The following is a 281,572-nucleotide window of genomic DNA, read 5'->3' on the forward strand; positions in this document are numbered from 1 at the left end:
CCAACTTTCTAGGGAGCCAACTTTCCGGAGCCAACTAGAATTTGTCAGGAGCCAACCTAAGTTGCTTCTAAAGCAGGGTAGGATCCGCATTCAAACAATAAGATGCTTAGTTTGCTGTCTACCTCCGCTCAGCAAGGGGCACAGGCACGATCCTGATGCTTACCTTGTGCAAATAGAAAAAAAAAAAAAAGTAACACCGAAGTGTTGAAATCGTGAAATCTTACCTTATTCAAATAGAACACTGTTATAATGTAACAGGCGGCTACCTGAAGCCCGTACATGCTTCATTTCAAGACACGGGTTATTTTTACGAGTGAAATGGCAAGAAAAAAATCCCCAGTCAGTCGGTGTCGCGCATGATATGTCCACTAGAGCAAAGTAGTGGCCAAAACAATGTGATACTAACTTTGTGCAGTGCTACTAGAACATTGTGGCGTGTTTTCCACTTGCGCAGACCTGTTCATGGTGACTTTATCCGGAGCATTGCAAGCACATAGGTGTGGTAGCCACCCGGTAATTACCGGGTTGGCTCAGGCGCGACTTGCTGGGGCCTGCAGGTCTGGCATAATTACCGAACATAATTAGCCGACCAGTCCGTGCTGCAGTGCGCTTCAGCTCAACTTCTGCACCACGGGGAGCCTCATTGGCGCCCCCACGACTTTGTGTAAGGCCCAGCAACACTTCTAATGGGTAATAAAAAAATAAAAAACTACCAACCAACCGTCCGCAGCTTCAGGGAACCGATTTGAAATGATTAAAGTCGAAAAAAGTAACACCGAAGTCGATATTTGTATTGGCGATATAACGCACAATATACTGTCTGAGGCGGGGGGCGAAGCAAGTACCACAAAGTGTTGGTTAAACCTAGAAGTAAGCAAACTAAGTACCCAAAGGGAAGGAAAAAAATCTCGCGGGCTTTTCCTCCCCACCGAAGTGGATATGCATGGGCCCGCGTAACGTACGCAAATCACAAGAAAAACAAAATGGCGGAGAAACACAGGGAGGGATCTAATTGGTTTAAAGTTGACCAGTCAGGTTTCTGGCAAAGGCGAAGATTATCGCGAAGCACAAACAACTGCAAAGAGCACGCAAATAAATCACGCATTGAAAGAGGAGCTGGAGAACATGACCAATCAGGTTTCTGGCAAAGGCGAAATCGCGAAACACTAAACTAAAAAAGAGGAAACGTATACGCACCACAACACGACACCACTACAAAGAGCACGCAGATAAACCACGCATTAAAGGAGGAGCTACAAAACATACGTACACGTCTGTTTTTTCAACCACTAGGAGAAAGCATATCAGCCCAAGGCTTATTCGCAAAATAGTATCGATTGAACAAAGAGCTATTAGGGTGCACGGACTTTATATCCCACATTAAAGGAGCTGACAAATTCGTGCCCTATATGATTTTCCGTTAATCGGTCAATCAGAGACATGTTCTGGCCATGAAGCACAACAACAAAATTACACACTCAGAGCTAAAACCTATTCGATTGGACCGTTACACAGCCAATCAGAGGATTGCTTTACACAACATATCAAAGGACGTGTCTAGTAGCGCGGACATACCTTATGTATACACAACAGGTACAAAAAAGGTAAAGGCCCTATGTGACTGGACCACTTATGCGGCCAATCAGAGGTTTGCAAAAAACTGGCAAACAGTTATATAAAGTTACAAGTATTAAGCTCTCTAGAAGAAGACATAATAAGCAGGCTCTGTATTATTGGTCGTTAAGCGACCAATAAAAAGACTTGCAAAAAAAATAACACAACTGACGTACAAAGTTAAGACACTAAGTAAAAAACATTTCTAAAGGATGTAAATTAATGTGAGCTATCACCATGTTATGTTACCAGGTGTTCGAGGTTCTACAATGTTTCTACATATTGTACAAGTTGTGGAAAATTCTTCAGCCAAGTTATTAATCGTGTTACAGCAATTGCAACGACAAAAATAATTTGCACAACCTTCGCAATACCCGTCACCCTTGTCCGGTGAAATGTGGACATCGCGACCACATTCGCAGGGCGCGGAATTAGGCGTTTGCACTCGCAGCCGTTTGCTGGAGTGCGCACTCGATGTTGAAGAATCGGAGGAGGAGTGCATTCGTTTTATGAACTCTTTCACTTCCTCCTCAGTGCTACTAGTACTTATTTTCGTAGAGTTAGATAAAATTCTTAACTCGTGTATGAAGGCGGGGTCTCCCAGCGGAAGTCCTTCCCAGGGTTCCTTCTGCTTGGGTGTCTCCATTCCGCTGGTTCCAGGTGTTCCGTCTTTGGCGGGGGCGTCCGAGACGCGGCCCTCAGGATGCTCGCTGACTTTGGCGGGGTGTCCGAGACGCGGCCCTCAGGATGCTCGCTGACTTTGGCGGGGGCGTCCGAGACGCGGCCCTCAGGCTGCTCGGTGTCTTTGGCGGGGGCGTCCGAGACGCGGCCCTCAGGATGCTCGTTGTCTTTGGCGGGGGCGTCCGAGACGCGGCCCTCAGGAAGCTCGATGTTCTTGGCTGGCGGATCTGATTGATCCGTTTCGTGGGCATTGGTGTTGTCTCCACCCGATGTTACTGCTTCAGGTTCTCGGGGTGATTCAACGATCATCAGCGGGATTGGGCTTTCCAAGATCCCGTCAAGGGGCATAGGTTCTGTCGGGAGGTTTTCTGCTTCTCGATGTGCGGGCTCATCTGTCCCGCCGGGGGTCTGGTCTGCGCTCGAAGGGTTGTCTTCTGCGACATTCAAAGCAGGGTTAAAAGCTGACACTTTGTCACCTGTTTTTTTGGGAGCAGTTGTCGCCTCGATGATGGGGGTAGATGTCGTCACTGCGTTGGGAGTAAGGTTTCCGCCAAGAGCGGGAAAGTTCTCGTCTCGGCTTCTGAAGATCTCACATGTATCTCTCATGTGGCCAAATTGCCTGCTAATAAAACACTGGGGAGGTTGCCCCTGGTATTCTACTTCAAACGAGAAGCCACCGATCCTGATCTTCGGGCCGATAGGTCGATTCCTCTGTTCGGTGGTCTTCACCTCAATGGACCGCTTGCCGTCGTGAACGCCCCAGCGGTCTTTCAGCTTCTCAATTTTTTTGATCTTACCGTGCTTTACAGCAATGTAGTTTCGCACGTCTTCTATAGAAAACCTGGGTGGAATTTCTTTTAAAATTACCTTTGTCCACTCCTGGTCATGCAGGCGGGCAAAGTCGACAGATCTCACTGTCGTCAGCTTGTCTACCAACTCTTGGGCCATCTCACGGGTTCGGCATGTGAAGTCCGTGAGACCCCCTCTGCGTTCTACGATCCCTTCCAGGTTGCGGATAGGGTAGTGGATCTTGTTGAGTAGCTCATAGATATAATGGCGCGTCTTCTTCTGGGGAAGCTTCGCCAGTACTTCGGTGTCGCGATTGAACGGAGTAGTCGCACGTGGGATGCCTCTGTTCACGACCTGGTTCCAAGCTCTTGGGGCTGTGGTTGCCGATGCTCACCGGCGCGTATCAATCGAAGGTCACTGGAGCGTGACAGTCGGATGTCACTGGAGCGTGACAGTCGGAGGTCACTGGTGCGTGACAATCGAAGATCACCGAATTGTGATCGAAGAATTGGCTGTTGCGGGAGTTTGTGCGTCGAGGCACGTAGTGCGAGGGTGGACCGTTTAGCTCTTCCCCTGCAAGGGCCCTAAGAAGGGCCGGGTTTGGCGAGCTAGAGGCGGTCGTGGGGGAGGGTTCTGTACGTCTTACGGACGCACAGAAGGGGTGGCAGGTGTCGAACAAACGGCCACTGCGGCCAGTTTGTCGGATAGGATGGTGGTAGCAGTGGCGGCTCGTGCCTAAAATTTGTGGGGGTGCTGCCCCCACAAATGTTAGCCTCTACTGAACATATATAAGTTGGCAATATATTGAAAAGCTACATTTCTAGTTTTCTAGCCACTTGTTTTGTGCAAGTAAAACAAATCTTAATTAGCAACTCCATTGTGACGTAATTTTTCAACATATTCTATGACACTTCACAGATTATTGTCACACAAAAAAACTAGCCATACAGCTTTTTATTGGTATCATAACTAACAAATTTAACAACCACATTACATTGGTTTCAGAACTTGTTTATTTTAACATCTTTCTTGAATTTTTGTGTGCAGACTATTGATTGTATTTTAGTTTCTTAGCTGCTATAATTGCTGCTTGCTGGCAAATAGCTTAACAATCCTTTTTTAAGTGCAAAACGCCTTCAAGCTTTAAAATTTACAACACTCTCACTTAAATTTAAACCATATTATTAAATCTTGTGGTTCCTTTTTCCAACCAAAATGGAACTAAAACTGAGTATTTCTTGTTGTTGCTTATTCCTGCATGACATTGGAGTAGAAGATGTTTTGTCCCATACTTTCATAAATCTTTTTAATTCAGTTATTTATTATAAAGGTTAATTGTGACTTTTCAAGGTGTTAGATGACCTTTTTTTCTTTTTCAAGGTGTTAGATACACATATTTAATTCAATGATAACTGTAAAAACTAAAACCCACTTGCAGTCATCTTAAAAAGTCACGACTAACAGTCAAACAATAAATTTAATGATAGCAAACTAATTATTTAACTGCACTCACTGTCTAACTTAAAAACACAGTATAGACGGGTTTAACAGATTTCGACTCGTTGCGTTTCTTTCCATAAACGAATAATCAAGTTTGAATAGAATAACGATGGAAAATTTAAGCGTAACGTAGGAAATTTTAAGCTTCTGCACAAGCAGATGTCTCTCGACGCGCATAAAAATTGAAAATGAATATCTTTGCGTTGGAAAGAAAGCTATTGTGCTTTTGTTGCAGTTTTCCTCGTCATACCTATGTGAGAGTGGATTTTCCGTATCAACGAACATAAAAACTAAAAAAACGAGAACGACTACTTATAGTCGAGGAAGAAATGCGGGTGGTTTATTAAGGGACTTTGTGCAAGAAGCCAAGCCCAAATTTCACACTGCTTTTGAATAAATACATTTATTTACACGCGCTATACTGTACAACTCAGTCTGTGTTGTTTCATACAGCTATTTGAAATACAGAAACCTCATAAAATTGGTCCAGTTTTGCCAGGGTGCCGCAAACTATTTATCTGTTTGATAGGGTGCCGCAAGGTCAAAAAGGTTGGGAACCACTGCCATAGATAGTACTTATGAAATGTTCTTGGAAACTTTTTTTCTGTTCCGTTTCTTCATCTCCACTACCATCACTATCACTTCTCTTTTGGGACGATTTTGCTGCACGTCTTTTTAGGCATCCATATGCACAACACTGGGTACCTCTTGTGTCACTCATCTTCTAAATTCTGTACTTTTTGTTTAACTTTTATTATGCAATATCATGGAAAATAAAATGCTGGAATATATACTAATGGTGTTAATTAAAAATCAATTTAGTACAACTAAATTTTAAAGCTTTACAATTACACCCTCTTGTCTGAAGGAAAGAGTCATTCTTGTTGGGTATTTGACTAAAATATGGAGAAACATTAGGAAACTATTCATATACGGCACAAAAAGCATTTATTACAACTCGCAAATAATTTATTCTAACGCTAAAGTCAAAATTATTTTAGTACTGCACCTGCACCCTACTACACCATAGTAATTTTACGGAATCCACGCACATCTGTTGGTTATTACTTATTGGAATACATGCCTCCTTTTAAACTACTGATCATATCAGTGTCGTGAAGCTTGAGGGTGTGGGAAGCAGGCCCCACAAGAGGGGGGTGCAGCTGGTGCGCCGCACCGGGGCCCATGAGAGTCTAGGGGGCCCATAATGATTCGATGCAACAAGTTTAATGATTGTTAGGTCGGTACATGCGCGAATTTTAGCGAGATCTCTTTGCGATATTTTTTGTGCCACAGTTGTGTCCATTGCTTTGTAAGGATTAGCAATGTCAATGATAACAATTATTGCAGTATAAGTCATTTAAGTCACTATTTTCAAAGACTTGACTTGAGTCTTAGCTATGAAAAGACGTGTCGGTACACAAACAATAAAAAAGAGAATCCCCACCAGATAACCTGTTTAGTTGGCTTCAACCACACAACAACAGAACTTTACGGTGCGATTCGTAGTTGTTTTTGCTGAACTTTATCATAACGGAGTCGCTGTTACATGCAAAAACTTTCTTTCTTTCGCTGGCATTGTGTTGTAGTTGCCGCTTGGTTTAAGCCAGGGGTCAGCAAACTTGTTATAAGTACGATTTGGCAAACCAAAGATAAAATACGGTCGCGGTTCGAATGGAATGGCCGGACCTGGACCCCGGGCAGTAGTTTGGTGACCCCTGGTTTAAGCAAACGCAGTAAATAACAAGACCAAGTACTTGGTTTTACGCATTTACTTTGCTGTACAAACGCTCTAGCGCAGGAGTGGGAAACCTTTTTGTTTATAAAGACCACCAAACGGTGTATCGACACTCGTTTAGGCCGCATAGCCTATTTCCCAGGCCAGGGGCAATAGTGTTGAAACTTCCTGACTTACAAAATGGTCGTTTTGCTATTCTCTCGTAGAGTTATAGAACTTACGGTTCAAGCTAAATAAAATCGTTTACTACATTTTTACCTTTACTAGAACATTCAAGATTTATTTAACCTAGAAACTCGCTTGTTTACAAATATCGATGATCTAAGAGCAGCTTATGACATCACAGACGAGTATAAAAATTCACTTATTCGCAAATAATTGTTCTTTTACAACTCAAGATAAGATTGTAGAACCTTGGGCTCGTGCTAGTGCTACGGAAATTGCTTTGTGTACCACTATGGGACCTTTGACTCTTGTTTGAAAACCGCTGCTCTAGAAGTAATAAATAGTAATGTGGAATAAAGGTCAAAAATACGTTCTGTATATTTTTTACCGCCTGGTGCAGTCTGTAATTTGAAACATCCTAATAAAAAAATTTGACGTACGATGCCGTACTTAGTGCCCTACAAGGCCGCAGGTTCCCCACTTCTGCTCTAGCGCATGTAGTAAAAATATGGAAATTTTAGGCTTTCAAAAATCCTACGGTTTGACGTTCTTGTCCAAGCTGTTTAATAAGTGTCAATTATCCATTGTTCAACTTGCTTCTGTTAGCTCTGAGTGACGAATGAACGTATCAAATGTTTGATCATCAGCGCATAGTGCAACTGAACAAACTATTCTATACATGACTATAGTGTTCAAAGGGGGGCCCAGAAATTGACTTGCACCAGCATATTTTTTCGCTCTCCAGGGCCCTGGTGGGAAGAGACTAAAACATTTCCAGTGGACTTTACCTAAGACATTTAATGTTGCTTATTGGAGAAACATAAACCCTATTGTGTCTGAAATGTTTAGAAACAACTTCATGAGAATTGTAAAATTTTATAATAACACCAATTTTATAATAGATAATAAACACCCAAATCAAATGCACTCAATCAAGAAAAAGAGTCAAATACTGTTAAACATATTTTGAGCAAAATAGTTGAAATATTGTATTATTATTTTGTGTTTTTAATTAAAACGTTCAAACCACTTGTTCCTCAGAATTTCCAGGAGTTTGATGACAGTCATAAACAGCAGTTTGGATAAGCAAGGTAATGTCACACAAAGTATCACATCACCTTGTGTGAAAAAATAGCCATCTTGTTGGATTCAAGTCTTAAATACTTAAAAAAAGCACGGAAATTACTTATATTGCACAAAAACATTGATTACCACTCAGTAAAGATTTATTTCAACACTAACTTAAAACAGTTTTAATTTCCAGTACACGTACATACACCTCACAGTCAATCTACGCATATTTGTTGGTTATTACACACTGGAAGACATGCGTTCTATTAAACCACTGATAATATCTGAAGAAATCGCTATAAAAATGCCTAAAACAAAATTTATCGACATTTTTCCACTCTCTCCCCATTGCCCGCAATGCATTTTTGGGGCTTCCTTTTCAGCCGCCATTACGCTTCAATTTGCTTCAAAAACCACTCAACCGTTCAACGGAGTAGCGCAATCCAGGGTTTATAGAGATCAGTGTTCGCAACACGGAGTTGCAGAATGTGCACCGGGTGGCGTGTTTGCGCCACGACCTCTATTGTCTTTTGCACAACACCGCATGCGGCCCGCCAAATGTTAGTAAATTTTAAAGAGAATGTTAGTAACGCTGATAGTATCATGAGCACAGACGCAGAGTTTTAAAAAAAGCGGGAGTGCGACTTGCCGATACCTATACCATGTGCTGTACCCATACCACTTACTTTGGAACTAAACACAGATACTTTTTACGTGCTTTCGCCTGTTGGTTCTGCCCACCACAGTGAAGCTAGTGTGCAATCGCTTTGCGCTAAAACTAAAAAAGATACGATACTGAAATTTTGACACAATATTCTACGCTTTTAAAGCTTTTCAGCGCACAAACTTTCGAAAAAAAATACTTTTCAGTTATTAATACGCGTATTTTGAAATTAATATTTAACGATATGAACGTCATAACGCCAAGGGTTCTCCATATAATGTCTTGCAAAGTTTTCTCCTGAACACGCTTCAAAATATGCCCCGTTATTTTGCAAATCGTCTTGACACAATTACTTTGTTCGATAAAGGTAAATAAATGTAAAAGCGATTCAAGTTTTCAAATACAGCCCACTTTGCACTATTGACGCCAAAACTTTGTTCACATTGGATCAAGTTTAGATCTTTGCAAACGGACATTAAACACGGCTTTAGAATCGTTAACACAAACCCGCACAACACCTAAATATGGATACTAAAAGCGACCCGCTTTGTTTAATGTTAGCGCAAGAATTTATTAACAAAAAGACGTAGTGTAGCCTATGTTGCAACAAATGCTTGTTTATTTTGAAACAATCGCAATTGTGGTATTTCATCCAACGTTTGTACAATAATTTCAGTGACAACAAACGTATTTGCGCATAGCTGAAAATATACTCCGTTAATATTTTGGGCAAAATCAGGGGTGCACAACCTGCGGCCGCGGAGACGAGTTTGTGCTGCTGTGACCATGTATGTTAAAATACACGTGCTGGCGGCGGTGACGTAACTAAAATTATTTTGCCAAATATTTTGATTTTGAAAAAAAGATTTCGTGAGACTGGAAAAAAAGATTACCAGCCTAGTAACCATATGCGCCAGGCTTTTTATCCGCTTATCGTGTGCAAACAATGCGTAGAACAGGCACCACAATCGTCACAATACAGATTATGACGTCATAAACAGTTAGCTCAGTTTAGCTAAACTTAAGCGTCAAGTAAGACATTTTTAATCTGAGCATTTTGGGCGGCTTTAAATGGTATATAAAGGATATAAACCTAATTCTTTACACCAGTTATTTTCACCCCCCCCAAAAAAACAAGCAAGCAATTGGCGGCCGTTGGTGAAATAAAATGCGGCTCCCTGAGATTAAGAACTTTTGAATGCGGCCCTTGCACTGAAAAGTTTGCCCACCCCTTGTCACAAATGTTCTAGACCGCCCCATGACAATATCCTGCGACCCAGTTACAACGCATCACGGACAATTTCTGTACGTCTAGAATCTATCGTTGCAGGCGCTATTGTGTTGTCATTGTCCTAGTGTGCGAGTTTTGTCGCGTCGTCATTGCCCTCTACACTGACAAATCAATAGGTATAACTGTGTTGAAGTTGCATTTCATTCATTGCTCACGAATCAGTGGGACACTTGTAGGGATGTTCAAAGTAGAATAACGAATCCTTTGGATTCGAATCCATTTTTGCCGTTTATATCGGGTAATTGGAACCGATATAAATGTGTGCTCTCGTCGTTGGCAAAAATGCAAACACATGTGTTGCGCTTTTACGTCGACGCCCGGTCATTGTACTAGTGGCAAGACCGCAAGCGCATCGCCGTCAAATCAGTGAGCGCTATACAATATTATAACGCCAAGTCACGAGTCGCTATAACAACGCCATAAGGTTGTGCGTTGGAGGCATAATTAACGATTAGCGCACTTGTTACGCATCTGATCACGTGATTATGCTTATGCCATTAAATGACATACCGGCGACTTTTTGCAACGTCTTACCAGCATCTAATTGTTTCCGACTTTTTTCCGACACAACAAAAATTTAACGGTCATGGCGTTAGGCAGCGATTGGAAGCATAGGATTGTATGTTAATATCGCAAAAACAGTGATGGAATCCCATAACATATGACGTTTGCATCGTTTTTTAACCTCATACAAACATAAGAATGCAGTTAGTACACGCTGCAAAGTTCACATTTTGTGTTGCAAAATCGCTGGTAGTTTAATTGGAATTTAAAATCACCCAATGTCGCAGCTTTACATCACCCAATGTTTTAACTTTGCTAGGGTACCTGTTTTTGCAGTCGTTTTAGGTTAACAAACGTTATATATTAGTACACTAGGGAGTCTGTGTCAGTCCTCTACCTTCAACAAATCAAATTACCACAGCTCGCTTACAACAATATTACTTCTACTGAAGGCAATAATAATCACTAAATAAAATTGTAAAAGTTAATTTTTCTGGCTAAGTGGATTTTGAATCATTTAGTTTCAATGCAGTTGTGCAAAGTTTTTTCCCAGTGTTTTTCTTTGTTTTGGTTGTTCTTTTTTACATTATAAATGAAAAATATGTTTTATAATGTATTAAACTGGTCTACTTTAGTTGTTGTCAAGATCAATGATTGCTCAGTCAAAATTAATATAAGAATTGGATTCGATATTCTAGATTCGCATCAATTATTCTAGAATACCCAACTATTCTACTTTGAACATCCCTAGACACTTGACGGTGTTTCTTGGCAACTAACTCGTTAATGCGAGGTTTTATACCAGACAATGCATCGTAAGTCGCCTTCAACTTCCAGCTTGTTTCTGTACTTGGACTTGATGGCAACGAGTGTAGATCCAAACATAACTAGAACACGAAGGGCCTGAGTTGAAATGCGAGGGTAAACAGGGAGGTATTTGGCCCAGAACGCCTGAAGGTCCAACTCTTTGAAGTTGTCCCTGGCTGTGGAATCGAATTTTAACTCGAGAAACTCTTCTTGTGCATCGGCAAAAATATCTGCCACTTCGCACGAAAATGGGCTTCTTACAAACTTCCAGGATTCTCGTTTCTCGTCTATATCCGGAAAATATTTAATAAATTCCGCTTTTAGGCCGTTTAGGTGAGTTTTTATTTGTATCTTCAAATCATACCCAAGGTTCCCATTTGTGAGAGCAGAATCAAGGGTACTAAAGCTAGCTGGATTTCCTTGTTCAATTCGATGCTTCCAATGGTCAAGTTTGGACGTAAAAGACCGTGTGATGTCATGAATCATAATGATATTTTTTTCCTTGAAGTTAAAGGTTGAGGGCATTTAACGAATGAAATATGTCCACGAGATAAGCCAGTGATTGTTGAAAGCCTCAATAGCTACGGTCAGGACCTCCGTGAATTCAGAAGGCTAAGGCTTCACGATGAAGTACGCAATGTGTGCCTACACTACAGATGGATGTTTTTCTTTTACTATCTAAATCAGGGGTGTCCAACACGTGGCACGCGGCGTATTGAAAAGTGGCACGCGAGGTCTGAAGCACCAGCAGAATCTCACATGCCAAAAACTAAGAATTGGTACAAAGGCGATTGTTGTTCGATTGTTTATTCACAACTTTGTAACAAAATCAATAGCAGCAATTACCACTGACATTCACATTAGACTTATGTTACAAAGTATCATGCACTGCGGTTGCCAGTTGGGTTGTTGCTATCGACTGTGTACTTGCATGTTGACCTGGTTTTACCGGAAATTTGCACCATTTGTAGTTTTTGTGTCGAAGAAATGACCAAAAGAAAAGTAAATGAACCCCTACGACTGTTTAACGATTCTTGGACGTATGACTATCTTTTTGTTCAACAGCAGGAGAAACCATTGTGTTTGATATGCAGAAAAAGTGTTTCTATTTCAATGCAATTTAGCATAAAGAGACATTACCAAACCTTGCATGAAGAAAAATATGTTAAATATGTTGGAAAGTCAAGGGAGGACTTGGTCAAAAAGTTGAAAAGCTCTTTGTCTGCACAGCAAAATACCTTCATAAAGGTTGTCGATCGTAGTAAAAAATCAGTAATTGCATCATATATCATTGCAGAAAAAATTGCTCGTTCTGCACGACCTTTTACAGATGGTGAATTTGTTAGAGATTGTATTCAGGAGGTTGCAAAAGTAATGCTTCCAGATAAGGAACGCTTGTTTGAAGACATAAGTCTCTCGAGAAACACTATTGCAAGAAGAATAGAAGATATCGGTGAAGATTTAACAGTACAACTGTCTTCAAAAACTGGTGAATTTCAATGTTTTTCCATAGCCTTTGATGAAAGCACTGACATGACTGACACTGCCCAAATATTAGTATTTATCCGCGGTGTAACAAAAAACCTGTCAATCCACGAAGATCTTCTTGGGCTTGTTTCTCTTCGTGGCACTACACGTGGTTTGGATGTAAAAGAAGGAGTGCTGCAACTGCTCCACAATAAAGTTCCCTGCTTACCGCTTTTAAAATTAGTCGGTTTCACAACAGATGGTGCACCTTCTATGACGGGCAAAGTAAATGGTGCAGCGGCACTTCTTAAGCAGCACTTGCGAGAATGAGCAGGACATTCTAACAGTACATTGTTTCATTCATCAAGAAGCTCTTTGTGCCAAGGTTTTAAAAATGGCGCATGTAATGGAAGTTATAGTAAAATGCGTAAACGAAATACGAGCAAACGGTTTAAAACACCGGCAATTTCAATCCTTTCTTGAAGAGGTAAACGCACAGTACAAAGATCTCATTTATCATTCGGAAGTACGATGGTTGAGTCGAGGAAAGGTGTTGGGACGCTTTGTTGCTCTTTTAGAAGAAATGCGAATCTTTTTGAGGGAAAGAAGACCAACATTATTAACCGAAAATGGTAAAAATGTTTTAATGCTTCTTTCAGATCATGCTTGGCTGTTAGACCTTACTTTCTTAGTTGATATAACTCAACACTTGAACAAATTGTGCATTAAGCTTCAAGGTCGGGAGTTGCTGCTTCCTGAAATGTTTACCGAAGTAAAGGCTTTCAAAAGTAAATTAAATCTCTTTCAATTACAACTGTCAAGTGGACAAATGATGCAATTTAAATGCATGTCTTCATTTGTTACAAAAACTAAAATTGATTTTGTTCCCGACTTTTTGAAATATTCTGAAATTTGCGCACATCTTTGCGAAAGTTTTGCAAAGCGCTTTCAAGATCTAAATGAGCGACAAGAAAGTCTTTCACTGTTTCAACGACCATTTAGTTTGAAAGTAGATAAAATTACCGACGCAAAACTTCAGCTGGAACTTTTAGATCTCAAGTCAAACGAACTTTGGAAAAAGGTTAACCAGGAACAATCATTGCTTCGTTTTTACTCTCGGTTGGAGGAAGAAACCTATCCAGTTCTTTTAAAAAATGCTCGTTTCTGGATTACTCAGTTTGGAAGCACATACAGATGCGAACGAGGATTTTCTGTAATGAAACTCAATAAATCAAAAATACGTAGCCAAAGCCAACCTTTCAAGACTGGCAGAAGACAAACGCTTGCAAAGAAGCAGTTTTTCATAATCATGAAATACTGAATGGGCATGATTTTGAAATGTAAATAAAGTTTAGTTCTTTACAAAGTGTATGCCTTAAACAAATAAAAAAGACAGTTTATCAGACGTTGGCACGGCGGTAAATTATAGGGCAAAAATTGGCACGCCACCGAGTTTGAGTTGGACACCCCTGCTCTAAATAAAGCCAGATCGCAGACCAAGCATGGCTGGAGCTCCATCTGTGCACGCTCGTTCCAGTGATTTCCACGATAGTTGGTTATCCTCAAAAAAGTTTGACACAATATTAAAAATATCTGCCGATGTTGCACGACTTTTTAAATGAGTGGTAGAATAGCATTTCCTCTTTTATCGTGTTACCTGACATGAAACGAACATACATCAGAAGCTGAGAACAGTTTCCAATATCTGTGGTTTCATCACATTGTATAGCAAAGAAAGGAGACTCTTTTATTTTTACAAGTAGTTGATCTTTGATATCCTGGGACATTTCATCGATTCTCCCTTTGACGGTGTCATTTGATAGTGAAATTTGAGAAAGTGCATCTGCTTTATCCTCGTCCAGTAAGAGTTCTGCCACGAGCATGCTAGGTTTTACATGAGACTCCCCAATGCTACGGCTCTTCTTATTCTTTGCCACCAGCATGGCAATATCGTAAGATGCCCTAACAACATTCAAAGATTTTTGCTGAAACGTCCCAATCATGTCCAACTTAACCTTCTTCAATGAGCGGCTTCTCATTTCAAAGAATGCGTTAGGTTTGTTGACTAAGGTAGGATGTGCTGTTGACAAGTGTCGTTTTAAGCGCGAGGGACGCATTGCATCATTGCTAAACGTCTTGTAACAAATTGAACACTGTGGGACTTCTGTGTCACCTTTTTGCGGTGGTACTAAATACCGCATGTGGCCGCATGGGACCGCATGTTATCACACGGCAGGAATCTTTGAAGGACTTAAATATGCTTTTACGAAAAAATAATTTTGCGGACTTTTGAAAGCGCTTATGGTTAGAGCTATTAGGGTTGGGTGAAGGTTTGAAATTAAAATCAATCTAGAATCTGGTCTATTTTACCCCTGAATTCTTACATTTCACATAACATAGTGCACTTTAAGAGGAATCACATGCGGTCACATGCGGCCACATGCGGTCACATGCGGTATTTAGTACTACCCACCTTTTTGCAGTGGCGGCTCGTGCCTAAAATTTCTGGGGGTGCTGCTCCAATTTTTAGCCTTTATTGGACAAATATAAGTTGCCAATATATAGAAAAGCCACAGTTCTAGTTTTCTAGTCATTGTTTGTGTAGAAAAACAAGTAATACAAATCTTAATTAGCAACTCCATTATGACGTAATGGTTGTTACGCAATAATGTACCCGGGTGTAAACAGCAGACGGTATCATTGGGGAATTTTGTTTACTTGCACAGCGACGGGCCAAACTCAACAACATGCAGTAATAATGTGGCACAAAAACACACGTGACACAGTCTCGAAACAAAGCGGTTGTAAATACGGTAAAACACAACAACAGTATAAAGAAAAAAATTATAAATAAATGAGTCGAAAAAGGTCGAAGTATTTCAATTGGACAACATTTAAGTAAAACTGGTCATAACAATGACTACTAACTAACACACTTGTTATTCAGTCATTAATATGGCCATGTATCATTTAAGTACCTTATAGCCACAGTCAGCATTTTCAACATATTCCATTACACGTCACAGATTATAATTGTCGCACACAAAAAAAACCATAAAGCTTTTTATTTGTATCATAATTGACAAATTCAACAACCACATTACATTTGTGTCAGAACTTGTTTATTCAACATCTTTTCTTAATTTTTGTGTACAATTATTAATTGTTTGTAAGTTTCTTAACTGCTAAACTTGCTGCTTTATTTCGTGGCAAATAGCTTATAATTCCTTTTTCTAAGTACAAAACTCTGCAAGCTTTGAAAATTACAACACTCTCACTTAAATTTAAAACATATTATTAAACCTTATGCTTCCTTTTTACAACCAAAATGAATCATAAAGCTATAGTTTAAGCAAAATAATTGATAGCATCTTCCTTGATTTCCAAATGACAACCAAGAAACTTTGTTTTTTCTATTTAATGCTAGCACTGCAAGTGCAAGTCTTTTAGGAAATAATGGTGTTCCTTAGAAAAGTTTGCATACTTTTCCAGAAACGTTTTGCCTTTAAGAGACTCATGGAAATTGATGGCTAACTGGCTTTTCCTTCAAAAGTTTCAGTAACTTTTCTAACAACAGGATATGTTTGGTGGTCACTACTATCTCCCCTGTAGAATGTTCATTCTTAAGAAGCATTTCCTGTGAAGCAATTTAGCAGCTACTGTTTAAAGAAACATAACATGTCCATTATATCAATACACAAGATTGCACTTGGTTGCAAATACTGTCCACATGGTGTGTTAAGAAACCAAAACTTGAAATTGTCATCACTAAGGTATTTCACAATTCCTGTTGCTTGTGTTGTTATCACTAAGGTATTTCAAAATTCCTGTTGCTTGTGCAATTGTTTGTTCTGCATTTAATATTGCCTGAATTCCAGTGAGGCATTTAACTTCACAGTGTGAGTAGTTCTTGTGGTTGCATATTCCTGCATGACATATTTGGAATAGAAGATGTTTTATCCCAGTTTGCTTAACTTTTTATTCAGGTTTTTATTATAAATGTTAATCGTGACTTTTCAAAGTGTTAGATTACCTTTCTCTTTTTCAAGGTGGTAGATACACTTTCCAATTCAATGATAACTGCAAAAACTGAAGCTCATTTAAGCAAGATTCACACCAGACGCGGTTGGCGGCAAGTGGCGCGTTTTTGCGTTCGACGGCAAGCGACGGGGTATTCACACCAGACGGCGTCATGCCGTGACGGCGTGATTTTTTCGCTTGAAACGGCTGACGGCAAAGTTAAATCAGATTTAACTTTTCCGTCAGCCGCACTACTTGCAGACTGAAGAGCTGCGTGCAGGACATTGTTGCAACGGGACCATTTCGTAGTTTTAAGTTAGTTTGCTTGAGGATAGAAGGTTTATGTAATACTTATTTATGGTAAGGGTACAATTTGTCTTTCCCTAATATTTTTTTTAAAGTGTCGCTGAAAAGAATGAGAGACACGATGAAGTGTGCAATAATGTTGGTTTGACTTAATTATGTTGGTGTTGTGTTGTAGACTTTTGTTAAAATAAACTTTTGCTAAAATACAATGGAATTCAATGAAATGCTGATACAGTTGGTGCAGGATTCTCCCTGTATATATGATTCTGGTAGCAGCCAGTACAAGGATCAGAAGCGGAAAGAAAATGTGTGGAAACATATTGCTCAACAAACTGGCCAGACAGGTAAGACTTGAAGCCTGGGAAATTATTTTTATCATGACATGATTATCATTGTTGTAGTTGAAACTTGCATGAAGCGCTGGAAGAGTTTGAGAGACCGCTTTGCTAAAGAAAAAAGGAAGATTGAAAATGCACAAAAAAGTGGTGCTGCTGCTGCAAATCTGCCAGGGTGGGAGCACTATGAGGCTCTTAAATTTTTGCAAGATCATTTGAGGCATAAAGTGTGAGTGATTTTTAAAATAAATAGAATTTTTTTAAATGTGCTCCGTTAACAAACATGGTTTCTTGTAGGACTGTTGGCAATTTTCCCCAAACCTCAAGTCCAATTATTGACTTTACACAAGATGAGGCTACAGCTGAAGATGGTATTTTTGTATTTGTTTGGTTTCATTTAATTCAACTTAACATATACTTTGGTTATATTTTGCAGAAGTGATAACACTTGAGGTGTTGGATGAGGGGTCCGGTTCAGCCACTCCATCAAGTGCATCTGTGCCGTTCACATCAAAACCATCCAAAAAAAGGAAACGTTCTGATCAAGCGGAAATGGATGTAGGTGTATGTAAAAAAATGTACATACTTTTCGTAACATGTTTTATGTTGTTTCAGGAAAACGTTTACAACATGCTTTGCCGCAATACAGCAACCATGGGAGAAATCAGAGGAGAAATCAAAGCAGCAAATACAGGGCAACAAAATGATGAGTTCACCAACTTTGGACAATTCGTGGCATCAAGCCTTAGAAAGTTGCCTGAAGAAAAAGCTTATGCTTCCATTGCATTCATTTCCGAACATCTGCGAACACAACGGTTAAGTTCGCAGTAACAAGCAATTTTTTTAGTGTCTTGCCCTTTTTGTATGCTTTTTTGCACTTTTCTACAGTCTAGTTGTTTTCAATTGCATATCCTCGTGGTGTTGTGTTACCTCTTCATACTTTCTCTTCTGTATCCAGTGTCAAAAATTTTTTGTGCAATGTATAGTGTCTTGTATTTTTATATGCAAGTTTTTACTTTTTTATATTCCAAGTGTTAATTGTGTGTACTCACGGTGTTCTGTTACCTCATTACATTTTTTGTTCTGTATTATTAGCCAATGTTTTTGCTGTTTCTGGATTTTCAAACACGAAAATGTGCAAAAGCTTTGTTTGTTTTATTGAAGATGTACAAAAAGAAATTTAACAAAACAGTGAATGAAAAGAACTAGGTTCATATGTAGCAAAGGTAAGGCAGAACAAAAAAAAAATATAACACAAACCTAATGCATCATTTACATTCTGTGGATAACAGCATTTTGCCATGGCAGTGCACCATTGTCAGAATTAAAATAGTCTTTGTATTGGTCACGGATAAAAGCAGCACCTCTGGTATATGTATTTGTTCCCATTCTACCAATAGATTGGAAATTTAAATAACTCTCAATTTCTGATCTCCACTCCCCCAAAACCACATTACCCATTCGATCTTCCCTATCAACAAATGAAGGTGTGCAATATGCATTACGAACATTTTGTCTGCTTTTGATCTGCAAAAAATTGTGCAAACAACATGCAGCTTTTGTAAATGCAACCACTCTTTCTGGCTTAGCGATAATGGGTCTTCGAAATATCCGCCACCGAGTAGCCAAAATGCCAAAAGTGTTTTCAATAACACGTCTAGCCCGAGAAAGTCTGTAATTAAAAATACTTTTGTCAGCAGGTAAATTTTTTCCAGGATACGGTCGCATTAGGTTTTGGCGCAGTGGAAAGGCAGCATCACCGACAATACAATATGGTACACATACACTGGTGTTGGGCAAACATGCCTGACTGGGAACGTTTAAATCCCCACTCATAAATCTTTTACCAAATTCTGAGTTGGCAAACACCCCACCATCACTATGTCTTCCTGAATCACCAATATCAATCATAGTAAAACAATATTGTGCATCACATACTGCAAGCAAAACAATGCTATGTGAGCCTTTATAGTTAAAGAACTCAGATCCGGCACCTGCAGGTGCTTGAATGACAACATGTTTGCCATCAATTGCACCTAAGCACATCGGAAAGTCCCACATCTCATTAAATTCTTGAGAAATTTTTTTCCACTCTTGCTCAGTTGATGGTGGTTTGAGAACCTCCGGCATCAACACATCCCAAAGTGCTTCACAGGTCTCCAAAATAATGTTGTTGACTGTTGAGTGCCCGGCCCGGAAACTTAAAGAAATGGTGGACTGAGAATCACCAGTAGCAAGATACCTATTTGTTAAAAAGTTAAGAATTTTAACCTTCCACAATATATGTTTACGCTTATTAAGTATGTGCCAAATACCTCAAGGTAATTGCAAGACGTTGTGCTGGTGAAATGGCTTTCCGGTAATGTGTGTCCTTCTTTGCTATTAAATGTTCCACTTTGTGTAGCAATTCATAAAAAGTTGCTACATCCATGCGAAAGTATTTGTGAAAACTCTCCTCATCTGCATGCATATCTTCAACCAAGTTAAATTCTCCCAATATTTCTCGGTCTTGAAATATAGGCCGAACCCATTCCCTGCACAAGGTACACTTATGTCATGCAAATAACATGTTTGTTTGGGGGCATTAAATGGCAAACTGTATTACCTTCTTCGGCGACGGATCCTCATCCACATTACAACCAGCAATATCATTTGCTGATTCAAAAGCAGTAGCAAAAGTAGGTCTAAATTGTTCATGTTGTTGAGATATTTGTCTTAATAAATAAAAAACATTCATGATTGTTTGATTTTTTACTGGGGTGGAGTTTAATATACTCCTTCTGTCAAGCACTGTCTGTCTGTCAAGCACACTGACCCACTTTGTTTGGCTATAAGCGTCCAACAGCGCAAATAACAATGGACACATAAGTTATGAGCCGTTACTTTTCGTGCCCTTTTGACTTTGGCAAAGCCTTTGTTCAGTACAAGATCGATTTCCTATCCCGCTGTGTTTGCAAGACAAAAAAAACTTCGTCGCCGCGTTGGCGCCAAACGCACAGCTGGTGTGAATGCCGTTTTTGCGTCAGACGTTGCGCGGAAAAAACGCGATCAACCGTTGCCGCCGCTAATCGCCAGCCGCCACCGTCAACCGCGTCTGGTGTGCAGAGCCCTTTAGTCGAAATGCAAGAATATTTTTTTCTAACGTTTTGGCTATTCCAACATTTTTCTCAAGATCACCACAACGTGTTACCATTTTAAAAAAACATATGGATGCCAAAATTCCACGTCCATCTGCTACAAGGTGGAACTTCAATATTCGGACCATAATCAGAGTTTATGAAAACTTGTCACCTTTAAAAAAATGCCTCACTGAAATTCAGGCAACATCAAATGCAGATCAAACAATTGCAGAAGCAACAGGAATTTTAAAATACTTGACTGACGATAATTTTAAGTTTTGGTTGGGGCTTTTTTATCAGATTATGCCCCATGTCGAAATTATTTACAATCAAATGCAATCTCGAGATATTGAAGCTGTTAAGGTCAGTGAATATATAACAAATTTGTGTGCTATTTCTAAAATAAGAAATTCAAAGTACTGTGAAAACCCTTTAAGGACACTCAAGGCAGAAGCTAAGGAAGTATGTGACTGTATATGTGTTGATATAACGAACAGATACTTTTATTCAGGTGTGAAAGCAAGCAAGGTTTAAAAAGTATGCTTTAAATGTAAGTGAGAATGTTGTATATTTTGGGATAAGGAGTTTTGTCCTGTAGATTTATTCATGCTTAAGAAACTAAAAAAAAAATAGTCGACAAAAATTAGAACAAAGTGAAGTTTCTTTAACTAACATTGGCCGATAGAAACAAAATGTAGTTGTTAATTTTTTATTCAATAAGCATTTTCGCTTGAACGCCTTATCGGTGTGGTTAACCAAGAAGTCTGCTGCAGTCTTGAACGCTCAAAAGGTGTGGTTAACGAAAAGCCTAGGCTGGTTATAAGACCTAAAGGCTTGAACGCTCAACAGGTGTGGTTGTACTACAAACCCCCAGTTTCATAGGGCTACTGGCGAGGCGTCTGGGTTAACAAAAATGCCAACGACCACAAATGAGAGCCTCATGGGTGTGGTTGGAATTCTCATTATATTTCATTAGCAATTGCAAAAAAAGTTCCCTGCCCTAAACTGTCATCAAATATATATGGAAGTTTTGTGCTAATAAGTGTTATTTCTTTCCCATGAACCTAAAAGAGAAAACACCATAACACAGAAAAAAGTTATGAGTTGTGATTTTATCAACAGCAAATTTGAAAATTAGCGATTGTTCAAATAGCTTAGTTTCAATCTGCCAAGGACTGGTAGAAGTGTGGCAAGCTGTAAATTCAGTTTACCAGTAGCCTATATGTGGTGATTTGCGATTTGCAGTGAGCCTAAAAAGATTTGAGCATTCTGCACTAATCCCCAAAATCAATTATTCTGATATGAACCACAAATTTTTATCAGGACGCCATGTCGTGGTATGACATAACCATAAAAGGAAAGTTTCCGAAGACCAGGAAGAATTGGAATTTGTGGACTTACGTCAAGCGATGATGACATTACTGACCCTCCCCGCCACTACTTGTACGGTAGAAAGATCATTCAGCACAATAAGGCGGGTCAAAACATGGCTCAGATCAACCATGTCTGACGACAGGCTATCCAGGCTGTGTATGATGAGTGTCCACAGAAACCGAATAAACTCGGACAAAAATTCGTTCATCCAAAAAGTCATGGAAAAATTCGGCAAAGACCCACGTCGACTTAACTTTTTATTCTAGAACTGATTAACTAAACTGGTGGCTGATTGTTCTTTTCTGTATGATTCAATGTTACGAACAGCTTCATTGAATTCACGAAATACGAGATGATTTTATCTGAAACTGTGAATTATCCTTCTTCAGATTTATGTGAGATAAAGCCAGTGCCCGCACTAGTAATGTGGTTCTGAAAGTACAGGAGCTCAAGTTGTCGAATTTTGCGATTACGGGTAGCTTGTAGGTATCTTCGTAAATTAATAGAGGAAGTGGGATACTCCCGAAGAAGGGTGATTATCACAATCGGAGAGCTTGACCAGCCAGTCATCACTCGTATCACCTTCACCCCTCCCCCCCTTCAGAAAATTGCCTATTTTTGCATGTTCTCGCTTTTTTATTTTTCAATCAACAATTTTCCAGGGGGGGTCAGCTGACCCAATTTGCCCCTATGTGCGGACGCCCTTGGCCACGATCCAAACCCTGCTCTGTGTACTATCTCTGGGATCAGTGGCGTAAATGCAAGTTTGGGGCATAAAGTGGTATAAATTTGTTTTGTGCTATACAGAAGTATACCGATGAATCTGAGGCTAAGATCTGCCTTCAACAATTTAAAGGATTTTATGTTCGTGCCATTGTAAGTCCGATCATGGAAAGAATCCACAAAATAATGTTACAATCTTCTGAGATAGTGTTTGTGGCTTCTACAACCAATCTGGATCAGACTAATGCCTCACCTGCAGTCCTGTTATGTGGTAGTCCAATTGGGGATGTATCAGGGATCAGCACCTCAGAAGCATATGTATGTAGGCGTTGCATTGGGTCAGGAGCAGGCACCATCTGTGGAATTCTTTAGTGATTTGGCCACCACACGTCTACACAAGATCGTGGTGGCTGTTCAAATGCCATGGAAATCAATCCATCCACTTCATTGTCTGATAGCATTGCTGGACCCTCACATAAACCAGTGACTGAATGTCCGGACTACACTGCAGAGAACTTTTCTTAAATTTAATAGTGTTAAATTTAATAAGCACTCTAGTGACTTCATTAAAAGAAAACTAATGAAGCATTAGAAAGGTTTAAGAACTCTATCTCTTTTGCTCATTTTGTTGCACAAATAAGATCAGCACTTCATTCATTTGGAAGAAACTCAATTGGCAGCCGCAATGCTGGGAGCAAAATACATTGTTTTTTTTGGTACTGACATTAAAATGATATATTTTCTTGGTATGGTTGGTACAAAAATTCATTTCCTTGTGTTTTACTTTTTTCCTGCAGCTTTTCCATGTATTTTTGTATAAACTGTTAAACGGTCTTGGATAAATTTTTTACAGCTGGTAGATATCATATTGCTTACTATTATTACCTGATTTGGTTTGTAGATTGGGACAATTGGTTTTTGATTAATTTATTGGATTTTAGGTTGGGCTATTTGCTATTCCAGAACCTGCATGGGTTCATAATCATATTTGTTGTTTAACAATTAGAATTTACTTTTCCATGCTCTAAAGTGATTACCTATAGCTTATGGTGCCTTAAGCCACCAGAGTTCAGGCCTGTATGTCTGGAATCAAGAGAAGAACAGTTGCGCTGCCAAAACAAATATAACCTTGAGAAGGGATAGACTACAGGAAAAGGCAGGGCAGATCGGTGACATCAAGCACTCCAAGTTAAAAGGCATTTGCTTGACAATTAGCTATAACTAAAGTTATTGTACTAGTAAACATATCGACTATCATGGAGAATGTTATACCAATAGATTATCATTGGATCTACCTTATAGAACTGTGTTGATTATTTTTAACTGTGGTTACTGCATGCATAATAAACAAACTTTTAGAGGACTGTTGAAATGAGTGATATGTTTTAATTTAGGTACAACTGTTTTGTTTCATATAAAGAGTTGCAAATAAATAAACTAATGTAAACCTTGAAGGAAAATAAATAGCCTGTGTAGCAAGGTCAAGACAAACTAATTTAACTTGCTGACAAATATGACTGGTCATATAGAGTGCTGTCAATAAGCTTGCTAACCCTAATTTCAAATATTTTGTAAGTAAAAAGGTGTTTCAATGTCACAAGAAAAACAATAAATTTGCTAGCACAAGTAAATCTTCTCATAATTTACTTTATACTGTAGTAGTTTTTTTTAATCCTGCATTTGCTCTCAAGCACACTACTTTAATTTGCTATTCAAGATCACTTCTGTTTTATTGTAAACTTGCGACAAAATCAGCATGCACAATAACAATTAACATATACATTGGTGGCACAGAACAACATTCAAAACTGAAAATACTGTTTGGAACAACTATGCAAATGGCGTGCCTATAGGAACTATAGTGTACACTATGTTAGAACTGCACTGTGTACAATTATAAACCATTCATCTCTGTAGGTTAGGAACAGTTTGTTGATCCCAAGGTATGGCATGCATAAGGTGTTTAATTGCATTGATCATAGGTGCTTGCACTAGAGAAAATGAGGCATAATACTCTGTTTTTATGCCATGCAAACTTGCCTGCATGCAGTGCTCATCATATACAAAGTAAAATTTTGACATTGATTGATTGAAGGGGATGCGTTGCTTATCCTAAACAAACACATACCATTAAGCTTAATAAAAAGTATGAGTGTATAATTTACCATTTATGAAGCATATATTGCACAAAAGTGATTTTACACTCAATAAAAATTATGTGTGTATAATTTACTGCTATACATAAGCTAATAAACATTACCTTCAATTCGAACATCCAAAATGCATCAGTCTTCACCATGTTCTGACTTGTAAAAACGTTTTTTTGAATCAAAACTGACATAAACGTTGCAAAGTCGGACCGGGTCCGATCGGAACTTTTTGTTGGTTTCACAGTCGTTGTCGTTGGAAGTGTTTGGAGAGTTTTGTGAACGTATAGGAAATGTAGAATAAAGTTACTGAACGCAATTATATATGTAGATGGCTAGTATGGCTGCCCGGTGGGACGACACTCATGTTTTTTGCCTGCTTGATTGCATCAAGGAGTGCAATGTATTAGAACAAATGGACAAAAAAGCTACCAGGCACAAAGTCATTTTTGCTGAAGTTCAAACAAAAATGAAAGAAAGGGGTTTCGATTATTCAATGTAAGCTATTTCTAATCAATTAGCTATTTTAGTGTTAGTGATAGTATTGTCAGGGAGTTTTACAAAAGATTAACAGCACACTACTGTACTGGACAGGGTTAGTACTTGGGTCAATAAATCTATTGAGCAGTAATAGTTTATCAGTACCAGTGAACACAAAAAGATGTTGAAAGAGTTTTGTAAATGCTTAGAATTGTAAGATGACTTTTTGTTTTTGCCACATGAAGTCAAGGGTAATTAAAGATGGTGTTTATTAAGAAGATTTAAAAACTATTGTGATCTTGCTTTTTATGTGTCATTTACTTTTGACATCCAGAATTCAAATCCAGAACAGATGGAAAAAATTAAAACTGTTGTACCAAAAGAAACAAAAAGATCTACACACTTCTGGCCACTCCTCCAAATCACTGAATTGGTATTTTTTAAAGTGCATGGAGGAGATTATGAAAACTAGACCAAGGACAATGGTATATCCATCTTATTTAACAATGTGTACAATATTTATTGAACTATATGAACTCTGCAGGCTACTTCAACACCTGGTGTAGATTCATTGGTTAAGTAAATTTTAAAATTTTTATTACCATTTACTGAAACTTGAATATTTTACAGCATCCACCCAAGCATAGGCGCCCACTTGCTAAAATCGGCGGGGAGGCAGAATTTTATAACCCGGTTGTAAGATTTCTTGCCTCTAGCGGCGCAAACTGTTATGTACGGGTGCCAGGGAGATCGTCCTATTGTCACAACAATGACTTTGTGACGTAAAATCCATTGTGGTGCGAGACCGCATGGTTATTAGTTTATTAGTGTCTATGATGTGCTGAACGCATGAAAGTGAGTTGTGATAGCTAAGTAACGTATTTCTGATTCTGTTTGAAACAGAAAGTATATTGTAAATGTGCAAAAGTTGTACCTAAGTGAACTGAACCTGTGAACTTTGCGCTGAGCATTGGATTATTGTGACCCGATTAATTTACTGTGGGCAAGATTCGGCCTGCATCGATCTGTGCGACGAAGTGACTCGGTTGCATTGCTGTACGCCGGTATGTTTTAATGTAGTGGCCTGTATCTTGGTGTGTTTTTATGTGTTTTACTGATTACGACTTACGATATTTACAGTGTGAAAACCGTAATCTGTGATTTCCAACTGGGAAGTCTTATGCCTGGACCGATCAAAGTTTGGTACGTTATTTTGTTTCTCTCCTGTAAATGCGTTTTGTCGTTGTTCCTCGTTCTGACTTTTACTAGTGTTGTTATGTTTGCAGAAAACCGCGTTTATTGCGCGCGTCATTCATCTTGGTCGAAATAAAATTCTGTTGCTCGCACTGGTAGCTTGTCCAGGCGCTGCACTGAAGGTGCGCCGCTACACCGGTAAAGACGAGTATTTTCAGCCCGGACGTCACCTAACGTCGCAACTTACACCCTTTGCAGTGTTTCTGTACTGGTATACATTAGCAGCTGATGCCGACCCAACTATACAGTAATAATTTTTTTCTTTCTCCGCAACAATTATTACAAAGCATGTTTTATTTTTCCGCAACAAGGCGCACATGCGTCTAAAAAGCCATTATAATAATCTTTTCTTATACGTTTCTAGGTCGTTAGTTGGTTTCAACTAGTGGTGTACCGAATCCGAATATTCGGCGGTTTTGCCGAATAAATTCGGCCGAATCAACCGAATCATTTATGACGTCACGCGAAGTCGTACGCTACGCGTTTGCCGTGAAAAAATGTTTATCTACCAGGCAGCCAGTGCAAAATAGTTGTGTTTCGTCCTCATTTCAGTTCTGTGGTTTAAAATTGCCTAAAGCATGATTGGCAACCTGCCAATGAATTACTAATTTTTTTGACTATACCGTGGGAAAAACGATAATGTTTTGAAAAAGATTAAAATTGACCCGATTTTCGTTATGTTTGGGCTTTTGAAAGATTGCTTGGACCTTAATAATCAGAAAGACACGTTTAACGCTTTAAATTTGTGTTCGTAAAAGATTCGGTTTCGGCCGAATCGCAACAAATTATTCGGCCCAAACCGAATCTTTGCAAAAATGATCGATTCGGCCGAATAAATTCGGCAAACCGAACATTCGGTACATCTCTAGTTTCAACCATGTTTTCTATTTACACAGCAACTTGCATGTAACGCATTTAAGTTTAGTTGATTTTAAATCAGGAATTTCCAAAGTAAAGCCCGCGAAGGTATTTGTCATAAATATATATCTTGGAAACCACGAGTTAACCGTTGAAAGTTGATTTGCCACGAAATTGTTCCCACAACAACATGTGGTCTTAAGTTTACCTAGTTTTACACTTCACAGGACGTATACAAATGATCCAAAAACAGTTTGTTACATCACAGACAAGACATAAAGTATCAATGCTTTCGTTACTGTGCGTATACAGGTGCCTTTCTTTGTTAATTGTGATGACATAAATGAGAAGTTAGCAATTTATGCCACATAACTTTATTGTTCGGCAGTAGCGCTATCTCTTAATAATATTGTAGCTCCTGCTGGTCCCACAAAAGCGCTTAGTAGACCACAATTGCGGGACGGCGCTGCGTTTGTGCTTGTAAGCGATGTGGCCGTCTAATGTCATTTTCATGTTATGCGGCTCACCCTAAAAAAATTGGCTAACCCTTTGTAAACGATGTCAATTTGTGTCGATGTTGCTGACCGAGTTTTAGCAAACACTTCTTGCATGTTTTTATCCAATGGCTCATTGCATATAACCAGGGTTGCCATCGACATGGAACTCAAAATAAGTACACACGAACAATTGGACTTTCATGTCAAACGAAACAACCGTTTTTGAACAAATCTTTGCATTTATACGAGCTTCGACAAATCACATGTCATATTTCCTTTTGCCAGGAACAATCTGCTCCAACTCCTTGTTCGTAGAAAACACGTAGTGCATCTCACGAGAGCCTAGGTTTAGGTTTACTTTTAGCAGGGATTTGACTTGTAATTGTTAAAAATAAGACAAAATAAGGACTCAAGTCAAAAACAAGGACAGTTCTTAGAAATAAGGACAAAAACTTTTCTAAGACATTGCCCTTCAAAATAAGGACAAATCTTAGAAATAAGGACGGTATGGCAACCCTGCATATAACACTTCAAGTATACGTTTGTGACGTAACAATATGCGTTCGCCTCCCCATAAGTGGGCGCCAGTGCACCCAATATTGTATTGACTTGTTTTATGAAGGTATTTAAATTGCCAGTTGGTTATTCTGTGAGGTTTTAACAAAGAATACAAATTTGATTTTTAGGTGGTGCAGACCCAGTTGTTATTGAAATTATCCCAGAAAAAAACATATCTGGTAATTGCATCATGTTTCTTGAAATTATGTGAATGGTTTAAAGTTACTTTTTTTCATGTGTGCAGATAGTGACAAAGAAGCCTCCACATTGACCAGCACTGAATCACTAAAACTTGATATGTCAGGTGACTTGTGTGTTTATTTGTAAAATGATAGTTCTACTAATTAAAGTTCAATCTGCTAAATTTAGAATCTTCAGGAAATGAAAACCAAGAAAGGGAAAGTGTAGTTGTAGGTTAGTTTAAGTTTCATTTTGTCCATGCGAAATAACAACTACTTTTATGACACTATATTTTTACATATACTTTGTAGGGACATCAAGTCGATCAAAGCGGCGCAAGCGGCACCAAGGTTTGTATGGTAAGAAGTGACCATATACTACTAATAGGTTTGTTTATACTGTTGTACATTGACTTTATGAGAACTAAATATGTAATACAAAATGAAGTGTTTCACATATTTTTTAGAACATGAAGAATCTTTTAATATTAAACAAATGTGCCTGCTTTTAAAAGTGGCAGAAAAAGACCGGGAACAGGCCAGGCAGGAAACTGGCAATTTTTTGACTGTCATCTCCACTGAAAGTGAAAAGTTTATTTCTGCTCTGATGTCCCTTAAAGAGTGATTTTAATAAACTAAAATTTTGAATTACCAGTCGTGTGATGCAACTTGTTTTATTTGTTAACAACTGTTTGCAACACAATGTATACAGATGCAAAGAACCCACTTGTTAAAAATGGCAGGTTATGCGCAGCGGGTATTTATCCGCCAGGAAGTCCCTTATTGTGTCACGTACTACACTTCGCACACCATCATGGTATGGTTGGCTAGCTGGATTAATATCTTCTTCCTCATCACTTGCATCAGCTTTGACTGCTGACGATTCTTCACAGATGTTGTGAAGTATGCAGCATGCAGCAATAACTGTAGGGGCACTTTTGATGTGAACACCAAGTTGCTTTCTCAGAATTCTCCACCGAGCTTTCAACCTGCCAAAACAATTTTCCACAATAATTCTTGCGCTACTCAATCTGCAATTAAAAGACACTTCTTCTGGAGATAAGTTGCTTCCTGTGTAAGGCTTCATCAACCACGGAAGCAGTGGATATGCCGGATCTCCCAAAATCATTGATGGTATTTTTACACCATTAATGAACATGTCACCCTACACAGTGAAAAAATGTCAAAATAATGCAATCATAAAAAAACAGTCCGATTTTAGAACAGTCAAACCTTTGGTAGCAAATGAGAGTTTTTAAAAATTGAGGATGCTTTTAATACAGATGCGTCATGGCATGATCCAGGCATATTTATGTTCACTTTGCGGAATCTGAAAACATGCATAACAATAAAACTAATATTTTGATTATTAGCAGTGTATGTCCTACCTGAACCTGTTGTCACAGACTGCTTGCAAGACAATAGATGGAAAACGCTTTCTATTGAGGTAGTCTGAAAAGCCTTTAGAGGGGGGAGTTATATGGATATGACATCCATCTATTGCCCCATAGACTTGTGGGAATTTTGTTATTTTTCTTGTTGTTCTTGCTAACTCCCGAGCCTCAACTGAGTCTGGTAGATTAATATGAAGGGGCATTTGTTTCACCAATGCTTTGCAAAACCTTTAAAATATAACTGTTTAAACTTACTAGACTTGTTTGGAATTTGTTAATAAAGCAACATTTACCTCAGGACATATCTATGAACTGACACCTTTGATACCCCAAACAAGTGTGCAGTAGTTCTAAATTCACATGATGATGCAAGCTGGTAGATTCCAATGGCAACGCGTTTAGATAAAGGTATTGGTTGCCTCACTGCTCTGTCATCTACAAAAATAACAAAGTTGCTAAAGTTACAAAAACCTCAAAAGAATTCAAATTAACAACACCTATTTGTACCTGGTTTTAGATCCTCCTGAACAAGTTTTACTACTTCCATAAATGTTTGTTTTGACATACGAAAGTCACTGTACCACTGTTCATCTGAACAGTTTTTCTCAAAATTCTGCCACCATTCGTGATTCCTGTTTTCATTTAAACATGAATTTAATTTAAAGCTAAAATGTTTTTTGATAATTACATTGATAGATTCGTATTTTTATGTTAAATACAAGGCATGACCTCTGACAAACTGCCTTCGCAATGTCCAAAATCTTCTTTGCCTTTTCCTGGATCTTAAAATTTCCAAAAAAATTCGAAATCGGCATTGTCGCCTCCGACGCAAAACTTGAACTTGCAGTCGATGCCAAATAAAAAGTTTCTTTATTACATTTTTAAAATGCCATTGAAGCATTAGTTTAACAAGCAAATTGTTAGCCATATCTTTCTTCTGACTCTAAAAACCAATGATATAGTTCATCCAAGGCAAAAAACAAAATAGGATCAAACTTTATGTAAGAATTGTCATCAGCAACAGCAGCAGGTGAATTTCAGGCAGCATTCGATTAGACCAGTGGTTCTTAACCGGTGGGAAATTTAATGTTTTTAGTGGGAAATTATGTGAGTCAGAAGTCACCAAACTCGGGCCCGTGGGTTAAAATCAACCCTTGAAAGTTAATTTAATATAATATTTTCCGCAACAACATGTAGGCTAAGATGAACTTCACCTAGTTTTACAAGGCGCATAAAAATAAAAAAATCGTTTGTTACGTCACAGACATTACTAAAAGCATCAATGACTTTGTTATTGTTCGCGAATAAATGCATTTGGTCTGTTGATTGTGATGCGATAAATGACTATTGCAAGCACATGAGATTTTTCAAAATCCCACACAATTTTACATACCCACGAAATCACTAAATAAGATTTCAGTATACCTTTAAGGTTCCGACCAAATCGCTTCACAAAATTATTTTGATTAAAGAATCATTTTTGTTGGGACACTAAACATGATTATAAAAATAACAGAGTGGGAAATTCGGACTTGGTGATTTACTTTAGTGGGAAACCACACCAAAAAGGTTAAGAACCTTTTTATGTTTGCAGGGATATGCAGTAGATCAGCGGTGCACAACCTGCGGCCGTAGATGGTATTTTTGGCGGCCGTGCTTCTCAACATTGCAATACATGTATATGCGGCCGTATCTTGATTTGGTATTGAAATAAATCTTTTGCGGTTTAAAATCAGAAGGACAAAAGATTTTTTTGTTACGAGACAGACAAACGCATGCGTTTAGCTGGGTTTGTTTACCCAGAGCGTAGGAATGTATATCTTAGTATAGTGACGTCATAAACAGTTACAAAGAAAGGTTTTGTTAGAATTAGATTGAGAAACTTGTGTGCAGTTGGATGGTTATAGTTACATGTAAAAAGTATACTGAAAGGTACAGTTTTAGTTCTAAATTGTTCTTTATGGCGTTGAAACGGAAAAGAGCATTGGCAGAAGAGAAAAGAGTGTTTAATCCCCAATGGGAGTGTGATTATTTTGTAATGGAGACTTCAACACACTGCATGGTTTGTTTAATATGCAGCCATATTGTAAAGACTGTGAAAAGCGATAATGCAAAGCAGCATTTTCGCCGCCATGTATCACACCCTTATGCAAATTTGAAAGGCGAGTGTAGAAAGAAATGCGTGAAAAATTTAAAAAAGCGTGTACGTCAACAGACATCTTGCATGTCAGCTTTCGTTAAATCTCAAAATGTTTGCTGTGAAGCTTCCTACAGGGTGGCGTATCATCTTGGTGTTGCTGGGAAGCCTTATACCGATGGGGAGCTCTTCAAGAAATGCCTACTCGATGTCGTTAAATGCATTCATCCTGGCAAGGAAACTGACTATTCGTCGGTTCCTCTTTCGCGTGTTACCATACAACGTCGACAACATGATATTTCCCTGCAGTTAAAAGACACACTGCAGACAAAAATTAACAGCCAAGAAAGTTTATTTGCGCTGGCTGTCGACGAATCAACGGACATCAACGACTCAGCACAACTGCTAATCTTTGTTCGCTGCCTTTCTTCAAGCTTCGAGTTGTGTGAGGATCTTCTCTCCATGGAAACGCTTGCCACTCGCACTCGTGGTGAAGACATATTTAATGCAGTGAAAAATGCTTGCTTTCGTTCTGAATTGGATTTGAGAAATCTTCGTGGTATTTGCACAGATGGTGCACCTGCCATGACGGGTAATCAGCAAGGCTTTGTGACAAGATTTGCAGAATATATATGTAAGGAGCATGGAAATAATGATCTTATTAATCTTCACTGTATAATTCACCAGGAAGCATTATGTGTCAAATCTGTCACATTAAACACCATTCTTAAGGATGTAAATGGTATTATTATATTTATTCGTGCAAATGCTCTTCATCATCGTCAATTTCGCGAACTATTAACCTCAAGTGAAACGTCTGCAGAGGATATTCTCTATCACTCTTCTGTTCGTTGGTTGTCCCAGGGAGAAACATCTCGCCGCGTTCTGCTTTTGCGCAAGGAAATAATAGAATTTTATTCCTTGAAAAAGAACCACTGTCCATTGCTTGATGCTAAGTTTCTCATTTCTCTTGCGTTTTTAGTTGATTTTTTAACGCATGTCAATTTTTTAAATCAAAGTCTGCAAGGAAAAGCAACAACAGTTTGTCTTGTGTATAAAAAAGTACAAGACTTTCGCGATAAATGCATCCTTTTCAAAATTCACCTTCAACAGAGATATTTCTTTCATTTTCCGCAAGTGCTGGCGTTGGTTGACAGCAAAGAAGCACAAAGTGACGAAATTCCCATCGATCATTTTTCTAATGTTCTCGACGGGCTGTTGCATGAATTTACCGTTCGTTTCAAAGATTTTAAAAAAATTTCACAAACAACGAGACTCGTTGCTTACCCACATTTGGTGGACACCGAGAGTGCGCCGTTACATCTTCAAATGGAACTAGTGGAGTTGAAGAACAATGTACAGCTCGTAAAAAAATTTAAGGACGAAGAAAACTTGCTTGAAACATGGAAAGGCGCATGTGAATACCCCAAGCTTCAAGATTTAGCAAGAAAAACTCTCGTTCTCTTTGGGAGCACTTACATGTGCGAAGCAGCATTCTCAAAAAGTAAAGTACCTAAAGAGCAAATACCGAACCAGGCTATTAGACAGCAATCTGGAGTCAGAATTGCGGATAATGATGTCAAGTGAAATTCCCGATTTTGCCAGATTGTGTCAAGACATACAGGAACAAGAGTCATTAAGCATTTTATCAAATTAAAAGTTTAATTTACATCACCTGGCAATTGTAAATATAAAGTTGCACACTACTGCTTACAAACGTTTGAATTCGTTCTGCCGTTTCAATAAAACTTAATAAAAAAAAATTGCAGTAGTCGTTATGCGTACAGTAACAGCAGTGCCATGTACAAAGAAAAAGTAGGATTACCAAGTGGTGGGCAACAATCTTGTGTCGGAACAAATGCTGATTATATCTACTATCTAGTAAGGTTCTCTGGGTTTGACATCTCTGAACATATAGGGAGTGTTTTATCACATTTTTACACGCGATTAAGTACATGGTGCCCTAGATATGGCCGGTGTTTCACATGTCGTCAAAATAACAAAGATCACTGGCGGCCATCACAGAAATATAATCCCGTGATGCGGCCGAGGTCGCAAAAAGGTTGTGCACCCCCGCAGTAGATAATGTTGCTTTGGAATCATAGAAACATCTTTGAAAACTTTTTTGAAGAGGTGCAAGCATAGATACTACATACCCAAGATATAAAGCAGATTTCTATGTTTCTCTGTGAACCAATTAGATATTGAGTTGTCACTATGCGCCGCTAGTGGTAGCGGTACACTTGTCGAAATTTTGCAGACAGCTTAGTGTAGGTTTAGTTGAATAAAGTTTGTTTCAGTCAAATTTTATGCTTATTGTGTCATGTAATGTAGTATAATACATTGACAACAACCATAGTGCGGTAATAACCAACTAAAGCTGTTTTAAATTGATTATGATTGTGAAGTGGGAGGATTAAAAAAACATACTCCTAAAGCACATTTCCATTTGTGATGTAGGATTAGAGATTTTTTCATGATGTTATCTGTAAATAGGTTTTCAACTTTTCAAATTGTTTTAACCTTTCTCCTGCCGACTATAGAATTTCTTTTGCAATTTAATTTATTTTTTTAACATGAGTTTGTCATAGCATAAAGATGTTATGTACGAAGTTTGCAGCTTGTATGATTTCTATGTTTGATTTTATGGTATGTTCCATTTAAGGAACAATGGTGGGTTTGATGTAACTAACATTGGTATTTTTTAAAGTTTATTAAACAAAATAAATAAACAAAAACACACTTATAACCTTTTCTAACAAACACAAACTAAATTATAACACAAACAGTATCATTTCTTAAAGTTTCGCTGCAAAAATAAATACAAACAGTTAAATAAATAAACAAAAACAGACTCACAACTTTATGAAACAAATATAAACTAAAACAACAACAAAATAGTAATAAACACTGGTAAAATAAACAAAAGTACAAATATAACCTTGTAAAGCAAACAAAAACATAAAGAAAAAAGGATTTTAAGTCACATGTTCTTATTGATGATGATAATTTGCAAAACAGGACTTTCCCCTTTCCGCATGGAGCCGTACATTACATTTCTTGCACATGTTTTTCGTGTTTTTCTTGCATACTTTGCATCTTCCTTGCATTGTGGATCCCAAAAAATGATCAATGCCATCAAATCTCACATCTTCTGGCATTATTCCAGCCAACTGTGGCCCTCGTACGCGCTCCTGACATGCTTTTAACAAACAAAGTGTGATTTGTCTCCGAAATTGCAAATGGGACATTTTTTCTTGACTGATTTTACAGTGTAGTCTCCATGCTGCTATCACAGATATATTGATTACATTTATAAACAGAGCCCAATACCACTTTTTACCCCGTATAGATGGACGGTAAGATTCTGCCCGTCTATCCATAAGATCGACACCTCCCATCCCTTTATTGTATGAGTGTATGAGATGTGGTTGTGGAACATGTTTTACTCGACGTCTTGCCTTGTGAAGTGGCTCATGATTTTCCCAGTTGCTTGCCATTGTTACAATTGCATTGTCATGCCACTTTGGAACATAAATTTTTCCATCAGAGCAATAATCGAAAGTTCCCCTTTCCTCTTTTTTGAGATTTTTATGGCTGATCATTGTTTTGTTTGCATTTGCGGTTCTATTTTCTCTTACTGTCCCACTTGCTCTGACACCTTTTTTTCTAAGTTCAGACAGTAGATTATAGCTGGTAAAGAAATTATCGAAGTATAGTTGGTGGCAGGAAATATCTAAATTTGACATTATAACATCTACCATGCTGTTGACTACTCTAGTACCAAGAGGCAGGTTTTCTGAGTTATCCTCTTTTCCTTGATAGATTTTCATGTGATATGGAAAACCGTCGCTGCCACAAATACACCAAATCTTGTAGCCAAAGCGAATTGGTTTTCCTCTGATAAACATTTTGGCACTGTGACGTCCATAGTATGGCACCATTGACTCATCAATGCTAAGTAAACTGTGAAAAACTCCAAATTGTGTGATATTTTTATTTATCATGTCATATAGGGGAGAAACTTTACTCATCTTATTCCCAGAAGTAAGATTGAAATTATCAGCAAAATGTAAGTATTTTTTTATTTCAAGATACCTATTTCTGCTCACAGCTTTAGCAACAAATTCTACATGCAAATCAGGTTGAGTTGACCAATAATGTTGCTCTTCAGGTACAGTATGATATCCAGACAACAAGATAATGCCTAAAAATTTTAGCATTTCACACTTTAACACTTTGAAATTTGCAGCATTTTTATCCTTGTTAGCATAAAGGTTAGTTTGATGGACTAAATGCTGCAACATTTCTGTCGTAAATATTGACTTCCAGATTTCATAAGGTGTCTTTTCTTCTAGTTCATCAAGTTTTTCATCAATAACAGAATTTCCAATCTTCATAGGTTTACTAAATGTAACACGCTTTTTCCAAACTACACTACTTTCTTGTTTTCGTTTCTTTTGAAGTGGCAGCATTTCATTTTCAGAATCACTTTCAACATCTTGTTCTACTTCAAGTTCACCAGCCGGTTCATACAGTTCTTCAAAGTCTTCAGGAACATCTTCAACATCACTATCTTGGTCTCCTGCATCTCCTGCAGCAGGAGGAAGTATGACAACAGCTGTGGCATCTGATGATTGTGCAATTACTTTACATGCCTCAGCCATTGTTGAAACTTTTGTTGTCTTTCTTCCATAAAATGTTTGAGGATCCATGTTCTAAAAAAATAAATTGAGTAAAACATATACAACACATATTCTTTGGCTGAAGCAAAACAGTTCTAGCAACAACTGGTATTGATAAAATAGCGCAACATATATTAATTATAAAAGTAATCATATTGCATTTTTTTGATGGTGAACCACCAATGTTTTATAAATGGAACATATTTTTAATATTCTTCATTTCAAATTTTTTTAGCAGTAAATCATATTCAAATATTGAGTACATACAAACCTTTGTGGATGCTGAAGAATATCCTGCTGTCAAATCCCCCAGTCAGATTGCTATTTGGTTATTTCAGGCCTCAAAATGTACATTAGAAAAAAACAGTGATTTTACCTAGTTTACAAATTCAAACTTTTAACACTATAAGGAAGATTAAAAGTTGTCTATCAGACTCTCGAATGAAACTGGACTAGTTCAGCACACGCAGGTGACAAAAATCAAATTTCGAATTAAATCAAGACTTTTACGCAACTTTCAAAAGTACGTTCCATTTAAGGAACCACGGCAGGAAAAAGGTTAATTTAGGTGAAAAATTACTACCAAATGTGCATAGATTGAATGTAAGGCACGGTGTAGTAGGTGCAGCCACTGTTAATAATGGAAAACAATGACTTTATGTAAAAAGTATACACCAGTTGTTAAAATGTTTTTGTGCAGCAAGAGTATTGCATTTCCATTCATTCTTTGATTTATTAAGAATGGCTGTTTCCTTCAGACAAGAGAATTTGAAATTGCTGTTGTTAGCTATCTACAAACTCAGAAACTAAAACTTTTTAACTTGATGGTTGGTTGTATTAAATGTATCTTTATTTTTGCTGTTATGGTGCGTAAGGTTACCAGAGACCGTGTGAAAATACTTTTTACCTTTAGATTTTATACCCAGCCTTTATTTTTGTCATATTTTTTAATATTAATTCATATACCAGGATAAATATGCTGAAAGTATACAGCCTAGGTTTATGAAAGCCATTTTTTCCTAAAAAAATTATATGCTTAACTCCAAGTCCAAATACCAAATTTTTGTGTAAATAAATCTGAAACAGTGTGGAGACTTTAAAAATGTTACATAATTCAGGTGTTGACAGAAAAATGTTTAGAATACAAAAATCAAGCAAAAGGGTGTTAGGCAACTATTGTTGCATACCTCAGTGCACCAATAGTCAAGTAAACATGTCAGTCTACAAGTTACCATCAGGAAAGAGAGTAAGGGGTAATGACACTGCAAAATGGAGAGATGAAATGCTTCATATTATTTACAAGTATAGGGACCCATCATTACACAGCTGTGCAAAAAAGGTCAAGGAGGGCAATGTTTTCATTTGTGCAGAACACTTTGAGTTGGATTGTATTGTCAGAAGTATGTTGTGTTTTAAAAGACCCTTTTTTGTTTGGTTCCATAATTTAAATTTTCTGTAAATTTTCTGGTATTTTTTCACATTGCAGCAACAAAAAAATCATGGTTGAAGAATGGGCCATTGCCTTCAAAAAAAACTTCCAAACAAGTCTTGTGAAACAACAAAAGCAAAGCCCAGGAAAGAAATTTCCATCAGTTCAGTAGAGCAAGCTCCATTTACTTTAAATGATGTCAAAAAGCAATTTAAACCAAGTTTTGGCTGGACTCTTAACTTAGAAAATGAGGAGTTAGTTCAGTTTTTAAAAAGTTCTGATGAGTTTTGGTCATGTACATTTTTGACCATTTATAAAGATCTACCCTATAAATTGGTTCTCAATGGTGTACCAGTCCCAAATCCAGCTTTGCCCCTAATATGTAAAACTCGTCTAAAAGAGTTTCTTGCAATGATTGAAAATCTTTCCCTGTGCAAAGGCGTACAAAATGTTTTAAGCAAGGAATTAACAACTTTAACATTGTTTCCTAAAAGTGAGACGGATGCAAAAAAACTGGTTGTGAGGTATATACCTGAATAATTAACTGTTAAATAGCAACTGTTTAACTAAGCTCCATTTTAGATACTTATCTCCAAACTGTAACATTTCTACAAAAGATTTTGGTGATTGCACTGCATGTTCCAGTTTTTCTTTAAAACAAACTGGTTGTGAGGTATATACCTGAATAATTAACTGTTAAATAGCAACTGTTTAACTAAGCTCCATTTTAGATACTTATCTCCAAACTGTAACATTTCTACAAAAGATTTTGGTGATTGCACTGCATGTTCCAGTTTTTCTTTAAAAACACAATATAACAGGCAAAGGGCCAAGGAAAAGTTAAGCTGTGTCGTAGACAGCATTCCAAGCAAAACTTTAAAAAATTTATTATCAAACAGCAAAAATAGGCTAGCATCAGCCTTTAAGCGACAGAGATCATTGTAAGTTTTAGCTAACTTTTGCATTGTTAGTTTAAACATATTTGACAAAAAATGTGTTATAAGGCTTGAAGAAATTGAAACAAAGTATGGCAAAGAGATACCAGTTAGTGAGCAATGTGATAGCTTAATGCAACAAATTGCTTCTGGTTGTAAAGAAGACCTTTTTTTTAAATGATTGGTGGCACAAACAGGCTGAACTTCGTAAAGTATCTAAAAACCAATGACGCTATCCTGCATCTATTATAAGGTGAATAAAAGTTATTTATGGCCAATCTAGTTATATTTCACTCAATTTTGAATATCAACAGATACTGCATGAAAATTTTTAACAAAAGCCCATCAACTTATCAGTTCTTAAGAAACTCAAAGGTGTTAGTTCTTCCCTCAAGACAAAGGCTGTGTAAAGAGCGAAATCAATTCTCACCTTCAGTAGGATTTCAGAAACACACCTTACAAGCTTTCAAGGAAAAAAGTTTGAGATGCAAACTGGATCATTAAAAGTTTGGCTTGCTGGTTATAGATGAAATGTCAATACAGGGTAAGGTTTAAAATGAGTTCCAACTGATGAGTATGAGCAGTTTAACTTGTCAACATTTTATTCCTGCTGAAAACTACTATATTGTGTTTCAGAAAATGTAGTGTTTAAAAAAGAAACAGGAGAGCTAGTGGGCTATGTGGATTTTGGGGATGAACTACTTACCTCGCTTTCTAGCTCTGAAAATCGCATTGCCAACCATGTCCTTGTCTTGTATTTAAGAAGTTTAAAATTACAAACCCCTTTTCAGTCAAAATACATGTATGAATGTAACCTTCAACCTTTAGGAGTTACAAACAAAGACCTAGATGGTGTTGTTGCCTATGTACTGACCCTGTGGGTAGACAATAAAAACACTGCCGTATATCTGACTCTAATAATTAAACTATCGCTGCCTAAACAAACAACAAGACGCAAAGCTAAATTAACGTTCCCACATTATATTTTAATAAGGCATACCACGAAAACGCCTCTTGCGGCTAAACACGCAACACAAAAGTCACCGCGCACGAATCAACTGTGAGACATCAATTCTAATGCGTACTCTAGTCACTAGTCACTCTTATGAAAACTCTCCAAGTTACTGATCTTAAGTCAAAATTGATGCAGATTATATAGTTTTCAGGTCACCTAGTGGTTATGCCAGCTAGTCGTAAAAACGTACGCCCGAAAAGATTAACTGTGTTCTAAACCGTAATTATTCTTTAAATCGCTTTACAGAAGTGTCATATATAACATGGCTGGAGGCCAAGTAATACGTGGGTTACTGTTAACACGTTAAAAGCGATGCAATAATAGCCTTAAGCCAGTATATGACCGGTCCAGTAATAAGAAAAACAGGTTTAACAGGTGGTCAAGCTTTTGTGTAGAAAAAGGCGAGTTATGAACGGGGTTGACCGTGATGATATGACACGACAATTACACGAATTAAAATGTTTTGAATTAAAAAGTCCAAAGTCCGATACATCACTCTCCGTCCCGTGAAATGTTTTCCGGAAGAGATTCTCCTGGATGATGTTTTCCGAATTAGTTTGTTGTCCGTTTATTGTTTCCGATTTGACGCTTCGTGCTCCAAAGTCAAATGTTGATTGTGCCGAAATTTTTTGTCCATTCGATATTCTTGCTTGATGGTTATCACGCTGTGTGGTGATAACTTGTTTGTTGTTATTGATGAACTGTAGTTGAGGAAGTCTTTTGTATTTTCGAACGTCATCGTACCAATGGAGACGCGTAGAATGTTGTTTGATGTGATGCGAACAGTTGATCCGTTGCGATTCGAACCGTTGAATTCGTACTTTGATTTTTTAACGTCTGTAATCTAAACTCAACATTTCGCGCGGCAAATTTTCACACCAATGATTATATAAGGGTTTTTTTTTCAAAAGGGATATAATTTTGATTAAGTATATATATACAATACGATTGAAAAAGGCGCAAATTCTAAGTACTATGTAGGTTTGTGATATACAAATAAAAATAGTTTTGACATTTGACAAGTGTTTCTGCTTCGAATTCTTATAAGAAATTAAACGAGCTGCCGTACTTTTCAGAGTTTTTGCTAAGCTTTTTTACGGTTTGACGCGTAGCTGTGCTGGCGACTTGATTTTACATGTGAAATTTGGCTTTGCAGCCTCCCACTTGTAAGGGTTTTGCAGTGCTTTTGCAATCTGCGGTTGTGAGTTGTTGAGTCGCATTTTGAGGTATTACTCTCGCCATTTCGACCGACAGGCCAATCTATGACAGATTATTATATTTTCGCGCTGCCGTCGAGGCAAGGTAAGGATTTTTAGGCAATCAATCTCGTTTGAGTTGCAATTGCTTTTAGGCGGTATTTGGCCTAGCGACTGAGCAGCAATGCTGCTTTGAGCTGTGCTCATTGAATTATAAAGTTCAATATGAACCAGTTTAATTGGCGTTCGATGAACGCGTGCTCGCGGCGGCGCTATAGTGTCAAGGCCATTTGCATTTGCTTTAACATCTTTCCGCTTTATTACTGTAGCATTCTCCTGCATTTTTCCTTGGCACGTTTAATTGATTAAACACAATTTCATATTTATCGTTTTGGTTTCACATATAGTCATGTCAAATCTAAAATTATTTTTATACAGGGTCAACCTACTAGGTACTTAGAACGAATGTTATGATCGTTTTCGTTTCAATATCAAGGTAGTTTAGAAGGCCAATCTACGAGGTTTGGTTACAGACGCTTCTGGTTATATTGGCATGAGCGTGGCCAATGAAAATTAAAGTACTTACTGTGCTTGACAATTCGTCGTCAGTATCGGTAGAAGTCGTCTGAACCTCATGTAGCATATTGATCTATCTGTAAAACTACACTCAAAAAAAACAAAACATTAAATCTGCTACAACATTTCGACGCTAACTATTTAGAGCAAACAAACTGCCATGTAAGAGTATTAGTAAGAAACCAAACAAGAACATGCTTATCTATGAATGATAACGGTCAGCAAACTTTCTATGCCCTAATGACCAACTTTCGCTTGTTTGTCTATAGCGAGAAGCAGTCAATCCCTATTGTGCAAGGACTTACAGACTATTGGGTCTGACAATTATGTAGAAGTAGTAAAAATGAAATAATTGCTGCCTTAGGCGCATGCGGCCCCAATTACCGCAATCACGTACGAGAGAGACGAGGATTTCTAATTAAGTAGACAAGTAGATTATTATTAGACCGTATCAAGCATAAGTGTGACATTTCTTAGTAAAAATTATAGTTAAGACATGGTACAGTTGCTGTCATTTAGGATTAGCAATCGCAAGGTAGAGATTAAAAATAAGGGGAGTAGGCAATGTCGTAGTAAGGTAATCAAATTCGTCCGTAAACAATAGTCAATCAATAATTATACTTCCCTGCTATCCGATTCTCAGATCGCCTGCGGATCTAAACAAACCGGCCTTTCGTCTGACGAGTTGCTGGAATCGGCACGCGTCGACTAGGGCACTTTTATTGTCGGCGACAATTGTGTCCTTTTCGGTCACTTTGAAAGACTGAAAGTTTGTTTGTTCGCTAATCAACGCGATTTGATCAGCGTTTTCGGTCAATGCACCAATGGACAAACCGTAATCAGGCGCCAAAAACGACTGGTTCAACCACTTTTCGGCAACCGGTTCTAGATCTTGGTTATCGCCCTGAGGAACCAAACTATCAACAGAGACACTAGGGCGCTTACTTTCCAACGTAACATCGGGAAGCGACTCATTTACCTTAGCAACAGGGTTAACGCCAAAAGCCTTTATAAGAGCCTGTTTTAGATCGTCATACGAAAGACAACCACCAACAGCACCTAAAATGACATGGCTGACCTTTTGTGCTTGTGCCTGGTTCAACACAGAGACAATTAAACAAAATTTCTCAGCGTCGGACGTTACCTGGTGTCTTTGGAAAATGTTTTCCACCGTTGTAAACCAAAATTTTACCGTATCCGTCCACATGGGAGGTAAATTAAGTTCATCAATCCCAACAGGCGCAGAATTAATTTGATAGCGAGGTGTAGAATACTGTGCGTCACACGGTGCCTGGCTACGTGGCAAAAACGGCGATGCTGCCTGGTTTCTATCTGAAAACTTGACGGAATAATCTGGGCGTATCTCAGTCTCAGAGTAATACAATACCGTTGGTGCAGTCCATGCAGACTGGACAGGCGTATTATAGCAATGCGTCGCGGCGCTTACAGAAACGGGAACGAAACTAGCAATTGTCTGCATCATTAATTTAGGCGTTCTTAATAGCGATTTTATCAGAAGGTTAAATGCGCGACAATCAATTTCATCACGTCAGAGGGCGTCACCAACGTTTGTACTGACCCTGTGGGTAGACAATAAAAACACTGCCGTATATCTGACTCTAATAATTAAACTATCGCTGCCTAAACAAACAACAAGACGCAAAGCTAAATTAACGTTCCCACATTATATTTTAATAAGGCATACCACGAAAACGCCTCTTGCGGCTAAACACGCAACACAAAAGTCACCGCGCACGAATCAACTGTGAGACATCAATTCTAATGCGTACTCTAGTCACTAGTCACTCTTATGAAAACTCTCCAAGTTACTGATCTTAAGTCAAAATTGATGCAGATTATATAGTTTTCAGGTCACCTAGTGGTTATGCCAGCTAGTCGTAAAAACGTACGCCCGAAAAGATTAACTGTGTTCTAAACCGTAATTATTCTTTAAATCGCTTTACAGAAGTGTCATATATAACATGGCTGGAGGCCAAGTAATACGTGGGTTACTGTTAACACGTTAAAAGCGATGCAATAATAGCCTTAAGCCAGTATATGACCGGTCCAGTAATAAGAAAAACAGGTTTAACAGGTGGTCAAGCTTTTGTGTAGAAAAAGGCGAGTTGTGAACGGGGTTGACCGTGATGATATGACACGACAATTACACGAATTAAAATGTTTTGAATTAAAAAGTCCAAAGTCCGATACACCTACTTTGCAACAAAGTCTCTTTGTACTCAATCTTTGTACTTTACAATACTTAAAGCGATTCTTCAACTTGAGATGTCAAACATAAAAGTCTTTGGTGTTGTAGGTATGTTTTGACCGTAATTGCAATAATAGTCAAGTGTTGTTTTTTTATTATGTATTTTACTTTCAGGTGATGGATTATCTGTTAACAAGACCACATTTTCTCTCTTGGGTCAGAATGAGGATAATTCATTACCTTACAGAATGAAAAATCCCTGTGACCTCAACCGGTTGCTAAAAACCAAAACAGTATTTTGCAATTCATTTCATAATTATTTCCTGTTTCAGGTTCATATACTTTGTTCAAGATCCCCCACATGTCCTAAAGACTGTACGAAACAACCTAATGTCAAAACATAAAAAAATGTGGAATGGGGAACCAATATCGTTTGAACCGATCCAAAGGATGATTTCGGAAGACATACAGTTAATGCCTAGGCGTTTTCCCAAACTGACATTTTCTCATGCATATCCTAGCTCACAAGAAAAAATGAAAGTGAATTTGGCTGCACAGGTTCAAAATAGGTGTTTTGGTGTATGCCTGCTACATATGTAGTTAATTTTGGTGTTTTGCAGGTTTTGTCCGAAACAGTTGGCCTTGAAATAAAAAAGAAGGGCTATAAACAATGTTCAGATTTTGTCCTAAAAATTGATTACTGGTTTGATCTTCTTAACACTGGTTTGTTTTATCACAAAAGAAAGCTTAAAGAACACTTAAAATCTTATACCAGTGTTGATGACAATAGAATAACATGGCTAACAACAACATTTCCAGGTACCAAACCACACAGAGTTTGTAGCTTGAGTAATAGTGGTATGCCATTCCACTTTGTTGCAGAATACATTACAAATTGGAGAAAACATGCTGAAAGCCGGCCTGACTTTGATGAATCTATGTTGTTGTCAAAAATCACGGAGGGGTTGATTATGACCTCAAAATCAATCGCAGGAATAATTGTCCAGGCTTTAGAAAATGGGGCTGGATATGTCATTACACGACGTTGCAACCAAGGTATTTTTTAACTGGTAAAGATTAATGTCCACTTACCACAGACTGCAAATGCCCTTTAGATTGCTTAGAGTCCTATTTTGGACATCAAAGAATGCTTGGAAGAAGAAACACAAATCCCTCACTTTTTGAAATTGGATACAATGCAAATGCCATAAAATGTAGACAAAGTTTAAAGTCAAGCAATGTGCAACATAATGAAGGTAATTGTATTTTACAAGGCAATTTCCCAGACACATTTTAAAATTTGTTTAAGGTGTACTTATCTTTCGTTTCAATTTTTGTCTTAATGCACATTTGGCTTTGGAAGTTACAGATAGTTGGGTAACACGTTTTACATGGCCATGACCAATTGTTACTACATAGGTTTTAATTAACTTGAGAGCAACATAACAAAGCACAAAATTAGCTGTCACAGTCAAACTGCTATAACAAGTCACTTTCTAACATAGCAATACCTGAGTGTTGTGAGACCAATTTAGATTGGAAGTAAAGTCGTTCTGCTTTAAGATAGATATCTGTTTCAAAACGGCATTACCGGTAAAGTTGTTAAAAATAAATTCAATTTCCTGGATTATTATTGGTGGCAAGGTAAGCCAGATGGGATATCCGCGTATTTTTGCGCTATCCAAAAACAATTCCTGTAAATTTAGACCTAGGTTGTAAAACTGATGCAAGTTTTTGTTGTGCTTTTGTAAAGTGTTGGTGGTTGAAAATGTCAGCCCGCAAACATCACAGAGGAGTAAGTTGTTAACCTGCCAAAAAAAGGTTTTATTGTAGTGAAGTAATTCATTTTTGGGTGATGTGACAGATAACTTGTGTGCTATAAAACACGTCCTTACATCGTCAAACTCTATTGCAACTTCATAAAGGTTGCTTTCAAACATATCCAAATTCATGGAAGCTGCAGATGAGGTGGTTGACATTTTATATAGCTGAATTGAAAAAGTAAATCAAGTTTCACAGTAGCCAGGAGTAACAGACAACGCTAAACTGTACCGCTACCACTAGCGGCGCTATGTGCCAACTCAATATCAATGCGCTTGCCATCTTGTGTATGTAGTATCTATGGTGCAAGTAAAAACAAATAATTTGTTGAAGGTGATCCATATCATCAGGGTTAATAACTGTTGAAGCGACAACACCAGTAATTTGCAAAAGTAAAGAAAAGCATACCTAAGGTTCATCATGCAAATCAATAAATTCTCCAATAAGACGTAAAATTCTTTGGGAAGAATGCAGCCACATTTGGGAAGCAGATTGGCGAAGAGTTGCGGTTAAATGGTTTTGGCGGATTGCACTAGGCTTGTTTGGAATGTCATAGGGAAAATTCTGAATTCTTTCATTTAGCATGGGTAGGGTAAAGGCATTTGTTGCTAAGTAATGCAGAAGAAGGTACTTAACAGTAAAAGCGAGACAACCCTCAAGAAGGGTATGCATAACATCCTGGGGAACACAAAGAAAGGGGTCAAAGTGTGGAAGTGCATAAAACTGAGAAAATCTGTTTATGCCATATTTGACTGATGCAGATTTGTTTTGATCAAATTCAGCACATTGTTTCAAGTGCTCATTTTTGGACCGTAGTACACAGTTTTTTTTTCCATAAACACATTTTGCAAATCCTGGTACTCAGCCATTTTTTTCTAGAAAAGCCAACACCCTTTTTGAAACCCAAAAGCTGATGTGCAGCCACCACGTATGCTAGTGATCCTTTTATGTTAACAGTGGAAGAGCCATTTTGAAAACTAAATCCATCACAAGACAACTCTTTCATTTCATCAAAAAACTGTTTCAGAACGGTGTCATATCCCACTTCAAGAATATCAACTACTTTTGCCATTCCAAGAAGGTATATGTTATTTAATCTTGATCGATATTGGGGTGGAATGTTGGCAAATAAAATGTAAAAAAAACTATATTGTTTTCAATAGTTTTGCTGCCAAGGGGATTACTTAGCTGAGCATCATCATAATAGAGGATAACTTGCAGAGCATGTGGTATGGCAGAAAATATTGAATGAGTTTGACACACTTTTGTGTGCTGCAACAACACTTGTACAGTCTTTTTTACTGAAACATAATAAAACTTCATCGGCTTGTTTTGTAAATGCCTGTTTTGATACAGGCCTGTAAATTTTAACCTGATACCAAGGTTTATCTCAGTGGGATAAACAATTGTAAATACTGATGACATGTACTTTTCTCACTGAAAAGATGTTTGTAGATCTTGAAACGCATTTAGGCAAGGGCAGCTTGCAGAAGTCTTCAGAAATTGTCTGCTGCATTTCTGCCGAAAGTGAGCTGGTGATGGTGATTTGCATCTCTTGTAAGAACCTCATTAGTTCATTTGCCAAGTTGTCTATGCACTTTATAAAAGAGCAAAATTATATTAACCTAATATTGTGATATTTTTAAATATCATGCGCTTACTTCTGTCAATTTATTCTTTTCTTTAAACCCCAACAAAAATATTGCCGCATTCAATTTCCAGTTTGTTTTTGTTTCATCATCCACAGATGGTCCTAAATCAATGTTGCTACTGCTGCAACAAATTTCTTTACTATTAGGATTCATTTTCACTCGAGACAGCTAACATAGAAAAATAATGGTTGCCCTCGCAATGTAGTTTGTAGCCAGTCAGCGTTTTAAACAACATCAGGCATCCACCAACTTGGCATAAAATTGAATGTCTACGAAACTGGGCAACCTTGTGCTGCGACAAATGATGGAAAAAAGTTATTAAATCCCTGAACTGACATCCTTCACATACCGGACAATCGAAAGGCATTTTTCAAAATTTTAGGATGGGAGAGTTGCACAAGCCCAAAACGCGGCAGACCACAATCGAAATGAGAACACGTACTTTTGCCGTCCAGTGAAGCAGTCATTGGAAACCTTGTTGTTCAGAATCAAAGTTACCTAATATACGTAGTTTTGGGGTAATTTAGTTTTTTAACCAACTTCAAACACATTGTTAATTTTAAGATCTAAATAGAAATTGGTTGTTCATGAAAAAAAAAAGTTACCCTGATGGTCCGGATCAACAGGCTGTGCACGTATTGCGCAACGTTGCGTCATCTGCCTCGTGTTGAGAGCGGATTTCACGGAACGTGGTGTTTGTGACCTGAAAGTTTGTGGTTTGGGTAGTATTTCGACTGCTGGAGTATTGCTAACTCTTACTTGTATGTTATACCAAAACAAAATAAGTAAATCAGAAAGGTTTGTTACAAATATCAGAAATGTCATTGGCTACCAACGAGTTGTTATCCAAAGCTGAGAAAGGTAATTTATATGTACTTTTTTTGTTTAAATTCAAGTTTGTTCGTCATTTTGTTTTTACTATTTATAGATAGTGGAATAACTCTACAGGACCTACCTTTAACTGACGAAGAGATTAAAGTAGAGTTTGCAAAGGCAAGCTTCAGTTCAAGGAGGCAAATAAAAGTGTTTTTTAACTCGTTGCAAGAACCGGTATGTGTGTAAATTGTACAATTATCACTAACTCTGTACTATTTTTTTATTTTATTTTCAATGTAGTGAAAGCAAATGTATTCTTTTTAGGATGAAGTGGAAAGTTCAGACCAGGCTTCAGATAGTTTTTTCAATGAAAGCTTTTACTCACACTCATCAGACTCGACTTTTCCACTTAGTGATGAAGATCATTATATTAACCAAACTAATGACAAAAAACAAGCATCTTTTAGTCCACGAGGCAGAAAAAGGAAAAGGCATTATGAAAAGTATTTTTCAAAAAAAAGTGTGAATAGCAACAACCCCAAGGACAGTGCAAGTGAACCTTATTCATATCCCAAGGAAATTCCTCATCCACTTCCATTAAAGGAAGAATTTCCATCATATTTGAAAAAAGTGTCTAAGGAGGACTTTGTCAAAAATTATTCAGCATATTGTGCTGTGATACGAAATATCTATGAAGTAATTAACTGCAGAATTGGAAGACCGACCCAGACCGAACGCACCTTGATTGCTATTGGCCTCTGCAAGGAATACCCCCTGTTGACTTGTGATAATGACCAAGCCCCACATGCAGCTTTGTCAACAGCAATAAGAAATAGGGCCAACAATGTTTCTCAATACATAAAAAAAAACTTTAAATTCACAAAGTTTGCCAGGAACTTCAACACCAGAGAAAGTTAATATCTGCAAGATCACACCATTCAGCAGTTTTTTAACAACTACCCGATATTTCAAAATTACAAAAAGGTATAAAGCAATGTTACTTTTATTGCATAGGCCAAGAAAGTTGAGTAAAAATATAAATTTGTAACACAAAAAGTTATTGTATGTGGTGTTATTGATATTTTAAATCCTAAAAAAAACAATGTTTTGACAGTGCACTGAAGTGTTTGTTAAAAAAAAACTACATGCTGACGATTGGAAAAAACGACTTGACCACCTTCTTAACAAGTTTAAGGCTCAATCAAAAGTTCACCCCCTAGGTGACTTTGAAGCCTTTTACTTGATGTTGACAGAAGTTTTCTCAAAAAAAAGAGGCCGAGACTATTATCGTACACAGTGAAGTGGGAGACATTAGTGGACGTGCCAAAAACCAACCATATTTGCTGGCCTCTGGAGATGTTACCAAGCCAAATGACATTTATGTTGTCATTGAGCAAAAGAAGGTGTTGTGCCTTGCCAGTGCATGTTTAAAGGCCATGTTTTATTTGTTTAGTCTTGAATACCCAAGCTCTTGCAAACCCATGTATAATGCATTAGCTGACCACATTATATTTGGAAAATCCATTCAACATGCAAAATTATCAAAACTTGTATCTGAATAAAGTTAAGTGCCAGTTAATGTTTTTGAGATTTGTGTTTCTTGGCGACCCACAAATGTTTGTTTTTTTATTTGACAACCCGCACATGTGTTTTTGTATTTTAACTAGGTAACCCACATATGTGTTTTTTGACTTGACAACCCACACATGTGTTTTTGTATTTTAATTTCTCGTACACAATAAAGTAGAAGTCATTAGTGGCTGTGCCAAAACCAACCGTATTTGCTGGCCTCTGAAAATGTTGCCAAGCTAAATGACATTTACCTTATCATTAGGCAAAAGAAGGTGTTGTGCCTCGCCAGTGCATCTGTAGCAGAGTGTTTTGCATGTTTAATAGCCATGTTTTATTTGTTTAATCTTGAATTCCCAAGCTCATGTATATACATTAGCTGACCACATAATATTTGCCCAAGGGTGTATGTAAATACCATTTGACCGCCTGCATGACCATAGACCTTCTATGGCTTGACCACTATCCCAAACCTGTATATACTGCAAGACCACTGTGGCAAACTGCCACACATGTGTTTTTGTATTTTGACTTGACAACCCACATATGTGTTTTTGTATTTTAACTTGGCAACCGACACATGTGTTTTGTATTTTGACTTGAAAACCCACATATGTGTTTTTGTATTTTGACTTGACAACCCACAAATGTGTTTGTGTATGAAGCCCAACTGCTTTCTTAATAATGCCAATTTGCAGTTGTTACTTACAAGACATGACCCTGCATTTTTGTGATATCTTTGATATTGGCTTGCACAGTGGCAACTGAACCAGTTCTTTATTAAAACCAATAATGTATTTGGGTGGTGTTACTTGTTTGCTGTTGAATAAGCCTGTGTGTTACCTTTGTAGAATTCCATTATAAAATGCCCTGCCAGCTGTGATCCCTATTTTTCCATTGTACTTGTCTGTGTGCCTGCATACCTCCAGGATAATAACTTAACATTAAGCATTACTTCCGACCAGACATTACAACTGTATTTGGCTTTTGGTACAAAGTATGAAGCAAAGCCATCTACAGTTGTATTGTCTGGTCGGAAGATCTAAAAACACTGTTATTGACGGTTCGCCTCTGGTCAATGTTCGCAATAGATAAGAGCTAATGGAATAATCCATTGAGTTTAACAGTAATTTAGTTTTGATCCATTGACCGAAAAAGCAACCAGCAGTGAGGCATCTGTACTGAAGAGCTTTGGTAAGGGAATAAATGTGCTTTAGGGCAGAAATTATTCCTTCGACACAAAGCCAGTCTTCATCACTCAAAAGAAGGGTCTCGTTGGTAATGCCAAATTTCCTAAAAACTCTTTACATCGTAGCACACTACTTAGCATTAATTTGCGATATTTCCTGCAGCATAATCCAAAATGACTTCGACCGTTGCACCGACGTTAATTTGACTTGCGGCGTCCTGAACGTCGCATTGAGTGGCTTCAGAGTTTTGCACAAACTCGTCGTCGGAACAATCACTTTCGTCGGACGTGTCATCGATGTAAACAGCCGGGGTTCTTCGCATGCTTCTGCATCGTCCCTCAAAAGACATAAACTTTTTAAAACATTTGATCCATTTCAGTCGTGATGGTGATTCGTCTGCTGATATCGTACGCAGAGCTTTAATTATCATTTCTTTTATGTCTTCCGCTGTAGATTCCACAAACATTTCTTTCACGGTCAACGTAAATACTTTTAAATTGCCATTCACGATAGTTTGTACTGTAGTGTTAAATAAGGTGTTTCGGTATAAGCTATAAACCCGAGTCACTACAAACTAGAAAGGTATACCACCATCCTTAATCTCCCAAGCCCCTGGGCTTGTCAGGACCGGAGTCCTGAAAACTCCACACAGTTGTCTTGCACTTCAGTTCGTTTGTTTATTGGAAAGAATGAGAAACAGAAGAGGAGAAATAAACGAGTGCGGTTTTATATATACTCCAGATGGATAAAGGCGTTAAATCATACACATGTGCTCTTGCGATTGGCTCTTGCACAAATTCCCGCACAAAGCAGTGTCCAATCACAGCACGAGACAAAACATACGGCAAAAGCTCGCAAACAGCAGATCACAAAGACGCATCTGCATCCTAATTAACTGCAACAGGAAATATTACAAAGTCCGAACACGACTTGTCAATACAGTTGAATTTGGTGCTACACATTTTAACTTCCTCGCAAGCTTTAAGCTAGCGAGTCAAAAACGAGCTATTTTGGTAAACAACTATTGCAAAGTTTGCACAAATTATGTCGCAATCGCTACAAAATACCCCACGCCATGTTTTTGCGCAATGGGCAATATGTGGTCATTGCGGTGTTGGGCATGAAAGTGGCACACAAGAAAATACATATCATACACAACAGAAAACAGTACGCAATTAAAATTTGTTGATTTCTGAAAGTTTCTGGATCAACTACACAACGATGCACAAGTAACATCACAAATACGATATTGACTGCATTAGGCATTAAAACGTTTCAACTTATACATTCAAGAACAAACAACATTCGCTTTTACACCACACTAATTCGAATTTGATTATCGCATTTCGAGCGTAACGTTTTGTTTCTGGAGAAGAATTGTCTCCAGTCTTCAGACATCTGAATTGCTGAAATTCGGTGTCTGTCAGTATGGTGAATGTGAATGTCCTTTGATTTTAGCCACAATAGCGGTTGAAAGTCACGTCGCTTCTGAAACAACAAAATAACAAGCAGTGATAACAATAATATTTATTTTACTTCAAAGTTTCTACTAGTGATGTACCGAATCGGCTAAATTTCGATTCGGCCGAAACCGAATATTCGGTGGTTTTGCCGAATAAATTCGGCCGAATCAACCGAATCATTTACGACGTCACGCGAAGTCGTACGCTACGCGTTTGACACGAAAAAATGTTTATCTACCAAGCAACTAGTGCAGGAAAGTTGTGTTTCGTTCTCATTTCAGTTCTGTGGGGTTTAAAATTGCCTCAAGCATGATTGGCAACCTGCCAATGAATTAATATTTTTTTTATTACAGTGGGAAAAACGATAATGTGTTGAAAAAGATCAACATTGACGCGATTTTTGTTATGTTTGTGCTTAATTATGTTTGTGCAAAATTGCGTGGTACCTTAATAATCAGAAAAGACACGTTTAACGCTTCAAATTTGTGTTCGTAAAAGATTCGGTTTCGGCCGAATCGCAACAAATTATTCGGCCGAAACCGAATCTTTGCAAAAATGACCGATTCGGCCGAATAAATTCGGTAAACCGAATATTCGGTACATCTCTAGTTTCTACGTTTTAATTTGTAAAAATTGAACATAGTAATTGCGGTAGAGCAGCGTATTTATCGCCTGAGAATCGAATTCATTATTATGTGTTACAATTGGGCAGGCAATAAACTTCGCAATTGAACCGGTAGTCTTGGCTGACAATTTTCGATAAAATTGTACAAAAACATGAATATGTTTGATAAAGTAGAACATGAAATCAAGTTGTGATTCAATGTAGGTTTGCCCCCAAGTTAGCCATGTTAAGACTAAACCCTAAAATTGAGATGGTACTCAGGAGTATATTGATGTAAATAATCATTCCTCGTGGGAAAGTAATAAAAAGTACGTACGTGCATCGAGCCATGCTCGGAAGCTACGACAAGCTTCGATTGTTCGTTCTTTTGTAATTAGTAAAAACGCCCAGTTGGCGTATCATGCAATGATAATAAAAACAGAAAGCGCCTAGTTGGCGTAGTAATGCAATAATAATAAAGTAATCACCGCCTATTTGGCGTAGTAATACAATAATCAGACAAGTAATAAAGACCGCCTAGTTGGCATATCGTGCATGAACAAGAACAATAAACGCCTAATTGGCGCAACATGCGATGTAATGGCACGGTGGCATAAACAATATACTCCTGTGACTAGGCTAGTGGACAGCACCTACACGATTTTGTATTTTATGGTTAAATTACGTCTTTCTTAAAATCGAGCGCGTGAGGTCCACAATGTCGAAGACCGGTACAAAATTCTTTGTGCGCATATGACGTAACATGAGGGGTCGGAAGCGAGGGATTCGACACAATCAAAGTCACCAGTTAATATAGTAGGGTGGGGGGAATTTACGTAGTGGTAGAGGGAGTCGAAAAAGGTGTTGCGGGCTTGATGAGTTTCAATGCCGGAGGGTGCATAAATATTTACGATATGGATGGTGTGGGTTCAGGTAGATATGTCGGTCGTAATAATACGACCGGTGGAGTCAGAAATAGAATTTAGAATGGAAATGCTAGAGGAGTTTAGAAGAACTGCGACACCGCTGCTGGCAAAGCCTTTGTGCGGTGACGAGTTTAAGAGGATGGGGCCGGAAGTCCATTCGGACTTCCACAGGGATTCGGTTTGGGGGGTAGAGTGGGTTTCTTGAAGGCAAAAAAGGTAAAAGTTTAAAGACGACGGAACAGGGCGTGCCGTTTGGAGGCCGGCGCCATTTTATCGTTTCAAAAGAAATAGGGGGCGAAGAAGGGTACTACAGTTTGTTAAAAAAGGTGGCATTAAAGTCCGTGGGAATTCGCGCTTTCCATGTGCACATGACGGCTATAACAATTGTCACATGTGCACTGGATCAAAAGTCTTTTACACTTTTTGTTTACGCATTGAGCGGGCTTCTATAATGTTGTTCAGTGGCGTACGTGCCACATTTGCACTTAATGTACATGGTGCCACACAAACACCGCATAATTTTACCTTCGTATGCGGCGAAGCAGCAATTTGTTCTATTCTTTGGCGGTGTCGATGCTTGACGTATCCTTCTTCGGACGACCTGGTATCCTTGCTCCTGTTGTAGGGTGATGTTCTCCTCCTTAGGGGACGTGTCTGGAAGGGAAACGATCCCTTTCTCCTTGCCTCTGTTACTCATAGGTGTTGAGGTTTTTGGCGCGCTTGGCGCTGGCCCAGGAGAACCGGCTTGCTCGACCAATTGTGGGAGCTTCGACCGCGGACTACTTGGTTTTGGTGTTGGACCACCGACTCGCTCGACCTCCGTTGGGAGCACCTGCCGCGAGATCACTGGGAGGGCTGATGTTTCCACCTTCTCCGCGTCCTGTTCTTGACCACCGACTCGCTCAACCATTGTTGGGAGCACCTGTCGCGAGGTCACTGGGAGGGCTGATGTTTCCACCTTCTCCGCGTCCTGTTGACCACTGACTCGCTCAACCTGACCAGGGAGCACCTGTCGCGAGGTCTGGGGAAAGGATGTTGTTCCGATCTCATCCGGTGCTTTAGCTGGAACATTAGGTTGTTGTTGGTTCTGCTGTGCCTGACGCTCCAGGAGCGACGGGCACTCTTCCTTCTTGTGGCCTATATTCTGGCAGTAGGCACAAGCCCGTGGTTGGCCAGTGTAAAACATTAGCACTGACCGGGCTCCTAGCATGATGTTTTCTGCGATTGGGTTTTTCTCGAAAACGGATCACTTCATAAAGAAAACCCGTTTTCCCAGAGACTTGCCCATCGGGTCCTTAGCTCGGTATGAACGCTCAATTGGAGCGTACATTCTGTCCAAATACTCGACAATTTCTTGCATTTTAATTCCTGGGGGACAGCGAGACATAACAACCTTCACGAGATTGTCGGCGTAGGCTGTGGCGTAATCCGCCCTTTGGCTGTTGGTCTGGGCCACCGCTAAATCTCTAAGAGCCTTCGCTTCCGAGCTATAATAAAATGTAACTCGGCCCTTCGGAAGTTGAATGATGCCGTCTAAGTCGGCTCGAAAATTGAACCTGATAGCCCGTAAAACATCATAAATCTCCTGTCTTTTCCACTTCGACATTTCGGTCAAAAGCGAAAGGCTCTTGACCTTGACTTGCAGTGGTGGCTGTGGTAGCCAAACTTTTCTTTGTGGCGGCAGCGTAAGACATTTCGTGCTGCTGTACAAAAGCCACAACAAGATCTAGCCTCAAACAAAGGAAAGGCTGCAACAACCGGTGTGAAGTTGCACGAACCCGTGTGAAGGCGGGAAACAGCAACAAGCGGCTTCTCTAAACAAAGAAAACCTTCGTCGAACCGCTTGCAAGCGGACAAGAACAATGGAATTTCTTGGAAAACTTGTAAACAAGTTACCTACATGAAACAAACAAGCGCTGCCTCAAATCCAAAAACAAGGCTGAAGGGTAGTCCTGAAAAGGACTGTTTATGTGTGTTAACTTCACCCAGAAAAAAGTGAAGAAAACGTACTAACTGAACAAAAAATGCTACAAGAACAAGCTCGTCTGGTTAATAAAGGAATCGAAATTTATCAATAACCTTTACTGTATCGTGATGATGCTTCCGTTTTAGTGCGTCTCGGTCGACCGTACTTTTTGATGAAATTTGCTGCGTACCGTACCGTACCGTACTGCCATCCTTATACAACACGATCGGACACTCGTTTTCCTTTTTATTTTTTTCTGTGTTAGTTTCATTGCGCGAGAACTGCCTTTTTCTTTTTTTGTTTCTGCCGTTACACGCTTCAATGAGTTTACACGTTGAAGTGATCGTAGACGCTAGCTACATACCGGACGAGTGTAAAAGTCTAACTTACGAATGGATGAAAACGAAAGTACTTGTTTCAATAAGGCAATTGAACATATTATAGTTGAAATTGAACTATCTATGATCGAAAACGAAGATTCAAGCGTAATTTACAGCTGTTATATTGGTGGTTGAGTTATACGAAGCCTGCAAAAACTGGTGACCCTTTCTTTATAAGCCTTCGAGGAGAAAACCCGAGCAAAAACAAAAACTGCTGGGGAATTTCCGAAATGTGTCAAACAGTGTTGATTTCCACTGAAAATAAAATAAAAAAACGTTCTCTCACAGCCTAAACCAGAATTAGACCCCTTGCTTATAGCCGAAGAAACTATTGATGAAAGTTTGCACATACTTGAACGCTACTTAGATGAGCATGACAACACAATGAATCATGTACAGGATGGACTTTCCCAAGTAATTAAAAAATATGTTCGCACTCCGGGCAATGCCTATGCCAAACGTGTCACTCAACTTTTTCAACAGAAAAAGTTTACCACCAAGAAAAACAAAGGAAAAGGACAAAGAAGCTCTCTGAGAACAGATCTGCACATATGTTCCTAATATAATAAAATTTGGCTATTTTCCACTTACACATGTGTGTATTTTTTTCAAAAAAAATCTTGTTGACTTTCAAATTTAACTCATACTTCATTCATGAATTAAAATTAAAAATGCACACAAAATTAAAACAGAGAAAATTTGTTGAAAAACCATTAGTAGGCACAGCATGCATTCCAAATCACAACATTAAATGATAATGGCAAACAAAAGCGGTATATATAGTCTCCATTACACACAACAAACTGACAAACAATAACAAAATAAGGGAAACAAATCTAAAAATAAAAAGACTAAAAATTAAACTTTTTCGCCACAAAAACTAACATTTCCATTGATGTTTCTTTTAATTGATCTGGTAAAATTAATATTGTACATCCTGTGTCTGAATTCCTTAATATTTGGGTTTCTGCTAAAACCACCAGACTCTCTAACATTTCCGAAAAATGCTTCTAAAACATCATGGGAGAGCCTTTTTAGGATTACATACTCTGCACCTTGGTCCAGTAACTCACGTGTAACTGCAACAAGAGACTGAGCTGTAAATATTAAACCTTCATGAGTGGCCTTTGATAATTTCATCTTTTGCTTCACAGAATCTTGGAAATACTCCCCATTTTGTTTTCGCTTAAATTCCACATTTTGTGACCATTGATTCAGAAAACCAACAAAAGATGTTTCCAGCCATATTAGTTGCTCATCTTTAGGGTGTTATTGGTGCTTTTTGGGGGTTACTCTGCCCAAAGAACTATTACAAATATCAAAGAAATCATTCATTAATTTCAGAAATTGTGCAACAATTGGGTGTCCTTTGGATTTTATGGCATCTGCCATGCCGTTCGACAGAATTTGAGCAGCATAGTTTACTATCATTTTGTCATAAGTGCTGAATGGAAATTTTGTGCAGGTTTGTTAAAGTTTGAGGGCCAGTAGCTTGATTCTCATGGTACAGGTTGCAAATAGTTGACCATGTCATGTCCTCTCCATTCCAAAGATACTTAGTTCCCCCCTGTTTGCTGCTTAGTAAGTTGTTTCTTGTTGTCTTTATTATATGGCTGGGGTCACTGACAAAATATAGGTTCCTAAAAAACATTGATCCTTATTTTAGGTGTATTATAGATTGCAACAAAAATGTACTTTTGGGGATTTAGTGGATGGGGACAACATGCTTGATTTTCACTGGCACCTGCAAGCTGTTGGAACATTTGCCTATTGCTTGAACATCCATCACCTGCAGTAAGAATGACAAAACAGTTAAATCCTTAAAAAAAGGAATCGATTATATTAAAAATCTACAATAAATATCATTCATGCTTAAAACATAATTTACAGACCCAATAAGAGTGTCCGCCCACCTATTACAACCATACACCAAAGGTTTGATAGGTAATATAGTTTGGTAATTGTTTTTAAAATAGTAAATGTCAATTCCCATCCAACAGCACCTACACTTCCGAAAATGTCCAATCATGTAAGAAATCGTTGCATTTGTGATACCTGCAAAATTGATCGGAACAATGTTATCCTCCCATCCTCTTTTTAGGAATTGGGGAACTAATGTTTATGATTAAACACATTGTTTTTATTTATGTAATATTTAGAAATATTAACTATATAGAATTAATAAGGATTTGGGGACATTCAGCTATTAGATCAAACATCATGACATTTTTTTAGCATTAAAAATTTAATCATTACCTTTTACATACATTCCTAGAACATGTGAAGCTAAGGGTTGGTTGTTGTAGCATCCAGAACCACTATTTGCAAAGTCAACATAACGAACAGGTAATTTGTTTTGCAGGGTTTTGTAGATAAACAGATCATCAATTTGGGCTTGTAGATGACATATTTTGCAAATATACATTTCTATCATACTAGTCTTTAGGTACTTTCTCAATTAATGTAAACTTGCTACTGCTGTCAGTGCCCTCAATTAAATAAACATAAGTCTTAATTTTCCTGTTTATCTACTAATGTTTCCTTTACTCTGGAACTTAATGATCTGGACATCGAAACTTGTTGTAATGGTTGACGCAATACACGTTCTTTCACCCTTTTTTTAATCAGCCCAGCTTCAGTTTTGCACTTTTCACACATGTCTTGGTCCATCTCCACACAAAAAATGCAATCAGTATTTCTTAGGAAAAAACAATCTTTTGTGAATAAACACACCTGTACTCAAGCAAATCAACTTGTAACTACTGAGACTCTAACCTGGTTGCATTACGTGTTATCATCGGTGGACTATTTTGAAATGGCTTGCATGGGCTCGTGAGTACTTGCTTGACTGCAGGATAGTTTAGTTTCATTTTCCTGGTCACTGCATTGTAACCCCTTACAGATATTTAAATTTTCCACAAACACCAAAAGCTGATGAACTGTGATTTCTTATAAGTTCAAGAGTAACCTTTCCTGGCCATCCAAAATGATGAACATCAATTTGCACATTTTCATTAACATAAACTGAATACTCTTCCTGGTCATATTGACTTGATTTAGAGATGTGTATTTCGGAATCTGACACATTTGTAACCTTGCAGGAGTTTGATGTGGCCACGTACTGCTTTGCTGCACTGACAAATGTTGCAAATTTTTTGTTTAAAAATTTTTCTGCAAAAACTCGGTGTTTTGGTGGTTTACGCTCAACTGCAGTACTGGAATGTAATTTTTTCGGCATCTGAAAGATGGGGATGGCCCCTGTCCTTAACACCTTTCGTTTCTTAGCTGTAAAAGATGTTAGGTCGGTCACCTGATTGTCCAAAATTATGTAATACAGCCCCATAAACTCCTTGTACCTAGTTTCAAAGGGCCCTGGCAGCGGCGATGTGACTTTTTCTACATTTTAGCCTTATAGAATTGCCATAATTTAGGGATTCCGAATCACAAATTTTTTTGTCCTACGATTTGTCGTTTTCGAGATATTCAATCAAACAATGAGCTCTCGAGCGACACCTTGGTTTAAAATGCAGCAGCGATTGTTAAGTCACCTCGTACCAACTTCTAACAATGGCGTTGGTCAGCTGTTGTTTTACCTTTGATGCGTACATTTTTTTACTGTTTACAACTGATAAAATTAACGCAGACACTTAATTGACAGTTAAGGAATATATAACAACTGTTTGCTTAAAAAAGTAGGTGTTTTGTTGTTAACACAAGGTATGTTTCACGTAACAGTATTATTGTAGGTGTTTGTGTACTAACTGTGTGGTAATGGAGGAGAGAAAATCATGTGTTTGTTGCCATGAAATTAGTAAGTGCAACAGCAGTTAGCCAAGTTCAACGAATATTCTATGTCGAATCTGCTTTGTATAAATGCACATCCTGGATTTTGATAAATCTCACATAAGTATTCTTGTTTGTCACTACTACCAAGATTTTTATCATTTAATTTTTCAATCACTTGAATGCACATCGGGTCAGATTTTCAACAGTTTATGATGGAACAATTATTAGGTTCTTTAGTTGCAATATCAGAATCATTGTCCAACTTTGAAAGCATTACTTTATGTTCATCCATGCGGTTAGCAACCTGAACAATAGGTCGTTTACCAGACCGAACCATTCTTTTTAACTTTTGCATAAAATTTTCAAACTTGAAACCACTGCACAAATCAAGATTTCCATAGTGTAATGCTTGAGCTGGCAAATGCAACAAACTATGGGCATTATATACCAGAAACTATTTTCCATACATTCCCAATCTGTGCTACAAACTGTGTCAACAAGAAATAAGACAAACTTGCATTTGACTTGGTCAATGATGGGGAAACCAATATGCCAATGCCAACATTAACGAAAGGAAATGTATGTACAAAGCATCAGGTATTTTTTTATGAAGAACAACTTTGCCTGTATACAGAAGGAATTGCCGCAACTTTCTGTGATTGCCCGCGGGTTTCTGGCAAATAGAGAAGGTATACAAAATCTTAATTGCAATCATTTATGTGAAACCAGTTCAACTTGTTGTGCACTGAGTCTAACATGTTTAGCACCACGAGTCCAAGCAAGAATTAGTTTTTTCATCAGCCCTAGACAAACCTGATGCATATAGTCAATTGGAAACTGTCTGATCTTGTCAATTTTCAATTCACAAAATAGAGAAATAGCATGATGATGTTCTTTGTTGACTTTACTTCTAAATGTCTCATCAGTTCTTAAATTGAAATTTCTGCTTTCGGGATATGTAGCTCTACCAAGCCAAGTTCCCCTTTGAGAGCAGTGGTCACATCCGTAGTACCCAGAAAACAACTTTGTAGCTTTAATCATTGCACGAGCCGGAGCATCACAAACAATGCTGTGTAAATTACAGGTTATGCTTTTACCATTAACTATGACTCCCATTTTCCTAGACATATTTAAGCTCTTTGATAAAATCAGACAAAAAATCCAAATTTGTTACCGAGCAACGCTTAATAGTATTATAAGCATCGGCGTTGAGTTTTAAAAGATAACAGTGCGACTTGTCGATAACTTGTGCAGTATCTGTACCCGTACCATACTTTGGGACTAAACAAAAATACTTTTTACGTGCTCTTAGCCTGTTGTTTGTGACACGTTACTTTACAAATTGTGACTTGACATAATTTCTTTGCTCGGTTTCGGACGGTTGCTGTAGGACCTTCGGAACGCATGTACGCACTCAATAGACGGTTTGTCGAATCAACATACTTAATGACCATTTAGTGTTTGAGTAATTTGCTATGGCAGGGAATCAAAAGTAAACTTCAAATTCACTGTGCACTGTTGCACTTTGGATCAAGTTTAGGTCGTTCCTGTACTTTGCAAACGGACATTAAACACGGCTTTGGAATCGTTAACGCAGACCCGCACAACCAAAAAGATGGATACTAAAAGCGGCCCCAATTGTTTAATGTTGGCACAAAGAATTTTTTTTTTTAAATCGTAGTGTAGCCTTTGTTGCAACAAAAGCCTGTTTATTTTGAAACAATTTGTTGCGTTTCCCATAAAATTGAGAACTTTTGTATGCGGCCCTTGTACTGAAAAGTTTGCCCACCCCTGGCTTAGATGTTCCATATGTTAAAGTAACAGGAAGGATAGGATCGAAAACACCCAATTTGTTTTTATTTCCACGTTTTATGTCACGTGACTTATTTGTCCTCTTTCAAGAACAGTTTACGTTGACTGGTAAGTGTTTTGTTAGCAGTGTTTTAAATCTTTTATTTAGCGTAGTTAAACAAAAGGAGGAAATGAATAGTTTTCATGGCTTTGTGAAATCATTTCAAAACGATACCGTGTCAAACACGTCCATAAGACAAAATGTTAAGTGCCAAGGGAGACAGTGAATGCCAGGTAATATTTGAGCTTGTTTCAGGAAATATTATAATTTATTTGCGGCTTGTTCTGTGACAAAAAAGTTAAGTAAAGCAATTTTCGTTGTGGAAAGATTTAGTCAGCCACCAAAAAGCTGTTGCATTGGTTTGTAGATGCCATTTGCTGTAGTAGAGTTTTTGAAGGAAAAAGCATGCGATATTGTACAATCGTCTTGGATTGTTGAAAAGAATACAAACGTAAGTAAAACAGTTTGTATTACAATGCCTTTTGCATCACTTTAGTTCTATTGAAGAGTGCTAATTGTAAAAAAACATGCAACTGTTAACACCCAGAGATTGAATATCCATCAACGTTAAGTAAGTTTTAGGCAACTACCAGCACAAAAGAAAGTGATTTAAACTTGTACTTTAAAAGCTTTTGAGCTCTTTTACAGGCCTAAATGAGCATAACAGAAGTTCAAAGTTAATTTGTACTTAAAAACGACCAAGTTCAGCTTTTTTTCAAGTGTTTGTTTGTTGTTTATTCTGAACTTGCAGTGAACGCCAGAGGAAAAATCAGCAATACTGAGAAGTTGCATGTCAGGGATATCACCATAATGCACTTAGTCCATGAAGCACAATGGTTAGCAGCCTTCTTACACTACCAACATGAGTGAGCCACTGAGTGAAAGCTTGATAGTCTGTCTGGAAATGATTGCAAACTGATAAAGTTCGGTGTTCTGTTTTACACAAAACATTTTAAACATGCCTTGAGCTTATATTTTATGTATCATACAGTTCATGGCTTTGTATTTAATTTTTGATACTGGCTCCACACAATGTTCCAACTGTTCATATTTAATATTTAGATCGGATTGATACAACAACAAGAAACAGAAGTATCTGTAAAATAATAAAAAATAACACAGTATTACCATAGTATAAATCTGTTACAAAATGCAGCTTTAAAAAACAAGTTATCATGCACTCTTGTCATATTATTTTGTTTTCATAATCAAAGCTGTTTGCTAATGGAAAGTTTGTAAGTTTTAAGAATATAACCCCTCATTTACTTACATGCCTGACAAACTATTTATTTATTAGTCATAAAAATATAAAAAATAACATAAGTTCTACAGTGGGAAAGTACATGGCTTTGTCCGTACTGAAAATATGTTAAATCCATCTTTCTGTTAAATATCATGTGAAACAAGCCATCCTAAAGGAAGTTTAAAAATGTACAAATTACCGTACATTACAAGATAACTTCATTTTCTCTCATTTGAGAGTACCACATGTGAATTTTGCCAAATTCATGTCACTTTATTGGGGTAATAAACCACTCTAAGTACATATCTCAACTGAAAAACTTTGTCATAATACCTGAAATGCTTTATTGTAGAAAACCAACCCAGTGACTGTCTTGAAACTTTGACTTACTCGTTTCACATTATAGCCATCTTCTATCGTAGTTTTTGTAGGTTTTACAAAAATACTACAACCATAAGACAAACGTTACATAATTTTTCAGCCAACAATTAAACCCTAACGCCTGACGACCGAATATCTCGTTTTGTACTAGCTTGCAGTCTGCTATCCTGTACATACAATTTCAGCGAAAAACATGCAAAACTTCTATGCACTAAAGCGGAACGGCGTACGAAACTAAATTAAGCTTAACAATGCAAATATTCACGTGACTTGCCGAAGTTTCATCTCATGTTTTTAATACTCTTTGGCCCGACAATACAATGCAGGGTAGATCTTCCATGATTGCTGTATCACTAAAAGACATTGTTCTAGTCAAGCTTCGCCATGCGCCTTGCTTTGGGCTTCACTTGGATAAAACGACTGATATCACAAGTCAAGCTCAATTAATTGTTTATGTTTGCTTTCCAGACACGAAACGCAAAGAAATTGTGGATCACTCTATGTTTTGTCTTCCTATTGGCATAGACACCACCGCACTGAGCATATTTGCGAAAAACTACTTTTCAGAACATGGATTGATGTGGTCGAAATGTAAGACTGTGTCCACTGACGGTGCCAGGCACCGCAAAGCATTAACCCTGTTTACATGGACGCTTGAAACGGATTCGAATCCGTTTCGTCAATCCGCTTCTCTCGTTTTTGCCGCTGAAACGGATTGAATCCGTTTCACGCTCAATCCGCCCCGACTAGGTGGTTTAATCCGTTTCGTGCTTAATCCGCCTTCTTGTTAAGGCGCGTTTGCTGTGTTGTCAGGTTAGTTGGAGGGTAAAAATATGTTATTTGCCAGTTTATTTGCTTTGCATCGGAAAGCATTTTGTAGAAATAGCAGTGGCGGCTCGTGCCTAAAATTACTGGGGGTGCTGCTTCGAGACCGTGTATTGCAATTCCACGGAAAACTGACACCGTAAAACACGTGACTTTGCCACGCAATTTACTATTTTCTGATAGGTGGCGCACGGGATCAATGGCGCGTAAATGGCGTATTATATTGGAACCCGTTTAATTGTGTTTTGTTACTTTCTTGTGACAAAAATATCTAATATAAGTGGCGTATTCCAAGAAAAAAATACCAAACTTTCCAGTTAAAGTCTAATGTGTGGCTTGTTACTTTTGTTTGAAAAAATATTTGTGTTAATGCATTTCAGCTAAAAATGGAAAATTTTGTGTTTCAAAATTGCACTATACAAAGTATAACGATGCGGGAGGGTGGGGTAAAGGTAAATGTGAAATAGCTAATAAAGAATGAAGAAAGTTCAATATGAATAATTTAAAATATTGTGTTTGTTGCAGAGAAAACGGACATTTAAAAAAAGAGAGAAACGGTAAGATTAAGGTTTTATCGTTAAGTAAAATAGTTTTTGTGTAAAGCATAGTTCCAATTGTTTAATAAACATCAATTAATTTTTAGATTCATACCATGTCACAGATATTGTGAGCTGCAAAGGTTAGTGAATTTTGTAAAATAAGTTTTTATTGGAAAGTGTATGTTTTATATTTCTAACCCTACTTTTATTTTAAAGGCTGAAGAGGATTTCCCCAGCAGCTAAGTAAACAAGATATTATCATTTTTCATGCAAACCGTGTAATGTATTATTTGTTTACAGATGGTTGCCCAGGGAAGTGTTTTTTCAAGAAGTAAGGCCTATTTTTTAATTTGTGTCTTTTGTATATACAGCTAATGTGACACTATTGTTTTATTGCAGAACTTAGAACAAATTAATGAAACTGTAAGTTTGTGTTGATGTCTAATTTAATGTTGTAATGTAATGGTACAACTAATGACACTATTGTGTTTTTGTAGAATGTAGAAAAAGAAAATGAAACTGTAAGTTTGTGTTGATGTCTAATTTAATTTAATAATGTAATGGTACAACTAATGACACTATTGTGTTTTTGTAGAATGTAGAAAATGAAACTGTAAGTTTGTGTTGATGTCTAATTTAATTTAATAATGTAATGGTACAACTAATGACACTATTGTGTTTTTGTAGAATGTAGAAAATGAAAATGTAAGTTTGTGTTGATGTCTAATTTAATAATGTAATGGTACAACTAATGACACTATTGTGTTTTTGTAGAATGTAGAACATAAAAATGTAAGTTTGTGTTGATGTCTAATTTAATTTAATAATGTAATGGTACAACTAATGACACTATTGTGTTTTTGTAGAATGTAGAAAATGAAAATGTAAGTTTGTGTTGATGTCTAATTTAATTTAATAATGTAATGGTACAACTAATGACACTATTGTGTTTTTGTAGAATGTAGAACATAAAAATGTAAGTTTGTGCTGATGTCTAATTTAATTTAATAATGTAATGGTACAACTAATGACACTATTGTGTTTTTGTAGAATGCTGAAAAGTAAAAAGATTTGTAAGTATGCATAGTACATGCATCCCATGACAAATGTAGTTTTGTTATCGACCTGTTTTTTGTGTTTCGCAGAAAAAGGAAATACAAGTTTTGGGAGTTGCTTATGGTGTTATTCTTTTAGGTTCATGGGAAAGAATTAACACTTATTAGCACAAAGCTACAGGGTAGTTGATGACAGTTTAGGGCAGGGATAATTAACTTTTTTTGCAATTGCTAATGAAATATTATGAGAATTCCAACCACACCCATGAGGCTCTCATTTGTGGTCGTTGGCATTTTTGTTAACCCAGACGCCTCGCCAGTAGCCCTATGAAACTGGGGGTTTGTAGTACAACCGCACATGTTGAGCGTTCAAGCCTTTAGGTCTTATAACCAGCTTAGGCTATTGGTTAACCACACCTTTTGAGCGTTCAAGACTGCAGCAGACTTCTTGGTTAACCACACCGATAAGGCGTTCAAGCAAAAAAGCTTATTGGTTAACCACACTCAGGCGTTCAAGCAAAAATGCTTATTGGTTAACCACACTCAGGCGTTCAAGCAAAAATGCTTATTGGTTAACCACACTCAGGCGTTCAAGCAAAAATGCTTATTGGTTAACAACACTCAGGGTATCAAGCAAAAACAAATATTAAAAAAATAATGAGCACATAACATTAGTTTTTGCTGTTCTTGGTTAAAACATCTGTACTTTATTCTAATCTTTATTCATAACTAGTTAGCGTAACTGCCCAAAGGATGTGTAATAACTTTTCTACAGCACAAAACACCCTGTTGCAAAATTCGCAACACCTTCACTAACATTTAAAACTTACTTTAAACTTAGTGCTTGCCTTTATAAGTGAAATGAATCATAGCGTTGTAGCAAGAAGCAATTATTTAAAAATAAAATCCATTCTCCTATTTTTAATTTTAGCAAAACGATCAATAACTTTCTCCTTTATTTCCAAATGATAACTAAGAAACTGTTTTTCTATTGTAAGCACTGCAAGTGCATTAAGTCTTTCTGAATTCATTGTGCTTCTTAAAAAAGTTTTTATCCTTTTCAGTGTAGAAAAGCATCGTTCTGCTTCTGAAGTAGTCATGGGAATTGTTAAAAGGATTTTAATTAGTTTTGTAATTTCACTCAAAACATCCTCCAGATTTTTTTCCAAGACAAATTTCAAAAGCTCAAGTAACTTGCAATATTCATGAATGTCAGATCTACTGTAGAACACTTTTAGTTCAGTTTCCAGCTTTTCTTTGTCCACAAAAGGATATGCATGAGTGGTCACTGCTATCTCATCTGTAGGAAGTTCAATCTTAAAACTAGTGAAACATTTCCTGTCAAACAATTTGGCAGCTACCAGGTGTTTAGTGGAAGAGTATCTGTCCATTATATCAACACATATACAGTCACACACCTCCTTGGCTTCTGCCTTGAGTGTTGTTGAAGAACTTTCACAGTAATTTGAATTTCTTATTTCAGAAATAGCATACTTAAAATTAGTTATGTATTCATTGACCTTGAACACTTCAATTTTCCGAGATTGCATTTGGTTGTAAATAATTTCGACATGAGGCATAATCTGATAAAAAAGCTCTAACCAAAACTTGAAATTATCATCAGTCAAGTATTTCAAAATTCCTGTCGCTTCTGCAATCGTTTGATCTGCCTTTGATGTTTCCTGAATTTCAGTAAGGCATTTTTTTAATGGTGGCAAATTTTCATAAACTCTTATTATGGTCCGAATATTGAAGTTCCACCTTGTAGGAGATGGACGAGGAATCCTGACATCCATATGTTTCTTGAGAATAGAAACACGTTGTGGTGATCTTAAGAAAAATGTTGGAATGGCCAAAACATTAGAAAAGAATATTCTTGCATTTCGACTAATACTTGCTGCATTTTTCATAATTAAATTGAGTTGATGTGCATAACAGTGGATGAAATGCGCATTACCATACACTGCTTTTATTTTTGCTTGAACTCCAGCTTTTTTGCCCCTCATCACATTTGCACCATCAAAAGTCTGTGCTATTAATTTTTGTTGGTTTCCTTGAAGTATTATGTTCAATTGTTCTAAAATACATTTTGATATGCCATCAGCTGTTTGATTTTCTGGAGTAAAAAAACCCCAAAAGCGCTCATATATTTTTCCATCCAATAAGTACCGAAGCACAATGACCGTTTGTGTAATTTCCGAAACATCTGTAGTGTCATCAGCCATGACGGCAACAAAAGAAGATCTTTTGATTTCTGCCCTTATCTCATCACGGTAAATTTGTAGAAGGCAGTCAAGTATTTCATTTTGAATTGTCTTTGAAACACCTTTGAAAACTGTACTTGTTTCTAAGTGTTTCTTTAAATCTGGATCTAACTTAGATGCAAAATTGACTAAACCCTTGAACACCCCTGGGTTAACTGCATCATCTTTTTCATCATGTCCACGTAAGGGGGTTTCAAAATTTCCACAGAATAAAATGCAGTCTAGTATTTTAGACAAAATTTCACGATTCTTTTGTACCTGTTTGTTGTGTTCATCAATTGAAAGTCTATAAGCCTTGCTAAGAGTTTTGCTAATATCAACAGTACCCAGTAGGGAAAGTGAAACTGCATTGTCCACATGCTTCTTTGATTTCTCATGTCTTTCTGCTTTTTCATTTATTCTGCCTATATTTCTAAAACCTTCCTTTGTCCAGCATGTTTCATTGTCTCCAAACAGCAAACATGGAAAACAGAACAGTGCATTTTTAACTTCACAGCCACAAAGCCATTTTTTTTTTTGGTACCATTCACAATTAAAACTGCGTATGTATTTCTTTTGATTGCTTATTCCTGATTGACATACTGGAATAGCAGGTGTTGGACGCCCTTTTTTCTTTATGCTAACTTTTTCAGCCGATGATAGTTGTGAAAACTTGAGCTGCTGAAGCTCACTTACAGTCACACAACCCGAATCTTGAAAAGCCATGGTTTGTTCAAATTCATAAATAACTATAAAACGTGATCAAATACAATAGCTGGAAGAATAATTTATAACTGTAGGCCTTGTCTAAGAATGCTAACCTGAGACTCGCTACACGGGTTTGACTTTGGAGCTCACTGACGCGAAGCAGACAGCACAACTAGCGCTACGTCACGCGAGGGGCTGCGCGAGCCACAGCCCCCTCTCGCCTATTTCGCCCGGCATGTAGCTTTTCCAAGTGCGCATGCGCACAACTGAAAACGTCATGAAACGTCACGAAACTGGAGCTGCAGCTCCGCCATAGATAACTTATTATTATTTTTATTTTAAAAAAAATTTTTGAATAATACAAAATTTTTTTTTTTAATAAAATGCCGATTAATGCCATAAAAATTATTATTATTATTATACACTGATCAAAAATAAAAACTATATTTAAAGATTGATTTCTATAACAACTTGGAATAGGAATGTCAAGGAAAAATTCTGGGGGTGCTGCAGCTCCGCAGCCCCCTCGCACGAGCCGCCCCTGAGAAATAGACTAGGGTGTAAACTGCCGATCAGGCGAAATGTGCAACGGGAAAGTATAGTCGGCTTGTTGTCAGGCCCATTGCTGGCAGGTTGACCAACTAGAAAAAATGTTAATTTGCCTATCTGTTCAGCTTCAGTTTATGTGCTTAATATATGGTGGTGACAATTGATGTTAGCAGATTTAGAAACCCCTCTGCAAATTCTGTGGTCAGTATTATATACATGACATACAAATGCCTAACAAATGGTAGAGTATGACATGTAAGTGTAGTCTTGTTCCAAAACATACATCTTTCAAGAAAAATAGTTACAAGGATTACTAAATGTTTTACCTCAATGCTGGTTTTGCTATATAGAAAACATGTTTCTGTTAAGTGTAAAATTATTTAAACCCAGTTTTGCAGAAATGCAACAACAGCATAAAAATAAGTGGACATTTTTTGATGATATTAAGAAACTATATTCAGATTGATTTCAATGCAAGTGACTGAAGCGAGTATGAACAGTAGATGCATGTCATAACTATTTCATCACACAACACCACAAACCATATGTAAATGTGATTTATAAATGTAAAGCCATTCTGTCATAACTGTAACAAAATCTATACAATGTGATAAAATTGTGTGGCTATTTTGTAATGTAAGGCAGCACCCAATAGCATGTACTGTTGGTTTTAACTTCATTCCACATTCACATGTTATGTTTTGTAGGACGAACTCCTACATAAAAACATGTGTTTTTTTTGTAATGATACTAAGGCACCACCCAATGCTACATACTGTTAAATGTATTAACAATCACATGTTAAGTTTTATTTTGTGGGACTAACACCTACATAATAACATATGGCTATTTTGTAATGGTACTAAGGCACTGTATTCACATGTTATTTTTTTGTAGGACAAACATCAACACAAGAACATGATGCATTTTCGGATTTATTTGGGAACGAAAATGAACAGGGCACAAGCAGAAAGGCAATGGTGGAGTCCATAAAAAGACAATTGTGGAAAGATACAGCAACTAAATGAAAAATATCATATCAGTATTCACACAACAGAACACCAAACACACAAAACAGTGATAAAATGATAACTGATGTGAAGCCTGTATTTCAATGAGTATTTTAAATTACACCATGGTGCTGTAAATGTATTTATGTTGTTGTGTCCTTCCGCTTTTTGACCAGTACTCATTGGTGTAGGTTCATATATATATGTCTTTGTCAAATGTGTAAAAAGTAAAATTTATGACAGACTTCATCAAACATAGAAGCAAGGATATTGAGATTTTTAAACAATTAAGCACTTCTTTAAGGTCTGTTGTACATTATGACATAGCATTACCATCATCCTCTTGATAGTGTCAAAAGATTCACAACCAAAAATACATGTTTTACTTGCTGAATGAATGAAACCAAAAATGTACCTGAATAAATAGTATTTTATACAGTGGTGTTGCAACTTTGCTTTACCTTTTTGTGACCTGGGTTAATACATGTTTTGTTTCAATACAATTATCAAGTAATATTTGTAGTGATTTAAAAAGCAGTTAGAAAAACCAACAAAGCTAACTTTACTGACACCTACAATGACTTCTGCAGGAAGTGTTCAGTTAGTAATCAGTCTCAAACATAATGTAATGGCTATTTTCCCAACCTTGTTTAATGCCATTATGCTTCATATCCAACAAACTTGCTGAAAACAGATTCACAGTGAACTACTCAGAACTATACTTTATAGCTAGAGGAAAGCCCAGCAACTTCTGAAACCAATACAATTTAGAAAAGAAACAGTTGTTGGCATTTTAGTTGACAAATACAATACATAAAGACAGCTTTTCGCACCAACAGCTTGATTTTTTTCTGAAAAAATGATCTAAATAACATTTCTTGTCTTATTGTAAACAAAGGTGCATAATTGCCATATGGCTGCGATTTACAATTAAACAACGACTTTTTAACCAACAAAGCAAAAAAAAATACTATTTTTGGGGTAAGTTCACCGTACAAGGCGAAGCGGATCGAGCCTTGCGCATGTAAATAGGACGCTGCAATGGATCAAATCTCAAGCCGGCTTGAGGCTTAATCCGATCCGTTTGCAGACGACGCATGTAAACAGGGTTATCGATAGCCAAAAAACACGTCAATGAAGAAATAAACTGCCAACTCGCTGACGTGATTTGTGACGTCATTAAAATTGTAACTGAAATACTGAAAAGCTCAAAGTCAAATCGTGCGTTTCATGAACTTGTCAAAGAAATGGGAAATGGTGAGCGTCTTGCTTATCACTCCGAAGTAAGGTGGCTCTCTCGCGAAAAAGTAATGGAGAAGGTTTGGAAATTGCAAGTTGAACTTGTTGTGTGGTTTAATGACCGAGATGATCATAAAGCTCATTTGATTCAAGACTTATTCTGGCTTGTCCGGCTAGCTTATCTTGTTGACATATTCGGTATACTTAATGAGTTCAACGCCAGTCTAACAGGAAAGGGAATTTATATATTTAAAGCAAAGTCAAAAATCACTTCATCCAAGCGAAAAATTCAAATTTTGAAAGAAGAAATCTGCAGTAATAGTCTTAAAAGTTTGAAGACGCTACAGACCTTCATGTCTACATGTAAAAGGGGGAAAAAACAAAACACAAGTTGGAGCAGCGTATCATGAAGGTGGCGAGCTCTCATGTGCCCACTCTTTGATAGTTGTTAAGTTTATTTTCCAAGCCATCAGACAGAAGCATTAAAAACGAAGCTGTGGGTTTTTAACCCCTTCGGTGAACAGAAGCATCCGGGACCTCAGCAAGCCAGCAAGCATTTTTTTAATCGCGGAAAACACGCTGCATTTTGAAATTTTTGCAAAATAAAAACGGCGGATGGTTCTCAACAAGGTTGAAAAGCACTGCTATAAACCACGAAAATTTACTGTCCAAAATGCAACGTTTATTTGGCACACGTGGTGTAGCTTTGAATTTATTTGAGTCATATTTAACCAACCGGTACCAATACACATGTATCAATGGAATTAGGTCTCTAAACCCGTCACCTGCGGAATTCCACAAGGCTCAACGCTTGGTCCCCTCGCGAGCAACCTGTAAACAACACTGTTCGCAGATGACTCTAATATCACCATGACTGACAGGAGTTAAGCAATCTGCAAATCAAAATAAACCAAGAATTAAAAAAAATAGTTCAATGGTTAAGAGTAAATAAACTGACCCTAAACCAGGGTCGGGCAACCTTTTTGGTACGAGGGCCAGTTAGGAAAATGTAATGCTGACAGGAGGGCTGCACATATAATTAACACTAATTCATATTTTCAGCTTTTACTAGACAATCACATGTACAAGCGGATATTAAACATCATTGCAGATACACATTAGGAGCCTATGGTCTGCATCGCACTTTAAACAGGAAACTTATTGGGAAAAATAGGCCCGCGGGCCGCACGTTGCCCACCCCTGCCCTAAACAATAGCAAAACATCGAACATTCTTGTGACAAAACAGCCACAAAATGATAACTTCTCGCTTCATCTTGGCAACAACACTATATCTAGTCAACCAAAAATAAAATATCTAGGTGTTATTATGGATGACAAATTAAATTGGTCCGGACACATACCTGAACTTGCTAAATATTCTGGTCTGTATAAAATGTATAAACTAAGAAAATATGTTGATTTAAAAACCCTTAACATTTTATATCATAGCCTTGTGTACTCAAAACTGCAATATGCCATCAGCTGCTGGGGGAGTGGGAATGCACCTGAACTTCACCAATCAAAAGTGCTGCAAAATAATATCCTGCGAATTATAACCTATAACAAAAGAAACTGCCACATGACACCTATCTACAGAAAACTAAAAACTTTTAAACTTACCGATATCAACAAACTTCAAACAGCACAAATTCCACCACGATAAACTCCCCTCAACATTCGATGAGTTTTTCACCAAAATTTCACAGGTTCATTCCCACACTCCACGAGACACATATTCAGTGTCGTTGTTACATGTTCCCGTCGTCTTCCTGATATGTTCCAACAGCCTGACCATAAGATAGGCTGTTGCGTAAACCGGGTGTTTCGAAATAGTTGTGCAATTCATAGCAGTGCTGCATATCTTTGCAAGCGTTTAACTTAAAACAAACTGATAACTGATGTGAGTAAAAGAAGGTACAGTTCTGGAATGATCGAACGAAAAACGAGTATCAGTTTAAAAGCAAATGTTTATTGTTGATCTTGCTCTTTTCCATCGTATCCTTTCCTTGAGATAAATGAGACTTGATGTGTGTTACGTAACCAGAATAAAAGACAAGAACTAAATTGATCTTTTGTGGATCATGTCGGCTCTATGCAGCAAGCGCTAAGAATCGTAATAATGAACTTACTCGCTACTGCAGACGACCGAGACGAGCCACGAGAAGCAGAAGAAACAATAAGCTTCCCAGTGAAGAATAACATAGCCCAAGAAGCTCAGCTGACGCGGGAGAACATTTCCAAACCAATAGTCACTCCAGGGCCGTGTTATTCATTGCGGGAACTGCGCACGCATCCAGTTCCGCAAGAATATTAGGTAAAGATTTTAAAAATCAAAAATAATCATTTATATGTTGGAATCTTGCCGCTATACCATTTTGTCGGATGGTGTTTTTAAACTTGTTGAAAGTATATTTGCCCACTTTGTTCCCACAATACTGTGTATGTGTGATTACAAGTACAATTAACAATGCCATACTGTTTTGTTTGAAACGGCCTGATCCGGAATGTACAAAATTAATTGTGCATTTAGCTGTCATATTTTCCTTCTATGTGTTTAAAGAAAATGTATTTTTTGTTTCTGTGCCGTATACTTCATAAATATGTCCATTGTCGCAAAAAAAAAGAAAAGCCAACCTTTTTGCCTGCGTTTACAAAGACTGTTTCTTGACCCTGGCGTGCTTCACCTCTTGCAAAACACGTGAGTGTAATCAGCGCTTTTTTCTGTTGGCAGTTCGGTAGCGCTTTACACTTCACTTTTGACGTGGTCTGTATAGTTGTGCAAGGTTGTAGGACGAAATCTAAATGTAGAATTTAGGATTCGATAGTGTAGCTTACGTTTTATGTGATTATCTAATCGTGATTGAACCCTGCATGTATGGTGTGTAACAAACAATAAAACAATTCAAAACAGTCTGAATTTCATAATACCTTATAGTCACGTGTGACTTGAGTCTCTTTTCCTTGATCCCGGACATATCAGCACGAAATTCTGTCCCGGGATAAAAAATTGATCGCTTTTTAAGTTGTACTCTTCAACCAGAGGTGCGACACCCACAGGGTTGCTTATAACACTTCCAACGGGAATGATATCAGTGTTAGAACCCACGTTATAGCTTTTCAGTTTGTCAAATTCGCGTTATAGCTCTCCAGTAAAAGCTGGCAATTTGTGTGTTTTATCGATACCCGCTGTGCTATTTTGAATGCAAAATGACGTACATGAAGCCAACACAGAGGCTCTATATAGCGTAACAATGGGTTGGACAATTTGTGTTTATTCGGACTTTGCTACTGATCAGCGAGGTGTTGTATAATAAATTTCGTTTCCTTCATTGCAACTCCCGTAGCCCTCGTCAGACGATGACCGAATCTTTGACTTGGTAATATTTCAAAAAAGGCGAGACTTATGAGGCGTCCATATGCAATAAATGTAGTGCAAAAATAACATGCGACAAGCGGGCTTACAAGGCACTTGAACAACAAGACCAACTAACACAAAGCGCTCAGCAACCTGATGATGAAGCATCTTTCAGCAACAAACATAAAATGGTTAAGCAAACATTGTCTTGTTTTGTTAAAAAGGTAACTTGTGCAGAAATTGTTACAAAGCACTGTAGACTAGGGTTGCCATATTTTATGATACACAATCCCTGACAAAATATATCTCAGTTGCGTTAACCCAGTGGTTCTCAATTTTTTTCGTTATTTTCTCTGAACGGTCTCTTTGGGCTTGCGGAAAATTGATTGCAGGATTTTGGCTAGTTATGTAAAATTCTTCATAACATTGATCCAAATCTGACATTACAGACAAGACAAAAACATTACCATTGTGCGCGAACAATTGCATTTTTTTTTGCCAATGGAGATGGTTGATTCTCAATTTCACTTTGATTTATTAAGTTTATTTAGTTGCCCAAACTGACGCTAAATTAGAACATAGAATTACTTCTAGCTTTTTGCGGTCCCCGTAAAAGTGCCTCACGGAGACCTTAAGGACCGCGTACCCCAGTTTGGGAACCGCTGTCGTAGATGAACGTTTTAGGTTTTAAATGTTCAGTCATAATTTATGCTCATTTGTGCATAGTTATTTGATACCGCAAGTATGTGTCATAGGAAAAAAAACGGTGCTTTGCACTTTGCTTAGCGGTGACGTAGAGCTTTCGATGCGCAGGTACCATCGCCTTCTTAAGAAAAAAAAAAACATACCCCAGTTTGAGAACCGTTGGGTTTTTGCGACCCAATTACTTCTATTGCGGAATAAATTTATAATATTCGGAAGTTACATCGACACGAGAAAACGTTAGATACGATACTCTGATCCTTGTTAATTAACTTTCTGCGTAGGCTTCTGTTTAGTTAAGTTTATTAGGCTAAGCTTACTACTCTCACTATCCTTGAAATAATAAGCACATATATCACGGGTCGCCAACCTTTGTCACTCTAAAAACTATTCAGATCAATTTTAAATTGTCACAGAAAAAAAAACACTGGGAGCCGCCCTTATAAAGACCTTTTAAATTTGAAATAAATTGCCACTGTAAAAACGTTTTCATATCTTACGACATTCGACTTTTGGTTGTTAGTTAATTCCTTGCATATTAGGTACACAGATAAAGCAAATGAAACCACCCACGTTCCCACGTAGCATCGAACGCTGTGTTTTCTTGAGACGCGGATTTTTATTTCTGTGTTTAACGAGTATTGTTTGTCAGACAACTAGTAACAAACAGGTATTGTTGCGCGCGCACACACTGCAAAACGAAACAGTAACCATGTGCGTTAACCTGCGCGCCGCCAGTTTACCTCTTTACGTTTCATGGTTCAGGCGCGATTGTAGCTAACTACTAGAAATTTTCTCCGTTGGTACATTAATTTCATAGTATATGTATATTTTTTTCTTAAATTCCGGACTTTTAGGTACATTTTAACATTTCTCCCTGACGCAGATTTAAACACTAAATTCCCGGACATGTCAGGGAAAATCCGGACGTATGGCAACCCTACAGTGTAGACGGTATCTCTACAAATACAATTACGAAGAGTAAATGCATTAGGAAATGCTTTGCAGATAAAGGCCATCGCTTACCGAAAAATCCATCGCAAGTCATGGATTTAAAGAAATAAAGAAGAAAGTTTGCTTGCTAATTTGCACCTAGCTTCCGTATCAAGATTCAGCTTATCGCTAGATGAGTATACATTACTAAATAATCGGCGGTATTTAAATATCAATTTACACATTACTTGCAGATCTTTCTGTAATTGCTGCTGCTGAAATAGTTAAGAGAAAATTAGAAGAATTTAATGTGTCTTCAATAAAACATGTGGTGGATTGCGTAACTAATGGTGCGGCTGTGTTGATCAAGTTTGGAAAAAATATTCCTTATGAACACCCATTGTATTATGTACATGGGCAGTATGCTATGTGTTGTATGGCAAGAATGCGAGAGTGAACTTTATTACATCAGAAGAATTGCAAAGTGTAGAGATCAAAGCCAAGAAGAGAAACTTGAAAATGAAGATTTCAGTACTGCTGTTGATATTTCTAATGAGTGTTACATGATGATGAAATTATTGTGTCTATGGTAATTTTACAAAGCAAGAAATATTTTGAGTCATTTTCACAAATCTCCTTTAAAGAATCTTATTTTGCAGTAGCCTTTTGTCAATGTTGGAGAGAATTTTGAAAAGAAAAATCTTTAATATCAAATGCTCTGATTGACTGCAATCAAGATTTGAGAACATTTGCTTGAAGTTAATAAAATTCGTCAGCTCTCGAAAGCCTATCATTGTGAGGATTCAGCAAAGAAGAAAGGACAATCTAGTAGGATTGATGCATTCTCTAAAGAGTGGAAAGATGTGCAAAAGGCAGGATAAAAGTAGCTTGTCACTTCTCCCCGAGAAGACTACCCTAATAACGTTGGCAAAGAAAATGCTTTCTCGACTATCTTGCACACTTGCCGATGAAGCAGAGTTAACTTCAAGTGCAGAAGAAGATTAGAAAATACATTCATCTTGGAGGAGCCTCGCCGAGAAACTCGAATCCGCAATTAAGTCAGCTCTGCTGTGAATCACCTTCAACATGAATTTGAAATGTTTGAGGTAACTGGGGTAAGGACAAAAAATATTTGTTTTCTAACTGCGGTTTTTTATACACTACCACCAACATCCAAGTCAGAAAGGTCGTTTTCGGTATGTGCTTCGTTAAAGTTCATTACATATTCTTCAGATTTCATGTAGTCTTTTGTTTGATTTACATTAATGTTGGATCAGCTGTAATTTAGAGACTTGTAGATGTTATTCCCACTTCTCAACAATGTAAAATGCCAAGACGGCCGAGTGGTTATAGCGCCATCGACTTGTGCCACAAGGTTGTGGGTTCTCATCCTATTTCGGTAGCTTTGTTTCTCTTAGCAAAATACTTAAGCGGCATTTCCCCACCAAACCTGATGATGGGCTGAATTCCCCAACCACCTAAATCGAAAACTGATTTCAATTTAAGATAATATTTCTAGATTAAGATTTTGCCAAAAAAAGTCAATTATCTTTGGAATTTGGAATATTTATTATTGTACACAATACTTTAAGTTCCTAAGCGCTACAAATAAGAACAATAAAACGATCAATTGAAAATTAAACAAACACAAGTAACACCCCAAAGCGAATATTGAAAGCCTCATAATGAAATAGCAATAATCGGGGTCAACGTTAAATAAAACAAACAACTATCACAAGCGGTTCTGGTGGTGTGTGAACCGCATTCGCACGGGGAGGTGTTTTAGATTGCATGTAACCGTTTGCTAGCTAGAGTTTGCACTCGATGTTGAAAAGGAGAGCAATTAGTTTGATGAATGCCACCACCTCCTCCTCAGCACTTAGTTGCGAGTTAGATAAACGAGTTACTTACTGAGCTCAGGGTTTCTGATGGTCGGCTCGCTGTTGGTAAATTTACTTTCCCGTCCTCCGCGGGCGTCTACAGGACTCTGTTCCCTGATTCGTTATCTTGGTGCGAACCTCAGGATTCTGGAGGCTTCGGAGGCAAGGTGCTAGTGGTCTGTGACGGAGGCGTAGCCCGTTGCATATCGGTCGATCTGGCGGGGTTGGCAGAGGCTCGAGTACGTAAATGTAATACATCATTGAAAAAAAAACATCCAGAAGTAAACCAGGAGCTATTTTATTATGACAGCTTTTTAAAAAAGGAAAAACTGGAAGCTACAGAAACCTTATTGGATTTATTTGCTACTTGCGTGGCAAAGAAATATATGACATGAAAAGTCACATGACTCGAATACATCCTGAAGTATGCTTCGGCTAAATGTAGAACAACGTTTCATACCAAAAATGTTAGAACTTGATGACATCGACATGCTACAAAGAGAGATGTAGAATATAGGCTATTACATATTGCAGATAAATCATGTTAGAACTTTGTAATATTTCCTGTCGCAGTAAATTAGGATGTGACTTTGCGATTTGGTGTTTACATGCTTTACCTCTGTACGTTTTGTCCTGTCCTGTGCTGTGATTTGAAGCTGCGTTTTGCAGGGCAAGAGCTCATGTGTACAATTTAACGCTTTTATCATGAGTATATAAAACCACACTAGATCAAACCCACTTTTTTTTATTGCACCGGAATGTGCCTTCCTGATGCCGAAGATAGTGCGTCGCTAATGGATGAGATTTTCTTTCGGTGGCGTGAGTGGCAAGGGAGTTAGCAACGTGTGTAATTATTTACTCGTTGAGCCGTTATTACAGGATTCGTGTTGTTTATGTGAGCAGATGTGGTATACGGTTTAGACCTGCCGAGTTATTCCGTGAGAAATTGGCGAGCACGACAACACGCCCTGTCGCCACAACCCCTGGTTTGGTTTGTTTTTGTGAGTGTTTTATATTTTAAACGACGTTTTTATTGTTGTGAGGAATTCTTGACGTTATGGCGGAGACTTGTGTTTGCATGAATTTCTCCAGGTGCTGGCGACCCACTGTCGTAAAGTTGAAGCTCCGGCAGAAGATAAAATCAATTCGCGGTGTCAGAGGAACAGTGGCCTATTTTAGACGGACGTCGCTTAACCAAAGTTAATTCTGGCCGTTGCAGACGGGCAATGCAGGTAAATCGCTTCTCCAAAAGAGAATGAAAGCGATCGGAGAATGAGGCACATCATGTCAAAGAAACTGTTCGAAGAGTCGGAGCCGGGTGCTTTTTTGCGGTGTTTTTGTAGAATGTGTCTTCAAAATGTTTGGATTTTGAAGCATTGTGTGGAAAAAGGGTTAGAGACGTTTGTCACACCCCGTCAACAAGCGATAACTGGCTGTTGGCCTTTGCGAATTTACGAAGAATCTTCATTGTCAATAAAGAAAAATTACAGCTTAATTCAATACCCAAACGGATGTCTTTCGACCGTCGACGGATTGACATCGCTTACCCCGACCAACCGGAGTACTGCCCCCGATGCCGGGAAATGGGCCATGGCATCGAATCTCATTTTCAACAACCCCAAGCATCGCCCCCACATCGAGCTCACCCAAAACCCAAACATCATCCAACCAACCTTTGGACCGGCCCCACCCAGACCATGGAAAAAACCCAGCCCTCATTGACGCACCACAAACAGAAAAAAAAGAGGCAGGAGGATATAACGCGAACCAGGATCTTAGTCTAATAGGAAACACCGTCGAAATAGATCAGGGTGGGCAACCTTTTTCACTGTGATTCTATTTGCACAAGGTAAGCATCAGGATCGCACCTGTGCCCCTTGCTGACTCGAGGCAAACAGCTAAGCAAGCCAATAGGTTTGAAAGCGGATCTTGCCCGAGGCTAGAAGACAACCTAGGTTGGCTCCCCACAAACAAAAGTTGGCTCCGATTCGGTTCCCACCTCCCCTTCCGCTTACCTGTACCCCACTCCTTCACCTACCTCCCCTTCCGCAGTTGCCCGTTGGGCCCTTGTCAGGGCCACCAACACTAGGGGCTTTGAGAGAATAGCTGCTCCCCCTTACCCACCTTCCCTGCGTGCGCACCACAAAGGGAAGCCCTTCCTCAAAAACCTACCTCACCGACTTGCGCACCCTAGTGGACGTAAGCCGATTTTCCCCCACCTCCTCCCTCGCTGGCCATCTGCAGGAGGGAGTTCCACCAACCCGACTGAACTAGACCCATTGCTCCCGGCCCTTCTCAGGGCCCCTGCTGGGACAAGGGCTAGCCAGTTATTGTACCGACCTAACGTTTCAATCGTTACGGTCCGGTGACTTTCGACCTTCTACGTCATAGGTCGAACAAGTTTCGACTGTGACGTCATGTCGGCTCCAACTACTTCCACGCCGTGGAATAAAGTTGTAAACCGCGGCCTTTCACGCCAGGCCCCGCCGCCCGTCTTTAACCGGGACACCGAGGTGCTGGCAAAGCTGCCGCATAAACGTTCGAGACATTACATCTACGAGATGCTCGCAAAAGTCCAGTTTCCTATTAAGGACCTGGAGGGCATTGTTGAACGCAGAGGCGGACTAACAGATTTTACCTGCCGCACACGAGAAATCGCGACCAAGCTGGTCGAGAAGCTTAAACCGCTGAGCGCGGTCGAATTCGTAAGGCTCCATGACCAGGAGTACACGAGAGTGGTCATGAAGGAGATTCCTCCGCGATTCTCCGTAGAAGAGATACGGCGTTATCTCTTGGCGAGACATGGCTCCATTAAGAAATCGGAGAAACTCAAGGACCGGTGGGGTCTTCAGGACGGACAGAGATCTTTCGATGTCAAAACCGTTGACCTGAAGGCAAGACCCATAGGTCCAAAGGTACGCATCGGAGGCTTGGTATTCCAGGTGGAATACACCAACCAACCACCGCAATGCTATGTGTGCCGCCAGTTCGGCCACATGCGTAATACGTGTGAAATGTTCAAGTCGCAAGACGAGAACTTTCCTGTGCTGTTGAGCACAGAGGAGCAGGCAACATGCTCAGAAGGCGGTACCAAGGGTACGCCCGTCTCGGCTCAGAAGGCTCCAGAGGACGACACCATCGGTGCGTCAGTCATAAGTTCGCCGGATATGGAAGTCGATATTCCGGCATCGACTGCACCAGCATCGTCGAAACCTGAGGGCGGCACCTCGGGTGCCCCCGACACTCATCCGCGGGATCCAGAGGGAGGCACCTCGGGTGCCCCCGACCAGGGAACACTTCAGTATCCGGAGGGCGGCACCTCGGGTGCCCCCGACAAAGGAACCCTTCAGTATCCGGAGGGCGGCACCTTGGGTGCCCCCGATAATGGGAACCTTCAGTATCCAGAGGGCCTCACCTCGGGTGAGCCCGCCACTTCACGCGGAGTTCCAGAGGGTCTCACCTCGGGTGAGCCCGCCACATCTGCCGACGTTCCAGAGGGCCTCACCTCGGGTGAGCCCGACACTTCTCGCAGGCTCGGAAACTATCCATCCTTGGAAGAACGCGCTCGAAAAGCAGGATGTTCCCCCGAGGAGCAACACCAAGTCAGAATAAAGCAGGCTATAAAGAATTCAGGAAAACATCGACTCTCTTCATCCTCTTCGTCGGAGAAGAGTGTTAAACGCCAATTTACACTCGAACCAGGTCAGTCAAGTTTCTTCTGTACCTGCGGTCAAGAAACGATATTCCATCCCGGAAAGGTTGAAGCCTTTTGTGTTGGATGCGCCGGATATATCCGGCGCTGTAGCGGATGCAACGCCATCAACTCTCTAAACGAGAGTTTTTGTGTATCGTGTAATAAGTGCGGTGCAGATGTCACACCCAATGACCCTATGTTCCCTAATATAACAATGTAGGGTCGTTAAACCTATTCTTCTTGTTTGTTAGCGGTAAATAGAGTGTGTTTTCTCCGCCATCTTTTTGAAAACCCCTGCATCATTTGATGCGTTTTTTTGAGTGTTTTTTCTAGATGTTTTATCATCACCGACCACGTTGGGTTTCGTTGCTATTAAAGCAGAGCCCCAACGCAACCAGGTATCGGTCTAACCTTCGTGTTAATGCCCCTAGAATGTCCGTTTGTAAAAACCCTAGTGGTAGTTTTATTGTCGTGCTTACATTTACAATAACCGCATTTTTGTTGTCTCGCCTCTGATTGGTCAACGCGGTGACCAATCACACACGTTTCAACAGCCCTATGCTGTACACCTTAGTAGTCGCCTCATTTGCATAAAGCCGAGTTTCCCCTTGTTTTTGTTTTATTGGGTTCATAGCCCCAACGAAAACCTTGCAGTGATTTGTTAATCTTTCCTGCCTTTGGTTCCCTAGAGCTAATTTCATTTATGCAAATTAGTTCAGTTTTTTTGATACTTGGTGCTCTTACGTGCTATGGTGCTATACGTGCTGGGTACCAAGCCTCTGATTGGTCGCCTATGGGCCAATGATAGAGAGCTTGGAACTTACTATGTACTTGCTTGTAATAAATCGCCATTTCTTCTTTTTCACTGTGGGGCCAAATACAATTGCGATAATTAGATCACGGGCCGCACCTTTACGTAAAACACGTGTTTTTACTTCGTTGCATACCAAAAATGCCTTACTACAAGAAGCATTCGCATTCGATTCTAACAACATATTGTCAGGTCGCAGAAAAACAGCACCTGGCGCACTAATATGCTCAAAAAATATAATAATTTGGACTCGTTTGCCATAACATTTGAAATCCAAGTGTCTCTGCGGGCCGCATGTGACCCGCGGGCCGCAGGTTGCCCACCCTTTGAAATAGATGAAGAGCCCGCCGGATACAATGAGCTTCCCGGAGACACTACTCAGAACAAAATAAGGCTAGTTTTCTTTTTAATAATAAGCGTAAAACACACCCTGCGAGCCCAGAACAAGATTTAACAACAACGAGATGCTGCCAAATGCGATTAACGGGTGTCGAAATGCAGTGTAGTCGCAAACATGACTTTGTGCGATGCACGTGTGGTCAATGGACCCTAAAACCAGCATTGAAAGAATACATTAAATGCCACAAAATGGATTGTTCGAACATCCGTTTTAGATGTTTTACGTGTACAAGAACACTAACCGTACCTCCAGGGGCATCTACTACACAAGATTTCAACGAAACGCTATAGATACTTATGTACCCTCATACCTTAACCCTTAGAAGTCTTAATTCAACCGAAAGAATCCTACGTGAACTATCCCCTTTGTTGTTAGTTAGTTTTGTTCTTTTTCCCTCTTTGTTAGTGAGTAGCCAGTTAAAATAGTTTCATTTCTGAAGGTACTTTCTTTAAATGTCAACGGACTAACAGAAACAACAAAACGTCGAGCTGTATTTCGCCACATTAAAAACAGCAATGCAAACATCTGTTTTTTTACAAGAGCGGAACGAATCGAACAGAAAATAAATATTCTTCGACAGTTTGTATCCCATACGTACATGCAGCTCACCCAATCATCTTCGGAGGGGACTTCAATAAGATTGAAGACCCCAACCTAGACTGATTTCCACCACGCCAAAACCATAGACCGAAAAAACCTCTCGAACAAATCAAGCGTACCTTCTGCCTAAACGATGCATACAGGACTCTAGAACCAAATGGAACCCAGTTTACCAGACACAGTCGAGACTCGACAGACTATATATAACATCCGAAATTATACCGGAAAAACAGATTTTTAAACCAAACCCTCTCTCCGACCATACCCACCACAAGAATACCTTTGAAACATGGACCAATTAGAACCCAGTGGAAAAAAACAATATCAAAACTTTCCAAGACCGCGACCTCATCTCTGACCTGGAAGCCAAATATACAAAATGGAAAGCGCTGGCATCAGGCCTGACACAAAATCCCCTCCAACTATGGCTCTTTATGAAAACCATAATTAAATTACTACTAATAAAACATTCGAAACGAATCGCCGAAGACAGAAGAAGGGAAATACACTCCAACAAAACCTAGATTTAATACGCCAGGAACTGGAAAATACCCCAACACAGGAAAAATTAAAAACCTACAGCGAAAGAAAGAAACAACTGAAAATCAAACTTATCCAATAACAACGGGAAAACATACTAAAATCTCTTGCAGACGACAGTAATTACAAACACATGGCAGACAACCCAGCCAACAAACAACGTAGTTTCGACATTCCCAACGTCGCTAGAAAGTCGAAAAATGGTTACATGCTTGTTTATTTCCAAAGTAATCGTCGCAAAAAAGTTTTAAAAACTGACGTTGACAATGTACGTTGTTATTACCAGAAAACTACGTAATAAATAAGGTAAGTAAGACGTTTACTATGAATGTTAGACATAAAACCCTATTCAGACCTTTTAACAGCTTATTACTAACGTTAAAATGACGTTAATTTTAAACGTTTTATAAAACTCAAATTCGACCATTTTAACACGTCAATATTAACGTAAAAATGACGTTAATTTGAAACGTTTTTCAAAACTCAAATTCGACCATTTTAACACTTCAATATTAACGTAAAAATGACGTTGATTTAAAACGTTTCATAAAACTTAAATTCGACCATTTTAACACGTCAGTATTAACGTAAAAATGACGTTAATTTAAAACTTTATATAAAACTCAAATTAGACCATTTTAATACGTCAAGATTAACGTAAAAATGACGTAATTACAAACGTTTTACAAAACTCAAATTATACCATTTTAACACGTTAATATTAACGTAAAATGACGTTAATTTAAAACTTTATATAAAACTCAAATTAGACCATTTTAATACGTCAAGATTAACGTAAAAATGACGTAATTACAAACGTTTTACAAAACTCAAATTATACCATTTTAACACGTTAATATTAACGTAAAATGACGTTAATTTAAAACTTTATTTGAAACTCAAATTAGACCATTTTTGCACGTCAATATTGACGTAAAAACAACGTTAATTTAAAACTATATTTAAAACTCAAATTAGTACCATTTTTGCACGTCAATATTGACGTGAATTTTGTACGTTTTATAAAACTCAAATTGTACGTCAATATTAGCATGAAAATGACGTTAATTTTAAACGTTTTATAAAACTCAAATTGTACGTCAATATTAGCATGAAAATGACGTTAATTTTAAACGTTTTATAAAACTCAAATTAGACCATTTCAAGACGTCAATATTAACGTAAAAATGACGTTGATTTAAAACGTTTCATAAAACTTAAATTCGACCATTTTAACAAGTCAATATTAAGGTAAAAATTGACGTTAATTTAAAACTTTATATAAAACTCAAATTAGACCATTTTAATACGTCAATATTAACGTAAAAATGACGTTAATTACAAATGTTTTACAAAACTCAAATTAGACCATTTTAACACGTTAATATTACAACGTTAATTTAAAACTATATTTAAAACTCAAATTAGTACCATCTTTGCACGTCAATATTAACGTAAAATTGACGTCAAATTTGAACGTTTTATAAAACTCAAATTACACCATGTTTGTACGTCAATATTAGCATGAAAATGACGTTAATTTTAAACGTTTTATAAAACTCAAATTAGACTATTTTTGCACGTCAATATCAACGTAAAAACGACGTTAGTTTTAAACGTTTTATAAAACTCAAATTAGACCATTTTAATACGTCAATATTAACGTAAAAATGACGTTAATTACAAATGTTTTACAAAACTCAAATTAGACCATTTTAACACGTTAATATTACAACGTTAATTTAAAACTATATTTAAAACTCAAATTAGTACCATCTTTGCACGTCAATATTAACGTAAAATTGACGTCAAATTTGAACGTTTTATAAAACTCAAATTACACCATGTTTGTACGTCAATATTAGCATGAAAATGACGTTAATTTTAAACGTTTTATAAAACTCAAATTAGACTATTTTTGCACGTCAATATCAACGTAAAAACGACGTTAGTTTTAAACGTTTTATAAAACTCAAATTAGACCATTTTAATACGTCAATATTAACGTAAAAATGACGTTAATTACAAATGTTTTACAAAACTCAAATTAGACCATTTTAACACGTTAATATTACAACGTTAATTTAAAACTGTATTTAAAACTCAAATTAGTACCATTTTTGCACGTCAATATTAACGTAAAATTGACGTCAAATTTGAACGTTTTATAAAACTCAAATTACACCATGTTTGTACGTCAATATTAGCATGAAAATGACGTTAATTTTAAACGTTTTTATAAAACTCAAATTAGACTATTTTTGCACGTCAATATCAACGTAAAAACGACGTTAGTTTTAAACGTTTTATAAAACTCAAATTAGACCATTTTAAGACGTCAATATTAACGTAAAAATGACGTTAGTTCAAACCGTCTTTTTTAAACACAAATTAGACCATTTTTGCACGTCTGTCATTTTCTTATTATTTGCCCAATCGGTACCAAATTTTGTATTTATAAACTAGATACAACGCGGAGACGACCTATCAAAACCGTTTTCGGCAAACGGCCATAGATTTTTATCTAAAAGCGTTTTCGCACTAAACTTAGTTTGACCGTTAACGTCTGTCATTTTCTTATTATTTGCCGAATCAGCACCAAATTGTGTATTTATAAACCGAATGCGCATTTTGCCCAATATATTCACATAAAACTCGACAATTGAAAAATATTTTATGACGTTACAATTGAGCATTACATTTTCTAAAGTTGATGGTAAGTGCTGCATGTTGTATTTTATCTGATAGTTGTTACCATAGGCGACGAGTTTTACAAAAATGCAAGGTGGCGGACGTAAAATACGACGTCACTTGATGTTACGTCACTAATGCGGGATACCACAAGACCAACTCAAAGTCGAACTAATTTCCAATAAAATGCATCGCTTATCAAAATCATAGAAAAGGGAATTTTTATTTGTTACAGTACAATTGCTTTGTACGCAATAATGTCTAAACATGGACTGGAAACAACTGCGTGTATTACGTCATAAACAAGGAACTAGCCAAAATGGGTTAAAGTTTTAAGCCATGTTTTGTTGCTTTTACGACGCACGCTTGTTTAAAAGCAAAATCGTTCCTGATTTCTTTTTAGATTTTTTTTTGAACCATACCACTACAAACAAACCAAAATATCCACAATGGCCGCCACCGCCTATTCGGCACCTATGGTTGTTACTTGTTAGTGCACCCTGATTCGTGGTCAGTCAGTTGGTATAAACACTTCGAGGAATAAGCAATTTTTTTAGTCACTACCATTTGGGTATATATAAAGAAATTATACATTACCATCATTTAAACTTTTTAGCAAGACTGTTCTCTCTTAAAAAGGTAGGTCTAGCGCCATCGCCGGCAACTTTAACAAAAAATATCACGAGGCTTCTCTTTTGGATCTAGAACAGGGGTCGCCAAACTTTTTTCACTGCGGGCCGGATAAGTTTACTTTAGATAATTGTTCGCGCGGGCCGCATAGTTTACATGCCCTAGCGCCATCTTTCCAAACTTAGCCCACAAGGTGATTTTTGTAGGGGCACCAAGATTTGGTCTTTCTACAATCCCATTTAAAATCTAGTGATCCGAATGTGAAACTGTATAGTTAGTTTCATCTTACGAGCAATGCTTGTGTATTACGTCACAGGTAACAAAAAAGGCAATTGTTTGCGCACAATTAACACTTGTAGTATTGTCTATGACGTAACAAACTGGCTTTGGATCAATCCTGGGAGTTGCAATCCTATGAAACTAGGTAATATCAATTCTAAATGTTGTGACAAGACAACTTTAGTAAGGAGTAGATCAACCGGATCGGATCTGGCCCGCGGGTCGTAGTTTGATGACCCCTGATCTAGAAGGCTACAGGTGGGTCGTGTTTTTTTATCTTGTTCAATCGCTGTATTTTTAATATTTTAGATGTAACCAAAATTAAAACATATATGGATGAGACGCAGGCCTGCTAAGATAAAACGGCGCAAAACTGTTGATTTGCAAATGTTGTCTTCTGAAAGTGACGAAAATACGGACTGTGAAGAGCTTTGTGGTAAAAATGTGGAAGATATTCCTAGTGAACTGTTTGCAAACCAGCAGCGAAATTTTGTATGTGATTTTCCAGTTAATTTTGAGGATGACTTAAAACAGTGGGTTATTGAGTATCAAGTTAAACATAATGCTGTAGACCAACTTTTGCATGGTCCACAAATAGAGGTTAAAGATGTTTCATCCTGTTCACGGACACTTCTTCAGACACAAACAAATATTTCCATTACTAACAAGTCTGGAATGCACTACTACAATTTTGGCTTGCAAAAACAGATTATTGCCCAACTAGATGTGTTCGACAAAAAATAATTGTTGCCTAAGCACTTGGAACTTGCTTTTAATATTGATGGTTTGCCTTTGTTCAAAAGTTCCAAATCTTGTTTATGGCCTGTAGTTGGTTGCATAGTAAACCTAAAATGTGTATTTTGTGTGTGTCTTACATATGGATTATCTAAACCAGTGGTTCTTAACCTTTTTTCTGTTGTTGCCCACAAAATGTTTTGATGGAAATCAATTACCCCTTTTTAGAAAAACATCACCTAATATTTTTGGGGTCTAAATTATCCTTACTACTACAAAAGAAACAAATGCTACCTCACGCTTATGATGCCTATCACTAACCGGACAATACCGTCAATTGTATGACAACGTTTGCCATCGAAGTTACTTCTTTTTTATTTTGAAAATGTGGCAGGACGCCGAGAAATCTATTGACTTTTTATGGAATGCTCTTGAATAAATTTGACCCTCATTACAAAATGTTTGTTGGTTACCATAATGATTATCAAGAATCTAAAGATAACTATAACAGAAAATCTATGTTACCCCTTTCAAAATGCCAAATTACCCCTTTGGGGGTAATTACCCACAGGTTAAGAACCACTGATCTAAACCATCAAACTTGGACTTTTTAGAAGATTTCACACAATAACTGAATAATATTTTGACACATGGAATTTTGTACAAGGGTATTACTTTTGTATGCAAGATCCACAGTGTGGTTTGTGATGCTCCTGTGCGCTCAATGGTTAAAGGAACAAAACTTTTTTCTGGGTATTATGGATGTGACAAATGTGCTCAACAGGGTACTTGGGTGAGTCGCATGACATACCTAGAAACATGTAATTATGTTGAACGAACTGATGAGTCTTTTCGTAGTCAAGTAAACAAACAGCATCACAACAGTTTTTCTCCATTTTGTGGCCTGCCTTTCAACATGGTAAAACAGTTTCCTATTGATTATATGCACCAAGTGTGCTTGGGTGTCATGAAAAAAATGTTAGTAACATGGGTTAGAGGTCCTAAAAATGTTAGACTAGGGGTACAACAAATAAATTTAATTTCTGAGAAACTGATCCATCTCAAATCTTTTGTACCTTCTGTATTTGCAAGAAAACCAAGAACATTAAAGGAAATAGAACACTGGAAAGCTCCGACAGTTTTTTTGTTATATACTGGAAAAAATTTGCTCCATAAAGGTTTGCCCACAAAATTGTACAATCATTTTTTGACTCTTAGCATTGCAATGGCAATTTTGATATCTCCGTCATTGGTATCGTTACAATCGTCAATTGCAAGTTCACTGATGAGAGATTTTGTCACTAACTGTGGAACCTTGTATGGCCAGGAGTTCATGGTGTACAACATCCATAGCTTGTTGCACTTGTCAGAGGATGCTATTCACTTTGGTAGTCTAGATCAGGGCTTCCCAAACTGGGGGTCGCGACCCCGGAAGGGGTCGCTTAACAAACTTGAGGGGTCGCAGAGACCTGTATTAATTTTGCAGAAAGTACTCCATACACTGGCGCAAAGTACGAGGGTGTGGGGTGCCGCACACCCCCGGCCTTGACCTTTGTATAACGTCACAATTTCATCTTTGTTCAAGTTCCATCGGTTTTAAAACGTTTCCAGCTAAGCGCAAAGGCGCTTATAGTGACGCCATTGATTTGACAGACATCGGTTGAAACGCAATAATTGCAATTGTTTTGAAATACACGGGCATTTTTAATGCAACATAAACATGACATATATAGTTATAGACCAGGGATGGCGAACCTTTTTAGTTGAGTGGGTCAAACATGAGATCAGAATTCGGAAAGAAAACAAAGTGGGTCACATATTTTATTGTATGTCAATGTCAATGCTGAGAAGCTTGTTGCTGCATCTTCTCTGCAAGTCTTGCAATCCTAGGTAGTTTTCAGTTTAATACACGCAGCAGTCATATCTGAGCTAAGACTATTCCTGGACCTTAATTTTATGAAATTCATGTGTGAAAACAAGGATTCGCATGAATATGTGGAACCGAACAGCGTCAACAAAGTTACAACAAATCGTTTCAAGTTGTCTGTTAAATAAACATGTCTGTTGCCTCTCAATTGACTCAACAATCTGTATTTTAAAACAATGATCAATCTGGCAAAATTTAACTGTTGTGTTGCTTTTTAATCTTAGGAAATCTGGTAACCCTGCCTATAGCAATCAGTACAAATTTTTGAAACTACAAGTGGGTCACTGGAACTCACGTGGTGGGTCACTTCGTGACCCGCGGGTCAGTGGTTCGCCATCTCTGTTATAGACTAACGTTTAAGTATTGTTTGGCGCAATAACTTTATCTAATAAAAATAGGTAATAAATTTACGATTTTCAAGCAGTGTTTAATATCCGTTTGCAAAGCACTGCAACGGCCTAAACTTGGTCCAAGGTGACTTCAGTTTAGGCGTCAACGATACATGATTTGCTTCTGCTTTTATTTTCCGCCCTAACAAATTACTTAAACCCTACTAAAAAATCGTTGTTAAAATTGCTGATTTGGCAAATCGTTCTTTACAAACGTGCGTATGTTCTCGATGCACAGCAAACGTCCAAATCATACGAAGAAATTGTGACAAGTGCCTATTTGCAAAACAAATGTGACAGAAACTGAAGGCTAAAAGGTATCGGTGTTTGGACGTGTAAAGTACGAGACTCCGAGTACCAGTAGGTTGTTTTATTTTTCGCTCGAATTAGGCGTTTCAATAAATGCAACAAACGTATTTTTTGCATTGTTTATCTTTATCATATTATCCGTGAAGGGTCGCGGAAAATTTAAATAGATTAAAAGGGGTCGCGATCAAAAAAGTTTGGGAAGCCCTGGTCTAGATGCTTTCAGTGGCTTTAAATTTGAGATTTTTTTGCAAGGGTTAAAAAAATGGTTAGATCAGGAAAGAATCCAATCGCACAAGTTGTCAAACGTGTACACGAAAAAAGTTCTGTCAGAAAACTTTTAAGTAAAGTGATATGTGACCTACCTACCAAAGAACCAAATAACTCTTTTGTCATTAACTTCAGAAAATCAGACGTCATGTGTGTGGACGTAGTAAGCAAGATTTGTGGAGACACTGTTAGTTCCGCTAAATATTTATGCCGATTATATCCTAATCCTCAAAGTTTATTTAAACATCCTTGTGACTCAAAAATGATTGGGATGTATGTTATTATTCCACTAGTTACACGAATGAAAGTTGTTTCATTTGATCAAAATTTTGTTCAAGCTTTTTTTGTTAAATGTGTTAAAAAGCAGCTTCTAATGGCTATTTTGCATGACATATAAAGTACATGATTGTAGTTTCTTGTGACATAAATGCATTTGCCACAATATAATAGCCTAATATGTTGCAGAAATGTATTTCATTGTCGAATTGTTGAAGAGAAGGGTGTAGAAGTTATTCACAACTCGTGGGTTATTTCTCCAGGAGTAAGTTTTCATTTAATATTTGGGGTGTTTTTATTGTTGTATTAACAGGACTACTGCAAAATTTATCTTGTAATGGAAAGCCAAGTTATAGTTGTTACATTACAACCAAACATGCTTAAATTTTAATACTGTTATCAGCTCTTAAAATCTGAGTAAGGTCCAATATAAGTATATGTTAAGGTTAGGTATAGTCAGTGTATATTATTACAAAATACTACAAGTGAAAGGAGAAAACCAGACCAAGTAAATTGTTTTGCAGACCAAACCCAATTTGTAGAACACATTTGGTAGTTCGTTTGATTTACAGTGATCATTTTTTTACTGTTATCTTAGAAACGTTTTTGGCCCTAGAATGGTGCAAGACAAAAAGCTAGAAAGGAGGAAATACCGGACGCAGAAACTTGGACCACACATAAGTTTAGAGAGCTATGTCATGCAGGTACATTTATACAGAAACTGATTTTGATAAACATTTAGTCTTACTTTATTGTATTCATTAGACACATGGACATATTTTGGTGGTTAAACAACATTTTATCATCCACTTTGTTATTTACTTAATAGAACCAGGACCAAATGACAAGGAAAATTTGCTTGAAAGTAAGCAATCCAGACCAAACGACGAATAGGAAAATTTGCTTGAAAGTAAGCTAGATTGCTTTGAGCAAATTAATATTGTAATCGTGCGATCAGTAAACCAAACTTTCTTGTTCAGAAAAGCTGAATGTAATTTTGGAACATGTCCAAGAAATACATGTGTTCCTCAAGCAAAGGTTTCAACTGAAAAGGAGTTAGAACTACACCCAGTGATCTCTGTGGACGAACTTTTGGAGTTGAAAGAACGTTTGCTCACAAGAGAGCATAGAAATGAAGTGGCATGTTGCTAAGCTTTTGATGGAGTTTTGTCAACCTGTGATTATTTTACTCGTTCTGTATACAATGTCAGTCTTATTGGGTTTTTGGTACAGTTAAAAAAAAGAGATTATTTGTTGTATTTTAAATGTTTTTTTTTTAGGGATTCCCCTCGCTTCACCTAGTATAAATAATGTCATAATTCAAATGCATATAAAATATTTGAGAAGATTGGGAGGGTCCAATCCAGCAGAGATGGCCAGGAGGGCCATGAAAGCGTGTGGAGATAACTGCGTTTGGTCAGAATTTAGTTTTAGAGGAAGAAAGGGAAAGCGGGCATTTTGCCACCTTGTTCTGTGTAAAGTTAAATAAGTAAGTCATTTAATATGAGTGAAACAATTATTTTCTAAACTGGTGTTTGTGCTGTTATGTTATTTTATTTGTTTATGTTTGATGCTATTATATTTTATAACTATAGTTTAATTTACTTATTGTCCAATAAGCATGTGTATATCTATTAGAAAAGTTAGAATTCCAGTGTTAGATTTTTGAGTGCAACTTACAACATTCAATATCTTATTGCAGAAGCCTGTTTACAAAACCACAAATAGGCCGATGTAAAGGGACTTGAAAATGACATCAGCGAGTACCTGAAACACTCACCCCGCAAGCGGGATGGATCTGCTTACAAGGTATAAAACTGTTTATGTGCTGACGGCTGATAGCAGTTGCGTGGTTTAATTCGCCCATGGCCCAGAAAAAGTTGAAATAGGCAGTGACATGGCAGCCATAAACTTACTGTGAATCACTTCAAATCCAATCTACAAGTCCTTCATATGACAGTGTGCTGGTCCTCAAATTGCTTTAAAAGGGTAAGGACTAGAAATTCTTCTCACTGAAAGAACTCTTTGCATTGGTTTATTCTTTGGCGGAACATGGTGCATATCGGGTACTTCAATCTTGATTCTTAGTCTATTTTAGTGTTTAACATATTCATTTCACTGCTTATGATGCATTTGTTTTTGTCTTGCTGTTTTAGAATTAACTGCCATTTTGATGTAAAACCCAATTTACCTGCGATTATTGTCAAAGAAAAAACGCAAATAAATCAGAAAAACGAAACACACACAAGAAGAGGGAAAAACCACACCTAAATATTAGTGATGGGACGGGTACCCGGTACTCGGTATCGATGGTATCGAACGATTTCAGTGGTATCGATACTCGTACTCGGTATCGAAATATTTTGTCTCAGTTTTCGATACCAACGTGCGAGTACCGAAGGCCGATTTACACTATAAGAACACTGAAAACTTTGTGCCAATATATGCTTCGGACAGTACAAATTTGGGAAAAAGTTCCGCCAGGTTACTTATTTTTTTTCGCTATCGTATGGAGATTACTTTTTTCTGCATGTGTGTGTGTGTGCACGCCTGTACGCCGACCATGGCAGATAAATTAGCAGGTGATATACAACTAAGTACAACACTGCACTTAAGTACTCGGTAATCGTACTCGGTAATTGTACTCGGTATATACATGTGGTACTCGTACTCGGTACTCGCTTCAAAACCTGGTATCTTCCCATCACTACTAAATATATACCCATAAGTATGTACGTATTAAAAAATTGATGGTTTTTACATAATTTTTATGGCAGCAGTGATGCCATAAAAAATATGTATTTGATAAAAAAGAAAAGTATGTATTGAAAGTTTACCTGTTCCTGCGTAAATTTGTCTTTCACACTTTTTGGGTTTAAATACAAATGGTATATCAATTGACCTAATTTCAGTGAAACTACCTATTGAACCTAAATAATAAATGTTTACAATTAACAGCATTCGTTGTAAGCAATATATTTCGATCACCTTTACAACGCAACACAGTTTACACAAAAGTAACCAAGCAACGAAAATTGCGCTCATTGGTGTAACATGTTTATAGAGCATTAAAATGTTCACAGAGCACAGAAGTCGTTTATGTTGTTAACAATTGTGATCACTTTGGCATGGATTCCATTCAATTTACTTTTGTTTCTTCCAGCCTTTTCCATTTTGTTACCAGTTGGTCTTATTTCAGCAATATACCTACGGTAAATACAAATACAACGTCCAGATTAAAGTATTATGGAAATAAAAATGTATATCACACCATTGCAAAAACTCCAATGTAACAGCGCACATGGAAGGATATTGAATGTTAAAAATGCAAAATGAAGCAAACAGGATGGCAAGTGCATCAGCAGCCATTCCAACATCTTTGATGATAATTTGCTTGTCTACTGCAATGTCATAGCCATTGCCAGTGTATATGGTTGAACCTAAAAAAATCAAATTTGAGACTACAGTTATGCAATTGAATAACAATCCATGAACTGTGGACAGTGAAACTACTTAAGTAGGTAGTCAAGAAACCAAACAAAGTTAGAGTAGTCTAAGTCATTGCAAGGACTTTTCAGCATGAAATCAATTTGCACTAGCTATGACTGACCGTAGAACAAATACAAATTTACATTTATTGATGATACATGGTGTAACAAGGAGACTGGAAACTCCCTCATAAAACAAAATTTTGATGTTAATGGTACTGAATAATGATATTTCTTGTCAACATTTTACTAATGATGTTTCATTTAAGATCAGGGCCTTATTTTAAACCTATTCAGTTTTAAGGGTTCTTCATTTTGATCCAAATGGTTTTCTAATTACCTTTGAAACAAGTGCGTTGATGTCCTCTTCAAAGTAATGGGTAAGTAATGTAAGCATTCAAATAACTTCAGGTTCTATTTGAATAAATTAACCTTAAAATAACACAAAATTTGCAATGTCTCGAACAACTCCAAAGAAGGCTGGGCAACAAACACAGTCTACTTGGATAAACAAAATTGATGCTGTATTACAACAAACGAAAGAAAATAACGAAAAGATGGATGTTATGATGCAAGAAATTCAAGTGATAAAAAAGTCAACAATTTCTGTCAGAAAAATATGATTGCATTCTACAAAAGGTAACAAAAAACGATAAAGAACTAAAGAAGGTAAAAAGAGAACATGCATCACAAAGAAATGACATTGAAGAAATGAAAAAACAACTAATTGACAGCAAAAATAAAATTAATGCATTGGAACAGTACGGAAGAAGGGAATGTTTGGAATTTAAAGGCATCAACTACAACATCACAGAAAATACCGACGATATTATCATAGCAGTGTCAAAACAAGTTGGTGTCACTGTAACTAAAGCTGACATATCGCACAGGGTTGGAGTACTTAAAAATGCAACTCGAAAAGATCCGCCTACTATCATTGCAAAATTTACAAACAGGAAAATTCGAGATCACATTTACAGCAACAGCAAAAATAAACCGGCAACTATTCAACTGGTGTCTCCAATACAAAAAAATCCTCAAATTTCAAATACATATGGACCAAAAATGGCACCACACTTAAAAAGATGATGAAAGCTAAGCCATAGCCATTTGGAGTACAAACGACTTGACTCTTCACAACATCCCGTTCAATGACACAGAAGCCTCCAGGACTGCCAATACCTAATGTATGTACATAAAACAATATATCATTTTATTTTATCATTAAATGGCGATACATGCTAACGCAACATTAAATATGGAAATGACTGACCACATGGCAAAATATTTTGATATGAATGAATACAATTCCCTATTATCTAATGTCACCGATGATGATATTGTGTTAATTCACTTTAACGTAAGAAGTTTGTCCAAAAATTATGATGTCTTAGTAGAATTTATTGACACTTTAGATTCAAAGTCTGATGTTATTGCCATATCTGAAACCAAACTTAATGACCGAACCGTTTCAAACATAAACATACCTGGTTACAGGTTTGTACAGCATGATTCTGAAACGCATGCGGGTGGGGTTGGCCTGTATATAAAAGATTCACTCATATTCTTACCTTATTACAATGCCAAAATGTGAAAACTTATGGATTAAACTGCAGCTACAGGACAAAAAATGTGCAATAATAGGGGTAGTTTATCGACATCCAAGCTACAACATCTTAGAGTTTCAAAAAAAAACTAGAAAAATCTCTGTTCACCTTAACCAAAAAGAAAACACTGTTCTACATACTTGGCGATTTCAATATTAACCTTAATGCTGACAATGCACAATGCAGTATTTACAAAGAAATGTTACAAAGCCTTAATATAAAATCACTAATTAATACACATTTACATATTGCTCCTTCACTTGCAAAATCTACAATTGACCACATATACACAAATAATGACACTAGGGTACACATACCTGGGCTAATACAATTTGACATATCCGATCACCTTCCAATATTTGTAATCATCAAACATGCCTCTCAAAAAACAGTCACCACACTCAGAAAATTTAGAACCTATCAAAAATTTAATTTTCAAACCTACTGTGATGATTTACTACAGATTCAAGAGAATATTACAACATTTTCACCTGTTGAAGAAAAATTAAAACAACTGAAACACATTTACAGGAAATTATAAACAAACATGCACTATACACAAAACTACCAAGAAAGAAGCACCACAAACACAAACCATGGATCACGAGAGCCATCTTAAATTCGATCAACACCAATAAAACAAGATGTACAAAAAAACCTCCACACAAGCACAACTGGCAATAATACAACTTATAAAATTTATGCAAAAATACTTAAAAATGTCATTAGAAAATCAAACCAAATCTTTTACACAAACATTTTCACAGCAAATAAAAATAATCCCAAGAAATATCAATTGACCTAATTTCAGTGAAACTACCTATTGAACCTAAATAATAAATGTTTACAATTAACAGCATTCGTTGTAAGCAATATATTTCGATCACCTTTACAACGCAACACAGTTTACACAAAAGTAACCAAGCAACGAAAATTGCGCTCATTGGTGTAACATGTTTATAGAGCATTAAAATGTTCACAGAGCACAGAAGTCGTTTATGTTGTTAACAATTGTGATCACTTTGGCATGGATTCCATTCAATTTACTTTTGTTTCTTCCAGCCTTTTCCATTTTGTTACCAGTTGGTCTTATTTCAGCAATATACCTACGGTAAATACAAATACAACGTCCAGATTAAAGTATTATGGAAATAAAAATGTATATCACACCATTGCAAAAACTCCAATGTAACAGCGCACATGGAAGGATATTGAATGTTAAAAATGCAAAATGAAGCAAACAGGATGGCAAGTGCATCAGCAGCCATTCCAACATCTTTGATGATAATTTGCTTGTCTACTGCAATGTCATAGCCATTGCCAGTGTATATGGTTGAACCTAAAAAAATCAAATTTGAGACTACAGTTATGCAATTGAATAACAATCCATGAACTGTGGACAGTGAAACTACTTAAGTAGGTAGTCAAGAAACCAAACAAAGTTAGAGTAGTCTAAGTCATTGCAAGGACTTTTCAGCATGAAATCAATTTGCACTAGCTATGACTGACCGTAGAACAAATACAAATTTACATTTATTGATGATACATGGTGTAACAAGGAGACTGGAAACTCCCTCATAAAACAAAATTTTGATGTTAATGGTACTGAATAATGATATTTCTTGTCAACATTTTACTAATGATGTTTCATTTAAGATCAGGGCCTTATTTTAAACCTATTCAGTTTTAAGGGTTCTTCATTTTGATCCAAATGGTTCTTCATTTTGATCCAAATGGTTTTCTAATTACCTTTGAAACAAGTGCGTTGATGTCCTCTTCAAAGTAATGGGTAAGTAATGTAAGCATTCAAATAACTTCAGGTTCTATTTGAATAAATTAACCTTAAAATAACACAAAATTTGCAATGTCTCGAACAACTCCAAAGAAGGCTGGGCAACAAACACAGTCTACTTGGATAAACAAAATTGATGCTGTATTACAACAAACGAAAGAAAATAACGAAAAGATGGATGTTATGATGCAAGAAATTCAAGTGATAAAAAAGTCAACAATTTCTGTCAGAAAAATATGATTGCATTCTACAAAAGGTAACAAAAAACGATAAAGAACTAAAGAAGGTAAAAAGAGAACATGCATCACAAAGAAATGACATTGAAGAAATGAAAAAACAACTAATTGACAGCAAAAATAAAATTAATGCATTGGAACAGTACGGAAGAAGGGAATGTTTGGAATTTAAAGGCATCAACTACAACATCACAGAAAATACCGACGATATTATCATAGCAGTGTCAAAACAAGTTGGTGTCACTGTAACTAAAGCTGACATATCGCACAGGGTTGGAGTACTTAAAAATGCAACTCGAAAAGATCCGCCTACTATCATTGCAAAATTTACAAACAGGAAAATTCGAGATCACATTTACAGCAACAGCAAAAATAAACCGGCAACTATTCAACTGGTGTCTCCAATACAAAAAAATCCTCAAATTTCAAATACATATGGACCAAAAATGGCACCACACTTAAAAAGATGATGAAAGCTAAGCCATAGCCATTTGGAGTACAAACGACTTGACTCTTCACAACATCCCGTTCAATGACACAGAAGCCTCCAGGACTGCCAATACCTAATGTATGTACATAAAACAATATATCATTTTATTTTATCATTAAATGGCGATACATGCTAACGCAACATTAAATATGGAAATGACTGACCACATGGCAAAATATTTTGATATGAATGAATACAATTCCCTATTATCTAATGTCACCGATGATGATATTGTGTTAATTCACTTTAACGTAAGAAGTTTGTCCAAAAATTATGATGTCTTAGTAGAATTTATTGACACTTTAGATTCAAAGTCTGATGTTATTGCCATATCTGAAACCAAACTTAATGACCGAACCGTTTCAAACATAAACATACCTGGTTACAGGTTTGTACAGCATGATTCTGAAACGCATGCGGGTGGGGTTGGCCTGTATATAAAAGATTCACTCATATTCTTACCTTATTACAATGCCAAAATGTGAAAACTTATGGATTAAACTGCAGCTACAGGACAAAAAATGTGCAATAATAGGGGTAGTTTATCGACATCCAAGCTACAACATCTTAGAGTTTCAAAAAAAAACTAGAAAAATCTCTGTTCACCTTAACCAAAAAGAAAACACTGTTCTACATACTTGGCGATTTCAATATTAACCTTAATGCTGACAATGCACAATGCAGTATTTACAAAGAAATGTTACAAAGCCTTAATATAAAATCACTAATTAATACACATTTACATATTGCTCCTTCACTTGCAAAATCTACAATTGACCACATATACACAAATAATGACACTAGGGTACACATACCTGGGCTAATACAATTTGACATATCCGATCACCTTCCAATATTTGTAATCATCAAACATGCCTCTCAAAAAACAGTCACCACACTCAGAAAATTTAGAACCTATCAAAAATTTAATTTTCAAACCTACTGTGATGATTTACTACAGATTCAAGAGAATATTACAACATTTTCACCTGTTGAAGAAAAATTAAAACAACTGAAACACATTTACAGGAAATTATAAACAAACATGCACTATACACAAAACTACCAAGAAAGAAGCACCACAAACACAAACCATGGATCACGAGAGCCATCTTAAATTCGATCAACACCAATAAAACAAGATGTACAAAAAAACCTCCACACAAGCACAACTGGCAATAATACAACTTATAAAATTTATGCAAAAATACTTAAAAATGTCATTAGAAAATCAAACCAAATCTTTTACACAAACATTTTCACAGCAAATAAAAATAATCCCAAGAAAATCTGGAAGGAAATACGAAACATCACATAACACAAAACAACTGAACAATACAAACAAAAAAGACAAACTATCTACAAAAATTCAAACTCATTAGCTAGTTCCAAAATGGCTTCCGATCCAAACATTCCACAGATTTGACCATAGCCGAAATACATTTAAAATGTGATAATGGGAACATCACCTGCGGGATTTTTTTGGATTTCGCGAAGGCATTGATACCGTTGACCATTCAATACTGTTGTTAAAATTAGCTTGTTATGGTTTCAGAGGACACATTCTAGATTTTTTCAAAAGTTACTTATCAAATCGCAAACAATTTACTCATATTCATCCTAACCATGATTCTTCCTGCAAAAACACAACTTGCGGCGTTCCACAAGGGTCAATTTTGGCACCTTTACTCTTATTATATATCAATGACTTACCAACAGCATCCAATTTTAATACGAGACTCTTCGCAGATGACACCTTTCTCTGGATGTCACATAAAGACTCTTCTGTGCTGCAAAAAATTGTTAATGTTGAATTTGGCAAAATTGATCAAAAATTGATGCGAGCTAACAAGCTGTCTCTTAACTACAAAAAAACGAAGTTTATGATATTTAAAAACAACAGACTGAACCTTCATTCCACCTTCCAAATAAGATGTGCACAACACTCTATACAAGAGGTACAAACAGTAAAATACCTAGGTGTGATATTTGATAATCAACTAAACTTCAAAGCTCACATTCAGTTACTTCGGAAAAAATAAGTTATAGTGCTGGCATACTCGCAAAGTTAAGACATATCATGCAATTTCCAACCCTTCGAGCCATATACTACTCACTGGTGCACCCATACCACCGGCAGGTGCCGAGGTGCACATTGCACAAGGCGTGCACATCTGATCTTCGTGCGCATTTTTATTTCAATTAAGCATTTTACAGGACATTCTAAAAAAATGGATAGTAAGAGTGAACGTAAATCTTTGTTTGATAGTGTTCAAAGTTTTCAGCTATCTTTACAAAATTGCCTCAGCTGCAAACTATGCATATCATTAAAATCTGACACCAATCAAGAACTAGTGTTTCACGGTTTAGATAAACATTTTAACAACGCTGTACACCTGGAATTTGAAGTAAAAGGTAAAGAAATTTGGTGTGATGCTGTATTTGTTGACACTTAAATAGTATATTCCACAAATCTGGAATATTTTGCCAGGTTTTTGTTTGCCATGCAAGTTACTTTGCGAGGGGCAAACAAAATCAGAGAAGAAGGGGGAGCATTTTCATTGCCCAGCATGTGAATCGATTTTGACTCGTGCATATTCGCTTAAACGGCACATAAACAAACATCACCAGAGTATGTCTACCACTAAAAAAGGTTTGAAAATGACATAAAAGGCTATTGTCGACAAAACAAGATTGCATAATTCAATTTCATAAATTAGATACAAGATTGGAATGGGGGTAACTGTAGCATACATTTCAATTAATATTTTGTAATGTTTATACTTTAGCTGGTAAATAACAATGAAGCAAAGCATTTATGGTAAAAATAATAATTTGGTTTAAAAAAAAATTGTTCCAAGATGTTCTTAAACCGATCATCATTTGCAAGTACTGTGGAGAGGTTTTTGATGACAGAGAAAATATGCGAAAGCATGAAAAGGATCACAGGATCAGTCTTAATCTTCATCCATGTGTTTGTGTTGACAAACATAATGGGATTTTTATGTGTGCATTTGGGAAATCTGGTTTGTCAGCACCAGTTCATGACAAAGTCACAAAGCAAAACAAATACAGCTCTGTGGAAACGATGAATGTAACAATGTAACGATGTCTGGATTGTTAGACAATCCTGGGATTGACTGCATTCATTTAAAGTCAATTAGCAATGCATTACCAAGAAAAGAAGTGAACTTGACCATCACTTTTCTTAAGGAACTTGAAGAGCTTCAACTAATTGCAGCTAGCAGTCGCCAACGCTATGAAAATATGTTTGATGACAGTGTTGCGTTATATGTTCCACTGATAGTGCATGTAGACTTTGAACCAGTGGCGGCTCGTGCCTAAAACTTGTGGGGGTGCTGCTCAAAATTTTAGCCTTTATTGAACATATATAAGTTGGCAATATATAGAAAACCTACATTTATAGTTTTCTAGCCATTTTTTTGTGTAGAAAAACAAGTAATACAAATCTTTATTAGAAACTCCATTGTGACGTAATTTTTGTTACGCAATAATGTACACGAGTGTAAATAGCAGACGATATCATTTGTGTATTTTGTTTACTTGCACAGCGACGGCTAAACTGTTTAGCCCAGGGGTGCACAACCTGCGGCCGTACGGCCGCATGCGGCCGAATAGACGATTTTATGCGGCCGTGAACATCTTTATTAAAATATATGCACTGGCGGCCGTGACGTAAATAAAACTCTTTTGCTAAATATTTTGACTTTCAAACTGCTTTAAATAGATTTTGTAAGACTGTAAAGAATATTACCAGCCTAGTAACCCTGTGTATCACACTTTATATACGCCTATTGTGGGCAAATAATGCAAATAAACAGTCACCTCTTGCGTCACAATATAGATTATGACGTCATAAATAGCTCAGACTGGTCGTCACGACTGTTTAGCTCAATCTGTGAATCAAGTTTCAAATTATCTGGGCTTTTTGGACGCCATTAGATGGATAATGTATGTAGGGCAAGCCCTATTTTCACATAATCAATTTAAAAACAAAAACAAACAGGTAATTGGCGGCCGTTGGTGAAATAAGGTTCTGCGATGCGGCCGTCTTAGCAAAAAGGTTGTGCACCCTTGGTTTAGCCTAAACACCATAACATGCAGTAATAATGTGGAACAAAAACACACGTGACACAGACTCGAAACTAAGCGGTTGTAAATACGGTAAAACACAACAAGAATATAGAAAAAAAAGTAATGATTCGAAAAAGGTTGAAGTATTTCAGTTCGACAACATTTAAAAAAATGGTCATGTTTCATTTAAGTAACCTTATGGTCACAGTCAGCGTTTTCAACATATTATATGACACTTCACAGATTATAATTGTCACACACAAAACTAGCCATACAGCTGTTTATTGGTATCATAACTGACAAATTTAACAACCACTTTACATTTGTGTCAGAACTTGTTTATTTTAACATCTTTTTTTTGAATTTTTGTGTACAGACTATTATTTGTCTTTCAGATTTTTCACTGCTATAATTGCTGCTTTATTTGCTGGCAAATAGCTTATAATTGCTTTTTTAAGTGCAAAACTCCTTCAAGCTTTAAAATTTACAACACTCTCACTTAAATTTAAACCATATTATTAAACCTTGTGCTTCCTTTTTACAACCAAAATGAATCATAAAGTTATAGTTTGGGCATGATAATTGATAGCTTCTTCCTTGATTCCAAATGACAACTGAGAAACTGTTTTTCTATTTAGTAGTACTAGCACTGCAAGTGCAAGTCTTTTGGAAATAATGGTGTTCCTAACAAAGGTTTGCATCCAAACTGTTTTGCCTTTGAAGGACTCATGGAAACAGCAAAAAGGATTTTTCATCCTAGTAATTTCACTTGTCAAAACATCATCTAGATTATTTTCAAAGTAATCATGAACATCAGATCTACAGAAACATTTTCATTTCAGTAACTAGTATTTCTTTGTCAACAATAGGATGTGCTTGGTGGTCACTACTATCTTGTCTGTAGAATGTTCAGCACCCTGGCTCCTATTTCGCCTAGCATGTAGCTTTTCAAAGTGCGCATGCGCAGAACCGCAGAACGTCATGAAACGTCAGAAAACTGGAGCTGCAGTTCCAGCATAGATATACATTAGTGTTTCCCAAAAAAAAATTTTTAATGAAAAAAAGGTGATTAGGGCGGAAATTATGCTTATTATATATTGCTAAGGAATAAAAATAAAAATAATGAAAATTATTTGTAATATTATCGTAGGTGTATTAAGTAAAAATATCTAGGGGGTGCTGCAGCTCCGCAGCACCCTAGCACGAGCCGCCCCTGCTTTGAACAGTTTGGTAGAAAGGCCTGAATGCACTATTACTCTGTTTTCACCAACAAAAATGAGTACTGGTGTCGGTTTGGCAGAGAGAGTAACTTTTGATGCAGAGGAAGGGGAATGGTCTTGCAAGTGCCCTTTATCAGGGGAAAACACATCATGTGGCCATGAAACAATGGTCAAATGGTATTTGTGCCAAACAGACAGAGATACCCTACTGAAAGCGAATAGGTATGAGGTGAAGACATTTGACTTAAAACATGAACTTGTTTTAGGAAACATTGAGTAAAAAATAGGGCTATAAGCCTGGAAAAAATAGCACATGTAGAATATACACTAAAACCAAGATGTGCAAACTTTATGTACTTTCTCATTTATTGATATATACTTAAAAAAAACTCAGATAAAGGTTCAAACTAAAGTAGTGGATTTGTGGTGTACAATAATGTGAAACAGTTAAGTGATTTGATGCCCAATAAAAGAATTATTTCTGTTTAATTGAACAAGTAATTAAACTATTTTCCAACACATTTTTATGAGTTGAATTGGCAATTGTTTTTTACAGATCACGAACAAATCTATCATCTCAGGATCAAAATTTAATGAAATATTATTTGACGCAAAAGCGGATTCCTGAAAACCTTCCAGATGAAGTGGTACATGATAATCCCCCCTCCCCAAAAAAAACCATTGGAAGCTGCATGTCCACTTTGCAACAGTTCTTTGGAACTGGCAAATTCTAGAAATACAACAGTGTATGGATTTGGGAAGATATGGCAAGGTGTGGTAATAACAGGGTGAAAAGTTGGTGTGTGTTATCATTTAGTGATTTGCACATCTGTTTTATACACATCTTTGCATTAAATAGGTTGTTGAATCCCTTTTGTTTTGTTTCACGCGACCTTTCAGTTTAAACTCGCATCCTCTCTTTACACCACACAGGTTTAGAGATATTTGCAATACGGTTTTCTGAATAAACGAAATCAATGTCAAAATACGTACAACAGCATCAATAACAAGTTTTCCAAATAAGCAACACTTACCAACTGGTTTTGCGTAGGTCCAAAAGGCAATATTTCAACATTTTAACAATTTGTTTCAATTCAGCGCACTACAGCACGTGTAAAAATAGAATGCCAAAAAATACACAGTTAACCCAACGCATCACAACCGATTATGACGTCACACACAACATTGTGGTGATACTACAATTCAGTGGCGGCTCGTGCCTAAAATTTGTGGGGGTGCTGCTCAAAATTTTAGCCTTTATTGAACATATATAAGTTGGCAATATATAGAAAACCTACATTTATAGTTTTCTAGCCATTGTTTTGTGTAGAAAAACAAGTAATACAAATCTTAATAAGAAACTCCATTGTGACGTAATTTTTGTTACGCAATAATGTACACGAGTGTAAATAGCAGACGATATCATTTGTGTATTTTGTTTACTTGCACAGCGACGGCTAAACTGTTTAGCCTAAACACCATAACATGCAGTAATAATGTGGAACAAAAACACACGTGACACAGACTCGAAACTAAGCGGTTGTAAATACGGTAAAACACGACAAGAATATAGAAAAAAAGTAATGATTCGAAGAAGGTCAAAGTATTTCAGTTCGACAACATTTAAAAAAATGGTCATGTTTCATTTAAGTAACCTTATGGTCACAGTCAGCGTTTTCAACATATTATATGACATTTCACAGATTATAATTGTCACACAAAAAACTAGCCATACAGCTGTTTATTGGTATCATAACTGACAAATTTAACAACCACTTTACATTTGTGTCAGAACTTGTTTATTTTAACATCTAAACCGTATTATTAAACCTTGTGCTTCCTTTTTACAACCAAAATGAATCATAAAGTTATAGTTTGGGCATGATAATTGATAGCTTCTTCCTTGATTCCAAATGACAACTGAGAAACTGTTTTTCTATTTAGTAGTACTAGCACTGCAAGTGCAAGTCTTTTGGAAATAATGGTGTTCCTAACAAAGGTTTGCATCCAAACTGTTTTGCCTTTGAAGGACTCATGGAAACAGCAAAAAGGATTTTTCATCCTAGTAATTTCACTTGTCAAAACATCATCTAGATTATTTTCAAAGTAATCATGAACATCAGATCTACAGAAACATTTTCATTCTTTGTCAACAATAGGATGTGCTTGGTGGTCACTACTATCTTGTCTGTAGAATGTTCATTCTTAAGAAACACTTCCTGTGAAGCAATTTAGCAGCTACTGTTTAGGCAAACAGTACATGTCCATTACATCAATACTCATCTTTTTCATAATGTCCACGTAAGGGAGTTTCAAAGTTTCCACAGAACAAAATGCAGTCTATTATTTTGGACAAAATTTCACGATTTTTTTCCACTTTTTTGTTGTGTTCAATAATTGAAAGTCTATATACGCCTCACTAAGTCTTTCCTTAATATTTACAGTTCCCAAAAGTGAAAGTGAAACATCATTGTCCACATGCTTCTTTGACTTCTCATGTTTTTCTGCTTTCTCACCTATTTTGGCTACATTTGTAAAACCATCTTTTGTCCAGCATTTTTCATCACCTCCAAACAGCAAACATGGAAAACAGAACAGTGCATTTTTAACTTCACAACCACCAAGCCATTTTTCTTTTGATACCATTCAGAATTAAAACTGCGTATATATTTCTTGTTGTGGCTCATTCCTGGCTGACAAAGTTGAATATCAGGCGTTGGACGCCCTTTTTTCTTTATACTTACCTTTTCAGCACTTGATAACTGCGAAATCTTAAGTTGCTGAAGCTCACTTACAGTCACCGAATTAGAATCTTGAAAAGCCATGATTAACCTTTCAATCAAAAACTGTAAAAATGATTAAAAAAGAATAACTGTCGTACTGTACTCATTGTCGAACCTGATGGTACACGTGATTTGCTTTGGCACACAATAAACGCGGAACAGACAACTACTTCCGGGTGCCCAGGTCACACGCTACGTGATTGGTGGAGCTGCGCGAGTCGCAGCACCCTGGCTCCTATTTCGCCCAGCATGTAGCTTTTCAAAGTGCGCATGCGCAGAACCGCAAAACGTCATGAAACGTCACGAAACGTCAGAAAACCGGAGCTGCAGTTCCAGCATAGATATACATTAGTGTTTCAAAAAAAAAAAATTTTAATGAAAAAAAAGGTGATTAGGGCGGAAATTATGCTTATTATATATTGCTAAGGAATAAAAATAATGAAAGTTATTTGTAATATTATGGTAGGTGTATTAAGTAAAAATATCTTGGGGGTGCTGCAGCTCCGCAGCACCCTAGCACGAGCCGCCCCTGCTACAATTGCATGGTAAACGTTGTTAACCATAGAGATATTACATAGGTGTTGAAATTCTGACCGAAAAATGCACAGCATGCAATTTTCCTGTGCGTTTTCAGGAGTATTCCAGTGGATTTCACAATTGTAACAATGTGACAGTTATTGCATTGAAGCTTTGTTCTTATCTTACAAAAGGAATTGAAGTATGACTGCATATAGTATAATGTTGTTAATTTCATAATTATGTAATTTTACACAGATCTTTTGATTAAATTATTTATTGTTTAGAATCATGTCAATGTTGAAACAGCTCTAAAAATGGTGTTTCCTGAATCCATTGATGGAAAAGAAGTAGTTGTGATTCCATTTGACAAGATTCGAAATGCTTTTTATCATTTTTGTGCACTGACAACCTATGATTATGGATTTGCATGTGTAAAGTGTGGCCCGAGTCCCAAAGTGGTGATATGCGATGGGAATTGGAAAAACATTTGCAGAAGATCTGGTTAATTGTGTTTGTTTATGTATACATGCTTTTACATTGGCTACTGAATTTTTAGGCATGTTCATGTGGAGTATATGTCCTCAAGGTTAACATTTTTACAATTCAGCTGAGAGCATTAAGAAGACCAAAGACTACAAGGAAAATGTAAACATTGCCACTTTGTGGAATAATTATGAAAAAGAAATCGTTTATTCGTTTACTAAACCAGTGTGTGCTAAACGTTTATTGAGATTTAGGGACTGTGAAGCCCCAAAAAGCGAAAGTATAATAACGTATAACGCAGGAACCGAAAAACATAAAAGATTAAATAACGTTATAAAATTTATGAAAGGGGTCCGTGACTACAAAAAGGTTGAGAACCACTGGTTTAGAGAGAAATCCTGAGCTCAAAAATAGGGAGGGGCCTCACAAATGGAATAGCCTTGGGCATAGGCGTAGAGTTTTACCAAGTACCAAGGGTGCGACCTTATCCTAACTGTGACGTCACAGTTCCGACGCGATACGGTGCAGTACATGCAGCTGCCTGTTAAAGCTGTACGTGTGCTAGGTAATTTTACCATATTGGTTTATCTACGCATGTTTGTAGGATCTGTCACGCACCGACTATCGTTTTCAAGTAGTATATGTAGGCCACACGCACCTAAAACGTACAAGCCTTATTCTGTAATGACATGTGGCATTGCCGACACAATCAAATAAGTTGTGTTATAAATATACTAACACCTCAATTTTTCACATAAAACACAAACGTTTTAAGCTTGGTATGTTAATGGCATTAACATTTGTGCACATGTCTTTAAAACCAAAGAGCGAAGAACATAACTAACGAAAATCTGCGTATTAAAATACAATAACACCAAAAAGCCGCAAAGAAACAAACCCGAAGAAGCAACCGCAAACAAATAACAACAACATGAAAGAAATCGTGGGACGAACTTGACAGCAAAACGTATTTTTGCGAACAGCGGTTTTTGCTACAAATTCGGTGATCAGTTTTTCTCTATCCAGAAGTCTACTTCTTCCTTGTGCACGTTTAGCACACACATGTGATTTAGCCTTTGTTGCGTCATCGTTGATCGGAGATAAGTTTTGACCCTCCGACGTGTGCTAAACGAACGTTCAGTTTCACAAGATGTGCACGGCAAAGACAAGTAGAGTCTAATTAAGATCGTGATGTTTGGCAGCATAATTTGAAGTGTGTCGTTCTCACGAAATATGCTGCAGATTTTTCTGGGGTTATTTCCATGATGTTTTTGCTTTGCAAGAACGCCTTTAAGTTTCCAGTTTCCCGAATATATTGTGAAGCATCAATGTCCTGGAATTTATTTAAAATTTGTTGTTCTGTCAAACCAGAGTTGCAGGTAACCATGCGTTCCAGATAAGCGGCATCGGAAAGTGCCCCTTTTGTGAATTTCTCCTTTAAACTAGTCACTGCAGCTAAATAAGTATGGATGTAAATTTGCGGAAAATAAATATCGACATCAGATTCAGACGAAATTCGGCTTCTTGGAATGGTTGGTAGTTGCAATTTAAGTGAAGCTACTTCTTGTTGAATGGAGTGAAAAAAACTTCTTAGAAAAAAGAAAGAAATAGCAGATTTTGTGGTCAAAGTATCAACGGTATTTTCAATTAATATTTACACCTTTCCACTGTCATACCGCGACTTTGAACTTGTACATGCACTGGGTTGATGACGCATAGCAATTCCTGAAAAAGGCGGAGCATAAAATAGGTGGTGAAATTTTCCAATGATCCCAAGTGTGACCGACATTTTCCGCGTGCCACACGATCATTTTCATCGGTAGATTTTTCTTCCAACCAATTTAATATGTCTTCATAACTGGCAATGAACGCATTTAAAGGTGGAAGCCTAAGCACCCATCTGGTCGGACAAAGTGGCCGAAGAGTTTGGTTTTCCGTGGAAATTTTTAAAAAATCTGAGAAGCGTTTTGGAGAACCCTTGATGAAGTTAACCACACAGAACAGAACTTCAAGTGCTGTAACTGCGAGTTGATTTTGGCTGAAGCACTCCTGAACAACTAAATTAATTTGGTGTCCAGCGCAATACATATATGTTGCCAAGGGATTTATTTCTGTGAATCTTTTCTGCACCCCGTTTATATGGCCTCTCGTATTAGCTGCGCTATCATAAGACTGTCCTCTGCACAGGGGCGGCTCGTGCGAGGGGGCTGCGGAGCTGCAGCACCCCCTAGATATTTTTACTTAATACTAACTTTTAAGAAAATATGGTATAAAACATATGCTACTCCAATGCCATGCAGGAATAAGCAACAACAAGAAATACTCAGTTTTAGTTCTTAATGCTATCAAAGAAAAAATAAATTTGTGACTGTGAAGTTAAATGCCTCACTGAAATTCAGGCAATATCAAATGCAGAACAAACAATTGCAGAAGCAACAGGATTTTTGAAATACCTGAGTAAAGATATACTGAAAGGTCCCATGATTAAAGCTGGCGACCGAGAGGGGCTAAGGAAACTTGCACATAAGATGAACCACGCACTCATAGCTTTCCGAGCATGGAATTGTGAACATCAACTAGATCAGTGGTCGTCAACCTATGGGTCGCGACCCCAAGTGGGGTCGCAATAAGTCGCCGAATTTAATTTATTGCATTTTAAAATTGATAACAGAAATTGAAACTAATATTATGTTCTTTTAGATCGCAACTTTTGCTCTGGTTTTGTAGTACAGCTTGTCACCTCCTGTTGCAATTAAATCGTGGTAGTGGAAAAACAGAAAATACCTTTATCGCGTAACAATGGGTTTCGACAACGTGTATTATGACTCAACACTATAAGTTTGTATTATTTAAGGTGACACCACAACGAGTGAATAGTTATTTATGCAAGGTACCCAACTATGTCGAATTTTTCTAATCCCGTTTTCAACCACGTGGCTGTATGAAGCAGGATTTAGTGCAATGAGTGTATTAAAAACGAAACATCATAATCGATTGGAAGTGGAGCATGGCATGCGGTTAAGCTTGTACAAAGTCAAGCCGTGGCTTCTAAAACTTGTGGACAGTATACAGGCGCAACCATCTCACTAACAGTGCAAACAAAATGTTAAACAATTTGACAAGTTTATGTTCCTAAAATTGGGTTTATGTCTTAAATGAAACGCCTTGAAAACTTTTTTCGTAATGCTTTTGTATAGCCATTTTTCCGTAATACTTTTGTATCGCCATATTTGTTTGTAATTATGTACAGTTTGTGTAATTGTTCTTTCGGTTCAGCATTACTTAAAACATTTTTCTCAGTGTTGAAAAAAATGGGGTCGCATGTAAATTCTGATTTCATTTTCCCTTAAATTGGGGTCGCCTATAAAAAAGGTTGAAGACCACTGAACTAGATTACAATCGAATTTTAGTGGATATATTCAACAAACATCCATTCCACTTACAGACGAAATTTGTTTCAATGGCAGACAACCTGTATAAGACTGCAGGTCATGTGTCATTTTCTGATCTGGCTTCCTTTGTAAATACCAAAGTGGACGAAAGCAACAACATGTTTGCCCAGTCGCTCGCATCAAGAAAACCTAAGGAAATGTATGACAGGTCGCACAGAAGAGCAGAGCATGGGGTTTTCGTGGTACAAGACTCCGCAGAAACATCAGAGAGTGAGTCTTTACCCACCACTTCCACAAGAGCTGACAAGATAGCTCCACAGTCTTGCGTCGTCTGCAAGATGTCACACCCTCTGTGGGTATGTCCTGTTTTTAAGAAGAAAAGTGATTATGATCGTTGGTTGGTGGTGAAGACAAATCGGCTTTGTTTTAATTGCTTCTCACCCCATCATATAGCCAACGTATGCCTTTGTGATCGTAGATGCAAACGCTGCAACTTACCTTATCACACCATGTTGCATCGTGAGACGCAAAGCCCGACACAATCAATTGTGCAACCAACTGCAGTAGCACCGAGCACATCTCACTCCCTTGTGGCCACAACAACCTCCGCACCTGCGGACTTTGTACGTTTGAAGGTCGTTCCTGTTTGTGTCTGGGGAAAAGACCCGGGTAATGCAGTAAGCACTTACGCTTTTCTGGATGAAGGTTCGGATGTTACCCTTTGCACCACTAACTTAAGAAATAGATTAGCTCTGCAGGGCCCGACATTTTGTAAAAAGATTACAGGAATCGGTGGAAGCAAGCTTCGCCAGGGTCATGAAGTAGATATTTCCGTGCAAGGGTTTAATGAGCACATTCCAATTCGTATTGCGAAGGTCCTTACGGTAGATACTCTTCCACAGTTGCTGGAAAGCATTCCTACTGCCAAGGATGTTAGACGATATTCTTATCTGAGGGGTCTGTGTTTTCCGGACTTGCCTGATAAAAAAGTGGAGATACTCATTGGGGCCGGTAGCCAGAAGGCCCACTTAGTGCGAGAGGTTCGACGTGGTGGAGAAGGGCGACCGACCGCTATATACACTGGCCTGGGATGGACTTTGGTGGGACTCGTTTATCGAAAAAGAATAAAGCAGATCACCAGGTGAATTTTGTGACATGTAATGTACAGCTTCATGAGTTATTTCAGCAGATGTACGACCATAACTTCAAGGATGACAGATGTTCGGTGGAAGCTTCGTATTCGGTTGAGGATAAGCGAGCGTTGCAAATCATGGAATCAACCATAACAAAGCGCAAGGGTCATTATCAACTTGCCCTTCTTTGGAGGTCTAACAACGTTTCCCTACCATACAATCGAAGAATGGCTGAAAAAAGACTTTATAGTCTCAAAAAGCGGTTTCTTGCAGACCCCGGTCTATTTTCCAAATATCGAGAGAAGATTAACGATTGTATTGACAGTGGCCAAGCGAGAAGAATTCCGGATGGAAGCAAACACAGTCCCAGTAAAACATGGTATATTCCTCACCACTGTTGCGTAACAGGTAAATTTCGTGTCGTCTTTGACTGTGCAGCAAAGTTTGCCGGAACTTCTCTTAACGACCATCTTCTACAACAGTGGTTCCCAAACTGGGGTCTGCGGTCCCTTTGGGGTCCGCGAGGTGATTCTTGGGGGACCGCCAAGTCTTTTTTCGAAATTGTGCCAGATAATTTTAATAAGCAGTCACATTTGTAGGTTAAAAATTATTACATGTACACTGTGAATTTCGTTTCTATATCATCACTGAACAATTCTCTTTTGTGCTATCACAATCAACACAAATGTCTTTGTTTGCAAACAATTCGGAACTGTTAATTCTGTAGGTAGGCATACACACTTTACTACTAGTGCCACGAGGTAAGCTGAAAAGCTGGTTTCTTTACTTGTTTATATTTGCAAAACTTCAACATTGCCGTGCAGTGGAAGGTGTAAGTTTAGTTATTTTTTTAGAAGGATATCTTTAGAAAGAATGTCTCCGCCAACAAAAAAGAAGCTGAGGTATAATGATTCTTATATTCAGTTTGGTTTCACTGTGATTAGTTCTGGAGAAGAAGAGAAACCGCAATGTGTCCTGTGCTCCAAAATGTTGGCAAGCTCTGCATTAAAACCCAGCAAGTTAAAAAGGCACTTAGAAACGCATCATCCAAGTTCAAAAAACAAAGATTTGGACTTTTTTAGACGCCATGCTGAAAATTTAGTGAAATGTAGGCTTGATCGCAGTGGAGAAATTTGGAGGGACAATGCGTCTGGGTTGAAAGCGTCCTATGAAGTGTCACGGAAGATAGCTGTTGCCCAAAAACCACACAATATCGGGGAGCTGTTGGTTTTGCCCTGCTGTGAAATAATTCTACAAAATATGTTGGGAAGTTCTCAACTGCGCGTGCTCAAGGATACCCTTGTCTAATAACACGGTGGGTAGGCGAATTGATGAACTGTCACAAAACATTTTGAAACAGGTGGTTTTTAAAATACAAACGTCGATGTTTAATTTCTTTGCGCTCCAGCTTGATGAAACTACCGACGTGGCTAGCTTGGCTCAGCTTTGTGTATATGTACGTTACATACATAACAGGCAATTAGAGGAAGAGTTTTTGTTTTGCGAAACTCTTAGCACAAATACAACTGCAAAGGATGTTTTCAACAAAGTGAAAAGTTTTTTTGAGAAACATAATCTCAAGTGGAAAAATCTCATAGGTGTTTGCACCGACGGGGCTCCGGCGATGCTTGGTTGTCGATCTGGTTTTCAGACTTTAGTTAAAGAAAAATCACCAGAGGTAACTGGAACACACTGTATTATTCATCGCCAAGCACTAATGGTAAAAACCATGCCTGAAAAGTTGAAACATGTTTTGGATGATGTGATCAAAGTAGTGAACTGCATCAAAGCAAAGGCACTTAACTCTCGTTTGTTTGCCGAGTTGTGCAAAGAAAATGAATCTGAATTCGAAACGCTCTTGTTGCATACACAGGTAAAATGGCTTTCCAAAGGCAAGGCGCTGAAAAGAGTTTTTGTTCCACAAAATTTTTTTTTTTTAGGGGGGGGGGACCGTGAGCGGTCAAAAAATTAAAAGGGGACCGTTTCGAAAAAAAAAAAAAAAAAAGTTTGGGAACCGCTGTTCTACAAGGACCTGATCTTACAAACAACCTAGTCGGTGTGTTGACACGGTTTCGCCAGGAAAAAATAGCCATAATGGCCGATATCAAGGGTATGTTCCATCAAGTCTTTGTAGACCCAAAGGATTGTGACGCTTTGAGATTTTTGTGGTGGCCAGACGATGATGTGACGAAGCCACCGGCTAATTATCAGATGCTGGTGCACCTTTTCGGGGCAACATCCTGCCCTAGTTGTGCTAGTTTTGCTCTGCGAAAAGTTGCGCATGAGAACCAACAGTCTTTTGTTTTTGATTGCCTTTTGTTCTTCGAATATTGTTAGCATTTTCTACAAAAATTGTTTATGTTCTTCTTCAATTCTATTAAACAGACAATTGTTCTGTTCAAATTATTTATTTTAACGCTTTGTTCTCCGTTTGTTTTACTACTGGATATTGTCAGCTGTATTGTAAAGATTGTTTATGTTCTTATTAAAATTTTCTTAAAACCGTTTTGAGGGCAAAATCGTTTCTTGAAACGGATTTTGAAACAAATTTTGTTTGTTGAAACAGTTTAGAAACAAATTTGTTTCTTGAAACGGTTTTGAAAACAAATTTGTTTCTTGAAACGGTTTTCGAAACGATTTTTTCGATCACAGCCATTTATTACTATGTCTGCCGTACCGTGTGGTAAGAATGTTATCACTGAACTGATCTGTTTTCCACATAAATGAAATAATTACACTTTACAGTCGCATCAACCAACTCGACAATATCGAAATTGGCAGATCATTATGTTACAATTTTTGTTTTGCCCACAAATGTTTTATTACTTAACTAATTTCTTGGTGAAACCTAAATCAACTTGCATTTCGTTTTCAAACCTAACATGAAAACGAAATTTCGTTTTCAAAACGTTGATGGAAACGAAATTTTATTTCGAAATCAAAATTTTCCTTTCTAATTTCCTTTTGCGACACACGGTCAAATTCCATTTTAAACAAGATCTTTTATCATGTTTTGGCGTAAAAAGTGCAAGATTCACTTTATCTCGATAATCAATCACGATTTTGCTTTACTTCAATGTGAAACCCTCGAAGGTTTGCTTATTTAGCGTGTGGTAAGAATGTTATTACTGAACTGATCTGATTTCTGCACAAATAAAATCATTACACTTTGCAGTCGCATAAAACAACTCGAAAATATCGAAATTGGCAGATAATTATGTTACAATTTCCGTTTTGCCCACAAATGTTTTATTACTTAACTAATTTCTTGGTGAAACCTAAATCAACTTGCATTTCGTTTTCAAACCTAACATGAAAACGAAATTTCGTTTTGAAAACGTTGATGGAAACGAAATTTTATTTCGAAACCAAAATTTCGTTTCTATAGTTCCCTTTCACGACACAGGATCAGATTCGTTTAGAATGCAAGATCTTACATTATCTTTTGGCGTAAATAGTGCAAGATTCACGTTATCGCGATAAACAATTACTATTTTGTCTTACTTCACTGTGAAACCCTCGATGTTTTGCTGGTTTTGTGTGTGGTGAGAATGTTATCACTAAAATTAACTGTTTTCTGCATAAATGACAACTTTACAGTGCAGTGTCGCATCAAACAACTCGAAAATATCGAAATTGGCAGATAATTTAGGTACAATTTCATTTATTCTCACAAATGTTTTATTACTTAACTAATTTCTTGGTGGAACCTAAACCAACTTGTATTTCGTTTTGAAACCTAACATGAAAACGAAATTTCGTTTTGAAAACGTTATTCGAAATGAAATTTTTTTTCGAAACCAAAATTTCGTTTCTGTAGTTCCCTTTCACGACACAGGAATCAGGATCAGATTCGTTTAGAATACAAGATCTTACATTATCTTTTGGCGTAAATAGTGCAAGATTCACGTTATCGCGATAAACAATTACTATTTTGTCTTACTTCACTGTGAAACCCTCGATGTTTTGCTGATTTTGTGTGTGGTGAGAATGTTATCACTAAAATTAACTGTTTTCTGCATAAATGACAACTTTACAGTGCAGTGTCGCATCAAACAACTCGAAAATATCGAAATTGGCATATAATTTAGTTACAATTTCATTTATTCCCACAAATGTTTTATTACTTAACTAATTTCTTGGTGGAACCTAAACCAACTTGTATTTCGTTTTGAAACCTAACATGAAAACGAAATTTCGTTTTGAAAACGTTATTCGAAATGAAATTTTTTTTCGAAACCAAAATTTCGTTTCTATAGTTCCCTTTCACGACACAGGATCAGATTCGTTTAGAATACAAGATCTTACATTATCTTTTGGCGTAAATAGTGCAAGATTCACGTTATCGCGATAAACAATTACTATTTTGTCTTACTTCACTGTGAAACCCTCGATGTTTTGCTGATTTTGTGTGTGGTGAGAATGTTATCACTAAAATTAACTGTTTTCTGCATAAATGACAACTTTACAGTGCAGCGTCGCATCAAACAACTCGAAAATATCGAAATTGGCAGATAATTTAGTTACAATTTCATTTATATATTTTACTAATTTCTTGGTGGAACTCAATACCATCGCTTTTAAATCTAACACAAAATAAAATTTTGTTTCGCAAACGTTATTCAGACGAACTTTGATTTGAAAAAATCAACTCCTTTTCTTAGCTCAAGTATACCATCAAGTGGCCAAATATTTGCCAAAAAATTTTGTTTCCTAGTATTATGTTTTTTTTCCCAAAAATTTCGTTTTGAATTTCGTTTCGAAACGAAAAAGTGTCGTACGAAACGAAATTTCGTTTTTCAAAACGAAAGTGAAAACGAAATGAAAAAACTCCATACAAAAACATAGACTGAATATGCCCCCAGACACGTGGCGACATAAAAAAGCAAAAACATGGCCGCCTGTTTACCTGCTGCTCAAAATCAACGTTTGCTGATTGAAGGATTTCTACGTTAAATCAGACACGTAGATTATTCTACAATCGTACCCTTTACATACTTCTTAGTAAAAGTTAGAGTTAATGACATGGTACAGTAGTTTTTCACCAATAGATTAGCAAGTGCAAGGCAAGTGGCGTGAAATATATGCTGTAAAATAACCCCATAAGTAAGTGATCAGGCGTTAAACTTAAATGTAAAAACATAACGTATCGTTAGGCGTGACTTAGTAACATAAAATGTACACAACAAAGTAAAACTTAAACTTACCGAATTAGCCTTTGAATTTTGTATCTTTCTTTGGCCTTCAAACCAGAATAGAATAAGATGCAGCCTTGTTGGCTAAAACTCCTGAAAAACTTACTTGACATGATTAATAGAGTTAGAACTATGCTTAGTTGATACGCTATTGTTTTACTAGCTTTCATATTTGACAGTTAATTTCTCAGAAAGGTTACTTTTGAAAATGACTATGCGCAGTTACTTTTTCAGAAGGTTTAAAAGTTGCGTGTTCGTTAAATCACGAGAGGGGTCACCAATTTTGCAGCGTTTGCTGAGCTGGGTCCGATTATTAACTGAGCATAGCACAGACTTAAGTATCTACTGCACGAGTTTTATTACAAGCAACATAACAAACAGACGAACACAGATAACTTACTTTTACAAGTTCAACGTAACATCAAGTTGACGAGCGATTCGTACATTAAGCGAATAAAGACAGAATATAATATTCGCACTTTGACCAGAATTTTAACGGTTGAAAGATAGAATCAGAATTGGAAGGAATCTCAATGTTTGTGGCGTGGTATTTATAAGTCCGGTATTTTACTTAATCAAGATTAGAATCGATACGACTTTAGATTGGACAACAGATGATGAAACCCGAGAGATAAGAAATTGGACACACGGGGATTAGAAATCAATGTACCAAAGTCATTACGCTTGATTAACTCAAGGTTAATAAGGTCGTCCAAAAAGGGAAAAATATAAATTACAAAAAGCAATCTCGAGAAAAGAACAGATGTTTGCTGATTAATCCGGAGAGACCACGTGATTTGAACACGTGATTTGATGCACCCTTACAACCAAAAATTTAAAAAGTAGATATTTCTGTTAAACTAACTTCTTTAATTTTCTTTTAATTTTACTAATCGGTTGAACTACGCATGCTCCTAAACAGTATGCTGCTTTGTAATGGAAGCATGAAGATTTGTTAAAAATGATATCACAATGCGCTACTGTGACGTCATATACCCGGTCCGAAATATCCCCGCGTCCGAAGTATCCCCGGTCTCCCCTATGTCCCAAAATGATTAATTAATGCGAGTGTTTTATTTTAATAACCACCAACATGTTCTGTAGCAAAGTTCACTGCAAACTTGTTTTTTACACTATTAGTCAGGATGGTTGTTTAGAGTAATATTTCAACTTTATATCATTTACAATTTAAAAGGAAATAATGCAATGCTGCAATTTTTTTGCAGATGCTACTTTGCATGATTATTTTGACAACGTGAAAAGGGGAGTTGTGACCACTGATTCTTCAGTAAATGAAAATGAAACCCAAAATAACACTGATGAGGTGCCATTGGTTGCAAGAAAAGAAGATGGTAGACCAGGAAAAGAAAATGAAACCCAAAGTAACATAGATGAAGTAGTACTTGAAAGTGAAAATCTAACTGTAAGCAACAAGAACCAAATGCCAGTTTTCGGAAAGCAAGATTGTAAAAGCAATAGAGAGTACACAGAGGATGAGAAGGTTCAGTTATTAAAACCATAAAATTTTTTCCGGAGGAGGAGGTGTGAAATTAATGAGAAGTACCCGCTCTCATTTAAAGATGTTATCGGAACTATTGCAACTGGAAATGGCCATAATTCATTGACAAATCAACTATACTATCTGGGAAAATGAAGTACGTAAACAAAGAATTAACTCTGGTTCTAGCTCTTGTAGTTCAACATCATCCCAAAACCAAGGCCCGACCCCTTGTTTTGGTTTGCCAAATCGTATTGATAACTTTGTAACATTCAAAAATTAATCTACTCCTCACGAAAGTTTTCCTGTCGCGATATGTAGAATAATATTGCCTAGTTTCATAGGATTACAACGCCCAGGACTGACCCAAGCAGTGGCGGCTCGTGCCTAAAATTTGTGGGGGTGCTGCTCCAAATTTTAGCCTTTACTGAACATATATAAGTCGACAATATATAGAAAAGCTACATTTCTAGTTTTCTAGCCATTGTTTTGTGAAGAAAAACAAGTAATACAAATTTTAATTAGCAACTCCATTGTGACGTAATTTTTGTTTCGCAATAATGTACACGAGTGTAAACAGCAGACGATATCATTTGTGTATTTGTTTGCTTGCACAGCGACGGGCCAAACGCAATAACATGCAGTAATAATGTGAAAAACAAAAACACACGTGACACAGACTCGAAACGAAGCGGTTGTAAATACAGTAAAACACAACAGGAATACAGAAAAAAAGTAATAGAAAAAATAGTTATAAATGAGTCGAAAAAGGTCAAAGTATTTCCGTTAGACAACATTACAAAAATTGTCATGTTTCATTTAAGTAAATTTAGTCACAGTCAGCGTTTTCAACATATTCTCTGACACTTTACAGAATATTGTCACACACAAAAACTAGCCATACAGCTTTTTATTGGTATCATAACTAACAAATTTAACAACCACATTACATTTCTTTCAACTTGTTCATTTAAACATCTTTTCTTTGAATTTTTGTCTACAGACTATTAATTGTCTTTTAGTTTCTTAACTGCTATAATTGCTGCTTGCTGGTAAATAGCTTATAATTCCTTTTTTTAAGTGTAAAACTCCTTCAAGCTTTAAAATTTACAACACTCCCACTTAAATTTAAACCATATTATTAAATCTTGTGCTTCCTTTTTACAACCAAAATGAATCATAAAGTTATAGTTTGGGCATGATAATTGATAGCTTCTTACTAGCACTGCAAGTGCAACATCAGATCTACAGAAACATTTTCATTTGAGTAACAAGCTTTTCTTTGTCAACAATAGGATGTGCTTGGTGTCACTACTATCTTTTCTGCAGAATGTTCATTCTTAATAACACCTCCTAAAGCAATTTAGCAGCTACGGTTTAGACAAACAGTACACGTCCATTATATCAATACACATGATTGTACTTGGTTGCAAATAATGTCCACATGGTGTGTTAAGAAATCAACACTTCAAATTGTCTTCACTCAGGTATTTCAAAATTCCTGTTGCTTCTGCAATTGTTTGTTCTGCATTTAATTTTGCCTGAATTTCAGTGAGGCATTTAACTTCACAGTTACAAATTTAATTTTTCCTCAGTAGCATTAAGAACTAGAACTGAGTATTTCTTGTTGTTGCTTATTCCCGCATGACATTGGAGTAGCAGATGTTTTGTCCTATACTTTCATAAAACTTTTTAATTCAGTTTTTTATTATAAAGGTTAATTGTGACTTTTCAAGGTGTTAGATGATCTTTTTTCTTTTTCAAGGTGTTAGATACACTTATTTAATTAAATGATAACTGTAAAAACTGAAACCCACTTACAGTCATCTCAAAAAGTCACAACTAACAGTCAAACAATAAATTTATTTATAGCAAAATAATTATTTAATGCACTCACTGTCGAACTTAAATATACAGTACACGGGTTTGGCTTCGGAGCTCACTGACGCGAAGCAGACAACACAACTAGCGCTACGTCACGGGAGGGGCTGCGCGAGCCACAGCCCCCTGTCGCCTATTTCGCCCGGCATGTAGCTTTTCCAAGTGCGCATGCGCACAACTGCAAACGTCACGAAACTGGAGCTGCAGCTCCACCATAGATAACATATTAATGGAATATTTTTTTTCAAAAAAGGGAAAAAAAATCCGATCAAGGTGGAAATTATACTGATTAACTTATATATTGCTAAAGAATAAAAAAGTATAATAAAATTTATCTGTTGTATTGGAATATTATATAGGAATATTAAGTAAAAATATCTAGGGGGTGCTGCAGCTCCGCAGCCCCCTCGCACGAGCCGCCCCGGGACCCAAGGCCAGTTTGTTACGTCACAGACAAGACTACAAGTGTCAATTGTGCGCAAACAAATGCCTTTTTTTGTTACGTGTGACATAATAATATACAAGCATTGCTCGTAAGAGACGACCTATACAATTTAACAGTTGCAACACCAGATTTTAAATGAGATTGCAGAAAGACCATATCTTGACGCACCTAGAAAAATCATCTCGCGGGCTAAATTTTGAAAGGCGGGGCTACGACAAGTAAACTATGCGGCACGCGCGAGTCATTTTTAAACTTAACCGGCCCGCAGTAAAAAAAGTTTGGTGACCCTTGCCCTAGAGCAGGGATGGCGTACCTTTTTAGTTGAATGGGTCAAACATGATATCGAAATTCGGAAAGAAAACGAAGTGGGTCACATATTTTATTACATGTCAATGTCAATGCTAAGATGCTTGTTGCTGCATCTTTTCTGCAAGTCTTGTAATCCTAGGTAGTTTTCAGTTTAACACACGCAGCAGTCATATCTGAGCTGAGACGATTCATGGCACTTGATTTTATGAAATTCATGTGTGAAAACAAAGATTCGCATAAATATGTGGAACCAAACAGCGTCATCAAAGTTACAACAAATCGTTTCAAATTGTACGTGTAAATAAACATATCTGTTGCCTCACAATTGACTCGACAATCTGTATTTTAAGACAATAGGCAATCTGGCAAAGTAACCCTACAACTAGTAATCAGTATAAATTTTTAAAACTACAAGTGGGTCACTGGAATTCACGTGGTGGGTCACTTTGTGACCCGCGGGTCAGTGGTTCGCCATCCCTGCCCTAGAGGAAAGGAGGTCTTTTCTTTGCTAAGTGCATATTTCAAGGAAGACACGAACGTTTTGTTTAAATGCTATAAGGTTCGTTATGCAAGATATACCTTTTTGTTTTGGTCTGCAAAAGTATGAATATATATACCTTTTAATTCTATTCAGTTTAAATTAATTTCAGTTTTTCAACTTGATTTCACAGGATGAATTTATGATGAAAGACATTCTCCGAGACATCCCTCCCACACCCTTCCTGATTGTTTTTGGTATGAAAATTGTGCAAGAAAAATCACTTTTTTGTTGTTTTTGCCTTTTTGTGTGCAGGTGATACTGTTTCATGCAGTGAAAAAAAATTGTTGTGGTTGAAAACACTGTCATGTTTTCAACTGACAGCTTTTTCTTGGCCATGTCTGGTGTATTTTGCCTGTACTACATCTACAATATGAGTTATCCCAAAAATTGGGGAAGCGACTTTGGAATTTATTCAAAGGTATTATAGAATTGCTATGTGATATGCATAATAACCATCAACATAAATTATGACTCTGTTTTGCAGGTACATTGCCATGATAAATGTGCCTGTTACAAAAAGCAACAAGAGACGAAGATTTGCTGGCATTAACCATAAAGTTGAAAACTTGGCAAACTCATAAAATCATAGAGTGTACCAATATTGAGTTGTGTCATTCAAGATAATGGCTTGTTTCTTACTGTAGGGTACAGTTGAACAGTTTTGTGTTTGGGATTTTCATTTTTGGTGTGTTCTTTGTCGTTGTTATTTGGGTGTCAGCAAAATTTTGCTGTGCTTTTAAATAGTAAAATTCAGGGTTGGGGAACGAGTCTTATCATTCGAGTCTCAAGTCAAGTCAAGTCACTGGGGGTTCGAGTCTCAAGTCAAGTCGAGTCAGTAGGGGTTCGAGTGTCAAGTCGAGTCAGTAGAGGTTCGAGTCTCAAGTCAAGTCAAGTCAGTAGAGGTTCGAGTCTTACTTCAAGTCAACCGGGTTCGATACAAGTTTCGATTGAGTTCGTAGTTCAAACTTTTTTTATTTTTGCTGTCAACTTAAATGATACACGTTCATAGAAACATACTCATTGTGATTGAACCATGTCGAAAAACGTTATTTCAACCCAACATTTCCATTTTTATTGCATGTGTTGAAATGTTGCCACTACATGCGTGTAATCATTAAACAGCACACTTACATCGTTATGTCAAATAATTTAAACGCTTGCGAGGTGCAATAGAAGCTTTACGTTATTAGGATCCCAAAACCAGAAAATATTATCGTTTGACAGCCTTATGTCATGTTACAGTGATACAAAATGCAACTTGTGCAAAAGCTAAAAAAACGCTTGAAATTATTATTATGTATTATCAACACATGTTGGGAAACAAATAACGACATCAATAAACGAAACGACCGTTACCCGTTACAGCATAAGTTATTAACTACAAATTTTGGTTGATAAGGTTTGTAGTGTGAGGATAACCATTTGGCAAACGAGAGAGGTATAAACACCAAAAGGAGGGTTAAAATAAAAGTTGCAAACAACACACACTGAACTCTACTGTAACAACATACATTAAATAAACTGCCAAAAACTGTAGCAGCCTAGGATAATGGAACTATTGTGTGGTTGATATTGTCATGTAGCATAGACTAAAGAACAAAAACGGTAATTGTTAATACACATCACACAAAAAAGTACTTGAATGCTACCTTCTTCAATAGTTACAGGTCATAGTTACACTTCAAAAAAACCAATGCTGAAAGCAAACTATCACTTAATCGAGATCTGTTAGGTCTCATCATAATACCCCCTTTGCTGAAAACTCGTTCCACCGGAGCACTTGAGGCTGGAACTGCTAGAACCTCTTTTGCCACTTTGTAAAGAGAACCAAATTTCTCTTTATTATCATTCCAAAACTTCAGACATTTAGGTTGTTCATCTTGTTCAACTGTTTCCAAATAGCGAGATAGTTGGCAAGTGGTTTTCTTAAATTGGCCACTGCTGGTCCGTTTCTTGTAATTGGCAAACAGCTTCATACAGCCTTTTTTTTGTTGGCAGTCTTCGTCTTCTTCACTTGTGTCACTGTGTCGGTCAAGCAGTGACTCAGCATCTTCCAAAATCATGTCCAAAAAATAAAGAATAAATAATGTTAGTGTAACACTACATGAAACGCTGTTCCCACTATAATGACATGTTGTTTCACGTTAGTTTCAAAACAAAGTCAAAAATGAACATATAAAGTACCTTTTATTTTGCACCGCAAAGTTTCTTTCTGAGATTCTGCCAAGTTCAAATCAACCATCCATTGAAAACCAAAACTTGGATCAAGCACAGCAGCCAGGATATATATTGGATCACCAAATGGAAAATGATTTCCAATCTCAATTAAAGTCGGAGAGTCATTACACAAGGTAAGATTAGTGAAAATTCCATGAAATCTTTTCCTGATAGAAGTTTGTAGTTCAGTGATCATCACTTTTAAATGTTTAGATTTGTTAGAATATTGATCTAAGTGTCTGTGAAGGGCCAGTATTGTTGGAACAACCAGACTTATGGTTGGGATTAATTCTCCTTGAGTGAGGTCTGTAGCTTCTGCAAACGGTTGCAAAATGTCAACCATTTCTTTAAGTTGTGTCCATTCTCTCATAGTAAAGATTGCTTCAACATGTTTACACTCTTCGCATATGTTGACCAGCTTTTGATGGTCTAAACCAATTATACTTTGAATCTGGTGAAAGGTTGAGTTCCAACGAGTTTGATTTGATTGTGGTATACTGCGATTTGGCCCAAAAACTTTTTCAAATTCTTCTATGAATGTGCAACTTGTGTGAGCCAATGTTGATATTCTTGATGCTTTGGACAACGCTGGTCTGATTCCTGCCAAATAAAGATGTTTTCAATAAAACTACCCAAATTGTAACAAGCTAAAATCAAACTACATTGCTTTAAATAGAAACAATATATTCTATTTTATCAGTACTGAGCAAAGAAAACTAAAAAAGACTATTTGCCTTTACTGTGCTTCAATCCATCACCAACACTAAGTTGCAGTGTGTGGGCAAAACATGCAAGTCTGGCCTTTCGTGTAACGTTTGCTGCTTCTGACTCAACCTCTTGTTGATGTTCACCTTATAAATCACACCACAGGCTGTCATCATCTAAAACTAAGCCTTCCTCAGGAAATGATGTGGTATGTGAAGCAGCATCTGCAGACTCTGGAGCTGGAAATGCATTGTAAACGCTTTCTTCATATTGGCTGCATTATCGGTTATAGCATAGTTGATCTTGTGCTTTATCTTGTATTCTGTAACTATGTGTTCAAAAGCAGAAGCAATATGTTCACCACTGTGACTGCCATGAAACCTTTGACATGCCAATGTAAAAGAACATAATCTGACATCGTTTTCAGAATCATCAATGGCATGTGCTGTTACACCTAAGAATGATCTTAAACGCCTATCAGACCAAATGTCAAGAGTAATGTTAACTGCTGCATAGTTGCTAAGACATGTCGTAATCTTTTTCTTCATTTCCTCGGCATTTGATAAAATATTTTTGCGAACAGTTTTACGAGATAAAGGCCTGTAACAGGGATTCGCTACTTTCAGAAACTTTATGAACCCTTTTGATTCAACAATGTGCAACGGCATACTTTCTCCAACTATAAGATCTTGCACTAAAGACTTGTGAATTTTGTTTGCCTGAGCACTGTTATTTGCATATTTGTCCTTGGATACAATGGGAAAAAAGTTCTCCATTTTTTGGTCATCTATGGAATCGGCTACATTTAACTTCATAGTGTTTTTGTCCCTTTGAAACCTGTAAAGAAATATGTCAAACATTGTATGTATAAAAACTCAAAAACAACAGAGATCAACTTACTCAGAGGAATGTTTCTTAAAATGCCTTGAAAAATTTGACGTTGTTCCTGATTTGTCCGCAATTTTAACTTGCACCACTTGCATTTTGCCCAGTGTTTTTCTTCTTTTTTTAAGTAATCAAAGAAACCAAACTTTATTATGGATGGAATGTTTGTCATTTTACTTGCTATCTTAACATAAATAAGGTGACCTAAAGTAAGCTAGAGTAACATTTAACGTGTTAAAATTTGTTTTTGTCCGTGTTTAGCAATTAAAACCACAACGAAGCAGAAATACCCTCATAAAATAACGCACCATGCGCTACATTTACACTACTGTAAATAACAAAACAACAACTGCAACAGGATTTTTAGTTACTGCCAAGTGCCAATCGCCATTCTCTCCGACAACACGCCCAAGCGCCAAACAAAGACAAAAACTTGATCGTTCTTTGTTTTACACGCATCGAAGACTTCGTAACGCATGAGTAAATACGCACAAAATGCGCAAAAATAACCACACATTCTTATCGCGCTGATATTGTTCGATCTAACCCATCGAATGAACTTTTTGCAGATTTAAGAAATTTATTAGGTCTGTATTTTGACGAGTCCAAGTCAAGTCGAGTCTCTTGATGTGACGAGTCCAAGTCGAGTCAAGTCAAGTCTTTAAAAAAGGCGACTCGAGTCTCCCCAACACTGGTAAAATTGAACATATTTACTGCTGCTTTGTATGTCCAGTGATTTTTACTGCTGCATTGTACGCCATTGACTGTCCTTACCAGTATGTCGTTCATTCTGTTTGCCACAGTATGTTGGTAAATAAACAACTATTTATTTCAGCTTGAATTTGTGATGTATTAAAGTTAGAGGAGCACACCAAGACGGCACGTCCAAGGGTGTGCTTGCGGTTCAGTTCTCGCAGTCCGACCCAGACATACAACAACGTACCCAAAATGCGAGAGGACTTGTCATCCTCATACGCACCATGCTAGTGACCCGGGCGGTCAAACGGATTTTATTTTATTTTTGCATCCTTTTATTTACACTGCCTAACTTTTTTTAATGGCTGACTACCTTTAAATAACAACCCTCAACTACCGAGGACTCGCGAGAGTCTTCGGCATTTAGAAGTCTATGTCGTCCTCCTGCAAGAAACTCAATCGAGAATCGAACAGGAGGAGGCATGGACTCGTAAATTGGGCCTTCCAGAGCCTTGTTCCATTCAAATCAAAATAACAAAAGTGTGGCGAGCAATGCAGTCGCAATTTTACTAATTCACCCGTCTCTCTTCTTTGTGTCGCTTCACGGGGATCGGGACGGGAGGATTGTGGTTGCCGATATTAAAATATTTACACAATGCGTACACGTCATAAACGTGTACGCCCCGGAAATAGATATTAAAGCGGCAATTAGAAAATCATTTTTGAAAACTTATATCTAAGGCGATTATTTTTTGACTTGTCAAAAAAAGTCAAAAAATTGTCAAAAACGTTTAGCTAAATTACAAAAACAGGAACAAAAAGACCTGGAACGAAAAGTGACGGAACTGTGGGAAGGCATGGCAGAGAATCCTTCCCTACTCCCCCAATGTCATCCCCCTAAAAAACAATTGGCCACCCTTCTTCGCAATAGGGCGAAGAAGAAAATTACTAGGGACCGACTTTTAAGTTTTGAGCAAGGAGATAGGGGAACTAAAGAATTTTTTCAACGCTTCGCCCAGAATCGTCAAAGGACTTTGATTGAAAGCCTTGTTGACGATTCTGGGCAAGCAAATTCCGACATTCCATTTATTTTGGAAAGAACCGCCAAATTTTATGAACACCTTTTTTCGGCAGGTAATGTTAATGAGCCCATCCAAGAACAATTCTTAAATAATATACATCCCAAATTGAGCGAGAGCGCATGTTTGGAGCTAACCGAAATAATTGGTAAAGGAGAAATTGAACGCGCTCTCGCTACGTTTAAAGCTGGGAAATCTCCCGGAACCGATGGTCTTTCCTTTGAATTTTATAAACTCAATTGGGGAACCATCAGGACAAAATTTACTGAAATTATTAATTGCATTCATAACTTGTTCGTACTGGCTATTGAACCCCTCGCCCAAACGTTCCAGGATGACCCCAGTGTTGAGGGAATCCGCCTATCTAGAAGGCACTTGATTAAGGTTATAACGTTAATACCCTTACCCAACTTCCCGAAATCGATTGGTCTGAATCAAAGTTGGATATTTTAGGTGTCTCGATTGGGCCTTTCAGAAACAATTCAAAACCTGTGGGAAGCGAATACCCATAAATTAAAACAAGAAATTTCGCTCTTAAAGCGTTATCCATCCACATGGAACGCCAAGTCACTTTATCAAAATCTAAATTATTACCCCACCTAGCCTATACCTCAAACCATTATCCCCTCCCTGGCGACATCGGGAAGAAGGTGAACGACATGGTGGAAAAGTACGTGTGCGGGAGTCGGAGAGTTGCCCTTCCGATTGAAACCTTAAGCAAACCCTTTGACAGAGGTGGGTACAATGTGGCAAACATCCCCCTATACTGTGACCTGCTTTATCTTTGTAACATAGAAAATTTTGTAAACACTGCAAAAATACCTTAACAACCACACCCGGTCTTGTCTTGACGGAATACAACATCGGACATCAGCTTTCCAGTTAATTTGGCTTTCGTTTAATAAACAACCCTCCCCATGCAGATGCTCCATCTCCCTACTGTACCCATTCTTTAAAATTAATTGACAGATACAAATTAAATTTAGAAACCCTCCTCAATGGCAAGATTCGTAACCTATATCGTTCCCTCAATTGCTTTCCTAGTGACACCTTCCACCCGTCCCAGGATGACCACTGGAGGAGCATTCACCACCCTATACTTCCTAACAATTTACGAACTTTAAATTACCGTATAAAATGGAACTGCCTTCCCCTCTCTACAAAGTTTTCCAATTTTCTTCTCGACAACGACACATTGTGCCCCTTCTGTCAAAAACGCGCAGAAACATCATGACATCTCTTCTTACAATGCAACTTAATTCAAACGGTCTGGCGCGAGGTGCACCTCATCACTTGTGCCACTGGGTGCACCTCGCTAAACCTTACAATCAACCTGGTTATTAACATGGAAATACCATCGCTCTTAGAGTTCTGGTTCGACCTTTTAATTTACACACTTTCTGTTACAAAACACAGCATTTGGTTACACCGTAACAAAATAAAATACGCCAAAATCGAACCCTGAAGCAACAAGATATTTTCTTCTGTGAAAAAATCATTATTTGCCGACTTTTTTTAAAAAACAAACGCCGTTATACCACCTTTTTACCAGTACTCCAGGGGCTGAGGGAAGCCCTAAAGTAGTCAGCCATTCACTTTTGTTGTTATTATTTATTTGTGTTTCTTTCCGTCTGTGTTTTTTCGATCATTATCATTTACCCACTTTTTCACGTTTGAGAAAAATAAGATTTTCGGCGGATTCTCCACTGAGCCTGCGTAGCTCAGTTGGTAGAGCGCGAGTCCCGGAAAGACTCCTGTCGTGGGTTCGAATCCCACCGCAGGCTAGATTTTTCTAGCCTACGCCTTGCCATATGGTGGTGAATGCTTGGTGACCGGCTGATTCGGTATGGCGCCTTCAATGGGCCTGGCGTACTGTGATTGAGAAAAACAAAGTATAAATATATACCAAATTGAACATAGACAAAAAAAGGAGAACGTCCGACATAAGTGCATCCTCCATGTTGCCTGATATGTTTATTTTTCTATCGTTTTTGACGGTCTTTTCCTTAAATTAATCAATCTCACACCCGTTTTTTTTTGTCCGTTATCAATAAATAAAAAAATGTATATAAATATATTTGATTGCATGCGTACGTCCGATATAAATACGCAACCATTACCATACAACATTCCCCGTGTTGTTTATACAGACTTACGTTGCCATGGTCACGTCACCTCCCCGCTCATCCGCCTGTCTAGATCCCATCCTATATAAATCAGTTTGTTTTACGATCATTTTGGCACTTTTTATTTAGTTTATTGCTAAACACCATATCATGACACTATTTATGTTCTATAATATTTTTTTTTGTTCCCACATAAGTAATATATATATACATAATACAATCAGGGTTAATATTCAAGAGAGACGGAGGTCCTCGTTAAATTTCCCGCAAAGAAAACCCCGGTTTTAAGTTACAAGTGGATAGAGAAGGTGAAATTCCCACTACAATCTATTGAAGGAATTGTGGAGAGGTCTCTAGAAGAGGAGCCCTGACCGTGAAGCCGGGGTGGAATAAAGTTGTGGGCGGAGGCTCGGCAAGGCCCACCACAGCCTTTTTAAGAGACATGGAGGTCCTCGGTAAATTTCTTGAAAAGAAAACCCGGGTTTTAATTTACAAGTGGATAGAGAAGGTGAAATTCCCACTACACTCTATTTAAGGAATTGTGGAGAGGTTCAACGGCCTCACCGGCATAACCTGCACTTCCAAAGAAAATGCAAAGGTGCTAGCGGAACGTCTAAGTTCTTTGAAAGAAGTGGAATACGCCAAACTTCATCATCCCAACGATGGCACGGAGAAGTACTAAAGTACTACAAATTGCGAGATCCGCAGTACAAAAAAATTAATGGAAAAAGAATCTTTGAAGTAAGGACCACCGATCTGGAAGAGAATCCGATCCCAAAAAAACGTCCGAGTTAGCGGACTACGCTTTGTGGTCCATTACGACAATCAGCCAATTCAATGTTTTCTTTGTCGAAACTTCGGCCACAGGGATCGCGACTGCCCACAAGAGAAAATTGAAGTGGAAGATTTCCCCACCTTGTCGATAACTCCAAAGGAAAACAAAGGGAAACACAGCCGTCACGCAACGGTCGTGAACGCCGAGGATAACGCGAAAGCAGTTAAAGCAGCGTATGAAGAGCTAATGTGGGGGGCTGCAATCGCATCCAAATATTTCACTGGATACCAGCGAAGGGGACCCTGCCCGCCCCTCACAGGATTCATCGGATATGCCACCTGATGTTGCCCAGGAGGAGGAGGTCCTTTGCGACTCCTCTTCAATACCGAGCGCTGACACCAGCAAAAACGACTCTATGGAGGAAACTTCGGAGGAGATAGAGGAAACAGCCGAGGAAAACACCTTCACAAAGGTTAGGCGAAAGAAACGAGGGAGGTCTACTCCCTCCCCCAACAAAACAATAACAAAAAAATTCCAAGTGCCCGTGTGGGCGCTTTGCGGGAGAGCCAGGTCCGGCCTTGGAGAAGGTCTGCGAGGGCTGTTCCGCAATCACTTTTGGTTGTGCTTGCGGTTCAGTTCTCGCAGTCCAACCCGGACATACAACAACGTGCCCAAAGTGCGATAGGACATACCATCCTCATACGCACCACGCTAGTGACCCGGGCGGTCAAACGTAATTTATTTTATCTTTGCATCTTTTATTTACACTGCCTAATTTTTTTCATGGCTGACTACCTTAAAATAACAACCCTCAACTGCCGAGGACTCGCGGATGACGCCAGGAGACTGGCCGTCTTCCAGAGTCTTCGGCAGTTGGAAGTCCATGTCGTCCTCCTGCAAGAAACTCACTCGAGAATCGAACAGGAGGCATGGACTCGTCGATTTAGGCTCTCCAGGGCCTTGTTCTATTCAAATCAAAATAACAAAAGTGTGGCGAGCAATGGAGTTGCAATTTTACTAATTCACCCGTCTATCTCCTTTGTGTCGCATCACGGGGTTTGGGACGGGAGGGTTGTGGTTGCCGATATTAAAATATTTCACGTCATAAACGTGTACGCCCCGGAAATAGATATTAAAGCGGCAATTAGAAAATCATTTATTGAAAACTTATATCCTTTCGTCACCTCCAACCACCCAACCATACTTGCTGGCGACTTTAATGGGGTTGAACAACCCGGGTTAGACCGTTTCCCTCCCTCTGAACGTAACAATGCGGCAATGGTTCCTTTGAGGCAACTATGCCATGGCTTTTAAGTTTCCGACGCTTTTCGTTCCTTGTACGGAAACAAGCAAATTTTTACGCGACGACAAGGAAATTCACAATCTCGTTTAGACCGTTTTTGTATGAAAAATACGATTCAACCAATTCGCGAAAAAAAACATTTTTTCTTTTTCTCTTTCGGACCACGACGCGGTGATCCTCACTGTCCAAATTGGGCCTTTGCCCCAGCGAGGATCACCGCCTTGGAAAAGCAATGTCGCCGCGTACGATGAGCTCTCGGACAAATGGCCCCGGTGGTTAACACAGGCGGAACATTTGTTCGAGAACGCTCCTTCCTGGTGGATGCTTATCAAACAAAAAATTAAATCGTTAAACATACAAAATTCGAAACGTTTAGCTAAATTACAAAAACGAAACAAAAAGACCTGGAACGAAAAGTGACGGAACTGTGGGAAGGCATGGCAGAGAATCCTTCCCTACTCCCCCAATACCATACCTTTAAAAAACAATTGGCCACCCTTCTTTGCAATAGGGCGAAGAAGAGAATTACTAGGGAACGACTCCTAAGTTTTGAGCAAGGAGATAAGGGAACTAAAGAATTTTTTCAACGCTTCGCTCTGAATCGCCAAAGGACTTTGATCGAAAGCCTTGTTGACGATTCTGGGCAAGCAAACTCCGACATCTCTTTTATTTTGGATAAAAAACGCTAAATTTTATGAACACCTTTTTTCGGCCAGTACTGTTAATGAGCCCATCCAGGAAGAGTTTTTAAATAATATACACCCTAAATCAGGGGTCTCCAACACGCGGGGCAATTTTCCGTGGCCCGTGGCGTTATTAGCAATTGATAAAGAATATTATTATTTAGTTAAATATGACCAACTTTTTTTGTTTCACTCAACCGTCGAGTGTTCAACAAAGAAAATGTAATGAAACTTTAACTCACACCCATATATCACTACGTTACAAAAATTGAACCTTTGTGATACATAATTATGACGAAATAGTGCGAACTTCTGGTCATCAAGTGTAAACTCAGAAAACCGTTTAGTTCTTGTTTACTGTGTAATTTTATTTTACGGATGAGGAAGGTTTACGCTTATGAAGACCAACCAACATTTTATTATATTGAGTAGGCCGAATGGACTATTTTAGGTGCTCAGGACGGTGATTTTCATAAGAAACAAATTGAACTCGCGGTCAAAGATAAATCCCATGCTAAAGCCAATTAAACGCTCTTGCAAAACTAAATCTTAACCTGCTAAAAGTATTTTTCAGTTTTACCACTGCAGCATTTAAGATTCATTTCACCTGGATATTATTTGCTTGGTAACGCATATCAACGATCTTAAAGCGATTTGTGACAACACAGACAAAACTGAGTTATGAATTATGCGCAAACAATTGCTTTCACTGATGATTGTGGTGAAATAAAAAGCCTTGAACACGCAAGAAAGATTTCAAAGACATAACCTCTTGACGGTCAACGAAAATAGCGCCTTCAATCATTCAAGAACGAAAGACTTTGGTTTGGAAAGAGAAGGCCTAAAGTGTTAATAGAATTGTGTAGCATGCAGTATCAAGATCAAAGCGTTTTAACATCTTAGGGCGCATGTGGCCCGCGGCTTCAAGGCAGTTCAAAAATTGGCTGTGGACAAACTTTCAGTTGGAGACCCCTGCCCTAAATTAAGCGGGATGTTTGGCGTTAACCGAAACAATTCATAAAGAAGAAATTGAACGGGCACTCGCTACGTTTAAAGCTGGGAAATCTCCCGGACCAGATGGTCTCTCCTTTGAATTTTTTAACTCAATTGGGGAACCATTGGGACAAAATTTACTGAAATTACACTGGCCAACACAAGTTTTGGTGTCTTTAATGTTAAAACTGATATTGACTAATTTTGGGGTGCTGATTTCAAAAATCATTACGGTTTTCTTCAATCAGATCAACTTTTTAAGTTATTTACAAAATCAAAATTTATGACCACATTGATTCAATGACTTGAAAATCATGCTTTTATGTGTTTGTTAAAATTTTGTTACATTATACACATTAATTTCCTACAGTCCAGTCAGTTTTATAGCATGAATATGCGTTCTATGCTTATGCTCTGTCTAAAAATGGTTGGTGCAGGCTAGCGGTAACTTTAAACTATAGGTGTTTTATGGAGTGATTTTCAGACTAGTAAAGCAAGGTGGTAAAACTAAAATTAATAGTGGCTAGGTCATCTATGAGGTGTTGCATTAATTACCAAGATGTTTTATGCTACATTACTGCTGAATACCCCTACAACAGGGGTCTCCAACCCGCGGGCCACGTCTGGCCCGCGAGGCAATTTTCCGTGGCCCGCGGCGCGTTATTAGCAAATGAAAAAATATTATTATTTCGTTAAATAGGACCAACTTTTTGTTTTACTCATCCGTCGAGTGTTTAAGTAAGGAAAAGTAATGAAACTTTAACTGGACACACCCATATATCACTATACGTTAAAAAAATGAACCTTTGTGATACATAAATATGATGAAATAATGCGAACTTAGTCTGCTGGTCATCAAGTGTAAATTTAGAAAACCGTTTAGTTCTTGTTTACTGTGTAATTTTATTTTATGGATGAGGAACGTTTATGCCTTTGAAGACCAATCAACATTTTATTAACATTTGAGTAGGCCGCCTAGACTGTTTTAGGTGCTTAGGACGATTTTTATAAGAAACAAATTGAACTCGCGGTCAAAGAAAAATCCAATGCTAAAGCCAATCAAACGCTTTAGCAAAACTAAATCTTAACCTGCTAAAAGTAATTTTCAGTTTTACCACTACAGCTTTTAGGATTCATTTCACCTAATTATTATTTGCTTGGTAACGCATATCAATGATCTAAGAGCGGTTTGTGACATCACAGACAAAACTATAAAATATGAATTATGCGCAAACAATTGCTTTCATTGTTAATTGTGGTGAAATAAAAAGCCTTGAACAAGCAAAAAAGATTTTAAAGACAAAACCTCATAAAGGTCAACGAAAAAAAGCGCCTTCAACCGTTAAAGAGCCCAAGACTTTGGTTTGGAAAGAGCCGGCCTAGAGTGTTAATAGAGTGGTGTTTAGCTTGCATAATTAAGGTCTTTGAAAGCGTTTTGACATATCAGGGCGTATGTGGCCCGCGGCTTTAAGGCAGCTCAAACATTGGCCCAGGACAAACTTTGAGTTGGAGACCCCTGCCCTACAACAACTAAAAAGAACAAAAAAAAAGATCTGTATCAAATGTGCATATCTTGCACACTTCGATGTGGCTTTAGGGGTTTAGGACAAGCAATGGGCTCCACTTACCTAATGTTGACTGGAATATTGCAGTAATGGACAAAAACAGTAGAGAGGGACTGAAATTATTAGAAAGAGTACATAACTAAGTTATAAAGCGGTCTGAAAAATTCGGTACGAAAATGAGTATAAAGCTACACTTCCCTTAAAACGTAGGGGATATAAATGATGAGAATTAAGCTGAAAGGTTCCAACAGGATATCAGTAAAACGAAACGTGTCAGGGAAGAGGGAATAATGTGGTCCTGGCTAACTGCTGTTGGTCAATTAAACGGGACGATATTGCTGCCAGTCAGTTCCGAAAGTTACCAAAGTACATGTGTAGGCCTATACCTAATAACTTTTTTTGTGCGTTGAATTTTGTTTGTTAGGAGTGTCCACCTGTTACATTTAAAATTAAATTCGAAATTTTGTTCTTGCAACAACGTTAATTCCAAATAAAATACTCAAAACCAGTTTCACTACAGTGTATACATATAGATTGTTTTTCAAACGTGGATGTACCATAACAGGAAAACTAGACGTGATACAGATAAACCGATTGCATTTTTGAAATCAGGGCACTAGAATTAGTCAAAATCAGTTAAAACATTACAGACCCCAGAAAAAAAAAATATAAATATTTTTGTTGCCCAGTGTTATTAATTGCATTCATAATGGTCAAATTCCCTCAAATTTTAACGATGGGCTCATTACACTCATCCACAAAAACGACAAGGGGTAAGTAATTTGAGGGTAAGTACAGACCTATCTCCTTGCTCAATTCTGACCTAAAAATATATTCTGAAATCCTTTCCCTTCGCCTCAAGGCCATATTACCGCATGTTGTTCAACCACATCAATTCGCAACACCTGGCAAAAAAATATCGGAAGCCACAACCCTCTTAAGGGACCTCCTGTATGAGGCCCAATACAGAGAGCTTCAATATTATTTGATTTCTTCAGATTTCAAAAAAGCCTTGGACTTCATTGCCCACGCTTGTCTCTGGAAGCTCCTTTTAAAAATGGGCTTCCCTCAACAATATATTGACAATATTAAAAATTAGTACAGGGAGGGCAGCTCGAAGATTTCGTCAACGGCTTTTCCACCAGAAGCGTTCCGATTCTAAACGGTGTTCGTCAGGGCGACCCCCTTAGCCTGTACTTGTTCGTACTGGCTATTGAACCCCTCGCCCAAGCGTTCCAGGATGATCCCAGTGTTGAGGGAATCCGCCTACCTGGAAGGCACTTGATTAAGTGCCCCAGCTATGCGGATGATGTCATATTGACCCTCACCCATTCCCTTTGACCTTTTTTATTTGGCGTCAAGCTTAAAAATTATTCCTGAAAAAACAGAAGGCATTCAGCCAAGCAACCTAAATACCACTACCCAACTCCCCAATATCAATTGGTCTGAATCTAAATGGGATATTTTAGGAATCTCGATCGGCGCTCAAAAAACAATTCAAAACCTGTGAGAAGCAAATACCCATCAATTAAAACAAGAAATCTCGCTCTTAAAGCGTACGCCAAGTCACTTTTATCAAAAGCAAAATGATTACCCCACCTTGCCTATACCGCAAACCTTTATCCCCTCCCTGGCGACATCGCGGAGAAGGTGAACGACATGGTGGAAAAGTACGTGTGCGGGAGTCGGAGAGTTGCCCTCCCGATTGAAACGATAAGCAAACCATAATGTGGCAAACATCCCCCTATACTGTGACCTGCTTTACCTTTGTAACATATATAAATATTGTAAACATCGAGAAAATAATTTAACAATCACACCCGGTCTTGCCTTGACGGAATACAACATCGGGCATCAGCTCTCCCGCCAATTTGGCTTTCGTTCGATAAACAGCACTCCCCATGCTGATGTACCATCACCCTTCTATACCCATTCTTCAAAAATTAATTGATAAATACAAATTAAATTTGGAAACCCTCCTCAATGACAAGATTCGTAACCTATAACGTTCCCTCAATTGCTCCCCTAGTGTCACCGCCCACCCGTCCCAGGGCATTCACCGCCTTATAATCCTTAATAATTTAAGAACTTTGAATTACCGCATAACATGGAATTGCCTTTCCCAGTTTTCCGATTTCCTTCTTGACAACGACACATTATGCCCCTTCTGTCAAAAATCCGCCGAAACAACCTGGCATATTTTCCTACGATGCAATTCAAACGTTTTTGCGCGAGGTGCACCAGCTCATCACTCGTGCCACTGGGTGCACCTCGCTAAAATTTACAATCAACCTGGTTATTAACATGGAAATACCATCGCTCCTGGAGTACTGGTCCGACTTTTTAATTTACATACTTTCTGATTCAAAACACAGCATTTGGTTACACCGTAACAAAATAAAATACGACAAAATCGAACCCTGAAGCAACAAGATATTTTCTTCTGATAAAAATCCATTATTCGCCGAATATTTTTTGAAAACAAACGCAGTGACACCAGCTTTTTACGAGTACTCCAGGGGCTGAGGGGGCCCTAAGGTAGTCAGTCATTCACTCGTAATGTTATTATTTAATTCGGTTTCTTTTCGTTTGTGTTGTTTTTTTTTTCAATTATTATTATACACTCATTTTCCAACGTTTGTAATTGATTTCTTTTTCATTATTACAACCGGATGCTGAAAGAAAAGATAAAATATAATAATAAAATAATGTATACACATGTATACCAAATTGATCAGAGAAAAAATGGAAAATTGTTTTCCCATCGTTTTTGACGATCTTTCCCTTCATCAATCTCACACTCGGTTTTTCCTTTGTCCGTCATCAAAAAAGAAAGAAATGTATAGATGTGTAAACAAATGCGCAAATATTATAATCATGCAACATTTCTCATGTTGCTTATTATGTCTATTTTTCTATCTTTTTTCTCAGTCCCTTATTTCTCCTTCACACCCGGTTTTCTTTTGTTCGTCCGATAATAAAAAAAGGAATGCCTACATACTTGTTACTATTATTTCTCGTGCAGTTTCCTTATCACAACTAATACCTTTTCTTGCATATGTATTCGCTTATTTGTTATTTATACCTGTATTTTTCCCCATATTCGTATGTTAGTTCTGCATTGTGCTGTTTTTTCGTACGTGTCATTTTGGACTTTACGTCAATAAACAAAAATTGTGAACCGGAATGGTGTTGCAAATTTATTGAAAGGTTGGTATATTTACATATATTTGTGCATGCAATGACCAATAGAAAATCTTTTTTATGAATATGATACTTTTGACATTTTAATTCCAAACATTTCGGTTAACATAAGTGTGATTTGTATAAGATGTGATGTTCTAATAGTTCCGTTGCTTTTTTGTATTAGGCTACACTGTTACCAAATGACTGAGAGAAGTGGTTCTTCTAAGTTATAACAACTTGGTATCACAATCAAGTAGAACACATACCAAACATGCATTCCAAGTGACCTCCTCTAGCATTTTTTGCCAAATTATTACAGTTCTGTTGGTAAGTGCTTAATGGTGGTAAAGAATTTACCTTTTCACAATATCAAATGCTTTTACACTAGAACTTTTGGCTTAATGATTACACATTTTCAGTGTTTAATTTGTTGCAGAGTCCGATACAAAACCTTATGATGCAACTGACCTTACTGTGTATAACCACTCAAACTAGACTGGGCTGTGGTATTTGGTGGTTGAATTCGACAGAAGGTAGTTCTTTGGTAATGAAGAGGCGTGTATGGTAGGTCAATGCTGTTTCATGAGTCACCATACGAGTATAGTGTATTCAAAACCCGAAGATGGTTACTGTCGAATGCAGATGGTGTACTTGGCCACTTATGATGAGGCCGGCAAGTGTTTTATTAACAACCGCATTAATTCCATGACCGAAAACGTGTATTATACTGAACGTTAAATGCAAAACGGTATTATCCCCCTATACCACCGATAATTGAGAATGCCGATACGAATTCCATCAGGCAACGGTGGGATTGATTGACGGTAGAGCTACTAACACGATAACGAGGATCTACCCACTGATCTAGAAAAAAAGCCTGGATAGCGCATCCAAGCGGAAAAGTGAAGCCTACATGGAGGGTACGGCATCCATATTGGAAGGATCACCTGCGTCAGGCGGTGGCAGCCATCAGAGCGTTATTGTGACTAAATTCAGCGTTAGTGCAAAGTTTTTACAGTGAGGTAAATATTTTTATGTTGTTTTCAGGTCGTATTGAGTCTATTGCTCTTAATATACGCATATTACGCGGTTCTGTGGAGAGAAATTGCTGATGTCGTCGGATTTATATTTTAGCTATTTCACCTACGTGTAGGCATTTAGCAGCAAAGATATATATTTATGCAATTGTTAATCTTTATTTTATCTAAAAAGAGACAATTTGACAAAGATGCAACATGCAATGAACCCCCACAAAAACTTTTATTGCAAGTTTTAAAACTTAACTTTGAAGATCAAAAAAACTATTTTGCTATACTTTTTCTGATTTCGTCTCCAGTTTTTTTTTGCAAAAGATGGTGAAGTCGAACTTTTGTGTGGAATTTGAATATCATTTTCATTAATTTAAATTTATGATTGTCCAACAGGGCATCCAAATGAATGGTCAACACTTTGGAATGAGGAACATCCATCAACACTGACAATGCTTTTGTTTAAGGCATTCCTTTGCCTTTTGGTAATTTGCCATCTGTAGTGACAAGCATGTACTGAAATCTCTTTTCTGGGTCCTGGCAGAGGGTAGTTACCATAGATGATGACCTAAAGAGACCCCATCATTTCAAGACATAAAGCTTGATTAATGCAATGGTGTGTTATCACGCAATTTTAGACCAACAATATATAAGCACTATCTAGGAATGATTCCCATGATGCCTTATTAGAAATGTGTAGGGGTGATTTAAAGCCATGGGCTTATAGATTCCGGAAATTCATTATTTTTCTTTTAACCTGAGGAACTTACCGTCCGGCAGTATTAACCTTCCTTTTATTGGTGCCATTTAACCTGTTTCAATTTCAGTTGTTGCTTAAATATATTCTCATTCTTTCATGTATCACTTTTAATGTTCCAATTCATTATTTCAGTTAATACAATTTAATTATCACCTGTTGTATTGGTTAAGTCTTGATTCATGGGGAAACAGCATCCTCTCTTAGAGTGATAATTTGGCTAGTATGGTTCATATATTTTTCTTAAAAATGGTCCGAGCAAACCAGAGAGTGTTTGCTTGGATTTCAGGATTGCCTGCCAATGTTATTTATCCGGCCTTTCGATGGCCGGACTAAGATGCAATGCTAGGAGCAAATGTATTAAACCTGTAATAAAAACGTGTGTAAAATAGTAATGAAAAAACTGAAGTTTATGTGAGTTTGATATTGAGATTAACTTACCACTTAGATCAATAAACCACATAACCAAGTGATTGTATACTTATTAATCCCGCCTGGAATCGAACCAGGGTCCTTTGCCATAAAGCAAATGTGATAAACCACTACACCACAGGATTTGACAAAATGTATACATCACTTGGATAAATCGTTAAAAAAAACTACTACACCGTGAAGAAGGTCTGCTTGTCTTGTACAATTATTTTATATGTTAAAGATCTGTAGTTATATAACAAACACTAATATTCCAAGTCAATACAACTAAAATCAGCCTCAGTTGCCATCACTATAACTCAAACAAAAAATATATCCTACTTGTGAAATGTACGGGAATATCTGGGCTTTGTACAGCCCTCTCCATCATCACTGCCTTTGCCGTCACTTCTACCTCTACCTTTTTAGCTATTCTTTTGTTGCAACGGAATGCACAACACTGTGTATTTGCTTTGCCCAGTGTACCAGGTGATCCTTCCAATATGGCGGCAAAACCTTCACACAGGCTTGAAAAATCCCCTTATCGTAATTGCGCTATCCAGGCTTTTTTCTAGATCAGTGGATCTACCCCCCAAAATTTCCGGTAGGTGGCGCAATAGAGCATTCCGCGCCACGTTTGTAACTAGTTTAATTAAGTGTGGTGTGTAGTGAAATTAAGCTATAGGTAAATTAAGATGAATTTAATTTAGTGTAGCTTAGTGAAATTAAGCTGAATTTAATTAAGTGTAGCTTGAAAACAATTAATTTTCGCAAGCAAACATGTCGGAGGACTCAAATGCACACGATATGACTCCATGCAATGCTAAAGAAGCCACGTAGGTTGTTTTGTAAATATATTGAGAACAAAACAGTTTTTTTTTGCATAGATGAAAATGCAAGAGCCTTGCATGAATTTGATTTGCAACATCAAACCAAATTCAAAAGGTTGGTAATTGCGTGAAAATTTTGATTTGGTTTGTCTTATATTTTTATTGGCTGCAGTGGTTGCAATGTAAAGAAAATGCAGAGAAATCATTTCTCCAATTCCAAACTGTGACGGATTTAAAGCTGCATTTGCATGAATCAGAGACATATGGTGGGTCTACATTTTAACCTTAGTTTAAAGAAATTTATTCATCTGCATATATATAACATTTCAATAACATATTTGTACATGTACATATGTTTAAACACATAAACTTACAGACATAAAAAAAGCAAAGTGTGTTGGATCAATGACACTCCACACATTATTGTTGAAAGTAATTGCTGGAAATCATTTCAGCAAAATTAGGAGATGGTTTTCCAGCGTGCTTACACGATAACAATGTTTGAAGTTACCATGTTTCCAACCTTTAAGGCTTAGTTTAAGGTATCAAAGTTAGAAGTTTAATAACTTTAAAAATGTAATTTATTTTAAAAAGAGATAAGGTTTATTAACAACCTGTCCTTTATACATGTTCTTTGTGTTGTGATAAACAAATATTTCAGATACTTGGTCACACAAGTTTCTGCTTTGTATGTAGAACAAGTCACAGTTTAGACGGTGGGTAATAGGCAAACACATCAAAGAAGCACTTTCAACTGGAAAGCAGCTGTCTCAACAAACAGGGTTGCCAGGTATTGCGGATTGGATTCGGACAGTATTTGTCTAAAAATCGGCCATTTTAGGCCAAAAAACTAAACTGTAAATTTCTGGCAAGGTTATATTTAATGAAGCAGTTACTGGGCGTCTTGCTAATACAATCAATTATCTTCGTACCAATTTAAGAAAGTGATGATAGATACACATGCTAAAACACAAATATTTTTTGCTAGTAAAAAAAAATTCTCGCCTCTAGTGGCGCTAGGCTACGCCAGGTGCCTGAATGTTGTCTAGCCACTGGCTTGCCTTCTATCAACGGCGTTATTCTGACGCAATAATGTTACTGTGACGTAATGGAATTTTTTTCAGTGCTTGGTGAAATCGCATTGTATTTTAGTGCATGCTCTTCGGGGGTATGAAATCTATTGAAGGTTACAATATAAACGAATGTATGTGTGAACATTGCAGGTAAGCATTTTGTGTTTTTTTGCTTTATTTGTCACAGTGACCTGTAATTACATTTTTATTTAAATGATTGACCTGAACTACTTGTATTGCATACTGTCTTGTTGTGAGTTATGACCCGTTTAATTTGTTGTTAAGTTGGATGCCTCCCATGGCTCTTTTATTAGCTTTGTATACTTAAATGAATAATTTTAAGAAATTAGTCGAAAGTTACTAAGGAGTAATGACTTTAAGTTTGTGCGACGAGTTTAATTTGTCTGCATCGCATGTCGATAATTTTTGCATTTGTATGTTGCACGTCGATTCCATTTTACTGATAGTAAAGTATAACGTTTCTAGTTCTCTGTCAACTCGTGATTGTCAGCTTGTCAACGTAATAGCTTGGATTGATTACAGATTGCCACGAACAAATTAGTTAGTGCAGGTGTTTTTCGAATATTGGTGTTGTTTTGATCTGGTCTGTTTTTTTACTTGTGTCGTTTTCTTTGCAGGGTACCGCAGATTTCAGCGCGCGTCTAACTTGGTGAAAATTGATTCCATTTCTTAACATGCTAGTTTTTTTAATCCATTCGACCGGATTTAACAGTTGACGAAAAAAGAAAAACAAACAAAGAAATTTTTGACAAAATGAACAAGAAACAAAACGGAACAAACAAGTTTATACTTTTTATTCTATACATTTAATGTACTCCAGCAATTCGTCGGCCTCTTCTTGACCGGAGTACACCTCTCTGGAGCAGAACCTTGCCAGCATTTCCGGAGTGCAAACAAAATTAATGCAGCATTTTTGGGCAAACTGAAAGTTGCTTCTGATGCGCAAAATAGACTCTAACAAGTCGGGTTTCATCCGGTTTCTGATCTTGGTCTTTGTGAACGTAACCGTTGAAAAAAGGCGCTCGACTGTGGCATTGGAAACAGGTACGGACAGGCAGTTTAGAGCGTATTCTGCCAGTTCTTGGAACTCTCTGTTTCCAGTAGCATCTTTGTACAACAGAACTTTGTGCCAAAACTGGACGACATCGGACGGAATTTCCCCGTCGAAACCACTTTGGCATTTCCAGTCAACAAACAAAATTTTCAGGTATTGCGTTTGAATTGCATCCTGGTGGCATTGCTGCTGTATAAATGGCAACTTTTCGAAGCCAACACGGCTGATTTGAGACAGCACCTTTTCCGGTGAAAGATAAGATAGGCCTTGAAAAACATTTGTAGAGCTTGTAATTCTTTTGTCAAGCTCGTTTAAAAGCCTAAGCAAGAAGTCCCGGCATCTTGATTTGACACTATCTACCTGGGCGCTCGAACTTCCTCCTGATTCGCCCCTTTTGAATTTTTCCAAGTAGGATATGAACTCGGACGTAAAATTGGCACCATATGTTACTTGACAGTTCGGCAAGTCATTGCCCATCCTGTCGTGTACACGGGCACGGATGCCGTGGTGCAGTTGATGCAAGATATCACTCAATTTTTCGGGATTGCAATAATCCGCTTGAAATGCAGCATTTACCCGTTCCATTTCTAATACGACCGGATACAAAAATAAAAAGTAAAGCCTGGTTTCATTTTTGTTCAAAATATCTTCAATCATTCTCGCCTCACACTTTCCTTCCTGACCACATTCTCCTCCGGCCATTTTAAAGTACAACTTCAACTCAAACCAATGATCAATGATATTTTTAATTACTGTTTTACGACACAACCACCTTTTTTTGGCATACTTCGCAAATGGCATAGTTGATGGGGCGTCTTCATTTCCTACCGTCATTACCTTAAAGAGCTCTTTGTATTTTTCTCGGCGAAGAGTGGATTTTGAAAACCATGCTGGAATTTTTGACATCAGGTAGCCCACATTAGCTGGTAAAACTTCGAAAGCAGCTTGGACACACAGCTGCAAAGAGTGACAGGTGCATTTGAGAAGGACTGCAGAAGGGGATTCTTGTTTCAGTCGACTCCATACGGAATTGTGTTCCCCGACGTTGGCACTAGCTCCATCACAGCTCAAACCAATGCAGTTGGAAAGTGTCATGTCCAAAGACTCTACTGCTTCCTTTACTGCATTATATATTGCTTCTCCTGTGCCTTGAACGATGCAAACAACGGAAACCAAAGCTGTGACCAGTTTTCTTTGTGATGGACTGCAGTACCTGATTAGAATCACGAGGAGCTTATTGACACTTACATCTGTTGATTCGTCAATTAAAAGTGAGTATTTGCAACCAGATATATCTTCTTTCAGTTCTGTTTTCAGTGCTGGGGCAATTACTTTAGTAATTAAAGCTGTGCATTTAGTGCGGTGGAGCTGGAGATCTTCTAAAGGGGAACCTTTTCCATGAGCGGAAATTACAGCTGAAATATGGTCGATTGTGCTGATCGCCCCGTGACACGCCATACATGCAGCAAGTTGTAATTCAGCCTCTTTCACACTGTTGTCAACACGAGCCCTCTTGAAAAAATTATGCAGAGGTTTAACTTGATTTATGGACGATATTTGTCCCTTGTGTTGAGCAGACTTTTCGTGATCGGCAAAGGTGCTTAGTTTCGGTTGAAGAGACTTATGGCACAACTTGCACCAAGCGTTCTCACTGCCATCACTGGACTTTTGTAGCCATTTGTAACGACCTTCCCAGGTTGTATTATATTTTCGCGCTGGAGCTTTGGATGCTGAATCTTTTTTTGGACGACCCATAACTATTTTCTTAAATAGCCTAGACTGCGTGTTTTTTGTAAATATTATTGGTAATTTTTCTACTTAAAAAAGTATTACATTGATAACAACTCAAGTCGTCTTAAACTAGCATTTACATTTTAAAAGAAATACATCGCACTTATGGGTTTGTGCAAACTGTTAAATGATAGGTGACAGACCAAATATTTATAATCATCATCAATGAAAGCCACCAACGATGTTTCCCACTAAGCTTTGCTACCTTTCTTTTGCATGGGACTACAATGACTATATCCGCCAACACCGAAAGTATTTTTCCAGAATATTTAGATAACTAGTTGTAACTTTATTTTCCTGAGGTGTAAGTTCTTTGTTTTTGCATTTATTTTCATTGTAAATAATTGTTTTAAGACAATGTTTGTTGTGACAGACAATGGGGGGGGGTAGTGATTCATCAGTTTATCTACAATCTTTGACAAAAAGTGTTATTTATTAAGCGGTGATGTCTCCTCGACCGAATAAACAGCGACGAAAAACTTTGTTTTGAGTATAAGTGAGAATCGGACAAATTAGGACACAAAACTAAGTGTCCTAATGATTTTTTACTTGTCGGACACAGCATGTGAAATTAGGACAATTTATCGTTTTTTGTCCGATTTTTAGGCCATCTGGCAACCCTGTCAACAAACAGCATTTTACTTAAACTTTTTAAAAATTCCATTGACATGGTTTGTATAGAACTAAAGTTTTCCTTTTGTGAACCTATAGTTGTTATAAAAGAAACATGTCCTTACATGAAATATTTTCCAGCTCCCCTAAAGTCATTTTATTATATTTGTAACAGTTAACGGAGACATTGCCTACAGAAAAAATATGCAAGCCAACCAACAAAGTAGATGAAACAAATTTGAAGGTTTTGTTTGTCCTATACTTTTTTATGTGGTTTAATAAACTACTATTCTAATACATTTCAGTGGTTTTCTACGTTTAAACAAGCCGAAAGGGCAGTTGAGGAGTTTGAAATTACTACCACTTACTGTAAAAATCAACTGTCGCATATTTATGTACATGTATATTTATTGCTGATCATGTTATGTTGACAAAGATATCTCAAAAGGTGGTATACGATGGGACAAAGATTTAATCCCGTATGTTATTGTAAAAAGTGTGTGGCTGGAGTGCCAACATGCAAAAGATCAAAATAAGAAAAAAAATGAAAAACGTGAACCATGCATTCCCAAGCAGGTATGCTTGTGTGTTACTCATTACATTGACTTGAAGACAAAAATAGTATTTTGTTGTTGTGTACAGTTGCTTGACCATCCAAATCCTGCCAAAAAAAGATGTGTATTTGTACTAAATCTGGCTCCAATCTGACTAAACAAACCTATTGCTGAATAAACCAAACCGCAATGACGCCAAACATTACCTTTAATATTTACAAGTCTATATTTCGGCGAAACAAAACAACAGCGCTACAATCGGTTGAACATACCACACGAGTACCAAACAGCACTTAGTTATTATCTTACTGTCTTCTGTGTTCTCCTTGTTTATATAGCGATAGGGTCACGAGATTAGTTGTATAACACGTAAACGCGAAATGCTTATTATGTTCTGTCGTAGTTGCAAACACTTACGTGTGAAAAGTTGTTCAAGACGTTGCAAACACTTATGTGCGAAAGGTCGTTTAAGACATTGCAACAAAACAAAACACATAACTAATATTGCATGTGACACAATGTTTGAATTTAAAGTCCAAAGTTTGATCCATGAAATCCAGAGTCCGATACATATTCAAGGTTCAAAAAAGTGCAACTGCAAAGCAAAAATACTAATACAAGAAATACTAAGGTTTCCCCAATTTCAAGTGAGTATTTTTTTCATGGTAATGCTTTACCATTCCAATAAAAAAATAATTTCATATTTACTGATGTTTGCTGTTGTTAATATTAGGTTATGGCAAGATCTCGAAACCCTAGGAATAAGTCAGCTGTGCTTATTCACAAGGCTTTGAAAGACGAAGCTTCAAGGGAGTCTATATCAACGGAATGTGCCTGCAGTGTTTCTTTCCCAAGCAGTGGTGATCATACTGGCCATGTAATTGGGTATGGTCAGGTTGACCATTACATACATTTTTGCATTTCAAACGAATTTTCGTTTCCGGTTTCGTTTCGAAATGGCCAAATTCGTTTCGAAATCACGAATTTTGTTTCGGAAACAGTTTTTTTGGTCAAATTTGTTTCGAAATTCGTTTTCGAAGCAAATTTTCGAAACAAATTTGCCAAAAAAATCTGCCAAACAAAAATTTGTTTCCGTAAACTCGAAACGAATTTTTGCTCAGAAAATTTTGCTTTCGCTCGATCTCGATAAAGAGCTCAAAAATGGGAAATTTCGTGAAAATAATTTTTGAAACAAATTTGTTTCCACTTCGTAGAAAATTTGTTACTTACCAAGTTTGTAGAGCTCTTCTGGCAAATTGCTCTACAAACTTGATATTATGCCTGGCAATAGCTTACATTTGTTACTTACATTTAAGTACTTTCTGCACGACGTTTACAATAGCAAATAGCCTTGTATTGTGTTTTATAAAGAAATGTTTTTGCTGCTGGTCACCTTTTACCAAAATAAACTCATCTCATCTCAACACAAGTGTCTTGGCAATTTAAAATCAGGTCTGTGTCATTTGCATTTTTTGTATTATTTATTAACGAATTTAAAAACAAAAGAACAATACCATGCAGTACTATACTGCTGTATAGTAACTAAAACAGACATCTTCTTGATTTCTTTTTCTTGATTTCTGAATCCGATTCATATGCTTTGGTTGGTGAATCTAAAAATAAAGGTATGCTACAGTTTGACAAGTGGTTTAAATACATTCAATCAAACCAGTTGTATATGGCCGGCCTACTGTATATTTTATGTTTCTATGTAAATGCATAGTTCCACAGACAAACAATAAAACATGCAAGCTTTAATGCAAAATCTCTTTTTGTATGTGTGTGTTTGATGTAATGAGTACCGAAGTCAGTTAAGATGGTAGCAGGCAGGAAAAAAGTGTTGATAGCAGCCAATAGTATAATGACCAATCCTTGAAATACCTTAACACCCCATAACATGTTGCATCAGCAAAGTTTCACCCAAACAAATGAAATTATGATAGTTTAATTACCCTTTACCATAAACGATGGCCTACTTCAACACACCTTGACCCAAAAAATGCATGTACAGTATTGTAAATATTTGGCTGGTATACAAACCATATTCTTAGCATTGATTTAATAAAATACAAGTGTAAACATTACATGTTTGGATTCGAACTGCTGGATAAAACAATCCATCAGCCCATCTGGCTTTTATTTCATCGCCCAGCACAATTTGATGCAAATTCTTCAGTCTCTTTTTGTGCTTTGAACGAATGTCCTTTATGTTGTTAATATCCATAATCTCCTGGTCATCAAGGAATTTGACACGAATTGAATCTGCAAATATTTTTAATTTGTGTTTAAATGTTTTATGATGTTGGCTTTTTTCTTAATTTGATGTTCTTACCTGTAGCCTTTGCATGTTCAGCATGAGTCGCCCCCCTGCTCATCATTTTTTCAGCATCAGAAGGTCCTCCAGCCTTCATAGTGTCAGCATCAGCAGGTCCTCCAACCTTCATAGTGTCAGCATCAGCAGGTCCTCCAGCCTTCATAGTGTCAGCATCAGCAGGTCCTCCAGCCTTCATAGTGTCAGCATCAGCAAGTCCTCCAGCCTTCATAGTGTCAGCATCAGCAGGTCCTCCAGCCTTCATAGTGTCAGCATCAGCAGGTCCTCCAGCCTTCATAGTATCAACATCAGCAGGTCCTCCAGCCTTCATAGTATCAGCATCAGCAGAACCCCCAGAGCTTACATCTGACCAAAATGACATCATAAAAATACCCCTTTACTTGTAGTTACTAATTACTAAAATTACAACTGTTAAAAGGGCATAATATCGCTTCACAAAAGAAGTTTTTTTGCCAAATAAAACAGTTATTAGTATGTTTTGTTATAAAACGTTTCTGTATGTTTATCAACAAACTTTTTACACACTTACTAATAATTGTAAAATTTAGTCAGCTTGGTATAAAACATATGCTTTAATAGAAAAGTTGAATCCTTACTACTTACTTTCTGACAACAATTTTAATGCTTGTCTCTCATCTTCCACTAGCTCTCCCGGGTCAGTGATGTTGTAAAACCTTTCTGCCACTTCAACTGAATGTCCTTCAGCTCTTGCCACAGCTGCTTGAACTGTTTTGGGGGCTTTACTGACCTTTTTTGTAATTAATTTCCTAGTGTCAGTAACTGTTACTTCTTTGTTAAAACAAAACAAACTTATTTGTTTGTAAAGCTTATTAAATTCTGAAGCTTGCATTTTAATTGCCTGATTTTGCGCTTTTAATGATGGAAATACTTTATCCTCTGCTGAAGGTGTTAGGCCTAGATATTTCCACAAATGAACAGAGGTGCACTTTAACTCTTGTAGTTCACTGTGAGATAGTACAATGCACCCCTGCCGTTTATTTTCCTTTTGATCTGAAACCATGATTGAAAAGTTTTTGTTCTCTGTTTCTCCAGCATCGCGAAGTTCTGAGTGAGTCATGCCTGTTAGCACACATGATCTGCATCCTTGCTTGCAAATTATTTTTAGAAATAAATCAGATACTATTAATGATGTATCTTCTTTTGTCAAACTACCAGGCTCCGATTTCCTTAGTAAATTTGCCTTTTGTGCAGTTTCTTGTTTCTCATATTCAACAACTGCACTACCTGGAAACTGGCAATCTTTTAAATTTTTGGTTGCATTTGTCTTCACTATGCATTCTCGTTTTTCTTTTTTGCTTCTTTGCCTTGTCATCCATTGACTCTCAAGAATAATCAACTTTCTGACATCCTTTTTATAAATCTTGCTGTAGTATATCTGGACATACTGCAAAAAAATTTGAAAAGTAGCAAGGTAAGTGTATCTTGTGCTGTCTCTTCCACTGCAGTTTGCCTTGATTGTTAAATTTTTGTAAATTTTATCTGGAAATCTTAAGTTCTCCAAATTGTTGTCCAACAAGGCTCTGATCTGTCTGCAATACGTAATGGCTGATTCTTTGCAGCATTCATTTCTTTTACCAAATCCCACATGGACAATTTCCTCTTTGTAGCATTCTAATATGTCGTTAAGTTCTAATATTTTCGGTATTGAACGTTGTTCTGCAACACTTAGTGGAAGTGTGACCCCAGGGTGGATTTTAGCCATATGACTTTTCAAGCCATATTATATTCCTCTACCACACAAGTAGCAAATGAATCCGTTAAAATTTTTGTAACTTCCAGTTTTACTTTTTTTCGAAAAGCTGTCATAAAAAAATAGTTCTTGATTTAATTCGGGATGTTTTTTTCGATGGTGTGTAACATTTACATACTGCTTGAAGCAAAATGGACAATGCCTTTTTCTCCTGAAATCAGTTTATTGCAGGTGATATCATAATGTACAAAGTTAATGGGAAAAAAATCCACATACCTTTTATAGCCTATTGGTGAGCAGGACCTGCATGATAAAAAATATTTGTTTCCAGTTAGATACAGAGACAAGTCAAGCAAATATTTAATTGCATAAATTAAAATAATGAATATGCTTGTTTTGCTAACAATCACTTATGCATGCATAAAGTCAACCTACAAAGCAGTGATTCTTAAACTTTGTCCCCCGGCACTCTTGTGCCCCGCAAGAGATTTCCAATTAAGAACAGATTGCAAGCAGGCATGACAACATTAAAAATCTATTTTTTGTTGCAGTTGCAAACTAGCGTTTTGGACAACTTTTATCATCTGATTATAGAAAATACTAATAACTTTTATCATGTTATCCTGCAACATGTGCTGTAGAATGATAAAGTAGTTTGTAAATCAGACACATGCTTAAAAAGTTCAGGAATCACTCTGGAAAGACCTATTTTACCCCACCAGTGATAAGTTGTACTATACCTAGTGTCACTTACAAAAAATAAGGAGGAAAAAGATTAATCTTTCATAAAAAGTATGCCTCTTAGTAAAGTTCTTTTTAACATTAGGGGTTTTTGTGTTGTATACACTTGTATTAATTTGGCCGGTCACTTACAATCCACTTGAAGAACTCGAGGATGCACTTGTTGAGAAGGAATGTTTTCTGCAACACATAACACCCATTAATTAAACAATCACATAAATTGATACATGATTCATTCAGCTAGGCCAGGGATGGCGAACCACTGACCCGCGGGTCACAATGTGACCCACCACGTTAATTTCAGTGACCCACTTGTAGTTTCAAAATTGTATACTGATTACTAGTGGTAGGGTTACCAGATTTCCAAGATTAAAAAGCAACACAGCAGTTAACTTCAAGCCCTTTGTCAGATTGCCTATTGTCTTAAAATTCAGATTGTTTAGTCAATTGTGAGGCAACAAATATGTTTATTTAAACCAGGGGCAGGCAACGTGCGGCCCTTTTGCACTTTTTGTGCGGCCGTTCATGTTCTTCCAGCAATTTTTAGTAAGTCTATTTGAGAGGTTATCATGTTGGAACTTTTGCTCTTTCAGTTTCCTGTTTGAAGTACGATGCTACACCGCTAAACTAACGCAGTTGAACTCGAAAGGGAATCATCTATTACAACACAATCGTTATTCATAAAGCTTTACTTGCAACAATTGTCCTGCCACAATACACTTGTCTGGTAGACAGCACTGACAAAACCTTGTTTACAGTGTTAGTCAGCGTTGCAGTCTAATAACTCATTAGCAATGGCTACTAAACAAAAAAAGAACTTTTGCAGAAGAATGCAGAAAATTTAATGATGAATGGATTGGTAAATATTTATTCACTTCAGTAAATAGCAAAGCAATATGCTTAATCTGCCAGAATTCAATAGCTCAACCCAAAGAGAACAACAGACATTTTGAAAAAAATCACAATGAAAAGTATGGAAATTATACCATGGAGGAGAAAAGGCAGCTTTCAGACAGGTTAATCAGGAACCTGCAAGCACAACAGCAAGTAATAACCAGAACATCTGAGACTGATTTTACTAATACTGCGCTGAGCTTTAAGATAGCAAAGATTCTCAGCAAACACCAAAAGCCATTTTCAGATGGTGAGATAGTAAAAGAATGCTTACTGGCGTTTGAAAGTGTGTCAGAAGTATCTCTATCACGTCGCACTGTAGTCAGACGAGTTGAGGACATGTCTTCAGATATCGAATATCAAATAAAGGTAAAAACGAAAGACTTGGAATACTATTCACTGGCATTGGATGAAAGCACAGATATCAGAGACACGGCTCAACTAGCCGTCTTTATTCGAATTGTAGACAAGGATTTTAATGTACTTGAAGAACTGGTTGATTTAAACGCGAAGAAATGCACGACTAGAGGAATTGATATATTTGAAGGCCTTCAATCATCCTTACACAAAAATTGGGATTAATGACTTCAATAAATGTATTTCTGTTGCCACAGATGGTGCACCATCAATGGTTGGCTGTCACAATGGTGTTATTGCTAAAGTTCGGGAGTTGAAACCAGATATTGTTGCAGTGCATTACATTATACACCAGGAAAACTTGTGTGCTAAAGTAATAGAAATGGATCATGTTACTTCAGTAGTAATAAAAACAGTAAACTACATTCGTTCCCGAGGATTGAATCACCGAGAAATAATCACCGAGAGTTTTTGGGTCACCTTGAGAGCGAGCATGGGGATGTTATTTACTTTACAGAAGTCCGTTGGCTCAGCAGAGCCTCAACGTTGCACCGCTTCTGGCAATTGAAAGATGAGATCAATACGTTTATGAAGTTGAAAGGAAAGGATGTGACACAGCTATCTGATTCTGCTTGGCTAATGGATTTGGCCTTCCTAAATGATATTTCAGAAGCATTGGCTAAGTTTATTGTCCAGCTGCAAGGAAAAAACAAGTTGGTGCATGAATTGTTCAAACACCTTCGAACATTCGAGCGAGATCTTCAACTCTATGAACAAAGCTTGCGTGAACACAAAATTGACCTTTTTCCCACTTTAAAAGGTGTCTTTGATGGCAGCAATGAGAACCTGGGTGGTTATGCTCGAAGAGTGGCAGTATTACGTGAGGAATTTTCATCTCGATTCACACAATTTCGAAGCTTAAGAAGTGCCATGACCGTCCTTTCACTCCCCTGTAGCTGTGAAATAAGTTCTGCACCTGTAGAAATCCAGCTTGAATTGAATTCACTGCAGGAGGATGACATTCTTGTACAAAATTTTAATAAGCTAAACCTCATTGACTTTTATAAGTCTCTACCAGTGGCGGAATACTACAACTTGAAGCAATTTGGCAAAAAGTTTGTATGCATGTTTAGAAGTACATATAGCTGTGAGCAATTGTTTTCGCAGATGAAAGACGTGAAAAACAAGCTGAGAAGTAATCTGACTGACCGTCACCTGCTTGATAGTTTGCGTCTATGCACATCTAGCATGGAACCAAACATTGATAATTTAGTTGAAAAAATCCAGCATCAACCTTCTCACTAACTTTTATTTGAACATCCACATGTGTATCTGCTATGATATTTTATATACGCTCGTACTTGTGATCTTCCAGTAAAAGCTAAAAATATGAATGTGTGTTTATTTGATGTGCGGCCCTCCTGTACGCATTGCATTGTCCAAAGTGGCCCTCGTGTTAAAAAGGTTGCCCACCCCTGATTTAAACGTACAACTTGAAACGATTTGTTGTAACTTTGTTGACGCTGTTCGGTTCAACATATTCATCTTTGTTTTCACACAAGAATTTCATAAAATCAAGAATCGTCTCAGCTCAGATATGACTGCAGCGTGTATTAAGCTGAAAACTACCTAAGATTACAAGACTTTCAGAAAAAATGCAGCAACAAGCATCTTAGCATTGACATGTAATAAAATATGTGACCCACTTTGTTTTCTTTCCGAATTTTGAGATCATGGTTGACCCATTCAACTAAAAAGGTTCGCCATCCCTGAGCTAGGCAAATAATTCTAATATTTACATTATTCGCACAAAATTCTATTCCTATATGACTACTTACTGTAGACGAAGTTTTCTTTGTTGTGCAACAGTTTCCAGCAAACTACTTTTCCTAAATGCACATTAAGTTTAGGTGGAGAAACAAATTTACTATGTCATCAACATACCCTTTACTATCAGATTCTTCTCTACTCTCTTCAGTGAAACTACAAGAACTTGAACCAGCACTAATAAACAAATATTTCAATATGTTTACACATCAACACTTTGTGCATTTGTACATTGCTTACATACCTCTCACTCTCAGAAATGCTACTGTCACTAGAGATTTTTAGCCTTTTCCTACCATGCAAAAAAACATAGTTTACAACAATGTCTTATGTCAACAGTACTGTATACCATAGTATGAACACAAAGCAGTAAAAGCACAAGTCACCTTCCTCTTATTGCTCTCAAATCGGAGTCCGATGTCAACGTGGAATCAGAACTAAATTAGATATGTGTTACAGAAAAGTGAACAAAAAATATAATAGAATGAAACATTTACCTGTCTTCTTCGACTCTAGCTCTTTTATATTTATCCATAATGTTATACACTAATGATTACGTACTCAACGTTTGTTCTCAGATAACAACCTCACCTCGTCAATGAAGCACCGTTTAACACATAGGCTTTCACTCGTACTGATAATTCAGGTAATCCAAAATCTTACAAAACCGCATTTAAATTCGACTATAACATATTCTAATATTAACCAATTGCATCCACAAATTTAAAAATATATCAAAAAAGTTTATGTCTTGCATAGGAATGATTAGAGATGGAGTCAGATATAAAAAATACATCAATCGTTGTTTTTTTCTTTTACGTACCGCACGTGTAGATGCAGAATCCAAAATGCCAAAGGGCTACCAGCTACCACTATCAGAGGTGACTAAAAAAACGCAAAACTGACTGATATCACGACTACCTTTCAGTCAAAATTTATTTCAGTTGACTTGTTTCTCAATCTCTCTATTTGTTTCCTGTGTCTGACCGCGTCAAACGACAGGCCGAACCAGAAACAAAAACCACATTACATTTATCACAAGCACATGGCAAAATTTTAAAAATACTTTGCAAAACATATCACCGTAAAAAAGAGACACACCATATTATACCGAGTTCAGAAATAACAAGCAAACATTGTCTCCCAAACACAAACGAATTAAGATAAAATTAAACGGTTTTCACGATCCCACTTGGTACTGCAGTCAGACACAGCTTGTAAAATTTCAGCATGCTCTGATCGGTAAAACATGAATAACAAGCGGACATCGTAAGTATTTGCGAGGTTTGACCGCTCGCGCAATAGAATTTTGTCGCTTATTTTATACCTTATTGTCTCCCCAACACAAACGAATTAAGATAAAATTAAACGGCTTTCACGAGCCCACTTGGTATTGTAGTCAGATACATCTTGCAAAATTTCAGCTTGTTCTGATCAGTAAAACAGAAATAACAAGCGGACATAGTAAGTATTTGCGAAGTTTGACCGCTCGCGCAATGGATTTTGGTCGCTTATTTTATACCTTATTGTCTCCCAAACACAAACGAATTAAGATAAAATTAAACGGTTTTCAGGACCCACTTGGTACTGCAGTCAGACACAGCTTGTAAAATTTCAGCATGCTCTGATCAGTAAAACAGAAATAACAAGCGGACATCGTAAGTATTTGCGAAGTTTGACCGCTCGCGCAATGGATTTTGGTCGCTTATTTTATACCTTATTGTCTCCCAAACACAAACGAATTAAGATAAAATTAAACGGTTTTCAGGACCCACTTGGTACTGCAGTCAGACACAGCTTGTAAAATTTCAGCATGCTCTGATCAGTAAAACAGAAATAACAAGCGGACATCGTAAGTATTTGCGAAGTTTGACCGCTCGCGCAATGGATTTTGGTCGCTTATTTTATACCTTATTGTCTCCCAAACACAAACGAATTAAGATAAAATTAAACGGCTTTCACGAGCCCACTTGGTACTGCAGTCAGATACATCTTGCAAAATTTCAGCTTGTTCTGATCGGTAAAACAGAAATAACAAGCGGACATCGTAAGTATTTTCGAGGTTTGACCGCTCGCGCAATAGAATTTTGTCGCTTATTTTATACCTTATTGTCTCCCAAACACAAACGAATTAAGATAAAATTAAACGGTTTTCAGGAGCCCACTTGGTACTGCAGTCAGACACAGCTTGTAAAATTTCAGCATGCTCTGATCAGTAAAACAGAAATAACAAGCGGCAATCGTAAGTATTTGCGAAGTTTGACCGCTCGCGCAATGGATTTTGGTCGCTTATTTTATACCTTATTGTCTCCCAAACACAAACGAATTAAGATAAAATTAAACGGTTTTCACGATCCCACTTGGTACTGCAGTCAGACACAGCTTGTAAAATTTCAGCATGCTCTGATCGGTAAAACATGAATAACAAGCGGACATCGTAAGTATTTGCGAGGTTTGACCGCTCGCGCAATAGAATTTTGTCGCTTATTTTATACCTTATTGTCTCCCCAACACAAACGAATTAAGATAAAATTAAACGGCTTTCACGAGCCCACTTGGTATTGTAGTCAGATACATCTTGCAAAATTTCAGCTTGTTCTGATCAGTAAAACAGAAATAACAAGCGGACATAGTAAGTATTTGCGAAGTTTGACCGCTCGCGCAATGGATTTTGGTCGCTTATTTTATACCTTATTGTCTCCCAAACACAAACGAATTAAGATAAAATTAAACGGTTTTCAGGACCCACTTGGTACTGCAGTCAGACACAGCTTGTAAAATTTCAGCATGCTCTGATCAGTAAAACAGAAATAACAAGCGGACATCGTAAGTATTTGCGAAGTTTGACCGCTCGCGCAATGGATTTTGGTCGCTTATTTTATACCTTATTGTCTCCCAAACACAAACGAATTAAGATAAAATTAAACGGTTTTCAGGACCCACTTGGTACTGCAGTCAGACACAGCTTGTAAAATTTCAGCATGCTCTGATCAGTAAAACAGAAATAACAAGCGGACATCGTAAGTATTTGCGAAGTTTGACCGCTCGCGCAATGGATTTTGGTCGCTTATTTTATACCTTATTGTCTCCCAAACACAAACGAATTAAGATAAAATTAAACGGCTTTCACGAGCCCACTTGGTACTGCAGTCAGATACATCTTGCAAAATTTCAGCTTGTTCTGATCGGTAAAACAGAAATAACAAGCGGACATCGTAAGTATTTTCGAGGTTTGACCGCTCGCGCAATAGAATTTTGTCGCTTATTTTATACCTTATTGTCTCCCAAACACAAACGAATTAAGATAAAATTAAACGGTTTTCAGGAGCCCACTTGGTACTGCAGTCAGACACAGCTTGTAAAATTTCAGCATGCTCTGATCAGTAAAACAGAAATAACAAGCGGCAATCGTAAGTATTTGCGAAGTTTGACCGCTCGCGCAATGGATTTTGGTCGCTTATTTTATACCTTATTGTCTCCCAAACACAAACGAATTAAGATAAAATTAAACGGTTTTCACGATCCCACTTGGTACTGCAGTCAGACACAGCTTGTAAAATTTCAGCATGCTCTGATCGGTAAAACATGAATAACAAGCGGACATCGTAAGTATTTGCGAGGTTTGACCGCTCGCGCAATAGAATTTTGTCGCTTATTTTATACCTTATTGTCTCCCCAACACAAACGAATTAAGATAAAATTAAACGGTTTTCAGGACCCACTTGGTACTGCAGTCAGACACAGCTTGTAAAATTTCAGCATGCTCTGATCAGTAAAACAGAAATAACAAGCGGACATCGTAAGTATTTGCGAAGTTTGACCGCTCGCGCAATGGATTTTGGTCGCTTATTTTATACCTTATTGTCTCCCAAACACAAACGAATTAAGATAAAATTAAACGGTTTTCAGGACCCACTTGGTACTGCAGTCAGACACAGCTTGTAAAATTTCAGCATGCTCTGATCAGTAAAACAGAAATAACAAGCGGACATCGTAAGTATTTGCGAAGTTTGACCGCTCGCGCAATGGATTTTGGTCGCTTATTTTATACCTTATTGTCTCCCAAACACAAACGAATTAAGATAAAATTAAACGGCTTTCACGAGCCCACTTGGTACTGCAGTCAGATACATCTTGCAAAATTTCAGCTTGTTCTGATCGGTAAAACAGAAATAACAAGCGGACATCGTAAGTATTTTCGAGGTTTGACCGCTCGCGCAATAGAATTTTGTCGCTTATTTTATACCTTATTGTCTCCCAAACACAAACGAATTAAGATAAAATTAAACGGTTTTCAGGAGCCCACTTGGTACTGCAGTCAGACACAGCTTGTAAAATTTCAGCATGCTCTGATCAGTAAAACAGAAATAACAAGCGGCAATCGTAAGTATTTGCGAAGTTTGACCGCTCGCGCAATGGATTTTGGTCGCTTATTTTATACCTTATTGTCTCCCAAACACAAACGAATTAAGATAAAATTAAACGGTTTTCACGATCCCACTTGGTACTGCAGTCAGACACAGCTTGTAAAATTTCAGCATGCTCTGATCGGTAAAACATGAATAACAAGCGGACATCGTAAGTATTTGCGAGGTTTGACCGCTCGCGCAATAGAATTTTGTCGCTTATTTTATACCTTATTGTCTCCCCAACACAAACGAATTAAGATAAAATTAAACGGCTTTCACGAGCCCACTTGGTATTGTAGTCAGATACATCTTGCAAAATTTCAGCTTGTTCTGATCAGTAAAACAGAAATAACAAGCGGACATAGTAAGTATTTGCGAAGTTTGACCGCTCGCGCAATGGATTTTGGTCGCTTATTTTATACCTTATTGTCTCCCAAACACAAACGAATTAAGATAAAATTAAACGGTTTTCAGGACCCACTTGGTACTGCAGTCAGACACAGCTTGTAAAATTTCAGCATGCTCTGATCAGTAAAACAGAAATAACAAGCGGACATCGTAAGTATTTGCGAAGTTTGACCGCTCGCGCAATGGATTTTGGTCGCTTATTTTATACCTTATTGTCTCCCAAACACAAACGAATTAAGATAAAATTAAACGGTTTTCAGGACCCACTTGGTACTGCAGTCAGACACAGCTTGTAAAATTTCAGCATGCTCTGATCAGTAAAACAGAAATAACAAGCGGACATCGTAAGTATTTGCGAAGTTTGACCGCTCGCGCAATGGATTTTGGTCGCTTATTTTATACCTTATTGTCTCCCAAACACAAACGAATTAAGATAAAATTAAACGGCTTTCACGAGCCCACTTGGTACTGCAGTCAGATACATCTTGCAAAATTTCAGCTTGTTCTGATCGGTAAAACAGAAATAACAAGCGGACATCGTAAGTATTTTCGAGGTTTGACCGCTCGCGCAATAGAATTTTGTCGCTTATTTTATACCTTATTGTCTCCCAAACACAAACGAATTAAGATAAAATTAAACGGTTTTCAGGAGCCCACTTGGTACTGCAGTCAGACACAGCTTGTAAAATTTCAGCATGCTCTGATCAGTAAAACAGAAATAACAAGCGGCAATCGTAAGTATTTGCGAAGTTTGACCGCTCGCGCAATGGATTTTGGTCGCTTATTTTATACCTTATTGTCTCCCAAACACAAACGAATTAAGATAAAATTAAACGGTTTTCACGATCCCACTTGGTACTGCAGTCAGACACAGCTTGTAAAATTTCAGCATGCTCTGATCGGTAAAACATGAATAACAAGCGGACATCGTAAGTATTTGCGAGGTTTGACCGCTCGCGCAATAGAATTTTGTCGCTTATTTTATACCTTATTGTCTCCCCAACACAAACGAATTAAGATAAAATTAAACGGCTTTCACGAGCCCACTTGGTATTGTAGTCAGATACATCTTGCAAAATTTCAGCTTGTTCTGATCAGTAAAACAGAAATAACAAGCGGACATAGTAAGTATTTGCGAAGTTTGACCGCTCGCGCAATGGATTTTGGTCGCTTATTTTATACCTTATTGTCTCCCAAACACAAACGAATTAAGATAAAATTAAACGGTTTTGATGAGCCCACTTGGTACTGCAGTCAGATACATCTTGCAAAACTTCAGCTTGTTCTGGTCAGTAAACGGACATCGTAAGTATTTACGAGGTATGACCGCTCGTGCAATGTAATTTGATCACTTATATTATACAATACATTATTGTCTCTCAAACACAAACGAAATAAGATGTAGACAAACGGTTTTCACGGACCAAATTGGAACTACAGTCTTATACGTTTTTTTTTAGTTTTCCACTTTGAATGATGATTTTGCTTTAAAATATTAAAACTAAGTTTGAACTGATTGCAGTAGTATTACAATTTAATGTTCCATCCTATTGTCGTTGTTAATTTGATATCTAACACAAAGTGTTTTGGTCGCAGCATTGCGTGATATGAATAAAATTCAAAATGGTCATTGTTTTGTAATTGATGCAACAAGGTATGGACGTCACAAAGCCTTTTATGTCACACAGGTGTTAGAAATTTGGCGGATTTTATATTCTTTTGTACCGATAAGGCCAGGGTCAGTGATCAAATACCAAAACTGCTATTGGATCAAGTCATGTTCATATCTCAACGATCGGCATTCAACTTTTGCAGCACTTCTTTTGTGTTGAATTCTGTCCTTCCTCAGACTATGCCACTAGTGCAAATTGTCTAAACATTCAAATTGGCCTATTTTAAACGCACCGTTAACACAACATGAAAGTAACAGTTTGAATCCGTTGAAAATTAACTTTGCACCTTGTGGATTACTGCAGCGTACACTAATGGAAAAAGTTTTGTTGCTTGAAACGAAATTGTCACTGGAAACGAATTTGTTACAAGAAGTTATAATATGCCTTCACTCAGGCGTTGAAAACTTGAAATATTGTTGCACCTTGTGGATTATTACCAGGGTTGCCAGGTGGCCTAAAATTCGGACAAAAAACGATAAATTGGCCTAATTTCACATGCTGTGTCCGACGCCTAAAAATCATTAGGACATTTATTTTTTTGTCCTAATATGTCCGAATTTTGCTATATGTCCGAAAATCCTATTTTTTGAAGGTTGCAAACCTTTTTAACGACAAAACGTGGCTCAAAACCAGGGAGTCGAACCGCTTGTCATATGGGTTCAGGTTCGGTTCGGGTTCACTTGGCTTTGTTTTAAAGGGTTCGGTTCAGATTTTCAAAAATGTATATTTTCGGGTTCGGGTTTTGTTCCGGTTTGGGCAAATTATCCGGTCCGAACCGGTTTGCGGTTTTTAAACCGGTTCAAATTTTTATTTGTTTTAATTTAATTCTACCCATCATCTACCTGGCCTTATCAAACTCCAAAAGAATTTTGCCCGTGCACTGTTAGTTTTGACACGCCCTATAAGCGTTATCTCGTGTATCTTCAGTGCGCTGTTCTGAAAAAAATCACAAAATAGAAAACAGACTTCATGTTTTACTGGTTCGGTTCCGGTTCGGGTCCAACGCCAAACAAAATATCGGGTTCAACTCCGGTTCGGGTTTTTAGAAAATAGTGATTAGCGGTTCGGGTTTAATGAAATTAACCGCTCCAACCGGTTCGCGGGTTCGGGTTCAGTTCCGGTTCGACTCCCTGATCAAAACTGCAACTTGTTTTGGTTAGTGCCTTGTTTATGACGTTAAACACATAATTGCCTACCAGTGAATGTCTGGCCATTGTTGTGTACAATGCAAATGTGTTGTAATAAACGGTTATCTCTGGTGATATGAAGCAGCAACTTGACGAAACATTTTTTAACGTTGCTAAAACCACCGATAAACGCTACAGCAACGTGTTTGCAATTGCCGACTAAATATTATTTTAAACATGTCGTTTTTTTGTCAAAAATGGGAAGTTTGTCATGTTTTACGTCAACCCCTTTGCATTTTTCTAAAACTCGCGCTTATGAGTGTAGGAAACGTAAGCGCACAAAAATGGCTGTTGGCACTTCGATATTGATACCTTGTTTGCAATTATACGCTCTAGTTTTTTTTTGTCCTAAAATGTCCGATTTTCAGACAAATATTGTCCGAATCCAATCGTCACTACCTGGCAACCCTGATTATTACTGCAGCGTACAAAAACTCGAAACGAATTTGTTACAAATAGTTATGCCTTCACTCGGGCGTTGAAAACTTGAAATATTGTTGCACCTTGTGGATTATTACTGCAGCGTTAAAAACTCGAAACAAATTTGTTACTGGAAACAAATTTGTTTCAAGTAACGAATTTGTTACAAGTAGTTATGCCTTCACTCGGGCGTTGAAAACTTGAAATATTGTTGCACCTTGTGGATTATTACTGCAGCATACAAAAACTCGAAACAAATTTGTTACCGGAAACAAATTTGTTACTTGAAACGAATTTGTTACTTGAAACGAATTTGTTACAAGAAGTTATGCCTTCACTCGGGCGTTGAAAACTTGAAATATTGTTGCACCTTGTGGATTATTACTGCAGCGTAAAAAAACTCGAAACAAATTTGTTACAGGTAGTTATGCCTTCACTCGGGCGTTGAAAACTTGAAATATTGTTGCACCTTGTGGATTATTACTGCAGCGTAAAAAAACTCGAAACAAATTTGTTACAGGTAGTTATGCCTTCACTCGGGCGTTGAAAACTTGAAATATTGTTGCACCTTGTGGATTATTACTGCAGCGTACAAAAACTCGAAACAAATTTGTTACTGGAAACGAATTTGTTACAAATAGTTATGCCTTCACTCTGGCGTTGAAAACTTGAAATATTGTTGCACCTTGTGGATTATTACTGCAGCGTAAAAAAAACTCGAAACAAATTTGTTACTTGAAACGAATTTGTTACTGGAAACAAATTTGTTTCAAGTAACAAATTTCTTACAGGTAGTTATGCCCTCACTCGGGCGTTGAAAACTTGAAATATTGTTGCACCTTGTGGATTATTACTGCAGCGTACAAAAACTCGAAACAAATTTGTTACTTGAAACGAATTTGTTACTGGAAACGAATTTGTTACAAGTAGTTATGCCTTCACTCGGGCGTTGAAAACTTGAAATATTGTTGCACCTTGTGGATTATTACTGTAGCGTAAAAAAACTCGAAACAAATTTGTTACTTGAAACGAATTTGTTACTGGAAACGAATTTGTTACAAGAAGTTATGCCTTCACCCAAACGTTGAAAACTTGAAATATTGTTGCACCTTGTGGATTATTACTGCAGCATACAAAAACTGGAAACAAATTTGTTACTTGAAACGAATTTGTTACCGGAAACAAATTTGTTCCTGGAAACGAATTTGTTACTTGAAACGAATTTGTTATGAGAAGTTGTGCCTTCACTCGGGCGTTGAAAACTTGAAATATTGTTGCACCTTGTGGAATATTACTGCAGCGTTCAAAAACTTGAAACAAACTTGTTACTTGAAACACATTTGTTACTGGAAACAAATTTGTTACTGGAAATTGATTGGTGAAACTACGCTTAACATAGTGGGAATTTCGCTATGCATTTATTCACATAAACTTGATGCAGTGTGAATTTGTACTTAGAAACCCCAAGTGTATAATTTACGACATTTAAAATTCCGAAACAAATTTCGAAACATTTTTTATTTGCAATCCTCTACTGACATCTAGTAGTCAAAAGATATGTCCAAAATTTGTTTCGAAATTCGTAACGAGGTTATGGTCAAGAATATAAAAATTCGTTTCCGACCATATATAAGGAGAAGTATGTGATAAACACCATTATTGATTCCAACATATAAATGATTTATTTTTGATTTTTTAAATCTTTTGCTTTGATTCTTTCTACCAAATATCTCCATAAGTGATCAATGTTTCACCTAATATAATAATTTGACATACATATATGTGTTTGTTTGTATGGTAGGCGGCAGGATTTCTTCAAAAGGTTGATAAGCGGATCATTGCATAAATGAAGGCATTTGCAATATTGGGGAGATGATGAGAGGCTTAAAATTATTTGTGATGCATGAACTGTTTAAAAATGATAATGTACCATCAAACACATACAGAAGAGTTTTTCCGACAAAAAGGATGTCGAGAGCCACTTCTACAGGGCATTTTCCAAACGTAAACTGGCTAAAATGGAACAAACAAATATCCAATGTTTGGTTGACGAGTGGGTCAAGTCTGGTGATCCAGAGGACAACATTTTTTTAGACCATATATTCCTAATGTGGTAAACACCACTAATTTAAACCTTACAGATGAAAAAACACCTCCTGTAATTGCATCAGAGCAAACTATGTTGATTGTCCATGGCAGGACATTTGCCTACTAGATGCTACATATAAGACTTCAAAACATGCCCTGCCCTGCCCTTGTTTTTTGTGTGTGTTGAAACAAACATGAACTACCAGGTTGTGGCTAGTTTTATCACACAAAATTTTGAACTTAGTTATGTTTATCTTTAATGAAAAGACTAATATATAAACTATATACTTTGGCAGATTGCCATGTTTTAATATGCGACTTTCATCGTGACCAAGCATGGGAGCGTTGGGTTAAAAAGTCTGAAAACGGTGTTCGGGATAGCAAAGATGAAGTATTAGCATTTATGAGAGCTATTGCCAGAGATGAAAGTGAGGAAACTTACCAAACAGCATTACACGATTTTCAGTCATGTGTTCAATGGAATGATAATGATAAACTTCAAAAGTATTTTATTAAAACTTGGCTATCACAAAAAGAGGCAAGGAAGGTTGTTAAATGAAAGATACAAGCTAGGTATTTATGACAGGTATGTTTTTAGCGTTGGTTGTGGCTGTATCGAGCAGATCAATTAAAAGTACTTGTTCGCCCCAACAATGGTGTGGAAAGACAAAATCGAGTTTTAAAAGAATGCCTTACACGTTTCAGAACAGATAAATCTTTATCTGGACTGATTACAATTTTACACAAAGATTTTCTCCCAGAAGGAAAAACCAAGTAAGCTGCAACAACAATATAATCTGTTGGATCCCTGTTTGTACAACATTTGTCTCAACACGTACTCAACTTGTTAAGGAATATTCACATGTGTCTCATACACTTTTATTTAATTATAGTTGACTGTCGGTGTATGAAAAAAAGTATGTAATCTAGGTATGAGCAAGAAAACTTGAGATTTATAAGCAACTACAGAAGTTACAACAGTTCTGTTCCTGACTTTTTACAAAACAGACCAAGAAAATTGGTAAAACATTGTATTCAAAGAATTGGGGAGTCTGCAAATTTGCAATCAAACACAATCGAAAGAAATGGAAATGTATTCTCAGTTAAAAGTGAATCTACTGACCAAATGTACACTGTGCAATTGGTATCAAAGGAAGAATTTCCCAAATGTACATGTGCAGATTATACCCGACACTTCTTGCCATGCAAGCACATGTTTGCTGTGTTTAACAAGTATGATGATGGTGATTGGTCAAGTTTACCTGAATGGTACCACAATTCTGTTCACATGGTGTTGGATCCAAATGTTGTGAACGCTATAAGTGCATCAAAACCGAATAAAGAAGCTGTTAGTAATATCATTTCAACTTATTCATTGTGTTCAAACACAACTGTGAATTCACCCACTGTTGCGAATGAAGACACTCCAAGACTGCAAACCATCCGGAAATTCAACGATTTGTTGGTTGACATAAAAAATATGTCTTATGATGTAACATCCCAAAAAGCTTTGGAGCAAGTGTTGCGATTTAAGGTACTGTTGCGAATAAGTTATATCGCTGTGTAACTAGTTTAGCAACTTAGAAGTTAAGGAAAGAAAATACGCGATCTGACTACACGAGAGTATAACAAAACAATACTTAAGAGCGTTAGTAAAATTTATTAACAGACGTTATGGAAAGTATAAGTAACTTAAACAAAACACCACACACAAATTACTTACTTTGCAGCAAGGCAATTTTGAACAAACGAACGTACACAAAGTGGTTACTATTTTAACAGTGAGTCGGTTAGTTAGTGAATTCCTAGATTAGCAAACGCGAATATATAGTGAAATGACAACGCATTATTGTAGCTCGGAGCGAAGGTGGTGTCGCTCCGAACAAGGGAAATAATTATTGTGCAACGAAGGCGGCGACAAGAAACAGTTTACGATTGTGTAAGTGCTAGGGCAGTGGTTCCCAACCAGGGCCCATGGCCCCCCAGGGGGGCCACGAGCTGTGTTCAGGGGGGCCACAGGTGTAGATTTACCAGAAACACCCACTAAAAAGTCCCTAATTTAATCCTATTTTTTTTGCATACTATTTGTCTATATTGAGGCTTTTTACGAATGCGGACCCTTATTTACTCTATTCGACTTGTTTAAAGCCGATATTAGTATCCAATTTCCACACGAGTTTGCCATTTACATTTTAAGGGGGCCACAGGACTTACAAGGTTACATGAAGGGGGCCACCAGGCAAAAATTACACTTTTAGGGGGCCAAGGTCCATGGAAGGTTGGGAACCACTGTGCTAGGGTGTGTTGTTTTAGAAAACGGGACATCTAAGACCGCTAGACTTTAAAGGAAATACAAAATTGCCTTGACGTGTCAGACATGCCGCTAAAATAAAAAAAAATAAAAAATACACATTGCTACACAAGCTATTCAAGACATCGAATGCATCGAAGATAACTTAGCAAAAATCTGTTGTTATGATGATGGACTTAGAATTTCAAGAATTCTAAAACACAAATCTGTTAAAACAAAAAGAAAGGTGCTTCGGTCTGAAAGTGGTGATGAGCTTCCTCGTAAACGACCAAAGGTGAACCCATTTACATCAAGAGTGGGAGCTTCTGCAAATACTCTCCAGTCATTGTACCAAGTGACTACTATGCCTCCCCCTTCACACAAGGTAACTTCAAAAGCTCCCATCGTCAAGCCAATTTTAAACAGTTTTACACCAGAAAGCCTTCAGAGGTTACAAACTTAATGAACAAGTTTTGGTAAGTGGAACACATTCCCTTTCAATTGTGGAGTTAAAGTCACTGGAACCAACTTTACCAAAACATGAAGAGCAACTATTAAAAAGAGTTGATGAACGCTTTGTAGCTGGATGGCTTTATGGCGAAGTAATTAACCATTTTTGTGGCAGATAGTTTCTGCCAACAACCATACTTTATATGTCTGTTCTATGGTGGCACAACTCCTTGAAAAAAGGGTCCCATTGAAAATCTTTGGCGTGGCATGTCCCTTACAGACAAAAAGCTTATTTTCATTCCATGGAACCCATCGCAGCGCCACTGGATTCTTTTGACAATTGATATTGAAAACAAAAAACTTATTTACTTGGATCCCATTGAAATGCCTTGTATTAGGATAAGTACAAAGATTCAAGCTGCGAAGGAGTTGGCTAACTACCTGCTGGCTGAAAAATTCCATTTCCAACTAGAATCAGTGGAAGTTCCAATGCGAACCCCACAAAACGATTCTTCTAGTTGTTGTGTTTTCATTTGCATGCACGCAAAATGGCTTGCAGCAGGCACAAACCTTATGTAGCCCGCTTTCACATTTGTATATCGAAAAAATATGTTCCACTGTATTTCTGGTAACTGCCTTCAAGGATGTCTGAAGAGAGACCAGTGTAAAATATTTTCAACTGGCACCATGTTATGCAATACCAGCATTATGGGGAAGGGGGAAAGTGTGTGAGATGCAAACAAGGTTTTCACATCAGCTGTCTTTACACAATTTCACAATGTTCCATTGTGGACAGTAGGTTTATATGCGCTTAAATGCTGCAATATCTAGTTGTGCATGTGATAGACAAAATATCATTTTTTTGTAATACATCGTTTGAAAAGTTTATCAGTATCAGTGCGAATGCTTTAAAAGTGTTATTACCTAATAAGCATTTTTCCTGAAACACATTATTGCGGTCAACCCCTAAGCTTTTTAGCTTGAACGCCTGAGTGTGGTTAACCCTTGAGCATTTATCTTGAACGCCTGAGTGTGATTGACTCACTGCAATAGTATTTTACTATTACGGCAAGAAGTTTTGAACACTTCAACAGGTGTGGTTAGCCTTAAGTCTGCAGATTTAAACCCTGCGGTCTTGAACGCTTAAAGGTGTGGTTAACCAAAAAGCTTATGGCAGTTAAAAAACCCAAGGCTTGAACGCTCAACAGGTGTGGTTGCACTACAAACCCCCAGTTTCATAGGGCTACTGGCTATGGGGCGCCGTTGTCGAATAAATTAAGTTGCTGCAATATAGCTAAGTTGCAGCAAGATAGCTAACCTGCAATGAAACATAGCTAACTTGCAATGCAAGTTACCCGGTGCATTGTGGGACATCTCCATACATTTAGATATGAATTTCCCACATTTAGATGTGAAGATAGCAGCGGCAACTTAGCGTCGCAAGTTACCCGGTGCATTGTGGTTGTACATTGATTTCCGGCACCACATGTTGCGGCAACTTAATTTATTCGACAACGGCGCCGCATAACTGGCGAGGCTACTGGGTTATCAAAAATGCCAACGACCACAAATGAGAGCCCCATGGGTGTGGTTGGAATTCTCATGATAGTTTACACGAGTTCTCATATTAGTAAATAAAATCCTAAATATTGTTATCTTTTTATCATAAACATAACTGCCAAAGAACTTGTGTATATGGAACACATTATGCATACACTTTAACAATCACTGTTGTGATCACCAGTGCACTGTTATCTTTACTTTAAAAATTTCAAAAAAGACACCATAAACAACTTGTTCATGTTTATTTCTCTTCTTTCTGCAACTGTTTCAAAAAACTTTACACTTAAAGTCTTTTACCAACTTACATTTTCCGCCGGGGTGTCCTGTTTTGGTGCCTACAAAAATGGTGATGTGATTAGCTCTATCATAGACATAATCAATTGGCACAAACACCTCACTGAAACCCACTGTTATTAATAATTCCACATACTTACATTTTCTGCCGGGGTGTCCTGTTTTGGTGCCAACAAAAATGGTGATGTCATTAGCTCTATCATAGACGTAATTGGCACAAACACCTTACTGAAATGTGTTATTAATAATTCCACATACTTACATTTTCTGCCGGGGTGTCCTGTTTTGGTGCCTACAAAAATGGTGATGTCATTAGCTCTATCATAGACATAATCTATTGGCACAAACACCTTACTGAAATCCACTGTTATGTGTGATTAACAATGTCACATACTTACTTTTTTTTAATGGGACTCTTCTTAAGTCTAAAAACACAATGTTGTCATCTATTTTATAAACAGGCATATTTTTAAAAAAATGGTCCTACTTCTATGATGAAATTTGTTTCTGGAAAGCCATATGTAAATAATAATGCAATAGATGGATTAATTACACCAAATTTCAGTTACACCACTTTGCATTTTGGGATATTTTATTTTGTCTGTGAAATATAAGACGTATAATAGTAATGTATGGTAATGATTATAAACAGGTCACTTACTGTTGTAGGGCCCTAAACTGCCGGTAGGGCATAAATCTGTACAGCATTTCTATTTATGTTAAATCATCTGGCACACATATTTCCTAATTAACAATCAACTGTATTACCTTCGTTGGCGATTTTCCCTTTGTGTCTGTATATTAAACACAATGAATTAAGTTCTCTTGCTAAATTTTTAACGACTACTTTACAATTTAAAACAACTCACTTTGCTGTCAGCTCGCTGATGCAGCAGCTCCACATGCTATTGCTCTACATGACAATTAATAAATTTAATTTCCGTTTTTTGAAACAAACACAACATAATTAAACTACACACCACGACCAAATAATATAAGTACACTCTCACTAATACGCCTTTTTGGCGCGAATGCTCTATTGCGCCACCTACAGGAAATTAGGTCCTTTTGAGGGGTAGATCCCACTGATCTAGAAAAAAGCCTGGATAGCGCATTCAAGCGGAAAAGTGAAGCCTACATGGAGGGTACGGCGGCCATATTGGAAGGATCACCTGCGTTAGGCGGTGGCAGCCATCAGAACGTTATTTGGACTAAATTCAGTGTTAGTGCGAAGTTATTATATTGTGTTTCATATTTTTATGTTGATTTCAGGTTGTATTAAATATATTGATCTTCATATACGCATATTACGCGGTTCTGTGGAGAGAAATTGCTGATGTCGTCGGATTTACATTTTTGCCATTTCACCCACGTAGGTATTCAGCAGCGAAGATATATATATTTATGCAATTGTTGATGCTAATTTCATCTAAAAAAAGACAATTTGACAATAATGCAACATGCATTAAACCCCAAAAATAACTTTTATTGCATATTTCAAATCAGAACTACTTTATAAAAAAGGAATAAAAAAACTACTTTGCTCTACTTTATGGTCTCCAGTGATTTTTCTGACATTTGCAGTTAAGTCTAACTTTTGTGTAGCATTTGGATGTCATTTTGATTAGCTCAAATTTATAATTGTCCATAACAGGACAATCAAATGAATGGTCAGTCCCTGGAACACTTTAGAATGAGGAACATCCATCAACACTGACAATGCTATTGCTTCTAATATTCCTTTACTATTTGGTAATTTGTTATCTGTTGTGACATGCATTTAAATCTTTTTAAAAAGTAGGTGAACTGAGTGCTGTGCAAATGAAACGTGTTTGTTTTTTGACCATGTTTCCTGTTTTATAGACAGATAAAGTTTGTGTTGCTGGAACATCTGCATAATCATGATCATTTTGGATTCCGATTTTCTTAATTATACTTTCTAATTACTGCAAAATATGAAATTCTCTTATTTTTGGACCTGCGTATATTATTCATCACTTTTAAAATATTGGTAGAATCTTGGTTTTGGCAATTGCTATTTTTTGTGATACTGCTTCTCCATAGAAGGCGCTTGCATGTCGCTTTAAGTAGCTGAGTTGTTGTTGAAGCCCCCAACAGAATAAAATACCTTTAATACAAGTCAACGAAGCCAGGTTGGGCAATTTTAGACCAACAATATATAAGCACTCGTTAAGGAATGATTCCCATGATGCCTTATTAGAAATATGTAGGGGTGATCAAAAGCCATGGGCAAATAGATTCTGGAAAGTCAATACATCAAACAAATGATTGAACAATCTAATAAACTGTATGGTAGCTTATCTACCAGTAAATTCTTTTAACCTGAGCTGTGTAGCCTAATATTTATTCTAATCAACAACATTGGAAACTAAGACTGTGCAGCAGTATTAATCTTCATTTTGTGTTGGTGCCATTTATTATGCTGTTTCAATTTCAGTTGTTGCTTAAATATATTCTCATTCTTTCATGTATTACTTTTAATGTTCTAATTCATTATTTCAATTAACACAATTTAATTATCACCTGCTGTATTGGTTCAGTCTTGATTCATGGGGAAACAGTATCTTCTGTTAGAGTGATAATTTGGCTAGTATGGTTCATATATTTTTCTTAAAAATGGTCCGAGCAAACCAGAGAGTGTTTGCTGTGATTTCAGGTTTGCCTGCCAATGTTATTTATCCGGCCTTTCGACGGTCCGACTAAGATGCAATGCTAGGAGCAAAAGTATTAAACCTGTAATAAAAATGTGTGTAAAATAGTAATGAAAAAACTGAAGTTCATGTGAGTTTGATATTGAGATTAACTTACCACTTAGATCAACAAACCACATAACCAAGTGATTGTATACTTTATTAATCCCGCCTGGAATCGAACCAGGGTCCTTTGCCATAAAGCAAATGTGATAAACCACTACACCACAGGATTTGACAAAATGTATACATCACTTGGATAAATCGGTACTACTACATCGTGAAGAAGGTCTGCTTGTCTTGTACAATTATAATGGTTAAAGATCTGTAGTTATATAACAAACACCAATATTCCAAGTCAATACAACTAAAATTTGCCAACTTGCCATCACTATAACTCAAACAAAATGTCAAAAATATATCCTACTTGTGAAATGTACGGGAATATCTGGGCTTTGTACCGCTCTCTCTCCATCATCACTGCCTTTGCCGTCACTTATACTTCTACATTATTAGCGTTTTTTGTTGCAACGGAATGCATAACACTGTGTTTCTGCTTTGCCCAGTGTACCAGGTGATCCTTCCAATATGGCGGCAAAACCTCCACACAGGCTTCAAAAATCTCCTTATCGTAACGCCTGGTTGCGCTATCCAGGCTTTTTTCTAGATCAGTGGTAGATCCTCGTTATCATGTTAGTAGCATGGTCCAGGAACAGCTGTCCACAATCGAAGCTCTTTTTTGAAGAACGACAGCATTTAAACCAGGGGTGGGGAACCTGCGGCCTCAAGCCCACATGCGGCCTTTTAGTGCACTAAGTGCGGCCTTCGATGCAAAAATACATTTTAGGATCATGATATTGCATGCTGCACCTGTTTAAGAAAATAAACGAAAATGCATTTTGGGAAGATTTTTTCTTATCTCCTATTGCTATTTGATAAGTTCTAGGGCAGCGGTGTTCATACTAGTGCAGTGGTTCTCAAACTTTTATGACCGCGACCCAAATCTGAGTTTTATGAACATCTCACGACCCAAGTCTCAAACATCAAAAATGTATTAAGACGGACTGCAATTTCGAGGCCACGTCGTCGCCGCATATATGGGCTCCTATAGGACCATGTCAAATGGCTGCAGACTTAACGAGATCGATTCGTTCGACAACACTGCATAACACAACACACATTGTGGCTTTGCAGCACTATGATCATTGATAGAAGTGAATCCCAATTCTAAAAATGTTTCCTTGTGCGAATACTTACTCATCCTTAAACGCTAACTGGTACATGTCCACATTCAGTTTCGCATGATTAACGTGTCCGACTATTTCCCGTGCTACGACGTGTCACGTTACAATCGCCATGTGCGTAACAGTAAAGTTGGAAGCCTATTGTCGTCTGTATGTGGTAATAGTTGGTTCCGTTTACTGTACAACGTGGTCGAGTGAGGTGACTTTACTACTACATTAAGTAAATTCGTTTGTGTTTACTTAATGCAGCAATTGTTCGTTTGGACAGCATTGAATCGCCATAGCGCGACCCATTTTTTGACCCTGCGCGACCCATACTTTGAGAACCACTGTTCTACGTGGTGTGGTGTACACGGACCGAAGTGCCGGAGTTCATTTTCCTAATACACAGAAAGAAAAACTGTTACCAGCTTCCACAGAATTTGACACTTGACATGGGGCTACTCTAAAATACGCAATCTACGCAATCTACGCAATCTACGCAATCTACGCAATCTACGCAATCTACGCAAACTATACGCAATCTACTAAAAAAAATTAACTAAGATGTTGACGGTTAGGGCTATTAGGGTCAGGGTGAGGGTTTGTGATACAAATAACTTTATAATTTAATTTCAGATGCCTTTCAGGTCTAATTTTCTCACAAGTGTTAACATGCGGTACCATACAGTGTTTAGTACCACTCTCAACACATATTAAGCCCAAACTGGACATCTAAAACTAAATTATAGTGTTATTTTTATTATAAACCCTCACCCACACCCTAAAAGCCCTAACCGTCAACATTTTTAAAAGTTGCATACGTTTTATAAGTAGATTGCGTACAGATTGCGTATTTTAGAGGAGCCCCTTGACATGATCCACTTTTCAGCAATTGGAGGATCGAGAATTTGCAAATGTTTGCATTGAAAGTGGGGCAAAGTTCGGGAAGAAACTCCTCGTTTGAATAGTGATAAGGTATTGTTTATACAAGAGGAACAACGCAAAGGATAGCGATTTGGTTTTTATTTTAATCACTTGAAGAGATACTTTTGTTTTGGAATAAAATTTAAGTTATTTTCTGTATTTTGTAAAAGCATAGAGCCAATAAATGATAAGCTGTAGACAGTGCACACTGTTTCGACCTATAAGGCCTCATCAGTGCAGCTGGTGACGGGAGATCGGCCGCATTGGCTAGTGTAGCCATCAAACGGCACTCCAGTTTGTGGTGAGCAACAGGGTACAACCCCATACATCACCCAGTCTGTGCGATGCCACAACTGGGCATACAGCACAAATGAAACTGGCTCACAGTGGCCAAGCAACTGCTTGGGAACCACAGTGAAGTCGGCTCAGTGTCACAGTATCAATGTAAAACTAGCCAATGCGGCCGATCTCTCGTCACCAGCTGCACTAATGAGACCTTATAGGTCGAAACAGTGTGCACTGTCTGCAGCTTTTCTGTATTTTGCTTCTTAAAAAATATTTTGTAGTCACGCAACACCAAAAAAAACCTCTTGTACTTTGTATGTGATACAAATGAACTAATCTGGTCTATTTTATGCTAAAGGTAATATGAATACCAGTAACAAACATGTCAAATACTTTCTGTTGTGAAATTTATAAGAGGTAACTCTGCCGTCATTTGATAAAACCTAGTAAGCGCCATTAAACAAAAAAATCGTTTTTATTGATTTTTGTGGTTTTTGCTTAGTTCTGCGTCATGTGCGAAGTAATTTATGTTGGAAAATTGCTGCACTGCTTAGATACCACCATGGTAAAACCTTGTATATGACAACTTTTCGCAAACACGTTTTCTAAAACATGGTATATTCTCATGTCCAATAATATCTCGCCTCTCGGTCACGTGACCTACTTCGTCAACGTGCGCAGTGTAGTCGGACAGCAGGTATGTTACTGGTTATTGCTTTAAGTAGGGGATCTCTTTTGATCTGTTTTATATTGAAGTATTAATATGTTTACAGGAAAATAAAATTTTAAAAAGGCTATATTAAAAATTGTTTTAAACAGTAGTTTAAGAAGGATTACAAACCCAGAGATATAGCATTCTGACCGGTTCAGCAGCAAGAAACATAAACAATGACAGCTTTAAGGGGAAAAATGTTGGTGGAACTATCCAAAAAAAGAACAGCTATAGCCAGAGAATGTTTACTGCCACCTCGAAAAACTAAGCTTTTTTCAGATCCAAGTGGTTAGTATTTTTGCATTGCCAGTGGTCTACATGTTAGGTAATGTAGGCTATCAATTAGTAATATTTGTTGAAAGAGGTTGAATGCAGTTTTGATTATGGTGGTAATGCAGCGTGGAAGTTGATTTGCTATCAACTGAAGAATAGTTTAAGGACACTTGACAAAGCTTAGCCCTCTTTTAGTTTATTAAACTTTCAATTTATAGCTATATCTGCACAGTGATCCAGTACAGTACTTTTTTAGATCATGTATCATCACTTTCTGAAAGTGACACTGCTACTTCTGGTGATTTATTTCACTTGCCTGATGAAATTTCTGATGACAGCTCATCAGTTGCTGACACTGTTGCACTTGATCAGGACTTAGATGCTTTAGAACAGTGGTTCTTAACCGGTGGGTAATTACCCACTAGTGGGGAATTTGAGGATTTCAAGTGGGTAATTTGAAGTTGGGTTTGTTGTTCCATGTGTACTCCACTGGTTCTTAACCGCTGGGAAATTTCCCACCAGTGGGAAATTACTGAATATCCATGCAGTGGGAAATTCTTTCTGGTCTGGAAGTGGGAAATTGTTTTAAGTTTTACTCGAATATCCAAGGAAGTAAATCTGATTAGTTAGTCACAAAAGTAATTTTTTTTAACAAACACCGAGTCCTAGTGCACTGTTTTACAATTTGTAACGATTTGCCTCGATTTCTACTGATGGCGCAATCCTCGTTGCATTGTTACGTCACAGACACCTGTCACCGCTCAACGATTGGCCACGAGGTGCGAGGAGTTTAGTTTCTGATTTCTGAAAGCTGATTTTAGTTAATTATGGTTAAATTGAAGTTAGATTTAGGTGAGGATTAGGTTACTTGTACTCGATATAAGCTAGCAACGTTATGGTAAATAACTTTTAGCAGTTATCTGGTAGATTCTACATTTCTAGAAAGATTCTCTAGTCTAGATTTAGTTGATCATTATGACTAAAGTTAAACGAAAATATGACGATGATTATCTGAATTTTGGATTCACATTTGTGGATAAAGGTAATGAGCAGTTACCACAATGTGTTATATGTCTTAAAACTTTTTCAAACGCTTCCATGAAGCCCTATCAACTGAAACAACACCAATTAAAAGTCCACCCACAGTTAGTCGAAAAGAACCGGAGCTACTTTGAACTAAAAGCAAATCAAGTAAAGAAAATGCGATTGGGTACTACCGGTCAGTTTCAAACCACTTCAAAGGCAATTCTGACAGCATCTTATGCAGTTTCCTTGCAAGTGGCAAAAGCCAAAAAGCCACATAACATCGGCGAGACACTGATAAAGCCGTGTCTCGTAGCGTGTGCTAATATTTTGCTTGGCTCAAATGCTGTTTCCAAGGTTAAGCAGGTGTCCTTGTCCAATGACACTGTTAAGTCACGCATTGATGATATGGCATGCAGTATCAAATCTAAACTCATCGCTAATATCAAAGCTTCACCTGTATTTGCAATTCAGCTCGATGAGTCGGTTGACGTTGCAAATCTCTCTCAACTGATGGTGTTTGTCCGGTATGTTCACAATCAAGCCATTGAGGAGGACTTTCTTTTTTGTCGGCCATTGGAAACAACCACAAAGGCCAGCGATGTGCTCAAACTGGTGGAAGAATTTTTTGAGACTGAAAAATTGGATTGGGATAAACTCGGTGGTGTATGCACAGATGGGGCACCTGCTATGTTGGGTGCGCGGTCTGGTTTTGTTGAACTGGTGAAAAGGAAGAATCCATTTATTATTGCGACGCACTGCACCATACATCGAGAGGCATTGGCCTCAAGGACAATGCCTGAGGCACTCAAGAAAACATTGGATTCTTCAATCAAGATCATAAACTACATAAAAGCGAGTGCATTGAATACCCGGCTCTTCCGAAAACTATGTAAGGACATGGAATCAGAACATCAAAATTTGCTGTATCATACTTCTGTTCGCTGGCTTTCCAAGGGAAACATGTTAAATCGCCTTGTGCTTTTACTGCAAGAGGTTATTGAATTTCTTGAAATTCAAAAGAAAATAGAATTGAAGTCGATTATTACTGACAATATATTTCAGAAGAGATTGGCATATCTTGCAGACATATTCGGTCATTTGAATGAACTAAATCGCAAGTTACAAGGAGTGGGTTCGAACATAATTGTACAACGGGACAAGATAGCTGCATTTATTGCAAAGCTGGAATTGTGGAAAGGGAAAATACAGAGTGGTCGTAGTGTTGCGGCATTTCCAACTTTACATAAAATGATTGGAATGAATGGTATTTGTTCCGTTATTCAAGGTGACGTTGTTGAACATTTTGACAAGCTTATTTCTGAATTTCATCGTTATTTTCCATCCATTGAAGCTGACACTCCAGTAATGGCATTAACAAAGAATCCATTTCGATTCCCTGTTGCAGGTGTTCAAGAGGATGAAGAAAACACACAAGAACAGTTTTTGGAATTGATTCATGATTCAGCTGCCAAAGCTTCATTTGAAGATAATACCTTGGATAAATTTTGGGCAATTATGATGAATACATACCCAAAAGTTGCTGCAAAACCATTATCATTGCTGACTGCTTTCTCATCAACATACGTTAATCAAGCGTGACGGTAACAATAGCTGGACTACCATGTTAGTATACTATGGTTCAACCTTGTGAATCAGGTAGCATGATTTATATCTTAGCCTTATGCTTATAAAAATACATACATTACATTTGATGTTATTGTGATTGGGCCTTTTGTTTGCAACTGCAGTTGATTATTAAGTAAGCCATGTAAAATTATGTCAAATTGTAAAAACATGAGATGTTTGCCTAATAGTGTGGCATGTTAATGTTTATACTAATAGTTACAATATATTTGTTAAGGTGATGCTACCTTGGAAACACCGGATAATTCAGATTTCAACAAACAAAGACGCAATCAAAAAGAAAAATGTCAACACTATTTAAACAAATATAAACTGTTGCCACCTTGCAAGAAAACTTGTTTTAAAAAATGTTCAACTCATTTTAGTACCAGTCAAAGGAAAGCAATTCATCATGAATTTTGGTCTAGAGATTTCTGTGGGAGACATGAATTCATGAGAAGTTTTATATCAGTTAAACCTGTTAAAAGAACAAGAGTGAAAGGATCGCGAAAAAATAATTCAATGATGTATGTATTACCAAATTCTTCTGAAAAAACAATCTCTGTTTGTAAAACTTTTTTTCTGGCCACACTGGGCATGAAAGGTGATGGTTTTGTCACAGAATTTGTTAAATGGCAGAAATTGCATCAACTGTCATCACCTCAAGAAAACAGGGGCTCAAGAAACAAATCTAATGAAAGTACAACAGAAGATATTATGGCTCACATCCAATCATTCAATCCTCAAGTTTCACATTACAATAGACAACATTCTCCCAATCGACAATACTTGGATCCGGAATTATCAATTCGATACATGTGGAAGAATTTTAATCTTAATCCAGGCCACACACCAGTATCTTACTCAGTGTATCAAAAAATATTTCAATCAATTAATATTGGTTTCTCTCGGCCATCACAAGACGAATGTGATACTTGTAATTTTTACAAAACACATTCTCACAAGCAAGATGAATCTGAATATCAATGCAGTACTTGCACAGCAGCTAAAAACACCTGGTTCATGCTAAACAAGCCAGGCACTATTACCAATTAGACAAAGAGAGCATTCCTACTACTGGTCACATTTCACTTGCTGCAGACATGCAAAAAGTAATTATGCTTCCAAAGATGAGTTTAAAGTCACAATTTTTTTGTGAGCAGATTAACAGTTTTTAATGAAACCTTTTGTGACCTTAAGGGTGAAAATGATATTTGTGTGCTCTGGCATAAGGCAATCACGGGCCGATGTGCAGCAGATGTTGCCGCTTCTTATTACAAGGTTATATGTGTTCTTTCCAGTTATGATAGCTTTACATTTTGGTCTGCAGCGAATGCAAAGCTGACTCCGGTTAATAACTGAGCATAGCACAGACTTAAGTATCTACTTCAAGAGTTTTATTACAAGCAACATAACAAACAGACGAACACAGATAACTTACTTATCCGATTTCAGCGGACATCAAGTTCACGATCGACGCATACGTTGGCGAATAAAGACAGAATATAGTATTCGCACTTTTACCAGAATTTTAACGGTTGAAAGATAGAATCAGAATTGGAATCCGAATTAGAATTGGAATGAATTTTAATGTTTGTGGTCCGATATTTATACTCAAAAAATTCGATAGCGATCTTGATTGAACAACAGATAACAAAACTCAAGGGGAAAGAAATCCGTCACAAGGGAAATTGAATCAATACACTTGATGAACCACAGTCATTACGCTTGATTACTCAAGGTTAATGGGGTCGACGAAAAGGGAAAAATATAAATTACAAAAAGCAATCTCGAGAAAAGAACAGATGTTTGCTGATTATTCAGGAGAGACCACGTGATTTGATGCAGGTCCGACAATTGTTGTGCACAGAACAAAAATTGGACTTTGCTAAGTGCCTTGTCGATGTGTGTTAATAAAAGCGGTGGGCCAAACCAAATTGAAATGAAATACCTTGAAAAGGGGCACACCTTCATGAGACCTGATTCAGTTCATGGGCTAATTGGTTCAAAAATGAAAACAGCTCCTGAACTTCATGACTGGAATGATTTTGAAGCTCTTGTGCAAACAGCATCGAGAAAAATTCGTCCTTTAACTCTCACCCATACACAGATGTGTAAATTTTCTGACTGCACATGAAAAAGTTATCAAACTTCAGCGTGGTTCAACAAAACTCTCTTTCAAATATGATCATGCAGCTGATACTTATGAAGAAACAGAGTTCCTCCTAACTAAATTTCGTAAAGCAGATGTTGACAAGATATTTCCACTGTGCCTTACATCACCTCGTGGACTTAACAAGTATAAAAAAGATAAGATAACACGAAACCTGGTTCCACATATGTCACCAAGGAAAGCTCAGTTTTGGGCTGGAATCCCTGAGGGTGATGCACCAGATTTGTGTGTGTCCAGAGACCCAGATGAAGTGACAGAAAAGTGTTAACCTAACTTGTATTTATCTTTGGCACAAAACGAGTTAATAAGTTTGTTGTGTTGTGTTATTGATGAGAATTATCATGAATAAACTGTATGTCCAAATATATGGTGGCATTTGATTTAATACTGACTGGTGCAGCTTTATGAATGGAAAATGCGGAATTTAACGAATTACATACCAATAATAGTAAGAAAACGATTTGTAGTGCATACACCAGGATTAGTAAACAGTGGGTGACATTTTTTAGCCGGTACACGAAAGATACCAGGTTTTACCGATTACTTCATTATTTCAAGTACAATTCGTATTTGGTAAAACATGGTATACCAATCAATCGATAAAAAAATAGCAAGAAACAAAACAATAAAGGTTTGTGATCGATATTTCAAAAATATTATATCTGGCCACTCTTTCAAATTACACTTAAGGAAAAAAGTCAGCTACGTTTTATACTTTTTCACCGAACGCAAAAAGGGCGTTTTTCTCCAAAGTTAAAAAATGGCGCATACCAGGCTTTACCAAATGACGGCAGAACTACGGTGGCCCATAGTGGCCACGTCTAAAACACATTAAAAAAGTGAAACACATTAAAAAAACGGAACACATTAAAAAAGCGAACCACATTATAAAAGCGAAACACATTAAAAAACCGAAACACATTAAAAAAGCAAAACACATTAAAAAAGCAAAACACATTAAAAAAGCAAAACACATTAAAAAACCGAAACACATTTAAAAAGAGAAACACAATAAAAATACGAAACACATTAAAAAACCAAAATACATTCAAAAGGCAAAACCTGTAATGCAGCACAGTTAAGGTATTCTAATATGACGTAATATTAGAACGTAATTGTGACATATAAAGGCTTTTATGACCATGCTTAGGCTCAACAATTGGATTCAGTGTACTGATAAAAAAGCCGCCATGGTGCTGGATGAGCAGTTTGTTCAGTTGCTGGTAATGGTACAATGCTGGAAATAACAGTTGAGTTTAGCTGTCGATTTGTTTCTAGTTAAAGGATTTAGGGAATAAGAAAAGCCCGCTTAGGGGCAGGTTACGGGTAACCCTACTACCGCGAGGCAGTGAAATTTACAGCAAACAACCAAACTAAAGTTAATCAAAACATCTCACCATGTGTGTAAGAATACTGACTACTGGACTATTTTATCTGCTTGAAAATATTTTACTTGTAGACTATATCTGCAGTAGACTATTTTTTATTGCATTATATTTGCCTGGGAAACACTGAAGTTATGTAGCTCATGTGTCGTGCAGGAGTAACTTTTATTCGTTTACTTCTAGTAAAATCGTAAAAAATGGTTTGTCCGCGTTGCGGAATGACTTTGCAAGCTAGCTTTCGTTTTTGCCCGCAGTGCTCGTTCTGCATAACACAGTCTCGCGTTGCCACCCCCGAATCATCGTTTGGTTCCAGTCAGTCATCATCGAAAACAAGTACTTCATCAATAACTGGAATACCTAGCTTCAACTATTATGCAACAAAGCTTGCCATGTCCTACCGACCAAAGTCTAAACCACGCAGAAATGGTAAAGACGATGAAGTTGCCATTCAAATTGCCCTAATTCGCCGCAACGATTATGGAAAATGGATCTCATTGAGAGGAACGATGCTTCCTTTGACCATAAGAAAAGGTGCTACAAGCGAGGAGATACACGAGGCCGCTGTAAAAAAAGAGAAGTATTTTCGATGTTGACTTTGATGAAACGAGTGCTTATCATTTGGTGTTTAGAGATGGCCAGAAAATAGTAAACGTTCCTGGGCAAAATTAACCGTTTACATTAATGCGTTTTAAAGAAGAATTAGGAAAACCTTACGCACGATTATGCTTTTACCTCAGTGAAGAAATACCCGACGTCAAAAAAGGGTTTGTAAGTGGATCATGTGACTTGATTGCAAAAGATACAGAAAAAGCGTGCGTTAGTGGTAAAAGTTGCCAAGAAACCGAAAACGATACTGACGGTTTATCGTTTTTCGACACCACGGAAGCCAAAATGCGTTGTCCGGTATGCAATCGACAGTATCCTCTATCCGAAATCAAGATTCATGCTGATGAATGTTTAAGCAGAAAGCAAACCGCGTTCGCATGTGGTACTACAGAGGACAACATCTGTATGAAGTTAGAAGAGGAAGAGAATGATAGTGATTACGCAGTCTCGGATGATGGCTGCAGTACAACGAACACTCCGGCTGCGATAAAGGTAGCAATCGTTAAAGCTTTGGAAATTGCCAAATATAGTAAATCAGAAGTACAAACAATAAAACGAAGAAATTTTGCTTTTCGCGATTTCCACAATTTTTTTATGAAGCCATGGAATTGGAAAAAACGCAACAGGTCTTATAACATTGAATTCATTGGTGAAGCGGGGGTTGACACGGGAGGAGTATCCAGAGATTTCTATACAAGTACGTTGCACCGTGATTTAAGCTGCTAATCTGTCCCTGATGTTTTTTACAGCGCTTGTGTGTGCCTAACACATAACGAGCAAATGTATTGTTATAGAATCGATGATGGAGGTCAAACAACAGTTTTTTGCTGAAAACGTGGGTGGGAGTGGATATGAGCCTGTATGTGGGACTGTTAGCGTTACTGATGGTACAGCGCGAACTATTGGACATCTCATAGCAGCCAGCTTGTGTCATGGTGGACCTGGGCCGGGATTATTTGTCCCTTGGTTATACTGCTATTTATCTGGCGGAATTGATAAAGTCCGAATTTACCACTCCAGCTCGATAGAAAGTGCGAGTATGGATCTGTTTACAATGAGGTAAGTTGTTTATTTTTAATTGTTTTATATACATACTTGAAGTATATGGATACAAATAAAACATACTCTGCCATATCGCACTCACAGTATAATTTCCTTACTGCTGTATATATTTACTAAGTAAGTAAATTTCGCTTATTGCTTTACAGCTCAGAGCAGCGAAAGCAGACAAAGAAGTTGTAGAGATTTTTGATACACATCAGGCTTGTGTGATGCTGGAAAATATAGGATATAGAGATGATCCCACAAAAGCTACGTTGAAAAACAGAGACAATGTTTTACAGTGAGTTCCTAGGTTTAAACGTTTTTTTTTACTAACTTGATTGTTTTTCAGATCTATTTTTATTAAATCAAAAATTGAGCCATGTCTTCCTGTTCTGGTTGGCATTGCGGAGGGTTTGGAGTGCTGCAACATCCGAGATGTTATAAAAAATCATGCCGAATTGTTGCAGCCTGTCTTCTGTCCCGGTAGTTTGTTCACGTGGGATCACAATAGTTTCCTCCAAATAGTGAAACCTTCATTTGCAGAGGATGGCAGTAACAAAAAAATGAAAGAAATGACCACGTACAAAGCATTTCTCGATTTTACTGATTGCTGCTGGAATGATGGCAAGCGCAAGCGTGAGTTGCTTTACTTTTCATTGTCTTGCTTAAATCAAGAAACATCTGTCGTATTTTTCCACTTGAATTCCACAAGCTCATGAAATTTTTAACAGGAACTGCCACTGTACCACCTCTTGGGTTGCCAAATGATTTAAGTATTTCGTTTCTTCATGGATGTCGCCGGGCGGAACGAAATGCAGGTGTCTTCCTACTGTGAGCACTTGTGCTATCAGTGTTGTCCTGCCAGTTCATATAGAAACGCAAGAGGAAATGTTGAATGCCTTTCAGTGTGCTATCACGTGTGAAATTGGGTTTGGACAAGTTTAAATGTGCTTTTGATATGCTTTTCGTTTGTTTTGTTTAACTTAACAGTAGTCGAAAACATGTTTTTGTAATTGGTTGCAAATTAGACTAGGGCAATGGGCGTGCTCATTAGTTTGCCGAGCCAAAACCAAGTGATGGTGCACCTGCTTTCCGTAAAATAAAAATTTTCTTTAACTGAGTATGTTATGCTCCCTACTCCAGTCAGAAAAATTACCCCCGATCATAGATAAGTTTTCACGTTATCATGCATAAAAACATGATGTGGTCATTGTATACTGACCATGTAAATTATCTCCGTTAGTTCCCTTAAAAGTAACACCGGCACTTGAGAATTATCAACCATGATTATTCCATACTAAACAAAGAAATTCTAATGATGTATTTAGGATTAGAGATGTACCGAATATTCGGTTTGCCGAATTTATTCGGCCGAATCGGTCATTTTTGCAAAGATTCGTATTCGGCCGAATAATTTGTTGCGATTCGGCCGAAACCGAATCTTTTACGAACACATATTTAAAGCGTTAAACGTGTCTTTTCTGATTATTAAGGTACCACGCAATCCTTCAAAAGCACAAACATAACGAAAATCGGGTCAATTTTAATCTTTTTCAAAAAATTATCGTTTTTCCCACTGTAGTAAAAAAAATGGTAATTCATTGGCAGGTTGCAATCATGCTTGAGGCATTTTGAAATCCCACAGAACTGAAATGAGGACGAAACACAACTATTCTGCACTAGTTGCATGGTAGATAAACATTTTTTTCATGTCAAACGCATACTGTACGAAGTCGCCTGACGTCATAAATGATTCGGTTGATTCGGCCGAATTTATTCGGCAAAACCGCCGAATATTCGGTTTCGGCCGAATCGAAATTTAGCCGATTCGGTACAACACTATGTAGGATATCCACGATTATCGCCTCAAAAACTTGACCTGCTATAACATGTAGACCAAACAGCAAGTTTCAATTGAGTGTATTTAACGAAAATGCATAGGCGATGTATTTATTCGCTCCTGACATTAGCGGCGTAGGCTCGCTGCTGAAGCTGCTATCACTGGAGTCAGCTGGTAGGTTTCTCTTATTTCTGCCACCATCTCAATCTGGGACTTGCGAGAAAACGGTCTTTACTTTATTAATAATATCTTCAGTGCTGGCGTTTTTGTGGCAGGCGTAGCCTAAACATGCTGCAAAAAGAAAGCTATGTTGTTTTTGTTTTTATAATGCAAGTGGACAAAATAAACAAGTTGCTACGGTCGAAACAAATTTTGTATTTTAGTGTTATAAACCATATTGTGCTTGTACTTACTTATCATTATTGCTTATGCTTTAGAATCTCTGTATGCCCGTTTGGTAGCTTTCTTTTCCCGGACCCAATCCTGACCATGAGTACTTCATGGTCAGCTCTTCTTTCATAATAGTTCGCACATAAGCCCTTACTGTGGCCCGTATAGGGTCTTTCTTTCTACATTTCGGGCGACTGCTTTAAAATCATAAAAAAGATACATTTTTGAAATCCTTCTTCAATAAATAAAAAATAACAAACAACCACCTTTATTTGACACAACAACTGATGCAAGTCTTCTGTGGTTGATGGCTCACATTGAAAAGCCTGCAAGGTGACTGTACATCAGACACAAGGGTGGCACGGCGTACAAGTATAAATCAATTATAAAAAATATCGGCCGGGCATAAATCGGAGAAAATTTCTGACTGGGTGGCTAAAGCATATCGGTTCGCTACCGGTATTGATGGGATCATGATTCAAAAAAAAAGTAAACTAGTATTGAACGTGTGTTTTCATCAGTTCAGTGCCACTCATATTCGTTTGCCTTCGCGTACTCTTACGAGTGAGGTGGATGCGAGCGGCAAACACCTAACCTTCAGGCTACCTAATCGGATTACTCGACTACTTTTAAGGACTGTTTTTATTCTTGGTTCAGTAAATCATGGTGTTGCGCTTCCAATCCTATGCAAACTTAACGTATTTTTCGGTTTAAATATATCTCTTAAAGATAGATCCATTTATATATGTTGTAATGTAGTTGATTAAAAAATTCATCCTTAATGCTCAAACAAGCACAAATATGATGGGTCATGTACAGTTTATGAAAGTTTGCAGAATTTATGATTTTGCAACATACGCGTTAACAACACCTTTTTTGAACACGTATGCAATGTATTGTACAAGCATGGCTGAATGGTTACAACAACTATTTAATGTACTGTTCGGATAAAACAAACAACCTGCTAAAAATTGGACGATTTACTGTGAATCAATAGCGTACTGTATCAATCGCTTGTAGACTTCCAATGCTTCATGTCATTGGGTTGGTGTTGGCAATCCCAAAGTTTGCTGTATGACACTGAAATATTCCTGATGTAAATTGTTTTCTGTGTCTGGATTGGTACTGTTTGCTTCTGCCAGGCTAAGCTGTAGATGGTCGATTTGTTCCGTGGCGGTGGGTCGGAGTTGATTTTCTCCACAGTGTAATTCCGGCAAGTAATACAGCTCATTAGGCCTTCCTGACACAGTTTCTCTTCTTGATTTTTGAATGTAATGGGTATTCCACTTATTCTTTGCTAAGTTCATCTCCTTGTTCAGTACATTTGAAAACCAAAACCACAACGCTTCCGTTTGTGTTTGGTTTCCTGGGGTAAAAATGTCTTTTTCGATTAGATCCTTAAACAAATTAATCCACCACGTTGTGCAACTTCTTCGCAAAAAAGACCACCAGGATTCGATACGTTGATTGTGCGGAGATGTTCCGTAAATGTGCGCGGATGAAGAGTTATTGAGGTAGCACTGCGCAGCTGCAACATGTACGTTTTCGGTCCCACAATCTGACCGCACTTTTCGCGGGAAGCCCTCTACAGACATTACGGTTTTTAAAAAAAGGTGTGCTACCACGAAGGTATTATTATTTGATCTTAAAACTGCTAGCCGCATTATTTTATGACTCCAACCGTCAATGCAACCATGTATTGCAATACCGTATGGTTTTAGCTTGTCGTAACCATCTATATGCCAACAGTGGTTTGGTCCTTCGTTGTAATAGGTCCTTCGTCGCAAACACCTTCGTTGTTGAGTAGCACAACCATCTGGATCTAATTCGTTCATTAGTTTTGCTATGCGATTTCGCGACATCGTGTACCCCTCCAATCTAAGACTCTGCCACATACTTCTGCAGCCCAACATACACGAGGAACTGTTCAGTTTTTGACGTATTTCATGAATAATTGCAGTCTCATCTACAGGTGCAGACCGACGTCGCAATCCACAACTCTGTATTCGTCGTCTTAAAGTTCTTTTGCTCGAGTAAATTCCATGATATTTAGACATGAACTCCCTAATAGTGCAATATTTGAACCCCCTAAGAAAATAACTTTTGATGACAAGTTCTTCAGGAATAAAGGTGGCTGTACACAGACTGCGTATTCCGTCAACGTGCGTAAACGCATGCGAAAAACGGTCCGTAATCTGACGTGCGTAAACGGACCGAATTTACGTCCCGAATGTGGCTGCGTTTGGTGGTATACACAGGACCCGAACGATGCGACGTTTCGCTTGAATGCGTCCTATTCCAAATCAGTTGTTTGGCGGTTCGAAGAAGGAACACCGCTAATTTCTTGCATTTGGGTTATCACGGTGCTGGTGGGATTTTAATATTGCTGAACTCGATAACACCGATCAAAAATTTCAATTTAAAATGTTTGCAATTGACATTATCGAACCTACCCAGCAGACACATGTACGTCATATAGACGTCGAATTGTGGTCACGACCAGTGGTCGCAAATTGGTACATTTTTGGTGAAAAATGCAAATTCAAAAGACGTCGATAACGGTCCCAAATTAAAACGTATTTAACTGGACGTCGGATTGACGTCGAAACTTTTTCGTTTTTTCTACTAGTGGTCGAAACCTGGTACGTTTTTGGTCGAAAGTGCAAATGCAAAAGACGTCGATAACGGTATCAAATTAAGACGTGTTTAGGTGGACGTCAATCTGACGTCGAAACTTATTCGTTTTTTCTACTAGTGGTCGAAACCTGGTACGTTTTTGGTCGAAAGTGCAAATGCAGAAGACGTCGATAACGGTATCAAATTAAGACGTGTTTAGCTGGACGTCAATTTGACGTCGAAATTCATTCGTTGATCTCCTTTCGGATGCCTATTCTGCGTCGATATTTAGTCGAAAACCCATGTCCAAAAGACGCCTGTTCTCGCCTATCGACGTCCATTTTTCGTCTGTACAAGACGTCAAATAGCCGTCATAAGTAGTCCACCATCTTCAACTTAAAAATATTTAATGAAAGGAAACGAAGATGTATGAAAAGAATGCGAAAAAGTAAAATGAACAACACCACTGGTCCAGTTCAACTGGTACCCAACATGAAAAGTTCAAGTGGGCAAACTTGAATTGGAGGACAAGCGACCTCCTTTTTAGCAGGCGCATGTTTCAAGTAACCCCAACGTCCTTTGTATATGCGGTCTCCAGCACATTTGTATGAAGTTCCAGCACTGCCTCTGCAAAAAATGGTTTTGTAAGAAAAACAAGCAAATCTATATTATACAACATGTGACACATGCAACAACACACTAGAGAATAGGTCAATTTTAAAATGGGAAACGCAGAAGGTAAAAATTGGGAAAGAGGACCCATAATAAAAGGCATGCAACATGTTGCTTTAATGGCAAAGCAAAGTAGTTGCCCGAAATGTACACATGTAGAAAATAAATATTGTGACAAAAGAAGCAACTTACCAAGTACAACTTAATGGGGATAATAATGCGGATTTTGAAAAAGTCACTTTTCCATGCCCTCCTTGAAGGTTCATGCTTGCCATAAACGAATTTGTAAACATTCTACAGAAAAGGATACAGAGTTAATTTTGTTATTGCATTAATTCAAAAGCATCTGCATCCAAAACCATTTTTACCTTTTCAGAATTTGATTGACACTGTCTTTAGCCTTGTTCCTACCAACAAGTTTCAGTTGTAGTCTCTGTAGAACATTAGCATAAATGGATTGTTTTCAACTGAGCAAAATGCCTGTGTTACTAAAAGCATTTGGAACAAAAAATGAATTTTAAAGTGGATTGGAAACCACATATTGAAGGGATGGTACTAAACACTGTATGGTACCACATGTTAAGTTTTCAAAAAGCTCCTCTCATCAGCATTTTTGAGTTAATTATGAATGTACAAAAATTTTCTGTCAAAATGTTTATTTTTTGCAAAAATGAGCCAAGCTTGGCTATTTTTTTTGCATATTCAGAAAACAATTTATGCTGCAACTAGTAAAGTTTGTTCCAAAACCTATTTGTTGGCATATGATGTTTCACACACTTTCCTGACATACTGTGCAGCGTTTGGTACCACCAGACTAAAGTGTCGACATTTAAAGTTGACCAAATGTTGACTACCAATAAACTAATTTGGGTAACAAAGAGAAAAATGCATCTTCAGATATTATATTTGTGTTTTATGACAAACTTTTTAAGTATTATATAATTAAAATATAGTGTACTACACAAAAGCACCTTTTATGAACATTACAAATCAATTTGTAATTGGCTAGCAAACAAAAGTACTTACCAGCAGGTTTTGCTGTTCTTTATTTTCGATCTGTAACTCTATTGTTCTCAACATGAAATGGATCTGTTTGGGGGAGGTGATTTCGTCCAATTCCATCAATCTTTTGTGTAATGTTTTGGAGCATAAACAATACCTTTCTTTGAAAACCTAAATAACGTTGTACTTTGTTGTACTATACTGTATATGCTTACTTACAGTGCAGTATATTCAAACAAACACAATCAAGACAAACCATTTTCTGCCCACAAAACAAGTTTTACCAATTTCAAAAAACATTAAAACTCAAACTTACGAAGTTGTGACATTGCAGTTTTTGCCGAAAGCCCTCCATTTAAGTTGGTAGAAGTTGTGCTGATATCTGCACCATAAAAAAAGTTTAACTTAAAAGGAAACATTTTTGCACCATGATATGTATACATTCTTAACGACAATGCAAAAAGTAAATTGATTGCCATAAACTTGGTGGGTACCAGGACAGGTGACTCACAGAGTTCATCAACAAAACTTATATTTAATTCTTTCATTCGATACATGTTCTGGAAATGCAATACATTTAATGTTGGTCAACTATTGGGGCAGCACATACATGTACAAAAACACTAATGTGCACATGTTCATGGTCACTAATTAAATAAGAACATCAACCATGGAAATAATGAAGCAAAACACAAAACCTTCGTAAACCTTTTTGGCATTGAGGTAATTCATTTCTTCCTCTGGAACTTCAGGAACTGGTATTACCTCCAATTCGCAGTCACCAGATTCTGAGGGTTCTTTAAACAATAATTTACTATGCAGGAGTTAAATATACAGTTTTTTAACCAGCTGTAGCAAATTTGTATCAATTTAAAAAAAAATCCCATTTTGATTATTTAACATATCATAAAGTAGTAAAGTTGGCTGTATACTAAAGAGACACAGTGCAGATTTTATGACGTTACTTAAAACAAAACAATTGTCTTAAAACCCAAAATAATTTGTGGCTTGTACCTATTCCACATTAATTTAACAGAGTGGAAAAATGGTCCTAGCCAACTCAAATCACCATTCTTCGCCATTTATGTACTTCTTTTATCCTGACTCAATGGAATATCACTTATAATACAGACCGTGGCGTATATCACTATCACTGGATGATGGTGAAAACGTGACATTAACTGCTTTATTCAATTTCCTGTATCGCCTCCAATACGCCATAATCTCTTTAGACGCAATAACGGTACTTCGTTGATAAAAACCAAACCTATAAACATAAGCTACAACTGACTTCGCCTTATGCCAGTTACCACGTTCGGTTCTGCGATGCTTCTTTCTTTCTCACTGGGCTCGAAGTTTGCGCGGGAAAGAAAATACGTCACAGATTTTGAGCGAGAATAAAAAAGTCGCGCCCAATTTAAATTCGAAGTCCTGACAATAAGTTTGATGGACATCCCGCCATAAACATTGCAGGGATAACAACTGGGATGGGGTCAAACATCAAATGATTTTTCCACTTGACTGCATCGATACCCAAGGGAGTAGCTGGAACAAAAGGCTTCATGGAATATTTTGGCGACGTGAAGAAAAACTGTTTCTTAACGCAGAAAATCCATTTAACTTGCACTGAGTCTAAAGTACCGTATTTTTGAACTCGCAAAGAAAGGATTGGTGAAAACATCGTTGTCGCGACACAACTTTATCCAAGTTTTCAATGTCCCAGACTCAAATCACACAAAATTTATCGACGGAAAATATAACACAGGCTATAAAAATGACTTCGAAAATCAGTTACAATTTCTACGTCTAAGGACGTCGATAACTAGTTCATATGTGACCGACGTAAAATCTATTAAATATTGACCTTTATTGGACGTACTGCAAATGACCAAAAAAAGACGTCGAAAATCAGTTAAAATTTCTACGTCTAAGGACGTCGATAACTAGTTCATATGTGACCGACGTAAAATCTACTAAATTTTGACCTTTATTGGACGTACTGCAAATGACCAAAATATGACGTCGAAAATCAGTTAAAATTTCTACGTCTTAGGACGTCGATAACTAGTTCATATGTGACCGACGTAAAATCTACTAAATTTTGACCTTTATTGGACGTACTGCAAATGACCAAAATATGACGTCGAAAATCAGTTAAAATTTCTACGTCTTAGGACGTCGATAACTAGTTCATATTTGACCGACGTAAAATCTACTAAATTTTGACCTTCATTGGACGTACTGCAAATGACCAAAATATGACGTCGAAAATCAGTTAAAATTTCTACGTCTTAGGACGTCGATAACTAGTTCATATGTGACCGACGTAAAATCTATTAAATATTGACCTTTATTGGACGTACTGCAAATGACCAAAATATGACGTCGAAAATCAGTTAAAATTTCTACGTCTTAGGACGTCGATAACTAGTTCATATGTGACCGACGAAAAATCTATTAAATATTGACCTTTATTGGACGTACTGCAAATGACCAAAATATGACGTCGAAAATCAGTTAAAATATCTACGTCTAAGGACGTCTATAACCATTTCATATGTGACCGACGTAAAATCTACTAAATATTGACCTTTATTGGACGTACTGCACATGACCAAAATATGACGTCGAAAATCATTTAAAATTTCTACGTCTAAGGACGTCGATAACTAGTTCATAAGTGACCGACGTGAAATCTACTAAATATTGACCTTTATTGGACGTACTGCAAATGACCAAAATATGACGTCGAAAATCATTTAAAATTTCTACGTCTAAGGACGTCGATAACTAGTTCATAAGTGACCGACGCGAAATCTACTAAATTTTGACCTTTATTGGACGTACTGCAAATGACCAAAATATGACGTCGAAAATCAGTTAAAATTTCTACGTCTAAGGACGTCGATAACTAGTTCATAAGTGACCGACGCGAAATCTACTAAATTTTGACCTTTATTGGACGTACTGCAAATGACCAAAATATGACGTCGAAAATCAGTTAAAATTTCTACGTCTAAGGACGTCGATAACCATTTTATATGTGACCGACGTGAAATCTACTAAATATTGACCTCTATACGACGTCCAAAAATGTCCAAAGAAATGGCATGTGACTTGGCCCGTGTTTCGACCAAATATGTAAGTCGAAAAGACGTCTAAACTTCGACCCTCTGGTTTGGTCCGATATTTACCAAAACTGGACGTCTAATAGACGTAGTAATCACGGACAGATAACGACCGAACGTCGAAATTCGTCGATTCGACGTCGTGACATCATTTCGACATCTATTCAACGTCGATAGGACGTCGTGTGTCTGCTGGGTACCCTTCGCATTTGCTGGCGACAAACCTTGCTCAAATAAGATAGCAGTACAATATCATCGCTAGTGGAAAACAAATGTCACAAAATATTTGTATTTTTTTTCTTCTAAAAGACACTTTTGAAGCAGACAAAATAAAAAAGTACAAACACACAGTGCACATTATCATTATGTTTAAATGGTAAAACCAGGGATGAACAAACACTGAAAGGATTTTTTTGTATTTATACAGAATGCTTCATACAGAATTTCATTTGCTTTTAAAAACCCTCCTGTCCCCTCTCAGATTGCCTCAAGCATTTTCTTATTTTGGAAAGATAAAGGCAATCCTAGCATCAGTAGGTGGCTTCTTGTAATTTGGCAATGTGCTGGTTGTTGCCTGCAGGTATCCTTCTAATAAGAAAAACTTAAATGCAAAAGTATGTACAAATTGGTTTAGAAGTACTTTTGTTTATTCCACAAGTGCAATTTCATTTGACTTCTGGTTTGTTTCCAACTCTTATATTAAACACAAACCTTGGTTACAAATTACAATAAAGATGTGAAAAATAATACTATTTTTGATCAGAATTCTTTCCTTGCAGTACTCTGATTGAATATTGTTTGAGTCCATGCCTTACAAACATAGTAGGTTTATTGCAAATATGGAGCAAAAATCATTAAATTTACATACCTGTGGTGGTGTGTATAAATCTTAAACCATTGGATTTTCTGTCTTCTTTTTGTTTAGGTGTCACCTTTCTTTCACATTTTTCTGGAGAAAAAAGTAACAGACAGGAGTCATGTATACTTCCAAAATTGTAGATTTGATAAGCAGAATAAACCCTTCCCAATGTATAATAAAAAGTTGTCAAAACAATTTGTGGTAAAACCCACAAAATTTCTATCACCATTAAAAATGTATCCACATAAAAATGTAATAAAAATTAGTTAAATTACCTGTTAAACCAAACTCTGCTGAAGTTAATGACAGGCATTTATAAGGTAGATTTCTCTCCAAAGCAGGTTTCTCTCACACTAGTTTTTCTTGTTAAACTTGATTTCTTTAGTTGATATTGTTGGTCAATCAAAGGATTCTACAAATGAACACATCATGATAACTAAAAGTGCATAATTTACAGATTGTTACCGAAACATCAACCAGTACTTAATTGTAAACAACAACTATTAGGGATGGGCCAAAACTGCAAATGTTCTGTTTGGTCGAGCACGCTCGGTGCATTATGACGTCACAAAAAATCCCCTTTCTACGTTTTAGCTCTACAAGGTCACCTACGTCACGGGTGGTGTTTTATTAAGCTGTACATGCCCATAAAGTGCGCGTTTCCCCCATCTAATGCATTTAAAAATCATTCGTTTGTGATCATAGACACCCTTTAGAACAGTGCTCTTCAACCTTTTTGGGCTTGGTGAACCCTTAAAGTTGTTGTGATGAACTCATGCACCCTGTTTACTTAAAAAGGTTAACTGAGATAAAAGTGATATGAAAAATGATTATGCGTATCATCATGTCAATCAAACCGAGCAGAGCTCGCAAAAATTGCTTGAATTGCTACCAATACTCCAAGCATATGTTCGCGAATTTTCTGTAAAACACAGGAGAAAAAGCTTAAACTCGATGTCCTGTATAACCCGACTGTAACACAGACACTATCAAACTTGGACACGGGGATAAAACATTAAAAAAGTTTACCTTGGCTTGTAGCCGCTGCTGCCTCGATGACGACTTGTTAAGGGCGGCTACAATGTAAACTATGATGTTCATTGGAAATTGTTTGGAGAGTCTGATCTTTGCATCTCAATAACAGCTGACTGATTAACAGCCACACATATCTCTCTTCTTTCTTTGTATTCTTGAATAACGTTAAAGGCGAACGTTCAAATCAGCACATCCACATGGGATAACAATAGAAGCCCCAAAATAGCCGCTTTCCCGGTGGAAATAGCAGGAACAAATAGAACGGCGAAAACATCAAAGTCTACGCTTATATAACAATGTGAAACATTGGCCGGTGTACGAATTCTTTTTCTCATATTACTCATATTATTTATTTTAAGGTAGCCATGTAATTTATAGTGCCATAGCGCCTTTTGGTGAACACCATATGCTTTTTCACAGGGTGGAAACGACGCGTTCTAGTACGAAACACAACTGCGGAAACATTGCAAATACCGACGGAAATATGTGTCATAAGGGAATAAACACTATGTTTACTGTTAGATCTTTCTGGAACCCGAAAAATGGCTGAAAATAACTTATGACTACCATAGAAACGGAAATATAAACATTAGTCTCTGCAGAAATGAGGGTAACCACTTCCTTTTCGTGGTGTGAAACGTTATTGCGAAATAACATGTTACCGTTATCATAAACATTGCACAATAATGTTGCAACCGTTACAGGCTCACATCATTTGAAACCTACATATTTTTTCTAATATCCTGACAGTCAAATATTAATGGCTCATTAAAAGTTTGTGATGCACCCTTGTATACCCCTTCGTACTAGTGCACCCCGTGCATATTTTGGTGCACCCTAGGGTTCACCGTGCACACCGGTTGAAGAGCACTGCTTTAGAACACTAGTTGCGTATGTTAGCAGGGCATGAATATGCAAATTTAACGCTCGGGTCAGTTTGTGCAACTGCTCGGCCAAGCACCGAGCATTAAAAACAGCGATGCTCGGTACCGAGTACTCGGCTCGGTTCATCCCTAACAACTATGGACTTGTAATTTCATAAGCAACATCCTAAATATTAATACAACATAGTTCCGAATTTCTAAACCCTGATGGCATATTTGCAGTTTTTTTCTAAAATTTGGCGATAAATGACATTAACTGCCATAACTGAGTTATGAACTGACTCTTTCCTGACCCCTTTGTTTCCCGAAAAGCTATTGTCACTTACATTATTAGCTTTTTGTATCCTGCTGTTGTTCTGCATTCCAGTCGAGTTCAAAGCCTGTCTTTTTGCCGATTTAAAAATAAAACCTAGCATATTACTTCACTTCTATTTATTATTAGAAACAAGAGGGCTGTTGTGATTTGATCCAAATAATTGATGCTAATCAACCAATCTAGAAAAATCTCTCAGTTTTGCACTATCACTACACCGAAAATCGCATGCGTACGTCCGAAAAAATAGAACATGTTATATTTGTTCGGATGGCCTTGCGTTAACTTCCGTTTTCGGACAAAACGCATGGTTCGCATTCTGTGTATAAACGTCGACGGAAGGCGACGGACCGAAATTTACACGCATGACGGACGAAAACGGACCGAAACGGATCCTGTGTACGCCACCTTAACAGTTGAACCGCAATGTGGGCAAAACTTATACGCCAACCTAATTTGGCAGGCGCAAGTAGTGCAAACAAAGTCATCAGTGTCAGATAATGGATCCATTATTAGCTTCTTTTCAATCGGACCGTGTCAGAAATTTCTCAGACCTATTAGTATCATCCACAACGTACAAGTTGATAATTTACAGCACTTCTACTTGCTTCTGTCGCAAATAACTGTATGCCTAAAATAAGTTAACCTGTAGACCAGGGGTGGGCAACCTGCGGCCCTTCATTAAAGCTTGTGCGGCCCGCACAGACGCTTGGATTTCAAAAGTACTGGCAAACGAGTCCAATTATTACAAATTTTTGAGCTGATTAATGCGCCTGATGCTAGTTTTCTGCGATCTGGCAAAATGTGGCTGGAATCAAATACGAATTATACTTGTAGTTAAGCATATTTGGTAAGAAACAAAGCAAAATCACTGTGTGTGATGCACATGTGCGACCCTCGATCCAATTTTGACATTTATAATTGGCCCTACAGTAACAAAGGTTGCCCACCCCTGCTGTAGACTAACCACGCTATCGACAAACATATTTTGTAATTAACACATTTTTGGGGCTTTGTGGGTTTATACGCCCACGTAAATATTATAACAAACCCTAAACTCAACTGTTATTTCCAGCATTGTACCAGCAACTATACAAACTGATAATCCTGCCCCATGGCTCCTTTTTATCTGTACACTGAATCCAATTGTTAAGCCTAAGCATGGTCATAACAGCCTTTATATGTCACAATTACGTTCTAATATTACGTCATAATAGAATAACTTAACTGTACTGTATACAGGAAAAGTTTTAAAAGTGTTTCGCATTTTTAATATGTTTCGCTTTTTTAATGTGTTTCGCTCTTTTAATGTGTTTCGCTTTTTTAATGTGTTTTGCTTTTTTAATGTGTTTCGCTTTTTTAATGTGTTTTACTTTTTTAATGTTTCGCTTTTTTAATATGTTTCACTTTTGTAATGTGTTTTAATTGTTTAATGTGTTGTGTTTCAATTTTTTGTTCATTTTTTAATGTGTTTCAAACGTGGCCGCTATGGGCCACCGTAGGTAACACCAGCATAGATTGTGGGTCATAATGTAAAATCTTCCAAAAAATCAATGAGTGCACAGGCGCCGAGTAGGCGGTGGCGGGGTGGCGCCGCCACCTTGGGTTTGTAAAACACGGTGGCGGCCACCGTGGATATTTTCATTTGTTTGTAGCGGTATAGTACGAAGCATCGTAATCTGAAGTAATTTGGGAATAATATTGCTTTTAAACAAGCATGCTGGCATAAAAGCAACAAAACGTGCCAAAACTGCAACCTGTTTTGATTAGTGCCTTCAAACGTCAAACACACAACTGTTTGCAGTGAATGTATGGCCATTAATGTGTACAATGCGATTGTACTGTAATAAATGATTCTTTTAGGTCAGTGGTCGTCAACCTATGGGTCGCGACCCCAAGTGGGGTCGCCTAAACTTTTTCTGGGGTCGCCTAAACTTTTTCTGGGGTCGCGAAATGTCGCCGAATTTAATTTATTGCATTTTAAAATTGATTACAGAAAATGAAACTAATATTATGTTCTTTTAGATCGCAACTTTTGCTCTTGTTTTGTAGCACAGCTTGCTACCTCCTGTTGCAATTAAATCGTGGTAGTGGAAAAACACAAAATGCCTTTATCGCGCAACAATGGGTTTCGACAACGTGTATTATGACTCAACACTATACGTTTGTATTATTTAAGGTGACACCAGAACGAGTGAATAGTTATTTATGCAACGTACCCAACTATGCCAAATTTTTCTAATCCCGTTTTTAACCACGTGGCTGTGTGAAGCAGGATTTAGTGCAATGAGTGTATTAAAAACGAAACATCGTAATCGATTGGAAGTGGAGCATGACATGCGGTTAAGCTTGTGCAAAGTCAAGCCGTGGCTTCAAAAACTTGTGGACAGTATACAGGCGCAACCATCTCACTAACAGTGCAAATTAAATGTTGAACAATCTGACAAGTTTGTGTTCCGAAAATTGGGGTTATGTCTTAAATGAAACGCCTTAAAAACTTTTTTCGTAATACTTTTGTATCGCCATATTTGTTTGTAATTATGTACAGTTTGTGTAATTGTTCTTTCGGTTCAGCATTACTAAAAACATTTTTTTTTTAAATGGGGTCGCATGTAAATTCTGATTTCATTTTCCTTTAAATTGGGGTCGCCTATAAAAAAGGTTGAAGACCACTGTTTTAGGTCACGGGTCTCTAACTGGTTTGGGGGCCAAAAACAAACTTTTAAGTAAGTCGGGGGCCGCACTATCGACACATTTGTTACGGTGTAACATGACAAGAAAAGACATTGCGTGATTAAAAAGTGAAATGTGGATTAATGCCAAATATACCAATAATAACGTTAAAGCAATGTGTTTCACATGAACATTAGTTTAAAAAATTTTATTTTAAAGAATTTTGACAAACGTTGCATTCCATTGAAAGTTTATTGTGCTTAGGGTTGGAGCTCGTTTGGTTGCACGCATTAGTGACGTCACAAAAAGTGACGTCATAATTGATGTCCGCCACCTTGCAGTTTTGTAAAACTCGGCGCCTATGGAAGTAATTCTACATTCTTATTTGGCGTCAGTTTGTGCAACCGAATAAGTTTAAATCAAAGTGAAAGTGAGAATCGACCGTCTCCATTCCCATAGGCTTTATTACACAACAATTGACAAAAATGGAATTGTTCGCGCACAATGGGGCAGTTAATTAAAATAATAAATGGCCACACGATGTCGCCACGCAACAGTTATAGTTAGCGGCGGATTTGTATTGCGGGGCTAAATCGAACGTTTGAAAGAAAAATTTAAGAAATTAATCATATTGCTGATACAATGTCACAATACTATTGTGTGCCAATTTGCCTGGAAATTAAAGGTGGCCATAAATTTCCACTTAACAGTCAACTGCATGAGAAAAGGAAGGTGACTATCAAGCGTTATGACATTTTCAACATGTAAAAATACCATAAGGATTCTGGTTGGAATTTTACCAAAAGGGCTAGTGACTTTTCTAAGTAATTTTCATGGAGGATGTACAAGTGATATGCTAGTAATAGAAGATTCTGTACTATACTAAAATGTCTCAGAGTTTTCTTAACCCGTAGACAGCATTATGGCAGATAGAGGAATCAGAGTGCAATATATGTTTACATCCTTTGATATATTTGTTAACATCCCTAACAATGCTAAAAGGAAAAAGCCAGCTTGAAAATATTTCAGTAGTAACTAAAGGATAGGCATACTGCATCAGAAAGGATCAATGTTAAGAGAGTCATAGGACTCTTAATATAAAATAATATATAGCTAAAATATACAATATATTAAAGCAATCCATGCCTCATTATGCTGCATCTGTCAAATAAACTTATTTTTGTTTGTTTTATGGGGACAAATGTTAGGCAATGTATTGTTAGAGATAAGTGTTACATTTTTTTGTGTATGTCAGTTAGGGTAAGGCAGTTCTGTCCGGGACAATGTGTGTTGTTTTCCAAAAAGTATGTATTCTTATGTTATCAACTAAACATTTAGTATGTAATTACTTAAACCAATGACCGATTCACAATTTTTCTGCACAAATACATCTTTAAATGTATACACCAGGCCTGCACAACTCAAAACAACGCAAGGGCCACAACGGAACATATAAATGTTTCGCGGGCCGCATGCTAACGTATTTTAAATGTTTGTAAAGTAAAATCGGCGAGCACTTGGCCGGAAACCGTACGTCTCTGTATAAGTCTATAATAACTCTATTGGAGTGTACCACAATACTGTTTTAAAAACTTATCGGTCATGCTGGATATAACTGTTATAACCAAGGCAAAATTTGACATTTGTTCTGTCTATCTCTTATAGTTATAACTTTCTTTCGTAACTGACAAACAATATCACATGAACGAATAAATTTTCTTAAGCATCAACAACAACCCAAAGAACACAATTTGTAACTAAAATTCAATGAGAGATGTTGCATCTTTTGTTGGCAACAAGCGCGTCGTAATCAGGCACGAGGCTGGAACTTGAAATTTTTAGAATATCCTCCAAATGTCCATTAGCAAGTGAAGATCGCTGTTTGTTTTTATTAAAGTTTAATACAGAGAAAGTTTGTTCACATATGTAAGTGCTGCCGAATAAACTGAACATTTGTTTTGCGACAGTTACCAAATTTTTAAACTTTTCCTGGTGCAAACACTTGTAAAAGTCTTGCACATTGCTTTCTTCGTGTTTTTTTTTAAGTAAAGATGAAGCCTGCAAATCAATAACCTCCATTTGCAAATGTGAAGGTGCCTCTTCCGGATCTATGGAAAACGACGATTTTAAGCTGCCGTTTTTCTTCAAAGGAAAGAGAAAGCCGGTCGTTGAATTCTTTAATAAGGAGTTCGATTTGTTGGGCGTATTTAGTTCCTGTGGCCAAATGCCTCTCTTGCGAAATATGCTGCGAACAGGTCGGAAAATGTACCAATATTCCTTTCAAAAGTTGACTTTTGAAAAGTCTCAACTTAGCTTTGAATCCATTTATTGCGACAAGAAATTCGAAAATAAGTGCTCCTTTTCCTTGAAGCCTAATGTTGAGCTCATTCAAATGTGAAGCAATGTCGCAAAGAAAACACAAATCTTCGTTCCAAGAAGAATCATTGAGCTCGGAAAATCGCTTTTGCGGATCTGTTTTAAGAAAACTTGTTATTTCCTCTTTCAAACCTACGAACCTTTTCAACACTTTTGCTCGGCTTAGCCACCTCACATCTGTATGGTACACCACGTCACCATATTCTGCACCAGCTTCTTCAAGAAACGATTCAAATAGTCGATGCTTCAGTTTCCTGGTTCGGATGTAATTTACAATGGAAACAACAACAGACATCACATGGTCAAATTGCAATACTTTGCTGCATAGCACCTGTTGGTGTATGATGCAGTGGTGACAAATTATTTTTCTACCGATAAATGATTGACAAGCCATTGCTCCATTTTTACACCCACACATAGCAGGAGCACCGTCAGTGCACATTCCAACCAAATTTTTAAAATCACTGGATAATTTGGTAGTAATGCAATCAACGATTTCGTTGCAGATTTCTTTTCCAGTCGTCCGACCTTTCATAGAGTGCATACCAGCAAGCTCCTCAGATATGTTGAAATTGTCATCAATAACTCTTATAAACACCAAAAGCTGTGCTGTATCAGTACAATCTGTGCTTTCATCCACAGCCAACGAATAGAATGCGAATCCTTTAATTTTTTCATGCAGCTGGTCGGTCCAGTTTTGTGCAATATCTTCAACTCTTCTTTGTACAGTTGATCGAGATAGGCTAATTTTTCGAAATTTATCAAGATTTTTTGGGCAAATCGATGAAACAGCACTCAACATGCATTTTTTAACAAACTCGCCCTCTGTGAATCTTTTTCGTGCTGCAGCAATTTCCCTGGCTATCTCAAAACTCACTTTGGTAACAGATACACTTTCATTGCCCGGAAGCTTGAACAAGTTTTGTTCTGAGCAAAGTTTCTTACGTAAACTCTCTGCTTTAAGACTCTTTTCACTGGCATCTAATTTTGTGAGGTCCGGGTGATTACCTTCGAAATGGCGTCTGAGGTTATACTCTTTCGGAACGGAAATTACATTTCGACAGACAAGACACATTATTTTTGTCTTCACCACCGCAAATAAGTATTTGCTTGTCCATTCCGGATTAAACACTCTGCCCTCACTTTCAATCTTTCTTTTCTTGTTTTCAGCCATTTTGGACAATCCCAAAATAGCCTACTTGCCCGCGCACACAAGATTAGACCAGGCTCTTCTATAGATACTGTTGTGGTTCCGCTTCATGTACTGTCCTTCAGGCAGTAATCGCGTACGCGCATTCCACAGTCACGTGATTCGTTAATTGTACCGCATTCATTACTATTTTGCTTGTGGTGATTACTATTCGTGTGTGCTATGTAAATTGCCAATTATCCAAGCTATAAATGCTTGTTTCATTTATTCGTTAATCATTCTATTTTACTCTTCGAGCGAACAATACAAAGAAATACAACAGAGTTAATTGGCGACGAGGACGGGATCTACCAACTGAACAAGTTGTACGCAGTTTGGTATCGAAGATAGTTCTTTCGAAGATGGAGAAAATTGCAAAGCTGATGCAAGAACAACTACAAGAGCAGCAAAGACGCCACGATGAACAAATGAAGCTAATTCTCGCCTTAGTTGAGAAAGCCGGTTCCAGTCAAAACGCTGCACCTTCCGTTGCTACGCCAAGCTTTGCCTCATTCGACTCAACATCGGAGCTGTGGGACGACTACTGGTCGAGGTTTACAACGTTTATACAAGCACATGCTGTACCAGAAACGAGGATGGCTCAAGTTTTTCTCACCAATCAAACCCCTGTGACGTACAAGCTTCTATCCAATCTGGCTGGTCAAAGCTCTCCAGTCAAGACTGTGAACGATCTTTCAATCAAAGAAATTGAAGGTTTCATGAAGGAACAGTTCGATCCGAAAAGGTTTGTTATACGGGAACGCTTTAAGTTTTGGAGCAACATGCAACGCAAGCCCGGGGAAACAGTGCAAGAGTTAGCTGCACGCATTCGTCACAACGCAGGCACGTGCGATTTTCCTTCAATTAAAGACCCGCTGGACGAAGCGTTGCGTACAAGGTTCATTTGCTCTATAGGTAACGAAGCAGTGCTAAAGGCAATCTTCAAAATCAACGCCGATGAGTTGACATTTACACGTGCTATTGAAGTTGCAATGCAAACCGAAGACGCTGCAAAGGTTGCAAAGGAAACCGTGTATGGAACTCGCGGATCGGTACACAAGGTACGGGATGCAAAGAAAGGTTTCAATACGTCCACACCTACAATTGACAAGTTTAGAAAGAATACAACTTGTTACCGATGTGGAAAACCTGATCACCTGGCACCCGATTGCCGTTATAAAAGAGCCACTTGCAAATTCTGTAAACGTATAGGCCATTTGGAAATTGTTTGCAGAAAGAAACAAGCGTCTGTTTTGCCAGTTCAACATGTAAATTCGCTACTTTCGATGAAGCCAGAAGCAGATATTAGTCCAAAACTCGAGGTAACCGTCAACATAAACGGTAAAGCTTGTCTGTTAGAGATTGACACAGCAACAAGCGGAAATTTTATTTCTGTAAATTTCTGGAAGAAAATTGGGAAACCGAGTTTGAAGGAAACCAATCAGCGTTTCAACTCTGCAACGGAACATCTGGTGCCGATACTGGGCGCATTCGAAGCTGAAGTCAAACATAGGACAACAACATGTAGTCTTACGATGTTTGTTTCCGAAATGCCGCATTTAAATTTACTTGGTCGATGTGGAATCGAGGCGTTGCGCATATCATTGGACAAGTTACTTTATCGTACCGACGATAAGGTAAACGTATTATCTGACGCCAGCAACCAAGCAGACGCATCATTACAACGTGCTTGCAAAAAGCTTTGCGAGGAATATCCAGACCTTTTCAAGGAAGATTTGGGGTGTTTGAAGGATTTTGCACTGGAAGTAAAATTCACCAAAGACGTAAAGCCTGTTTTCTGCAAGCCAAGGCCTGTTCCATTTGCTCTACAGGATGACGTCAATCAAGCATACGATGCTGGCATCGCAAAAGGTATTTGGACTCCGGCAAAATTTAACGAGTGGGGGACTCCAGTAGTTCCTATACGAAAGACACCACTTCCCGCACAAAGTAAAGCCAAGATACGAGTTTGCGGAGACTATTCTGTAACAGTTAACCCGCAGTTATCTACACACCGCCATCCACTTCCTCTTCCAGAAGACTTGATGCGCAAGTTGCGTGGTGGTTACGGTTTTACAAAGATTGATTTAGCTGATGCCTACAACCAAATCCGGTTGGGACCAGAGAGCCGAAAGCGACTAGCTCTTAGTACACACCGTGGGGTGCTACTGCAAAATGTTTTACCATTCGGTATAACATCTGCTCCTGGTTATTTTCAATCAATCATGGAAGAGATTACAAGCGATCTACAAGGTGTTACAGTTTATCTCGATGATCTTTTAGTTAGCGGATCAACGGCTGAAGAGCATGTTTACAATCTTCGCCAACTTCTTCAACGGCTTAACGACAAAGGTCTACGCTGTCGTTTGGAAAAATGTAAATTTGCGTTACCTCAAGTGGAATACTTGGGTCATATTTTGTCAAAAGATGGCATTTCCAAAGGTTCTAAGGTGGATGCCGTTATTAATATGTCATCACCAAAAGATGTCTCAAACTTACGTTCTTTCCTTGGTTCCGTTCAATTCTACAGCAAGTTTCTGCCATCACAATTTTCCAGCGTTGCAGAACCACTGTACAGACTTACCCGGTCAAACATTGCATGGGAATGGGGTCCTAACGAGCAAGCTGCATTTTGCAAAATGAAAGAATTGCTGTCAGCTGATACAGTTCTGACACATTTTGACCCTACTTTACCTATTGGCATTTCCTGCGATGCATCAAATGTTGGAATTGGAGCAGTTTTGTTTCACCGCTATCAAGATGGAAGCGAGAGACCAATTGCCAACGTATCCAAATCACTAACTAAAAGCCAGCGCAACTACAGCCAAATTCAGAAAGAGGCTCTCGCTATAATCTTTGCGCTGAAGAAATTCTACCAATATATATATGGTAGGAAATTTATTCTACTGACAGACCACAAGCCACTGCTGGCATTATTCTGTCCTAATAAAGCTACGCCTGCTCTAGCTGCAAATCGCTTAGCAAGGTGGGCACTTTTTCTTGGCCAATTTCAATACGCCATTGAATATCGAAAGACATCGCAACATCAAAATGCCGATGCACTCAGTCGGTTACCAGTTGGTGAGGATGCTGACTTCGACAGGGAGGAAAGTGCACATGACACCGACACTGTTTGTGCAATTACCAGTCTTAGTTTACAAGTGCAACCCACCGATTCGGCGTTACTACGAAAGGAAAGTGGAAAAGATCCAACCTTATCCAAAGTCATGCGTTTTACGAGAGAAGGTTGGCCATCTACTATTGCATACAACGATCCAGTTGCAAAGTTTCGCAAGGTTATGGATTCGTTGAGCACCAGTTATGGGTGTCTACTGTATGGTTCACGGTTGGTTATACCGGAATCACTTTGTTCTGCTGTTCTTCAGATCCTTCATCAAGGACATTTTGGGATTCAACGAATGAAGCAACTGGCAAGAACTGCAGTCTATTGGCCAAATATCGATGACGACATTACTGTTCTTTGCCACAAGTGCCAGACTTGTGCTGAACATCAAAACGCTCCGCCAAAGGCACCTGTACATCCATGGATGATGCCGGAAAAGCCATGGAGTCGCTTACACATCGATCACGCAGTTAACTTTCTGGGAAGTAACTGGCTTGTGATGATAGATGCTCACTCAAAATACCCGTGTATACACCAAACGCAATCTATGTCATCGAGAACAACTATGGAGTTGTTGGAACAAGATTTTGCCCATTTCGGTTACCCTCATACTATTGTTTCCGACAATGCGCAAGCTTTTATGTCTGCCGAATTTCAAGACTTCTGTAAACAAAGGGGCATCGTTCATCTGACCGGAGCTCCGTACTTTCCTGCTACAAATGGCGCTGCAGAACGATTAGTGCAAACTTTCAAAAAGGCACTTAAGAAGTCTTCTAAACCTCCTAAAGAGGCGTTGCAAGAGTTTCTACTGCAATACAGGCGTATTCCAAACGCCAGTGGATTTTCACCAAGTGAACTACTTAACGGCAGACAAATTCGGGCGAAAATAGATACTCCTTCGCCAGCACACCTGATGCAACGTAAGCAAGTGCAAGCAACACGAAAACCCGTGAACATCACTTCTTTCAACATTGGAGACCCATGTTACGCTTTGTATCTTGGTCCAAGACGTACCGAGGATGCTCGCTGGGTTCCTGCCACGATTATTAAACTGTGTGGAAGTCGTACATTTCATGTTAAAGTTCTTCCACGTGGTCCAAATTGGAGACGTCATATCGACCAACTACGCGCTCGATACGCGTCCGACGAGGATTTGGAACCGGGAGCGGAAGAAAGTATTCCGCAGGCTCCTACTGCTGGTGCAGATTCAGACATGCCACTGAATCGTAGCTCTCCTTCATTCGGTCCCGACAATCCACGACGAACTAAGAGGTCGCGTAAACCTCCCGAGCGATTTCACTTCTAATCTGAGGGGGGATTCTGATCTTCGAAGGGGAGGTGTTGTGGTTCCGCTTCATGTACTGTCCTTCAGGCAGTAATCGCGTACGCGCATTCCACAGTCACGTGATTCGTTAATTGTACCGCATTCATTACTATTTTGCTTGTGGTGATTACTATTCGTGTGTGCTATGTAAATTGCCAATTATCCAAGCTATAAATGCTTGTTTCATTTATTCGTTAATCATTCTATTTTACTCTTCGAGCGAACAATACAAAGAAATACAACAGATACTAAACGCTATAACCAAGCTTTGTGTGTGAAACAAATATGGGATTGTTTCGTAATTAATAAAACAATGAATATAAGTAAGATTACTCATTTAGAAGTCAAATAAGGGAAAATGTTATTATTATACAACATCGAATGCATGGCGGCATAACGTTTTTTAGGTTCAATGTAAGGTATTTTAAAATCTTCTTGCGGGCCGCACTAAAAGCCTTCGCGGGCCGCATGCGGATTTTAAAATACCTTACATTAAAGTAGCAGTACTGCTTATTAGCAATGCCCATTTGTCCCTGAATCTGAAAGTAGTATTTATGATTTTTTTAATTGAAGGCTGTCACTCACAAATTCAGATATGGGAAGTTAGCACCTTCGGTAATAATTGCAATCTTTCCCTAGATGGACATTTAATCTTAACCAAACCAGTTTTCTCTTGCTTTGCATCTGGTGTTGCAGCAAAGTATGGCTGTTGGTTGTCAATGAACAGACCTGCCGCACTCATGTGGATATTTTTTGTTTTGCTGAACAAAGTAAGTGCCCTTTTTTCATACATTTTGCCATGACATATTGCTCCTGTGGACAGTGCAAACTTAGAGTCACATAGTTTTGCATATTTCTTCTTTCAGTTGCCAAAATAATATCCCTAAATTTTGGTGCTGTTATGCGAAACTTTCATTGGTTAACATTCCTTGCACTTACTTTGTTCAGTTGTGTTTCATTCATTTTTTTTTAATTTGTAGAAAACAAGGTTTACAAGTCACCACTATACAGTACATGTAATAAATAAAGTGAGTGATTACTTTTCAATTGTGTTGCAGGGTGGTGAAACGTTTAAAACTGATCTGTATAACTTTTCTTAACAGATAGCTCTTCTGTGATGTGAAATTTGGAAACCATAAGAGCTGTGGCTGCTAGATGTTTGCACGAAGCAACAGGTCCTCTTCCTGCTGCACACTCACATTCTGAATTTACAATTTCTCCACTGTTTTCAAGTTTTATTTTGACATTATATGAAACATTTTTTTCAGTGAAGCATGTACAATGCCACTTAAATAAAACTCAGATAAACATTTCAGACTAGGCGTCCTTTCACAATAGCCTTCACATCACTGTTGTAAATTTTGTCACATGTGGACTTGAAATGAAAATAAACTTTCACTTGTTCCTCAGTTGTGTGTGGTATTTGATCCTAGCTGATTATTTGAGTAAACTCTACTTTGTGCCACTGTAACTCAGAGCTGCTACCTACATTCTCCATCAAGCTCACAGCACAAGTGAAGTTGTCATTCCTATCATGAGCCTGAAGTCTGTGTACAAGTAGTTATGCAGAGAAAAAACAAGAAGCTATTGCAAAAAAACACAGAAATACAACGCATCTTAAAATTAAATCCTCCTTCTTGCCAGTTGTTTTGGGACATCTTTCATTTAACTCAGATTTCCATTTAGAATAATCCATTTTTAGTTGATTTAAGTTGGCAAATAACAATGTTTAGTGGTAAAAATATGACGGAGTAGAGTTGTGTTGACGGAGTAATGCGAAATTTAGGCCTTTCAATTTGCGCGCGTTTGTGCCGTTATGACAACTATAACTGTTGCGTGGCGACACCATGCGGAATTTTCGACCCCTTAACTGCCCCATTGTAATATTTTTGTCTTGTCTGTGTCAGAGCAATTTTGCATAACTAACTAAAATCCAGCAATCAACTTTCATTTTTCTGAAATACACATTCAGGCTTAAGGACCGCAAACGATCGAAATAATTGCAAAGGGACCATTTAGAGCAGTGGTTCTCAGTGGTCAACTTTTTTATAATCGGCCCCTTTTGCCAATGATCCAAAGACAGCTTGTGACATCACAGACAAGACAAAAACATTACAATTGTGCGCTAACAATTGCATTTTTCTTTGTTGTTGTGCAATAAAGGCTATTTGTTAAGCAATAGAGACAGTCGATTCTCAATTCTACTTTGATTTATGTATTTTAACTTATGCAGTGGCACAAACTGACGCCAGATAAGAATATGGACCCCTAAAGGACCGCGGACCCCAGTTTAAGAACCGCTGCTATAGAGAAAATAACGAAAAAGTTTGAGAACCACTGGGTTAACGCAACTGAGATAAATTTTGTCAGGGATTGTGTATTATAAAGTATGGCAACCCTACCTTAGGCTAACCAGCATTTAGTTGATATTGCGAGTTTAGTAGGCACGACAGGTGCTAACAGAGAGTTCTACACAGTCTACTGCCAGATGGCGCATTTGCCGCCGCATAGTGGTGCAATATATTTCATATTATTGGAGGTGGCCGTAGGAATGGGATTTCCTGATCAAGTTTTTCAAACGATTACGGCATGTCGATTTTATTGTGTACCGTAACATAAACTTTTTCGTAGAGTCAACAGATATGGATTATAACGCCGGACGACTGAAAACTCGAATATTATTTATCGGTATTACTTTATTCCTAATCGTCTTTGCAGCTGGATATGTTTGCAAGTAAAGCTCTTGCAGTAGTTGCAGATCAAATTTTTTGGTCAGATTTGCTGCAGTCCCAAGAGAAGTTTTTAAGTGGAAACATAAATATCCAGGGGTTATTCCATTTCCATTGGAAGATAAATATATTTTAGTTTCAAAGAAACCGAGAATTGAGTTTTCCAGTCCAAGCAATTACTCATCTATTAGAATTGTCCAAAACAATTATGAAGTCTTATTAAGAAAACCTACGACACAAGAGAGAAAAGAAACTTCCCAAAAACTTTTGTATCGAACATCCCATTTTGCAGTGTGGTGCCCGTCAAAGTGAGGCACTGAAAGAGGTGAAAGCGGCCAAACGATGTCAATTTTTGATCAAACAAGATGTTAGGGCAGGGGCGGGCAACTTCTCCAGTCGGCGGGCCTGATATGGGAAAATGAAGTACTTGGCGGGCCGGATTCGTGAATCGATACATTAATCGCGTATTTATCCAGTGATTTAAAACGGATTTTTGACCACCTAAACTAAATACAATCAAGAACGTCGCAATTACAATACAGTCCAAACAATCTAACTGATATAACATAAAATTATTCATCACAGCAAATTTAATGCATACACCACAGACTCAGATACTGCTGAAACACTAACCACACTACACGTGGGGAAACAAAGGAAACCGTGAAAGCAGGCCACACGCAAGGTTGGCAGTTATGTCGTAACAATGGATGTATGGTGCAATGGTAACAACGGCGGGAAAGTTTTTTTATTATTGGGGAGCGTTACTGTTTGTTACAACTATAATTTGACGTAGTAAGCAAGTAGTGGGGGATTCGGCAGACTGTGGCCGCGGGCCACGTTATATCATGTAAGACCAGAAACTGTCTGCGGGCCGCTCACAATCCCGTCGCGGGCCGGATCCGGCCCGCGGGCCGTATGTTGCCCGCCCCTGTGTTAGGGGAAGCTGAAAAAGACCGATGTGTTGCGAATAATATTACCGTTGTTCATTTGTTTTCTGTACCGGCACTATGTTTGTTTGTTGCTACGTCGCTATGTTATTCATCTTCTTTGTTTTTGTTTCACCTTTGGCTCGTTTTACTGTCCTTTATTTTATTGTTTTTCGTAATCGTTTCAAAAGCAATCAACCGCACTGCCTTTGCATTCCAGCGCGTTGTCCTAATTATAAACACCCTCGGGACGTAAGGGCTGTGAAAATGGAATCCGACAGACTTGGTTGGTCGGCCTTGGAATGACGTGCTTCTTTGCTTGTGAGAACTTTTAGTGCCGATTTGTCTGTTTTTTATCGTATTTTTAGTGCAACGTCAGTCCGATTTCATTGTCTAAATCCGTGCGTATTTTATTCCACTCTATAACCAGAACAAAGGCCACATTGCTTTGGTTTTGCCGGCTAGCCGTTAGCGCACCAGTAAACATGATTTTGCAAATTTTATTTTGTTGTTTCAGAGTGTATTGAGGATACAGCCTTTAGTGGTAGCCGCTGAAATACATTCCCACATTGCCATGGTAGACAACTATGTTGGTAAAATCTGTAGTGACGCTTAGACTGTTTCTGACTAATGCAAATAACCCATGTATTTGCTATGACTTACTAATTGCTATGATAAAACAACATTTGCCAGTACCAGCTTTGATGATAAAAACAACCTGCTTTACATTTCTTTTGCTTCTGTCGACTTATGTGATGGACTTAACATTCCCCACCAAAGCACAGACCGCACGCAGTGATAACAGATAACGATTACAAATGGTTAATATCAGATGCTGATAATGTACATCCAGCCATTCTGACTATTTGCCCTACTTGTTTTTGGGCGACTACTAAAACTACTTGTATTTTAATATAAAACATCGGTTGGGTACTAACAAACGGTCACCAGATACAATTTCCAAGTTTTTAATTAAATAGCAAGCAATAAACTAGACAACACGGCAAAAGTATTTTGGGTAGCATAGAGTGCAAAATATACTGCTCTCCAGCCTTAGCCACCATCGAACTCAATGAGATCCAATAATTATGGCTGCTATTATACTGCATAACTTACTGGTGCCATGGTCATAAAACTATATTGGCAAAAATCCAAAGAAAATGTGATAATTTTTTATGTCTTACTTTTTGAGTTAACCATACAGGACTATCTCAGGTAATGTTAAAACATCGTATACTATCCGTTGATCAACTTTTAAAACTGGAATGTGTTACTTTTGTTCAAAATTGGGAAGCTGGTAAACTTCCAGAAAAAAAAATTCTTTCCACTAGTAATTTAACCGGTATAGCAACCAGACAAAAACAGTTTGGTTGTCTTAAACCTTTTTGTGGCAGTGGTGTTACCCAGCAATCTATCAAGTTCTCAGGTCCACTGCATTGGACAAACCTTAATATCAAGAAAGTACCACGGTCTAAAAGTGCTTTCACAAGTTACATAAAGTCACTCTTAATAGAAAATCAAAATACTAGTCCTGACCTTTGTGCAACACCCCCATTAGGCCACTATTTATTCTCTATGTAGTTTGCCATAAACCTTCACCCAGCAATTTAGTGTCTCCAGTTCAATACTTTAACTTTTACTATTTTACTTAAACTGTATGATGTATTAGGCCCTGTAACTAAGAATACGCTTTAGACCAGGGGTGGACCAGGCCCCACGAGAGGGGGGTGCAGCCGGTGCGCCGCACTGGGGCCCATGAAAGTCTGGGGGGCCCATAATCATTAAGTTGAAAGTTACAGGGTGAAATGTGAAAGACGTTTACTTTGCTGTCTGCCTTTGTATTAACATTTTTAATTGGTCTGTACGTATAGCAGCAATGGGGTCTCATGTCCGACTTAAGTCACATTTTTCGAAAGCTTGACTTGACTTGAGTCTTCTCAGCTGTGAAAAGACTTGACTTGACTCGGTATGTCAACAAAAACAGGAATTTTTTTACCAGATAACCTGTTCAGTTGGCTTTAACCAAACAATAGCAGAACTTACTGTGCGATTTGTATGGATTTTTGTTGGTATACCCAGTATATATATTTTATTTTTTTGAGGTCATTTCATCCGGCCCTCGACCATATTTTTGGGTTTGCGAAATCGTATTGATAACTTCGTAACATTCAAAAATTAAACTACTCCCTACGAAAGTTTTTCTGTCTCGATATGTGAAATTGATATTACCTAGTCCTAGTTTCACAGGATTACAACGCCTATTATTGATTCAAAGCTATAGTTTGTTACGTCACAGACAAGACTACAACTGTTGATTGTGCGCAGACAATTGCCTTTCTATGTCACTTGTGACGTAATGTACAAGCATTGCTCGTAAGATGAGACTAACTATACCAGGGGTCGGCAACCCCTGGCACGCGTGCCAAGGTTGCCACGCAGGTGTTTTTTTATGGCACGCCAACCGATTTGCGTGTTTATATTGAAGTAACAATTTAACCTGTTACTCTGCTTGTTTATAGTTTTTATCATGCCGTGGTCTTAAAATTCAGCCTTTGGCACGCGTCGCGTTTACTTTGCTGTACGAACGTTGTAGTGCATGCAGTAAAAATATAGGAATTTTAGGTTTTTAAAACTTTAGAGGTTTGGCATTATTGTCCAAGCTGTTTAATGAGTGCGGCTAGCTTGCTTTAGTTTGTTCTTTTGGCGAATAGACGTATTAAACGCTTGATATTCAGCACATAAATAGTGTTCAAAGAGGGGCCCAGAAATTGACTTGCACCAGCATATTTTTTCTCTCTCCAGGGCCCTGGGGTGGACAATTAATTTTTGAGAGGGGCCACACAAGAAAACTGACTTGTGTTTGAGGGCCGGACCAATAAAAGTCGTAACTTAATTCTGCTCAGTACCAATTTTCTTTATTGTTAAAAATATCGAATTATATATTTCTAATTAGTTACTACTCGTATTGAAATGAATAAGAATATTCAGTAAGTATTTGTAAAAATAAATGAAATTATGGTGTAGGAAAATACTCCTAAAGAAGTAACAAACAATACAAAGTGTTTCATTTTGTTTTTAACATGATGATCTTCCAGTATTGAAAAGGTGTTTTATGTTAAACATGAACAACTGTCAACTTCATACAAAACGCAATACGTGCCACAGTACGTCTGTTAAAGGACCGAATTACCGAATTAGCTGGTCTCCCAAACAGTCCCATATGGGAAGAGGCACAAGCTAGAAATATCTAGCCAGCGGTGGGATTCGAATCCACGACAGCAGACCAGCGATCACGGCATACATGTCAATAAATGTTTTACAGTTCATTTTTACTTGTTCAGTGTGAAAAATCCAGTCTGCTCTGGGCTTGACCTAGTGCATTGAAATCAGGCTTAATGTCTGAGGTGGATATGCGAAGGACAGCTGAAAGGTGGTCATCAGTCATAGAGGATCTGTATCTGCATTTGTTGAACTTCGTCACTGAGAATGTTTGTTCACAGATGTAGGTAGATCCAAATAGAACTAGAATCTTCTGAGCGTGCCTCCTTATGTGTGGAAAGTTCTCCTCTTTGTGAGAAGAAACCATTCGGGGGGGTCCGGACCCCCCCCCCCCTTTTCAAAAAGTTGTGCGTAAATTAAATAGGCTAAAATCGTTCCGTTTACCACTGAGTGATAACAGGGAGTCGTTATCTCAATCTCTTGTATTCGCTTGTTATCTAATCGCCAATTGTGACGTAACAAGGGTTTAATAAGGAGGTTTATGCGCTAACAATCGGAAAGTTACGTTCCGGCTAGGACGCTGGTAACAGTTTCTTGCTAAGTGGTAACTGCACTAAGTGCAACATATCAAACTGTTTTTGCATTTGAACAATGTAAAAGTGTTAAAAACGTGTAATGTTGTGTTGCTTTGATCCGTCAAACACGTAATAGTTTGTCAAAAACATTAGATCGATGTAAATCGAGTTATGTTATTAGGGTAATTTCTTACTTACCAGGCACAATTTATGCCTTCTGCAGTTACCACCTTTAGTGCATTCGTGACATTGCGCAACTTAACAGTAGGATTACCGCTTCAGCAAGAGATTTAGATCTTTAGAAATTGGACCCTGTTTTTTAAGCAACGATTTTGATTACCTGACAGTCACGCTTATTTTGCAGCTGCAGTTTGGCTGAGTAAGCTAGATAGCAGCGGCGAACAGAAAACTACCAAGCGTTCGCTAAAATTACCTGTTCTTTCTGTCAATTAGATGGGTAGAGAAACCGCCAATTTCGGAAAAAGTGCTTTGCCGCATAACGCGTCGTTTTGAACTACGTATGACGTCATTAGGGATTTCCCCCAAAAAAATTGTTGGACCCCCCGTTTAAAAATTTCTGGATACGCCCCTGTGGACAAAAAGGCCTCTACACCGCAGTTTGACATTTAGTTCATTCATCAGCGCCGTCATATCTACAGCAAAACCAAGGTCTGCAATCCAGTCTGCATCTGAAAGCTGTTGAATGTCATTTCCTTTCTTCATACAGAACCCGTGTATCTCTTCTCTCAAGTCCCACAAACTTTTCAGTACTCTGCCCAAGCTGAGCCACCTGGCAGCTGTGTGGTAGCTTATGTCACGATGTTCAGTCTCGCTTTCCTCCAAAAGTGAAAACAACTGCCTGTGATTCAATGCTCTTGCCCGGATGAAGTTAACTGTTTTAGGTACAATATCGACAACATGGTTCATTTTAATCACTGACTTGCACAACACTTCCTGATGTATAATGCAATGCAAAAATGTCAATTTTTGCTCAGGGTTTATTTATGTCATTTTATCCTGCATTCTCCTTAAAAGTCCAACATTTTTTCTTGTCAGATTTGGACAACCATCTGTTGTAACCCCTGCCAGCTTGTCCCATTATAGCCCCAACTTTTCCAAACGTGCATTTACCTCCGTGAATAAATCCTTTCCGGTTGTTGTCCCTTTCATTGACTGCATGGCTGCCAGCTCCTCCGTGACTTTAAAGTCCGAAGATATCCTACGTATGAAAATGAGTAGCTGGGCAGTGTCACTTACATCGCAGCTCTCATCCAAAGCAAGAGAAAAATAGTCGAAGCTGACAGCTCTGTTCTTCAGCTGAAGTTTCAGATTCCCCGAGATGTCCTCAACCCTTGTAGTTACAGTCAGTCGTGAGAGAGGCACGTTCTCAAAATCTCTCTTTTTCTCCGGGCATATTGGGACAACAGAGTCCAACACTCTCTAATAAACTCTCCGTCAGAAAACGGTTTACTTTTTCTAGCGATTTTTTGGGATATGACATAACTTGTCTTGACAGCTGCATTTTTGGATGTGCAAAGTTTGTAAAAAAGTCCTTGTTGGTTTTGCAGCTTAGCGAGCAAAGCATCCGTTAGCGCACTCTTGATCATCTCCCTAGCGCACTCTTGATCGGACAAGTTTTTGAATTTGTCCCCATGTTTCGATTCAAATTGTAATCTTTGAGCACGGCGACCTGTACACCACAAACTAAACACACAGCTTTACCTTTGACTTCTGTAAACAAATATTTAACAGTCCATGCCTTGTTGAAAGTGCGGCATTCTGAATCGACTTTTCTCTTTTTGCAGTAAGCTGACATGGTGAGGGCTAGCTTACCAGCATCAATTCTACATAAAACACATGTTGTACAACCATGTGTTACACAAAATGGCTCAATATGGCTTTCTTGTGTAACAATGGGTTGGACAATTGTTATGTAGACTTTGATTAGCATCACACGTAGCTGTACGCCTACGCATGTGCGTTAATACGTAAATATACATATAAATTTATCTATATATATTTCTACAAAAACAATTGTCGTATTTTATGCACAGCATAAACAGGCCTTTTTGATTTATGTTTCAATTTACTTGACCTCACGCGGGCCGGATAGGGACAGGCAACGGGTCGGATGTGGCCCGCGGGCCGTACAATGCTCAAGTCTGCTGTAGACATAACATACTTAATCACATTTCTACTTTTGCACAGGTTATTTTGTTTGAATTTTTAACGCTTTCCTGATACTATTATAACTATTAAACCTTAAGTTGAAATTATCCGGTCCGAACCGGTTTCTAATTTTTTTTTATCGTTTTAATTTAGTTCTACCCATCATCTACCTGGCCTTATTAAACTTCAAAAGAATTTTGCCCGTGCACTGTTAGTTTTGACATGCCCTATAAGTGTTATGTCGTGTATTCTTCAGTGCGCTGGTTTGAAAAAACTCACAAAATATTAAACAGACTGCATTTTTTACTGGTTCGGTTCCGGTTCGGGTCCAACGCCAAACAAAATATGGGGTTCAACTCCGGTTCGGGTTTTTAGAAAATAGTAATTAGCGGTTCGGGTTTAATGAAATTAACCGCTCCAACCGGTTCGCGGGTTCGGGGTCGGTTCCGGTTCGACTCCCTGATCAAAAATATCCAACCACTTTAATGACTATTTTTCCACAATTGCCAAATACCTTGCAGACTCACTAGCTAGTCCAGAAAAAATCGTTTATAACTTTCCTAGATCGCCCATAAACTAATTCAATATTTTTGTTTCCGACCTGTCCTGGTGAAATAGATAACATAATCAAGGGTATGAAACGAAAATTGAGCTGTGGTTTTGATGAAATACCAATAAAGGTAATAAAAGCGTTGCCTGCAAACTGTATTATTAGTCTTGCTGCACATATCTTTAAATACAGGAGTCTTTCCCAGTGGCGGCTCGTGCCTAAAATTTCTTGGGGTGCTGCTCCAATTTTAGCCTTTATTGGACAAATATAAGTTGGCAATATATAGAAAAGCCAGATTTCTAGTTTTCTAGTCATTGTTTTGTGTAGAAAAACAAGTAATACAAATCTTAATTAGCAATTCCATTGTGACGTAGTGGTTGTTACGCAATAATGTACACGGGTGTAAACAGCAGACGGTATCATTGGGGAATTTTGTTTACTTGCAGTAATAATGTGGCACAAAAACACACGTGACACAGACTCGAAACAAAGCGTTTGTAAATACGGCTAAACACAACAACAGTATATCGAGAAAAAAAATATTAATAAATGAGTCGAAAAAGGTCGAAGTATTTCAATTGGACAACATTTAAGTAAAACTGGTTATAACAATGACTACTAACTAACACACTTGCGATTCAGTCATTAATATGGCCATGTTTCATTTAAGTAACTTATAGTCACAGTCAGCGTTTTCAACATATCCTATGACACTTCACAGATTATTGCCACACAAAAAAACTAGCCATAAAGCTTTTTATTGGAATCATAACTGACAAATTTAACAACCACATTACATTTGTGTCAGAACTTGTATATTTAAACATCTTTTCTTAATTTTTGTGTACAACTATTAATTGTTTGTAAGTTTCTTGCTAAACTTGCTGCTTTATGTGGTGGCAAATAGCTTATAATTCCTTTTTTGAAGTACAAAACTCTGCAAGCTTTGAAAATTACAACACTCTCACTTAAATTTAAAACATATTATTAAACCTTGTGCTTCTATTTTACAACCAAAATGAATCATAAAGCTATAGTTTAAGCAAAATAATTGATAGTACATCAATCACGTGTGCAGTCTCTCGGAATTAATCTACCACAACATGTTTATTTCTCGAGATTGCTTTTTTGTTATTTTGTTGTTATGAGTTTCTTTAACCGTTGTTTACTCAAGCGCTGGACCTATAAATACCACGCCACGAACTCTGAAATTCATTCTAGTTCTAACCGTTAAAATTCTGGTCAAACTGCGAATATTATATTCTGCCATTATTCGCTCAAAGTATGAATCGCTCGTGAACTTGATGTCCCGTTGAATTGTAAAAGTAAGTTATCTGTGTTCGTCTGTTTGTTATGTTGCTTGTAATAAAACTCGTGAAGTAGATACCTAAGTCTGGGCTATAGCAGTTATTAAACCAGGAGTCAGCTTTGCATACGCTGCAATAGCTTCTTCCTTGATTTCCAAATGACAACCAAGAAACTGTTTTTTTTCTTCTATTTAGTGCTATTACTGCAAGTGCAAGTCTTTTTGGAAATAATGGTGTTCCTTAGAAAAGTTTTCATCCTTTTCAGTGTTGACATCCTTTTCAAGAACCGTTTTGCCTTTAAGAGACTCATGGAAATGGCTGACTAACTGGCTTTTCATTTAAAAGCTTCAGTAACTTTTCTAACAACAGGTTATGTTTGGTGGTCACTACTATCTCCCCCGTAGAATGTTCATTCTTAAGAAACATTTCCTGTGAAGCACTTTAGCAGCTACCGTTTAAAGAAGCATACCATGTCCATTATATCAATACACAAGATTGCACTTGGTTGCAAATACTGACCACATGGTGTGTTAAGAAACCAAAACTTGAAATTGTCATCACTAAGGTATTTCAAAATTCCTGTTGCTTGTGTTGTCATCACTAAGGTATCTTAAAAGTCCTGTTGCTTATGCAATTGTTTGTTCTGCATTTAATATTGCCTGAATTTCAGTGAGGCATTTAACTTCACAGTGTGCGTAGTTCTTGTGGTTGCTTATTCCTGCATGACATATTTGGAATAGAAGATGTTTTATCCCAGTTTTCTTAACTTTTTATTCAGGTTTTTATTTTAAAGGTTATTCGTGACTTTTCAAAGTGTTAGATGACCTTTTTCAAGGTGGTAGATACACTTTCTAATTCAATGATAACTGCAAAAACTGAAGCCCACTTACAGTCATCTTAAAAATTCACGACTAACCTTCAAACAAACAAATTAAAATGGCAAAAAAATTGTTTAACTGTACTCACTGTCGAACTTAGAATATAGCAAACGGGTTTATATAGACCCGGAACAGACAACACAACTACAGCGGCCGGTTCACACGCTGCGTGATTGGTGGAGCTGCGCGAGCCGTAGCACCCAGTCGCCTATAAGAGCAATAATGAACGTAGATAACACCGAAAACGAAAGAAATAACATTACTGAAAAACTAGAACAGTGGTTCCCAACCTTTAGTTGCCCGTGGCCCCCTTAAATTGATCCAAAGGGTCGGTGGCCCCCCACTCACCCATGACAACGCAAGTTTTTAATGAATGAAGTCATTGCTATATTTGCTTAACACAAAAGAAACGAATGAAAACGGAGTGGCAAACAAGTAAAAAAACAAAACGAATCCAAACTAAATGGTTTTAATTTAACAAAATTAGTGAGAAACTTGCTCTTGGATGTGACGGAGGAGGCCTTTTATATTTGGCTCCGTCTTTGACACAGCAAGGCGAATGTCACTGCGTACATCAAGGCGATTTCGAGATTTTGTTTTGATGGTCACCAGATCAGAAAAACCAGACTCACAAAGGTAGGTAGTAGGGAATTGAACAAGCATCACGCTTGCAATTTTGCTGATTAGTGGATATGTACCACGAAGAGACAGCCAGAAGCTGGAGATACAATCTCTGTTCTTAAATGCTATTTTTATTGCATTTGAAACTTTCAACTCCGCCAGCTCCTCTGCTTCTTCAGCCATAGGATCCACTTCAGTGTTGAACGGATCTCTGCACCATGCAACATGCAACGGTGCGTCTTTAAAATAAGATCGGAACTCGGAAGAAACGGCTTCCAGATGTTCAAGTATGCTGGTGCTGATGCAAACTGGTAACTCAATCATATTCACCTTCAGGTACTCATCCAATAATGGAAACGAGGCTGTGCACCTTGCCTTGATTCGTGCCTGCCAAACCGTCATTCGGGCAGATAGTCCTGCAAGCTTATCTTGAACGTCGCAAACTGTCACATCACGACCCTGTAAAGACAGATTTATTTCGTTGAGATGGCTAAATACGTCGGCTAGATAAGCCAACTTTATGACGAATTCTTTATCGGAAAAATGGGCATGAAGATTATTTTCATTTTCTCTGAGAAAAATTTCCGCTTCGTGTTTGAGCTCATACAGCCGAGAAATGCATTTTCCACTTGACAACCATCGAACTTTGGTATGAAACAAAAGTCCCAGATGCTGTGCTCCCATTTCTTTTGCTAATAGTTGGAAAATCCGGTGATGTTTTGCTCTTGCACGAATGAAGTTTATGACTTTCACCGCAATGTCCATGACTTCCATCAAGGGTATTGGCAGGGTCTTTGACGCAAGAGCGTATCTGTGTAGGGAACAGTGGGATGAAGTCACATGGGGCCATTCCTTTTTCACAAGTGTAGCAAAACCTCCTTTGACACCAACCATTGCTGGGGCACCGTCAGTAACGATGTGTTTAAAATTCTTCCAGCTAAGTCCGTTACTTTCAAAAAAAGAGTCCACAATAACTTTCACATCAACGGCAGTTGTCGTGTTTGTCAAGTTATTGCAGAACAAAAACTCTTCTTTCATATTTCCCTCTTTTTCGTAACGGGCGAAAGCAATCAAGTGACTTTGAAGAGCTATGTCGGTAGACTCGTCCAGCTGTATGCTAGCCTGGACCATACTCTGTTTGATTTCGGAACAAACCTGGTGGCATACATCAACAGCCATGCAGTCAATTCGTCGTCTAATTGTATTATTTGATAGCGATACTTGTTGGATTTTTTTTTCGCTCCTGGTCCGATCAAAATTTCAACCATCTTTACCGCGCAGGGCTTGATAAGATCCTCAGCAATAGAGTGTGGCTTCTTGCACTTGGCGATTCTATATGCCACTTCATAACTGCATAGAAGAGCAGGATTTTCTTCTGGAACGAATCCAAAGTGAACTATGGACGCTTCCTGGTCGTACCGCGCTCTTTTTACAGACAGTGCTCCAATGTCGTCAGTCGACTTTCCCTGATGTTTCTTGTCGCGGTGGATTTTAAGCTTGGAGGGACGTAGTGACGCATTTGAAATCACGATCGAGCAGTGCAGACATTGCGCGCAATCAACACCATTCCGTTTAACTTTTGTAAAGCCCAGTGAAACGTAGTCGTCATTCCATTGTCGAATTTTTGACATTTTAAAATTTAGATTAAAAAATATCTATCAGGTTAAGTATTGATTTCTCAAACAGAATAAAGGCACAAATTTAAATGATTAACATGCAGCAGTTGTGCTAAGGCAGGGGTCGCCAACCTTTACCACGCTTAGAGACATTGTGACTAATTTCAAGTGGTAAAAAAGCGCTGGGAGTCACAAAGCCGTTGTAAAACTTGAAATGAAATACCACTGCAAAAACATTTTTCTCTCACGACTTTCGACTTTTCGTTGTTAGCTAGTTTCTTGCATATTAGACACACTTAGTAAATCAGTCTTGTCTGCAGTAAAGCAAATGAATCCCCCCAAGTAGCATTAATGATGTTTTGTTTTTGTTTTACACGTTTTGTTAAACAACTATTAACAAACGGGTATTGTTGCGCGCACACACACACTGCAAACCGAAACAGTAACTTTGTGCGTTAACCTGCGCGCCGCCAGTTTGCCTCTTTTAGACTTTCATGGTATACAGACGTGGTTAACTGTAGCTGATAAAAGCGGGTACACTCATGTTATTGCAATGCATTTTTCATTTTCAACTTTGTGTTCGGCATAATCGTCACAAAAAAATGTAATCAAAACATTTGGTAATTTTAAAGACTAACACGCATCAGAAGGATCAAAGAGCCGCCGCGGCTGTCGATCCCTGTGTGAGCAAAGTTGCTGAATAGTCAATTCGAACACGGACACCACCAACTTGAAACGACTTGGATTAAATTTAATAAACTGCAAGTCGATCTTAGTTCCCGAATCGTTTAAGTATGATCCAGCATATACAACGGTAGTTATATTTCCCGCTGGCAATTCGAATTATACCAAGTATCAGCACCCACGCTGGCTTTAATGTCGAAGTAGAGATTAAATACGAAGTGGTTGCTTGAACAAACGGACTGTACTAGTGATGAAAACGATTACAAAAATGAATTGCAAAACTCATTACGAGTACAATAGAAAAGAAAAAGGGGCTACGTCACAATGGACAATGCCTTAGTTAACGTTACAATGCTCCCAATGGTTGTTTTAATTGCTTGACACTGGTAAAGTTCGCACCGGTTGGTTGATAGGTTCTTCCGATTCAGCGAGACCTTCGTGGCCCCCCCTGGGGGGCCATGGGCCCCGGTTGGGAACCGCTGAACTAGAACAATGATTTGCATGAATCGTTGTCAATGGTGATTGCGAGGCTCGAGGGCAAATTGAAAAGAACACGCATATTTGTCTAATTGCTAGATTGGGGCAACACATGAGATTAATCATTTCAAAACAACACGAGGCGTTTTTGAGTAAGCACGTGGGTAAAGGACGCATGTCAACACAAATTTTACGTTTCGTATCTGGCAGCAAGAAAGGTTCTCACTTTCTTTTTAAAGGCGTGCAAACCCACATGTTTAACACACTAGGCAGAGTGTCCCACATTTTGGGTCCTGCATGGAATATGGTGTTTTGTGCTCTTGTGGTGGAGACACGGTGGCGGAAATACTGGTGTATTGATGCCAATCTGGTGTTGTGTTTATGAATGTCTTGTATGGGTGTTAGAAATTGGTGGAAAGTTTCAGGTAATGCCCTATTTTTGTAAGGAAACACAAGTTTGACTAGCTCTGTAAAATGAATGTCCGTTATTTTCATAATGTTTGTTTGTTTGTACAGGGGTGTGGGTGAAGTTCGATATAGGCTGTGAGTAATAATTTTAAGAACTCTGTTCTGGAGTAATGTTAGTGGTTGCAAATTGGTTTTATTAGCAAAACCCCAAGCTAATATCCCATGCAGAAGGTATGGGTGCACCAGTGAGTAGTATATGGCTCGAAGGGTTGGAAATTGCATGATATGTCTTAATTTTGCGAGTATGCCAGCACTATAACTTATTTTTTTCCGAAGTAACTGAATGTGAGCTTAAGTTTAGTTGATTATCAAATATCACACCTAGGTATTTTACTGTTTGTACCTCTTGTATAGAGTGTTGTGCACATCTTATTTGGAATGTGGAATGAAGGTTCAGTCTGTTGTTTTTAAATATCATAAACTTCGTTTTTTTTGTAGTTAAGAGACAGCTTGTTAGCTCGCATCCAATGATCAATTTTGCCAAATTCAACATTAAAGAGCCCCGGCATCGGAAAATTATTTTTTAATATGTTGTTTGTCGTATTTTTATAAACACGATTCCAGGTTTAAAACCACAAAAATCGAAGTTATTCGTCAAATATTTACGTTTTAAATCTAAAAACACTGACACCTTGCGGATATTTTGTCACTTAGCTCAAACGTCGTGTGACGTCACCTCGTACCAACTTGGTTTGGAGCTTGTTTGTTGTCGGTGGTTGTATAATATTTTGCGGCGCCAATTACGTTAGTCAGTTTAGGTATTTTGGTGTTTAATTGCTTTCATTTTTATACTCAAAAGTGTGCAAAAATGCCTGCAGTGTGTTCTGTGTATGGTTGCTATTCGAGAAGAAATCAAAAGGCCAGCAATATGGCACTTTTTCGCTTTCCAAGTATAAAGCGATTGCGGTCAGCTTGGATTAAATTTGTTAACGTGAAGAGAAAGTGAAAGGGACCAACAAAATGCAGTGTTCTTTGTAGCCTACATTTCACAGATGAATGTTTCACAAGAAAATTGCAGTATGACAGGGGTATGGCAAAGTTGTGGTGTTAAAGCCAAATGCCATTCCATGTATTCATGAGAACATTCTTCTTCAGCAAGAAATGGCAATCAGAGCAGCTGCAAGAAAAGTAGTCACACAGCGTATGGTATGCTTTAGTTAATTTTTTTGTGACATAATCTCATTTAACATTATAGTCTTCAATATTACCATTATGTTATACTAATTTAGTTTATTGTCATTCCATTTACTTGGTAATAACAAAAAAGTGTGGTTATGAGAAAAAAAAGTGATATATCAATACATTTTCATGTCGGGAACCACCCAATCTGAGCTATGAACCAAAATACATTGTGTGCAAAAGAAAACTTCTTCACCTCTTAAAAATTTGCCCGAAATGTCAAGGTGCCACAGTACCCACCAGAAAAAAAAATTATTTCACTTGTGACTGTGGCTCAAGATTGTACTGCTCTCTGTTGCAAATAAGTGGAAAAGTCACGAATTCGTAAATGGTGTACCAGACGTAAATTAACTGCAGATTTCCCTGGACACTCAGCTAAATTTGGTACATACACAATGATGGATCTTTGCAACAATAAAGTTGTTGCTATTAACCTTGTTCAGGTACTCAGTTGGTAATTTCATAATATTTTCTAGGGCAGTGAAGTGGCAAACAGCAATGCTATGGGAAAAGAAGGATTCTTGGGATGCATTGAAAGCATCACAAGCAAAGGATTGTTTATTAAAGCCTTTGTGACTGACAGGCATCCACAAATCATTAAATAGATTAGTGAAGAATCGTCAAAAACAAAACATTATGTTTGGCATGTAGCTACAAGTATGATGAAAATAGAAGATGTGCATACACCAGTATATTTGTGTTTATGGTTTTGAATATAGAAATCCAAAAGAAACTGACAGCACTTTCTAACAAAGCCTATTGCAAAGAGTTGGGACCTTGGGTGAAAAGCATATGCAACCACATGTATTGTTGTGCAGCAACGTCACAAGGGAATTCACAACTTATAGTTGACAAGTGGCTGTCAGTCAACGTAACTCTGAAGTCTTCCCCAGCACCATTCAACAAATTTTCTGTAGGCAGTATATCTGTGAAGCCTGAATACATAGAGGTTGCTGGTGGCATATTGCATGTTAGTAGTCAGTAAAGTAAAACTTACTCGTGACGGGTGTTACCCTCATCATGATTTCCGAATTGACGTTTAAATCGATAATATGCTGCTTCTAATGCATACACGTTGAGACATATATTCAAATCCAGGATGTGCATTTATACAAAGCAGATTCGACTCAGAATATTCGTTGAACTTGGCTAACTGCTGTTGCACTTACTAATTTCATGGCAACAAACGCATGATGTTCTCTCCTCCATTACCACACAGTTAGTACATAAACACCTACAATAATACTGTTACGTGAAAAATACCTTTTGCTAACAACAAAACACCTACCTTTTTAAGCAAACAGTTGTTATGTATTCCTTAACTGTCAACTAAGTGTCTACGTTAATTTTATCAGTTGCAAACAGTAAAAAAAATGTACGCATCAAAGGTAAAACAAGCAACAAAAACAACAGCTGACCAACGCCATTGTTAGAAGTTGGTACGAGGTGACGTAACAATCGCTGCTGCATTTTAAACCAAGGTGTCGCTCGAGAGCTCATTGTTTGATTGAATATCTCGAAAACGACAAATCATAGGACAAAAAAAAATAGTGATTCGGATTCCCTGAATTATGGCAATTCTAAATGGCTAAAATGTAGAAAAAGTCACATCGCCGCTGCCGGGGCCCTTTAACATTTTTTTGCAGCAGGTCAAATCTATTAAATTTTTAGGAATAATTGTTGATGAAATGTGTGGCGAATTTTAATCACGTTTTATTTATGACGCGTCTTTTGAATACTTTACCTTCACACACTTATTTTCACTTATTCTTTCACGTTACTTTGTTATGTTGTAATGTGCGCGTACACACATTGTTATTTTCGTTGTTTTCTTGCGCAACATTTCTTTATCTTATTTACGCACTTGTAATAGTTAAGGCAGTGTTTCTCAACCTGGGGGTCGCCAAGCACTTTTGAGGGGGTCGCGAAGACGCAACTCAACTCGGAATGATTTTATCAGTAGCATAAAAACTTTCCCTGTGACTTCTGTTTAGCATAGTAACTCACACGATTGTTTGACCTAGAACGGGCGCAACAGGAAACTTGGCCGAATGGCCTGGCGCGGTTTCGTCCCCGGGAGTATCCTGGGTTCGAATCCCGTGAACGACAAAGGGCAATTTTCAGTTCTCGGACTGCCGCCTGGTTGTCACGGGCGCAACAATATTTGCGATTGTAGCCTATACTTCTATAATTGCAGTTTTTGGCTTTTCTTAACATAAAAAACACGAAATAGTGAAATGGTTAGTGAAAATGAGCCACAAACACAATTTTAAGGGTTTTCTTGAGTACAGCAAAACGCCGAACTATCGGAGCCACGTTAGATTGCAAATGTGTGATGAACACAATCAACACATTCTGGTAGTTAAACTTCTTGTGTGCGTGTATAAAGGGGTCGCGTTGTGTTAGAAAATCTCTGAAGGGGGTCGCATAGCAAAAAAGGTTGAGAACCACTGAGTTAAGGTTTAAAAGGTTTGTTGCTTTATTTTCGCAGTTGTATTTCTTATGATTTTCACTCTTTGTTTATTTGTTGTTAATATTTACCACACACTTTTGTTAACATTTACCACGCACATTTTGATTTAGCTTTGTATTTGCATTTCACTTTTTGTATTATTGACATGTTTTCATGTACCGCTTCGTTCGCTTCCTTAATCAATTGCTGTCTCGCACCAACGATTAGACATCTCGACGTGTCGCGCTTGTGCATTGTAATTGGGTGCTCCGATCACGTGACTTTGTGACTGCCATGTTTTGTTTTCGTTTTGGGGCAGTTCTCGCTTGGGCCTCGTGTTGTGAGTGCGGTGGACAAACGTGGTAGCGTTGTGGTTTTAGTGTATCGTATTGGAACATTGAAAGGCGCTCTGTCGTAACCTAATGTTTCGCCTTTGTATGTTTTATTAAACTTGTTTTAGTTGAGGCCCTCTCAACTTTGGCTTTAGCGGTAAGCCGTTAGTGCAGGGTGACCAGTGGCGTAGGAGCATATGCTGCCGCCCCTGGCTTTCGTTGAAAATGCCGCCCTAAGTAGACTGCAGCAAACTTTGAAATAGTTTCATGTTCAAGCAATCTTTTTAATAAAAATAATTACAAATAATGTGCCGCGTCTCAGAAGTTCTATATTGCTCGAGAAAGAAGCCTCACTGTCTCAGCGTTAAGGCCAAAAGTAAAAGACAAAAAATGGAGAACAAATGTATTAGGCAAATAAAAGATCAATAGCCGCCTTAAAATTGAACTTTTCGAGCTTTCGCCGAAGCAAAATCAGCGATAATATCTTCGAAATTTTGACTAGGTTATGGTTGATAAAACAGATCAGTGTGTAATTTAGTCTATACTAGCATATACTGATAATTTTCTTACCATCAACATACTTGTGAGCACTTTTCAAACTTTCGTTCAAGCACTCGAAATCGATCAAGCGATATCCTTTTGACATTACAACTGGCATCATAACAGTTTCATCTTGCAACGAGTTATACCGTACCAGTAGATTTCTTCTGTAGTTTGGCTTGTGATTTTGTGGGGGGGGGGGGGGGGGCCTGCCCCTGTAGGTGCCTCGCTTTAAAGTGAGTTTTGACAAAGAAATAATATGAATTATGAAAAAAGGCATATAGATTCAGAATCCTGATAAAATTTCCTTTTTTATAAGAACAAAAAACGTTTTTTGAAAAATATTGACTTTAATCTACAAGTCTTAAGTCATTTTGCCGCCCCCTTGCAGCCTGCCGCCCCTGGCGCAGAGCCAGAACCGCCAAGTGGCTGCTACGCCACTGGGTGACCTGGTTTTTACCAAGCTAGGGGCGGTGATCCCGCTATAATTGTGGTTAGGGTTGGGTAAGCTCGTTTTATTTAGTAAAAGATAACTATCTCGCCTAACTAATTTCGGTTACATTTGGCGAGCACGCCAGGACCCGGCTACGCTTGTAGGTGGTCACTCTGTGGTGAGAACTCAATTTAGTATGGTTTTAGTGTTTTACAGTTTTTTTTTAACATGGCTTTTAACGTTTTTATAACTCCTCCGCGGTATACGCCTGGAATGGACGTAGATGGGTTGATTGCGCAGTTTGAATCGTACTGCAACAGCGTAAAGGCATCGGAGGAAGTAAAGCGCCACATCCATTGACGACGACTTGCGTTGGTCAGTGCAGGGAAAGCTGCGTGTTTGATCTGTCTTACGAACAGATCATTGAACGTGTCCGAAAATTAAACAAAAGCGACGTGATTTTGCATTAGATGCGCGCTAATTTGTTTCGCCGGCGGCAGTTGCCCCAGGAATCGTTGAATGCTTTAAAGGCAATGGCAGACAAAGTATCTCCCAAAGACGAGTCAGTCAGAAACGAAGTGTTGTCTTTACTATTGCTTGGTTTAGAATACGATCTGTTTGTCCAGAAAGCGCTCACACAAGACTGCAGCAACACTGTCAAGACACGATGGGCCGAAAAGCGCCAAGAAGTCAAACCAACGAATATATCATTGATGTGTTGAAAGCAGCAAGTGAACTGCAGACATTTCACTGCATTTCGAAATTGCTACAAATATTTGCGACTTTTCCAGTCACAACCGCATCAAGTGAGCGTTCATTCAGTGCATTAAAATACATTACCTGCGTTCTACTATGGGTGAACCTCGATTCAATGGCATTCACTCTTTATTTATTTAGCGCGACATTAAATTAAATTTCGAAAAAATAAACGTATAGATTTGTAGACAGTGTATATTCCCTGTGTCGTATTGGCAATTCAGCAAAACATAACATTTGCAGCTGTACAGTGTTGTTTCACCTTTTTTGTTACGTTTTAGTCTGTTTGCTTGATCCCTGTTTAGTATGAAGTACTTGTAAATGCAGGTTTTTAATGACCAATCAACTGATTGCTGTGAATCTAATTATTTATCCTCTTTGCATATATTTCTGATATCATGTAACTATGAGACCAAACAAGAAAAATTTATGATGTAGAAATTGGGTTTATGAGATGCTTAATCCTTTTCCATCAACAAAGTGTTGTCCCCACTGTGCATTTGGTGTTTCATTATTTTCATTAGTACAGGGCTTTGAAGTGTTTGAGATCACAAACGGCTTGAAGTATATGCAAACGGTTTTGTGTCGACTCTAAACAACATTCAGTAAACGCCTACAAAATATCGTTTAAATCCCAACTTTTAAAATGATAGCGAACGTAGGGCATGACCGCTTTAAAATTGATTTTTGCGCGGTCGACCTATGTAGCATATACATGCTCCAGATGACAAACGGTTGAAGGTAAACGAAAACGGTTTTCTTAAGTCAACCTGAAAAAACATCAAGTAAAAGCATACGAAATATCGTTTAAATCTGATCACAACATCGAGAATGAGAGGCGTACACTGTAAGTGAACTCATGGCATGACAACTTTGGTGTAAGCACGTCTTCGGTTTACAATTGCTTAAAAAAATTAAAAAATTTTCAGATTTTACACGACAATAGACAACAAACTGTCAGTGTTTGTAAAGATGCCTGATGAAATTGAAGCTCGGGGAATAGCAGAAAGAATACAAAACAACCATCAATTTCCACAGGTATGCAGGGCCAATTTAAATGTTAAAGAAATCAGTCAAAGCAATATTTGTACATTGCAGGTATATGGCTGTATTGATGGAAGCCACATTCCTATCACAGCACCAACTGATGGCAAAAAGGATTAAAAGGTTAGGGGATTCAATGATCTTGCAAGCGGTTGTTGATGATGTATCGGACTTTGGGCTTTAATTTCAAAACAGTTTACGTGCATAACAATTATCGTGACGTATTGCCTCGGTCAAACCTTTTCTAATCACCGCACTGGTCATAAACTGACTCAAGGATATCGTTGTATCGCTCTCTTACGTGTTAACGAGAACCACGTCTTAAATATAAAATATAAATCGGTTTCCAGCCATGTTACATTTGCCGTTCTATAATCAAATTAAGGAATAATTACGGTTTAGAACTTAATTAATCTTCTCGGGCGTACGTGTTTTACAACTGTACCTGTTTTACAACTCATAACGACATGTGACCTGAGCGCTATAAAAGTTAGCGTCTTTTCGGCTTAAAATCAGTTTTGCATTCGAGTTGATATCTGACAATTGATTGGTGACGTGGTGACAATTGTGTTGCGTATTCAGCCGCAAGTGGCGCTGTTGTGAGATGCTTTGTCAAATACAGATTTAGGAATGTTACTTTAGTTTGGCGTCTTGTAGGTTTAGTTAAACAGCTTTAGTTTTTCTGTAGGAGTCAGATCTACGGTAGTGTTTCAATTGTCTACCCATTAAGGGTCAGTACAATGATAAGTATATGTAAGTAAACAGCAGTACTGGTGGAACGTCGGTATCAGGTGCTTTTTGTTTTAGGTTTCGTGACATAAACATTGTACTGCCTAGCAGAGTTCACGACGCTACTATATGTAAGAATTCCGGTTTGTTTAAATTCCCTGATCGGCCACCTAGAGCAGGGATGGCGAACCTTTTTAGTTGAATGGGTCAAACATGATATCGAAATTCGGAAAGAAAACGAAGTGGGTCACATATTTTATTACATGTCAATGTCAAGATGCTTGTTGCTGCATCTTTTCTGCAAGTCTTGTAATCCTAGGTAGTTTTCAGTTTAACACACGCAGCAGTCATATCTGAGCTGAGACGATTCCTGGCACTTGATTTTATGAAATTCATGTGAGAAAACAAAGATTCGCATAAATATGTGGAACCAAACAGCGTCATCAAAGTTACAACAAATCGTTTCAAATTGTACGTGTAAATAAACATATCTGTTGCCTCACAATTGACTCGACAATCTGTATTTTAAGACAATAGGCAATCTGGCAAAGTAACCCTACAACTAGTAATCAGTATAATTTTTTAAAACTACAAGTGGGTCACTGGAATTCACGTGGTGGGTCACTTTGTGACCCGCGGGTCAGTGGTTCGCCATCCCTGACCTAGAGCAAGGCTTCTCAAACTTTCTTGCCATGCGACCCCTTGATAGGCATTCCTGGAACAGAGCCTCTTTAAACGCATTCATGCTTGGTTTGCCATCGAATTTTTCGGCGACTTTCTCGGCTACTGTCGCCCATCTGCTCTTTTGGTAGGGTGTAGTATTTTTTTCTAGCTGGCTACTTTTTCTAGAAGTGCTGGTGGAATCTCTTGTGTGACTTTGAACATGTACCGCGTATACGCGGCCATTTCCTTCACGGCCGCTATGTAGCTTGTGCTCGTTCCTAATCCTTGCAGCAATTATACAACTCCTTTTTTCTTTTCTTTTTTCTGCTGAGGTCGCGATATATATCCCATGACGGTGGGGCATCCTGCTCGAGCCCATTTCCTCGTCTCCGACATATATCACCCCTGATATTCCATTTATCGTTAAACACTTCTGCTACTTCTTGGCACTGAATTAGTTTCTTCGTACTGTTTTCAGCGACAGTAACCGTTGGGTCGGGTTTATAATAATTATCGACTATATTTCTAACCTCTGCAGGACAAGGTAAAGTTTCGTTATACATTGTAATTGAATGAGCACAACATAAAATGCAACGATACAGTCAAATTTCGACACTATGCCACCCTTTGGGACCGAGAGAAAGTGGCATATATAGTAGCGAGGGTGGCATAATAGCGAGGGTTGTTTCTAAACATAGCCTTGTGACATGACAATGCACTGTAATGCCACGTTGTGTTGTAAAATTATAATTTATTACAAAAATACGGATAGATCGTGCCTAGAACAAACAAGACCTGTTAGTTTTGCCGTGATACAAGCAGAGAACGGCATTTACATAACCCGCTGCAAAGCCGTGAAACCTCTTAACATCATGAGCTCAAACCGATAGTTGTCAGTAGGCCCAATTTTCAATCCATAACCAGACCGTTAATACAGTAATACTGTACTTTCATGTGTCATAGTATCAAGGGTAAGGGGTGGCATTGTAAATATTTTTTCTATTGAATTTAGTTGGTGACGATCAAAAATGGTATAGTAGAGAGGGTGGCATAATATAGGGTTGCCATATTTTATGATACACAATCCCTGACAAAATTTACCTCAGTTGCATTAACCCAGTGGTTTTCAAACGTTTTCATTAGTTTTTTTCTAAACGGTCCAATTGCCATTATTTCGAGGGCTCGTGGTCCTTAAGCTCGAATGGTCCTTAAGCTCGAAAGTTGATTGCAGGATTTAAACTAGTTATGCAAAATTGCGCATAACAATGATTCAAATCTGACATCACAGACAATACAAAAACATTACAATTGTGCGCGAACAATTGCATTTTTGTTAGTTGTCATGCAATAAAGCCTATTGTTTAGCAATGGACAGGTCGATTCTGACTTTCACTTAAACTTATTCAGTTGCACAAACTGACGCCAAATACGAATATAGAATTACCCTTTTCGCGGTCACCGCAAAATTGCCTCACGGACCCCAGTTTGAGAACCGCAGCGTTAACCTTTTTTGCGATCCAAACACTTCTATTATAAAATAAATTTCGAAAATTCGAAAGTCACACGCACGGCGACATAAGAAAACGTTATACGATACTCTGATCCTTGTCAATTAACTTTCTGCGAAGGATTCTGTTTAGTTTTTAGGGTAAGCTCACTGCTCTTACTATCAATGAAACAATAAGCATATATATCAGTGGTCGTCAACCTTTACCACTCTAAAAGCCATTCGCACCAATTTCACTCAGGAAAAAAAACACTGTAAGCCACAAACATCTTTTCAAATTTGAAATAAAATGCCACTGTATAAAAACGTTGTTATTGTCTCCCGACATTCGACTTTTTGTTGTTATATAGTTCCTTGCATATGAGGTACACAGTTAAAGCAAATGAAACTTCTCACAATTCCACGTTGCATCGAATGCTGTGGTTTCTTGAGACGCGGGTTTTTATTTGCGTATTTAACGCGTATTGTTAGACAACTAGTAACAAACAGGTATTGTTACGCGCACACACACACACTGCAAAACGAAAAAGTAACCGTGTGCGTTAACCTGCGCGCCGCCAGTTTACCTCTTTACGTTTCATGGCATAGACGCGGTTGTAGTTTACTAGAAACTTTCTCTGTTGGTACATTGATTTTATAGTATATATAATTTTTGTTCTTAAATTCCTGACTTTTAAGTACATTTTAACATTTCTCCCTGACGCAGATTTAAACACTAAATTCCCTGACATGTCAGGGAAAATCCGGACGTATGGCAACCCTAGCATAATAGCAAGGTGGCATAGTATATATACACAATAAATAGCACAGGCACAGCAAAACATTACAATTCAAGTGCTGTGTCAGTGTCGACGTGGGTTTGCCAATATGAAGTCTGCACTCATTGTATATGGAATACACACATAATTGTCCGTTTTGGTTGCATAACTGGCATGCGAGTGATTATAAGCGGTGCGTGTTAAATTCTTCTTTATGCTCTCCCCGTACACAAGCATCTGTGTAAGCATTATCTTTCCTGATGGTGGAGTGTCAGTCGTGACGTGAAACCACGATGTCTCGGAACTGTTTTTTACAGTTGTGTTTAGAGTTGATCCGGATACGCTGCATGTTTGATAAGTATCTCTTTGCACGAAGTGTATGGGTATAGTGGTTATATCCTCTCCTAGTTGGTATCGTGTCATGCTTCGATTGCATGTGAGAGGGAAGTCTGATTGGTCGCTTTGATATCCCCAGTTTGTTGGTGAGCCGACATCGAATTTATCGTCATAACCCATCGTGTCCTAGTCCCAGGCTACATCTATATATACTAAAGGTTGTGTTCGGCCACTGTCCTCTTGTGTGTTTAAACAGGCTGCTGGCCATAAATCCACTTTCCAGTTTGCTGCTTTGTACATTGCATACTATGAGTTTGCACCAATGATTTGACTTAGTGCACTGATGCTGTGATCGAGTCCTCTGGGTCCGTACACCTGCCATCTTCGCCTTTCCGAAGTTCCTGTGTTATTTCCCAGGCACATTTGTCTGTTAATTACATCTGAATGTACTATACAACTTCTTCCCATTGGTGGCAAGGTAACCTCTTCCGTAGTCGTCTGACTAGTCCAGTTATACCAAGGTGCGATCGACGTTTGGGGGTTTCCTTTATAGAACCATAGGATCCCTTTCGTGAATTGGGTCGCCAAAAATCTATCAAGTTCTACGGGATCTGAAGTTTGACTTCTGCCAGAATTTGGAGGGGGTTATACAGGCCCCGAACGGGAAAGTCTCGTTCCACTGTCCAACATCTATCACCGCCAAGATCCTTGCTCAGAATCTTTCCGACTCAAAAAAGGCTGTGTACGCGTCAGCGTTCTCCGAGGACGCAACAAAGGTCACGATGTCGTACGTACCACCCGCAATAAAAATGCAGCCAATAGCAGAGCTGCCAGAACAAAACGCGGCAGTCATCCGCAAGTGGAAAGCTTAACGACCCCTTCGGGAAATCGTTGGGGAAAATAATCTTCATAATGAAGAAATCGGTACTCGAAGAAAACCATCTGCCACGTTCCCTCCATCTTGGCAAATTTGGAGTCACGGTCCACTACACCGGACAACCAGGAGAATGTGTCTTCTGTAAGAAGACTGGCCACAATAAGGAGGAATGTACATCGTTCCTCGAATTTCTTGAAAGAAAAAATGCCAGGCAACAACGACAAGAACATGAAGTCGCCGACCACCGGGAAAGCATGCCATCTCGTCCCGGGGAGCTGAGCGAGGACCAACCCCCAACACACCCCCAAAAAAAGACACACCCCCAAGAAGGACCACTCCCCAAGAAGGAGCACTCCCCCAAGAAGGACCACTCCCCCCAAGAAGAGATAGCCACACCCACCACACAAGACCAAAGCCAGCAGCATCCGGCTCACGAACAAGAACGACAGAGCCCACTTCCCTCAACAACACCTCCAGCACCACCAACAACATCGACCCCAAAGGGCACCCCGCGCGACCCCCTCGAAAGACTTGAGCTCAAGGAACACACCAACAAAAAACGTAAGAGATCTAGCAATAAGTCACCGCAAAAAAACACCATGCTGTTCAATTCGTTATACGGACGATGTGTCCATGGCCTGCTTATGTGGGACAGGGCACATCAAGTGCAGATGTGGGAAGTGGGCTCAAAGGGAAGATTACGATAAGATCAGTAAATGTGAGAACGAACAGTGCCAGCGGCTGCTGTTGGCATGTGGGTGCGGCAAACGTCACCAACTCAAACGCAATGAACAATCAGACTGCGCATGCAATTTACGGGACTTTAACCACAACATCAATTAGTTATTTTTTTTTGTATATTTTTATTCTTGTTTATATTTTTTTCCTATTACAATGGCTACTTCGTATCTACAGGTCTGTTCTTTAAACGTAAACGCCATAGGGTTAGCTTCCAAAAGGCAGGCCTTGTTCCGTTATCTAGCCTCTTTACACTGTGACCTTTATCTCTTACACGCAATACCGAATCCCTGTGGAAGTCCGTATGGACTTCCGGCCCCATCCTCTTAAACTCGGCACCTTACAAGGGCTCTGCCCGCGGAGGTGTCGCAGTTCTTCTCAACTCTCCAAATCTTCAGCCGACCAAAGATTCACAATCTTCTTCGCCTTCTTGAAACTTTTCACCTTACGGACGCATTTCGAACCCTTCATCCAAATTCCCGCAAGTATTCCAGAAGAACTCACAATTCCCAATCCCGCCTGGACCGTTTCTATATCCCCCCTCCCCTCTAACCTCGTCAGCACACGTTTAATCTATGCTTTTTCCCGGACCACCATCTAGTTACTCTCACCCTCAACCTTGTCTCTGCCCCACCCAGGGGCAGAGGCCCCTGGAAAAACAACACCTCCACAATCCAAGACCCCACTTTCCAACAAGAACTCCGACACCTCTACCCACTCTGGCATACCCTTCTTCCCCTTCACAATAACCCTATGGACTTCTGGCTTACTTTGAAACACAAAATTAAAACCCTCCTCCAAAAACACTCCAGACGTATCTTCAAATCCCAGACCTCCGACATAAAATCCCTTCAACAGCAACTCGACAAACTTAGACAAACCCTCGCCCATCAGCCAACCCGCGAAAACCTGAAACAGTTCCAAACCCTCAAAAACCAAACTCCGCGACCTCCACCTTCATCAATCAAGATCCCGGCTCATGAAATCCCTCTCTTCAGACCCGCACTTTCAAAATCTTATTGACAAAACCTCCCCTTCGGCAACACCAACAAATCCAAGAACTAAAAGATGAACTCGGACTTCCCCTCTCTTCTCCACAGGAACTTCTCTCCCATACTTTTAATTTCAAAAATCTTTATGAGGACTTTTATCTTCCTCCTCCACCTCTTCCCTCTCCATTCCTTCAGCAACCAGCGAAACCAATCCCGGACGAAGAAACCAACAAACTAGTCAACACCTTTACCTAGCAAGAAATTAAACGAACAATCTCCCTCTTCCCCTCTGTCAAAAAACTCCCGGGCCCCGACGGTCTCAGCATCGAATTCTACGCACTCTGCTGGGATCTGACCCAAGCCCTAAATTACACCTACCAATATTTCTATACCGCTCCAGAATTTAACCTCGGACACATAACCCTGATTCACAAAAAGAACGATCCCACCCTCCTCACCAACTACACACCAATCTCCCTCCTCAACACCGACCTAAAGATTCTAAATAAAACCCTAAACCTCCGTATTAAACCTTTCCTCCACCTCATCATTTCCCCCAATCACTTTACTCAACTCAACAACACCACCTCAGATGCAACATCCCTCCTCAGAGACTTGTACCACGAAGCCTTGAATCGCCACTCGGACTCCTCCTTCAACTCTCTGGACTTTCAAAAAGCATTCGACTCTATCTCTTTTTCTTGGTTACATCAATAACTCACCCGTAAAATTATACTTACTCTCTTTACACGCAACCGCCTCTTCTCAAACCCTCATCAATGGGTTTGCCACAACGTGTTTCCCGATCAGGAGAGGCGTCAGGCAAGGGGATCCCCTCAGCTTGACACTCTTCCTGATTGCCTTAGACCAGGGGTCTCCAACACGCGGCCCGCGGGGCAATTTTTAGTGGCCCGCGAGGTTATTTCAACTTTGCAGTTTCAAACACATATATTAATATCTTGTAAAGTATAAACTCTTTTTGTGTGTTTTACTCGCCTAAAATTCATGAAACAATAAACCACGCTGTAAATTCATGATAAAAATTGCCGGTTCATTGATTCGCATTATTACACAATGTCTCATTATGATGAAATAATGCGAATTATGTCTGATAATCAAAGCGCAACTCTTAGAAACTGTTCAGTTGTATAGCAGCTTACGTGTTCTAGCTTTGCTGCAATTATTTAGTTATATACTTTTGCTTTTACGGATTTACGGTACGAACATATTATCGCATTATTACCCATACGCAATGTCTCAAAAAAGAAAAAGCTCAGAGAACCGAATTTTTCAAGAAAAGTGGGAAGAGATGTATTTTGTTTGTGACTGCAATGGCAAGGTTCAGTGTCTTATATGTTGTGCGGTTATTGCTGTTCGAAAAGAATACAACATCCGACGACATTACGAATCATTACACAGAGAAAAATACCATGCATACACCGGAAAAATGCGAGAAGAAAAGTTGTCGCAACTAAAAGGGCCTCTGTAAAAGCAAGTTTCGCTATAAGTGAAATGATTGCACAATCTTCACGTCCTTATGTAGAAGGAGAATTTATCGAACAGTGTATGTTAAAAGCCTGTGAAATATTATGCCCGGAAAAGTCTAAGCATTTTGAAGATATCAGTCTTTCAGCTAACACCATTGCCCGGCGCGTAACAGAATTGGCAGATGATTCGTACCAACAACTCATTTCAATCGGAAAAAACTTTGAAGGTTTTTCGCTGGCACTGGACGAGAGTACAGACATAACAAATAATGCTATGTGTGCTGTGTTTGTTCGCGGAGTTGACAGGAATTCAAATATTACGGAAGAATTGTTAGATTTAATTGCGATAAAAGACACAACCACTGGCCGGGATTTATTTCGTGAATTGGAAAGGTGTGTTGAACGCGCCAGTTTGGATTGGCAAAAGCTCGTATCAGTTGTCACAGATGGAGCGCCTGCCATGCGATCTGAAAGAATAGGTTTGGTTGGGCTTCTCCGAAACAAGATGCTAGAATTGGGTGTGTCGATTCACGCCGTGCACTGTATCATACATCAAGAGGCCCTGTGTGGTAAAGCGTTAGAAATGCACGATGTTATGGGGGTAGTTGTAAAAACTGTAAATTTTATCCGATCACGGGGTCTTAATCATAGGCAGTTCAAATCATTCCTTGAAGCCATGGAAAGTGAGTATGGTGAGATACTTTACCATACAGATGTACGCTGGCTCAGTCGCGGAAATGTGCTAAAACGTTTTTTCGCCTTGAGGGATGAGATTGGTCTGTCCTTGGCTTTGAAAGAAGCCGACATACCGGAGCTTGCTGAAGCAAAATTTATTTCAGACCTAGCATTTCTATGTGATCTAACATCACATTTAAACAACTTGAATACATTTTTACAAGGTCGCTCAAAGGTGGTCACAATTAGAGATGTACCGAATATTCGGTTTGCCGAATTTATTCGGCCGAATCGGCCACTTTTGCAAAGATTCGGTTTCGGCCGAATAATTTGTTGCGATTCGGCCGAAACCGAATCTTTTACGAACACTCATTTAAAGTGTTATACGTGTTTTTTTCTGCTTAGTACCAACGAAATCGCGTCAATCATTATATTTTTTAACACATTGTCGCTTTTCCCACTGCAGACGAAAATCAGTAATTCATTGTCGGGTTGGCAATCAATGTTATACCTCACTGGACTAAAATAAGGACGAAACAAAACCATTCTGCACTTATTGTCTGGTAGATCAACTTATGTTTTCATGTCAAACGCGTAGGGTACGAATTCGCGTGACGTCACAAATGATTCGGTTGATTCGGCCGAATTTATTCGGCAAAACCGCCGAATATTCGGTTTCGGCCGAATCGAAATTTAGCCGATTCGGTACATCACTAGTCACAATCATGTTTGATGCCATAAAATCGTTTAAGTGCAAATTGTTGTTGTGGGCATCCCAGTTGAAGGTCGGGAACTTCGCTCACTTTCCAACTCTGCTATCTCTAAACGTTGAGAATAGCGCCATGAAGCAATATGCAGATAAAACCATGACGCTGCATGAGGAATTTGACCGCCGATTTCAAGACTTTTTCGCATTGGAAAAAGAATTCACGCTCTTTTCTACTCCAATGTCTGTGAATGTTCATTCGGTTTCAGATGGAGTTGGTAGATCTTCAGTGCGATACCGTGTTAAAAGAAAAGTATTCTGAAGTGAATGTTCCCGAGTTTTACAAGTACGTGCCTGAAGAAAGATTCCCGAAGTTACTCTCGCACTCACGCCGTATTCTTGCAATGTTTGGCAGCACGTATGTTTGCGAGCAGTTTTTTTCCACAATGAAAATAAATAAATCTGCCCTCCGCACACGATTGACAGATGAACATTTGCATGCCGTTTTAAGAATAGCGAATCAACGAAAAATAAGGCCCAACATTGACTCTCTCGTCGCTGCAAAACGTTGTCATACATCCAGCGCAACCAAATAATTATGCTTTCCTTTTTCTGTATTGTTCCAGTTTATATTTCATTGAATACACCGAAGTTACGTTGTTATTTTGGGTGCTATTTTACATAGGTAATAAGTATGTTGACGCTGTGGCCCGCGGCTCCTTGCTTATTTGAAAAGTGGCCCTGGACAGGTTTTGAGTTGGAGATCCCTGCCTTAGACAAACTACTCGCTGCGATACAACAACACACAACGATCTACTCCTCTCCCGCCCCATACCGACATACACCTAAAGCAATCGCTTTCGCGGACGACGTCACCCTGGTGGTGGCCCGCCGCGAATCCCTTACCCAATCCTCCAGACTAATCAATCAATTTTCAAAGATCTCTGGACTCCACCTCAACAAAACCGAAGCGATTGCCACCCCAAAAATCCCTGACGACCCCTCTCTCCCCAACATCTACTGGAAACAAGAAGCCACCCACACACTCAACATTCCCATCGGATCACCATCCTCCATAACCTCGGCATAAAGCCTCGTCAATATACCACCCCTTTCTTATCTTTGATTCTAAAAGTATTCTAAAACACTTCTCCTCCCGAAATTATCCTACTTAGCCAAATCACACTACCTTGCCCACTCGCAGCGAGAAAAAGTCGACGGCATTGTGGTAGCCTTCATTGTAGGACACCACAATCCCACCCTTTCCATTCGAACCCTGGCGGTTACGGCGCCGCCAACATACCCCTATACGCGGATGTCTTCCTTCTCTCATAAAAAAATACTACTCTACCTTCACAGATTCTTGGACACAGCATCAACTCCCCAACTCCAACTCATAGAATACCATATCGGACTTCACTACAAAAGGATCTCTAACCCCGACGACCACCAACATTTCCTCATCCACCACCCTCTCCTTCCAAATTACATTCCAAATACAAACATTTAACTAGAAGGGTGGCTTAGCACATATTGCCCTTGCATATACACTATAACCTATTTGAAAAAAATAATATATTCCCTACACTTATTTTATATTGGGTCCCATATCACACACTGTCTTTTGTAACATTAGTTGTTTCTGCAGGCAGAAACTCATGGGTCCCCACACATCCAAAGTTGTAAATAATGCATTTCAAGAAATAACCATGTGAAAGTTTGGTATTGTAAGGTCAAATACAATGATTGGTACTGAGCATAAACAAACATGCTATGTGGAGTACAAACTATCTAAATTTTCTTCCATTTGGGTATTTTTAAAGGTTTTTCTATTGCATGTTCTATCTGAAAAATGAAGGGGTAAATAGCGAAAAATTAGACTAAAACACAACAATCAGCTGCTATTATTGGAAAATGGCACAAGCTGTCCTAATTTCATTCAATTCAGACTTTGTTAAAAAAATTCACCCATTGGGGGCTAGTGGGGTAAATGTTGGGGCTACAGGTTGGAAAACAACAATCAACAACCATAGATAGCACCCACTACAAGCTGCCCAAGTTTTATTCAATTCAGACATTGTTTAAAAAATTGTCCTATTTTGGGGGGCCAGGTGTAATGGTTTGGGCTACAGGGCAGAACACAAGAATCAACACCAAAAATGGCATATTCTACAAGCTTTCCAAATTTTATCCAATTCAGACATTGTTTAAAAAATTCCCCTTTTTGGGGGGCTAGTGGGGTAAATAATTGGTCTCTACTCCAAAACTAAAAAAATATCAAATCACAATAACCCAATCCACAGTCCTGTAAATTTTTGTCCAAATCGGCAAATGTTTAAACATTTGGCCACTGGAGGGGCTTTTGAGCAACAATCGTTGATGCCTCTGACGTCATAAGGCTGTTAACACCCCGATCTTGTGTTTATTGTCACGCCAACAAACGAGCGTTCACACCCTATGGGTGTGAAAATAAAATAATGCAGGAAAACAATGCAAGGAAAAAAACTAACAAAGGACGCTACCACAAAGGGTTGAGAATGTCGAAGTGTGAAAGACACAATGACGCTAGAAGAAGAAATAACAAAGAGTAAGAGTATAAACAAGACAAAAACATTAACATAAATACGTACGAACTGGAAGATTCGACGATATGCAAATTAGGCTAGGCCTGTGTGAATGGGTCATGAAGTACCCAATCAGGGACTTGCCTTAATGACGATAGCACAAGAGCACATAATAGCGCAAAAGGTACAATGGGACAAAGCTAATTTACATAAAATACAATCAGTCCTGTGTGATTGGCCCCTTATCGCAACTAATCAGAGGCTTGACCAAAAATGAACAAGGACCCACGTAACAGCGCAGATGTACAGGAAGAAAAATAGGTCTCGCGGTAAATTAGGGGCTACCAAGCCGCGTACGATGCACCGTTAAGCGGTCAAAGTGAAGCTTGCATGTATTAACTAGGCAAAGAGCGCGCACGGCGGCGCGGAGTAAACACAAGACAAAAGATAACTACAAAACACTGGCCCTGTATGATTGGGCAGTTAGTTGACCAATCAGAGGCTTGTCATGTAAGCAACGCTAGCGCGCACTAAGTAGGACCCGCGACCCACGGTGACAAGACATAAGTAAACAAAAGCACTACTACGAAAGTACACAGCATAGGGCTGTTAAATCTTGAATGATTGGTCAAACGCATTGACCAATCAAAAACAAGGCCTTTTTTACAAAATGGCGGTTATGGTGAGGGCAAGTACAACAAACTAAAACACCACTAGGGTTTTTGCTAGTAAGCGTTCTAGTGGCACAAGTATAACAGTTAGAACACTACATGGTTGTATTGGGGCTCTGCTTTAGGTAAAAGAACCCTAATTAGACAGAAGTGACGATACATCTAAATAACAACACCCTAAAAAAATGCATCTAGTGATGCAGGAGTTTTAATAAAGTGGCGGGGAAAGCGGGCTCTATTTGCCGCTATTTAAGTAGAAAGATAGGTTTAGCAATGTTACATTGTAACGTTGGGAAAAACAGGGTCATTGGGTGTGACATCCGTTCCGCAATTCTTGCACGATACGCAAAAGCTCTCATCGAGAAAGTTAACAGTTTTGCACTCAGAGCAGCGCCGAAAATAGCTGGCGCAACGATTACAAAATTTCTCAATCTTTTCAGGAGAAAAGAAAACTTCTTGGCCACAATCGCAAGCGTGCCCTGTGTGCCCTGGTGGGCAAGGGCGCCTAAGGCTCTCACCCGGTGAGGAAGATGAAGAGCGCTGGCGCTTAGATGCAAAATTTTTTACCAACCTCATTCTTGTGGAGTGGCACTCCTCCGGTGAAGCTCCTGTCTTCTTGGCCTGCACAGCCAGGGGGATTCTTATTGAAAGTTCAAATTCTTTCGCGGGCTCACCCGAGGTGAGACCCTCTGCAACTCCGCGTGAAGTGGCGGGCTCACCCGAGGTGAGACCCTCTGCATTACGGTCCAATGTGGCGGGCTCACCCGAGGTGAGACCCTCTGCAACTCCGCATGAAGTGGCGGGCTCACCCGAGGTGAGACCCTCTGCATTACGGTCCAATATGGCGGGCTCACCCGGGGTGATGCCCTCTGGATCTCCGGTTGTTGTGGCGGGCTCACCCGAGGTGAGGCCCTCTGGAACAGCAGTAGATGTGGCAGTCTCACCCGAGGTGAGACCCTCTGTATTCCGGTCCAATGTGGCGGGCTCACCCGAGGTGAGGCCCTCTGGATCTCCGGTTGTTGTGGCGGGGACATCAGCAGATGTGGCGGTCTCACCCGGGGTGAGGCCCTCTGCAAACCCGGCAAAAGTTGCGGGCGCACCCGTAGTGCCGCCCTTTGAAGCTTTCTTTTTGCCATCGGCTTTCTTAAGTGCGTCTCGTTTCGACTTTGGTGTCGATGTTGTAGCAACATCGACGTCCGGTCTCGACTCGCTCTCGAGCTGAGGAAAGTTCTCATTTCGAGACAAAAAAATGTCGCACGTGTCTCTCATGTGGCCGAACTGACGGCACACATAACACTGCGGTGGCTGATTGTCGTATTCCACAGGGAAGGCCAGGCCTCCGATGCGGATCTTAGGGCCGATGGGGCGCAACTTCAGTTCGGCCGTCTTGATCTCCACAGATCTTTTGCCGTCCTGTACGCCCCAACGGTCTTTCAGCTTGTCCGTTTTCCTGACAGAGCCATGCTTCTTTGCGAAGTATTGTCGGATCTCCTCCATTGGAAATGGTGGAGGGATCTCCTTGACAAAAACCTTCGTCCACTCCTGGTCATGGAGTCTTGCGAATTCAACCGCGTTGATTCGCTTTAGTTTCTCCACCAACTCTGTCGCCTTCTCGCGACTGCGGCATGTAAAATCGGTGAGGCCACCACGGCGCTCAACGATGCCTTCTAAGTCCCTGATCGGGAACTGCACTTTCGCGAGCAACTCATAAATATAGTGTCGCGACTTTTTCTCCGGCAACTTTGCCAAAACCTCGGCCTCCCGGCTGTAAACCGGAGGCCTGCTCGATGTGCCGCGATTTACCACTCGGTTCCATGGCACGGAACCAGGGGCGGCCATGCTGACGTCACAGTCGAGTTCGACTTTGTGACGTCAGTAGTCGAAGTTTGCTGAAGCGCGACGGTAACGTTAGCTTGCAGCTGTTGCGAAACAATAACTGTCTAGGCCCTGTCCCACCGGAGTAACGGGTCTAGAATCAGTCTTGGGTGGAAACTGACGTCACAGTCGAGTTCGACTTTGTGACGTCAGTAGTCGAAGTTTGCTGAAGCGCGTCCGTGACGTTAACTTGCAGCTGGTGCGGAACAATAACTGTCTAGGCCCTGTCCTACCGGAGTAACGGGTCTAGAGTCAGTCTTGGGTGGAAAGGTGGGAATCCCTCCTGCAGATGGCCAGCGAGGGAGGAGGTAAAGGTAGATCGGCTCACGGCCACTAGGGCGCGCAAGTCGATGGGGTAGGATTTGGGAAGGGACTTCCCTTTGTGGTGTGACACGCAGGGAAGATAGGTGAAAGGGAAACGGCCGATTCTCTCAAAGCCCCTAGTGTTGGTGGCCCTGAAAAGGGCCCAACGGGCGACTGTGGGAAGGGAATGGGGAAAGGGAATAGGTACGGGGTGGTAGTGACGATCCGGAGCCAACTTAATCGGAGCCAACTTTCGGAGCCAACTAACGTTTGTGGTGAGCCAACCTGAGTTGCTTCCAACCTCGGGCAAGATCCGCTTTGAAACCTATTGGCTTACTTAGCTGTTTGCCTCGAGTCAGCAAGGGGCACAGGCACGATCCTGATGCTTACCTTGTGCAAATAGAATCCCCCTGAATGTCAACTGCAAAAACATCCACCAAGCAACCCACAAACACTAGGAATGAATATATGGTTGGCTTTATAACATCACACAAAACTAACGTTTGTGGTGCGCACAAACCACATTTTACATTTTTGGGGCTAGCGGGGTAAATACTGGGGTTATCATGACAAACGAAGCAGATGGCACATCTACATAACTATATCTACCATCTGTGAAAGTTTCATCCAAATCCATCAAACATTTCAGGGCAAAAAGGGGTGGACAAACTTCAGGGAAGAAAAAAAGAAAAAGAAAAAAAGAAATCGAGTAAAATCAAGATGTGTCCCCTTCAAGGAAGGGGACCCATAATTACCGACTGGCTCACCACACTCTTCCCCTTAATTGCAAATTTTCCTTCCACCTCCTCGACAACGACTCCCAATGTTACCTCTGCCACAACGCCTACGAAAATGAACCCCACTTCTTCCACACCTGCCCTTCCATACAGGCTCTATTAAACCAAGCAAGAAACATCTACATTGCACCTACATGGATCTCAACCCAAATTCACCGCAGTCCATTGCATGTTAAGACTTGGTCACAGCCCACTAAACATAAACCCTAAACAATATCGTCGTTGTGATTGTAATGGTTTAGATAACAACAAATCACCTATTCCTTCAATGCCCATTATCAGCTCGTCCCCGAATTACTCTGCTATCAACACTGCAGAAAATTTTGTCTGGAGAAACCGAGCTTAGTGTATCCTCTTTTCACAATGTTGCTCCTAAAATTATCCTTCGTTGTATTTTGTTCGGACATCCTGGTTTAAGCAAAGCGAATCTTTTGTTGTTTTTCAATGCTGTTCAATTTTACCTGTCTGCTTGTAAACGATTTTGATTTGTGTACTGCATTTTTTACTATACTGCTTCTGTTTGCTTCTCTCCACTACTTTGTTTTATTACTGATGACCCTGTTTTCCACTAATGCGTTTCGTCTTGTTGCACAACGACACGACAAAGCGCAATTTTCAGTTTTCGGACTGTCGCCTGATTGTCGAAAAAAAAACATCTTTTACTCCACAACAGGACAGTCGACCCTCTACTTTCACTAGACTTTACCTTCCACAAACACATCTCCCTCCTCACTGTAATTTCTTAATTGTACTTCTCAACACCACCCTCAACCACATCATCTGGAAAACTAGGAACAAAATAAAAAAATATGCAACGTCCGAAGACTACTCAACTTTAAAGTTTCTGTCCTGCGGAACAGGCCGGACTTTACCTTTTCGGAGGTATTAACCCGCGCCGTAGAGGTATCCCAAACAACATAAGTAAATTTGTCCTGCTTTTCGGTACTGCTTCCTTTTTTGTCCTTGTTTTCCAACGTAATATATCCTTTTTTTGTTGTTTCAATATACTTCACCACCAACACTTATTTACACAAACCCCACCCCCCTGCTTGAAGTGTTTTCGCTCGCGCTTTTTCCATTGTTTATTTTCTGAACGTATGTTGTCTAGAATAAAAATACACAAAGGCGATGATGACACAAACCTCAGGCTGGTGCCACGACCCCCGGGTCTGAGCCCTCGTGTTAAAAAAGAGAAACATCCACCACCCTATTCTCTCAAACAATTAAAAAACTCTGAATTACCGAATATTTCGCGACTGCTTGCCAGTCTCAACCAAATTTGCTTATTTTTCCCTTGACAATGACACGCAGTGTCTCTTCTGCCCAAAGCACCCTGAAACTATTTGGCATATATTTGCAGAATGTAAATTTATCAAACCTATTTGGCAAAAGATTCAAACTATTATGAACAAAATTAGCGGCAAAACAATACAATTTGACAATTAACATGAACATTACGGCTTCCCTGGAATACTGGTCAGACATCATCATTTACTTAATTACCATAGTCAAGCATGCGGTGTGGAAACACCGAAATAATTTTCATTTTAAAAATATTCCACCACAAGTGAAAAGCATATCACAAACATTTAGACGAAACATTTTTCTCGTCTTTCCTTTGAAAAAAAAAAACGTACTGATCAAACCCTTTTACCAGTATTCCAGGGTTTGAGGGAGGCTTTGAGATAGCCAGCCATATTTCGCCCAATCAGTTATTTATTTTTCTTGTCCCCCCACTTATTGTTATCCATGACCACACAAAACGGTGCAAACACACATACAAAACGCAAAGAGAACTAACTACGCAAGCACAATTTCCACCACTCAATTGCGACATCTCGCGGCGAGTTTTCGCTTTAGTTTTTACACATGTATCCATTATATTCTGTTTATATTGGGACATAACAAAACCTCGTAAAATATGATGGTGTGTTGCATTTCTCGAATATTGTCTTACTTTATTATGTTGTTTTTGATCTTTTCGATCTGTAATTGAATCCTCCCGACAAAAAAGTTGAATTGGACAAGTAAGCAAAAATTTTGTTTTACCCATATATTGTTTTCTTATCCATGCTACATGTACAATTTTCTTACTTTGCACCACCTCTCGTTTTCTCCTTTTTGGTCGTCTCGCCCTGTGTTGTTTTTCGCAATACACAAAAATCAAACACGATTCTATTTACCCAGGTGAGCCGTAAACGAACCACGCCCTTCACCGTATAAATCTGACAAAATAATGTCCAAATGCTCATGTGGGCGTTTTGTAGAACCGAAACCAGGAAAGTTTGCGAAAATTGTAACAATGTTACGTTCGGCTCTACATGTGGTTCTATTATTGCGGTGCAGCCGGGAAGGGCGGCTGTTTGCTTTACATGTAACAGAACGCACCGTCCTTTCTCACACAACTCTAGTGGCCCTGGTGGTACACAAAACAAGCGCCTGTAGACTCTTTTTTTCTCTTGCTCCGTACTTTTGTTTCAATGATTACTTAATTTATTAGCTGACTATCTCAAAGAAGTAACTCTCAACCAGTGGCGGCTCGTGCCAAGAATTTGTGGGGGTGCTGCTCCAAATTTTACAACAGGGCTTACGGCAAGAATTTGCACAATGTGCGCACATTTTTTGAAAATGTGCAGGTCAAAATGTGCGCACATTTTTTTGAAAATTTGCAGGTACCGAAATGTGCAGGTCAAAATGTGCGCACATTTTTCGAAAATGTGCAGGTGCCAAAATGTGCAGGTGCGAAAATGTGCAGATACCAAAATATTGTGCAGGTGCCAAAATTTTTCGCTTTTACACTAAAAGTCTTTCTTTCCCTTTCACACAAACAATTTTTTCTCCCAATTACCGTAATTTTCCAAGTATAGTGCGCCCCCGTGCATAATACGCACCCTAAAAATGGCATGTCGATGCTGGAAAAAAGCCTGTACCCATGTATAATACGCACCCAAATGTTTACTCTTAAATCCGTAAACGTAAAATTATTTCAGAAAAAAGATCATCTTTTGAAACAACCGGATGTTATTCTGCCGGTCAGTATCACTGCGCATGCGCTCGCAAACTCGATAGCGAAAAATGTTTAGGATTTGTGTAGGGTACATCGTGACAGCAAACGAGATCTTACTGGTCGCGTTCAAGCGGAACCGATCTTAATACTTGCAGAGAACATTTTTATTTTTGAAACACAAATGAAGTTTAATATGTATCAGATTAAAATACCTAAAAATCAGAATAATTAAATTCAAACTTATATACAAAATTTTAGTTCGATCCGTTGCATATCGGCAATGATATCACCCCATTTACGTTGTCGCTAAATGGGCAGTGTGCAGTATTTGACAATAACACACCATCAAGGATTGCACCATCGCATCAAACGATGTGTCGTCAATTATGAATTTTACTGACTAAGTGTGTTGGGCAGGATGGCTAAATGTGATGCGCGATTGACAACAAACAAGAAGAAAGGTCTGATTTCAAGTTTTATTTCGAGGCAGATTTTCTTCAAAAATTGTTGTACCCATGCATAATGCGCACCCTAGATTTTAGGACAATAAATTAATTAAATTTTGAGCATTATACACGGAAAATTACGGTACATAATTATTATTACAACCTTTCCCTGCATTTTTATTTTAGTGTTCTGTGCAAATCAATTAACTTATATAGGTATGTTATTTTTCTTGTTAAATGCAGTGGATTAAGTTTTTTAAATGATGAGAACAGTTTTTTAACTGACCAAAAACTGAAAATACAATGAGGTTGGTAAATAACTGATGCCTACATAAATGGTAAGAACTTATACTTTTGCATTGCACATCCATCATTTTTTTCATGACATCTCAGTATTATCCTTTTCTAAACCTGTTTTGTTACCATTGTACATTTTTTTAACAAAAATATAATACAGAATGCCCACAGCGGTCTAAAAAAATTTACCCTACGCAATCATCTAGTTTCTGTATAATTTTGCAAAAGCATCTAATGATATTTTGGTGTATTATGATATTCCTACAGTAGGTCTTTCTAGCCTATCTGGTCCACACAATAGCAAGTCAGAAGCAATAACATGAATGTTTTAGCAAACTTAAAATTAGGGCACCACATCAACTATTTGTGTGGGTTTCAAAACTAACCTAATTAAATACCCATATACCAAGTTATGTCATGTAAATGAGCCTTAAACAAATAAAAAATGTCAAACAATAGGTTGTGCAACTGTGTGGTTGTCCTTTTCTTTTTGAAGGTTGTCATTTGGTTTCTTCCAAAGACACAAAGTCATTTTGTCAATTGTGCAGTAAAAAGGATGGAAGACTTTCTAATAATTCATTTGTTTTCACCGAATAAAAATCACTGGACAGCTGGGTCTTTGACTTGGTTTTGAGTTTAATCACAGTATACTCATATGGTAGTCAAGATCCTCTTTTCCTCTCGTTTCTTTTGTTATCAACTTCTAGAATTTCACATATGTCTTTTTTGGCAAACTTTGTGAGGATCAGTGTAAAACTTTTGCAATGCAGTAAAAATCTAGGTTGTTGGCTGGCCGTAAACTTCCTGTCAGGCATTTACACACTTTGTAAAAGTTGCAGTAACTCATAAAAGGATGAGTGAGACCTCCAGATAAAGGATAAGTGAGACCTCAAGACTTTTGCTCCACGAAAGAAATCAGCTGGCCCTGTGGTTGCATGGTTGACAACATGCTGACAATTTTGCTTACTTCTGTAAATTTATTTTTTGTCTTCAAAAAATATATCCTCATAAATACTGTTGTGTCAACTCTTTGTTACTTATCATAGCAATTTGACTTTTTTTTCTGCACCAGTTTCCTTGGTGGTTATGATGTCTAGCAAATGTTTTGGTGCCTTGAATTTTTCTTTAAATAAACTCAAATTTTGCTTCACAAAATTTACCCTTTGTTGACAGTTTTAAATGAGTAACTTTGGAAAAAAACATGATCTTCGTTCAAGCTTGAACTTCATCTGTCCAGAGTTCCTGGTCGAGACCAAAGTCGTTGAACATCAGTTTATCAAAGACACAGCCAGTTGGGAAAGTTATATTTTTACCAGACTTTAATTCGATTAGTAATAAACTTTATGCACCCTTTAATATGTTAGGTAAAATCACTTCAATGCGTCCAAAGAAGTACTAAGATAAAAACGTACATTAAATATTCTCCAACAGCACAATAACAACCACACGTAGTAACATTACACATGGTAGATGCATAAACCCGACCACACGAGCCCAGCTTTGTCGTTTGCTTACTCTTCAAGCACCAAACTCAATGCAAGCATCTGACAAGCGTGGAGTGTTAATCAAGCGTGACGGAAACAATAGCTGGACTGCCATACGAGTATACTACGGTTTAATTGTAAAATCAAAAGAAGCTGGGTAGGCGACAAGCTAACAGGCCTTAAATTGAAAACAATAAAGTCAAATCGATTGGGGAGTGTTTCCTACATCCTGAATGCTAGATGATTTCATGCTTTGCCATATCTAACAAACACAACATGCATTTTAAGTTTCTCTTAAATCCGATTTTAATTTATAGGTTAGAACTTATAACTAATATTTTTGGCACAATTTATAGCTTCTTCCTTGATTTAAAATGACAACTAAGAAACTGTTTTTCTATTTAGAGCTAGAGTGCTCTTAAGTGCTGCACTACAAGTGCTCTTTTGAAAATAATGGTGTTCCTAAGAAACGTTTGCATCCTTTCAGTGTTAAAAAACTGTTTGCCTTTGAAGGACTCATGGAAACAGCAAAAAGGATTTTTCATCGTAGTAATTTCACTTGTCAAAACATCACCTAGATTCTAGAATATTTTCAAAGTAATCATGATCATCATATCTACAGAAACATTTTCATTTCAGTGATCTTAGGATGTGCTTGGTGGTCACTACTATCTTGTCTGTAGTATGTTCATTCTTAAAAAAATTCCTGTGAAGCGATATAGCAGCTACTGTTCAGACAAACAGTGCATGTCCGTTATATCAATACATATGATTCCACTTGATTGCAAATACTGTCCACATGGTGTTTTAAGAAACCAAAACTTAAAATTGTCTTCATTCAGGTATTTCAAAATTCCTGTTGCTTCTGCGGTTGTTTGTTCTGCATTTGATATTGCCTGAATTTCAGTGAGACATTTAACTTTACAGTCACAAAGCTATTTTTTCTTTGGTAGTATGAAGAACTGAAACTGAGTATTTCTTGTTGTTGCTTATTCCTGCATGACATATTTGGAGTAGCAGCTGTTTAACCCCATATTTTCTTAATACTTTTTAATTCAGTTATTTATTATAAAAGGTTAATCGTGACTTTTCAAGGTGTTAGATGCACTTATCTAATTCATGATAACTGCAAAAACTGAACAGATAACAATGTAAAGATGGCAAAATAATTATTCAACTGTACTCACTGTCGAACTTAAGAATACTAGTGGCGAAACTTGTGACTTGTGTGACAGTAGAACATGCGTATTTATACAAAAGAGGCAGTGGTGTCCAGACCACGCCGAAATGACCTTCATATTTGCGAAACCACGACATTTCTTTTTGTCTGTCGGTATCACGCAAAGCGATGCCTCTTGTATTTATTTGCTTTTTACTCCCTCCTTTCGCCTCTTCCCAGGTTCAAGCATATCCACCCAGTGTGGGGAGCGACGACCCTGACTTTGTATCTTCCACTTCTTAACCGTACGTTTTCTGTCCCCCCTCCAGATAATCTCCCCCGAAGAAAGTCCACAATTTAGAGCCGTCATCCACCCTCACTGAATAGTGTAGTGGTAATGACGCCGCTCCCATCGTAAACAGTTGACGTGTTCAAATCCCGATCCTCCCCACTTAAAATAAATGGTTGAGACCGATAGTGCGTGTATTATGCTCATTCCCTCTGCGCACATCTCCCAGGCTCAATGCATGTCCGCCGTAGGCGGGGAGCGAAGGCACTGACTTTCTCTCTTACATTTCTTAACCGCATTTATGTTGCGTGTACTTGTGTGTTGCCGCGCATTATTTCTGTGCCAGCAATACGATTTCGTATTTGTTTTTTTTATTTCGATGAGTGTGCAATAACCTTCTTCTCTTCACTTCGCGCCGCTTCTTGCAGGGCCCAATCATATCCGCCAATGGCAGAGAGTAACAAAAATCACAAAATTCGAAGTTACCAGTCAAATATTTACGTTTTAAACCTAAAAACACTGACACCTTGCGGATATTTTGCCACATTGTCCAAACGCTGTGAGGCGTCACCTCGTACCAACGTGGTTTGGAGCGTGTTTGTAGTCGGTGGTTGTTAACGTTCTGCGACGCCAATAAAGTTAGTCAGTTAATGTGTTTTGGTGTTTAATTGTTCTTATTTTAAGACTTAAGTGTGCAAAAATGCCTGCAGTGTGTTCTGTGTATGGTTGCAATTCCAGAGGAAATCAAAAGGCCAGCAATTTGACACTGTTTCGCTTTCCAAGTATACAGCGAGTTCGGTCAGCGTGGATTAAATTTGTTAACGAGAAGAGAAAGTGGAAGAGACCAACAAAATGTAGTGTTCTTTCTAGCCTTCATTTCGCTGATGAAAGTTTCACAAATAAATTGCAGTATGACAGGGGTGTGGCAAAAGTTCTGGTGTTAAAGACAATGAGAGCAGCTGCAAGAAAAGTAGCCACACAGCGTATGGTATGCGTTAGTTTAATGTTTTCTGACATATTCTCATTTAACATTATAGTCTTTAATATTACCATTATGTTATACTAAATCAGTTTATTGTCATACCATTTACTTTTGATAACAGAATATATGTGGTAATGAAAAAAATATTGCGGATTGCTGAACATTCTGTCATGACGGAAGACTCTAGTGTGGCAAAAGTTTTACCGGCAAGTCAAGTTTACCTTTGTGTAAAATTGATTGCACTAACTAAGGCTTAGTTATTTATTACACTTTTACTAGAGTTGAAACATTACATATTGTAGATATCAACTGTAAATCGACCATAAAAAGATGCTGCTGCCACACAGGTTGATTTAATCATCTATGTTTCTTCAAAGGCAAGATGATAAAGGTGTCTTGTGTCAACACAAAGAGTCAATTACTGGGATATTTAAGTTAATCTTCGGTTGTGTTGCACAGAGGTACAGACATACATAGGAAAAGTTGATTGGGAACCAGTTGCAACATAAATAATTGGCCCCAATTTGAATCTTCCGAAAAACGAAAATGTTCATTCACCACCAGCACTAATGATGATGAGGAAAAAAATTGCGTCTGAATCTGAATATCTGCCCAGCAGTCAGGAAACAGAAATTTCAGTCGAACGAGACGCACTACAACGACCATCACTAGGATACAGTATTGATAGATTTCGATTCCTTTATCAACCAGACGATCTTGTTCTTGTACCAGTTTTTGTTTATTACAGTACGTTCCCTTTACTTTTTTTGGGTGAATTGAACACATAAACAGTCCTTTTCAGGACTACTGAACAGCCTTGATTTTTGTATAGATTTGAGGCAGCCTTTGTTTGATGTGGTTTACTTGTTTACAAGTATTCCAAAAAAATTGTTGTTTTCCGCTTGTAAGCGGTTCGAAGACGGTTTTTCTCCGTGTCGAGAAGCCGCTTGTTGCTTTTCCCGCTTTCACGCGGGTTCGTACAACTCTACACTGGTTCGTGCAGCTTTTTCTTTGTTCGAAGCTAGCTTCAATTGTGGCTTTTGTGACAGCAGAGTATGTCTTACGCTGTAGCAGCAAAGAAAATTTTGGCTATCACAGCAACTCAAGGTCAAGAGCCTTTCGCTTTTGACCGAAATGTAGAAGTGGAAGCCCGCTTTTACCCGGGCCTGAAAAGACAGGAAATCTACGATGTCTTGAGGGCAATAAAATATAATTTTCGAGTCGACTTAGACGGCATCATCCAACTACCGAAAGGTCGAGTTACATTTTATTGTAGCTCCGAGGCGAAGGCAAAAAACTTAGCGGTCGCTTTGATCAACAGCCAAAGGGCGGATTATGTCACAGCCTATGCCGACGATCTTGTGAAAGTTGTTTTTGTCCCGATGTCCCCCAGGAATTAAAATGCGAGAAATTGTGGAGTACTTGAGCAGAATGTACGCTCCAGTCGAGCGTTCATGGCAAGCCAAAGATCCGATGGGCAAGTCACTTGGAAAACATTTTTTTTCATGAAGAGATCCATTCTCGCGGAGAACCCCATCCAAGAAAGTATTATGTTAGGAACCTGTGCCTACTGTCAAAATGTAGGCCATAAGAAGGAAGAGTACCCATCGCTGCTGGAGCGTCAGGCACAGAAAAAAAACAAGAACAACATTAAGTTCCAGCAGAAGCACGAGGAAACACCATCATCATCCCCGCCACAGACCTCGCGACAGGTGCTCCCTGGTCAGGTTGAGCGAATCGGTGGTCAGGAACAGGACACGGAGGAATTAAAAACATCAGCCCTCCCAGTGACCTCGCGACAGGTGCTCCCAACGGAGGTTGAGCGAGTCGGTGGTCCAACACCAAAGCCCAGGAGCCATATTGTACCTGGAATAAGGGAAAGGCTGCAAAGATTCAACTGATTTTGACATGAAATGTGATCAAACAAATTGTGAATCCAATATAGGGCGATAAATGTAAATGCAGCATTAAGTATGTGAGATAGGTATCAGGTGGCCAAACAACAGACATTGAGTTTTGGAGTATTTCTGATATTCTGAAACAAATCTGCAAGTTCAATATCAGCTTTCAACTTGGTATTTAATTTGCAATTAGGTAAGTGTAGTTTTTTACAACTTAATTACTCTGAAAATATGTGAAGCTATACCTAAACCAATGATGAAACGAGTGCAGTTAAGTGGAGCAAAAAACGTAAACTATCAAAAAAGAAAGAAGATAATGCTTTTGAAATTATCTCTCAAAACTACAAAGCTGACTGATTTTTTCACACAAGTTCCACAACATAACAATGTACCTATTCCAGGTCAAAACCAATCTACGTCATCTGACTTGGTCGCAAATATGGTAAATTACACTTTGATCACTTCTGAATCAAAATATGATGACGTCAGAATTACCGGGGTATCACAAGCAAGTTCATCTGCGACACGTCTCGTAAGTGATCTCACTATACCTGTGCATTCTTTTAATGCAGATACCACTACTACAAGTGTTCATTTGAGTTATTTTATCACAGGGCCTTCTGTAGCTCAAATAATTACTGAAAATGATTTAGTAGATCAGGGGTGTCCAAAGTGCGGCCCGCGGCTGTTGTCCTAAATTACGTTGCGTATGGCCCGCCATAGTTTCGATTGCGACTTCACACAAAAGCCTACCATGAAACTCTAATTAGCGGTAAAAAGGTGTATACATAGTGCTGACACAAGGTCAAGGCAAATTTTATTTGCATAGTCACTTCATCATCACAGTTCCATTGTTGAACGGACAAGTAAACAGCAAGGACACCGAAAAAAACCGAAGGTTATCGAGTCAAGTGGCCTGTTATTTTAATTGTGGTTGAATTCCGTTTTGGGTATGTTCTGCCGTAGGATCGCAACCGACCGCACGAGCCTGGCGGGGTACGTCCGGTTGCATATGACGGTGGTTGAACCGTCGGGTTCTGCTGGCCAAATGAAACCCGCCTAAACGGAAACACCAGCTCGGTTCCTCGGAACGTTTCCTGTGATCCCGTAGGCAGACCCGGGTGTCCCGAGGACAGTTCGTTGCGACGATGAAATTGTTTTCGTCGAGCATCTCTTCCTCCTCTGCTTTTGTAAGATCGATCGCGAGATCTCTGATGTTCGCTGGGAGAAGGTGCTGCACTGTCTTCGACCCGGATGGCCGATCTGAAAAACCGAATTCTACTGCAGTATTTCGTTCTTTTGTGTGTGACCAAGTTATCCAGTTTATTTATGTTATAGTATAGAATAAAAAAAAGTAAAATCGCACTAAGATAAAACTGAAACACACACGGAAAAAACACAAAAGAAAAAAGGTGAAAACTAGGGTAGTTATGACATAGAAGAACAAGATGTATTGTATTTTTCTGATATGAGCAAGGACACAGAAGTGAATTTATCGTTGAGGGGTCATATTGCCTTAATAAATGCAAGCGAAGCTGTTTTTTAAAAGAGGACAAGCGTGGCAGAGACTTGATATCGTGTGGTGAGTCTTCCCATACTTTTGGACCTCGATGACAAATTGATCTTGTGCCGAACGCGGTGTTTACGCGTGGATAAAAGTAGTTCTGGTTTTCAGCACTTCTGGTGTTGTGATGGTGCACTGACGCAATAGGTGTGAACAGGGAGTTGTATGTGGAAGGTAGTGTACCAGTACGAAACGCATGCAGTAGTTTGGCTACCTCAAGTTTGTCCCTCCCTCAAAAATGTCTTTAAACTTCAGAAGACGCAAGTCATGATATAGTGGAGTAGCGCGACATCGGTAAGGGCTGCGAGTAATAGCTCGCAAAATTTTGTTATGTTTGATGTTGAGGGTTTTAATTGATGCAGCGTATCCGCTACCCCACGCTGCGACAGCATATTGCAGATAGAGGTACAAAAGAGTAGTAAATAATACGAAGAAACTGTTGTCCAAAGTAGTCACGCAGCTTGTATATGATACCGCAGGCTTGTGCTAGTTTTCGTTCCACATGAGCTATGTGTTTCTCCCATTTTAACTGATCGTCAATATAAACTCCAAGGTATTTTGTTTCTGTTGATCGCTGTATTTGCTGCGATCCTATGGAAATCGAAAACTTCTGCGTGTTTGAGCGCTTAGAAGGACAAAACAGTAAATACGTTGTTTTACTTGTATTAAGAGATAGCTTGTTGTGGCGCATCCAGTTGTCAACATAAACGAGTTCATTGTTTACGTTTGCCTGTAGATCAGTCAGCGACTCTGATGACATGCTTACGCACGTGTCATCCGCAAAGAGTTTCGTTGTAAATTTAGATGCCGTTGGTAAGTCATTTATGTAAAGCGAAAAGAGCAAAGGAGCCAGTGACGAACCGTGAGGGCAGCCACATGTTACATTCAGCAGTTGTGATGTTACGTTTGCTATGCGTGTGCATTGTTTACGATGACTTAAGTAGCTCCTGAACAGTTCTAAGGGGCTTCCCCGTATTCCATACTGATGCTCCAACTTCCACAACAAAACCCTGTGATCGACTGTGTCAAATGCGTTGGACAGGTCTAAGAAAATAGCGCATGTGTATTGCTTTCGATCAAGCGCAGCTAACAGTCTTTCATGGATGTCCTAAATTGCCAGGGATGTGGATCGATTGCATCGAAAACCATACTGGTGAGTTGTTAACATTCCATTTTTTTCAACGTAGTTGTACAGACGTTGATATATAATTTTTTCAAAAATCTTAGCAAAAGGGGACAGTAGCGAAATTGGTCTGTAGTTAGTGCATTCAACTTGTGAGCCTGTTTTATAAATTGGTATTACTTCCGCAATTTTAAGTTCCCCAGGGTGGCTTTATGGTGGGGGGATTTTGAGGTGGTGGCATTACTGGCTGTGGAATGGATGATGCCATGTTTGCTCCTATGTTGGCAAAGAACTGGTTAAATTTGCTGGCAACAGTGATTGGTCAGTAGTGCAATGTGCAGTACCATCTAGTTGTAGTTCAGCCGGAGCTTTTTGTAAAGTTTGTTTTCGGGACAACAATCTATTGATGATTTTCCACATTTCACTAATATCATTTCTGTGATCTGTTAGTTCTTTTTCAATATACCTGTGCTTAGCATCTCTTAAAATGTGATTGAGCTTGTTACGGTACTGTTTATATTGGTTGTATTTGCTTGTACATATTGGTTGTATTTGCTTGTACAAAAGCCTGACTTACATAATGCATGATACATTTTATTTTTTATTTTGATTGACTTATAAATTCCCTTGCTTATCCAGGTTTTTTTGGCCAATTTCCTTCTTCTAGTAATTGTAGTTAACACAGCCAAATTCCATAACACTGAGCATGTTAATCTTTCAACAGTAGTATTGATAACACATTATGACGCCACAATACACAATGAAGGTGTTTACAGCAAGAGTTATAATCTTTCTCTGCATTCATACAAGATGGCGTCGGTTATCAAAAAGAGAAAAGTCAGCAGTGAGGGTCGACGTTTTCAAGAAAAATGGAAACTGTAATACTTTTTAACTGAAAATCAAACGAATTGTGTTTGCCTAATTTGCCACGAGAGGGTAGCAGTTTTTAAAGAAAGTAATGTGAAAAGACATTGCCAGACAAAGCACGCCGCTGCGTTTGACAAGATAGAAGGCAGCTGTCGCCAAGAAAAGTTAAAGCAGCTTCTAGGCTTGCATCCCAACAGCGATTTTTTACGAGGACCTGTGGGTCTTACGAAAACATCACTAAAGCTAAGTAGCCGTACTTATAGCGAAACACGGAAGACCATTTACAGAGGGTGCGTTTGTCAAAGATTGAGTTATGAAAATGGTGGAGAATATATGTCCTGAGAAGAAGCAAGAATTTAATAACGTTTGTCTGGCTCGCAACGTCGTTGCAAGAAGAATTGAGGACGTTTCGGAAAATATACAAAGACAGGTATGAGAAAGGGGAGCAATGTTTGATTGTTTTTCATTGGCCTGCGATGAAAGCACAGATGCGTCTGATACGGCACAGCTATTAATTTTTATAAGAGGGGTTGATGACAACATGGATGTTACAGAAGAACTACTCGACCTGGAAAGTCTTAAAGGCCAAACAAGGGGAATAGATTTATTTGCGTCTGTTTGCGCAGCTGTTGACAAGACAAAGCTACAGTGGAGCAAACTTTGTGGAATAAGTACTGACGGTGCACCTGCCATGACTGGTGAACGAAGTGGGTTGGCCACACTGATTTGCAATAAAGTCAGTGAAGAAGGTATATTTCTATTAAATTGCACTGCATTATTCGCCAACAGGCTCTCTGTGCAAAAGTTCTCAAACTTGATCACATTATGGGACCAGTGGTAAAGGCAATCAATGCTATTCGCTCAAGAGCCCTTGATATCCAGGCAGAATACGGAGTTGTATTTTACTACAACGATGTTAGGTGGCTTAGTCAAGGGTAGGCAATGCAGCGGTTTTTCTCCCTTAGAAAGGAGATTAACAAACGGGAGGGGGCAATGCAAGAACTATCAGAACCTGCGTGGCTCACAGATTTGGCCTTTTTCGTTGACATAACAAAGCATCTAAATGCATTGAACGTCAACCTTCAAGGACGAGATGCAAAGGCCTTCAAAACCAAGCTGCAACTTTTTCGAAGACACTTATCCCAAACAGAAACCTGCACTGCACACTTTCCGTCTCTAAAACAAGTTCTCGACAGTTTACCCCGCAATAGCATGTGTGTTCAAATAGCTAGGTATGCGACGGCTGTAGCGTCTCTTTCTGATGAGTTCTGAAATCGCTTTCGGGATTTTGCAGCCATTACAAAGGAATTGTTGCTTTTTTCTTCGCCCCTGACAGTATCCAGACGATGTTCCGTCCCAGTTGCAGCTCGAGCTAATTGAACTGCAATGTGACGACGAGTTGCGAAGCAGACATCAACAACTTTCTCTGGTAGAATTTTACCGACAGTTAGATAATGGCAAATTTCCAGAAATGCGAAGTTTTGCGAAAAAAATGCTGAGTTTGTTCGGCTCAACGTATTTGTGTGAGCAGACATTCTCAGTAATGAAGTTAAATAAAAGTCGATTAAGAAACGTCTTGCGTGATGTCGTGAAAATGTTACTTAACACTTTAGTTGAAAGTTCGTTTACAATGTTTGTTAAATAAAATTCCTGTTTCAATTAATTTGTGTTCCAATTCTATGGTTAAAAACTTTGCCCAAAAACGTTGGCCCGCAGGAGGATTGTCATTCTGGCGAAATGAACGACGAAGATATGGAAAATTATTTTACGCACGACTGCACAAAATTTCACACAATTTTTAAGACTTTTAATTTTGCAGGTGCCGTATTTCAACACAACCAGACGTCCGGAGTCACCCGTACATGTTTGGAAATGGCATAGATACCTGGACAGGATTTCTACCAATAAAACCATTTCTACCAATAAAACCACTAGAAATGTCCGAAATTTAGGGTACAATATTGTAAGGAATTTTTCAAAATCAGCAAAATTGCCAATTTGGGCAATTGAAAAAAAGAAAAATCATCTGCTTTTTTTTCATTCCATATAAAAGCAAAAAATAACGACAACAGTAAATACAAAAGGTACACAGCATTTATGCTTCTGCTGTTCAATGCGCGGCATTTGTTGCACAACTTGGTGGTTCAGCACAGCTTGGTTTCTTTTATTGTTTTTAATGTGATGAATTTTAAGCACTCCTATACAGCAAAACAACCCTAAATAAACTCCAATACCAAACACTTCTTCAAGCAATGAATTTCATTAACTCCAAAGTTCTGTGGCGGTCATTGTTACGTAGTTAATGCCTCGTGTCAGTATGGATACATGGCGTGGACATGTTTCATTATTTCTGCGTTGTCGTTACGTTTGTACGTTGATTTTACCTTTCTAGTACTTCATTCAAAATTGTTGAAGTCAAAACTGTTGTTCTCGTTTAGGTAACACAAGTGTGTTGTTCAGTAAGCTAAGCAAGTCAGGAGCTTTGATAGGTGTGTTTAGCATGTGCAGCAGTGTACATTATTAGGTATGAAGTTATAGCCTGTTTTAAACAATTCCCGAAAATCAGAATTGTATAAAAATGGGAAGAAATGTAGACGAAAGCATGCCTAAAACCTTGATAATAAAATAAATTTGGCGCGATTAAAGAGTTTTCTGCAAAATAACTTTTTGTCAGACACCTATACAATTTAGCATGTGCATGCATTATTGCCTCTATGACGTAACAGTAGGAACCTTAAAGTTTAAAGCCTAATCTAAACACTTTCCGAAAATGAGAATTGAATAAAAGTTGGCAGAAATGTAGACCAAAGCATGCTTAAAACCTTGAAAGTAAAATAAATTTGGCGCGATTACAGAATTTTCAGCAAAATAACTTTTTGTCAGACACCTATACAATTTAGCATGTGCACCATTTTGGCTGTGACGTGACGGCTAAGCCCTTGAGTTTACAACTTTTTTCAAACACTTTCCGAAAATGAGAATTGAATAAAAATTGGCATAAATGTAGACCAAAGCATGCTTAAAACCTTGGTAATAAAATAAATTTGGCGCGATTAAAGAATTTTCAGCAAAATAACTTTTTGTCAGACACCTATACAATTTAGCATGTGTATGCATTGTTGGCTATATGACGTAACAGTAGGAACCTTAAAGTTTAAAGCCTAATCTAAACACTTTCCGAAAATGAGAATTGAATAAAAATTGGCAGAAGTGTAGACCAAAGCATGCTTAAAACCTTGATAATAAAATAAATTTGGCGCGATTAAAGAATTTTCAGCAAAATAACTTTTTGTCAGACACCTTTACAATTTAGCATGTGTATGCATTATTGGCTATATGACGTAACAGTAGGACCCTTAAAATTTAATGTAAACACTTGGAATTAAAAGGTTAAAAGCTCACTCTGAACACTTTCCGAAAAGTAGAATTCTCTAAAAATTAAAATAAGTGAAAGCTATTCGGTTATAGTTGCATTTGTAAACATTGCTCATTTATGCTATCGCAGAAAACATTGATTTATTATTCAACTGAGAAATATTGAAAACCTTTTGTAAAACAACATGGGAAGACGAACGCCTGCTGTAAAATATTAGAAGGGAGTCAGTGGAAAACAAACAGGCTATCTCCGTGCTGACGGTTCACCACTTCCTTCTGTGTTGTTGGTGACGGACAGCAACGGAAGGAACCTTGTTTACCCACGGGTGGTATCATGTAACAGTGATTCATTCGTTTTTAATGCAATTTCTCTTCCAGGTGGCCATATTGACCATGGATGCATCGAAGTGGAGTTTGGGCGAAAGTTCGGCAACGTCGACTTTGTGGTACTAGCACTTGGCACTAACGACGTTGATTCAGGCAAATCCATCGCCTGCGACGAAGCAGCTTACCGAAGCTTGGTTGAGGCGTCCTGCAGCGTGTACCCCAAAGCGCAGGTAGAATTGAGACAAAGGATTTTCCGTCAATTCAAGTAATAGTTGGTCAATATGGACGAATATTGTCGCAGATTATTGTGGCTGGAATTCTTCAGCAAAGGGGGATCACGGGCACCTTGTTCCAGAGATCAAAAAGGTGTTGCGCAACCTCGCCACGGGAATGGGCATCAGCTTCCTGGACTTTACCATCGGCCATAATCGAGAGCTTTGGCACGACCGCCTACACTTGTCTGACGTCGGTTTGCGTCATTACATGGCCAGTCTTGAGGCTCATATTCATGCCCTTCTTGCTGCTTCCAGCGTGCCAAGTGAGTAGTTGTGTTATTTAAATTTTGATGGTTGATCCCTAAATATAACCATAATATATTTCAATATTTTAGAAAAAATGTTGGGCTTTGCCGAAACCGACGGAATAAAGATAACGAAGAAGAAGAAATTCCGAAGTCGGCTGTGTTTTGGATGTGTGGCTGACCACATTCGTCCCTCATCCAAAAAGGCTAATCGGGACATCACACAAACGCCTTTTCCCAGCTTTGATGCCACCAGAAGAGTTTCGACTGGAGCGAAGGGCAAGGTGGCTGAGGTTGCTGGACCCCCTAGCAAAGCTGACGGTGGAGCGAGGGGCAAGGTGACTGAGGTTGCTGGACCCCCTAGCAAAGCTGACGGAGGAGCGAAGGGCAAGGTAGCTGCAGTTGCTGGACCCCCTAGCAAAGCAGAACGTGGAGCGAAGGGCAAGGTGGCTGAGGTTGCTGGACCCCCTAGCAAAGCTGACGGTGGAGCGAAGGGCAAGGTAGCTGCAGTTGCTGGACCCCCTAGCAAAGCTGACGGAGGAGCGAAGGGCAAGGTAGCTGAGGTTGCTCGACCCCCTAGCAATGGCAACACAGGAAATCTTTCAGAGCTTGTTTCGTTTGTGCTGCTGCTGCTAAATGTTGCCGGACTTGTGATTTTCTGCCTGGGTCTGTTCAGTTTGTTTTATTTTGATTTTATACTGTATGGTTTGAGTTCCACCGGCTTACCTCAATTACTTAAATTCGCCATTGGTCTAACGAAAATTGTTTTTAGCTGGATACTACAATCACGTCGGTTTCGTGGAACATTGAAGCAAAGACAAAGAAATCTTTATCGAAAAAAAAAATGTTTAAAACAACGACCAGGTATCAATTTGCCATTTACTTCTCATTTGCTACATCTGCCTAAAATTGTTAAAATTGGGGGTGGGCCACAAAAGGCAAATTTCGCCGAGACTGTTAAAGTCATTTCGGATTACATGACCCAGCACAACTTACAAAAATTTAATCGAGACCGTAGTTTAGGATTGCTGCGCGAAAGTCACTTGTGGAAAAATATGCCAATAATGAAGCGGTTTAGGTTTTTACAAAGCTTTTGCAGCAAGCACCGCGACGTAATTAGTAAAAACCTATGTTCACTTTCGGTAACCGTTTTGAACAAGGATGTTTTTGTTGACGATCAAAACAAGATTGATAACGGTCCAATTATCGCTTTGGCGAAATGCTTAGACCATTATCCAAATGTTTCAAAGTTGCCATACCGAGCGGTAAAAGCTTTTTTGGAGTCATCCGCTTTAGCCGTAAATTCAAAAAATCGACAGAGTTTGCAATAGATGGATAACTGACTTAAGATTCAGACAGGCTGTTCAGCACTCTTATACTGAAATAAATGGAGATTGCGATGTTGTTGTCAAACAATCTGAAAATAGTTCAGTCACTAATTCACTTAACGAATCCATTACGTATTGTGTTTGTCAAACCCCTTATGATGGTCGGTTAATGGTTGAATGCGAAACTTGCTCACAGTGGTATCACCCCAGTTGCGTATTTGATTGTTGTTCTCCCGCAGTTACGTTTTCGGCTGTCGAGTGGAATCGTACTCATATGGTTTGTCCTAATAGCAGGCATCGTTTTAGATCGTTTTATGAACACAAAATAATGGACTTAACAGATGGGCCCGAATCTGTTAAAAATAACTCGCCAGTAACTGTTTTAAGTAATATTTTAGAGAGTTCGTCGTCTTGTGACCCCTCTGTCGTTTCTCCTACCTTACCAAAGACTGAATTTTGTGTATTGCCAGTGGCCAACGATTCTTTGTCTCATTCTGTTACTATTAACGGCGAGAATGATCATTTAGTTTTGTATGAAAACGCTGAGTCGAACAAAACGCTTACTGAAGAATGTGTTGATAGTACTTGTAGCGACTTTTTGAGTGAGGATTGTTTTGTGGATAATGTTTTTGATGAACTTGGAAAAATAAATGACGCAACAAGATCAGAATATAAACACAACGATGATATTAACATACAAGAAAAGTTTATTATTTCATTGCAAGAATGGCACTCTATGGTTAAAAATAGAAAAACAAACCACTTCCATGGTTCTCGATACGTTGAAATCACGTTGCATTACTTGCATCAAATTTATAGCGGTTGTGTGCCTAATGTAAAAAATAAATACCTGATTGATCCAAATGGAGTTGTTGCAATTTCTAAAGCAGATAAATGCTACAAGGAAGGTTGGATAAATTTTTACTGTGGTCATCAAAATTGTGAGACTTGTAATTGCGAAACTAAATTAGTGGTAACGTTTTGGTCGTTTGTTGACAGAGTTGGAGGGCATGTTGAAATAAGTGGTAAAAGAAATCATCGTCCCGGATGTAAACGTAGTAGGCGTTGCTGTGGGCCAATGAGGAAAAAGCTTCGCAAATCTTTACAGAACCAAACCGCTGTTAAAAAATATAGGGAAATTTACGATGGCATGAAACCGGAGGAACGATGGTTAGGGGCCCACACTTTTTTACCGTCACAATCTGTATTAAATAATATTAAAAGTGAAAGTAATTATGGTCACCGAAAAAGCAAACTCTGGTTTATAAACCTCAATTCGATTGGAAATGGATGAAAAACAAAATCGTTTTGTAAGAGTAATAAGTTTACACCCCCCAATGGTAATCCTGTACATAGATGCACCGATAAAAATCTTTCATCGCACTTGCATGTTTGACGTGGTTTACTTCAATGCGACCGGAAGTATTTTATGCCGCCTTCAAAATTACTCTGATTTCCAAGTTTACACTTTACTTATTCGAAACCCGACACCAGGGAGCACACCGCTACCTGTTGCTACGTGCGTAACAAGTCACCACGACGCCAATACAATTAGTCACTTTTTAGAAAACTTTTTATTTGATGCGGTAAAATTGTGTGGGACAGCGAAAAAACCCAAGTTGATAGTAATTGATGGCTCAATGGCAATGTGGAACGCTGTTTTAAAAGCAATGTGTCGCGAATCGCGCTTAGATTATTACAGGCGTTGTTACAGAATTGTAACAGGTGTACCTGGCGATTCCGACCTGCAAAAAAACATTTGTTGCCAATTGCTATAGCCACGCTATGAAAGCAGCAAAAATTTTGTGTGGTAAATACTGCAAAAACAAAAAACTAGTCAAAACCTACTTGTTTTGGATAAACGTCATGTTTTCGTGTTCGACCGTTAAAGAGTTAGACGAAGCAGTAGAAAGCTTTTTCATTTTAACCAACAGCGAAGCTTCTTCCTCATTGGTCGAATTGCATTTTAAAAGACTTAAGTCACAAGGTCAGTCGCAATCCGCTCGGTTCGACCATGACAATGACGGCAAAACAGTTACAGACGAAACCGACTATTTTTTTACTGCAAAAGCATCGGACAAGTTGCAAGAAAGTCACTCACCCTTCTATGCCAGATACAAACGAAAATTAGATACCGTTCTTAAAACAATATCTGATTCTACACCACCGACCCAAATGCATACAAATATATACCATAACACTGAGATTTCGAGTAAAGTTTTGGAAATAACTTTAAGCAGAATCTGTTCTACTTCAAAATTTATGCTTGGAGATTTGTCCCGACATATGCACAAAGGCACAACTTCCGGTGATCAATCGCTAAAGTACAAACAGCATAGTGATATATGTAACAACCTTAAACAACTAGGCCATCAAAGCATTTTGAAGAACAACCGAACCCAAGGAATTATTGAACAACATTTTGGAGATTTAAAAACAAATGTGATAGATTGGAAACGAATTGCTAAAATTGACGACTTCGTTGTAAAGTATTATCAAGCCATAATGATTTTGCAAAAACTGTTTGCTGACTCCCACATTTATCTTAAATCCACCCAAAATCGTACTTCGAGCAAGAAACTATTGACTCCTGTGATTGAGTCAAAATTTAGAAAAAGAAAACGCAAACGAACAAGTTATTACTCTTCAGATACTGCTTTTAAGCAGCTACAATACCGGAATGAAACTTCGAAAGAAACAGGAATGTCCCCTAGTCCTTTCACGGCACGATTTGCTTTTTGCCCTGACCCGGAAATATTGATTTCAATTTGCAAACCTGTTGCAGATTTCATTTGGCACCAAATTCTCCACAACACCCAGTCCATATTTGAAACTGCAATAATCACTAAATGGCGCCATTCATTGTCATGGTTGGACATGTGTTCGGTTTGCCCAAAACCAAGGGGCAAAACGTATATTGCGCTTACTGAAAATTTTGCTCGTTCTCACAACGATGCGACGCTTGGGTGGTTAACGGATAAAGTTGTAGATTGCTATATTACTAGAACTGTCGCCATATGTAATTCGATTTCGCCTGGTAAATTTGCATGTGTGTCAAGTGTTTTAGCTTCTGAAATTTTAAGTGGAAAATAATTAAAAACATGCAACGAGCATTAAAAGGAATAATAAACAGTGACGGACAGTTATGTGAAAATGTTGTTTTACCCGTTTTGTATGAAAATCATTTTGTTGTGTTGTGGTTAAGTCAGTTGAATAATACTCTAGTTCTGTACGACTCGGTTGTTTCCAGCAGCGATCGCTTGAAAAGTTTAGTAAACAAATACCTTATTCCAGCCCTTAAATGTATAACTGACCAGGACATTACATTTACAAGTGATTCGACAGTCGTTCAGCAAGACCAGTCTAGTTGTGGATTATGCGTTTGTTATACAGTTGATCGCCTTGCATCAGCCATTCTTGAGATGATTCGACAGTCGTTCAGCAAGACCAGTCTAGTTGTGGATTATGCGTTTGTTATACAGTTGATCGCCTTGCATCAGCCATTCTTGAGATTCGCCATGTAAACTTTGACGTTACGAACTATCGAGTTTGGTTGGTGTACGCATTGGTTCAAGATTCATTAAGTTGTAACTTAAAAATAATAAATTTCTCGAAGAAGAAAACTGGGGTCTCAGTTGGTCTTCCAAACAAGTTTAATAACTGCTGGATGAATTCTGTACTGCAGGGTATACAAAGTATATTTGTAGATTTACCGAGTGTTTTAATTGATTGTAACGATCTAAATGGGAGAGTTGCGAACGTAATTTGCGACCTCCGACGAGGGAAAGTGGAAGAGGCAGCTTACCTTCGGTTAGTCCGCGATATGTGTTGTCATCTTGGTTGGGTTCTCGGCCAACACCAAGATGCAAGTGAATTTTTGCAAATCTTTGATTTCAATTATGTTTTGAAAGGTTGTAATTTAGATTGTACGTTTCAGCTACATATAACAAAAACGTGTAAGTCATGTGACCAACAATCTAATATTCTTCATAAACAATCGGTTTTAGCTTTGCCAGTTTTTGAAACAATTCCAGATAATAGCAATATAAATGCATACTGTGAAGAGAAATTTCGTGGCGTGAAGTTAGGTTTTTGTGCTAGTTGCAACTTGGAAAAGGAAATCGTTTTTGAATCACACCTAGAAAATGTATCAGATATTTTGTGCGTTGTTTTGCATAGAAACATAACAGGCCAAAAAACAACCAAACGCGTAAAAGCCACACAATTGTTGTCGTTTAAATCCGCTTCAGAAGAGTATGTTTACCAGTTAATGTCTGTTGTTGTTCACGTCGGAACGAAAGTTGATTCTGGGCATTACATTACCTACAAAATTAATGGCGATAAAATAACTGAACTTAACGATTTGGTAGTAAAAGACATGTTTTGGGACTCTGTTGAGGAAAATATTTCCACAGGATCTTGTATTTTGTTTTATCGAAAAAAATCAGTGAATGCACTTTGTAAAGATCAATCCTCTGAAAGTGACGAGGGTGATCAAACGATTAAAGTAGTCCCTAGAAAGCGTCGTCGTATGGACGCATCAGCCGTTGTCACTACGGAACGAATAGATTATAGGGACATAGAATTAATGCAGACAGACAGCAAGGGAGAGGTAGTGGCGCTTTCTGGTCCAGAGATACTTGAAGCTTCCGTAGCAGAAGTTTACAAATTTGTCAATTGTCAGCTTTTGTCCGCTATGTCAAAGTCGTTTGAGGTCGGCAAACATGAACTTGAGTGTTATCGTTTATGCCTTTTTTCGAAAAACCGTAGAAAGCAGTTGACCGGTTACAACTTAAGGTCAACTTTGGAAAAAACATCATTGTTAACAGACACGTTTCAAAACCTAATGCGATTTTTAGATTATTCACTTTGTCGATTTCGCGTCCGACAACGTCTTATGGGTAAGCAAGTATATAGGGAAACAAGTGTTTGCAAGGAGTTGAAGCCAGAAATAGCCATCCAAGGAAGCATTATTCACAGTTTGCTTCAGGTTGAAACATTCGACATATCTTTTTTACCAACAATGTGTTATAAGTTACATGGAAGCAGCCATTTACTACATAATGCATGTCGAAAGTTTAACGTATATGAAAGCGTCCAAACGAATAGGAATTTCGGCAGTAGCATATGTGAATAAAATGTAAATTGATACCGTTTTTTTATTGTGTGTATTGACATTCATATATTTTAAAAACACCTAAACCCTGAAATATTGAATAAATTTAAACTGGAGATTGTGTGTTAATTATTTTGCACTGTTTCGGTAAATAAACCATGCACATCGATACTGCTGTACATTATATAATTCTCCGACAAACATATATTGAAAGTTCTTTAATCGCGCCAAATTTATTTTATTACCAAGGTTTTCAGCAGGCTTTGGTCTACATTTCTGCCAATTTTTATTCAATTCTCATTTTCGGAAAGTGTTCAAAAAAAGTTGTAAAACTCAAGGGCTTAGCGGTCACGTCGTAGCCAAAATGGAGCACATGCTAAATTGTGTAGGTCTCTGACAAAAAGTTATTTTGCTGAAAATTCTTTAATCGCGCCAAATTTATTTTACTGTCAAGGTTTTAAGCATGCTTTGATCGACATTTCTGCCAATTTTTATTCAATTCTCATTTTCGGAAAGTGTTTAAATTCAGCTTTAAACTTTAAGGTTCCTACTGTTACGTCATATAGCCAATGATGCATACATGTTCTGAATGGTATAGGTCTCTGACAAAACGTTATTTTGCGAAAAATTCTTTAATCGCGCCAAATTTATTTTATTACCAAGGTTTTAAGCATGCTTTGGTCTACATTTCTGCCAATTTTTATTCAATTCTCATTTTCGGAAAGTAAAGACTTAGCCGTCTCGTCACAGCCAAAATGGTGCACATGCTGAATTGTATAAGTCTCTGACAAAAAGTCATTTTGCTGAAAATTCTTTAATCGCGCCAAATTTATTTTATTACCAAGGTTTTAAGCATGCTTTGGTTTACATTTCTGCCAACTTTTATTAAATTCTCATTTTCGGAAAGTGTTCAAATTAGGCTTTAAACTTTAAGGTTCCTACTGTTACGTCATATAGCCAACAATGCATACACATGCTAAATTGTATGTGTCTGACAAAAAGTTACTTTGCTGAAAATTCTTTAATCGCGCCAAATTTATTTTATTACCAAGGTTTTAAGCATGCTTTGGTCTACACTTCTGCCAATTTTTATTCAATTCTCATTTTCGGAAAGTGTTTAGATTAGGCTTTAAATGTTAGGGGCCTACTGTTACGTCATAGCCAATAATGCATATACATGCTGAATTGTATAGGTGTCTGACAAAAAGTTACTTTGCTGAAAATTCTTTAATCGCGCCAAATTTATTTTATTACCAAGGTTTTAAGCATGCTTTGGTCTACACTTCTGCCAATTTTTATTCAATTCTCATTTTTGGAAAGTGTTTAAATTCAGCTTTAAACTTTAAGGTTCCTACTGTTACGTCATATAGCCAATGATGCATACATATTCTGAATGGTATAGGTCAGGGGCGGGCAACTTCTACAGTCGGCGGGCCTGATATGGGAAAATGAAGTACTTGGCGGGCCGGATTCCTGAATCGATACATTAATCGCGTATTTATCCAATGATTTAAAACGGATTTTTGACCACCTAAACCAGGGGTGGGGAACCTTTTCGTTTATAAAAGCTACCTAACGATTTATCGACACTCGTGTAGGCCGCATAGACTATTTCCCAGGCCAAGGGCAGTGAGGTTCAAACTTTTTGACTTACACAATGGTCGTTTTGCTATTTCCTCGTAGTTTGTAGGACTTACGGTCCCAGCTAATTAAAATTCCTCACTACATTTTCATCTTCACTACAACATTCAGGATTTATTTAACCTAGAAATTGCTGAACCTGGAGTTTTTGGTAGTCCTAACTATGGAAATCGCTTTATGTACCACTATGGGACCACATGGGTCTTGTTTGAAAACCGCTGCCCTGGAACTAATCAAAAAATAATCTGCAATAAAGTCAAAAATACGTTTCTGTCTATTTTTTTCAGCGCCTGGTGCAGTCGGTTATATCAACATCTTAAAAATGTATTTTGCCATCGAAGGCCGCACTTAGTGCCCTGAAAGACCGCATGTGGCCTTTAGGCCGCAGGTTCCCCACCCCTGCCTGAACTAGGCTATACGTGTGGAAACAAAGAAAACCGTTAAAGTAGGACACACACGGTTGGTAGTTATGTCGTAACAATGGACGTATGGTGCAATGGTAACAACGGCGGGAAATTTTTTTGCTATTGGGGAGCGTTACTGTGCGTTACAACTGTAATTTGACGTAGTAAGCAAGTAATGGGGGATTGCGGCAGACTGTGGCCGCGGGCCACATTATCATGTAAGACCGGAAACTGTCCGCGGGCCGCTCAAAATCCCGTCGCGGGCCGTATGTTGCCCACCCCTGGTATAGGTCTCTGACAAAACGTTATTTTGCGAAAAATTCTTTAATCGCGCCAAATTTATTTTATTACCAAGGTTTTAAGCATGCTTTGGTCTACATTGCTGCCAATTTTTATTCAATTCTCATTTTCGGAAAGTGTTCAAAAAAAGTTGTAAAACTCAAGGGCTTAGCGGTCACGTCGTAGCCAAAATGGAGCACATGCTAAATTGTGTAGGTCTCTGAAAAAAGTTATTTTGCTGAAAATTCTTTAATCGCGCCAAATTTATTTTACTGTCAAGGTTTTAAGCATGCTTTGATCGACATTTCTGCCAATTTTTATTCAATTCTCATTTTTGGAAAGTGTTTAAATTCAGCTTTAAACTTTAAGGTTCCTACTGTTACGTCATATAGCCAATGATGCATACATATTCTGAATGGTATAGGTCTCTGACAAAACGTTATTTTGCGAAAAATTCTTTAATCGCGCCAAATTTATTTTATTACCAAGGTTTTAAGCATGCTTTGGTCTGCATTTCTGCCAATTTTTATTCAATTCTCATTTTCGGAAAGTAAAGACTTAGCCGTCTCGTCACAGCCAAAATGGTGCACATGCTAAATTGTATAAGTCTCTGACAAAAAGTCATTTTGCTGAAAATTCTTTAATCGCGCCAAATTTATTTTATTACCAAGGTTTTAAGCATGCTTTGGTTTACATTTCTGCCAACTTTTATTAAATTCTCATTTTCGGAAAGTGTTCAAATTAGGCTTTAAACTTTAAGGTTCCTACTGTTACGTCATATAGCCAACAATGCATACACATGCTAAATTGTATGTGTCTGACAAAAAGTTACTTTGCTGAAAATTCTTTAATCGCGCCAAGTTTATTTTATTACCAAGGTTTTAAGCATGCTTTGGTCTACACTTCTGCCAATTTTTATTCAATTCTCATTTTCGGAAAGTGTTTAGATTAGGCTTTAAATATTAGGGGCCTACTGTTACGTCATATAGCCAACAATGCATACACATGCTGAATTGTATAGGTGTCTGACAAAAAGTTACTTTGCTGAAAATTCTTTAATCGCGCCAAATTTATTTTATTACCAAGGTTTTAAGCATGCTTTGGTCTACACTTCTGCCAATTTTTATTCAATTCTCATTTTCGGAAAGTGTTTGAAAAAAGTTGTAAACTCAAGGGCTTAGCCGTCACGTCACAGCCAAAATGGTGCACATGCTAAATTAAATAGGTCTCTGGCCATAAGTTATTTTGCTGAAAATTCTTTAATCGCAAATTTATTTTATTACCAAGGTTTTAAGCATGCTTTGGTCTACATTTCTGCCAGTTTTTATAGAATTCTCATTTTCGGAAAGTGTTTAAAATCAGTTGTAAAATTCAAGGGCTTAGCCGTTACTTCACAGACAAAATGGTGCACTTGCTAAATTGTATAGGTCGCTTAAAAATCATAATTGGAGATCCAGATCAAAACGGTATTTTTTTTTCTATCAAAAAAAAGAAGTTGTTTTTAACATTAAAATATATTAGTTTTTGGAAACACTGCAGAAAAATATTTCTTCTTTCTCCCTATTTTCATTTCGCCAGAATGACAATCCTCCCGCAGGCATATAGACCTGATAAAAAATGGCCCCCATTAAAAAAAAGTTTGGACACCCCTGTAGTAGATCATGACCATGAGGATGGAAGTTTAACTAATCTCTCTGTAAAAAAAGAAAAAATCACAGTTTAGCAAATGATCCAGGTTTGTGGCTTGATTTCTCTGCTGATGATGTGGCTTATTGGATCGCCTGTGGACCCAGTAACGCCAACACCACAATGGACCATTTGAAGTCTTACCGGCGTTTTAGTAGTGGCAAACCAGTAGTACGGTACTGTTCACAGAAACTGTTTATCGGGACAAAAGTCAATGGTGAAAAATACAAGAGAGAGTGATTACTGTATTCACTATCAACAGGATCAATTTATTGTTTTGTTTGTAAACTTTTTGCTCCAAAAATATCGCGTATTGTAATTGACAATCATGGGAAAGGCTTCAATCGTCGAAACTCTCTGTTAACATATTTAACTCGCAGACAAGTTTCGAGGTTGGATTCACAATTGGAGAAACAAATTCAAGATTAGTGTGATTCCTGGGAACATGTCTTGAGGCGTGTCATAGCTGTTATTTGTACGTTAGCTGAACGCTGCTTGGCTTTTCGGGGATCAGACGACATGTTTGGATCATTGCACAACGGGAATTTTTTAGGAGTGCTTGAACTCATCAGCCAGTTTAATCCATTTTTAGCAGGCCACATTTCTAAATGTGGAAATTCTGGAAGAGGAAATACTTCTTACTTGTCAAAACCACCTGCGAGGAAATTATTGAACTGATGGCACAAAAGGTCCATGCGTTCTTGTTGACGAAGTTAAGTCTTCTGGTTGTTTTAGTCTGTCCGTTAATTAAACACGAGATCTATCACATATCGATCAGCTAAGGCAGCGGTTCTCAACCAGTGGGCCATGGAAGCATTTTAGGTGGGCCACAGACCAATAAGAAAAAGTTTTTTTAAAGAATTTACTTTCATTTGTGCCACTATACTCAATTTTACAAGAATAATGGTTTGGGAGGAATTGAAAAGGGATGTAAATTTATTTCAATTAATCTATTTACGACATAAAGTTACTTTGAGTTTCTGCAACACTTTATGTTTATGATGTAATAAACTACTTTGTGATTACAATGAAGCAGCATAGCAACCGTCCAATTACTCGGTCATAATTAAAAGTGCTTGATTAAAAGGGAAGCAGAGCCACTGGTTTTGGGTAAAGTACTCTTTTATAAAAAAAAATTGCATCGAGTTATTTTGAACTTCTGCATGTGCATGATGTTCAGCAGCAAGCATCCCACTAATGCACGGTGGAATAAATAATTAAATTGGTTTAAAATATGTTTTGCAGTTTTTGTTTTTTTAACCTATTTTATATATTTTTTTTTCTTGTATAAAAGCTTACTGGGCCACGAAACAAAAAACTCACACCGGCGAGAAAATGGCAAACCAAGTGCTGCAGTACTTATGTGAAACGTGTTTTTAAAATGTAGGGGCCAGTCTTATGACAATGCTGCTAACATGTCAGGGCGTTATAAGTGGATGCTGCAAAAAATTTTGGAAACCAACAAGTTTGCTATTTATGTGCCCTGCGCAGCTCATTCGTTAAACCTGGTTGGGCAAAGTGCTGTTGGCTGCTGTCAAAAGGCTGTTAATTTCTTCTCTATCGTACAGTTACTCTATACCCTTTTTGCGGCCTCAACCAGCCGAGGGAAAATTCTTAAACGTCGTATCGGAAATGAAAGTTTCTTAAAATCCTTTTTTAAGACAAGATGGGAGGCACGTACCATAGCAACAGCAGCAATTTTGAAATCTTTTCCAATAATGTTAGAAGCATTAGAACACATAGCCGAAGATCAGTTACAAAACAGGAGACGCAAGAAGAGAAGCAAATAATATTGCAGATAAGATGCAAGAGCTAGAATTCGTTTTTATGTTGAATTTTTGGAATGAGATTTTGCAGAATTTTCACAGAGTAAGCAAAGTTCTACACAATGAGGATGTGCACTTAAAAACATGTGCAGATCTGTATGTGTCATTAGCTGACCAATTGTGCGCTTCACGCGATAAATTTGAAAAATATGCAAAGGAAATGTTACCAGATGTTGATTACAAGGCAGCTACAACTCCCAAAGGTATCAGAAAAACGGTGCCCAACGACGGATAGATACCCAAAAGTGCATATGGATACCAGAGATAAATTTCGCAACACCACATTTTATATACTTAGGAACACTATACACGGACTTGAAAAGTAATTTAATCATAAACATTACTGCCAAGGTGCTGGTGTATATAGAATACATCGTTCAGACGTTTCAACAATCTCTGTTGTCAAACGTTTAACGGGTTAAACAAGAGGCGTATGAAAAAACTGTTGCATTGGGCCGCTACAACTACCACCTTTCAATTTAACGGACAGTACTATAAGCAGATCGACGGCATTGCGATGGGATCACCTATTGCACCTCTGCTAGCAGATGTTTTTATGAACTATGTTGTCGACACCGCTTTAAAATCTACCACGACGGAAAACAACCCTGAGATTCTGTGTCGTTACGTGGATGACCTTTTTTTGGTTTTTCCTTCTAAACCTGATCTTCATGAGTTTTATAAAAACATAAACTCGGTACATCCCAACATCACCTTCAGCAAAGAAGAGCTAAGCGGCACCATTCACTTTCTCGACGTTATGGTGGAAAAAAACAAGCAACGGAGTTAAAACCTTTACCTACCGGAAGCCAACCAACACTGGCCTTTGCACCAAATGGGAAAGCTTCATACCTGCTCGTTATAAGCGGAATTTAGTACTGTGTCTTCTAAACAGGGCCTACGGAATCGCTAATTCATACATAATAATGCATGAAGAATTTAAGAAGGTCAAGAAAATGCTTGGAGCGAATGGATATCCCCACAACTTTGTGGACGGGTGTATTAAAGGGTTTCTGAACAAAAAACACAAATATTAAACAACGGCTCCAACGAGGAGAGATACGTGGTTGCAAGACTTCCATTTCTCGGTCCAGTGTCTTACAACATTGCGCGTGAATTGGAGCATTTTGTTCGTCGAACCAGGGCCAACATCTGCTTACGCCTTATTCATGAAACTAACAAACTTTCACGGTATTTTCCAATAAAAGAGCGCCAGGAACATATCAAGAGAACTAACGTTGTTTACCGGTTGGTTTGCAACTGCGTCGCTTCATATATTGGGGAAACGCGACGAAATCTCGCTGTGAGAATCAAAGAACATCGCATGGACCAAAAATCAGAAGTGTGTCGGCACATTTTGTCGAATCCGACACATAAAGTTAATTTTGCCGAGCCGGAGATTTTGGACGCAAACCAAGACCGCGTGAGACTGGTGTTTCTCGAATCGCTTTTTATTCAAAAGCATGACCCCGAGCTCAACATCGACACAGTTTCCATGCCCTTGCGTCTGTTCAACACCTGACCCATATCTCCAGTTCTTATCTTTTTGTCTACGCCACCGTTCTAAACGCCAGTTCCCTGTTATCGTCTGTGACGTCACTTTACATATCTGGCTTTTACCTTTTTTTCCTTAGTGCTTTATATACCGTGTTCTACAGCTTGAATGACAACCTACACTGATGATGACAACAGAGATTGTTGAAACGTCTGAACGATGTATTCTATATACACCAGCACCTTGGCAGTAATGTTTATGATTGACAAACTTGTAACTGAGATAAGAAGAAGAGGAGAGATAAACAAACAAATAGCAGAGAGGTTTTCTTTTCTAACCGATGTGCCATGTGATGGCACTTCATCTAATAACACTAAAAGGTATTCTCAGTGCTGTCTAAAGGTGGTTGATGCTTACCCTAAGGACTTCAACGCGTTCATTTTCACGGTTGAAGTATATTAAAAATCCCTTCAGAACAGCTATGCGACAAGTCAGTTTGGATGCTCTATCTCTATTATGTATAGAAGCAGATGTCTTACGTATGGTTAGTTATAAGGATTTAATCAAAGTGTTTGCAAGGAAGAAAAGCAACTGTATTTAAAATATAAGCACACAGAAATAAAACATTAGGGGCACCAAATTGTTTTAGTGCTTAGGGCCTCTAATAGTGTTAATCCGGCCCTGCATACTGCAGTTTTAAAAAAAGAAACAATATAAATTTTTAGTAAAACTACCTGTTTTTTTGAAGGGATTTAATTTTTTTTTAAAGTCCAGTTAACCAAAAATACTTGTCTTAAAAACAAACAAAATACTTACCAAAAATAATAAAAACTGTTGTTTAGAAACTTATCATATATTAGTTCTGGACTTTTTCAACAGTATTGATTCTGACCTGTCGAAACTCAGCTTTTTCTCAGAATTGGTTGTGAACAAACGAATTATGCTTCTTGCAAATGGGTAATGTTTACACAAGCAACATGGAACTGTTGATGACAGCAACAACAAGAAATTAAGTCAGTTGTTACTATTACTGCATACTGTGCATGTTGTTTTGTGACTGTAAAATTAGATTGCAGTTTCCAGAAATAGGTTTAAAGTTTTTTCTATATTCTAATACAGATGTTGGTACTTTACACCCTCTTCCTGCACAATCCACTTTGCATACAAGCACTCAACAGCTGGTATAATCAGACTGAAGGTTGTGGACAGATATCTTTGCAGTGTGTATTGTCATATTCTCTCAATGTATTTTAACAAAAATTTTGCTCTTATTATATGTAAATCGCTTGCCATGGTAGTTTTTTTTTTATTTGGGTTAAAAAGGAATAGTTTCTCTTTACCACTGTTTGCACTCCACAGTCAGTAAAACATGTTACTAAGTATTTTCCAGGTGTTTGTAATTAGATTTTAATCATGTAGACACCAACATAGAATTGGTTGTCCATTGACTTAAATAGTATTTTATTGGTAGAATATTTATGTCAAATTACTCCATTCAAAGATAGGATACATGATGGGCTCTATTTTTTTTCATTTTTAATGCAGATTTTTTTATTAAAGTGATTGGCCTATTGTTACATGCTGAAGGAAGAATTAGCTACTGTGTAAGTAACAGCAGTAGCTGCACAAATAATTATGAAAGGTTTTTCATTCTATCCACGAACCTGCCACATCTTTTAGCTTATTTGTTTGTTTTGGTATTTTCAATAATAAGTAATTCAATAGTTGTATGCTTTGGAAGTATTTTTTTTTATGGCTATATTACTATTGTCATGGACGTTTTTTTAGGTTTATTGATTCATTTACAATACAATTTTGACAACCTGAATTTTTCTTTTTAATGACAGTCACAAACTGGCATGCTCTATAAATAAGGACACAATTACTACGTTTACATGGCCACTTGCGCACATAGCCTGCAAACATGGCCTGTTCATTTATTCAGCCCCAACGAACAGGCGCAAAACCGCTCGCGTTTCCATGTCCGTTTTGTGATCAACCAGGCGTATAAATGTAGGGAAAGCAACGTACGCGGTATAAGCAGAAGTTGTCTGGCTGAGTATCGGACCAAATCAAGAAGCAAGAAAACTTGTCATGAATCACCACATAACTCAAGATTTGATTCTCTTGACTGTTTTTGCAATGCATATATCAGTTTTAGTTATTTTATTACACAAACAAAGTCATTGCCTTCAGACAATAGGCATGTTGGTTGCACAAAAGTCAAATAGTTCAGCTACAGTTAAAAGGAGAAGGTTTTGGATGCTTCAGAGGTATGTAACGTGCATGATGTTCACTTTTACAAATAACTAATGTTATTTTTTATGCAAAAACAAGATCTACTGATTGGTGGGAGACTGTGGTAAAAAATTTTGATGACTCGGATTGGTTGAGACATTTTAGAATAAGAAAATCAACTTTCGAGGGGCTTGTTGCACTACTGAGTGAAGATTTGAAACCAGGTTATTAATGTTCGTAATATTTGGTACAGATTATAACAACATAGTATTGATGAATTATGGTAAAACTATAATGATATGAAATTTTAGATAACAGATCAGTCAGAACAACACCAATATCACTTGAAAAAAGGATTGCAGTTGCCATATATAAATTAGCTTCCATTGCTGAATTTGGAGTTGTGGGAGTTACATCTGGTATTCACAAAACATCTGTGTAATGTATATTGCGCCACCTTGTGACGCTTTAAGTATGTTGCCCCGCCTTGTGACGACCTTGCCGCATGCCCATATAAAAGCGTGCGTTTAACCTTTACGGGCATTCGAAGTGTCTTGTAGCTGTGGGCTTGTTGTGTCGCTGATTCATTCAATACGTGGTGTCAGAAGTGCGTTCACGCCTCTAATTAAGATGGACAAATCAGCAATTTCTCTACCCCCGGCAATGCAGTGGAATGGCAATATGGCCGAGAACTGGAAAAGGTTTATCCAGAGATTTAAGCTCTATCTGACGGCGATTGGTGGTGACAGCAAGTCCGACAAAAGTAAGTCTGCGTTGCTTCTTCATGTTATGGAAGGTGGTGGCATTCAGATTTACAATTCTTTTAAGTTCGAAACTGGAAATGACATGAAATTTGATGTCATAGTGAATGAATTTCAACTGTATTTCTGCCCCAAAAAGAACGTAACATTTGAACGTTATAAACTTAACAACCGAAACCAACAGGATGGTGAAAATAGTGATCAATATGCCACCGAGCTAAAAAATCTTTCTGCACATCGTGAATTTAAGAATCTTAGTGACTCATTAATCCGGGATAGAGTGGTTTGTGGAATTTCTGACGACAAGGTTCGTGAAGTTCTTTTAAAAGAAGTTGACCTGACTCTTGAAAAATGTCTTTCTATTTGTCGTTCAAATGAAGTAGTTAAACTACAAGCTGCTGTAATTAGGAGCCAAGAAAATAACGTGTGGGTTGTCAATAATCAACAATTAACCCCGGGGACAAGTCGTTTCAGGTCCAACAAAAGGAACCTGCGGTGCGAAGTATGTGCTTTAATTCACGCTTCAGGTGCATGTCTAGCCCGGGGAAAACCTTGTTTCCATTGTGGAAAACTTGGCCACTACTCAAGATGTTGTAGCAACCGAAGAGTCAATGAAGTGAAGGAAACTTCTTTTCACGTTAATACAGTGAGTACCGTTGTCACTTCAAAAGATTGGTTAGTTCCATTGAGATTAAATGGAAAACAGTTTACCTGTAAAATTGACACTGGTGCCCAGGTGAACCTAATTTCGCTATCAGATATTAAAGCTATTTCCAGTACACCTCGTATCGAAAGTACCAATATTGTGCTAACTGCGTTTGCCAATCACAAGATATTTGTGTATGGTGTTTGCACTTTAAATGTCACATTCCGAAACCATGCGCACGTGATGAAGTTCTTTGTTGTCCAAGCTAAAACTCAACCACTTATCGGTCTTTTTGGTGCAGAGGCGTTAATGCTTGTCAATCGTGTACATGCAGTGGAGTCTATAGAGCAGTGTGGTAATCTTGTCCGCGAATACGAGGATATTTTTAATGGTCTCGGTTGTCTTCCAGATACATACTCAATAAGGTTGAACTCCAATGCCAGTCATCCATCCGAGTCGAAAAGTTCCGTGTCTGCTGAAACCAAAGTTAAAAGAAGAACTTCAGAGAATGAAAGGATTAGGTGTTATAACAGAAGTGACTGAACCAACCAGATGGGTAAACTCGTTAGTAATTGTGAACAAAAAGAACGGAAAACTTCGTGTTTGTCTTGATCCCCGTGACCTCAATAAATCAATCATGCGTGAACATTACATGTTACCCACTCGGGAGGAATTGATGTCACAATTTAGTAATGCAAAGTTTTTTAGCAAGTT

At 38.2% G+C, this 281,572-nt stretch overlaps 23 protein-coding genes, 9 long non-coding RNA genes, 1 other non-coding gene and 5 pseudogenes across 35 annotated transcripts in view; 20 read left to right on the forward strand and 18 right to left on the reverse strand.

Annotated features, from left to right (window-relative positions):
* The window catches only part of LOC145232395 (uncharacterized), a 3,374-nt gene extending 3,199 nt beyond the window's left edge, over positions 1 to 175 (reverse strand). Inside the window, exon 1 of the mRNA XM_080097006.1 lies at positions 1 to 175. This exon is cut by the window's left edge and continues 954 nt beyond it. The gene's annotated coding sequence lies outside the window, so the exon portion shown is untranslated.
* A 10,625-nt stretch (positions 176 to 10,800) lies between these two features.
* Positions 10,801 to 11,310, reverse strand: LOC145234297 (zinc finger BED domain-containing protein 5-like). The gene has a single exon (XM_080099038.1). The coding sequence runs from the start codon at positions 11,308 to 11,310 to the stop codon at positions 10,801 to 10,803; it is 510 nt and encodes a 169-aa protein (XP_079955164.1).
* Positions 11,311 to 11,811: 501 nt separating this feature from the next.
* LOC145234298 (general transcription factor II-I repeat domain-containing protein 2A-like) lies at positions 11,812 to 12,621 on the forward strand. Its single transcript, XM_080099039.1, has one exon. The coding sequence runs from the start codon at positions 11,812 to 11,814 to the stop codon at positions 12,619 to 12,621; it is 810 nt and encodes a 269-aa protein (XP_079955165.1).
* A 1,253-nt stretch (positions 12,622 to 13,874) lies between these two features.
* On the reverse strand, positions 13,875 to 14,330 carry LOC145234299 (protein FAM200C-like). Its single transcript, XM_080099040.1, has one exon. It carries the CDS (start codon positions 14,328 to 14,330, stop codon positions 13,875 to 13,877), a length of 456 nt encoding a protein of 151 aa, XP_079955166.1.
* Positions 14,331 to 16,565: 2,235 nt separating this feature from the next.
* LOC145232389 (uncharacterized) lies at positions 16,566 to 18,097 on the forward strand. The gene is made up of 5 exons (XM_080097001.1): positions 16,566 to 16,961; positions 17,019 to 17,181; positions 17,250 to 17,323; positions 17,389 to 17,510; positions 17,568 to 18,097. The coding sequence occupies exons 1-5, from the start codon at positions 16,826 to 16,828 to the stop codon at positions 17,781 to 17,783; spliced, it is 711 nt and encodes a 236-aa protein (XP_079953127.1). The 5' UTR covers positions 16,566 to 16,825; the 3' UTR covers positions 17,784 to 18,097.
* Positions 18,098 to 25,557: 7,460 nt separating this feature from the next.
* On the forward strand, positions 25,558 to 26,141 carry LOC145233101 (uncharacterized). Its single transcript, XR_013861020.1, has 2 exons — positions 25,558 to 25,859; positions 25,936 to 26,141. It is a non-coding gene; the product is annotated as an uncharacterized LOC145233101 (long non-coding RNA).
* A 5,354-nt stretch (positions 26,142 to 31,495) lies between these two features.
* On the forward strand, positions 31,496 to 33,259 carry LOC145234300 (general transcription factor II-I repeat domain-containing protein 2-like). Its single transcript, XM_080099041.1, has one exon. The coding sequence runs from the start codon at positions 31,496 to 31,498 to the stop codon at positions 33,257 to 33,259; it is 1,764 nt and encodes a 587-aa protein (XP_079955167.1).
* Positions 33,260 to 39,686: 6,427 nt separating this feature from the next.
* On the reverse strand, positions 39,687 to 43,725 carry LOC145233505 (uncharacterized; annotated as a pseudogene).
* A 1,488-nt stretch (positions 43,726 to 45,213) lies between these two features.
* LOC145234302 (uncharacterized) lies at positions 45,214 to 45,669 on the reverse strand. The gene is made up of 2 exons (XM_080099042.1): positions 45,613 to 45,669; positions 45,214 to 45,525 (listed from the first exon to the last, which is right to left on the reverse strand). The coding sequence occupies exons 1-2, from the start codon at positions 45,667 to 45,669 to the stop codon at positions 45,214 to 45,216; spliced, it is 369 nt and encodes a 122-aa protein (XP_079955168.1).
* A 5,648-nt stretch (positions 45,670 to 51,317) lies between these two features.
* Positions 51,318 to 54,981, reverse strand: LOC145234590 (uncharacterized). Its single transcript, XM_080099299.1, has 2 exons — positions 54,284 to 54,981; positions 51,318 to 52,253 (listed from the first exon to the last, which is right to left on the reverse strand). Exons 1-2 carry the CDS (start codon positions 54,966 to 54,968, stop codon positions 52,243 to 52,245), a joined length of 696 nt encoding a protein of 231 aa, XP_079955425.1. The 5' UTR covers positions 54,969 to 54,981; the 3' UTR covers positions 51,318 to 52,242.
* An 11,355-nt stretch (positions 54,982 to 66,336) lies between these two features.
* LOC145234711 (uncharacterized) lies at positions 66,337 to 68,537 on the forward strand. The gene is made up of 2 exons (XR_013861322.1): positions 66,337 to 67,477; positions 67,554 to 68,537. It is a non-coding gene; the product is annotated as an uncharacterized LOC145234711 (long non-coding RNA).
* Positions 68,538 to 80,659: 12,122 nt separating this feature from the next.
* On the forward strand, positions 80,660 to 82,319 carry LOC145234303 (uncharacterized). The gene has a single exon (XM_080099043.1). The coding sequence runs from the start codon at positions 80,823 to 80,825 to the stop codon at positions 82,317 to 82,319; it is 1,497 nt and encodes a 498-aa protein (XP_079955169.1). The 5' UTR covers positions 80,660 to 80,822.
* A 1,105-nt stretch (positions 82,320 to 83,424) lies between these two features.
* LOC145234304 (uncharacterized) lies at positions 83,425 to 93,105 on the forward strand (annotated as a pseudogene).
* Positions 93,106 to 104,936: 11,831 nt separating this feature from the next.
* On the forward strand, positions 104,937 to 108,867 carry LOC145234305 (uncharacterized). Its single transcript, XM_080099045.1, has 4 exons — positions 104,937 to 105,103; positions 105,499 to 105,653; positions 108,243 to 108,382; positions 108,468 to 108,867. Exons 1-4 carry the CDS (start codon positions 104,937 to 104,939, stop codon positions 108,687 to 108,689), a joined length of 684 nt encoding a protein of 227 aa, XP_079955171.1. The 3' UTR covers positions 108,690 to 108,867.
* A 3,259-nt stretch (positions 108,868 to 112,126) lies between these two features.
* LOC145234306 (uncharacterized) lies at positions 112,127 to 119,908 on the forward strand. The gene is made up of 3 exons (XM_080099046.1): positions 112,127 to 113,158; positions 113,227 to 113,599; positions 119,613 to 119,908. Exons 1-3 carry the CDS (start codon positions 112,127 to 112,129, stop codon positions 119,906 to 119,908), a joined length of 1,701 nt encoding a protein of 566 aa, XP_079955172.1.
* Positions 119,909 to 124,721: 4,813 nt separating this feature from the next.
* LOC145234307 (uncharacterized) lies at positions 124,722 to 125,647 on the reverse strand. The gene is made up of 2 exons (XM_080099047.1): positions 125,245 to 125,647; positions 124,722 to 125,110 (listed from the first exon to the last, which is right to left on the reverse strand). Exons 1-2 carry the CDS (start codon positions 125,645 to 125,647, stop codon positions 124,722 to 124,724), a joined length of 792 nt encoding a protein of 263 aa, XP_079955173.1.
* Positions 125,648 to 125,809: 162 nt separating this feature from the next.
* LOC145234100 (uncharacterized) lies at positions 125,810 to 127,858 on the reverse strand (annotated as a pseudogene).
* Positions 127,859 to 130,352: 2,494 nt separating this feature from the next.
* Positions 130,353 to 130,426, forward strand: Trnas-gga (transfer RNA serine (anticodon GGA)). The gene has a single exon. It is a non-coding gene; the product is annotated as a tRNA-Ser (tRNA).
* A 13,760-nt stretch (positions 130,427 to 144,186) lies between these two features.
* LOC145234308 (uncharacterized) lies at positions 144,187 to 146,202 on the reverse strand. Its single transcript, XM_080099048.1, has one exon. The coding sequence runs from the start codon at positions 146,200 to 146,202 to the stop codon at positions 144,187 to 144,189; it is 2,016 nt and encodes a 671-aa protein (XP_079955174.1).
* A 2,634-nt stretch (positions 146,203 to 148,836) lies between these two features.
* LOC145233205 (uncharacterized) lies at positions 148,837 to 151,501 on the reverse strand. The gene is made up of 4 exons (XM_080097882.1): positions 150,340 to 151,501; positions 149,737 to 150,081; positions 149,490 to 149,666; positions 148,837 to 149,017 (listed from the first exon to the last, which is right to left on the reverse strand). The coding sequence occupies exons 1-4, from the start codon at positions 151,457 to 151,459 to the stop codon at positions 148,947 to 148,949; spliced, it is 1,713 nt and encodes a 570-aa protein (XP_079954008.1). The 5' UTR covers positions 151,460 to 151,501; the 3' UTR covers positions 148,837 to 148,946.
* Positions 151,502 to 153,175: 1,674 nt separating this feature from the next.
* LOC145234309 (general transcription factor II-I repeat domain-containing protein 2B-like) lies at positions 153,176 to 153,664 on the forward strand. Its single transcript, XM_080099049.1, has one exon. The coding sequence runs from the start codon at positions 153,176 to 153,178 to the stop codon at positions 153,662 to 153,664; it is 489 nt and encodes a 162-aa protein (XP_079955175.1).
* A 363-nt stretch (positions 153,665 to 154,027) lies between these two features.
* On the forward strand, positions 154,028 to 154,744 carry LOC145234310 (general transcription factor II-I repeat domain-containing protein 2B-like). Its single transcript, XM_080099050.1, has one exon. It carries the CDS (start codon positions 154,028 to 154,030, stop codon positions 154,742 to 154,744), a length of 717 nt encoding a protein of 238 aa, XP_079955176.1.
* A 17,166-nt stretch (positions 154,745 to 171,910) lies between these two features.
* Positions 171,911 to 173,375, reverse strand: LOC145232925 (uncharacterized). The gene is made up of 2 exons (XR_013860959.1): positions 173,187 to 173,375; positions 171,911 to 172,802 (listed from the first exon to the last, which is right to left on the reverse strand). It is a non-coding gene; the product is annotated as an uncharacterized LOC145232925 (long non-coding RNA).
* A 3,779-nt stretch (positions 173,376 to 177,154) lies between these two features.
* On the forward strand, positions 177,155 to 178,375 carry LOC145234311 (protein FAM200C-like; the record flags this gene model as incomplete). The annotated part of the gene is made up of 1 exon (XM_080099052.1): positions 177,155 to 178,375. A coding segment is annotated over exon 1 (1,221 nt), but the record flags the coding sequence as incomplete, so codon positions are not given.
* A 473-nt stretch (positions 178,376 to 178,848) lies between these two features.
* LOC145233733 (uncharacterized) lies at positions 178,849 to 180,964 on the forward strand. Its single transcript, XM_080098507.1, has 3 exons — positions 178,849 to 178,861; positions 179,067 to 180,150; positions 180,677 to 180,964. The coding sequence occupies exon 2, from the start codon at positions 179,282 to 179,284 to the stop codon at positions 179,882 to 179,884; it is 603 nt and encodes a 200-aa protein (XP_079954633.1). The 5' UTR covers positions 178,849 to 178,861; positions 179,067 to 179,281; the 3' UTR covers positions 179,885 to 180,150; positions 180,677 to 180,964.
* Positions 180,965 to 183,277: 2,313 nt separating this feature from the next.
* On the forward strand, positions 183,278 to 184,981 carry LOC145231996 (uncharacterized; annotated as a pseudogene).
* A 2,265-nt stretch (positions 184,982 to 187,246) lies between these two features.
* LOC145234057 (uncharacterized) lies at positions 187,247 to 188,485 on the reverse strand (annotated as a pseudogene).
* A 787-nt stretch (positions 188,486 to 189,272) lies between these two features.
* Positions 189,273 to 191,870, reverse strand: LOC145234058 (uncharacterized). 2 transcript variants are annotated; one of them, XM_080098835.1, is made up of 6 exons: positions 191,255 to 191,870; positions 190,873 to 190,938; positions 190,581 to 190,727; positions 189,923 to 189,987; positions 189,747 to 189,848; positions 189,273 to 189,509 (listed from the first exon to the last, which is right to left on the reverse strand). In XM_080098835.1, coding segments are annotated over exons 2-6 (354 nt in total). In that variant the 5' UTR covers positions 190,912 to 190,938; positions 191,255 to 191,870; the 3' UTR covers positions 189,273 to 189,508. The 2 variants fall into 2 exon arrangements, with proteins under 2 accessions (XP_079954961.1, XP_079954960.1); XM_080098834.1 differs by having other exon boundaries at positions 191,265 to 191,869.
* A 2,115-nt stretch (positions 191,871 to 193,985) lies between these two features.
* LOC145234626 (uncharacterized) lies at positions 193,986 to 194,949 on the reverse strand. Its single transcript, XR_013861307.1, has 3 exons — positions 194,819 to 194,949; positions 194,553 to 194,633; positions 193,986 to 194,272 (listed from the first exon to the last, which is right to left on the reverse strand). It is a non-coding gene; the product is annotated as an uncharacterized LOC145234626 (long non-coding RNA).
* Positions 194,950 to 201,513: 6,564 nt separating this feature from the next.
* LOC145234312 (general transcription factor II-I repeat domain-containing protein 2-like) lies at positions 201,514 to 203,023 on the reverse strand. Its single transcript, XM_080099053.1, has one exon. The coding sequence runs from the start codon at positions 202,996 to 202,998 to the stop codon at positions 201,514 to 201,516; it is 1,485 nt and encodes a 494-aa protein (XP_079955179.1). The 5' UTR covers positions 202,999 to 203,023.
* A 5,166-nt stretch (positions 203,024 to 208,189) lies between these two features.
* On the forward strand, positions 208,190 to 208,870 carry LOC145233129 (uncharacterized). The gene is made up of 3 exons (XR_013861028.1): positions 208,190 to 208,231; positions 208,442 to 208,489; positions 208,565 to 208,870. It is a non-coding gene; the product is annotated as an uncharacterized LOC145233129 (long non-coding RNA).
* Positions 208,871 to 220,300: 11,430 nt separating this feature from the next.
* LOC145234313 (protein FAM200C-like) lies at positions 220,301 to 222,069 on the reverse strand. The gene is made up of 2 exons (XM_080099054.1): positions 221,713 to 222,069; positions 220,301 to 221,593 (listed from the first exon to the last, which is right to left on the reverse strand). Exons 1-2 carry the CDS (start codon positions 222,067 to 222,069, stop codon positions 220,301 to 220,303), a joined length of 1,650 nt encoding a protein of 549 aa, XP_079955180.1.
* A 2,089-nt stretch (positions 222,070 to 224,158) lies between these two features.
* LOC145234754 (uncharacterized) lies at positions 224,159 to 225,608 on the forward strand. 2 transcript variants are annotated; one of them, XR_013861341.1, is made up of 3 exons: positions 224,159 to 224,711; positions 224,779 to 224,829; positions 225,339 to 225,608. It is a non-coding gene; the product is annotated as an uncharacterized LOC145234754 (long non-coding RNA). The 2 variants fall into 2 exon arrangements; XR_013861342.1 differs by lacking the exons at positions 224,159 to 224,711; positions 224,779 to 224,829 and adding an exon at positions 225,015 to 225,246.
* A 36-nt stretch (positions 225,609 to 225,644) lies between these two features.
* LOC145234755 (uncharacterized) lies at positions 225,645 to 226,417 on the reverse strand. Its single transcript, XR_013861343.1, has 3 exons — positions 226,151 to 226,417; positions 225,860 to 226,096; positions 225,645 to 225,788 (listed from the first exon to the last, which is right to left on the reverse strand). It is a non-coding gene; the product is annotated as an uncharacterized LOC145234755 (long non-coding RNA).
* Positions 226,418 to 228,796: 2,379 nt separating this feature from the next.
* LOC145232927 (uncharacterized) lies at positions 228,797 to 231,517 on the forward strand. Its single transcript, XR_013860960.1, has 3 exons — positions 228,797 to 230,222; positions 230,305 to 230,413; positions 230,474 to 231,517. It is a non-coding gene; the product is annotated as an uncharacterized LOC145232927 (long non-coding RNA).
* Positions 231,518 to 238,531: 7,014 nt separating this feature from the next.
* Positions 238,532 to 240,966, forward strand: LOC145234314 (general transcription factor II-I repeat domain-containing protein 2-like). The gene is made up of 3 exons (XM_080099055.1): positions 238,532 to 239,416; positions 240,157 to 240,305; positions 240,828 to 240,966. The coding sequence occupies exons 1-3, from the start codon at positions 238,532 to 238,534 to the stop codon at positions 240,964 to 240,966; spliced, it is 1,173 nt and encodes a 390-aa protein (XP_079955181.1).
* An 18,569-nt stretch (positions 240,967 to 259,535) lies between these two features.
* Positions 259,536 to 260,155, forward strand: LOC145234315 (general transcription factor II-I repeat domain-containing protein 2-like). The gene is made up of 3 exons (XM_080099056.1): positions 259,536 to 259,646; positions 259,725 to 259,952; positions 260,006 to 260,155. The coding sequence occupies exons 1-3, from the start codon at positions 259,536 to 259,538 to the stop codon at positions 260,153 to 260,155; spliced, it is 489 nt and encodes a 162-aa protein (XP_079955182.1).
* Positions 260,156 to 261,125: 970 nt separating this feature from the next.
* Positions 261,126 to 268,335, reverse strand: LOC145233728 (uncharacterized). Its single transcript, XR_013861170.1, has 2 exons — positions 266,615 to 268,335; positions 261,126 to 265,884 (listed from the first exon to the last, which is right to left on the reverse strand). It is a non-coding gene; the product is annotated as an uncharacterized LOC145233728 (long non-coding RNA).
* Positions 268,336 to 281,572: the final 13,237 nt, after the last annotated feature.

This window comes from Phallusia mammillata, chromosome 6 (assembly GCF_965637545.1).
Source record: "Phallusia mammillata chromosome 6, kaPhaMamm4.hap1.1, whole genome shotgun sequence".
NCBI lineage: Eukaryota > Metazoa > Chordata > Ascidiacea > Phlebobranchia > Ascidiidae > Phallusia > Phallusia mammillata.

What these genes read in the sequence shown, in the direction of transcription:
- LOC145234297 (XM_080099038.1), bottom strand. Translation starts at nt 11,310, where the DNA reads ATGATTCATGACATCACACGGTCTTTTACGTCCAAACTTGACCATTGG.
- LOC145234298 (XM_080099039.1), top strand. Translation starts at nt 11,812, where the DNA reads ATGACCAAAAGAAAAGTAAATGAACCCCTACGACTGTTTAACGATTCT.
- LOC145234299 (XM_080099040.1), bottom strand. Translation starts at nt 14,330, where the DNA reads ATGAGAAGCCGCTCATTGAAGAAGGTTAAGTTGGACATGATTGGGACG.
- LOC145232389 (XM_080097001.1), top strand. Translation starts at nt 16,826, where the DNA reads ATGGAATTCAATGAAATGCTGATACAGTTGGTGCAGGATTCTCCCTGT. An exon ending in GATCATTTGAGGCATAAAGT is followed by an intron (nt 17,182 to 17,249) that starts GTGAGTGATTTT and finishes GGTTTCTTGTAG; the next exon opens with GACTGTTGGCAATTTTCCCC. An exon ending in CTGATCAAGCGGAAATGGAT is followed by an intron (nt 17,511 to 17,567) that starts GTAGGTGTATGT and finishes ATGTTGTTTCAG; the next exon opens with GAAAACGTTTACAACATGCT.
- LOC145234300 (XM_080099041.1), top strand. Translation starts at nt 31,496, where the DNA reads ATGGCGTTGAAACGGAAAAGAGCATTGGCAGAAGAGAAAAGAGTGTTT.
- LOC145234302 (XM_080099042.1), bottom strand. Translation starts at nt 45,669, where the DNA reads ATGAATTTGGATATGTTTGAAAGCAACCTTTATGAAGTTGCAATAGAG. An exon ending in TTGCAATAGAGTTTGACGAT is followed by an intron (nt 45,526 to 45,612) that starts GTAAGGACGTGT and finishes TTTTTTTGGCAG; the next exon opens with GTTAACAACTTACTCCTCTG.
- LOC145234590 (XM_080099299.1), bottom strand. Translation starts at nt 54,968, where the DNA reads ATGCTAGGAGCCCGGTCAGTGCTAATGTTTTACACTGGCCAACCACGG.
- LOC145234303 (XM_080099043.1), top strand. Translation starts at nt 80,823, where the DNA reads ATGTCGGCTCCAACTACTTCCACGCCGTGGAATAAAGTTGTAAACCGC.
- LOC145234305 (XM_080099045.1), top strand. Translation starts at nt 104,937, where the DNA reads ATGAGTACTGGTGTCGGTTTGGCAGAGAGAGTAACTTTTGATGCAGAG. An exon ending in ACCCTACTGAAAGCGAATAG is followed by an intron (nt 105,104 to 105,498) that starts GTATGAGGTGAA and finishes TTGACGCAAAAG; the next exon opens with CGGATTCCTGAAAACCTTCC. An exon ending in ATTTGGGAAGATATGGCAAG is followed by an intron (nt 105,654 to 108,242) that starts GTGTGGTAATAA and finishes GATATTACATAG; the next exon opens with GTGTTGAAATTCTGACCGAA.
- LOC145234306 (XM_080099046.1), top strand. Translation starts at nt 112,127, where the DNA reads ATGGCAGACAACCTGTATAAGACTGCAGGTCATGTGTCATTTTCTGAT. An exon ending in CTGGCCTGGGATGGACTTTG is followed by an intron (nt 113,159 to 113,226) that starts GTGGGACTCGTT and finishes TGTAATGTACAG; the next exon opens with CTTCATGAGTTATTTCAGCA. An exon ending in TCACCACTGTTGCGTAACAG is followed by an intron (nt 113,600 to 119,612) that starts GTAAATTTCGTG and finishes ATTTTTTTGCAG; the next exon opens with ATGCTACTTTGCATGATTAT.
- LOC145234307 (XM_080099047.1), bottom strand. Translation starts at nt 125,647, where the DNA reads ATGAGAGAATGGACACAACTTAAAGAAATGGTTGACATTTTGCAACCG. An exon ending in TTTGCGGTGCAAAATAAAAG is followed by an intron (nt 125,111 to 125,244) that starts GTACTTTATATG and finishes TGATTTTGGAAG; the next exon opens with ATGCTGAGTCACTGCTTGAC.
- LOC145234308 (XM_080099048.1), bottom strand. Translation starts at nt 146,202, where the DNA reads ATGGGTCGTCCAAAAAAAGATTCAGCATCCAAAGCTCCAGCGCGAAAA.
- LOC145233205 (XM_080097882.1), bottom strand. Translation starts at nt 151,459, where the DNA reads ATGGCTAAAATCCACCCTGGGGTCACACTTCCACTAAGTGTTGCAGAA. An exon ending in ATTAAAATTGTTGTCAGAAA is followed by an intron (nt 150,082 to 150,339) that starts GTAAGTAGTAAG and finishes CATTTTGGTCAG; the next exon opens with ATGTAAGCTCTGGGGGTTCT. An exon ending in TGAACATGCAAAGGCTACAG is followed by an intron (nt 149,667 to 149,736) that starts GTAAGAACATCA and finishes AAATATTTGCAG; the next exon opens with ATTCAATTCGTGTCAAATTC.
- LOC145234309 (XM_080099049.1), top strand. Translation starts at nt 153,176, where the DNA reads ATGGAGGAGAAAAGGCAGCTTTCAGACAGGTTAATCAGGAACCTGCAA.
- LOC145234310 (XM_080099050.1), top strand. Translation starts at nt 154,028, where the DNA reads ATGAAGTTGAAAGGAAAGGATGTGACACAGCTATCTGATTCTGCTTGG.
- LOC145233733 (XM_080098507.1), top strand. Translation starts at nt 179,282, where the DNA reads ATGAGAAGTTTTATATCAGTTAAACCTGTTAAAAGAACAAGAGTGAAA.
- LOC145234058 (XM_080098835.1), bottom strand. Translation starts at nt 190,911, where the DNA reads ATGGAGGGCTTTCGGCAAAAACTGCAATGTCACAACTTC. An exon ending in AACTGCAATGTCACAACTTC is followed by an intron (nt 190,728 to 190,872) that starts GTAAGTTTGAGT and finishes AACGTTATTTAG; the next exon opens with GTTTTCAAAGAAAGGTATTG. An exon ending in AAGAACAGCAAAACCTGCTG is followed by an intron (nt 189,988 to 190,580) that starts GTAAGTACTTTT and finishes AATGTTCTACAG; the next exon opens with AGACTACAACTGAAACTTGT.
- LOC145234312 (XM_080099053.1), bottom strand. Translation starts at nt 202,998, where the DNA reads ATGGCTGAAAACAAGAAAAGAAAGATTGAAAGTGAGGGCAGAGTGTTT.
- LOC145234313 (XM_080099054.1), bottom strand. Translation starts at nt 222,069, where the DNA reads ATGTCAAAAATTCGACAATGGAATGACGACTACGTTTCACTGGGCTTT. An exon ending in ATCTTATCAAGCCCTGCGCG is followed by an intron (nt 221,594 to 221,712) that starts GTAAAGATGGTT and finishes GTATGCCACCAG; the next exon opens with GTTTGTTCCGAAATCAAACA.
- LOC145234314 (XM_080099055.1), top strand. Translation starts at nt 238,532, where the DNA reads ATGATTGCACAATCTTCACGTCCTTATGTAGAAGGAGAATTTATCGAA. An exon ending in TTTTACAAGGTCGCTCAAAG is followed by an intron (nt 239,417 to 240,156) that starts GTGGTCACAATT and finishes ATTCGGTTTCAG; the next exon opens with ATGGAGTTGGTAGATCTTCA. An exon ending in CTTGCAATGTTTGGCAGCAC is followed by an intron (nt 240,306 to 240,827) that starts GTATGTTTGCGA and finishes CAATTTTCAAAG; the next exon opens with ATCTCTGGACTCCACCTCAA.
- LOC145234315 (XM_080099056.1), top strand. Translation starts at nt 259,536, where the DNA reads ATGGTGGAGAATATATGTCCTGAGAAGAAGCAAGAATTTAATAACGTT. An exon ending in CGGAAAATATACAAAGACAG is followed by an intron (nt 259,647 to 259,724) that starts GTATGAGAAAGG and finishes GATACGGCACAG; the next exon opens with CTATTAATTTTTATAAGAGG. An exon ending in CCACACTGATTTGCAATAAA is followed by an intron (nt 259,953 to 260,005) that starts GTCAGTGAAGAA and finishes ATTCGCCAACAG; the next exon opens with GCTCTCTGTGCAAAAGTTCT.